Source organism: Epinephelus lanceolatus, chromosome 18 (genome assembly GCF_041903045.1).
Source record: "Epinephelus lanceolatus isolate andai-2023 chromosome 18, ASM4190304v1, whole genome shotgun sequence".
Lineage (NCBI taxonomy): Eukaryota > Metazoa > Chordata > Actinopteri > Perciformes > Serranidae > Epinephelus > Epinephelus lanceolatus.
Window position 1 is genome coordinate 39,702,704 of NC_135751.1, and position 232,297 is coordinate 39,935,000.

The following is a 232,297-nucleotide window of genomic DNA, read 5'->3' on the forward strand; positions in this document are numbered from 1 at the left end:
CAGCACACCCCACACATCAACACGCCCCCTTCAGCATCAGGAAGTTACTTTCCAGACTGTAAAGCAGCAAATGAAGCCAGAGTCCAGAGTGATTCATCACAGCTAACTCATGTGGACAAACTGCAGGTTTGTAATGCTGGCTGCTCTTTAGTGAATACAAAAACCCACTTATCTGAAACTAAGGGTAAATGGCATTTGCTCAAAGTTACACATTAACACATGCTTTTATATTTTTTATCAAACTAAATAAACCAAGACAATTAGCCTGATCCTAATACAGATAAATATTATATGTGCTGTATGTTATCTTGTCTAAACAAAATCCTGCATCTCCTGACGGGACCTCAGAGCTCATGTTTCTGCTGTTAGTAGTTTGAGGCAAATGGCACCTGGAGGCACTAACATCCGGCCCAGTCGGCAGAGGAAAATGTTGCCACTGTACATTTCTGCAAATCAGTACATAACACTTGCACATTTATATCATATCGATATTTTTAATATGCGAGCTGACTTTGTCATAGGGAGGTGGAGGGGACGGTGGATGGTGTGAGACATATAAGGCACCTGTCAATTTGAGTCATTGCTGTGTTTCCTGCAGCTTTTCATCACACAGGGGGATTTTTTAATGACCTGTTAGTGTGTTTTCCAGCGGGGAGAGTGCCATGAAAAGTGACTGATATTTAGTGAGGTAGTGCCATGAAAAACATTGCTGCTGTTCCAGTGGAGACCTTCAAGCAGAAACACGATATTTTCCTAAACATTGCCAAGTGTTTTTTTTTTTTTTTTAATTTTTAATTTTTAATTTTTGCATTGTGGGCTTACACACTCTAAAAATTATTCATGGGGTTAGAGGATAATATAAATAAAATTAATAATAATAATAATAATAAATTAGTTTTATCAGCATAAAAAAAATGTTTGTTACATATAAGTCTTTTAGTCACCTGAAATCTAAGAAGTTGGTCAAAATTATAATTTTTGACATTTCTGAGTAAAGTTATAAAAAGTTATAATAATATACATGTACATGAGTTAGTGCACTTTCAGTTGAGAGCTGCAATAACCAAACTATTACTCCCTTGAAATCTCAAAATTACCCTCGCAACCAAGCGGCTCTTGTGCCTAAACATAACCATACGTTAAATACAGCATTGTTGAGAATGTAAAGTTTCACTGTCTCTGTGTGTAACGCATCAGTGGTTTGCAGAAACGTACAATGCCAACAGTATTTCTGGCGATTGAGTTGAATTTCCGGCCCACTTATAATTTGAACTGAGCAGTTGAAAATGAACTTTTAACCCTAATATGCTTAAACAAACACATTTTTATTGGTCAGACCTGTTTTCTTGTGAAATCAAAAGGACACAGAGGAATGACGTCTACCTGCACATAAACCAACTCAAAAACACACCAGAGTCTAGAAATACTTTTCACTTTATTTCAAAATTGATCACCATACAACATCCATACAAATAATGTGTCATTTCAGTTGCTTATTTACAAGCTGTGTCATGGCAACAACATTCACAATATTGGTCCCTTCTGTCCACCATACCAGCCTTTGTTTCATCATCACACTGAACGCAGTTATCATGTGACTCCTCATTAACTGGCTGTGTGTCACAGGTGGTAGTACTGCTTGACATTAAAATAATCTCTGGTGAAGTGTGTGCGTAGCCTGTTTTACAAAGTGTAGTGTTCTCGAGATATAGATAATGTACATTCATATCTATTAGACGGATTTAAATGTAGTAAAAATAGATTTGTTATGTCATTCAGTAGTTCTGATTGCACAAGATCTGACATTAACTGTCTTTAATGATGAGGCATTTTTGCAAGATAGAAGGCATAGCCCCTCACTCCTCTAGAGGCGATGCAGGAAGTACCTAGAAAGGCTCCAGTGATTAAAATCCATCTTCTGAGGTTTCCACCATTTGCAGTTAGTCCCCCCTGGATCTTATTCTGCAGTAAAGGATCATGGACACCACCATGGCACATATCTGAGGACAATATATATTAAATAAATATATATTAGTAAAACAGGCAATTAAAAAGTAAGGTAGTGTACAAAAAAAGAAAGGATGATATATTAATCGAGGCATGTTTTTAATAGCTAGGGTTTAATTCTAATTTAGTCAGGACCACTTTAGTCAAAGAAAAGTTTATTTCCATTTGCAGGATTATATTTGGCATTATGGCTGTCTCCTAGGCCTACATGAGGCCCGTTTCCACTGAAGAAGTTCCTGGTACTATTTGGGGGGCAGGAACTACTACAGGAATGTCCTCTCGCTCGGCCCTCTCAACCGCCGTGTCTCCACTGAGAGAGAGGAGTAGGAGGAAGGTTCCTGTAAAGTTACCGGGCTCTGGATGTGACGTAATTGTTGCGCGACCATTTTGACCGGGGCGACGTAGTGGCATAGGGACGATGTTAGCTGTTAGCTGTTAGCCGATAGCGGTGTCTGTAATAGTGTAATAGGTGTCTTAGTTACAACATGATTGAGCTAACTGGAGTAGTTTCATGTCGTATCCGACAACAGGAGGCTTTTAACAGATGACGTCCTGATGTTAGATTTGCTGCTGCTGTTAGCTGTCCCTGTCAGCTGCAGCCACTGATGCTTTCTAGACATCGTGATTTCCCAAAACTGAATAAATACCACACACAGCAACACAAAACTGCTTTGCTAGCTCAATCATGTTGTAACTAAGATATCCGCTGGAAAATATGTTTTTCACGAGCCGGTTATTGAGTTTGTTTATATGGCGGTGGAAACTATGAACGAGCTAACCCTCGTCTGCTGAGTTTTAAAAATGCCAGCTATTTTGTTGCTTTCTGTTGACGTCACATTCCGCCTTGCGTGTATCCAATCAGCACCAAGTAAACCCCAAGCCCCAGCCAGGAGTTTTTCGGGGCCGTTCTGAGTACCTACTCCGAGGCAGGGACTTGTTTGGCCCCTGTAAAAGTTCCGGAACTCTGTCCTTCAGTGGTGGTTCCTGCGGTGGAGACACGCACCAACGGCGCCGGCCCCATAAAATTACCCCGAAGTTCCTGCGGTGGAAATGGGCCTATGGAGAGCCTAAGGTAGAGAGAGCACACCTCTCTGTCCTTCCACGCGCCTACATGGAAAGCCTAAGGCAGGCAGAGCACATCTCTCCACCCCTCCACACGCTTACGTGGAAAGCCTAAGGCAGAGAGAGCACACCTCTCTGCCCTTCAACGTGCCTACATGGAAAGCCTAAGGGGCTGTACACATGCTGAGTTTTTTGCGCCCTCAAATTTGTTGTTTTCAGTGTTGACGTGTGGCAGGCACGCTCAAATGCCAGAGTGATGCTGTCATGGTGCGCACCCGTTCCTGAGAGCCCATTTTTTAGGGTGCGACGACTACGCCCTGAGATAAACCAAGTTCAACTTTGGAACTAAGCAGTGCACACCGCATGTCATGTGACAGGGACCAACCCATCACAGCTGGCAGATATCTTTCCCTTCTTCTGTAAACATTAGAATGCGGTAAATATGACGAAGAAGTTGATCATGTTAGTGCAGGGCTACCCAGAGCTTGTCATCTGTCCCACAGACAATAGGCCTACACACTTATAAACAAGGTCTGGAAAAAGATCAGCTCTGCACTCAGGATTTCAGGTAAATGGGCTCTGATACAGAGCTTCTTAAGGTTGCTTAGCAATCTCAGACGCAACTTGCTGCCGCACTCTTGAAAGCTGGCATGAAAAAGGCACAAATGTAGCACCCAGCACCCAACGTTGTCCAGGCAGTTAAAGACACGGCATGTGTATGGCCCCTGAGGCAGAGAGAGCAAACCTCTCTGCCCTTCCATGCGCCCACATGGAAGCCTAAGGCAGGGAGAGCAGCAGCAAAGACCCTCCCGGGAACAGCACAGAGCAGCATCAATGACAAACAGAAATGACATTGATAAGTCAGACACAGCATGAAAAGGAGGAGCTGGGTTGGAGGCAGGTTGCAAAGCAGCTTGCAGAGGAAGCAGCGACAGTAGGCAGGCCAGAGCAGTTTAGATAGGGCTGTCTAAAATCACAAATTGGAGCAGAATGATGCTGTCGTCATTTGGTTCTGTGTAAAAAAGAACTAATATTAGCCAAGCAAATGTCAAGTCATCAAACTTGCCACTCGAGTCTGACTCTAGTCAAGTCATGTGAGTCAAGTCCCTCACCTCTGGTCAGCTGCTGTTGTTGAAATAGGCTTCATTTAAAGTCATTTATCTGCTCTCTGATGCATTACAGCCTATTATACAACAGTTAGTTCCGGCCCTGCAATCTGATTGGTCGAGAGACAGTAAAACCGTGATGATATTGGAGTACAACATCACGGTTATTTCACTGTGTATGTATCACTCCGCCTCACAGCTGATTGCAATCAACAATCAAATCAAAACTGACGGTTAGTGTCAGTTAGGTCAGCAGTTGCATTGTAGGCTAATTAATTCATCCACTGTCAAACAGCCAAAAATATGGATTTATTTCCTAAAATAAGTTTTGAATTGAACTATGAATGGTCATCAGAGGAAGATGAGGGAGAGGAGAAGCTGAATCCATCTGAGCACACATCCAGGTTTGTCAGTGTTTCATCAGCGGAGCTCAATGACTTGGAGAAAAGCAACATACTGTCAGATCAGAGGGCAGAGTCGGCTGTGCCTGTGAAGCAACAGTCCACCATGCAGTCACCAGAGACTTATTTCACCGGCTGCACAATTAATGGAAACGTGCAGATAAATGTGTATAAAGAGTAAGTGCCTGGCGCACCATGTCTGAGTTACATAGCAACGGTGACAGCGGAGTCCTGAGGGAACTATTTTTGTTGGCGGAAGACAAATAAAATGCTTAAATTATCTATTTTGTCCTCGGCCCTGCAAATGAAAAAAACAAGAGATAAGGACATACCTCCAGGACTGCAATTCCCAGGGCCACCGCCACAATCCCCACAGTGTTGCTATCAATCAGCTGCTTGATCTTTGGGAAGCACCCAGTGATCGTCTGAGGAAAATAAAGAGTGGAGGTGAAAAGTTACTGATTCAAAATGGTTCTGGATCATGCACATGAATATACTTCTTTAAAGTCCATACCGTGGCGCTGTCAACCGCCGTTTGATTACATGGGTCATCAGTGCCTAGACAGCACTGTGGTGGGTACTTCTGGTTGTGGTCCACATAATATGGAGAGTTGACAAAGTCTGAAGAGTTGTAGAATCCACAGCATTTTAACTAATGTGGACACAAAGAGAGTTGATGTTACACAATGCACCAGTGAAACAGAACTATCACAGTGTGTTCAGAAGAATTACCGTGCTCATTGTAGTATTCCACAGTCCTGTGATGTCAGGATTTTTCCCGTAGTCCTTCTTGATGTTCTGAACTGCCACCGTGCCAAACTTGGTGATCAACTCATCTGCCTAAAATGAAAGAATACAGTAGCTTTTGCATCTGAGTCACAGAAGGCAGCGCCTGTCTTGATAATCCAGGCTACCAATATCGTCTATGTGGAAAAGTTCCTTTACTTACCAAGGGTCTGAACACCAAGATCACCACTGCTCCTGCAACCTCAGCTATGAACACCACCAGGATTATGATGAAAAACTAGAAAAACATCAGAATGTTAAATCTTTTGCTGGAATGGGATTTTTAAAATCATCATTTCAAATAGGGAAAACTTGTTTAAAGAGGCTCTATGTGAAATTCAGAGCATACGGGTTGTCTCTCAACATGAAGGTGGGTGAGCTGGCGGCTAGCAGCTAACGTGCTAACTTCATAATTGGTGCTAAACAACAGCAACAGAACTAACAGTGTTAACCAGGGGGGAACTAGAGGATTGGTGCTACGTTTCCCACGACAACGCCATCCTGATATCAGCGGTGCAAAGTGGACAGCAACAGACAACAACCTACCAGCAGCAGCATACACATGCTCTCTTTGATGGCTCCACAGCAGCCCAGAAAGCCGATGATGAGCAGGAGTGCTCCTATTGCAATCAGCAGGTAGCCCACATTGAGCACCTGGCTGAGCTCTGGTGGTGCGTTTTCAATTTTCCCGATGAAGCTGAGGATGGAGCTGCTGTCCACCTTCACCCAGATCCCAACACCCAGGATGGCAGCACCCGCCAACTGAGGGAGAGAAGAAGAGACAAGGAGAGAGGAGAGGAGGGGAAAGTCCTAAAGATTAAAGGGGAATTCCACCAATGTGCAATACACCTCCCAACCGCTATAGTGGCGCTGTGGCGTGGTAGAAAGCCGGTGCACTCATTCATTGCGGGACGAAGAGGGGGTGGAGAAAATTTCAGACATCCGAGATAAAATGCATGTTTATTGAACAATAATGAATATACAAACACACGGCAACCCCCTGTACACCTTCCTAACATCTGTGCCTGTGAGGTGAGTACGTTACATGTTTGATTTGAACGTTTATGGATACGTGAATCGGTCTAGACCGGGAACCCCCAAACGAAAAATGGCGTTCGTTTTCAAGACGTCTTGGTCCAAGGTTAGCCTCTGCTCCTTCATGTTGAAAGGGGTCAGTTGAGGTGGTTCAAGCATCTGATCAAGATCCTCCTGGGCGCCTCCCGCTGGAGGTATCCCGGGCACAACCCACTGGTAGGAGGCCCCAGGGCAGACCCAGAACACTCTGGAGGGATTATATATCTCATCTGGCCTGGGAACACCTTGGGGTCCCCCAGGAGGAGCTGGAAAGCGTTGCCGGGGAGAGGGACGTCTGGGGTGCTTTACTTGGCCTGCTGCCCCTGTGACCTGGCTCCAGATAAGCAGATGAAAATGGATGGATGGAGAAACACTAAACCTTATGTTATTTTTTTTTTGTACGGATACAATTTAAGTAATCTTTTCTTCCTTAACATTTGTGGAGGTGTCACTTTCAACATGGCTTCTCATTGTAATCGATTGCTGTGACCCACCTGTGCTCACTTATTTAGCAAGAGTGGGTGACACCCCCTACCAAGCTTATAAAATGTTTGCTTGACTCCTGTCCACCCTGATGAAGACCTTAGAGTCAAAACCAGTCTGTGTTTTAATGTAAGCAGCCATGTTTTGAAATAAAGGCTTTTTAACTTAATTCAGATGCATCTGTTCCTGCTCCACGCATGAGTGCCTGAAGTCCATTTTTTCTTCCCTTGGTCTTGTAATTGTGTCACAAAGTTAACATTTCCCTCCATCGTTCACACTGTAACCTACTCGTGATGCACACAGAAAAAAATGTAAAAGTGTTTTCTCTGTAAAACAGAATCATAGTTTGAAGTAATTCTTATGAAGCAGTAAAACTTACAAAGATGATGCCATTGAAGACAAACATCATGACTTTGAGGAATCCGAAGCATCCCATGTTTGCAGCAGAAAGTTCAACCTACAGAGGAAAAAAAGACAGTGGTCAACCAACTCTGCTCAGCATCTCGTTGTCAGCCTTCATGTTATTTTTACTCACATGAGTTTTGTACATGTAGATTTATATTTAAAGTTCTTAGGGTCCAGGCAGCTAAGCTGCCAGGACACTATTGTAATCCTAGTTCTTCTTCTTCTTCTTGAAAACTCACCAAACTTTGCACAAAGGTCCAGTCTCATGCCAGATATCCTCAGCTGTAAACTCAAGCCAATAGTCCTGATGGTGGCACTACAGCAAGCGTCTCAAGTTCAAAACTTTGAAAATTCATAACAAATCAACCATACATGCTACAACTTCACAACTTTCATCAAACTGTAGCCCCAGTACTGAAGAAACTTTGGTACATTTAAACCTATTAAAAATGATGAAGTTCATCACTCAAAAACTGTAAAACTTCTTAAACCTATCTCCTCCCACAGTTTTTGCTCAATTGACACCAAACTTGCTACAGAGCATCTTCAGACTGTCCTACAAAAACTACGTTTCTCAGATTTTTGATTTATCAAAAATTGAGCCTACAGTGCTGTTTGACTGTAAACGGTACTGTAAACATATACATGCAAATTCTTGCTAAATAAATCTTCAATGTTCATGAAAAAATGACAAAATTCTAGAGTCATGGTAGATGATGTGTGGCAAATTTCAGAATTTTATCTCAAAAACTGAATTTTTGACAGCATTTTGAATTTTGCTCTAATGTGAACAATTGGAGTCAATGTAAAAATGGCAATTTTAAACATCAGTTTTTCACTCATGGAGCAAATCAATCATTGTTACAAACAAATTACCAACATCTCCATGCTGTCTAGATGCAATATGTGTATTTTCAGATTTTTGTCTTAATAACTGAATTTTTTACAGTGGTTTCAAATCTGCCTTTCCATGCACGGATGGCTGCTTTCCTACACAACAGTGAATGGTTTACTCAGTTTGTGAAGCCACTGTTGAGTTGCTACTTGCCAATTAGCTCAGAGCGGCAGATGACCGTCTTAGGTTCCAGAGGTTGCGGAATCGAGCCTCAACTGGTGCAGAATCCACATTGTAATGTAAACATCTTCTTGTGTTCCAGCTTATTGCTTAAAATTGCCTGAGCGTGACTGATCACTGTGCAGCATCTTCAAGTCTTTTTTCTGTAAGAAAATCTGCCTTCTCATGCTTGAAAATAAACCAAACTTTGCACAAAGATCCAGTGTCAATACTTAAGCGTGAAACCATCTGAGGCTTCTCACTTTGCACATAGCTCAACTAGTTAAACATCAGTTTTTCACTTATGGAGCAAATCAGTCATTGTAAATTACCAACATCTCCATGCTGTCTAGATGCAATATGTGTATTTTCAGATTTTTGTCTTAATAACTGAATTTTTTACAGTGGTTTCAAATCTGTTTTTCCATGCATGGACGGCTGCTAAACCTGCACGTCTGGCTTAGTCAGTTTGTGAAGCTACACATGAATTGTCACTGACTAATTAGCTCAGTGAAATAGAAGTTGATTCTTAGTCTCAGAGGTTGTGAGTTCAAGCTGATGCAAAAGGCAGATTGTGTTGCTAAATTCCTAAATGTCTTCCAATTCTTCTGCTTGTTGCTCAGAATTGCCTAAAAATGCCCGGACCTGACCCATCACTGCGCAGCAGCTATAATTACCCTTGTTATCTTTAGATCTGTTGATTCATTAGCACTCACATCACAGTCACATGTGCGCGCAGCATTAGTCATCTTGATGATGTATTGTCCTAAGTGTCATGATGTCATTATGCACCGCCATTTGGGTGACAAATTAACAGTTGGTCTGTGTTGTTTCCTCTGTGAGGTAGGAGGGGAAAACACCTGCCACCTTCCCAACTCCTCACCTTTTAACCTTCGACAGCTTAATAACTTATCTTTGTCAAACATTCAGAGTGCCCTGGGTCTTTGATTTCCACTCGAAGGACATTTATAGTGCACATATCACCTTACAGGAAACTCAGGTGAGGGCTTTGCTTGGTTTAGATTTAACGGGAATATAGAGTTGAGGATTGAGGAAATGTGCCCCACTGTATTCACTGAAAAGCATTTGACTAAGCCCGTGTTATACAAAAGAGACGAGGAACCAAACTCAGTTACACCTGAGTGTCTTTCTATAACTTTCCCCCTTTTGAATTCAAATTTAGGACATTCTGTTTAAATACTGGAAAGTCATAAACTCATAGATGTTATGACCAGAGTAATACAGACACAAATGCAGCATAATAAACAAACAAGGACTGCAGGGTGTGTATTTGCATAGAAAACTTTGTGGTGAGCCAGATGATCCACCACACCCAGTACTTGTTAGACTTCATGGTGCCTATGCAAAGGGCCAGTGGAGGTACATTACAACACAACAGCCAAGCTACCTTTGTATCGACTGACACATGCATACATGACACATCCATTGTAGTGTTTTACAGCTGTGGCTCCAAGTAGCGGGGGGTCCCCAGAAAACTGTGGAAACATTTATGTTCACTATCTAATTCACTATAGAGGTGAGTCCAATGTGAGTAAGAGTCATAGGAGTGAATATTCTGATAACAGGTTTCACTTCCGTCACAGTTATCTCCTCAACTGTGGCTGACAACAATAGAATTCTCCTCTTATTCATATCTAACAACCAAAATCTTTTCAGATGGAGAACCCTGAAGCAAAATCTTATCAAATGAGGGTCTGTGGCATCACATGTATTAATTTCGGTGTCCTTAAAGGCCCAGACACCAAACCAACTCCAGAGAACTTGCAGTGATGAAGGCCCCCGCTGCTGTGTAGCCGGACGTCGCCGTGTCTCGGCCAAAGAGTTGCACATGAACACACCACAAAGACTACAGCCGACAGCCAACCAGCACGTATGTTCTACTCCTATGTAAGAGGAAGCAACTCCACATAAGCAGATGGCGGTAGCCTGTATTTGTCACTCAAAAAGGGAAACTGGAACATAGTCTTGATGCTTGTTAGCCAGTTAGCACAGTTACCAGCAAAATCCAGAGTTGAAAGAACAGAGCATGTTTACCGTGCAAGAATGAACAATAACACAAACCATCAAAAAACGTTTCTGCTAAAGCACTCAGTGGATAAAAAAAAAAAAAAAATCTGACCTTATGTAACAAGTTTGTTTCGGTCTCTTGAAGTTAGCTGTTTGTTTACTTTCCTCACCTCCAGACACTAACTGACAGCCCAACACTGAGCGATGGCCAATCATCGGCTTGCTGTGTCAGGGCCTTGACACAAAAAGGTTGAAAATCTATAGACTACATAAAATAATGGGTGTACCCACCGTGATGTCACCCATTGGTTTGTGGACTCCAGTTTCAAAGTCTCAAGTCTGGCATTTCGGCCATCGCCATCTTGTTTTTGTGGACACAGAAGTGACCATATTTGGACAAGAGTGGGAGTTGAGGAGAAGCAGGGGTGGGATCTGAGTACTGACTGTGGTGATGACTTGCCCAGTCTCAGAACCCATCTGCTTCCATCTGTCAACATGATAAAGCCTTTGGGGACAAGGGACAATATTTCGGGCTGATCTGGTGCAGCCAGCATTTATCCCGGCCAAGACTTCCTCTTTCAAGCACAGGTCATTGCAGTTAATCTCTATCAACAGATGTCTGGATATGAATGCCAATCAATTAAAAAAAAGCATAAAGCAAAATCATCGTCGCACAATAGCTGATGGGTTTCAAGATTACATTTTAGGCAATGCATTTTGCCTCTCCAAGTGAAGTGTTTGAGATAGACTACTCAGACTACAGCATTTCTGACACCAAATTCTTGTCCCATAGTTGACAGACTCTGCGTACATATGCAGCTGGAGATTACAGCCAGCCCATCACTTAAAGCGGCCACACCTTTAATCGTGTGTAACTTTAAGCCTTAATAACATTTACACAGGTGCGTTATATAAAAATTCACCCCACAGTTGTCATTAACAGAGAAATTATAACCTGGGGGACCATAAACTGTAAAAATAATGGACATAGCTTCCGTGATGTCATCCACTGGCTTGTGAACTTCTGTTTTGAAACCTTGAGTTTGTCATTTCATCCATCGCCATCTTAATTTTTCAGAGCCAGAAATGACCATATTTGGGCAAGAGGCTGGCGCTGTGGAGGAGTGTGGGGTGGGTCTAACCAGTCTGTTCTTTTTTCAGTCACCAAATACCGCTGCTTTGTCTGTGATTTCGTCATCAGACACCGACGCCAAAATCACCTTTCATGGCAGACTGATGCTCACTAGGAGGCATCAGATTGTGACGCAGCTGGACATGATATTCCGCAGTGTTATGACATGCAACTAGACAGCACGTCACGGCAGTATGATACACGAACTGGCAGTGTCAGTTGATAACATGGGCAGATGGCACTTGTCACAGCAGTATGATTCACCGCTTGAGGGCGTCAGTTGGAAACACTGCCAGGGACGACGTAATATAAGGAGCTGGACAGTCCCTATGGGCGGGAGGGAGGGGTGGTGGATGGATCCAACAAACCCCGGACTTTCATCCAAGAGCCCACTGTTTGCTTCCTGTATAACTGTTGAGCCAAACTATGATGTTTGTTTCTAACTATGTGCTTTTGTTGACATTGGTTGCAGCGTCCTGGAACATCATCAGCCCTAGTGCCAGATTTTGCGTTGAAACCATATATTTTATAGTATCTTCACGTGATCAAATACACATTTGACACACATTACCAATCATCTCTGCAAATCAGCGCATGACAAAAATACCAAATAAAATAAGAAATTATTCATTAAATAGAGTTTTTAAATAGTTGATTTATAGTTTATATAGTTTCTGTAAAATGAACATATAATTTGTTTTAGATTTCTACCGATTATTTCACAAAAGAAAAAAAGACACGTTGACGGACATGGTTAAGCCTTCTTGAGGGCATGTAGCAGATAACAGCATTTATATTTTAACATGTATTCTTCTTTGAACACAGGCGTATTTCTGAGGTGGCAAGCTGAACCACTCGCAAGGGCCCCCACCCCAAGGGCCCCGGTGCAACCATACTGCCTGCACTGCTCATATTTAAGCCCCTGATGTCAACATAAAAGTCCACTTACAAAGCAGCAATACGTGACGACTTGGGATGTGAATATTTTGGTCTAAGTGAGGAGCCGAGGAGGGAACTGCCCATTGGTTCGACATCCCATTGGTCCGACCATATTAAACTCATTGTTCCGAAGTCCATTCCGAAATCATCATGATGCCCTGTGGTTAAGGTCTGGTTAGGTTTAGGCACAAAAACCACTTGGTTAGGGTCAGGAAAAGATCATGGTGTGGGTTAAAATGAAAAAGAAAGTGGCAAACACATAAGCTGTGAGCCTGCTCCGCCTCAAGCCTTTCCCAGCTGACCCAGAGCCGGTCGCGGCGCACCATACGCCCGCCGCGAGCCGTTCAGCACCGCGGACAGTCGGACTAATGGGATGTCGAACCAATGGGCTGTCGAACCAATGACATGGACCCGCCGAGGACACTATCTGCAGACAGCCTGTCACTCAAAGCGTCCCGCCCATTATCATTTACAGACCCAGTGTGATTGTATTATCTTCGCTTTTCCTCCCCCCCTGTAGTTACATGTTTCTATTAGACATATTTTGATCGAGTACAGAGTAGCACTTGTGTGTACTGTACAAATTTGTCTTGATGACACCGATATAAAGTTATGGTTAAGTTTTGCATAACTTTAGGCCTTAATAAAATGTAAATAAGTGAGTTATATAAAAATTCACCCCTGTACAGCTGTCATGAACAGGGAGATAAACTACAGAGACCGAAACCGCTTTTTGTACGCGGGTGTAAACATGTTAATTCCAGCTATAATAACATGGGGGTCTATGAGGATTGTCTCACTCTTGGAACCAGCCTCAAGTGGCCATTAGAGGAACTGCAGTTTTTGGAACTTCAGTGTTGGCTTCATTTTTTTCAGCACTGATGTTGCTACCTGGCTCACACAGAAACATAACATTCATCTGTCTTCATCATCTTGACTCATCAAACACAGGCACACACACACATCACTCACACCCTATCTCCAAATCTCCTCCTCTCGCCCCCCTTTTACAACCCCTACTGTTCTAGAGTCCCTTCAAGATTGTCACTTCCAAATGTGTGTGTGTGTGTGTGTGTGTGTGCGCGCCCCCCACATGGGATACAGTGCCCTTTGTCTGGCGTAACAAAACAAATTGTTTTCCCAAACAACAATGACTGAGCAGAACCCTCCTGTGGCAACGGGCTGCTTTCTCAGAATCGGGATCTCCCTCGTGTCCTCGCCTCACTATCATTTGATCCTTACCTGCTCTATTACAGGATTTACAGTCATTTACATACTACACCTTGTGTAAACATATCCTCGGACATACATCTCAAATAACCAAAAACAGGAAATGGCTTGTGTTCTTTCAGCCGGTCCCTGCTGTTGAATAAAGCTGCTCTTCGTCAAGTTAATCATACATCCAGGGGCCAGGATGCACTCACAGAATGAGCTGTTGCCTTGACTCCCCAAACTCCCACAATCACCTCTGAGCTTTCCCGACTTCCTCATGGTCAGCAGTTGCACTCTGACACCAAGGAGTCGGTCTGGTGATGTATTAACAAGTTGGAGTCACATGAAAATCTCAAAAGGTCCCAGTGAAAAAATAAGTAGTGTTCACTTTCAATGGGGAGAGGCTCTTGTTTGGAGGTACCTGGTCTGTATTCTTTGGGCTTAGATCAACAAAACCTCTGAGTTTGTCTCTGACTGACTGACTTCCATCAAAAACACGGCCAAATCTCAAAGGACGCCATTGAGCGGAATAATTGCAGGCAGGTCTCAGGAGACAAAGGATCATTGTTGGATGGATCCCTCCCTGTGTTGGTACGGCACTTGAAAAATATCCAAAAGACTAAAACTCACAAAAAGAAGCTCCAACACAACTTGAAATCAAAGTCAAAGTTACCTTTCACAGCAGATATCCGAGGACGTCCTCTGAGGCTGGCTCTCTGTCAGGAGTCTCTACCTTCACTGTGGTGATGGAGGCTGTTGCTGTGGGAGCAGACTGACTGTGAGATAACAGGAGCACAGCAGTGTATTATTCTTCTGTCCTCTGAAAATCACCCACAATATACTCTCTGTCTCCACTTCCTGTGTGGCTCTGTCGCTCCGGTGGATATGAGAGAGCCTCTAAGTGACTTTTTCAGCTTTCTGCTTTTATTTTAAGGCTGTTGGCTGGTTAAGTACTGGAGAGGGAGAGGGAGAGGGAGAGGGAGAGGGAGGCAGGTGGGCGTGTCCAAAGCAGCCGAGTAATAACACACATCACCATGGAGTCAGGCTGGTCTCCTGTGAGGGAGGAAGGGGAAGAGAGATCACCTGTTTGTATTCACACCAGCCTTTTAACACACCTATGTACCTTTGAGGTGTTAATTTGAACACAGTTTGTACGTATGACAAACGTTGCGTGCATTAATGACAGGAACCATTTGTAATCAGTAACTAAAGGCTGACCTAATCCTTTTCTGGAACAAAAAAGTTGTATATAAATAACTGATTATCTTTCCCCCCACACTGAAACAGCTCTTATCAGAGTAAACAGTGACTTTAAAATCAACAGTGATTCAAGAAGAATTCCCATTGTAGTTTCACTTAACCTCTGTGCTGCCTTTGACTTGGTTGAGTGAGTTTTTATATATTTCCATTAGTAGCTTGGAAAGTAGCAGTAGCTAAAAAGTACACTTGTTGTTTCTGAAAACACCTGAGATGAGAAATAGACAGCAGAGTAATAGTATCTTGATTCATATTTGATCAGCGCTGCCTAGTTTGACAGTTTGACCACAGTGCACAAACAGTGACTGACATGACTGACAGCTGCATTGGAGACTCCTTGGCTCTGATTGGTTGTTGTTGTTGTTAATGTGTGGTGAGTCCATTATAAGCAATACGAAGAGACAAAGGAATACGATTTTTTTCACATCTGTCTCACGTACTGTTGTGTAGACTTAGTGTCAGTTTACTCAAATACGACAACAGTTATTTTTTTATAAAAGTTGCCAACTATTGCTTTAATGGTTTGGCTTGCAATTACATTTCTGACATGCAGTCACTCAACAGTCCAGTCAGGTGGGGTATTTCTGACATATCTAACTGTGTGTAGTTTGTGTCTGGATGTGGGGTTTGCAACCCAATCACAAGAAAATATGTTGGCATTGTACAGTTCTGCAAACCATGGATATGTTACATTTGTATGTTACTAAGTTGAGGATATGTTGAAACTTGATGAGTCTTTGTGTTTCAACAACACTGTGGTTAGGTCAAGGCACAAAAACTACTTGGCTATAGTTACGAACAGATCATGTTTTGGCTTGAAAAACTATCCCAGCAGGAAACACAGCAGTGTTTCTGTAAAAAAACAAACTCTTTTCATGGCGTCCCAGCTCGAAATGCACTGATGTCTTGGTAAAAGAAAAAAACAACACTTTAGGCAATGTCTCAGCAAAACCACCTCAAGGCATTATACCAGCAGGAAACGCAGCAAAGAAACATTTGTTTTTCATGACAAAAAAAAGCTTTTTGTCGCACTAATCTGGCAGGAAATGCAGCAATGGCTCAAAATGTAGTGATATCTGGGTTAGAAAATAAATGAATGAAAAAAGCTGCAGTTTGTGGCACTATCCCATCCAGCAGGAAATACAGCAACGTCTTTGTAAAAAAACAAAAAATGGCACAATCCAGCAGGAATCGTAGCAATAATTCTGTAAACCAAAAAAGCGCTTTTCATGGCACCCCAACATGAAATGCACTGATCTCTTGGTTAAAGAGAGAGAAAACACTTTTTGTGGCACTATCATGGCTAAAAATAATATCTTTGTAAGAAATAAAAAATAAATCACATTTCTTGGAACTATCCCAGCAGGAAACGCAGCAATGGTTCTGTAAAAGAACAACTGCTTTTCATGGCATCCCAGCTCGAAATGCCCTGATGTCTTGGTAAAAAAAAAAAGAAATAAAATAAAATAACAACCCACTTTTCATGGCACTATACCAGCAGGTAATGCAGCAATGTCTCAGCAAACGACCAATTTTCATGGCATCCAAGCTTGAAATGCAGTGAAGTCTTGGTGAAAGAAAAAAAATAACACTTCTGGCAACGTCTCGGCAAAAAAAGACCGTTGTTCATGGCACTATACCGGCGGAAACGCAGCGCTGTCTTTGTATTAAAAAAAACAACAATTTTTGAAGGCAACACGGCTTGAAATGTGGAGATGTCTTGGTAAAAAAACAAGTTTTTTGTTGCACTTCGTCAAGAAACGCAGCGATGTCTCACTAAAAAACAACCTTTCTTGGTGGAACCATCCTGACTAAAAACGCAGTGATATCTTGGTAAATGTCTCAGCAATAAAAAAGACCGCTTTTCATAGCACTGTACCGGCAGCGATGTCTTTGTAAAAAAAAAAAACGCTTTTCATGGCATCCCAGCTCGAAACGCAGCAATATCTTGGTTAAAAACAAACAAACAAACAAAAAAACAGCTGCTCTTCATGGCACTATACCAGCAGGTAACGCAGCGATGTCTCAGTAAAAAACACCCACTTTTGGCGTTACTCTCCCCTCTCAAAACACAGTGATACTCTGTGAAAAAACTGCTTTTCAACAAGTTGCTGAAACACAACCATTTTGTCATTTGTTGGTCTCAAATGGTGGTCTGCAGTTTGGCAGGCATCTCTTCTAGATGTCACAGCATCCACTATTACCTCCTCCTCTGAATGCCAGTCAGCTCACATACTGTGTCACTTTAGAAACACTGATATGATGCATACGACACGAACAAACAACATATTCATAGTTTGCAGAAACATACCAACATTGTCTTACATGTTTGGGCTCTATTTCTTTTTCCTTTAAATGCATGTTTATACATGTTGCTGTATGCATTTACTTGTAATGAAATGCCAGTTTAAATATGACTGTAATACCTGAAACAGTGACTTCACTCCCCACCATCAGAGAGCTGTCAGGTGGAGTCTCCACCACCAGGTTTCCTCAGTGAGTGCTCCTCAGACTTTGGCCTCATATTTCTCACATTGTACAGTGTGACATTTGCGTTGTCTGAACTTCACAGTCCTTCAAAGCAGAGATTAAAGGAACACACAGAGAGTGACAGGTGGAAATTACTAACTCAACTGCTAAAGAAGGGAGGATCGATGATTTACAGAAGAAGAAGAATGCTGATGATCAATCACGGGATGTTAATGGCATCATGACACTTTTGAGTAGCTGATAAAAAAATAGGTTTGAAATTGGCCTAAACTGTGTGAAGCAAATGAGTAAATAACAATACATTTTGACACGTTCGAATAAATTATCAAAATCCATTTTGTATTTATAAATATTTTACTCTTCAAATCCAAAATGTAACCCCTAATCACGACTTATCTTTGCTCCCTTACGACTAAACTTGTCCCCCCGTGCTAAACCTCTTATCAACACAAACATCCAGAAACCATTTGCATGTCCAACGTTCAGCTGACTGAAAGGGTCCAGTATGTGTCATTCTATGACGAGGTGTCATTAACACTTATGCTTTTCATGCCTTTTCTTACTATTTATGCACACCCACACTTTGTCACAAACACACACCCTTGAGTGTGTTATGCAAGAGGCAAGAACACGCTGCATGTTATTAACCATGTGTGTCAAACAAATGTCTTTCAGAAAACAAACATAAAACACAAACACGTCATATTCACATATTTTAGTGATTCGTCATCGGTTAACAAAACCAACATAAGAGACAAAAAGTGCTTTTTCTTAGAAACTAAACACAGACGGAACACGAGGAGGGAACAAGAGGACTGAGGTGAATTTTTCCTGAGAAACTGTCACATTAAACTCACAGGGTTTCTCGTCAGAGCCTGTGAGTCAGGACACTGGGATGGTGAAAACAGATAATGTAAGATAAAGACTGCTGTCCTGGCCCACACAACAGATGCTCAGTGCTCAATGACTGAAATGGACGAACCCACATTTGTGTCCGTCTGAGCGGTGCAGTGCAAAAACACAACGCTCAAACCTCAATGATGTCACAGCCTTAAATTCAAGTATATCTAATACACATATGTAGTTACTATTTACCCACTAACTGGTGTGTCATCAAGAAACGTTCTTGGTGTATTAATAGACTGAGCCATCATATTTAAAATCACACTTTAAAGGTATACCATGCAGGAACTGTTACTGTTTGTGAACAGTATTACCAGCTGCAGATTCACTCTCATTTTGGAATGTGCTTTGTCTGCTTTGCATGTCGCCTCTCTATATTTGCATTTTTTGGCACTGTGTGCGCAACAGACCCTTCGCTAAGCCCCGCCCCTTTGTCATGGTCCAACATGCTGTCAGAGTAAACATGGCACAACATTTAGCTCCAAATCCACAACACCAGCCTGAAAATGAAGGAAATGTGACACAATGCAGCACAGCTGTGTTGTTGTCGGACCCTGGCCTGAGCCGGCTCGATGCTCTGCTATGATTGGCCAGTCTGCATCCAGGGGCGGGATTAGCGAAGGGTCAATTTTCGTAGCTTCATCTTGGATGTGTGCTGCTTACGGTCTGGCACCTTGTCTCTACCTTTTTATGAAGTCCTGACCTGACCTGAACACTGTGCCATCAAACGTCCCAAACACAGCAAAATATGATGGAAATAATAAAATACAGGCAGAGGGCAGAATCTCTGCAAATAAATACACCAGCACACACTTCTCACTGATCATAAGTAATGAATGACAGGGATTACTTTTGTATGAGTCCTGCATAGTACACCCTTAACAGTCCATACCAGTGTTTTGCATGTTTTAATCCAGTTATTAAAAATTATTTGCCCTTTAAATCACTGCAGACAGTGTCCTGTAGGCCGACAAAAACATTTCCTTTAATGGAAAATATTTCCTATGTTTCTATCTTAAAGGAGCAGTGTGTGAGATTTAGGGGAATTATAGTGGCGTCTAGCAGTGAGGAGTGCAGATTGCAACCAGCTCAAACTTCTCCTGGTTAGAATTCCTTCAGTGTTCATTGTTGAGGAGGTTTTCACTGGGAGCAGAATTATCCACAGAGGTCTCTTCTTCTCCAAAACAGACCGACCAGGTGACTTAAAAAATGTGAATGGACCTATCTGGAGCCAGTGTTTGGTTTGTCCGTTCTGGCGGAGGAGCAGCTCTGTGTAGATTAACGGCTCATTCTAAGGTAACAAAAACACAATGTTTCTAACTTTAATGTGATAATACACTAAAGAAAACATACTAATTATGATATTGTCCATTTCTGCCAATATATCCCCCTAAATCCTACACACTGGACCTTTCATTGACCGTTTGCTAAGCCCCTGCTCACTTGAAATTCTTTTGGAAATAACGGTTTGTTTGTTTCAGACAGAAGTGGACAAAAGCAGCTTTTTATTTTCAGCTGATGACAGTCAGCCTTGCTGGCTGATATAACAGCCGCTGCTGAAAATGATCATTTGTTATAGCTAACAAAGCTAACGTTAGTATCATGACTTAGTTGAAAATGCTGTCTCAGGACGACTTTTTAATGTTTGAAACTGAGCCAGTAATAGGCTCTTTAAACCAACATTGTCAGATATTGTCGAGGGCCAGCTTCACAAATAGCAAAAGAATTAAGGGATATGGATGTTTGAAATACAGATTGAATGGTAAAAACTGGTTTAGTCACTGTGGAGATATCAATGTCTTAAGTCAAGAAAACTGTCTTGCCCCCAAAAAGTACAACATCAATAAGGCTACAAACTAGTGCTGCTCCCTAATGGTCGACCGAACGTTAGTCGACCAGAAAGGTCATTAATCAGAAAGATTTCATTGGTCGCTTAGTTGCAGAAAAAAAAAGTGAAACTCTATTAGGAGCTGCACCTTGTCAAAATAAATCCAAACCTATATGACTGGACCATGTGTGACTTTACTTTGAAAGGACAGACACAGGAAGTGTCCTCTTCAGGTTAATTTCCAGGGCTGGTACCTGCGGTTATTCCACAGGCTAGTTAATAACATGTCGGGCAGGAAATCCAAAGTGTGGGATCATTTTGAGAAGGTGAAGGACGAACCCAAGGTGATATGTAAACTCATCTTCATTGGTCGACTACAAACATGACGTATCATCTGAAACATGGAAGTAGCTACATGTCCATTAGCCCACAGCGTCATTAACAGGCGGCTCGCTCAGTGTGTGACGTGCACTTGGAGATAAAATATAGGCCTATATTAATGAAGGTTCATTAGTACGGTTTGTATTTCTCTGTAATGTAGCACAGTGTTAACAATGTTACTGATACTATTCTTTCTCACACCTTCAACTCAAACCACCAAAATATTACTAACTCTACCTTTAACATTAGCAACTTAGCTAACACTCTCAGATGAGCAAGACAGTGGTTAGATTTATGCTTTAATTGTATTTGCATTTTCAATGAGTGGATTTTACTTTTAAAGAAAGTAATGACGAGTTAGTGTTGTAGGGAGTAAGCCAGTTGGCCATGCTAATGTTTGCAGCTTATGTTAGAGCAGATAAACACTCAGTTTGATCCATTCCTTTCACACTTTTGCTCTGGTGATTTTGTAAATTAGTCAGAATCCTTATATACTTCATATATCTCTCTAGCTGCAGCCATGCCCACCTCTGCTGTGCATAGTTATGGTAGTTAAGCTACGAGCTGTTTGGGGCGGGGGCTTTAGCAAACAGTCAATTAACCATTTTTAATAAACTGTTAATCAAGCTTTTTTCCTGACTCTACCAAATATGTTCAAACCCCATGTTTGGGCCCTGAACTCTGAAACAGCCTGTGTCCTGCACAGCTGTTAGACCGGCCCGCTGCGTCCACTGCTTGTGTGCTCACAGGTGACGCTCACACCATCCTGGACGTGAGGTCAGACAAACGCAGCAAAGGAAAGTCAGTCTCTTCACTGGAAGTCTTCCTCTGGTTTCCGAGGGCCGACCTGTGCGTGTTAAACTCCAATCACCTGGTGTCTGAGCGCCTCAGGTTGCCTGTTTGTCCGGGTGGCTCTTTAGCTTGTGGAATTTAACACTGTCCAGCTTCTCGAACCTCTTCTCACAGAACTCACAGGTGAAGTTGTAGTGCGCCTCCGGAGTGTGCTTCTTCATGTGCCAGTTCAGGGACGCACGCTGGCGACACTGGTAGCCACAGATTTCACATCTGACAGATGATGTGGGTGAGAAGAGGAGGAGGAGGGAACAGGAGAGAAAAGAGAGGAGTGACAATCATGTAGATGATTATGGACTGTGTTCTATTTATGATTTTATTATCTTCCAGATTCCAGAGTCCAGTAAACCTAAATTTTCAGATAAATCCCAAAATGTCACAGTGTCACCTGCTTAGTGGGGATGTCACAAGAACAGATACTCCCGTACCAACTCAATGTCATATTCCTGAAAACATGACAGAACTCTTTCTTCTCCTGACGAGGCGCCACAAACGCCTACAAGTGTTCTAGTCTGGGGTTAAATGCCAAAGAAAGAAGAAGAACGCCTACTAGCACGAAGAACAACCAAGCCACCAGGAAGAGCGCCAAGCCTGAAGCCAGTTTTACATAGTGGCTAAAAGTGGAATTACATCGTCCGGGTCTGTCACGTGATGCCACTGGGCCCAAAAGGACTTTCCCCCATACACTTACATTGTGACAGAGATGTGTCTGTGAATCAGTGATTACATTTTTTTGAACTTCACAACCCCTGTGAAAGGATTGTTTTTACTATCAGGATTTGATCCACTCGGTCTGTTAACACTTGGAAAGTCTTGAAGAGCTGTACAATTAAATTATTTTAACCCTATTTAAGATAGCAAAGTGCTAAACTAGGAATTAACCAGCAGAAGTTAGCTGCTTGGTCACACTCAGCCACCTAGCACGCTTTTTATGGGCCCTGTACACGTATTTTATAATTCTGCGTTGAATCGATGCCGTAGCTACGGTGTAGGCTCCATGTTGACGTAGAGCTTACAACAGCGACAGACAGGAGGTCTGCGTCACCGCAATGCGTAGTTTCAATTCTGGGGAGGTGCATGTCCCCAGAATTGAAACTACGCGTTGCGGTGACGCAGACCTCCTGTCTGTTTCTGTAAGCTGAAACCATTTCCCTCAGTGGAAACAAAGCTTTGATTTACTTTAATTTCACAGATAAGAAACAATAAATTGTGAAGACAATAAAGCCTCCACTAAAATAGCATTTTAAGTCTTGTGTGTGATTTATCCTGGCTTCATATGAGCAGAGGAAATCTCTGCTAGCTGCTAGGCTAATTTATACAATGTAAAATGCCATAGGCTTGTGCTAATAACGTTAGCATGTTGTCAGGGCTGCCAACTCTCACGCATTGGCCCGTGAGACACACATATTTGATTGGCTTCACACGCTCTCACGCCACACCCCCGATTTATCACGCTGAAGCGTCCGTCTGAGCCAAAACAAAAAAAGTCCCTGTTTCAATGCGCAATACACGTCCCGACCGCTACATTGGATGTTGGTGGCACTGTGGCCCAATTGACACCGGGATTGCACTCAGAAGAAGAAGAAGAAGAGGAAGAAGAAGACTGATTTCCCCCGCTCTTTTCAGGTATGTATGTTAAGTGTTTGTGCTCTTAAACTTTAAGTAACGTTTGCATATTTGTTTTTTGTGTGTTGTAAGATCATTTAAAGGCATTTCGAGAGCTTTGTACATATTATTTTGAGGTTTCAATGCAGCTGTAAAAGTATACTGTAGGTTGATGCCTAATTACTTTTGTCTGTTTTATCTATACAAAACCATTCCTCTATGCTGCTTTATAATTGTATATTAATTACTGTATATATAGTAGTATATACAAATTAGAATAATTTGTTATGCATGTATAAAGCATCATATACAGTAGGTGCGTACATTTTGTTTTAGACAAAATTAATTATCAACCTTTACTCATCTTTCAAAAGGAATGTGAATCTGTTCATGAGGCTTGCCACCATTGCAAAGCTGGTCCTGGTGTTACCCCACTCCAATGCAGATGCAGAGAGAGAGACTAAAACCTGGAACAGCCTGGCTCTGGATGGAACCCTGTCATCAATAATGACAATAAAGATGGCTGGCCTGGAGTCCTGCTTCATGTGGGAGCCCTCCCCAGAAATCATCAAGGCCTCAAAAAAGGCCACAAGCAAGTACAAGAAAGCACACAGATCTTAAGGACTTTGACAGTAGCCTCCCTATTTTGGGAATTGTTTGTATAAATGGTTAAACTTTTTTTTTTTTTTTTTTTTTTTTAATTTATTAAATGTTTCTTGCATGATGTTGCATATCTGTTTACTATTTGATGACTTTATTTTTATACAGAATCCCAAAGTAAACATGCACAAATTTGAGCCATGCTGTGTCTTGTGTCTTACTGTTGGGTCAATTGGTTCAATTGGTACACTCTGAGTTAGGCTAATACATTGAGAAAAGACTGATGTATGGAAAATGGTATATTTAAAAACAAACAAACAAAAAAAAAAAAACATTTTTGCTGTATGGTAATGATGCTGAATGGGCCATACAAAAAATTGCAGTGTATGTGGCAAAATTTCAGTTGGCCCCACCAAATCTCACTCCAAGGTTTTTGAAAAGTTGGCAGCCCTGTGTTGTATTTGTTTGGAAAACGTGTTTAGTATAAGACAGTTGTTTTGTCAGTGAACCTTGTGAACTGTAATGGAGCCAAACTGTGTAACGTTACCTTTGTTAAATGTTGCTGTTGTCCCTGGCTTCATATGAGAAGAGGAAAAGAACGCTAGCTGCTAGGCTAATTTATACAATGTAAAATGCCATAGACTTGTGCTAATAATGTTAGCATGTTGTATTTGTGGGGACAATGTGTCCAGATAAAGACAAGTGTTTGTCTGTGAATGCTGCGAGTTATAGTGAAGCTGATTTGTGTACTTGTGTTTGAAACTCTCTCTATTAAGCCATGTTTAATGTGTGTTTAATGTGTGTTTAATGTGTGTTTTGAATCAACTAAACTTTACAGCACTTAACAGAAACTTCTGCCGCCGACTAGTGTTCTGGAGGTGTAACTGCAGAGTGACACAGACACACCACCACAGAAGTAAAAATGCTCCCAACGGCATAGGCGACGTGCATAGGGTCTACGCACAACCATAAATCCCCTTTACCTTTTATAGGAGTGACTTGGCTATGGCGTAGGGTACGGCGTCAATACGGCACAGACATATAAATCCTGTGTTACATGTACAAGTGCTGACCAACAACAACAATGGAGGAGAAATATGTAAATATACTGTAGGCTCCATATTAATTCCTCGCCCATAAAATCTCAAAACTCACACAGACTGGTCCTTTGTGTCTGAGGCAGATCATCAGGGATTATAATAAAAATTCAATTTAAATGTTTTTAATAAAGGAGTGTATGTTTATGTACGTGGGATTTATTGTTTTGTTTTTGTTTTTTACCATGGCATCAAATTAGGCATAAGAATCTGGGAATTTCGCTGGTATTGGTATCAACCACTAAATTTCTGGTACCGTGACACGCCTACTGCTCAGAGGAAAATGTGAAAAGATAAAATGTGTTTCCAGCTGTAGTAACTTACTGCAGTGGAGTTTCTCCCGTGTGTGTTCGCCTGTGAACCTCCAGGTGATTCTTACGCTTAAACGATTTCCCGCACGTCTCACAGATGAAATCTCTGACCCCTGTAAAAAGACTCTGTTACATTTGGAGGTTTATGAAAATGAGATTCTGACATGTGCGTCTTTGTGAGCCCACCTGAATGAATGATCATATGGCGGTGCAGGTGGTTCGACAGGTAGAACTTTTTCCCGCAGCCTGGATGGGGGCAAACCTTCGTCCTCCCTTTCCTGTGAACCAGGTTGACGTGATTCTGCAGAGAGAAGAGAGTGAACCAAAGAGCGAAACAAACTGAAGCTGAAATGTAAAGTATGAATGATGAGTTTTACCTGGAAGCTGCTGATGGCGACATAGACTTGACTGCAGCCCTCGTAGGGACAGTGGAACATCTTGAGCATCCCGTCTGCCTCGATGACTGGGCCTCGCCGGTTCCTCTTTGACCTGACGCTGCAACAACAGACAGGACAGTAACTGGAGTTGGACTGCCATCTCTGCTGCTACTAGACTTGTCTGAATGTCACCTGCTCTCGAATTCACCATGTAGAGTATGTGGACCACTCACCTGCTGAGACCTCGCTGCAGCTCTCTGTCACTACTCAGCTCCAAAGCATCAACAGCGGGCTGCAGCAGCTGCTTGTCGCTCAAACCTGCACAGAAATGGTTCAAAACTGATCACACAATGAGTCATGCGAGTATTAGCTGAATCAAAATATTCACCCTCCTGAGCTGAGGACTGGGTACTTGAGGACATTTAGCCATGTGCGGTGCGGTGAGTAGGCTGTGTCTGCACACCATTTGACAGTTATGTAACGGCTAGGGCCGGGAAAGCTGTTTAAAGAGGGTGTAATCTATCAGCTAGCAGCGGCAACCACATAATTGTCTGCTGGAAAAACAAATAACAATGTCGGCCTACAGGGCGAAAGCCATGGTAGTCTTCCTAGTTGACAAATATTTGCCAGCATGGACGGCAAAATGCACGGGGATAGGGATGGTCATGGTGACGTAAATGTGTTAAGCAGAGCACCAGCACACTGAAATGGAGCGGACCCACTATGAGCACCATCGTGCAACTTGTCAATCACAGGGAGCCACACCCTGAAGCATACCTGTGTTTTATTGTATATTTGACTCTGAATGGGACCATAGTTTTCAAACTGAACATCGTGCAGATCGAGACCATAAACTCATTAGGGTAAAGTTACTGAGGTAATAAAGCAGTCCCTCCAGGATGTTGTGATCGTATCAATTAACACAAAATCAGCCAGTCCCTGTGAAGTCTGCATGACCTTGCAATTTGACCATTTAAAATGGGTAAAATCTCATTTCACGTTGGAGCTGCTTGCAGTGCACTGATCAGCTCAGTCCCTCTCTCTCCCTCAATTCAATTTCACATATCACAAGTTGCCTCAGAGGGATTTACATCATACAACATCCCTCTGTCCCTGGACCCTCTCTGTTTATAATGAGACTACTGCTGCGGGACCGGCGCTCTGTGCCTGGGACAGAGTCACACACAAAGTGACAGGGCTAACTGTTTGATGTTAGCATCAAACGGCTAACATCACCGTTTCGGTGTTGGTGTAAGATCAACAGCTCGATGTCAGATGTCAACTGCTGCTGCAAGGTTTCAGCCCGAGTGGCAAAATATGACGAGCATGGATGACATCACGCTGTGCTGTGTTAGCTCATGCTAACCAGGCAGGAGGACGGCAACTCATGAAGACAGTCCTTTGGCGCTGCATACCAACAGCTTGCAAAATCCTGGAGGGACTAATAAATCAAGTGAGTAGTAGGGTCATCTTCTCATAGACTTCGGCCCAATCCCAATACCCCTCCTTGTCCACTACCCCTAGCTCTTGCCCACTACCCCTTGGCCCTCGAAATGAAGCAACGAGGGGTAGGGGTTGAAATCTTTCCCTAGGAATTGGGACACCACTCACTACGTCACCGCGTTGGTTACGTTTACGCATATGTCACTATTTTAAACAGGAAGCTGCGAGCCATCTACATTTCCAACCGGCATCTACAGTGGAGTCTCATTCATCCTACCAATCACGTTTGCTGCATTCATCATGCTTCGTTTGATGAACGACAGACGACAGGGGACTTCTGCTAGCTAGCTAACCAGCTAACATTACGAGGCAGCATTGTTATACTAGCCTGCGTGTTAACGTAATGTGAAAAGTCTGACAATTTTGCAGATCAGGACAGATGACAGACACCAGATAGTGCGAGCTAGCTAGCTAGCTAACAAACAACCTGACGACGGTAACGTTAGCTATGTATGAACGTTTTTTCCCTGTCTCTTGCTCGGTGGTAGCCATGGCGACATCTACCCCTTGCTGGCAAGTCAGCATCTGAAATCCCTCGCTCCGTAGGGCTAGTTACTACCCCTCATTATGCCCCCTATCCCTACACGCAAAAAGGAACTGGGACACCACTACCCCTCGTGGGAATGCGCAAATGTAGGGGTAGGGCCAAGGGGGGGTATTGGGACAGGCCCTTCGACATAATCAGACTTATTTTAGAAACCAGTGGAGCCACCTCCTACTGGCAATTAGAAAGAATGCAGGTTGAAGGCACTTGCGCATTGGCTTTGCTTTTCAGACCAGAAGATAAACCCCTGCTTTTATCGTACTAGTTAAGTCTGTAAGGGAGCCAAGAGGGAGCCAGTTCATAACTCTATGCACACTGATGATGATATGACACATGCTGGTTCTAATTATGTTCAGGAAAGGATATGGAACATATGGCAACTGGTAATTTATAGCATCAGACTTTGATTGTTTATAAAGGAGTGTCTTTGACTCCTAAACATCCTAAACACATTGGTTCCCTCTTTACTGAGGTGCATATCAGTATCTCCTGCTTATAACAAAATATCTTTTGATTTCATCCACATTATACAGCTTACAGAGCCAACATTATGCATATTACATAAAATTATGGATTTCTACAGACTCTTTAAAAACTTTAACTTTGTGGTTCACCTACAAAATGTTGCTGAAGCAGATGCACAGCTCAAAGCAGCTCTGCACACATTTAGTGGCATGGCTGTGGGGTCATTTGGATTGACGCAGAGCTTGTTGATGCCAACTTTGACTTTAACATCAGGGTGCAGAACACACACAATATGCTGGTTATACTCTTATCACTGCTGAGATCAAATGTTAGGATATTTGCTTAAAACAAACACACAGCTATTCATCTCCATGTACTTGTACGTGACTCTTCCATAATAGTAAGCAAATGAATGATCATGTTTCATGTCTGAAAAGGAGTAGGAGGAAGTGAATACCTAAAATATTATCTAACTAGTCCATACCCATGGAGTGCACAGTTGCCCACGTACAGTTTCACATGGTGTGTGTTTGGGATACAGGTCATAGGAAGTTGCAGATTAAATAGTCAACTGAACCCATTAAGAAGAGCAATGTATTCAGAGTGTTTGTGAAGTTGACAGTACGATTGCTGGGCTACAGCTGATGTCCGTTTGAGGTGGATACATATATCAACACGCGTGCGCAGTAACTCGTGGAGTGAATGCATACAATTCAATTAAAAGCACTGTGATTATGTACAGCATACCATACCATGACTTAGTCATACCAAAAATTAGAAAAAACACCAACATTGGTCCACAGGGGGAGCCACAGCCATCGGTCACATTTTAGCCATTTTGAAGCATTTTTCTGTTGTTATAGCGCCACCCAGTTGCCAATTAGAGTTAAATTTCTCCAGTCACCTTGAGACGTCCTGTTCTACATATCTACCAAGTTTAGTAAAAATCCATATGGCGGTTAGGCCTAGATAAGAAATGAGCTCTCTAGCGCCCCCATTTTGTTTGATGGGGTCAATAATGGAGGGGTCCCCTCAGATTATGTGTGGTCATATGCCTACAAAGTTGCGTGGTGATGGGTGAAACCCTTGAGATGTTATACACCTTTATGTGATGAGCCACGCCCTCCACAATATTCATTGCCTTATAGAAGCTCAGTTTTAGTAAGTTTTCCAACTTTTGCCAAGAGGGAACTTTAGATATTGGTCCCTAGATTATGTTCACCCAGTTTCATGCAGATCGCTCAAACTTCCTAGGAAGAGATCCATTTGAAGTGTTTTTCAAAAAATTCAAAATGGCGGAAAATCTATATAAGCGGAAGTTATGGGTTCTTGAGGCAAATGTGTTCCTCATGAGGAGAGGCATCTCTGTGCAAAGTTTCATGTCTCTACGACATACGGGGCATGAGATATTTGACATTTCAATCGGTTGCTATAGCGCCCCCCTTTGGCCAATTGATGTAATATTGCTTCATTGGCATCCTCCTATGACCCTCTACCACTGTGCCAAATTTCACATGGATTGACCAAGTCAGTCGGAGAAAAACGTGGAACACACACACACACACACACACACACACACAGAGTGTTCATCATTATATAGTAAGATCCTTCAGTTGCCAATGGAAAACGACTTTTTAACTTCCCCCATAAAGATTTTTAATTGTTTCAAACTACAATAGATTTAGGTCTACTGATACTTTTGTGCTCATGCTATAGTTTTAAACTTCTGTAGCTCCAGTGCTGTGTGCAAAACCTTAACGTACAGCCCTGCTGTGCATCTTATTATTTTCATTTACATGTTGTGCAGCTGTGCATTTCAATCAATTATCCACCCTGCAACTCAAACTGCTGCTGACCTGTCATGGAGTCTTCATCCTCCGCTGTTCTGAGTTTTGAGTCAGATGTGCAAACCTGGTTGTAGGTGACCCCCCCGATGACAGTGCAGGTGACTTCCTCCACGTTTCCGCCGCCCATGTTGAGCTGGATGCCTTCTGACGCCAGAGCCTCATAGCTGGGGCCAGTGATGATGATTAACTAGGGAATAAAAAACAATTGGTAGCTTTTGATAAAAGATACAGAACACTCCTTGATGTACAGATTTCTTTCCCTTAGAACGAGCAGTTTATGTCTGCATAGGAGCAGGTCCTCGTTTATGGAGATTGCCATGTTGTACTGCCATGTTTCTACAGTAGCCTAGAACGGGGTTTGGTTTGGCCCAGCAGCTCATCTCTGACATGCCAAACAGTGTCACAGAAACACTGATTTGTAACGTGTAACTGCTTTATTCAGTTTTGATCACCAGGTCTGTCTGTTTTGAGGAGGAAGAGACCTCTGCGGATAATTCGGCTCCCCGTAAAAACCTCCTGAACAAAGAACACTGAAGAAATTGTAACATGGAGAAGTTTCAGCTGGTTGCCATCTGCAGTCCTCACTGCTTGATGCCACTAAATCCTCCTAAATCTTACACACTGGACCTTTAAACATCCCTGGCAGGCACTTCTTCACCTACCTGTGAGCCTTCCAAAGCGGTCCTCTGGTCAGGAATCTCACAGCTGGTCACCACCGTCTGCAGAGTCTGCGGGTCAAACAGCTCGCTCTGCTCTTGCACCTGCATGGGCGGCGGGACCGACAGCTCCGGCTGAGCTCCCAGTCCGACTGAGTGGCTCAAGCTCTGCGACAGCACCGAGTCCTCATCCGTCTTCTCCAGTTTATCAGTTAATGATGCCGTCACTGTAACACACTCGTATCCGTGCGGTACAGTCCTGATCTCTTCTTCTCTGTCTCCTTCTCCGTCTCTGCCTTGCCGCAGGTCCTCAGCCTCCTCCTCTGAGGGGATGGAGTGAAATGCTGCAGCGGGGGAGCCTTGCTGTCGCTCCATGACCATCTCCATCTCCCACACAGGCTGTCCTGTCAGTGGAGCATCCTTGGAGGTCTCTACACTGGGCTGGTGGTCGACAGCTGCAGCATGTTCTATCGGACTCACAGTTGTATGCTGTACCTCAGAAACATCCACATTTTCTCCCACATCTACAGAAAAACAGATAAATAAAAAGAGCATTCAGGATTTACCTGCTACTGTTAAACATTTAGTCATTGTGTCAACTCAAAGAATAAACCTAATCTGCACCTTTGAACTGTTTGTGAGCCTCCTTTCTTCTCTTCCTGCTCACTGCACCTTTTGTCACAGCCACGTCTGTTTTCCCTGCACTCTGTTCATCGCCCTCTCCGTTCACTCCTTCCTCATGTTCAGAGTCACTCGTCTCCTTCGGTGGTGATGAAAGGTATTGCACAAATGAGTGATCAGAGTCACACTGCCAGATAGCAGCAGTGGAGAAGTTGGGCTGCGGCTCCAGGGCTCTGAGCTGGGGCTCGTGAGGGCAGGAGCGGGAATGCTCCTGGTACCAACACACCAGGCTCTGGAGGCTGGACACACGCTCCTTCCTGCCTGAGAAACAACACAAGTCAGCCGAAAGGAGAAATAAAGAAGAGGATTCCAAGAGAATTTTGTGAAATTTAAATGTTGGTGAGAATACATCCAGAGAACTTAACATTACATCAGAACTGGAATCCAGTTTATTACCATGTAGGATTTCACATACAAGAAATTTGCTTTGGTGTATCGCTGCGTGACATTAATACAGTAAAAGAAAATGAAAATATATTGCAAAAATCAAGGAACACAAATATAGAATAGGAGAAACTTTTTTTAATATTTTTTAAAATACTGTAAAAAATATTCACAATATATCTGAATTAAAATGAGGAAAGAAAAGAGTCAGTGCAACATTTTTTTTGTGAAAAAGAAAAAGCAAATGTACACAATATTGTTTCCTATAGAAGCCGTTCGAATCCAGCTCACGGCCCTTTGCTGCATGTCAGTCCCCACTCTCTCTCTGTCTCCCCATTTCACTGTCTGTCCTGTCACTAAAGGCAAAAAGCCCACAAAAATAATCTTTAAAAGAAAATAATTAAAAGTTACTAAGTTTGTGCTGCTACTAACGCAGTTTTTTCATTATCTAGTAATATGTTAATTGTTTTGTCAGAAAGTGATGAAAAATCCATGTCACCATTTTCTAAAGCTCAAAATTATGTCCAAAACCAAAGATATTCAATTTTATTTTTGTCACATGAAATAAAGAAAAGCAGGAAAACCTCAGATTTTACGCTGAAACTGAAAAATGTTCTGCTTGAAAAATTGCTTACATGAAAAAGCAGTTAATTTATTTTCTGTCAATCACCTTATCACTTAATCGACAAACAGTTTCAGCTCTAATAAAATCAAGGCTGAAGATTTTTCTCTTTGCTGCTGCCTTTTATTAAATCAGATATTTATTAATTTCTTACACTGCACTGTAACTTTTGTATTTTATACCTGTGTTAGTATTTTTTTAGCTTGTTTTTGTTTTCTATTCCCTGGCTCTATTATTACTTTTGGCTGTTATGCCTTTATTAGACAGCACAGATTAAGCATGGAGAGGTGGATAAGGGATGACATGCAGTCAGTGCGGTAAGGACGATGCCTTTGCATGAGGGCAGCCCAGTGGCTCAGTGGCTAGAGTGGGCACGCCACGTGCAAAGGCACCTTTAATTACATTTTGAATTGCATATAAATGTGGGGGTTTTTTGCACTTTGTTGTGATGTGTTTGATGTTTTATGTAGCGCACTTTGAATTGACTTGCTGCTGAAATGTGCTGCATAAATAAACTTGTCTTGCCTCGATTCAAAATTTTCACATTTAGGTTAAAAAGGATGAGATTTTAAATCTTAGTTTAAGTCAGAGAACTTTGAAATTGGTGCACAAAAACATCAGAAAGCAGGATATGACATCGAAAATACCACAGAGAAGGACCCCCGCTTAATTTGTGTTTGTTGGGCATGGGGCCACTGGCAAGGTGTTCTTTATTTTTCCACACTGAAGACAGCAACCCTACGTAACTGATTTGGGAAATAACCCTGTCTATCTATCAGTGGCACCACTCACCTTTTTTCTGTTTCACTGAGACTTCTGGAGCAATCTTCTTCCTGTAATGCAGCAGAGGTGGAAGAAATACTCAGATCTTTCACTAAAGTAAAAGCAGAAATACCACAGTCAAGAAATACTCTGTTACAGGTGAGAGACATGGATTTAAATTTGTCTTTAGAGTTCAGAGTTTAGAGTAGAAAAATAAATCCAAGCACTAACTACGCAGAATGTCCCATTTCAGAATAATTAGAAAAATCAATGTGTTACTGAATTATGATTATTGATGCATTCATGTGTTCATCAATTAAATGTTGCAGGTGATAAAAGTAGGGTTGATCTGAATAAATGTACATCTGTCATTTGTATATGGTATTATCATAATTGGTATTACTAATTTGAAACTGCAAAATAACTGGAAATAATGTTTTCAAATAAATGTGGTGCAGTAAAAAGTATATCCACTGAGATGTATGAAGTAGAAGTGTAAAGCAGAAAATAGAAATACTCAAGTCAGTGGTGTATGGTAGGTAGGACGGGCCTCGGTGCACATTATTATGATGGGCCCTTGCGCAAGATTTTGCATCTACACTAGTTACGACTTGACATTGGACAACATCAACATTCATGTTACGCAGCACTCCATAGTGCAAATCTGTATATGACCAAAAAACAAACATGATGGCATATATGACAGCTGGCCCCACTTTCTTAATTTAACATGAGTTCTTTTTTGAGTTTATTTCTTAGGTGGCAATCTGAATGAGTTACATGAGGCTGTTCTGTGGCCAACATGCCGTTGAAGGGCCGACTACTGCTCTGTATTGACTTCCTGTTACATTTACAGTTGATTTTAAGCTCCTCCTTGTATACAAAGCCCTACATGAGGCCAAGCTACATCATTAACTCCCTTGTTAACTATTTGCCTCCAAGAACACTGCGATCATCTGCTGCTGGTTTATTGGAGGTTCCAAAAAACAGCTGGAACAAGATCTGGGATGCAGCCTTTGTCAGTGACGCCTCAAAGCTATGGAACACACTTCCTACAGATATCAGGGAAGCTAGCTCGCTAAATATCTTTTTTTTTTATTTTTTAAATATCTGTTCACTTTAGCCTTTAACTCGTTCTGACTTTCCTGATACAGGTCTGAAACTCTTTCTTTTTACTCTTCATGCTGCTGCAATGCTTTTAAAATCTTACTGGATTTTATGATTTGTAGTTTCACAACTCTGTGATTTTATGAATCAGTTAATCCATATTGTTTTAAATGTAATAAAGTTTATTAATACTATGTTTTTTCTTGATCATGTAGAAGAGGAGTGCAATTTTGTTTGGATTGCTTCTGACTATACTATCAAAAAAAGCAAAGCAAAGAAAAATCATGTCGTAGATGAGTTCCTCTTTGAACACAGGTGTAGCTCCAAGGTGGCGATCAGAATCATCTGCAAGCCCCCCATCCCATCACACGGGCCCCACTGCAGACACATGCCTGCACTGTCTGTATTTACGCCCCTGCTGACTGGTTAGATAAAGCAAGATGAAACACAAACTCAGTGAAGCTAAAAAATGGCTACAAAGCAAATAATACTGACTGACAGATCAGAGAGGAAAATATCATAGCAGACTGTTTCCATTAAGACGCGCACGGTGTGTTTGGGTAACGTTAGCTTGAATAAAATACTCACCCGCAGTACTTCTGCTGGTACTTCTCTCCATAGGTGGAGTTGAGCAGGATCAGGTACTCTGCCAGCCCAGCATCACTCAGGCTGGTCCTCCTGCGGAGCTCACTCCACAGCTTGTGCGACTCTCCCAGGTACACCCTCCTCACGTCGTACTTCTTCCGGGATTCAAGTCGCCTCTGTGCTCGGTCGGTGTCCGTGAGCCTGGGTCGTCCCCTGCAGCGCCTCAAAACACCTTTCTCTGGGTCCCCGGCTCGGTCAGCGTCCAGGGGAACGTCCAACTTCGCCAGGTTATGCGCCATCTTGGCCACAACAGCTGTGTTGTGATTACCCGGCATCCCGGAAGTTGTCAGACTTAACAGGAAGTACTAATACAGATGCATTTTCTGAATCGTTTTCCGAACCAGTTGTTTTTAAATTATGCTAAACACAGTCGTAACCCACATGAGTGCATGTCTGTCTAAAAATAAAAAGAAATGTCCGATGTTTGCACGCCGTGAACCGCGGCGGAACGGTCGGGCAAACAACGCGGTTTTCACACGGACCGCAGCAGCACGAACACCAGAGTGCAACATGTAAACAGACGCGGGAAACTTCAGCGTTAATGTCACTGTCTAACGACATAACGTTAGAAAAAGTGGATCAGTCATGACAGACATTTTAACACTCGTGTTCAGGACTTTTATGTCACAGACGGAAGTGAAGAAGGAGCTCACCGTCACTCCTCCGTCACCGTTAACCTGCAGCACGCTGCTGGTCGGAGACACCAGCATCAGCCGCTCCGTGCTGCTGATGGCGGCCGTGACAGCTGCCTCAGAGGTGGGCATGAGAGTCATGTTCTTCACCCAGACACAAATCCAGAGCCTCCCGGTGTGTCTGCAGAAGTGTGTCCCCTGCCTGAGCACAGAGAGTCTAAAGGTACACATCGCTTTCCTCTCAAACTGTGTGCTTGTGACATATAAAGTTGTAATAAATGGATTGTTTTTTGTTAATTAATCATTTATTAATGCTTTAAAGATGAGTAAACCAGTTCTGAGACCAAGCTTTGGGTTGCCAGGTTGTGAAAAATCTCTCACGTACAACCAGGGGCGGAGCACCACATTCTGAGCCCTGTGCACAAGCAGTTTCTGTGGGCCCCCTGCCCTGACTCTCTTGATCCATGTCTCCCTCATGCACCTTTAGATTTTATTTATGTATTTATTTATTAATAACAAGGTCAGTGTGCCTCCTCACCCTTTTCCTGTCTTTCTTTTCTTTTTTTGGAACCCTAATTTTTGGGGAAAGACGCGACAGTGTACGTTGGTGCTCCAGCAGCATAAGCAGTCATGTACTTGGCTCAAGTTATGTTTAGAAACGAATCCTTAGAGAGCAAAAAAAATACAAAGAATACAATTGCAAACAAAACTAAACTTTTCATGCCATGCCCCCCCCCCCCAGATTGACAATTAATTGTTGACAACTAACTGATAGATTTGTGTACAATCAATTTATTTATTAACTGTTTAACATTTAAAACTGAGGACAGAAAATAAATAGCAGCTATTTTCATAATCAATTAATTGTGTTGGCCATTTTCTTTTCTTGTCTTTTTTTAACAACTATTTTAATTTGTAAAAGCAGGATAAGTTTATTTACGTATATCTATGCATCACTGCATTTTTCCTTTTAACGTAACATTACTACTCAAGAAGTCAAGAAAAAAAATCACAAGGGGAAAAATGGACAAACAAAACAAAACAAAAAAACACACACATAAAAGAAAAATATGTAAGTGAAATAAATAACCAAAGAAAACATTTGGGTGGGGGCGGGGGGACCCATCAGAGAGTTAAACATTGATATGTGATGGAGTAAATGGGATAAACTCACAGGTTACAGAGGCACCATCATACCACAGGTCAAGTTAGAAGGGACAGATTATACGTGTATTAAACAGGACAGATGGAGTGTCGACCATTTTTCAAGCAAACATGCCAAACAGTCTCTGACTCCAGCTTCTTAAATGTGAAACTTGTGCCTTGTCTGAATATGTTTGAGCTTTAGACTAATGGTCGGACAGAAAACATGGTGTGTATTGGGCTCTGAGAAACTGTGATGGGCATTTTTTTTTGCTATTTCAAGGACTAAAAAAATCTAATTTCTGAGCAGCTACCTTTATTCATCCAGCTTCTGTCTGTCAGTTCATTATATTTTCTTTTTTTTTTTTTTGTAAAGAAAATCAAGTTTTCGTATCCCAAGACATTGGAGGAGCTGCTGCAGCAGGTTGCCAGTCTTCACGAGTCCACCAACACATCTCCCACCCCTCCCTCACTGATCATAGTCGACCGGCTGGAGGGCTACCTGTGTGGTCCTGGAGGAGGCAGCCACAGTGGACTTCACCCAGGACTGTCCCGCGCTGCACACCTGTCTGCGCTGCTGTGCGACAGCGCTGCCTTCCTCACGCAGCTCCTGAAACAGCGCTGCTCCAGCTTGGCCCCCTGTCGCGTCATCGCATCTTTCCAGTCAGAGGTCGACTCTGGGCAAGCCGGCAGGGAGGCCTCTGCCACGGATCCAATCCTCGATGTTCTTGATCGCTACTTCCAGGTGCGCTGTACTCTGGACCGAGACAGGAGCTATGAAGCTGCTGCAGCTGGACTGCAGGAGGTGTGGAACATTTACCTTTCTGGGACCGGCATCACAGAGGCCTCTGGTACCAAAGGCTGTGAGGACAGACTGGCTGTAGCTCAGGAGTGGCAGCTGTTAATTTCCCCTGATGGTTCAATGGAGTTTAAGTTGGTTTGAAAGTGTCTGTGTCAAAGACTGTAGCAGCGGGAGAGAAACTGAATGTTGATTTGTTCACTTTTTGTTCAGAGAAAAAGCTCATTTTTTAGCAGTCAGGTATTTGCAGTGATAATGCTCTGCAGCATGATAGGCCTTTTTACTTCACTGTTTATGTTGAGCACATCATTCACACATGAGCAGACAGCATGATGTCATCTGCTGCTCACCTCTCAGATATCAGCTAACTGAACCACAGTGGCTGTAGATATACAACATTTAATGAGTTGAAATTTTTAATGACACAAACTTTTGTAAAACACATGAATAAATCTTACACAATGAAAACATTTATAAAGACATCAAGGAATGTTTTAAAATAAACAGTTGTTACCAACATTTTTGGCTCAGGACCCCTTAAAACTGGGCAAAGTCTACCTGCGACCAAAGCACAGAAAAAATAAACATATTTTATAGCATATTCGTTTTTCTGTTTTCATCTCTCCTTAATCATCTTGTGACCTCTCAGGTTGAAAACCACTGAATTACAACATTGGAGCGACATCGCTTTTCTTGAGCTGCTTTCAGACGCCTTTTGCAAGTATTTAAACCCTTTGAAAAAAGGCAACGAGGCTTGGTAAGAAATGTCCTACAAATTGTAAAAAAAAAAAAAAAAAAAATTATAAATTTATACAATTAATTAAAGAAAAATGGGGGGGGGGGACTAGGGAATATATATATTTATAATTTATATTATTACACTTTAAAATTATGTCAGATTTTTTATAAAAGATTTATTTATTGCATTTATTATTTATTTAATTTATAATTTAACAATGTATTTTTCCTTTTTTTAACTAAATGTCTTGTTTTTAATTTTCTCTTTTTTACTCATTTCTTGCAATTTTTTTGGTTCATTTCTTTTTTCTTTGCTAATTGCCTTCTTGTCATGTTTTTGAAAAAAAAAAAATCAAGCCAGTTTGCTCAGGTTTCAAAGGGTTAACATGTAAGGTGTTGGACTGAAGTGGCTGATATCACAGTTGAAGTATTTAAAAAAAAAAAAAATCAGAAGAAATATAGAAAATACTTATTTTATAAAATAATATCATTATCCATACAGAACATTATTTTGAATGTTTCAGAAAAAGAAAAACATAGAGCAAAATAATACATACACTACAGGAGGATAACTTTATATTAAAATATTTATTTCAGAAAAGGAACAGAAGCTTGAATAATAATAATAATGATGTCACCCACAAATGTAAAATAATAAAATTTCGTTTAGTCATCTTTGATAAATTATTAATTGCTGTTGTCAAAAATATGCAACAATTCCTAGAGAAAACCAGTTGGTTGTGGGGTTTTGAGCTTTGTTTCCTTTTTGTGTCACACTACCCTAAAACTTTAATTTTCAAAAATACTCCACAATGTTCAGAAATATTTTTTTTTTTTTTACATATTTTTTAAAAGAGCTAAAATTTCAGTTGCTATATATTTTTTTCTAAGCCACAAAATCAAACAAGCATAAAAACACATGGATATTATTTAGTCTGACTTAAAAACAACAATGAATTAAAAATGTTTTGAATAGAAATGTTAAAGTGAAGACATCCTGTACACACTCTGCTCTTTAGATGGCAGCAGTGACTCAAAACTTCAACATGATAAGAAACTAACAACTACAGTTACATGAGAATGCCTACAGTAGTACTGCTTTTACTTTGTTTCTTTCAGGATTGTCCTTGTGATAAAATACAAAATACAATACAATACAAAAATAATCACAATATTATGTACAAATACAGTGAGTTTTTTGAGTTCAAGTGTAAGCTGTTAGGTTTAAATTTAAGGGTATTCTAAAGTGTAAAGTGGGGACTATTCCATATCTTTGTTTTTTGTCAACTCATTCCAAAACCAACAGTGTTAGTATGTTTCTCAGTGCTTTCTCACTTTCCTACTCAAACTCAAGCCCACTGGTTCTTGCTGAAATCTTTAAAAACAGGTCACAAATATATAGTTTAATTTTCAAAAAAATACTCTAATTTCTGCAGACAGCTGGGCACTGTAGTTTGTAAAAAATGTTAGTCAAACAGGTGTAAATGGTGCAATTGACGGGGGACTATTTTCAGCAGTGGAATGATACACATTTGGTGCTCTAGTGAGGTACTATGACAATATATGTGAGTTTGACTCAAACCAAACCACAGTACCCATGTTCATCATAATAAAGGAACGAGTCAGACGGCGCAATGGCTGAGTTATTATGTGATTTTAATTATGTTAGTTGCATCATTCTAAGAATTGCAATCTCTCAACACTTTAGTCCAGACTGAAGTATCTTAGCAAATACTTAATGGATTGCCATTAAAGTTGTACAAACATTCAGGATCCCCAGAGGATCTATTAAGTTTTGAATCTACCACCATCATTAGTTAAAATTTTTATTTGTCCAGTACTTTGGTTCATGACCAGATACCTACAAACATGACTTTCCTGTTAGCCTCAGCTGTGCTTTGCATTTAGTGCTAATAATCAATCATTAGCATGCTAACACTGTAAAGTATGATGGTAAGAACTACGATGGTGAACATGGTAAACATCGGTATGTTGACATTTCAGTTATAATGTCTTAGTTTTAACCATCATACTCCACAGTGTTAGCATGCTAATGATTGCTAATTAGCACTAAATGCAAAGCACAGCTGAGGCTAATGGCAGGTTGACATTGCCACTGTGAGCATATATTAGCATGCTAACATTCTGTTCATGCAGCCCAGTCGCCAGGAGAAAATGTTGGGATTGTACGTTTCTGCAAACTACGTTATATTTGTGCGTTTTATCATACATATTATATTAATTTTTCTAAAATGATGCAGGATATGAGCTGGCTTTGTCATCAGGATGGTTTCCAACAGCTTCCTAGCCAGCAAACACTGTTTTTCAGTGACCTGTTGACGTGTTGTCAGTAGTGATAGTGCTACGAAAAGCGGTTGCTGTACACCCACACATTGCTACCTTTCCTGCTAGGATTCTGCCACCAAATGTGGGTATTTCAAGCAAACAACAGCGTTTGTTTTATTAGCAACCCATGACCACGCTTCAGCGGCTTTTGTGCCATTAAGCTGTTTTTGAGCAACCTGTTACCACTTTTCCAGTGGCTTTTATGCAACCTAGGGTGGGTACTTTCAGCCAAAACATGATCTTTTCCTAACCATGACCAAAAAACTTTGTGCAAAAACATAACTACATTTACCACAGCGTTGTTAGAGACATAACGTTTCAGTATCTGCTACATAATAACGTAGCAATGTAACATATTCATCGTTTGCAGAAACAGAACGCCAACATTTTTTCTTGCAGTTGGGTTGATTTATATCACATGGGATGAACAGTAGATTCCAATGTTAACAACTTGCGAATATTCACGTCATCAAGATAGTGGTATGATGAAAGAGAGGTTAAGCTATATCAGGCTATAGAGGCAACACTTATGGTCAGGATTTGTTGACAATAGAAAAAATATGGAATACCACCAGCCTTATACTTTAAGACAAATCAAAGAAACAGGGAAGGAGCGTTGGCCTGTGCTGTTCAGTCTTCTATTTCAGGATGTTCTATTCTGTATTTTAACCTAATAGCCATTCTGTACACTTTGCTCAGTTTGCTCCCTCAACTTAAATTTCTGCTCTGATCTACAGGAGAGGATACTTACAGATCAGCATGCAGACCTTTGCACTGAATATCAGTATGTGGTGTAAACCACAGCTGCCGTTTGGATAAAGTAGAAATGATGTTTGCACATCCAGTGGACTCTTCTTCCTGAGTCCGTTAGCTTACACTTCAGTGTTGCTCACCTCCCAAATCCTTGGTACACCTTTCTTAACAGTTGATAAGAAGCCAAGTAGCTTTGGGTGAGTATCCAAAAAACCCTCACCAAGTGCTTAAAGGGTCAGTCCACACGCAGCCCGTCCAGCTTTGCTTTGTCTCATCTGTCATCATGGATGGGGTACTGCCTTGACAGGAAGGGTCTTTTATGAGCAGGGATCTCATTCTTGTACTCATTGGCGTAGATAACCACCTTTCCAATGTCGTCTACTCTGCTCATGGGGCTGTAATCCATAGAGACCCCAGAGTCTGCCACTGCCATGTAGGTGTACCCAGGACCTTTGGACATCCAGGGGTGGTTTGGGTACTCAAAGCTGGACTGTGACGAAAGACGACCTGACCCAGAGCTCTGCTGCACAGATCCCAAGTCGGAGTGAGATTCACACAACAGCGTCTTTCTGGAAGCAAAAAGCACCTCAAGGGGTAAGGTCTCCTCGAGAACGTCATCCAGGTGTTCGTCTTCACTGCAGTTGTTGGCACTTAGGGTGACATAGGCATCTTGGGACTCCAGCAGAGATAATTGGGAGCAGGGAACAGGGTTCTGGTGGAGCGCCCGTAGGCGGTCCATCAGCCAATGGTCATGTGGTGTGGTTCTCCATCCGTCTGTCAGAGCAGAATCACCCCTTCCCAACGGCTCTCTCGCATCTAGCCCTGTCTTTATGTCCTCCTTCCTGCCTGTAGTCAAAGCTCGAGAGGCCTTGGGTGGAAGAGGTGGGAAAGGCAGTGCGGGACAAGGGCTGAGCTCGGACAGGACCTCCAGAGGAGAGGGGCATTCTTCTGGGTAGAAGAAAGCTGGAGTCATCCATATGCCTCCATTTGTCTGCCCCAACCACTCCTGTACAAAAACACAACAACGGATTATGACAACTCTGTAAATATTTCTGACTTAAGCCCCATTCACATGGGACTAGTATTACCATAGGACCTCTGGTAATTTGTAGTAATTGCGGCGATCATCTGTGATCTTAATCCTGTGCAAATCTGCCAATGTCTAATTTGTCAAGCAAAATTTACACCTCCAATTACCTACCAAAAGGCGAAGTGTTTCATGACTGTGCATTGTTTTGCCCTATGGAAGACATGTTGAATTCTGCTGACGGCGGTATCTCTAGCTGTATCGACACAACCATTACCTTCACTAGCGAGCATGCTAACAAGCTAGGCTGTTCTCATGCACTGTTCACACATTTTCCTCCTAAAAGTAGACTAAAATTTGTATATATCCCATGTAATCATGAGCCAGTAATTTAAGTATGACCTACGTATTTGGGAAGGCTGCGATCAGGCGACCAATGCGTTGACAGAGGTTAAGGAAGGAAGCAGTCCCGTAAGGAGGTAGGTTGGTGGGGTGGTTGTTGGGTCAAAAGCACAGGACTTGCCCCCAAGACTCCAGAACTGTGTGAACTATAAGTAAACTTTGAGTAATTTTAAGGTACGTCATCACCATGTTTCTTATTCCCTACACCTAACCAAAGTAACTTTACGTTAAGTACGTAACTTTATTTTAAGTCCGTAACTTCATTTATGGGGTGCTGATTCGTAGGATATCATAAACTGAATTATGATGCGGTGAGCAAGCAGCTAGCCAGTGTTGACATAACAACTGTGCATGGGGACCTACCAGCCTAAGTGCCGTAGGCAGTAACAACATTTGAACACAAGTGGTCTGCTGGAAAAGCATGATCGACACAGGTGTTAACGGCGATGTGTCTTGGCTGTCCACTTGAAGCCCCGTTTACACTGCCAGATTTTCGGCGAATGTTGGGCCGTTTTGCCGGCAAGCTGTGAGCATTGAGACACACAGCCAGATTGGCGAGTTGATCCGAGGTGCCCAATTCTTCCGCCTCGTAGGGTAGACATATTGGCAGAACCCTTTTAGTTTAAACAGACCGAGGCGGCCTTCCGCCACGGGAGGGGCTGTTGAAGACTTTTTTGAGGAGCTGTTGATGATGCCGCACGTGCGACCCACTGGCGGTGGATAAACAGGAAACAGCTGATAGCAGGAAGTAGCGAGCAGCTAGTAGCAAGAGGGAAACACAAACCTGACAGACACAGTAAAGGGGGCGCTAGCATGGCTGTAAACTTGTCTTGCTCTTACCTTGAAGTCTCCACCATAATCAGTGAAAAGGCCTTGGAACTTGCTGTCAGGAGTTGGAATAGTCGGCCAGATCTTCTTTACAACAAAACTGAAAAGAGCACAGATGCTAGAAATTTAATCTACATTTTTCTTTTTTTATTAATGAGTAAGTAAGATTCTGACAGAGCTAAATAAGCTGTGTGTGGCTGGTTATCCGACCTTCGGTGGGACAGGAGCACAGTGACAGACAGCACGATGAGAATGAAGGAGATGATAAGAGTCAGGCAGATGATGAGCAGGTCGAGCTCTGGAGGGAGCACAGAAAGATCAAAAACTTCATCACCGATAACATATAAATAAAATGTTCAAAAAAAAAAAAGAGGTAAAACCAATATTGGATCTTTGCATGTTTCCTTTCAAAAGATACCTATGCTGCTGGGAATATGTGACACCACTCACCTGCAGGCAGTGTTTCCATGAACACCGGGTAACTCCATGCACTCCAATAGCCATTATAGCTAATCCCATCCAGCTTCACACGGACTTGCACCTTGTACTTCTTGCCTGGCTGGAGGCCCCTCAGGATCAACTGTGAGCTGGCGCGTACCACCTCCACCTGCAAAACAGTCCTCAACTCATCAATACAGGTAAATGTCTTTCAGCAAACCTATATCTAAATCTAAATAACCGTCCTACCTGCACCACGTGGCTGTCCACTGTTGTGTAGCTGACCTCATACATCATGCTGTCATCCATGTACTTGAGAGGAGGAGGAACCCAGCTGACATTCAGCTGACCTTGCTTACTCATGTTCCTCACCGTCACGTTAGCTGGAGGGTCCAGCAGAACTGCCATGCAGAGAGACAGGAGGCAGTTTGTTAGGGAGGATTTTGAAGGAAGTCAAGGTAAGATCATTCCTCATCAAAAGTCTGTCAGACCCTGAAACACTGCTCCAGTAGCTTCACATACCCTGATGTCACATTCCAACCCAATCGGCAGATAAAATGTTGGCATTGTACGTTTCTGCAAACCACGTTATATTCGTACATTTTATCACATATATCATCGTTTCTGAATTGACATAGTATATGAGCTGACTTTGTCATCAGGACAGTGGATGGCATGACACCTACAGTAGGCCAGACAAGACACCAACAGACAACTAAACCAGGTGTTTTTAGTCATTGCATTGTTTCCAACAGCTTCTTAGCCAGCAAACGCTGTTTTTTAGTGACCTTTTGGTGTGTTTCCACCTGTGATAGTGCCACAAAAGCGGTTGTTTTTTTACCTAGACATCGCTGAGTTTCCAGCCAGAGTTTTGCTACGAAAAGTGTTTGCAATAGACCCAGACCTTGTGACATTTCCTGCTGGAATTTTGCCACCAAATGCAGGTACAACATACAGCCTAGGGCTCCTAATGTGGTAGGGCCGGCACTGCTTTTTTAGAGCTCATTCTCTAAAAACAAATAACCTGATGCAGCTAAAATCAATGTTGAAGTGAGTCGTGATGGTGCACTAAAACAGTAAAGTTATAGTCTGTACAACCAAAACTGAAAGAGATTAAAACACTAGAGCTGAGGGGAACTGCAAATGTGGGTGATAATGCTCAGTGAGTTTATCACCACAGCTTTGTCACCGCTTTCACACACAAGTGGTCAGTTGTTAATATGACAACATGAATTAAAACAGGAATTTTAGAGGCACATCGTTCACACACAAACCTTTTTAAGTTCTCTGACTGTACTGTGTAGTAGGTAAGGTAACTTACATACAAGCTCGATGAGAAGGCTGCGCTTGTGGAGCAGTATTCCCCCCCGGTGAACTTCTATGTCCATTTGGACAAACATCTGGGTTCGATTCAGGTGGCAGACGAACAGCCTCTTCCCGCCTGCTGCAGGGAGGACTCTCAGCGGGCACCTGCTGCTGTTCTCATTCCTGCTCGGGACAGAGGAAGACACACACACACCATGGCTTCAGAGAGAGGTCACAGAGCACTATGCTGAGTGGTATTATTAAGAACCATCTCTTTAAAAACAGTTTCAGTCACTCAAATATAGTTTTATCTGGGGCCTGTTAGTTGCATTACAAAAAGAGAAGAGTAAAGTAGTCCGTATAAGAACACCGGTACACTGACAGCACTGGACGCCACATGGCTTATTGTTACACACTGAATGTGACTCACTGGTAGGTATATGTGAAGGAGTACTGATCCACAGAGCCGGCCCTCTCTTCATCTTCCTCCCAGAAGCACGTGAAGTCCTTCCTGCCTTCAGCAAAGCACTTTGGGTTTTCTGGTTCCTCTTTCAGCAGAATAGACACTGAGGAGATAAAGACAAGTGTGAGAAGCCAAAAGCTCTTTGGTCACCTATACTGAAAGAAATAAACGTTTACTAAAAGCATTATTTGTTCCCAAAGTTTGCACTTAACTTACTTTAAAACTTTCTCTTTGTTTTCACAGCAGGTGACAATTAAAAAAAAAGTTGCCTTACCTTTCTTTTCGAAATCTCGCGCACCCTGGACGATGGAAGCTTTCCGCATGGCGCAGAAAATCACGAAAAGCGCCAACAGTCTGCTCAGGTGATCACATATCATCGTCCTGTCTTCTCTGTTAACGGAAAGACTTTGGCTTTCTTTTGCCAGAATGCATAACTGGAAAACAACCTGCCACTAACGCGTGTGCTGCAGGGGAGGCTTGTGTTTTTGTTTAGATACCAATGGATAGCGCACCGCGGTCACGCGCCTGCTTGTGAGCGATAAGGTGCGTAGAGCCGAGCTGTTTACTTTCTCCAAAAGTCAGTGGAGGGGCGGGGATACTCGTACTCTGTGGTTGATGGGCGCGAAGCATGCGCTCATTGATGTTCACGAGTTGTTTGTGTCGCTGTGGGGAGAGAGGAGGTGAGACATGGGCGTGCGTAAAAGCGCGCAAACGTTGGGTTAGATAGATAGATAGATAGATAGATAGATAGATAGATAGATAACGAAGCATGAGGAAAATGAAATATATACTTCTATATGTTTTTAAATGCGTATGTGTGAGCACTGTCTCGTGGCTGAACTGTAAATTAATCCCTGCACTTGCCCAAGTAACGGAAACCGCAGAGTGCTCACACACCTACAGCAACAGGCCTAAACGGTTTCTTATCTACTCACTGCACTCACGTTTTCTTCGTTTGACCAGCATTATCGGCGCTGCAGACACCCCTGTTTCTTCACCCATGATAAGTGGTCCAGGGGGGCGTAACGGCCCATCCCCGGCAGTTTAAATGCAATTCAGCGCCTCTTTACATCAGGTGACAGGGGGACAAGACATCCTGATCCCAGTGGGGTGGGAAGGGTACTGATGTAAAAGAGAAGCTGCATTTCACTCGCATGACGACATTCAGCTGCAGATGGTGAAACTTTTGAACCTAATTTCAGCTTCATTTTTAGGCCAGTTTGGTAAAAATGAATGTAAGTTTTGAAGTACACTGCTCAAAAAAAATAAGGGAACACTTAATGGTCACAGTATAACACCAGGTCAGTGAAACTTCAGGGATATCAATGTGTCCATTAGGAAGCACAAGTGATTGTGAATCAGTTTCAGCTGCTTTGGTGCAAATCGAAGTGACAACAGGTGCAATGGAGAGGCAAAAGCAAGACAACCCCCAAAAAGGGAATGTTTTTACATGTGGTGTCCACAGACAGTTGCTCTCTCCTTATCCTTCCTCACTGATTCTACTCTAGTTTGGTCTTCTGCTAGTGTACCTGCAGCCCAATCAGGTAGTCCAGCTCCTCCAGGATGGCACATCCATATGAAGGTTTGCTGTGTCTCCCAGCACAGTCTCAAGAGCATGGAGGAGATACAGTACCAGGAGAACGGCTGTTACACAAGGACAGGGCCGTAGAAGGGCATCAACCCAGCAGCAGGACCGGTATCTGCTCCTTTGTGTGAGGAGGAACAGGAGGAGCACTGCCAGAGCCCTACAACATGACCTCCAGCAGGCTGCTGGTGTGCATGTTTCTGACCACACTGTCAGAAACAGACTCCATGAGGGTGGCATGAGGGCCCCATGTCCACAAGTGCAGTGGTTCCAAACTGGTTAAGCCCAGCAAGGTCCACACTGTTTAATATATTCAGCATCATGTTGTTGAGCGAGTTTTCTGTCTCTGTTAAGTAGCTGTCCTTTAGACCCTCACTCTACAGAAGGAAACGGTACTTCAAATTAAAAGCTCTGTGTCAGAAATTCACTTACAAAGTTCACACATTCGCAAGTCGCTTGCGGTCCACTCAGATGGACCTGAGACCCACCAGTTGGGAACCACTGCTCTAGTGGGACCTGTGCTCACAGCCCAGAACCGTGCAGCCCGACTGACGTTGGCCAGAGAACACCAGAATTGGAAGGTTAACAGATGAGAGCAGGTTCACACTGAGCACATGTGAAAGAGTCTGGAGACGTCGTGGTGAATGTTACACTGCCTGTGACATCATCCAGCATGACCGGTTTGGCGGTGGATCAGTGATGGTCTGCGAAGACAGATCCCTGGAGGGTCACACAGACCTCCATGTCATAGCCAACAGTACCCTGACTGCTGTTAGGTACCGGAATGAAATCCTCAGAGCAACTGGTGCAGTGGGCCCTGGGTTCCTCCTGGTGCAGAGGGCCCTGGGTTCCTCCTGGTGCAGTGGGCCCTGGATTCCTCCTGGTGCAGTGGGCCCTGGGTTCCTCCTGGTGCAGTGGGCCCTGGATTCCTCCTGGTGCAGAGGGCCCTGGGTTCCTCTTGGTGCAGAGGGCCCTTGCTTCCTCCTGGTGCAGAGGGCCCTGGGTTCCTCCTGGTGCAGAGGGCCCTGGCTTCCTCCTGGTGCAGTGGGCCCTGGGTTCCTCCTGGTGCAGTGGGCCCTGGATTCCTCCTGGTGCAGTGGGCCCTGGGTTCCTCCTGGTGCAGTGGGCCCTGGGTTCCTCCTGGTGCAGAGGGCCCTGGGTTCCTCCTGGTGCAGTGGGCCCTGGGTTCCTCCTGGTACAGTGGGCCCTGGATTCCTCCTGGTGCAGTGGGCCCTGGGTTCCTCCCGGCCACGTGTCCAGAGTGTGTAGACAGTTCCTGGATGATGAAGTGTTGATGCCATTGACTGGCGCTCTCGTTCCCCCTGATCTAAATCCAACTGAGCACCTATGGGACATTATGTATCGGTGCATCTGACGCCTCCAAGTACAACCACAGACTGTCCAGGAGCTCACTGATGCCCCGATCCAGGTCTGGGAGGAGATCCCCCAGGACACCATCCACTGACTCATGAGGAGCATGCCCAGACGCTGTCGGAAGTGTTTACAGGCACGTGCGTTGCCCTAAAAAAATTCACGAGATGGATCAGCCTGTGACATCAATTTTTCACCACTGACTGTTGTCATGACATTTTGTTCTCAACAAATTACACAGTGTACATCAGTAAAGATTTTCAACTTGAATAATTCGTTCGTCAAGATCTGATGTGTGATTCAAGTGTTCCCTTATGTTTCTGAGCAGTGTATACAGAGGCCCTGCATGGGGAAGGTAGTTACTGACTTAGGTGGAAGGAAGAAGGGGATGAGGAAATCTGTATTGTTGTGGAGGACAATAGCAGTGTGGTTTCTCTGGTTCTTCAGATAAAACGTGAAAAAGCCCTGACCTGTGTTTTGGGGTTAGGAGGTCATAAATCACACGTTAGAAGCTGCTGTCACCACAAAAACATGTTGTGCACTCTGTGACTGATTTGTAAAAAGAACTAAAGTCAATGATCAGAAATGATACTGTCCCCTTTGTAATGAATATATTCTTTATTTCCATGTACACATTTCAACATACTCAATTTATTCTTGTTTATAAGATGCATTTTTTCCCCACAACGCTTCCATCCAACACATTCAGCACCTAAAATAAAGGGATCCAGTGAGCTGAGCTCCCCTCTTTCAGAAGGCGACCGATCAGGAATGCAACACAACATATAAATCATAAACATAAGAAGGAGAGACAGAACACACCCCAGACTAACAGCTCCGGATGCTCCAGACTTATTTGTACCAAAGCGTCAGTAGTTTCGGTGGTTAAAAATTCAGTATCAGCAGACAGGTTAGCACATTCAGTATGTGTTCAAGCAGCAGCCGCCATGAAGCTCCTTCAGTGGAACTTGCACAGATATTATACGCTCTGTGATTGCATTTAACCTGCACATATGTTGAAATACAAATGTAGTGTTATGAGTGTTGCACGCAGCCTCCTCATGCTAACTGCATCAAAGCTTAAAGGGACAGTTCACCCCAAATCAAAAACACATAATTTTACTCCTGCCTGTAGCGCTATTGATCAGTTGAGATTGTTTTGGTGCGAGTAGCTGAGTGTAGAGCTCGGTCTCACTCGGTTGTCGTCAAAATCCAGTGCTTGGGCGGTGACTTGTGGCAATGAAAAAAGGCTGCTTTAAACACTGGCATGACAAACGGACAGTCATGACGGAACAAGGCAAAAGTCAAGGTGGCGAAAGTCCAACTGGGTGGTGGATGGGTCCAACAAACACTGACTTTCACCCCAGGGAGCGGTGTTGCCGTCCCGTAAGATTCTAAAGCCAAACCCTGTTCTTTTTTCTGAAACCCAACCTCGTGTTTTTGTTGTTGAAGGAAAAAAAGTAAATGCGAGACTGTATGTAAACGGTAAATTTCCCGTGAAAACAGAAGTGCATCTTGAAAGAAGATGATGCATGTAACAGGCTGAAGTTGACGTCGTATGTGGAAGCTTGGTCACTCTACAACTTCCCGGTGCGTCAGAGGGAAACGCGGCAGGACAAGAACAAAAGCTGAGGCGGCGAAAGTGTTTCTGTGGCCCAAACCCAACCATGTGTGTTTGTTGTTGAAGGAAAAAAAAAGTCAATTCACGGTGTTGTACTGACGTAGTGCGTTTATTTTGAAAGAGACTGAAAGTAAACATTGAAGTTCCTGTGAACATAGAAGTGTATGTTGAAAGAAGAGACCAACGCACCCAGGGTACCTTGCAGGTTGTATCTCTCGAGGTGGAAAGTCCATGACCAAACGTCAATGTGCGACAAGGTCAGAGTGAGAATGTGTTGGTGAATCACAGATGTCTGCCTGCTCTCGCTTTGTGGTGCTAAAAAAACACCCCACATTTGAGCAATTTCACTTTCATCTCTACGGCTGATATCTGCAACACTCAGCAACTCACATCAAAACAATCTAGACTGATAAACAGCACCACAGGTAAGAGGGAAAATATGTATGTTTGATTTTGGGGGGGGGGGGGGGTGATCTGCCCCTGAGATGATAATATCAGCCATCTGTAAAACTATATCACTACTCAGCAGCGCACACTGGCAGCAACAACAGGGCCGAAGCACCAGTTGTGCAGTTGTGACCCAACGATGGGCTTTGCCATGGCAACGTGAGGCTGCTATCACGGAGCAGAGGTTACGGTTGATACTAACTGACAGTCAGTAGTCTGCACATGGACAGGGATGGTCAAATGGCACTGTTACTTTTTTTCTATTCCTGATTTATGGTGCAATCTAAAGTCTTTGTATTTCAATTTCATGAATCAGAGGTTTTCAGCAGAGGGAGGTCAATACTGACATGTTACAATATGTAAAGGAGCAAAAAAGCGTTTTAATGTACAGGTAGCTGATGGCGAATACAGCATAATGTGGAGAAGATAGAACCTCTTTCCATTCACTTCAATGACAAGATGAGACATTACAGTAAAGGCAAATAAAGTGACCCTTTTAACTAACATTGTGCACCAGCTCACTGCTTCTCCTGATAGTGGCTACAGCACATTTGAGGCCCGACATTTATCCTGCTCAGAGATCAGTGTTCTTCCCTTTCTGAGTACACACACACGTACACACACACACACACGCACACACACATACACTGTGCTGCATTTCCACAAAACAGTCATTATGTCAGTAACAAGAAAAAAGCATAATTCACCACTTTGTAAATACTCAGTTATGAAGCATAGTAGGTTTGCCATGCCAACTCTTTTGCCATGCTGCAGTTAGAGGAGCCGTGTGTGAGTGTGTGTGTTGTGTGTGTGTGTGTGTGTGAGAAGGCGATAAAGAAAGAGTGGCACAAAGGGGTTGAGCGAGGACATGCCATGAGGTCAGGTCATGTGATGAGTACAAGAGCCACCAGTGTTAAACGATATTTACCGCCACCGCCCTCCAGGTGTCTCACTATGAGTGCATGAGAAAAGGCTTCAGCAGCCTCCGAGAGGCGCTGAGGGAGGCGAAGGGCACCACAAGACTGGCATTAACATCCAGGTAAAGATGAGGTTCACAATGACACATGGTAGGTTCTCTTCATCATTGTTTATGCTTTTCATAACTGACCTCACATCTCACAATAGAGGGTGGCTACAGTGTCGAATCATCAGCACCTGATAATGACTTTAACCCGAAAAACAACATTAACGAATATATTTGTTTTCCTTAGCTTCACTGCACTGACATGTCCATATTTAGAAGAACACTTCTCCTGCAAAGTCAGCATTTGTGTTTCAGTTGTTCGCTGCAAAGTTACCTCGAATTTGTGAAGATAACTCTGTTTTTCTCACACGCCTCCACGATGAACGAAGAATCCAAAAAAAGCAAACATTCTTCATGAATTGAAGTCAATGGGGGACCGTGTTTAACACCAGCAAAACCATCCGTTTGCAAAATATATTTTTCTTTTGGGAAGTACTGAGTATATGACTGGTTACATGAGACTTGGGTTATACTGCATGAGCTGCGGAGACTTTGTAAACACATCATTACAAACTGCCTCATGCACAGCCGACTAGCGTGCCTGGGCATGCGTGTGCATGTGAACCACAAAAATAATGGTCGTAGCTATTGTGACATCACCCGTTGGTTTGTGGACTCTTGTTTTGAAGCATCAAATTTGGCATTTTAGCGCCATGTTGGTGTTTTGGAGCCAGAAGAGACCATATTTGGATGAGAGGGTGGAGCTGTGGAGGAACCGAGGACACTATTGACAGACCACCGAAGCCTGAATAAAGTGTGAACAGGTGAGTTATATAAAAATGATCTCCCTGGGGCTCACTTGGTGTAGCAGGTGGCCTGTGTACAAAGGCCTTGTCCTTGCTGCGGGTTTGGCTCCAACCTGTCACCCTTTGCTGCATGTCGTTCCCCCTCTTTCCCCCTTTGATGCTAACAACTGTGCTTTCAATTAAAGGCAAAAAGCCCTATTAAAAAAGCCCCTTGTACAGTTGTCGTGAATGTTGAAATTAGCTGCAGAGACCAAAAGGTTGGATTGAGCCTGCAGCCACTGCAGCAAGGACATGGTCTTTACACATGGGCGCCTGTTCTCCCAGCTGAGCTACTGGGCACCCCCAAAGTGTTTTTTTGCCAGGCTCTAAACATTTATTTCTGCTGTAAAGTTGGATATCTTAACATGGGGGTCTGTTGGGATTGACATGCTTTTGGAGCCAGCCTCAATCGGCTGTTCAGACAACTGCAGTTTTTGACACTTCCATGTTGGCTTCATTTTTCAGCCCCGGAGGCTGCTGCTTGGTTTGAACTCTGCCCAAACAGACCTGAATGTGTTTGGTAAGTACTCAGCATATAACTGGATAAATGAGACTTTGATTGTTGTACACATGCTGTGTGATATATGTTTGTTGCTAAATGCAGTACACGTTTACTTCAATTCATGAAGGATGTTTGCCGTTTTTAGGATTCTCTGCTCACCGTGGAGGCGTGTGAGAAAAGCTGTCTTCGCAAATTCACGGTAACACACGTGAGTCACTGATATACAAATGGTCATTTTGCAGGTGAACTATTCCTTTAAAGAAAGAGAAAACTTAAATTCTGAGTGTACTCAACATTTGATAAAATCTGATTTATTTTAAAGATTGATACCGCTCTCGCATCTGTACAGCAAATATGAAGCTAAAGGTGATTAGCTTAGCTTAGCTTAGCTTAGCTTAGCGTAAAGACTGGAAACAGGGCGGGGTTCACCCTGGACAGGTCACCAGACTATCACAGGGCTGACACATAGAGACAGACAACCATTCACACTCACATTCACACCTACGGACAATTTAGAGTCACCAATTAACCTGCATGTCTTTAGACTGTGGGAGGAAGCTGGAGCACCTGGAGGAAACCCACGCTGACACAGGGAGAACATGCAAACTCCACACAGAGGACCCTCTTGCTGTGAAGCGACAATGCTAACCACCGTGCTCCAAAGGTACCAAAATGGAAATGGATGAGTTTGTTTGTTAATCCAAACAAAAAAAAACAGTCTTCATGCAAAGCTAGGCTAACCGGCTGCTAGCTGTAGCTTCAATTCTAGCACACAGACATGAGAGTCGTATCAAGATAGCAAATAAACCTATTTCCCAAAATGTGGATCTGTTCCTTTAATCCTCACATAGTTCAATATGCCCTTTTCTGAGACGTACATCATTTCCAGTGTGCTGTACAAAACTGCAACCTAAGCACATGTGCTGTATGAATCTCAAACAAAACAATGGATGCTAAAAGTACAGCCGTCTACAGACACTATTTGGCACTGCTATTTTCGAGCTATCTGCACAAATATCTGACTTTAAAATGCTCATGTAGCAGCAGTGGTCAAGGCGGGTGATGTCGGGAGTGGACAGAGCACAGGGCAGGTTTTAGTGGACTATCAGCTCACCACAGAGCGGAGACAGGAAGTGGGCCTCTTTAAGGTAAAAGCCTGACAGACAGACAGGCCTAGGGAGGAGAGGGGTCTGACAGCACTGATGAAGATTATCTCAGCTAGCTGCCCTTCGGTTCATGCTGGGCTGTGTGGACAAAGCGGAGCGGCAGTGACGAGAGAGGAAGAGGTGCGGCACTTTACATGGTTGAGGCACAGAGAAGGAAGGTCTTCATGTATGAGTATCAGTGTGTGTGAGTGTGTGTGTTGGGGGAGCTGGTGTGAGGGCAGATGGTTTAGCAAGCACAGCCCCCGTGGCTCTCTGAAGGTGAGTCCTTAAGGGCCTGGTTCCTGTGGTTGGGTACGAGGTTCATGTCTCCCTCCATGCTCTCGTTCATCTTCTCACAGATGACGTCCACTAGACGCTCAAACACCTGCTTCACGTTGATGTTGTCCTTCGCACTGGCCTCAAAGAACTGGAAACCTGAGGGGGAGCGACATGATTTTATTAACTACGAACAAACAGATGTATACATATTAAAATCCACATAGACACACTGTACATGCATGAATATGGTATCATGGCAGAAGCCAGCAGGAAGAAGTTTTATGAAAATACAAGAAAGAGTTTCTACCGAGATCCTCTGCCAGCCGCTGGCCGTCCTCTGTGGGTACGAGCCTGTCGTCCTCCAGGTCACACTTGTTACCGACCAGGATCACCTGAGCATTGTCCCACGAGTACGTCTTGATCTGCGTCGCCCTGTAGGAAAGACATAATACTGCCTTAAAGAAGCTGTTTACACTGACACAAACAACTGGGAGCAAAAGTTGCATGACGTGTAACACAACAGCGTCAACATCAAGTGTGTAGTTTCACACAGATGTTGATTCGGCTCTGTTACTGTCTCCACTGCTGGCTTCACAGTGGAACAACAATGCCCAAAGAAGAATGGTGAGGCAAAATAGCGGTGGAACATTCCCGCCTTGTACATGTCTCACAGTCTACATGAATAAAAGCAACAAAAACAATGGATATATAAAGGAATACAGAAACCAACCAGCAATTAAATATTAACTAAAATTGTTGGTGGACACTTGTTTATATAAATTTAAAGTGTCTCCAGTGACACGTATAGGAAAACAGTATTTGCAGCATCAATTTTGGTTGCATCTGGCAAAGCCTGTTGATTTATAAAGCCAATTCAGCAACAGAGCAATTCAAGAAACACATTATAAAAGGACATCTTAATACGATTAAAAACAGTCATTAAAGGGATAGTACACGCAAAAATGAAAATTCAGCCATTATCTACTCACCCATATGCCGTGGTGAAGTTTTAGAGTCCTCACATCACTTGCAGAGATCCAAGGGGAGAGGAGGTAGCAACACAACTCCACCTAATGCAGGCTGACGGCGCCCCAGATTCAAACGTCCAAAAACACATAATTGAAACCACAACATATCTCCGTACTGCTCGTCCGTAGTGATCCAAGTGTCCTGAAGCCCCGACATAAAAAGTTGTTTGGAAAAACCTCATTTGAACTCTGTTTTTAGCCTCATTGTAGCCTGTAGCTCTGACTGCCTCTCTGGACACCGCGCCACGTGTGGTCAGCCACCATTAGGGCTCATTTATGCTCCCTTTACATACGAAAATGTATACGTCCGTTTCAGACGATGTTACCGTCACTGCCCACATACTTCCATGCACCCTTTACGTTGGCATGGATGTTAACCAATATATCCACCAGGGGGCAGCCCAGCCTCAAAAGTGTATGACAACAACAAACTCAAAAACAAACATGGCGACTGTGGAGGAGATATTGATAATGTACCTCTTGCATAAAAGACAAAAAGCGTTGTAGGAGGCGGTGGTCGGTGAGGCTGTTAAATACATCGCGACTGGAGGACAGAGAATTCTTTTCTCTAGTACTGCCGATGAAAGAAGTTGAATTTTTATTTCTTCTTCATGTCTCACTAGAGCTACGTATCCGGTAGTGACAGCAACACTGCCCCCACGGTTCCCGGTGGTACTGCTCCGTTTGGCCCGTATCCGTAAGCTTTATGGAAACGTGCAGAAATACGGACGAAATGAACACAGAGCACGGACAGAAGGCTCCGTCCGTATCCGGATCCGTATTTACCGTTGAGCATAAATGAGCCTTATTAGGTGGAGTTGTGTTGCTACCTCCTCTCCCCTTGGATCTCCGCAAGTGATGTGAGGACTCTAAAACTTCACCTGAGCCTCCCTCGGCATATGGGTGAGTAGATAATGGCTGAATTTTCATTTTTGGGTGCACTATCCCTTTAAAGAGCTAAAACTAAAATAAAATAACACAGGTATAAAATACTGTAACAAAAGTTATGCTGTGGTGTAAGAAATAAACAATTATTTGATTCAATTATTTGACTGGGCTGGAATTGATCCTGCGGCTGCTGCGGCAAATACATCACCTTTGTATATGGGACGCCTGCCCTTCCCACTAAACCACCTGGCGCCCAGATCTTGAGAAGTCTTTGAGGTCATCTAACAAAATGACAAATGGGAAATTTCTCAAACTCACCAGTCCTGAACGGCGTTGAAGGAGTCCTGGTTGGTGATGTCATACATGAGCAGGAAGCCCATGGCTCCTCTGTAGTAGGCTGTGGTGATGGTGCGGTAGCGCTCCTGTCCTGCTGTATCCTGCACACACACATTTTATACTTATTAAGATCTACAAAACAAACCAAAATCCTCAGTTCCTCTGTGATCATGCAGTGCAGGGTTTGAAACCACAAGGGGGCAACATTGTTCAATCTATGACTTGTTGCCACAACACTTAACCTCTTAACAAGTCAGAGTTACTGACACAGCACATGTGTCAGTGAGTGGTCTCCTCCAACACCACTGTCTACATCAGAAACATGTGGCACAAAGCCAATACATGTATTCATTAAAGACAGTTGATTTAATTAAAAAGTAGAGTTACTGCCCTGCGGTTGTACGCCTCTGAGCAAACATGTCAGTGAAAACATGGATGTTTCACACACAGAAGATCTATACAATCAGCACAGTTTCAAGATTAGAGTCACAAATTCAGTATCTGACCAAATGTCTCCCCTTCTGTTCCTGAGATATGATGTTGAGTAAAGTGTTTTATGCAGAACATTATGATGTCACAGTGAAACGGACCTTTGACCTTTTGGATATAAAATGTCAGCGCTTCATCGTTTTAATTTAATAGACATTTGTGTGAAGTTTTGTCATAATTGGCGAATAAATTCTTGAGTTATGGCCAAAAACATAACTTCTAATGAGTTTACGTTTGTGTCAAATTTTAGGAAATTTTCCCAAGGTGTTCTGGAGATATCATGTTAACAAGAATAGGATGGATGCAAGGTCAAAGCAACCTTGACCTTTTACCACCTTAATCTAATCATTGATCAACAAAAGGCTGTGGACATGAGACATGAGAGACACAGGCAATTACTGCAAACTCAAGACCCCTGAGGGACTTTGGTTGGAAAAACCTTGTGCAATTCTTTATCACACTGAGACTACAGCACTGCGAACAGGCCGACAGAGCCACGGCTTTGGTTGGAGGCAATGCGGAACCTCACTGGACAATCATCGTCATGTTTTCTAGGCCCAAAAACACAACCATATTGGCGAGAGACTGCAGCAGAGAATCATAAGATAACTGGGATGGATTTAGTCTACTCATTTGTCACATTATACTTAGGAAAAATATCTGAAACTGTGCCACACAAAGATAAATATCTATCAAAGATTCTTTTGGCAAGTAGCAGGAAAGTCATGACTCACAAATGGTGGCAAGTTGATCCTCTGACACTGGCCCAATGGCTGAAGATTATAAATGAAACATACTGTATGGAAAGACTTTTATGTGAAGGCTTGAGATGGAAAAATGTGAAAAATACTGGGGGACCTTGTAACCTTTGACCTTGGAACACCCGTGACGACCTCATGTTCTTTGTTTCTTAAATAAAAAAGAATTACAAAAAAACAAAAATGGGCTTTTAAATTTTAAAGGAAAAGGTCTTCATAAATGCAATAAATGAAAATACAGATTAAAAAATAAAGATACACTGGGGTACAAGCTTACAGAAAAACAAGGTATATTCAGTCAGAGGATTCAGGGAATAAAGTTGCATAATCTTCCAGAACATATGACTATATCGATATCAGCGTCAGTTACCGGCCATGAGTTGATATATATCAGCATATTGGATATTGGCCAAAAATCCAATATCATGCAACCCTATAAAAATATAACATTCAGTTTAGTCAAGTCTGCATTCATACCACTTTTCAACCACATTATGACCATTTACCATCAACCATTTTCACTGTTACAGATTCCTCGGCTCTGATTGGTTGTTTTCGTTCAGTCGCAGTGGATTTTATTGATTATATCCACAGACCATCTCATGTACTGCTGTGTAGATATTTTCAACAAATATGACACAAAGGTCTTTTTTTTAATAAACGTTACCAACTACAGCTTTAATAGTTTGCTCAAAGAACAGAAATGGATTAAATGTCAACCATGTTTTCATCACTTGTAGACTTTCCTGCTTGCCTAGTGCTTTTCACACATGCTTAATCTCAACAAATAAAGTTCAGGTGTTACAAATGGCTTCAATTTATTTATTTTTTTGATACAGTAATTTCTGTCTTTGCCACCAGCTGAGCTGTTTTACAACCTGGCAGCTGCAGCACCTGAGAATCACTGTGAACCACTGGTCTAGTTAATCATTGGTAATGGTTGGCCAGTAAACTCAAATCAGTTTCTTATCAAACTGACATTTATTGCTACAACGCTACGAGAAGCTTGTGACAGTAATAGTGAAGTCATTTGATTTATCAAAGGCATTATAAAATTAAATTAAAGTCACAGTTTACCTCTAAGCAAATTGGTTTGATTTCTTTCAAAAATAAATAAATAAATAAATAAAAAAAAAGAGAAGGCAACAAATTAAAAATTAAAAAAAATATAAACAAAAAAAAAAATCTGTAACATAATTTCAATCATAATTCATTCAATTTAATCATATTTCATATATTCATATTTATTTTTAATTATAATTTTAAATGTATAATTGCAATAATTTATTAATATAGTTTTCTGGACATTTCCCCCTTTTTCTGGTTGTTTTCTGGTCATATTTTACAAGTTTCTTGCTCATTGTCTTTTGCATTGCCAATGTCAACGAGCAATTTAATTAGCAAAAAAAAAAATATATATATATATATAGTTAATTTTTATATTTTTTAAATGTATCTAGTAACATAATTTTAATTATTATCAAATAATTCAATTATATTTATATTTTTCATATTCATATATATTCATATTTATGAATTTATTTAATAATAATCTTAAATATGTAATTTTAATAATTTATAAATATAGTTTTCTAAACATTTTCCCCATTTTTTTAATAACTATTTTTTTTTTAGGTTATTTGTCATATTTTACCAGTTTCTTGCTCATTGTCTTTTGCATTGCCATTGTCAATGAGCAATTTAATTAGCAAAAAAAAAAAAAAAAAAGTTCAAAGAAAAGAAATAAGAAAAAAATATGGTTAATTTTTGTATTTTTAAAATTTATACAGTGAAATAATTTTAATCATAATTAATTAATTCAATTATATTTATATTTTTCATATTCATATATATATTCACAATTCTTCATTTATTTAATAATAATTTTAAATATGTAGTTCTAATAATTCATGAATATAGCTTTCTTAACATTTTTCCCTATTTTTCCAATATTTCCTTTCTCTCTCTTTTTAATAACTATTTTTTTTAGGTTGTTTTTTGGTCATATTTTACCAGCTTCTGGCTCACTTGCTTTTGTTCATGTTTGTTAAAGGAATCAAACTGACGCTCAGGTTTAAATGCTTGTGACAGGTGTCTGAATGCAGCACAAGAAAACCAATATCAATCCAGGCTTCAAGGGGTTAATTTGTAGTTTTTAAAAAAAGGTAGCTGTGGATCTATCCTGATGGGAAATATAAGTCCAAGGGATGATTGTACTCCAAGAAAGCTTCATGCGTTTCTCTCCTTGGCTTCACACCACACCAAAATGCCACTAGCTGCACTCGGCATAATCCACCAGAGGATGACATTTAGATATGAGCTCCCGTCACAGTCATTTCTCATCAAACCAGGACTTCCACGTCACATCAATAACCAGCCAGCAAGAAGAAACACACAGATAAGAGAAGGGAGAGCGTCACAGAGTCAGAGGAGAGGCAGGTTTATCAGAGGCATCTGCTAATTAAATAGAGGCTATGTGTGATGTCACAGCCGACACTTAGAAATAGTTTAGTGGAGCTCAGACCAAAAAGATGGAACAGATAGACTGAGATTAACTCCCCTCTACTCTCACAGTTACCTGGTAACCTGCTCTCATTTGCATCTGGGGTCTAAGTGTGTTTCTGTGTTTGATGTTTCCCTCACAGTGAGGAGGAGGAGGAGGAGGAGGAGGAGGAGGAGGAGGAGGAGAAGGAGGCAATGGAGGGGGAGGGGTGGGTTGTCCAGGTTACCAGAGGCCATTGAGGGTTATGAATGTTCCATTACAGCCCGTACTGCTCCGGGTGGTCGGCCCAAATGATCCTTCTCACTTTACAAATTGGACAAGACAGAACGTCGTCTGCTGCACAGATCCTTCTATCAGAGACAGCAGCACGGAAAACAACACACTGGTTAAGGCCTTTACACACCGGGGCCGTTTGTCTTTTTCTTCTTCAAACTTATTGTCATTTCACACAGAATGCAAATATTTCACTGCAAATTTTTGAGCATCAGTTCTTCTTTTACAACACCAATAAAGGCATCAACCAATCACGCTGTGCAGAATAGAGTCACGTCAAAACATCACGACCTGTTGCAAAATATTCACAGGAAAGTATTTCACATTTTTGCGTTGTTTATCAGCCACGCGTCGCCTCCGGAGTGCAAGGCTGTTACCGTTGGATTGGTTTCCGGTGTTGCTGGTGTGGTGCAGTGACGGAGTTTAAACTAGTTTGATTTTATGGATCAAGCTAAACCAGCATTTGTCTGGCAGTACCTGTGCTGATGATGTCACAGCGCTAACTTGTAATAAAGCTCAGTGTTAAGTTCAATCAGCTGACTATGGGCCTTCACTCTTCTAGTTATCCAATCAATCTTCGCCACGATCTTTATCAGCCAATCAGGATGCTACTGTTAAATTTCAAATCTACTCTTTCCTCTGCTGCTGTCAGCCGCCATTTTAGGCAAAACTTTCCCACTCTCCTCCAGCTATTGTACCCAGAGTCTAGGACAAGCTCAACTAAGACTCATCCAAATCCAAATCCCTCATCCAGATCATCAGCACTTCTCCATGTTCTTCACATCTTCACCTCATCTCATCTTCACCACCAGCATCTATTTCCTGGGGAGTTCCCTATTTGACTTTAGACTCATCACCGTCCTTAAATCATACCATCTCGATGGGTCTAATCCCCATAGACTTTGCACATTCTTATGTGCACATGTTAATAAATATTATTTTCACTATAAAAATGAGTCTCTCCTGATTGACCTGCATTAGTGATAAGCAACATGACAACCTGAATAACATGATGTTTCTTTATGAACGGACTAAAGGAGCCACTAGTGTCTGACAGGCTGTGAGCCAAACACAGCAACAGGTGAGAAGGGGAAACAAGCAGCGCACATTGTTCGTTTACTAGAAAATGTATGTGTTTTTTGGGCAACAAGACGAGACAGGAAAACTTAATGCCAATATAGACTCACAAGTCAGTCTTTAGACGCTTTGCTTAACTAAAGACTGATGTCTTTCTCCCTGATTTTGTGTTTAGATGGGCGGATACAACAAACTCCCTACGTTGCAGAACCAATAGTAAATCTGCAGGGCGGTCCTTCGATGGCTCGCTGAACTCTTGTGCTCGTAAACATAGTCCCACTAGAAACACGTGTAGCGGTACAAAATGGCTCAAGTCGCTATAAGTCCTTCATTTCCACAATCTTGTGGACTGAGCACACGTTTGATAAAACGGAGTTAAATCTCTCGGCATCCATTTTCAAGCTCTCTGTGTGTTTGTGTCCTTGCGGACGAGAAAAGGGGGAGCGCACATTTCTAGGAGGGCGTGTCCTTTTCAAAAATGCAAGAGGCGTTGCTTTGTTGCCGGTCGTTTTCACCAGTGTGCTAAACACACTTTAGAAAGGAGCGTCCCCAGACTATCAGAAGCCGGAGATCTCTGATTGTCTGGTGGCGACTGGTGAGACTAATGCCAATATGGCTACATTTTGGATTTGAAGCCGATGAAAGAGGTGTCCTAATTGGCAGCAAGTTTAACTGAACTTTTGTTGGATGCCCTGTCCTGTCGCTTTCTTTGAAAGCACAGCAATGGAGGAAGAACAGCTGGTTAATGAAGCTGAAATGAGGATGATCGATACCTCCTTATTCGCTTCACTGATTTATTTACATGACAGAACAGAAGAGCATTTTTAAAGGTCCAGTGTGTAGACATTAGGATGATATATGGGCAGAAATGGAATAACAGAACTATGCTTTCTTCAGTGTATAATCACCTGAAAATAATCCAGTTTTCATGACCTTAGAATGAGCCATTATATCTACAGAGGGAGTTGGTCCTCGTCCACAGAGACTCCACGTTGCACTGCCATGTTTCTGCAGTAGCCCAGAACAGACAAACCAAACACTGACTCCACATAGGGACATTTATGTTTTCACCGTAGTTAGCAGCCCCTCCACGACGAGTGTCAGAAAAACCCTGATTTTTTTAAATGTGAAACTGCTTTATTCAGTGTTTTTACCGGTTTAAATCACCTGGTCCGTTTATTTTGGACGGATAATTCTGTTCCTGGTAAAAGCTCCTGAATGTCTGGATTAGAAATAAAATGAGCACACTTTCAGTTATCAGAGAAAATAGGTGAGCACCATCAGCAGGTGTTGCGCTAGCGGCCTGTCTGCAAAGGTCCAAACAGCGTCAGAGAAACACTGATTAGTAACATGAAACTGCTTCATTCTGTGATTTTACCAGTTTAAATCATCAGGTCTGTCTGTTTTGGAGAGGAAGAAACCTCCACAGATAAATCAGCTCCCGGTAAAAACCTCCTGAGCAAAGAACACTGAAGGAATCCAAACCAGGAGAAGTTTCAGCAGGTTGCAATCTACAAACCTCACCGCTACACACTAAATGTCCCTAAATCTTACACGCTGTTCCTTTCATGTATGCAGTATTCACTATATATTCACAGACAGCTCTGATGTTGTGATGCAAACAGTTGGGAAACAGTGTCATTAAGCTCCACTCAAGTGCAACACCTGGTGGTTAAACTGGTATACCAGTTTGGTCCAGTGTTCGGCTCAATATCAAACCGGTATGAAAGTTTTTACACTGGCTCAGCCCTCCTTGTTATATCCTATTATTCTCTCCAGTGCCACAGCCAGACTCTGCTTCCTGTCAGGGGTTATTTCTGTTTCATTAAAGTGTGAAATATTCCAGGTCCATCCTTATCTCGTCCATGCAGAAATGAACAAATATTTGGCAGCGTAATAGGACATCTAACCAAATAGACTGTCTCCAGGGTTGCTATAATCAACCCCAGCCGGTAAACAAAAGCTGCTCCCTCATGTGTATATGTATGATGTTAGATAGGGAGGAGTTTAAATCAGGCCTCTGCTCGGCCAGAGACGTCACTGGGACCCTGATCTTTAAACATACGTCAAATGCGTTTATATTAGCTGCCAACACAAAGCAGTGGCACACACACACACACACACACACAGGATATGGTCCCCTGGGCTACCACACACAACACACACACACACACATACACACCATGTGTGGATGTGTTTATGCTAAGTGTGCGAAAGGTGTGTGCGCGTTTGCTCAAAGATCAGAAACGTATTTCCATGACACAGAAAGGAGGGATGTAAACAATATGTGTACACAGTGTGAACACATTGTACATATGCCTGGGCTCTGTGTAAGGGCCATGTGGTGTGTTATCAGGCCAGTTTCCATGATACACAAAGGCAGCCTCGCAGCTGGCAGAGTGGGATCATCAACAATTGTGTAAGGAGTCTCTTACAGATGGTGTTCAACAGGAGCTGACACGATTTTAACAGCCAGGAAATTTCACAGAGTTGATTATTAACACCACGCAGGGGAGGACTCGTTTTGAGGACATGCCTGCCTGTCCCACGCCCTTTACATACACTGCCACGAAGCGCTGCAGTAAATCTTCCTTACGTCTCCGTCAAACGCTGATAGGGCACTTCCTCCACTTCCTGAGCTGAGGAAATACCAGCTCTCTTTGTCATTCACCAGCCCCATCAGTAGTTACGTCCAGGCCAGGCACGCCACCGTCTCCTAACCAGACTAATCACATCATTACCCAACACACATTATAGAGTCATTACAGTTAATGCCTTCGCCCTCCTCCTCCTCTGCTGTTGCGATATCACACACCGCTCAAACACTGCATGTCATTTAATGAGGGACACGTTTAGTCAGGTAGTGTGTGTTTTGGTGTGGGCTCCTCTGCTGCTGATTCATCTCGGTCGCCGTTTGTGTATCATACGGTGGCTCATACATTGTTGGCTCAAATGAATCATCTGTTTGAACAGCCTGAACGTTGTATATCAATAGGATTTGTAGTGTGCTGTGAGGACTGTGTGCTGGAGACAAATTAAGGACACACTTTAAAGCAATGATACAGAGGTTACAGTTTTTATTGAGACTGTCAGGGACTCGCAGGCTAGGCCAGCACCCCCCCATCTATCATCCAGGTCCCTTACCACCCCCATCAGTTAAAGTGTTGGCTGATAGTCTTCCCTGAATGTTACTGTTGATTATTGTTTTGTATTATGTCATTAAAAACAAACAACAGATTTTATTAAACTGGACTACCTATCTTCTGGTTTTATTTGTCTTCTGTAGGGCCGCCCCCTGATACTCAACTAAATGTTAGTCGACCAGAAAGGTCATTAGTTGGCAAGATTTCATTGGTCGCGTAGTCGCAGAGAAAAACCCCCAAAAAACAACATAAAACTCTGATAGGAGCCGCGACTTGTCAAAACAAATCAAAAACGTAACTTGAAAGGACAGAGACAGGAAGTGGCTACGCTCAGCAGTCAGACAGGAGTCACGTTACAAACCAATCACAGCCGACAGATAGCTTTCCCTTCTTCTGTAAATATTCAGTCTGATAAACACGGAGAAGTTGATCATGTTAGTGCAGGGCTACCCAGAGCTTTACATCTGTCCCACGGGCGATAGGCCTACACACTTCTAAACAGCTCCTGGAAGAAGATCAGCTCTGCACTCAGGACTTCAGGTAAAGATGCTATCCTAAAGACGCAGCATGTGTACGGCCCCTAATCTCCAGGGCTGGTACCTGCGGTTATTCCACAGGCTAGTTAATAACATGTCGGGCAGGAAATCCAAAGTGTGGGATCATTTTGAGAAGGTGAAGGACGAACCCAAGGTGATATGTAAACTCATCTTCATTGGTCGACTACAAACATGACGTAGGGTGAATATGCTTAAAGTGGGACAATGGGCAAACTGGGACAGTTAAGCTTAATCATATTTATCTTTACATGTGTATACTTATATTACTAAAAATCATCATTGAGCTCATCATAGGTAAGTATGAGATTAAAAAACATTGGTTCTGTGTCGATGACATCACTTCTGGGGGCGTGGCTCACCATATTCAACTCCCTAAAATGAAATAGCGTTTTGAGGTGAAAGATGTTAGTGTTCTAGAAATATGAAAACTGGTGGATAGTTTGTAATTGTGATATATTTGTTATTTTGGTGATTCATAATTTTCAAAAATCACATCCATGTGAATCTTACTCTTTTTTTAAAATGCCATTTTGTTGCTGTCCCACTTTAACAATATGCTATTGTTAAAGTGGGACAGTGTGTTATTGGCAAACTGGGACAACCATTCAAGTCATTATAAAAGGTGGAAATAAGTTTCCTTTTTATTCATCCCTCATAAATTTAACTATCTAGCTAGCTAGATATATCAACAAATTTACTTAAATTGCACAAATTAAGGTAGCTTGTAATGAAAATAATAATCGTGATGCTTATGCTAGCTAGCAAGATCTTGCCCTGCCACCCCACACGTTTTGCATACTCCTGTTTAAATTGATCTAAAATAAAAACTAGCTAGAACATTCATTTTTTTGTGGGTGAAAGCTAAGACTTATGTCTTTTACATTATTATGTTGCACACTTAGAGTACCAGTGATGATATTAATGATGTTGCAAGTGTCCCAGTTTGCCAATAGCGCCTGGAAATTTTGGTTGTGGGTCAGTGTGTTTTTGGTGAAGGGTCATCCATCCTGTGTTTAATGTTTCTTTGTTTTTTCTTCTACATAGTATAGTAGAGATCACAAGCTATTTAAAATGGTATGATATGATGGGCTAAGACATTTGGTTCATAACTAGAAATTATGCTGAAGGTAAATTTTCAGAAAGTGTCCCAATTTACCCATATTCACCCTATCACTGAAACGTGGAAGTAGCTACATGCCCATTAGCCACTTAGCACAATCATAATGTGCCCTGCTCATAAGCACAATAGGATAGTTTACGGATAAGAGCGCCAGAGCACGCTGCTCCATGGTTAACACTAAAACAGGTGTGCACAAGTGATTCAGAAAATAAAAAACTTCTAATGCTAAGATTGTGAAAATGTGCACATAGGAGTAAACCGGCATTAAAAGCAGACACACACAAACACCGCACCTCCCTCTCAAAAATACTGCTTCAAGCACTTCCCTGACGTTCCCTGAACGCCCCCTGGGGGCTGGTGCCGCCCCTGTTGAGAAACACGCTAGGCGAGGCTAACCAGCTGCTGGCTGTAATATTTACTTTACAGACATACGAGTGCTGCCTTACTCTCAGCAAGAAAGTGTATTCCCAAAAAGATAAACTATTCTTTAAAGGCCAATAATTCAGAATCGCACTTCTGTAAAGTCGGGTCATTAAAAGAGAATCGATTACACTGAAACAGCAGAGGCTGATGTATCCGGACTTTTTGTCCCTAGTTTGGGTAAAACGAAATAAAACTGAATCCCACATTTTCCATAATTCCTCTCCATCATGTTTATTTGTTACACTCTCCCTAATCAATGGAATTCCTCGGTTTGTAAAGCTTTGTAAAAGACTCCAAGCCTAAAGTGAGGTAACACTGACATTAAAGGGCCATAGCTGTTTTCATTAGCTTTGTAGCTCTCCTCATAGTGTATAAACTGAGTTCCACTTTAGGCAGTGATTGTTAAATTCTAACTGCTGATTGTCATCCACTTTACATGTGCAGCTGTGTCTTAACTTGTGTCTCAACTTGTGAGTTACAGTAACTGCTGCGTGACTTGCTGCAAGAAAAGCCACAAGGACTCGTGAAGTGTTGCAATGACTGATGCTCACAACTCATGATGACACATGGTAAACACACATGAAACACTGAATTGGTAAAGAGGAGCCACCGTCACGCAGACCATAAACATGAACTGCAACCAAAAGCTTAACAATACTTAGATAATAATAACTGCAGCTTCCAAAACTGAATCAACACCTGAAGAGAAAAATCAGGAGCTACAACAAGTTGTTATTACACTGTATCAGAAGATGTCTTGCCTATAATAATTACTGTGCAGCCTCATAACATATCAAAGCTGTTTCTATCATATGTGATCACAAACACATCACAATTTAAATCTAACACTGATGTTCTGCCTATGTTGCAGGTCATCAGCAGAAGGGCTGCACAAATAATCAACTGCAGTATGGTTAAAAGATATATCAAAATCACTGTAGCTGCAATTTTTGACAAAGAAATGTGTCACAACATATATAACACATTATAAATGAAGCATTGTGGTGCGAAAGAGATACCCCAGCCTACAAATCATAGTCCAGACATAGGGGAACATGAATGTTTGGTACAGACCCTGGCAAAAATCAAATCACCAAATGCAAAAATGACCATTCCTACTAAAATTGTAACTCATATCGCAATATCTGTCAAAATAATTGCAATATTATTTCATTTGCTTATCGTGCAGCCCTCATCAGCAGCTCTATCATCGACCCCTTATTTTTTAGTCGACCATATACTTGAATGACAACTGTGAGATACAGTTTCATGCTCCAGAAAAATCTAGTAAGTGGACCTTGAGTTAAGATTTTTTTTTTAATGTTTTTCAAAACTGTTACCTTTTTTCCATGACGAAAACGAGACGATGACGACCTAAAATAGACCTTGATAACAAAAACTGAGAAGAAATCCATGCTTAATGTTACAAGACGAGACGTGATGAAAGTGTTCGTGGTGGACTATCAGACATTGAAAGCCGAGAACGGCTGTGCTTGTAATTATCTTCAAATGACTCATGAGCCACAGGCTGTAAACTCCAGTAAATAGTCTGCACCAGGATGTTTCGGTTGGTGCGAGTTGTGAGCTGTAATTCAGCAGTAAGTAATCAGCCATGTGTGTCTGACTGTGGATGGTGGAGCTGCTGAATGGATTTGTGGAGTTTGGTAGTTGCAGCGGTGGCTGTTAGCAGCTAGCTCCGCTTGCAGCCTTCACAGCTTCACCCCGCAGGACTCCACTCAGTCCGGACTGGAGAAGGTTTGTGGGTTGATGGTGTTTGACAGGCAGGTAGGAGGCTCAGTTATCTGTGAGTGTAGCTGTGCTGTAAATAAACAGACTGAACTCAGATCAGTTTTCTCTGACAGAGATGAAAGTTTAGTTTGAATCACCAACTCTGTGAGAGGACACCAGTTTAAACCTCCAGACTAACATGTTGCACATGAAGAAAGAAGTTATGTTTCTGCTTCTTAACAGTCACATGGATAAGTCAGAGTTTACAATGAACCTGGGGACAAATCCTAGTTGGCTCACATTAGTTATTTGTTGAGAGCATAAATAAAGATGTTGAGCTTTTCAAATGACAATCTGTAAGTGTGTGCTCGTAAATCAGCCCTTAAACCTGTCACACCCTGCCGGAGACATGACACACACATTATTTTACACATACTGTCACCTAGAGTCTGATTTATGACACACATCAAAAGTTTTGCTTTGGATGTTCCTGACGACTTATTTCCCTGACGTTTGAACGGAAGTTTATACTTAGACCAGCGGACCAGTCTAAAAGTAAGAAAAAACTCAGAAAACTTACACTTCTTTTTTTAAATGTTTTGGATAAAAATTTGCCATAATCTCCTTCAGCCATTCATGCTGCTACTGCCGAACTTTAAATTTGTTCTCCTCTCCGTCGGCTGTCATTTTAGGTGGAATCGTCGCACCCTCCTCCACCTCATTCACCTCCAGTCACCTTTTCCAGAGTCCAGGATGAGCTCATCAAAGCCCACTCCTCTTCACATCCACATCCTCAGCTCCCTCTTCACCTCATCTTATCACCACCACCACCACAAGCATCTAGACTCCATGGGGTTGGAGGTCCCTAATCTACTACATCTTTATCACCCTCCTGGAACAGATGACATCACGACGGGGTCTAATAATCAACGACTGATTGAGTTGTGTCTATCTGAATCTGTGAATCTCATTTTCAGTAACCAAAACCTACTTTAAATGCTGCTGAAATGCACCGTGCATTATGAACACTACACATGATCCTACAAAACATGACGACAACTCACCTAATAAAAGCTCACAAGCACCCACTCCTACAATATTATATTCTGATTATGAGTTTATGAGTAAGAGGACATAGAAGGGGTTAAAGAAGACCTGTATCTAAATGAATTCTTTTAAAATTTAATTTCAGAACTGTTTTCTGTGAAATGAAATGAGCACTGAAACTACAACATGATACAATAATAATAATAATTTCAATAATTAGTTTAACCGCCTAGTATTTCTGGTGCCGACTAGTGAGGGTTTATTCAACTCGTCAACTAATCGCTCCCATCCCTCTTTTTTTTTACAGCAACAACTGATCAAATGACGATCTGTAACATGAAGGGGTCACTTGTACGGAAGTATTCTGATGCCACACCAGAAATAAAACAAAAACAAAACAATCAGTATCAGGTAATGACATAAAAAGGTTCTTGTTGTATCATGAAAATATCTTAAAAATGTGCAAAATCTTGTTATAACAAGAAACTCTTCACACTACTGCACCCTGCTGTACCTGCCCAGCAAACAGCAGACAGACAGAGTTAGCCTCCTGCTGTTGAACAAAAGGGAAAAGTGTATCAGCTGAGGAGCTGAATATTTCCCTCAGGATTCATGTTAATGTTGCTCCGTGTGTGATTGATGTGTAAGTCTTGTGTATTCTAATAAGTTCGCCATAAAAGCTGATAAGATGAAACGTGTTCACAGCTGGTTTCCGCTTCCAATGTGTTGCCAAAGAAATCTTATTGCAGAAGCAAATTTCCTCCACGTCTGAGGTAAGACAGTTTCTCATTGTCTCCAAACCGTGACATCCAACTGGGCTCAGCATCAGTTAAAAAATGGAAACCTGAAAACCTTTGTACTCGGGCTGATCGTTTCCTTTACACATGTACAGTACAGGCCAAAAGTTTGGACACACCTTCTCATTCAATGCGTTTTCTTTATTTTCATGACTATTTACATTGTAGATTCTCACTGAAGGCATCAAAACTATGAATGAACACATGTGGAGTTATGTACTTAACAAAAAAAGGTGAAATAACTGAAAACATGTTTTATATTCTAGTTTCTTCAAAATAGCCACCCTTTGCTCTGATTACTGCTTTGCACACTCTTGGCATTCTCTCCATGAGCTTCAAGAGGTAGTCACCTGAAATGGTTTTCCAACAGTCTTGAAGGAGTTCCCAGAGGTGTTTAGCACTTGTTGGCCCCTTTGCCTTCACTCTGCGGTCCAGCTCACCCCAAACCATCTCGATTGGGTTCAGGTCCGGTGACTGTGGAGGCCAGGTCATCTGCCGCAGCACTCCATCACTCTCCTTCTTGGTCAAATAGCCCTTACACAGCCTGGAGGTGTGTTTGGGGTCATTGTCCTGTTGAAAAATAAATGATCGTCCAACTAAACGCAAACCGGATGGGATGGCATGTCGCTGCAGGATGCTGTGGTAGCCATGCTGGTTCAGTGTGCCTTCAATTTTGAATAAATCCCCAACAGTGTCACCAGCAAAACACCCCGACACCATCACACCTCCTCCTCCATGCTTCACAGTGGGAACCAGGCATGTGGAATCCATCCGTTCACCTTTTCTGCGTCTCACAAAGACACGGCGGTTGGAACCAAAGATCTCAAATTTGGACTCATCAGACCAAAGCACAGATTTCCACTGGTCTAATGTCCATTCCTTGTGTTTCTTGGCCCAAACAAATCTCTTCTGCTTGTTGCCTCTCCTTAGCAGTGGTTTCCTAGCAGCTATTTGACCATGAAGCACTGATTGGCGCAGTCTCCTCTTAACAGTTGTTCTAGAGATGGGTCTGCTGCTAGAACTCTGTGTGGCATTCATCTGGTCTCTGATCTGAGCTGCTGTTAACTTGCGATTTCTGAGGCTGGTGACTCGGATGAACTTATCCTCAGAAGCAGAGGTGACTCTTGGTCTTCCTTTCCTGGGTCGGTCCTCATGTGTGCCAGTTTCGTTGTAGCGCTTGATGGTTTTTGCGACTCCACTTGGAGACACATTTAAAGTTTTTGCAATTTTCCGGACTGACTGACCTTCATTTCTTAAAGTAATGATGGCCACTCGTTTTTCTTTAGTTAGCTGATTGGTTCTTGCCATAATATGAATTTTAACAGTTGTGCAATAGGGCTGTCGGCTGTGTATTAACCTGACTTCTGCACAACACAACTGATGGTCCCAACCCCATTGATAAAGCAAGAAATTCCACTAATTAACCCTGATAAGGCACACCTGTGAAGTGGAAACCATTTCAGGTGACTACCTCTTGAAGCTCATGGAGAGAATGCCAAGAGTGTGCAAAGCAGTAATCAGAGCAAAGGGTGGCTATTTTGAAGAAACTAGAATATAAAACATGTTTTCAATTATTTCACTTTTTTTTGTTAAGTACATAACTCCACATGTGTTCATTCATAGTTTTGATGCCTTCAGTGAGAATCTACAATGTAAATAGTCATGAAAATAAAGAAAACGCATTGAATGAGAAGGTGTGTCCAAACTTTTGGCCTGTACTGTATGTAAACAGAACACCAGAAGATGCCAGATAAGGGTAGAGAGTAAGTATGAAACCATGAGGAAGTCATGCTTTACACTTGCATAATTCACATGCTAAACTTGCACAAGGGCCAAACCCACAATTCTAGACAAACCTGGTCTTTAAAAGGTTTTTTGTAAGCCTTCTGTCACCAAGCTGACTGACAGGGACTTCATGGTGCAAACAAGTATTTCACATGGGCTGACTTTCATTTTCTTTCTCCCTCTGTTGTTCCAACTCAGTGGCCAGAATAAATGTTGGCCTTATGCGTCTCTGCAAACCACAGATATGTAACGTTTGTATGTTATTATGTTGTGGATATAGTGAGACTTAACATTTCTTTTTACTGTGGTTAATGTGTGGTTAGACTGAAGCGGGATTTTTACTTGCATCAGCTCTATACAGGGTCTATGCCATAGCGTACGCTGTTGTGAGCATTTACTTGTGTGGTGGTTGATTCAAAACACACATTAAACGCACATTAAACACACATTAAACATGGCTTAATAGAGACAGTTTCAAACACAAGTACACAAATCAGCTTCACTATAACTCGCAGCATTCACAGACACACACTTGTCTTTATCTGGACACACTGTCCCCACAAATACAACATGCTAACGTTATTAGCACAAGCCTATGGCATTTTACATTGTATTAATTAGCCTAGTGGCTAGTGAATTTTTCCTCTACTCATATGAAGCCAGGGACAACAGCAACATTTAACAAAGGTAATGTTACAAAATTCGGCTCCATTACAACTCACAAGGTTCACTGACAAAACAACTGTCTTATACTAAACACGTTTTCCAAACAAATACAACATGCTAATGTTATTAGCACAAGCCTATGGCATCTTACATTGTATGAATTAGCCTAGCGACTAGCAGAGATTTCCTCTACTCATATAAAACCAGGGACAACAGCAACATTTAACAAAGGTAACGTTACAAAATTTGGCTCCATTACAACTCACAAGGTTCACTGACAAAACAACTGTCTTATACTAAACACGTTTTCCAAACAAACACAACATGCTAACGTTATTAGCACAAGCCTGTGGCATTTTACACTGTATGAATTAGTCAAACAACTGCCGTTTTCCTCTGAAGCCAGGATAAATCACACACAAGACTTAAAGAACTATTTTGTGGAGGCTTTACTATCTACACAATTTATTGTTTCTAATCTGTAAAATTTAAGTAAAGGTCTGCATTGCCGCAACATGTAGTTACATTTCTGGGGATGTGCACGTCAGGCTACACCGTAGGTACGGTGTCAATTTGACGCAGAAGTATAAGGCCCTCTTTAGGCACAACATCACATGGTTATGGTTTGGAAAAGATCATGTTGGCTTAAAATACCTGGTTTTGGTGGCTCTATCCCTGCTAGCAAAAACAGCGACGGGTCCCTAGAAAAACACCCCCAATGACAAAGCCCATATACTACGTCAATTTAGAAATGCTGATATGATATGTATAAAACGTACAAATGTAACGTATCTGTGGTTTGCAGAAATGTTCAATGCCAACATTTTTTGTGGCTATTCAGCATTTATTTACATCTAAAGTAATATAATCCTGATGAAAGACTGAAGTATGAACTTTCCATAACAACAACACATGCACTTATACAGAAACTCAGGTGTAGAATAGAGAATAGAGGTGATGCACTTCACACTATATAAGCATGATCAGTTGTGGCTTTGAAGGCCAGAACCTGTTATTTATGCTTCCTGTTTACCTATGTGCCTTAAATGACAGTGTGGTGATGTAATAAATGTAATAACCTCAGATAAACCCACAATGCATTGCATCTTTAAACCACTCACCCAGATCTGCAACTTGATCCTCTTGTCATTGCGGAAGACAGTCTTGACCTTGAAGTCGATGCCCACAGTGCTGACGAAGGCGGAGGTGAAGGAGTCGTCTGCGTAGCGAAACAAGAAGGAGGTTTTTCCCACGCTACTGTTGCCAATGATCAGCAGCTTGAACATGTAGTCAAAGTTCTGGTCGGCCGCATCCTTCTGGGAGGGCTGCTGCTGGAGCCGCGAGTCGGTTGAAGCCATCTAGAGAGGGGAGGAGGAGGAGAAGTCAAGATCAGAAATAAAAACATGAACCTGCAGCTTTTGATACAAACTTTTTATTGGAGCAGCTTACAGCTCCGTAACTGCAATCTATCTCTGAACATGGCCGACACTGGTGAGAATTAGCTATGGTCTAGGCCCTGATCACGCAGAGAGCATTTTGAGGTTGCAAAACGCGAGGCGCTCCGCACTACTTTTTTCTGCCCATCACCTTCTAACCCTTACCTTCTCATGTAATCAATCTACCGTTTATTTACATTCATCCATCCATTTTCATCCGCTTATCTGGGGCTGGGTCACGGGGGCAGCAGGCCAAGCAAAGCACCCCATTCGTCCCTCTCCCCAGCAACACTTTCCAGCTCCTCCTGGAGGACCCCAAGGTGTTCCAAGGCCAGATGAGATATGTAATCCCTCCAGTGTGTTCTGGGTCTGCTCCGGGGCCTCCTACCAGTGGGACAAGGCGCCCAGGAGGATCCTGATCAGATGCCCAAACCACCTCGACTGACCCCTTTCGACGCGAAGGAGCAGCAGCTTCATGGGGAGTACCACCAGTTGGTCCAGGAACTTCTCCTCCATCATGGACGTTTACAGGCATATTTTAGAATGACTCAGGGGCAGTTTGACAACCTGCTGTCTATCATCAGGCCGTATAGCTCTGGGTATCCAGCAACCACTACCACCAGTTTCTCCTCCATTGTTTACCAACTGTAAACTTGTTGTTGTGACCATCACAAAAAGCCCACCTCTCAAATCATCTGATTGGACAATGGGAAAAAAGTGGAGATGACATGGGGCGCTTTTCTGCTCTGAGTTGAAGTTTTGCCAATTCTAGGAGTTCAGAGTGCTCCAGCAAAAACAGCAGGCGCCTAAAACTCAGAAATGTGAGGCGCGTAGCAATGCAAAAAGCTTCATTCTCATTAAAAACAATTGCAAAAAGCCGCCTCCAGCTGTTAAAACACTTTCTATGTGATCAGGGTCTTAATCAGTGAATGAAACAGGTGTCAGTCCGAATGTGACCTCAGTGGGGAACACTGGTCATTTGATAATAAAAATATACTGAATTTATTTAAGTTCTTTTCAGATTACAACAGCAGACAAAAACTAAAAACAACAAGGAAATAAAATACAAAAGTCAAAAAACACTGATGAGATAAAATAAAGTTTAAAAATAGCACAATAAAATAGCTAAGGAGAGATGATAAAAGCCAGCAACATATTAAATATTCATAAATGCTTTCCATAAAAGAAAGTTCTAAGAAGGGGTGTCCCACAGTCTGGACGCTCTAACAGCAAAGGTCTGGTCACCTTTGGTCACCAGCTGAAATTGAGGAGCAGCCACTGCTCTAATGACACACCTAGGCACATAGGGTGTCAATAAATTCTTGATATAATCTTGAATAATCACAACACAGGGCCAAGGATCCTCTCCATATACAACCACCTATTGTCACTGTATAACCGATGGTCACTTGATGACACCTGATGTTGATTAAGATTTAAAAGCTCTGCAAGAGCGATTAAGTGAGCCTCCACAAAATAGTATTTTAAGTCTTGTGTGTGATTTATCCTGTTGCTAGGCTAATTTATATGATGTAAAATGCCATAGGCTTGTGCTAATAACGTTAGCATGTTGTATTTGTTTGGAAAACATGTTTAGTATAAGACAGTTTTTTGTCAGTGAACCTTGTGAGTTGTAATGGAGCTGAATTTTGTAACGTTACCTTTGTTAAATGTTGCTGTTGTCCCTGGCTTCATATGAGTAGAGGAAATCACCACTAGCCACTAGGCTAATTTATACAGTGTAAAATACCATAGGCTTGTGCTAATAACATTAGCATGTTGTATTTGTGGGGAAAATGTGTCCGGAAAGTGTTTGTCTGTGAATGCTGCGAGTTATAGTGAAGCTGATTTGTGTACTTGTGTTTGAAATTGTCTCTATTAAGCCATGTTTAATGTGTGTTTAATGTGTGTTTTGAATCAACTAAACTTTACAGCACTTCACAGAAACCTCTGCCGCCGACTAGTGTTTTGGAGGTGTAACTGCAGAGTGACACAGACACACAACCACACAAGAGTAAATGCTCACAACAGCATAGGCCACATACATAGGCTACGGCGTATAAATCCCGCTTAAGATAAAGTTTGGTATGGGCACCACTTGTTCCTTCAAATTATGGGAAGCTGCACCACCTGTCCATCGGCTTCACTGTAACCATTCATCTCAGCGTAATCTCTCCTAAGGGCAGGTATGAGATTACCTGCCATTAAGCCTTTTAGTGTCAGTCATCCACCAAACAATGGGAGGAGGGAGAGCAGCCGCACAGCTGTGGGTGTGAAAGCAGAGCAGACAGCGAGCCATGTCTATCCCTCTGAACACACACACACACACACAAACACAGAGCTGATCAATCGGTGCGGCTCAGCCCTGCCTCTCTCTGCTGAGGCTCGTCTCCGTGGAGACCAGACCAGGACTCAGCTGCCAGCAAGACCCATTAGTGGTCAAAGCAGTCAGTTCACTCAGCTTTTAACTGGCCAGATGGAGGTCTCCACACTCTATCACACTACCACCAAAGGCTACGGACAAAAGACAAAGAGAGGAGAGGAGGCTCATAGGAGACTGGCAAAACTGTTTACTGTGTGCACACATGTTTACTCCAACAGTAATTACAGTGCAAGGGTCACACAGTCAATGTTCCTGACATGTACACTGATAGCATGTATACAGCTGCTGTGGTTCTGTGAAAACAATGATCTAAAAGTACTGACGGCTGCATGAGTAAGAAAACACCACAAACACTAACACTCATGAATTATTAAATATTTGCTACAAGGAAATATTTTGCTGCTACCTGAATACTGAGAGCCACACAATGCTGACACTCTCTCAAACACTATGACGTAATGTCACGATACCAGAATGGCAGCCGGCATACTGACACAACACCACTTTATCCTGTTAAAACAATCCTCACAACTTGGATCATTGTTTATGAAAAACCCTTCTGGTTCTTTTAAGGACCCGTACAGACTAAAAGAATATGTATAACTTACTGGGCAATCGTGGAATGGACGTATAATTTGAGGTAGCCAACAACCCAGTTTTATACATCCAAAAAACCTTCTACAAAAAAAAAGGACTGCTTGGCAACCAGACCAGGTGTCTGATCGAGACAGACATTTGTCAAAATGTGTAGCCACACGGGGTGGTAGTCCACCAGTTTGGAGCAGAACCATTGTAATCAAGGATGTGTCGTCAGCGGAAGGCATTGCACAACGCACAGTGGAAGTAAACTGTAGTGGCAAGATGGCAGAGCGCACTGATTACCCGCAAACTTTTGTTCTGTAATTACAGATATTTGTTTTAAAGCAAAAACAGATAATATCTCAACTGATATCTCAGGTGTTGCCTTCACCTTCCTCTCTTTCCAACCTGTAGAATGTGACACGTCCACTGATGTCACCATGCACACCAAACCTGCTGTTTGTTTGTTTGGTTCCAGCTGGGAACCAACTTTTTGTGCTCTGAACCAATTAATCTTTAGTTAATATGCTCTGAATGGTTCAAAATTAGGTGCAGAAACCAGAACGGAACCAATTCCATCTTGGTGGAAAAGGAGTAATTGCAACTGTCATAGGAATGAACAGGGACTTTCCTCATATGCTGTATCCAGTTCTCTTTGTACATCCATGGATGGTGCGAGAAGACCCAGAAACTGGTGTGTCAGACAGAGGGTAAATACAGGTGTTACAGCAGACATCCATCCATCCTATTTATCCACTTCTCCAGGGCCGGGTCACGGGGACAGCAGTCCAAGCAAAGCACCCCAGACGTCGCTCTCCCCAGCAACACTTTCCAGCTCCTCCTGGAGGACCCCAAGGCGTTCCCAGGCCAAATGAAATATATAATCCCTGCAGCGTGTTCTGGGTCTGCCCCAGTTGGACGTGCCCAGAACACCTCTAACAGGAGGTGCCCAGGAGGATCCTGATCAGATGCCCGAACCACCTCAACTGACCCCTTTCGACGTGAAAGGAGCAGCGGCTCTACTCCGAGCTCCCTCCGGATGTCTGAGCTCCTCACCCTATCTCTAAGGCTGAGCCCAGACACTCAATTTGGCTGCTTGTATCCACGATCTCATTCTTTCGGTCACTACCCAGAGCTCATGACCATAGGTGAGGGTTGGGATGTAGATGGACCAGTAAGTTGAAAGGTCCGGCGCAGTGTCTGTATCATTGCAGAAGCCCCACCAAACCGCCGATCCATCTCACGCTCGATTCTACCCTCATTTGTGAACAAGACCTTGAGATCTTTGAACTCTCTTGCTTGCTGATCTCTGGCTCTTGTATGAGGAAAATTACGTGTTTGTGACCTTTAAAGCATGTAAACATGTCCTAGTAGAAACCTTAACTACAAGTATGAACCTGAAAATGAGCTGTATAGGTCCTATTTAAATATGTGGTGACGAAAAATGACCAACACTTTTGACAGTCTTAGTATGACGAGTGCAAACTAACTTTCATCTAATGTAAAAACTTCTAAATCACCTTCACTTACAGTGTTGTAATTCTGTAACTGCAGTGACATTTAACTGACAGTCCACTGAGGCATGAGGCAGACTTTCTACACAACCTGTGCAACCTTGTGCGCTGCTGATGTCGTAACAAAACGCTGCTGCTGCTGCTTCACTAGCAGTGAGAAAATAACACAATGCTCTTTCACAACTTTACTTCACTCGGTACATGCCCCATAAACACAATCCTTTTACACTGAGAAGTTCTCTCTGGGTGTTACATAAAGTGCTGTGTTCAACTCATTACTCTCGAGCCTTTCTAATCTCTCCAGACACTGCCTGTGAAAATCACATGATGCCCGAGCCTTGTGAGGGTCTCCGGGGGGACATTTTATGTGTGCTTATAGATCCCATACATAGCATGGATCCACCCACTCTAAAATTATTTTCTTTCACCAACTTTCCCATCAGCTCAGCCTAAGCCTGAGGTAAACCCAGTCACATGTCCTCCTTGTTTACTGTGCAGCTCAGGATGTCTCCAGGCAAAGAATTAGGCCTTCTCTTCCTCTTTTCATAAACATGTCATGTAAATTACAAGATTTACATAGTGTTTTCTTGTTACTGGGCGGTGTTGCTTAATTCTGTGGCGTGAAGTTCCCTCTGAGTGCGTAAATAACTGACACAAAACACACTAAACCAACTCAAAGCAACCGAGTGAGATAAGCCTTCTTACTATACATGTTAAAACAGGTATCAGACACTTAATGATTTTAAGACCTTTTCAAGATCTTTTTGAACAGAATTTAAGACAGATTTTTTTAGATGAATCATCTTTTTCCTTTTTCAAGCATTACAGGTAAGTATAAAAGTAAGAGTATTTATTTAAAGTGTTGTGTAGGGTTGCAGTGATATACCTGTTTTAAGGTATACCATGATATAGAAGTTGACGTTCATCGTACTATGTACAAGAAATGCAACTGGACGGAGAATGTCACCTTTATTTTAGTTATTCTCAATGTGGAGACATCAGACTGAATTTACTCCAGGACCGCGAGTGTTAGTCCTAGTTCACATTACACGATTTTCACCGTGATTTTGACGTCGCAGAGGATCTTGAGAGCCACCTTGGGTCGGAGGTGGGTTGGCAGATAGTCTGCCATGACGAGTCCTCATGTGTGAACAAGCCTACGAGCAAGTCGCCCCCCGTCTGTGACTGGGATTGGATATCTGGCATGCTGGAAAACTGGAGAAGTGTGACACGACTGACAAAGAGCATCAGCCAATGAGAGGTGGGATACGTCCCACGTCAGCACGCAGGAGGACGGAAGAAATGCAAGGAGGACAAGCCGCAGGGTTGCCAGGTCTGCTTATTAGCCGCGACTTTGGGCTTGTTTCTAAACGTCACCTTTCTCTATATATATCCGTCACTTCTTTTGGGCTTGTTTCCATAGCCCTGGTTGCTTGTTTCCCTCCCAAGATCTGGCAACACTGACAAGCCAGCAAGAAACAACAACAATGCGGCGTCCACAGGATCACGGGGAGCGCGTTGTGTTTGGACCCAGGCCCTGGAGGCAGATCTGATTCAACACTGGGAAGAATATCCATGCCTTTACCATGTGTCGTCTCCAAGTTTGGTGACATCACCGCGTTATCTGGGGCTCTGTCTGCGAGGGCTCGGTGGAGAAATCTTGTGGTGAGCACACACAGGTCGTAACGCGGTTGACAGAAACACACATCGCCAGGTATGAACACTCAAAAGATTACGATAGTCTCCGCGACGCAAAATCAGGGTGAAAATCGTGTCATGTGAACTAGCCTTTACTTGAATAAGTAAACACTGACCAACGGGACCAGACTGGCCGAGCCATATGCTCTCACTCAGTGGATGGATGATGTCACAGGAAGCCAATCTTACAAAGGAGGACCACACTTGTTTGTTTTGTTATGGAAGCTAACGTTAGCTAATGTGCTAAAAAGTTAGTGTTGCAGAGAAATCCAATATTCCTCTTAATCCCTCCCCAGTTTCTGATGAGGTGGACATGATAACCCTTAATACACATAACCTTATTCATCCCTACAACAGGAAATACTTTTTCCCTAACCTGATATGAAGTGTGCGCTGCACATGTGAGCATTTTTGATGATGGCCTCCGTCCAGTCCTTTGGTCTTATCACATTTAACCATAGTTGTCTTTGTTTTTGTTGACGGGCAGTGGCGGCTGGTTTTGAGCCATGACTCCTTCTATTCTGGCTCCCAATAACACAACAAGACAAACACATTTTAACACTCCTATGAAGCCTACAGCCCTGTGGGGGAGAGGCAGGTTTTGCCCTCAGCTAATAAAATGATGTTGTCGTGACGATGACCCTAAAGGAGTCTATAAAATGTCAAAAAAATGTAAAAAATGCTCATCACAATGCCCCAGAACCCAAAGTGATGTCTTCAATTTGCTTCTTTTGTCCAGCTAACAGTCCAAACCCCAAAGACTCTTCATATAATGTGATAAATGACAATGAAACGCAGATACTTTTGCTTAAAAGATGACTTAAATCAACTATCAGAACAGCTAGGGATTAATTTTCTTTCAATCATAAATCAACTAATCATTGCAGCTCGACTAGACAACAAAACCGGCATGACCAGATATGATAAGGGCCCCCACATCAGCACCTGCCACCATATCAGGACAGCCATCTCTGAGAGGACACACATCCTCCAAGCAGTGAGGATCACCATTGACTGGATGAGACTGGGCAGCTCCTTTATGGCACACTGGAGTAGCATTATCTCCAGTAGAACAAACACAGGCCATCATGGTGAACAGAGCCTGATGCTGGTGCAGCCAGGTCTCTCTCAGATGGCACTGTTTGCAGAGCAGGCTGCCTGACCCGCAGGAAACGACCACTATTGATTAGCTGGCAGCTGTCACATCCCTTCTTTCATTAGAGGGAGACTGGAACGCAAACATGGATGGGCGATAAAGGCGAGGAAGTTTATTCCCATGGTGGAAAATTAATATCATACTAATATTATCTGCCACTTTACGCAGCTGGAAATAAACAGACCTGATGACACTTTGGGTGTAATTCAGAGGGGAAACCTGTTAAAACTTAACTCAGAGTGAAGGTGCACCATATTAGCAGTCAGGCATGGAGGAAGTGCGCGGCAGGAAAAACCTCTGGATACAGAAACTTAACAAACTCACCTTCTGACGGAAGAAAGTCGCTTTCCTCTCAGCTCTCGGTCCGTGAGCAGCTGTTGTCAGTCCGGCGGTGAGGTGCCGGGTGAAGAAGCCTGTTAAAGTAAAGCTAACACCTTGAAAAATCTGCTCTGCTCCGGCACCAGCTCCAGCAGCCGCCCTGCGTCCCTCCGCAGACAGGATACTTTTCCGTGTGTCGGTCCTCGGTGTGGAGCGGCTCCCGGATCTCGGTGGTGTGTGTGTGGAGAGGCTGACAGTGTAGCAGTGTCTCCCTGTGTGACAGCGACTGAAACAACCGCGGAAAGCTATGAGGCGCTGTAGTGTGTGTGTGTGTGTGTGTGTCACAGTGTACACAGCTCGAGGAGAGGGCTGGACTCAGTGCGTGCGCACGTGAGCGCGCGGGCACCACACCAACGCACACACCCTGGAGGAACAAGACCGATTGTTTAATGATATCTCTGCGGGGACCATGAGAGGGTCCAGGCTGGTTAAAATGCTCATATTTAGTGCACAATCATCATCATCATCGTTTCTGTGATGATGCTCTGAAGTTGTGAGGCCTGAAGTTTTCCTCTCCTGTGTTTCTGTAACTCTGTGAGGACCTGAGGGCTCAGTATTATTATATATTAGATATTTTTGTCTCTTACGGTAACATTCTTAGAATATACATGTATATATATGATATTATTAATACATCCATGGTCTTGATCCACAGTAGGAGAGGTGGTGGGGCCCTTAGCATATCTGAGCCCAGGGGCCCGTTGTCCCATGATCCACACATGTGTATTCTACCTATGTTATGTGACTTAAAAATAGTAACACTGGACAAACGTTGCCTTTTTTCAGGTGGCAGGAGTGACAAGTGGTCATCCTCAACATTTGTTGTGTTTTGGTTTCAGAATGACGACAACAGGTGGCTCATGGGAGAGGTTTTCCGTGAAGGCTTTCTTCAAAGCCAGACCATGGATTTATTTCCTTCCCTTAACCAAGAGATCATTTTCTGGTGGAAAAAAAAGCTCTTGAATAAAATGTCTCCCAACTGCAGACAGATGGAGGAAACTAAGGATGCTTTCACACCTGCCCTGTTTGGTTCGGTTCAATCAAACTGAAGTTCATTTGACCCCTCAGTGTGGTTCGTTTGGGCAGGTGTGAACACAGCAATCACACACAGGTGTGCACCAAAACAACCGGACTGAGACCTTCTTGAAGAGGTGGTCTCAGTCTGGTTACAAAGGAACTCTGGTGCGGTTGGTTCTCACCATGAACCAACCACACCAGAGTTCGTTTGTAACCGAACTCTGGTGTGGTTGGTTTGTGGGGAGAACCAACCGCACCAGAGTTAATTTATAACCGGACTGAGACCTTCTTGAAGAGGTGGTCTCAGTCCAGTTACAAACGAACTCTGGTGCGGTTGGTTTGTGGTGAGAAGGTGTTCTGACCTGGATGTGAAGCAACTGCAGTCACATGACACATTGTTTGGGTTAAACATGAGCATGTTACAGTCCTGGAGGATTATTAATGTGCACCTCCTCCTGTACTGCCTTAATATGCACATTCAGCACATCCAATGCATCAAAACATTGTTTTCTAGTTGGAGCCGCGCCTCGTTTTCAAACTGTATGGTTTGACTAAAATGAACAATGACAGCAATATAGTCCACGATGAGCAGCGCTAAAATCAACCTGCGTAGTTGTCCCTCCATTGTGACATTAGAAAGTGTCACATTTATCTTGCAAGTGTACTCTTCTTCGACGTTTGCTTTACTTCCTGGATTTTTCCCACATGGAAATTCTGACCAATCAAGAGCAGCTTTCTCACACAAGGCATTTGATCTGGTCCTCTTGTAAATGCTGCAGTGAGAACACGAACCAACTCTAGGCAATTATACAACTTTGGAACAACATGAGTCCCTGATTCAGACCAAAGGAGACCACTCTAGGTACAAAATACGCTGCAGGCTACAAGATGTTTTTTGTTGTGTGTTGTGTTTTCCCAAATGATGTACAGATTTTTTGGCATTCTAATATCTCTAATGGCTTGGAAAATGGTGCATATAACTGCTGTAAATGGAGGGAACAGACTCTCTGACCCAGACCCCCCGAGGTTTTGGCTGAGCCCTGAAAGTTTACAGCGTCTGGCTCCACCCCTGTTTCCAGGTTTGTCTTGTCATGATGTTTATGCTCTAAAACCGAACACTTGTTTCACTGGATCAGTTTGGACAGACACTGGCCTTTAACCCTCATAGATTCACAGTGATGAGTGAACCCAGATCCAAGAGACGGTTCCTGGATTTGGAAATAGGAAGGTTTTAATTTAATTAGCAGTGACGCACATCAGGTTTTGAGAGGAGCAGCCTTGAATGCAGAGAACGCTGGTTTGCTGGCCAGCTACAGGATGAGAGAGACTCTGTCCTTGTTACAGCTACAACATCAGCACTAATGGATTATAATGGAGGCATTTCAATATAAAAAGCAGGGACTGAAGGTAAAGAGATGGGGCCGTTTTAAGATGTTTCCTCCATTTGTGATCAGGAATTCTGTTTTTTAATGAGATTTGTTTCTCTTGCTCTGTGATTTAATAAAAATACAGTTCGGAACAAACAGACAGATTATTGTTTGACCCTTTTGTTAAAGCCAAAGAAAGCAAAAAAACAACACCAAAAAAACAGCTTAATTTGACATACACCCTCATTCTGCAGCTCTCTTCTCTGTCCCAAGCCCCTCCCACGGGTATACACACCTGCTTCATACAGTAACCCAGAGGAGCCATAGGTCAGTGGCTATAAGGGCTTGAATTCAGCCAGTACAAAACCCCTGGTGCAATGTGTCACAGTAGGCTGGTGGCAGCAGCAGCACCGAGTCTAACCTGTGTAAAGGCAGCAACAAAAAGTTTGCTGACCCAGCTGGGAACTGAGGCTGTCGGTTCCCGTGTTGCTGAGGTTTGCACCAGTTGGATTCAGGTTGCTGCAGACACTGACAGGAGGTACGTCTCTGGAGCTGCTGCCTCTCATCTCCTGCAACGACGGGGAGTGAGGCTCTAGCTAATGTTAGCTTCATAAACGAGAACTAGAAGCAGCAGCCATAAGCCTTTGGCTTCAGTTAACAGAAGGCTGAACTGTTAGCAACATTTCCTCTTCATCTCTGAAATCGTATATCTGCTTTGCCGATATTGACATGTGTTTTATTTTTTTTATTGTCAGACTCTTTTTGATCAGTCCGTTTTCCTTTTTCGGGTTGCTTTGCAGTGTAGGAAGTTGATGCCAGTGCTGGAATAGCAACTTTCTCTGCAAGATTCTCCACCATTGAGGAACGTGCACGCACAGCTGCGTTTGAAGACCAACCAACCAATAGGAACGCCCTCCCTCTGAACAACCAGGTCTGACTCCAAAGTCAACGAAATCCTGCGCTTGGGCAATGACTTGCGACGTCATACGCTGATGTATAAACGTCGGCATGATATGCGGCCTGTAGTAGTCGGTGGAAACGTGCAACACCTGATTCATCCTCAATCAGAAGGAAGACGCTGGCACTCCAGGGACTAAGCTCAACAATGGTCTTTATTTACCATAACCAGGAAGGAGCAGCAGACCTCCGCTTTGGAGGTTGGAACAGACTGACGCCACTGCCCTGAAAAGTGTCACATGATCAAGCTAGGGCTGCTGGGAAATGGCGTTCTTAAAGGATAACAGGGAGTTTTCTAGACGGCCAGTTGCCGTTATAGTTTAACCGTGCTCAGCGGCGTCAGCGGGTAACGTGGCAGGACAAAGACTAAAGTTAAGGCGTCGGAAGTCTGAGTAGGGCGGGCAGGAGGGGTGGTGAATGGGTCCTATAAACACCGCCTTCACCTGGGAGAACGGTGTTCACATCCTGTAAGATGCTAAAGCCAAACCCTGTTCTTTTTTCCTAAATCTAACCATGTGCTTTTGTTGTTGGAGGACAAAAAACAGAAATTCATGTTGTTGTACTGATGCAGTGCTTTTATTTTGAAAGAGACTTTATGTAAATGGTAAATTCCTGTAAAAACGGAAGTATATTTTGAAAGACGACAATGCATGTAACAGGCAGAACTGCCTACTCCAGCTTTAATGTCCCTTGTTGTCAGTTTGTAGAATATACAGGGAGGTGAGTCTACGTGTCTCGAGGAGAGCGTTCAACCTTTGAAACTCTCTACTGGTTTTTGAGCTGCCCCAGCAAGCTGTCCATTGCAGTGGCATCAGGAAATAAATTGTCTGTTTTACCAAAGAACAAGTTTATCTGCTCATCTCTTCGCGGCATGACTTTGGAGAAATCTCAAGTGAATTTCCTCCATACAGCTCAACAAGTGTCAAGACTGTTGGTTTAACCAACTCCAAAACAACTGTATAAAGTGACGTGTGACATTTGAATCAGCCACATACAGACATGAAGACCATGAAGAAAACACACACTGTTTCAAAAATTCCTCAGCTCCGGGTGTGCAAAGTAAAACATGAGGAAGTAGGGGAACAAAAGGAAGTGTTGAGAACTTGCACCAGACAAGCTCCACCATCCTCCCTCATTCCTAACCCACACAAGGAAATGAATTTACGTGTGTGCGTGCAAGAAAGACTCACTGCAGCAATCACACAAGCTGAACATCGACTGCTGTGAGTTCAGGGGCCGTTATTTGGAACTCCAGTGATACTGCAGAGCAGCCCCGCAGAAATATGGTGTGTTAAATTAATCATGAGTCTGGGAGTCTGAAGCAGCTTTATTCAATCATCTCTAATGTGGAAATGTAGACCTAATTTGCAATTGTCTGATCTCAGTGATGGATGTGCATCTACGCAGCACAAAAACACTGAAATCCTGATACAATGTGTAATTTATCAGAGCGACACACACACACACACACACACACACACACACACACACCTCGGCCTCACTGCAAGTGATTATCCACCTTTCTGTGGTGTGCACCAAAAACTGAACTACTGGAGCTCATAATGATGCCAAGTGGGAGCACTGCAGACCATCATAAACCCACTGCACCTATAAAGAGATTATCTGAACGTTATATAGAGATGAGATGAACACCATAACTCACGACTGCATGCTCCTTTAAAATCCCAAAAAGAGATTATCTATGAATATCATAACAGAGAAGAATACACAAGAGATGACTTTCTCTCCCCTGATACCAATCTTCTAATACTGAGCTCTTATCTAAAACCGCTGCTTTCTTTTGAGCAGCATTTAAAGCCTGTGTGTTATTGTGTGTAACTCATCGGGATCATTTAAGGTGATACGAGGCCAGGGATTTTTGAGGTGATAGAGACTGAGTCAGGTGCCTGATTTGACTGAATAAATGTGACTGACAGCGAAACCCCCTGAGGGTTTGGGCTCCTGAAGGCCACTGTTAAACAATTTCACTGTGTGGCAGTTAGTTTGTGGTTAACTGTTTAATGTGTGTGTTGACTCCAGCTGACTTGAAGGAATATTTTGACATTGTGGAATATACACTTTGCTTTCTTTTATTAAGAACTGCACCTCTTCCTGTCCAACACATTCTCACTCCGATCTCGTCACATGTCCATGTTTGGTCATGGACTTTCCGCGTCCACATACGACGTCCAAGGTACCCTGGGTGTGTTGGTTGTTGACGTTCTGGGATGCCGTGTCAACTTCAGCCTGTTACATGCATTGTCTGTTTTCAAAATACACTTCTGTTTTCACAGGAAATTTAACGTTTACATGCAGTCTCTTTCAAAATAAAAGCACTACTTTGGTACAACACCGCAAATTGACAAACACAAGTGGTTAGGATTAGGAAAAAAGAACAGGGTTTGGCTTTAGAATCTTCTGGGACACGAACACTGCTCGTCCTAGTCCTGACACATTTACTCCTGACACCATTAAACTATAACAGCATCCAGTTGCGTACCATGCCAACATTAAAGGATGCATTACTCGTCGTTTTCTGACTGCCTCAGCGCCTGATTTCGACGACTTCGGAGTGAGACCGACTTTCCTATCATACAGCGAGCAAACACTGAGATGGAGCACAAAAAAATGTCTCAATACACTACCAGCGCCAACAACATTCAGCAAGTGTGTTGCACCCAAGCAACAGCTTCGAAAATATGATGGAGGTGGAGCAATTGTGCAAAACTTAAAAATAGAGCCAGGCTGGGCGAGCAGTTTTTCAAGCTAGCTTCACCTGGTTGCTGGCAAACAGATTACGACATCGTCATTGGGAAAAACTGAAACAATCAGATTTTCGCATCTTGTCCAGTTAGGAGGAGGTGTTACGCCTGGTCCACACGTCCATAGCCATTTTTTGAAAAAAAGGGTTTTTTTGTCTTACTTTCTCAAATAAATCTCTATCCAAATAAAAACACAAAAACACAACTGAGGTGATGTTAAGAACGTGAAATTGAAATGTACTTGAAATCCAGTGCTTGCGGCGTCACTGACGAAAAAAGCTGTCCGTTTAAAAAAGTCACGGCTCTGGATGTAGATTTTTCCATGTTGTTGCCAGCTTCTTCTTCTGTTACGGATTTAATGTTATTCGACTTCAGGGTCAAAGTCCGGGGCGGAAACTGTGGAGCATGCTCAGAGCGCCTCAGTTAGTTTGGGTCTGATTGACTGTATACATGCAGGAGTGATGGCCTTATCTGGGTGTGTTAGTCCGCCTATGAGAAACTCAACTTAGTACAATTTTAGTCAAACTAACATGTTTTCATGTATTTTAAAAGTCCGGTTTTAGTCGGACACAATAAATCAATTTTCTCTAATGTCATGTAAATGTACTGACAGTTTGTGGTGGATTTGTGTCTCTATGCAGTCGTTACGCATCTTTTTGTTGCAGTTTTGTGTCTCCTTTTAGTTGTTTTGGATCTTTTTGTATTCATTTGTTTCCCTTTGAGCTAATTTTTTGTATTTCTTGGTAGTTTTGTGTCACTTTAGGGTTGTTTTGCCTGCTTTTGTAGTTATTCTGTGTTTCTTTTAAGTTCCTTTGCATCTCTTTAAGGTCATTTTGAGTCTCTTCCCAGTCGGTATGTTGTTGTATGTTGTTGACATTTAAAACAAAGGATTACTAGGAATACAGTTGCATAGGAGAGGGATGAGAAGAATAAAACTCGTAGAAAAGACTCCAGCACACTGTCTAACTTAAAATAATAATAATAATAATAATAATGATAACAAAAAATAATGATTTTAATGCTGCTGCAACGTTTCAGTGACTACACCTTTGTCAGGCAAACAGTAGCTGTGTCGTCTGACAACTTGCAATCCAGTAATCTATCCATGAGAGTAGGAATTGGGTGTAAACAGTATTACTAATCTTGAAACCTATCTTTGTTGTACTATGCTGAATTTTAAAGACTGAATGTTTTGCTGCCAAATCTTTAACAACTGAATCCATGCTGTAATAATCTGGACTGTTCTAATTGCAAATCAAAGATCCCCAACACTGCCAAGTAAACGTGGTCTTTAATACTCTAAATTGAATATTATGCCAACAGAAGAACATTCACTCAATAAAACTGATTTCTTTAGGGAATAGCACAGTAGGATAACCACATCAGTATATTATTATCTGAATGAAACAAAGTTGAAGGTATTTTAAAAACCTAAAAGCCTGATGGACCTGTGGCTCCAAATTTAAAGACACAACGTCAGACGTACATGAAAGAATATGAACAGCACAATGTTTAATCTCTTGATCACAGAGTTAGTTCAGTGTTTACATATTTAAAATACATTTTCATTAAAATATCTGGAAACACTTTACAAATGAGATGCACTAATCGTTCCCTGAATACGCCTGTGTCCAAACAGCGCCCCCTGCTGGGGATACAAGTAAATTGCCCACACGGTACCTGAGGTTTGGTGACTACATGTTACTGTGTTTTAAAAGAAATGTCGTTCTTAATGGGGGGAATGATCATGAGCAATATAATCAAATGTTAAGGGCAAATATTAAAATGCAACACATCCTATTTTGTGACACATTAGATACTGATCGACAGGACGAAAAGTGTGTAGCTGACGGGAATAAAAGTGGACGCTCAGTGTCAACAAAGACGTCCTCCTTCATAAGGACACTTAGGAAATCTGTAAAATTAGATTTACATAATGTCACGTACACTTTCATTTAACTCAAGCCCACATTAACACCCACTCTGCTCTAAATGGTGGATAATTTCAGGGCTGTGTAGATCAAGTTAACGGTGGTGCAGAGGAACCCGATCAGGTTGCAGAGGCTTGACAACCCGTGGTAGCGGCCAAACGTGCGTCTGTAGGCTTTGTACTTGGGGTCCTGCTCTTTGAGCTTAGCATAACCCTCTTTCTGACTCCCCAGGCCGACCTGGTCCCCCAGACCGTGCTCCTTCTCCACATCCCTCATCTGGAACATCACCTCAGTGGCCGCTGGGCCGAACCACTGGGCATTCAGACCGACCATGATCAGCGCCACAAAGTACAGAGCCATCTGCAGGACAAGACGAGATACCTTAATGTAAGATTGTGATGATTTAATTGCAAATACAGTGATTAAAATAAGCATTTAAAACTGACCTGCATGGTTTCGTGCCAGTCCAGCAGCTCCCTTGGGTGGTACACAGCATACACAGCCAGGCTGACGAAGTTGCTCCCCAGCAGACAGTAGAAATACACAGGGAAGAGTTTACTCTGCACCAGGCCGAAGGTGTGACGACTTACCTGCTGCACCAGTGCAAAACCTGCAGGCACAGATATCACGATAAAGACAAGGGGTCAGAAATAAAAATATAATGTTGAAGCAGGAATCCATATTATGTGGCAGCCGAGCACAGTCTCACTCCGAAGTCGTCGAAATCTAGCGCTTGGGCAGGGGGAAACATGGTGGGACAAGGGCGTAAGTTAAGGCAGCGAAAGTCTGACTAGGATGGGCAGAAGGGGTGGTGGATGGGTCCAACAGACACTGACTTTCACCCGAGAATGCGATGTTCGCGTCCCATAAGATTGTAAAGCCAAACCCTGTTCTTTTTTCCTAAACCATGTGTGTTTGTTGTTGAAGGAAAAAAAACATCAATTTGCATTGTTGTACCGACGTAGTGCTTTTATTTTGAAAGAGACTGTAAGTAAATGTTAAATTTCCTGTGAAAACAGAAGTGTATTTTGAAAACAGACAATGCATGTAACAGGCTGAAGTTGACGCTGTGTCCCAGAACGTCAACAACCAACACACCCAGGGTACCTTGGACACCATATGTGGACGTGGAAAGTCCATGACCAAACGTGGACATGTGACAAGGTCGGAGTGAGAATATATTGGGCAGCCATGACATGTCTGTGCGGCTCATACCTCCTATGAAGGAGACCCAGACCTGCATACCCCAGGTGAATGAGAGCACCAGAAGGTGCAGCACTTTGACCAAGTCTGTGGGCTCCCCCTCTGCTGCCATGATGTCACTCTGCAAAACACATACAATATAAACACAGTTAGCCTTTTTGTTTTGTTGATACTGGCGTTACTTCCTCATTGGTGTAATCAAACATTTTTCCTTTAATTTATTTCCCTCTTACATTAAAATTCAATATGTAGAAAAGGCAGCCCTTCCCTTTGCCACTACCTGGGCTTGCACCAAGGTTATTATAGTGAACTTAAACTAAACTAAAAACTAAAACTAGGTGTGGAAAAAAAACAATAAAGCTAAGTGAAATAACAAGACCTTTAATATTGTGTAATTACAAAACTAACTTCTATGACTATTTTTTTTGCCCATTAAAGAGTTTTTTGGGGGAGTTTTTCCTGATCAGGCCAAAGGAAGGACAGAGGGATGTTATATGCTGTTAAGCCCTCTGAGGCAAATTGTGGTGTGTGATGTTTGGCTCTATAAATAAAACTGAATTGAATTAAAAGTAAAATACAATGTGCAGAAAATGTCTTTAGTTTTTGTCAATTTGGACAAATTTGTCAACACAAAAAGGCTGAGGAGGCACTGGTGCATTTCTTTATAGAGACTGAGACGTCTCCATGACTGTGAGTCAACTGCCTTTACAAAGTATTGCATTAATATTGTAATAACTATTCTGAACTTCTTAAATCTTGCCCCGCACAAATACCCCCCGTATTATTAAAAAACCTATGGAAACTAACTGAAATGAAACTGAATTCATACAAAAATTAAAAACAAAATAAAAATATTTTAAAAAAGGGATACAAAACTATAATAACTCTGCCTTATACATCTCATGATGGAAACGGCCATATAATAAGTTATTATTCCCTTTTAAGAATTTATTTTGTCTCACAGGTTAATGAGCTTGAAAATAAAATATGTATTACATTTGTTTGTCAAAAACCTGCTGTTACCTAAGCAGCCGGTGGCCACTATGAACAGCTCATGAAGGCTGCAATGATTTACAGTGTGAAATGTTAAAGCTCTACTCATTAAGAATTTGCATTAGGCAAAAGTAAATTATAAAATCGTCATGATGTGTTCAATGTAAGCTTGTAAAGTTTATCTTTTGCTCAACTGGGGCACCAAGTATGCTAGAACTGCCACTGAGCATAAGACATCATTCACCATTACTTTGCAAGTCAGAGTTTAATATTCTGTGACTCAATTCTGAAAATAATCATGCTTATAAACAAAAAAATCATCAAGTACTGAGCTGATAAAGACAATGTTAACCTCCTGAGACCCCAGCTTTGTGTGTAAAAAATTATACAACTGTTTCACTTATTTCAATACCTGAACATTGATGTGCAAAAACAAAACAAAAAGTCGTAGTGTCCTCGAACGACAGGATTTTAGCTTGTTACTGTTGCTAAACTGGGTCAAATTTGTTGCCATATCAAACTACAGATGTTATTTAGCACAAATAATTCAGTCTCAACCACAAAATCTGATCAGGTTTTGTACCTTGTCCACTTTGTGTTGGGACTAGGGCTGCAGCTAACGATTATTTTCATTGTCAACTAATCTGTCGATTATTTCTTCGATTAGTCGACTAATCATTTTATCGAACAATGTGTTAAAATGTTGGTCTGTCTCTCCCAAACCCCAAAATGATGTCATCTAATGTCTTGTTTCGTACTCACGCCACTCACGTTTCAGTTCACCATCATGGGAGAGTGTGTAAAGCTGCCAATATTTGATGACTGATGTTTGTTTTTATTTCAATCTTTGCATATTATCTTTGCATTACAGTACACATCATACTTATACTGTTTTTTTTTAAATAAATACTGTAGATTGAAAAGGAAAAGGCTACCGCTGTACAGCTTATTTGTGCCTTCCCTTAATCCGTCCCATCAATAAATGATTGCAAGAATGGTCAGACCAACAAGGAGAAAAAAAAACAACAGAAAAAAACCTGGAAATGTATCCATCAAGAAAACGAATAGTCAATAATTAACATAAAAGTCACAATACACATTATTAATCTGATTGTGCACCAATTTTACTATACTTTTCAAGTAGAATATACTTAAACTTCTTTTTACACTGAAAGATATTTTTACTTTTTTTCAGTTCGTCCGGTAAACTATTCCGTAACTTCACCCCAATGGCAGAAATACACATACTTTTAAGTGTTGTACAAACTTTAGGTTGTCGGAAATTAAATTCACCTCTTAAATCATATTGCCTGTCTCTGTCAACAAACATTTTTTGTAGTTTCCTAGGGAGTAAATAACTTCTTGCCTTATATACTACCTGTGCTGTTTTAAGATCAACCTGACATGGTCTATATGGGTTTTCCAGTTAAGTCTGTGATCTATTTTCACTCCCAGAAAAGTATAATCATAAACTCTTTCAAGGCTAAAGCTGTCTATACTTACTTGTACCTGTATGTTAGGGTGAACTCGTCTGTTTCCAAATAAAATAAACTTTGATTTATTAACATTCAGAGAAACTTTGTTGTTATCAAACCACAGTTTCAGTTTCCCTAGTTCAGTTGTGACATCCCCCAATAGCTGTTTTAAGTGCTTGCCAGAACAGAACATATTAGTGTCATCAGCACAAATGACAAATTTAAGAATATTAGAGACATTAACTATATCGTTTATGTATAATATAAATAATTTGGGACCAAGTATTGATCCCTGTGGGACGCCACAAGTGATATCTAAGCATGCTGACCTGTACTCATCCAACTGCACAAATTATTGTCTATTTTCAATATAGCTTTTTACCCAACTAAGCCCCCCCCCCCCCCCCCCCCCCCCCTTATACCATACCGTTCCAACTTTTGTACATAAGAAGCTGCAATAAGAGTATTTGGGGTACTTTTACAGTACTTTTCTAGGAAAAATGACTCAAACCGATTAGTTGACTACTAAAATAGTAACTGATTATTTTAACAGTCAATTGGTCGACTAATCGTTGCAGCCCTAGTTGGGATCAGCTGTAGACTGAGCTTACAAGTCTACAAAAGCAAGGACAACAGGTCTAGTTCAGCAGAATGAATTACAAGGTGCAGGAAACCCAAAATGTGATGTGTGCAGGGTCTCAGAGGGTTCGGTGTGTGTCTTGAGCTATTAAAGATGGCAGGTCTCAGACACATAACATCAGGAGCAGGGCCACAGCGATAAAGGTCTAGTGTGTGTTTACAGCCTGCTGCTCCACACATGCAGCTGACCTGATAAGCCCCCATGAAGAGATAACACACAGCAGAGGAAACACATCTCACAAATATCATCTGTGTAAACAACAACATGTAACCGAGGCTACAAGTTACCAACATATGGTGACACATGTAGACACATTACAGACGAGCAGTGAACCTGTACTGTGTGTCTGTAACATGTCTCCAGCTGGAGCTGACATGCTAACAGCGTTAGCCTCTGAGCTAACAGAGACACACTAGTTTAATTTCGGCAGCTTCACTTCCGCCATGTCTCTTTTCACCAGCAGTCACTCACTGAACATCACACACACGTGCACTCACCTCGGCTTCCTTTCCCCGTGAGTATTAACTCTGCGGTGTCAAATGCAAATTAATAACCTAAGTATGATCCACGGTTCAGCAGAGCCACTTCCTCTGTCATAATATTATATCACAAGCCACGCCCCCGAGGCCAGACGGACCAATGGGATTCTTTCAATATGAATATATTATAATATTTCATCCATTCATCGATTTGTGGTCGATGTTTGTCTTTCACGGTCCATCAGTTGGGTTTTATTTATTCACCCAAACATGTCACGTGCTTCACCACGTGTGTGCTCGAGCTGGACAGCAGCAAGTGATGATTTACCTGTTGGATTTATTAAGTACATTATTCAGTTTAAATTGAAGTCTGTCTCAGATTTAGACTGGTAAATAAAATAAAGAAAAATAAATAATAAATTAAGGATTAAAAATGTAGCTTTGACAAGATAAATAAATAGCAAAGAGTGTTATAAATATTACAAATTAAATTTTAATAATGTCTGTGCAGGTCTCTATACACAGGCAGCCATTGAAAACCTAACCATACACATAACAACTCACTAAAGTTATATAATACTTACACTGTGTGCAATTTAAACCACACACACACACACCACGCTAATTATGGCTGCATTATTAAATCAAGTGAAATTGTTCTCGAGGCTATGCTTCCTTGGAATTATTATGACTATCATTTGAATTTAAGTCTGTTTCAATATTTTGACATGTAAAATAATAATAATCATAATACATATCAATAATGTAGACTAAGCAAGATAAGTAAATAACAGAAAGTATTATGTATATTATAAATGAAATGCAGTATTGTAAGTCCAGGTGTCTATACACAGCAAGCCATTTAAATTGATGTGTGTTTCAATGTTTTTTGACAGGATTAAAAAATAAAATAAAATAAATCAAAATGAAATAAAATAAAATAAAATAGAATACTGAGAAGTTGTATCCCAGAATGTGTCTTTTATAAAACCACCATGTGAAACAGCGACTCTCCTCCTGCACCTCATCCATCCTCGCACTCTCTTTGAGTATTTCCACTTGAGAAGCTTTCATTCATGTCTGTGGCTGTGTGGCGCAGCAAGAACCTCCCCTACACACAGACTTTGTTCACCACATTTCAACCTTAAGATGTGGCTCAGACCTTTCATTATTTCTTTGGGGAAACTTTTAATTAGTGGGTTTTGTTTTATCTCAGCTGGATAATCCAAAGAGAATTTTTCCTTTTATATGTCAGCAGAGCCAAATGGGATTTATTTTCATTTATTTAATTCTACTTTTCTGAGGCAAAGTGCAGGTTGGACTTCGCTTGCCAATACAGAGCACCACAATATGACAGAAGTGGTAATTCGGGCTAATTGATTTGTTGGCAGGTGCTTCCTGGAGTTGCTCCACCTGGGCGAGGGATGTGTTGATATTTTTTGGCCTGAAGTCAGACAATTACTGCACAGTAAAAGGTTAGACGTGGCTGCATCCCAAAGAACAGGACCTATGGACACACATCACACAGGGAAATCATTCAGCTCCTCTCAGCAGCATCTCAACCCATTACCTGCAGACGACGATGAAGGTTTTTGATAGCACATTTCTATCATTTTCACGGTTTCTGAGCTGATTATGAGCACAAAAATGAATGATATTAATCGATATCAGTCGTATCTCTGCTTCACCTGATGATCTGAGTCCTCTTGACAATCTTTAAACTGCATTTCAGAAATGAATCACGGGATGGCTCAACATCATCTTCTCTCAACTCTACATCTGCTGCCTTTTTTAAACTTTATTTTTTAAGTAAATCTTTCTGTGTTTTAAATTCTCGCATCAGTCTTTATGTGCTTTATATCTTTGTCTGAGGCACATTGTTTTGTATCTTGTTGTATGAATTGTGCTCTATAATATGTTGGGTTTGGTTGTATTTATTTTTCCCTTTATTGTGCACATGTCCATATGCAAGGGCAAAAAAATAGATAAATAGAAAGCAAAAACAAACAAACAAAAAGAAAAGACAATACATGTAGGGTACATTTTATATCACCAGAGTTTGTGTTACATGCAGAATATTATAATCCATTTAATAACTTAAAGGTTGTAATGCTTTTTTGTTTTTAACTTTAGTTAAGATAGTGTTATATTGTTTAAATTCATTGATAAAGTGCAATAAAGTGAGCTTGATTTCTGACCATTTTGTCTCATAAATATAGGATTTCAAAATAAGAATAATAATAACAAACGTTATTTATGAAGTGCTTCTCAAAACAAAGTGACAAAGTGCTTTATGTTTAACACAATGTGGGAATTAAAGCAAAAACAGCGAGGCAATTTTAAGAAATACAAGGAACAATAACAATAAAATAAAGATAAAATACCATCACTGAAGCAGATGAGCAAAGTTGGCAACTATATGCCCTAACAGAGCAACTAATTGCCCTGTAGATTACACAAAGTTAGAGCAAATGGAAGAATCAGAGTAACACAAAGTAATGAATCAGTGAATCTTAATTAATCTTAATGAATCAGTGACATCTTTTAAATCGCTTATTAAAACTTATGTTTAAAAAAGCCTTTAATTTCAGCACACTGTTAATTTTATATGTGAAAACATTAATATTTAGATGTATAATATACAACATGTTATATTCAGTAGTATCTTAATAAAAATGTAGCATTACAATTAAAACATTATTTTAGTATAATTGCAACATGGTTAAGTTTTATTTTATTTTATTTCAAATAATATGTTTTTTATTTGGATTAAATTGCTTTAGATTTTTTTTAATTATTTCATTTTATTTTATTTCAAATAATATATTTTTATTTTAATTAAATTGCTTTAGTTTTTTTTTATCAATTATTTTATTTTATTTTGAGGGGGTTGGGGTTTTATTATTTGAAGGATGTAACTTTTGCCGCATCACCAGATGAGGGCGTTAACTTAAAAAACGAGCTCTGCTATTGGATACACATGCTGTCAGTCTCCGCAGTTGAGCCAATCACAAACCAGTCAAATCCCCAAGAGCCAATCAGAAGCAGAGCCAGAGAGATGCTGCAGTACCCGGATGAAATCGAATACACGGAGTACCCTCCGCTGCAGAAGACATCCCTCCGGTAAGACAGATAACAGTCGCATCATTTTTTACAAATGCGAAATAATAAAACCTTTAACACACGACACGCGCTCTTCGCTGTCACCTTCAGCACTCCAAGTGATTTACTGAAAGCTAGTTTTATCTCATTCAGTCTTAAACGAAAGGCTAGTAGCTGTTAGCGAGCTAGCATGCTAGCCTGTAGCGGTTTTGGCGCTTCAGTGTAAATGTAGCTCTGATCGTGTTTAGGTTGATTTGTTTGGCTCAGACTGAGTTGTAAACTCAAACTCAAAAACTTTTTAAATCGGAGGCAACCTTTGTTATTATCCTCGAGGAGAAGGAGCAGCGTTATCAGTAGTGTTATTGTTAGTTTTGGTCCAGTGATCTTACCTGCCTGTGAGCAAGGTGAGCCATTAGGGACTGTTCATTACTTATGAGAGGGCAGGGGGTGGTGCAAAAGCGGGAGGCAGGTCAGATATATTTTTAAGTGCAGGGGAGTGATTTATGTTTTTATTTTGGCTTAAGGGAGGAGCATACAACTTAAAATAGCTGTATTTTGTATTTAAACACTGATTTTTAAAGAAAACATGTACGGTTTCATCAACATTACAGTTTATCATTGTGAAAACAGTGATTATCATTGGATCTTCACTTTTCCAACAGTCCTTGAACACATTATGTTATGCGAAACGCTTCAGTCAGAGAAAAGCAAACAAAGTCTGAGCTGAAAATAGTGATATTTAATCAAAATCACTTTAATCTACATGTCTCATTTAAATTTTTGCACAAATTAACCAGCATGCACAGTAAGAGTGAAAAGCCAAGGCTTTTTTCAACTTCAGTATTTCGTCCTCAACTTTTAACTTTCAAATATCTAAGTATACATTTTTAAAATCTAACAACGAATTAATGGTGGAGGGAGGGTCTTGCGTTTTCGCTGTCACTCAGGGAGGCTCAAGGGAAACTATTTGTAGCTTCAAGGAAAAAAATAATAAAATCAAAAACGAAGTCACACCACAGCCACGTCCCTCCTCCTAAATAACCAAACAGAACAGTCCCTTACTGATTAGCTATGATGTTGAATTATTGTCTTCTATCTAGACACTACTAGACATAACACAAGGGTTAGTTTTCTATTTCTGTTGTTTCGGAGTGTGGATGCAAAACAATAAAAAATGGCCATACCTACTGTGACTCAGTGAAACAGCCTGCTCGGCAAAGAGACTGGAAATTCACATTAATTACGCGGGTACTCTGGCGTCTCTGTGGGGAAGAGTTTAACATGCAAGTGAGTGTGAACGTGTCCCATAGCTGATGAAAACAAAATATAACTGTCCTATTAATGGTTATTTTCTTTCCGCAGATATACAACATTAGAAATGGGGCGCAGGAAGTCAAAGAGAAAGCCACCTCCAAAGAAAAAAATGACGGGTAACCTGGACATCCAGTTCACCTGCCCGTTCTGCAACCACGAGAAGTCCTGCGATGTCAAAATGTAAGTAACTCAAAGCGAAGGGATGCTTTGCACATCTGTTCTCAAACAGGTGGGACGAGAAGAATAAAACTTGTAGAAAAGACTTCCACACAGTGTCTAAAAAATAACGATGTAATGCTGCAATGTTTCAGTGACGAGACCTTCATCACAAACAGTTTTGTAACAAAGAAAAGCCATCTTAGGTAGGATTGGCTGAGTTTGCAGTTAGTCTCATTATCCACGTGCAGTGGAAAGACTACATACCAAACATCGATCAGTCAGCAGTCAACATTATACATAGACATAGAGGAATATAGAAGTAAAGTTAAAAACAGCTTAGTAACGATCTTAAACATACGCCCCAAAAAAACTTTACATTAGATAGGTATAGGTGGCAAAAATGCCCAGTGACTACTGAGTCATGGTGCTCAAAACTAAACACAGAGCAACAACCACAAAGAATTTAACAAAAGAGATGATCTCTACACAAAAAAAGGCCACGAGATATACACAGGAACTTACATTTACATCACCTCATGGATGTTCTCTCCAGGACGAGCCCCCATTTGTTACGCCCCACCCTAAGGAGGCCCTATGGGGCTAACAAAACTCAACACTGACCCATAATAGTCACATGAACATGTTTAAAACACTCAAATCCGTGGGATGTATTAGAATTAAAACAGGCAAACAAGACAACAAAGATCCCTCAGTGAGAGGCAGCAGGACCAGCAGTCCCCACACCAGAGCCTCTCTCCTCTGCTGCTGCACAGGAGCTCTAAAGGTGCGGACACACCAAACCGACATCAAAGAACTAGTGGCGACGAAAGCCAACTGTTGCGTCGTCTACGTCGCCTCACGTCGCCCTGTGTCAGTTGCATTTGAACACACGACACGGACTACATCCAACGGCCAAGTAGCACGTACGTTCTGCGCCTGCGTGAGAGAGAGCGGAGTGACAGAGTGGTACATCCTGTCAGCTGAGGGGTTTCCTATCTGTGCAGCTGAGCACCGCAGCACCTCCACGGACTATTACATCCAGACGGTCCCGGTGTTTCCTCCACAGGCTCCACTTCACTCAGCTGCCCGATAAACCCGCTGCTTCTTCCCACTTTAACCTGAATAACAAACCAGGGCTCGGTGCTCCGGTTGGATCCAAACGGAGAGCCGGGGCTAGCTCAGAGACTAGCGGAGGCTAACTGGCTGTGCTTCCCTCCGGTCATACTGCGGCTAATGCTCCGCTAGCCACTCCCAGCTAGCTCCGGTTTGTTATTCAGGTTAAAGTGGGAAGAAGCAGCGGGTCTGTGGGGCAGCTGAGTGAAGTGGAGCCTGAGGAGGAAGCACCGGTTAGCCCCGGTTTCACTACAGGCAGATTCACTCGCTACAGGGGCGAGGAAATAAAACCTGAACAGCCAATCAGAGTGATCTCTCTCACCGACAAGCTCCGCCAGCGATTCAACATGCTCAATCAGCCGAAAAGCCGCCGACAGTGTGGGACACACCGCAAAAACTAGGGCGACAGACGCTCACCGATGGCCCGACTTAGGTCGACGGCCGACCATCGGCTTGGTGTGTCAGGGCCTTTAAGCATCTCCTCCATGCCAGGTGTGCTGCACCTCGTTAGGTAATGCAGCACACCTGAGCAGATTTACAAGGGAGGGGAAAAAGGGACGGCAGCACAGAGCACATACACAGCTGTAACAGCGTGCTTGAGAATAAATGTCCTTGTTGTTAACTTGCAGTCCCTAAAAAAATATGTATCCAAATCTTGAAGGTACTCGATTGTTAACTGATGAAGGTCCAGTCACCAAAATGTTGCAGTGTTAAATTGTTATTTTTGCAAGTTAGACAAGGTGTGGGACTCTTAGAGAAATGCATCATGAACAACATAACTAAGATTCTAACTTTCTTCCAGGGAACGAACCCGAAACACAGGAATTATATCGTGCAGTGTTTGCTTGGAGGAGTTCCAGACTCCTATAACCTGTATCCTTTTAACTGGCAACAGAATTTATCATCATGTGTGACCAATAATGACTCAGCCTGCCAGAGGTTTGGTCCTGTCTGGTTGAAGGAAACCTTAAAGTCTTGTGAAATCACATTAAGTAGAAATTCAGGTTTAAAGCCAAGTTCACTTTTTTTGTAATGTCCCTTAACCTCTTCCCGTCAGATCTGTCGGAGCCGGTGGATGTTTACAGTGATTGGATCGATGCCTGTGAAGCAGCCAATCAATAGCTGTGTCTTCCTGTGACTCGCCTTCTCTCTAACCTCACTCGCTTGTATTTCACCCCAGTGATTGGTCCAAATAAATTACTGTTCAGCCAGCACAGTGTAGCAAAATCTGCACAAAGAACAGAAGCGTTACGTTTTTGCGTGACAGTTTAGTTTTGCTACAGTGTGGCTCGCTAAACGTGACACGTCCCCCTGGCTGGGCCAGAGGCTGCCATGTTGTTTTGTCTACATCCCAGTTCTCAGTGTAAAAGTTTTTCTTTTTTGTGTAGTTTATTTTCATTATTTTTGGACTAAATATTTAAGGTTTAAAATGTAACTGACTGAACCCCATCAGTGTCAAACATTCCACCTCCTTCGGTATTCTTTGTGTGTATGGATAAAAACTATAAGTTGCTATGACAGGTCGTTGTTTACTTTCCAACCTGCCTCTAACAATGCACTGAAACTATTTGTTGGTCGACACTTTTCTTTGAACTGCCAAATCTTTTCCAACCTTTGTTTTTTTACACCATTTGTTCTGTTGTCATGCAGTTTCTATTTCACTACTTCTGTGTACCTCACATCGACTGTGTATTTTTAGGTAATGACAGTAATGAGAAATAAAATCAGAACCGTATTTTTCAAGTGTTTTTATTGCACAAATGTCATGTTTAGTGAAAGGCATATAGAAAAAAAATCAAGGTTAGCAAAGATGTTTAGTTTGAACAATGTTGAAACAAAGCCAACACATGAAGGTGAAATGTTATCATACATTTACGCAACATGGGTCTCACAGGGAGCTAAAAACTGCATTCCTACTTTTGATTAAACAAAGGGAATGTTGAGACTATGAAATGGAAATACAGTAAGTGTACATGTGCCGTTTCCCCACTAGATGGCACGCTGCTACATGTCGTACATCATGGCTGTGATGCCTTCTGTTGCTGAGTGACTGAACAGTTCAGGAGCTCCAATCTGTCGGCCCGTTCGGCACATGAAGCTTATTTAACAGCTAATTAAAAGCCAATAAATCTGAATAATTCACAAAGAAATGCAGAGGTTTCGATGTGTGCCACTCAACCACAGGTGCCTGAGCCTGCTCTGTAACTTTGGACATAAACATTTCTGTCTTCTAATATTGAAAGTAATCCCCTCAAACTGTCTGATAACAATACATTCAAGATATTCAGTGGATTAACAGTATGACGCAGGAATTTCAAAATAAGAGTCAACATGATTAACTTAGCAATTATCAGCGAGGGGCTACAGGCACTTGGGTCTATTCTGACATCTACTGACAGTGGTGGATGACGTACTCTGATACTTTTGAGTAAAAGTAGCGATACCACAAAGTAAAAATACTGCTGCATTTGAAGTGTGAATTAAAAAGTACCTAAAGTATAAAAAGTAAAAATACCAAATGCAAGAAAATGGCCCCAGTGAGTGTGATCATATTATTCATCATTTTATAACCTAAATTTAAAATCTAATTTTTTAAATTAACTTTAACTGACAAATAACTACAGTAGTAGAATAACAGGAACAATATAGCTTTCCTAAATGCAGTGCTTTATAGACGTATAAAGTGGCATCAAATGGAAATACTCGAGCAAAGTACCTCCAATTTACCTAAGTACAGATTTGTTGTCAACTATCAAATTAATCACCTTATTTTTAAGAAAACAAAAGTTAAAATTCTCTGATTCCAGCTTCTTAAATGTGAATATTTTGCGGTTTCTTTACTTGTCTGTGACAGGAAGCTGAATATCTTTGGGTTGTGGACGAAATAAGATGTTTGAGGACGTCCTCTTGGACTCTGGGAAACACTGATCGACAGTTCTCACCATGTTCTGACATTTTAAAGACCAAACACCTGACTGATTAAGTGACTGTGAAAGTTATCGTTAGTTGCAGCCCTAGTTTGAGCAAATGTACTTTTTTAAATCCCACTGCTGCGGACTGCTTACAAGGTGAAGCTGGGTAAAGTGCAAACTAAGCAACAGCACTAAAGCCAAAGGTCACTGAGGCATCAGGCAGGTACAGGACGCTTCCCAAAGCATGGAGGAAACAACGGGACAAAAACTGGTTCCCCCTAACTTCAAACTTCATATCGCAACACCTACATTTGCTCTTTTACGTTATAAAAACATCTGACAGACCCCTCTACTTTTTCCAAATACTTCCTTATAAAACCAAAGTGTCATGCCGCACACAAAGCCATGGAAATTAGCCCAGTAAAATGGCGTGATGGGTAATTTGGCAGGCTCGTGAACATGACAGCGCACGTGCTCACAAAACAAAGCAATGTCCGCACAAAGCTGCGAGTCCTCCTGCGTCGTCGGGCCCCGGTCAGTCTGTGGAGCCGGAGCGCCTTCCCGAGGAGCGGTAATCCTGGAGCCTGCGGGGCTCCAACGTGGACGTGGACTCTGTTCCAACTGGGTCAAAGTTCAATAGCACCAACACGGTCACTTGTTTCCTTTTCGAGTTTCGAGGAACTTTAAATTCTGCTTTGTCAGTGTTCAAACTGGATACAGCGGGGAGGAGGTGGACAGTGAGGCGAGGGGTATGAACAGTTCTCTAACTACAATGCAAGTATAAAAAGCGGTAGCAAAAAAAACTCTATAAATAGCAAAGGTCATAAATCTGAGTTGTCTGGGTATTTTTTAGCATTAATAAAATTCATCACAGATACAGAGGTTGGCCACTGCATGAAATCTTTGACGTAAGGTCAGCGTAAACTCTTTTTCTTTTTCTTTTACTCGTGGAAAGACAAACAATAAATTCTTAAGAGTAAAAGTATGTTTAAAAAAAGACGGGGAATGGAGACGACAATGACGTCAATCAGTGTTAAATAACAGTCTGGAAGGTTTGCTCGTCACAGAGACAGCTGTGGTTGGTTGTCTGAAGTTAAGCAAAGAGGAAGGAGGGAGGAGGAGGAAGGGTGGTGAGGCCGTCTGTGGTTTTCTTCAGTCAGAGTACTGGTTGTAGCCATCAAACTCCACCTCACTCCCGTTGTTATAGTAGGCCTCGGTGGGGTTGGTGCAGTACTTGTTGTCGTAGACCTGGCGCGGCAGGCCGTAGGTGGTCATGCCCTGCTGGGACGCCACTTTGTTGGTGCCCATCTGCAGAGAGATGGTGGTGGTGTCACAGTTCTCCAGCTCCAGCTTCTTGTCGAAGATGTGCCTCCTGGTTCCCGGAGCTGTCATGCCAGCCTGGGGGTAAACGGAGAGGTTTTAAAAGTGCTCGACAGGTAACGTAAATATACGACACAAACATTTATACCTAATTTAAATCAAAGCACGAGACTAGTTATAAAGTATGTTTCTCTTATTGTTGCGTGGTGTTACATAGTTTTGGCCTTAGTTTTGGTTGCGTGTGTCCTCACCTGGCTGGCTCCCTTGTTGGTGCCCATCTGTAGGCTGATGGTAGACTGGTCCACTGGAGCGTCCATGGCCATCTTGGAATCGTACAGGTGGCGTCGCGTGCCGTAAGACGTCATGCCCTTTTGGCTGGCCAGCTTGTTGGTGCCCATCTGGAGACACAGCAGAGTGGAGCAAGTTAAATATCTAAAATACGCTGTTAAGTCTGAGGACATAGTCGTCACTTTGGGAAGTTTCTGTACGACTGAAAATAAATCACACATATCCCATTGTGCCAGCGTCACTGAAAAATAAAAACATCCTGTAAGTCGTTAAGACAGACCCTCTGTGTGATGAGTAAGTATCTCTAAATAATGACTGAGTACGGCTTCTCAGTATTTTTCAGTCACTATTTAGAGAAAGTTTTCCATTATTTTTAGATCATACGTCATTATTTTGAGAAAGTTTGTCACTATTTTGAGGAAACAACTCGTCTTTTTCTGAGTTTCTCATTATCATGAGACACCAAGTCAAAATATTTGAAGATATGAAGTCATTAGTTTCCCACTACTTGAGAAGGTTTCTCATTATTTTGAGAAACTCAGTCATATCTCACTTTATTGAGCAATTTTTTCATTATATTTAGATCTTAAGTCACTAGTTGAGACAGTTTCTGAATATTTTGAGATTCAGATTTGAGTTTTTCATAATTTTGAACTAAAAAATCATTTTCAGAAAGTTTGTCACTATTTTGAGACAGTTTATAATTAATTAAAAGAAAGTTTCTCATTATTTCTGAGATACTAATTTTTTTAGAAAAGTTATTTTTATTTCGAGCAAGTTTCTCATTGTATTCAGATCTTGAGTCATTATTGACAGTTTTCAATGATTGAGATATTTTTTTTTATTTTGACAAAGTTTTATTATTTGAGAAGGTTTCTCATTATTTTGAGATACCAATTCGTCTTTTTCTGAGTTTCTCAGTATCATGAGACACTAAGTCATTATTTTGAGAACATTTTTCATTATTTTGAAATATAAAGTCATTATTTTCAGAGAGTTTCTTATTATTTTTGAGAGATACTGAGTCATTATAAAATCATTATTTTAAGAGCGTTTGTCACTATTTTAAGATACTAAGTCATTATCTTTGAAACACAAATTATTTCTTTTTTATTTTTTTTTGAGAACATTTCCCACTATTTTTAGATCTTAAGTCATTATTTGAGACTGTTTACCATTAATTAAAGGAAAGTTTCTCATTATTTCTGATACCAATTATTTTAGAAAAATTATTTTTTATTTTGAGCAAGTTTCTCATTATATTTAGATCTTGAGTCATTATTGACAATTTCCCATGATTTTGAGATATTTTTTTATTTTGACAAAGTTTTATTATTTGAGAAGGTTTCTCATTATTTTGAAATATAAAGTCATTTTCAGAAAGTTTCTTATTATTGTGAGAGATACTGAGACTTTAAGTTAAGTTTTTTATTTTGAGAACATTTCTCACTATTTTGAGCATGTTTCTCATTATATTTAGATCTTAAGTCACTAGTTGAGACAGTTTCTGAATATTCTGAGATTCAGATTTGAGTTTTTCATTATTTTGAATTATAAAATCATTATTTGAAGAAAGTTTGTCACCATTTTGAGAAGGTGTCATTTTTAGATCTTAAGTCATTATTTGAGAGTTTACCATTAATTAAAAGAAAGTTTCTTACTATTTTGATAAACTTTCTCAATATCATGAGACACCAAGTCAAAATATTTGAAGATATGAAGTCATTAGTTTCTCACTATTTGAGAAAGTTTGCCATTTTTTTGAGATTCAAATTTGAGTTTTTCATTATTTTGAATTATAAAATCATTATTTTAAGAGAGTTTGTCACTATTTTAAGATACTAAGTCATTATCTTTGAAACACAAATTATTTCTTTTTTTTTTTGAGAACATTTCCCACTATTTTTAGATCTTAAGTCATTATTTGAGACTGTTTACCATTAATTAAAAGGAAAGTTTCTCATTATTTCTGAGATACCAATTATTTTAGAAAAGTTATTTTTTATTTTGAGCAAGTTTCTCATTATATTTAGATCTTGAGTCATTGACAGTTTCCCATGATTTTGAGATATTTTTTTATTTTGACAAAGTTTTATTATTTGAGAAGGTTTCTCATTATTTAGAGAAAGTTTAGTCATTATTTTGATAAAGTTTCTTACTGTTGAGAAAGTATCTCTCAAAATAACGAGAGGCTAAGTCATTAAGTCATCAAAGTTTTTTTTATTTTGAGAAAATTTCTCATTATATTTAGATCTTAAGTCACTATTTGAGACAGTTTCTGAATATTCTGAGATTCAGATTTGAGTTTTTGAGTTTTTTTAAATTATAAAATCATCATTTTCAGAAAGTTTGTCACTATTTTGAGAAGGTGTCATTTTTAGATCTTAAGATCTTGAGAAAGTTTCTCATTATTTTGAGATACTAAGTCATTATCTTTGAAACACAAATTATTTCAGCATTTCAGTTTTTCTTATTTTGAGAACATTTCCCACTATTTTTAGATCCTAAGTCATTATTTGAGACAGTTTACCAGTAATTAAAAGAAAGTTTTACTATTTTTGATAAAGTTTCTCATTATTTATGAGATACTAATTATTTTAGAAAAGTCTTTGTTTTTTTATTTTGAGCAAGTTTAATTATTTGAGAAAGTTTCTCATTATTTCGAGATACTAACTCTTTGTTTAGAGAAAGCTGCTCATTGTAATGTCTTCCTGGATCTTTTTAGGCTTCAATACTCAGTTTCCATTAACCTGTTCTCATCTGAATCAACAATCCCAGCCAATATTTAGAGAAGACTCAATAAAGATTTGTCATTCAGGCTGAGTCCAGCAGAGGGCACAATGATAACTGTCTCCACCAGCAGAACATCTCTGGACACATCCATCTACAATCTCACACACAGCTCATAAAGTAATAGAGTACAGGTTTCTGCCGCTCTGACCTGCAGGCCGATGATGTTCCGTCCCTCCCTGAGCTTCTCTGGAGCGAAGCGGCGCTGCTGTTTCTCGGCGTACTTCACTCCTATGTCGTACTTGGAGCGGAAACCTTTGGACTTGGCCTGAGTGGGAGAGGTGGCAGAGACAGAAGGGAAAATGGAGGTAATCGAGTGTGTTTTTCATCCCCATATTGTTTTTATTATGATACTGCTGCTGCCGTATTGTAGTGCTGGTCCGTGTAACACGAAGCACTCTCACAGGGAGGCTGATCGCTGCAACACTGTGCACATCATCATTGATACTCGTGGTTTCTGCAGGCTTTTTGTTGACTACACCTGCTCCTCTCATTCAGAGCCAATCAGCGGCGAGTAAAGCACCAGTATCAGCCTTTCCTACAGCATGTGTCATTGGTGTAACAGTGTGTGAGTGTGTGCAGCTGCCCTCACCATTCCAGCCAGAGCGATGAGTGTACTCTGGACCTGAGTGTGGTTGACATTCTCAAACAGATCGTTGGCCTCAAAGATGTCATGTGGCCTCAGGCCGTACTCTGTGATTGCACGGACAAAATTCCCTATGTTTTCCAGCTGAGGAAAAAAGGAGACAATGGAACCAGTTGAGTAGAGCATCTATTTGGCATCTTACATACAGACTGAGTAGCTCCCTTGTGTTTCACTCTGAATGCAGCTATTTCCATCTGTTAAAGGAAGAGTTTCACATTTGGGGGAAATACGTTTATTCGCTTTGTTGCAGAGAGTTCGATTGATATCGCTCTCATATCTGTATCATAGATCTGAAGCTACTGATGGAGAGTGTGGAGAGAGGGGGAAACAGCTGGCATCGATTTAGGACGAGAAGTTAGAATATTTCTCTCTTTGGCCCAGTTTCCACCAAACACTTTCAGTACAGCACCTTTGGAACCAACAGTGACCCTTCAGACATGCTACCTAGAGCCTAGTGTTTCCACCACAGACAGTCCTCTTAAATGTGGGCGGGGTTGTTGTCACTCACTGCTCCGTCCAGCACTCACTGTATTTCCTCCTTTATCAGTCTGCACCTGGTTTATCGTCCACAGAACAAGGCTGCACGCCCACATTTTCAGAACAAAATAGAACAGGCTGCAGTGAGAGTCTCTCTCCATGGGATATTTAAAAATAGCAGCTTTGTGCTTTTAGTCCTTCTCAGGCAAGCTCAGGGATTTAGTGTTGCTGGAGCCCACAGGAACGACTGTCTGCGACGCTTTTTTTCCCTCCTTCAAGTGAGGATTGGGAGGATCATGCATTGAGTAACATTACAAGTTAACGTTCCACCTTAAAAGTTGCCGGCAGTCGGCCCAGTGAATGAAGTTATTTTTTCTCAGACTCCAGCTGCTGTGAGAGGCAGCAAAACATCCTTTCATTTTATAGTTACAGTTTACTAATAAAACTCTCCACAGTAGTGTTCACAGCTCCACCTTTTAGTACCAGATCTGTGTGCTAGGTACCCCAACAGAGGAGGGACCAAACATGGGGACGGCACAGAACGGTTCCATTGGTGCCATCCACAACTTTTCACTGTGGAAACAGAAAAAACTGAGTTGTCCCGTACTACTCGGTGGAATGGGGCTTTTGTTTGATAACACTAAACGTAAAGTTGGGCTTTGCTGTTGGCTTCTTGACTCATTTTAAAAACAGAGAGAAAAAGAGACTGCATGAGCGAGCTGACAGAGACAGCGCTGCAGTGCTGTGTCACAGTGAAATGAGAGAGAAAATGATGGAAATAAATCTTATTTTCTGATTGTTTCGCGGCGGTTACGTTCTGAAGCACAAATAAATAACCATCAAATACTCAACAGATGATTTACTGCGCAGACAGACGCTCTGAGTTTCATTTCCCTCCTCTGCATTTCACTGATTTCATCCGACTTTGCAGCAGTAACCGTTGTTGCAGTGAGACAAAAAGCCTAAGGTTTATTTTCCTCAGTGTGAAATGGGCGGGAACACTGAACAGCAGGCTGCAGAGTGCGTTCACCCCTGCAACCGCCAGCAGCACCCGTCCCGTCATGTTGCTTTTTCATACAGCTGACTAATTTGTCTAATCTTCACGGATATTTAGACTCAGGTGGAAGTGCAGATAACAACAGGCTGAGGGAACCTTTTAGTTTCGTAAACCTGGGATTTAATGTTCTGGGAACTTTTGGTGGAAACACGGCTTTAGTTAGCTTTAGAGGTGCTGGTAGGCAGATTTTGATTCTTTTGGACGGAGCCTGGCTCACTGTTTCCTCTTGTTTCCAGCCTGTCTGCTAAGCTAAGCTAACCAGCTGCGAAGTTGGGGCCTCATATTTAATATCCAGACATGAAAATGACGTCAGTCGGTTTATCTAAACACTGTCTGCCAGACAGTTAATAAGCATATTGTTGTGATTACAGTTTGGTGCGAACACTATGAAGAAAATAATGAGATCATTGCCTTTTAATATTTCACTGTGTCATAAAGTCTGACTATACATGCATTCATTTACAAGGGCTAATGTGACAGAGAGCATTTTCTTCAATCAAGTCTCAGGAGCACCGTTTGTTTGTTCAGTCCTAATAAAAGCAACACTGACATTTGTTTCGTTTGGTATGGCAGCTACTTTATGGACTGTAAATAAACTCTGCGTTGTCGATGCCAGTACAGTAGACTAACCAAGTTCCACATGCTCTGGAAAGCGACCCCGACTCTGAAACTAGCAGGACAAATAAGGCTTATATTCTTTCCACAGAGCTGGTGCATTACCTGGTGCCAGTTTTGACTGGAGTTGTTGATCTTTCTCACAGAACCTGGCTGGAGCACATTAATGAGTCTGCAAAAAGAGAGAGACACAATTCAAGAAGCTGTTCAGGGGGACTTCAAAACAATCACTACTGATGTTAAAGAAATGAATTTGATTAAAAGGTCTGATGCTTCTGTGCGTTCTTTCCGTCCTATCAGTGTCTACACACTCACTCGCACAACAGGACGCCGTCCTTCAGACTCTCCATGAAGTTGTCCCCGATCCTTTTGCCCGTCACATCCTGAATCCACATTCTCAGCTCCTCTTCCTTCTGGGGGTCGTACTTCCCTGCGAGCTGAGGGGACAGGGAACGACAACAGAGATAGTGTTGTCACAATACACAACAAGGCTACAACATGACAATGATGGCTTTCCTTTTCTTAACTCGTCGCAGAGAATATTAAAAATAGGCACAGCTGGTATTGGCGTATCAATACTGCAGAAAAGGAGGCCTGAATTCCAAAAATTCAGAGTTGATACGCATCGATATTTTTAACAACACCACTGAGAGATCAAACATGAGACTAGGCTTTTGTTTTATTTATTATTTGGATTTGTTACAGAACGACAGCTGACTTCAGCCCATCGTACTCTCCATGACCAAGCCTACTCTCTGGTGGCAAGCGTTTAGTCCTTCTAATGAATTTCATGAGACACAGAAAACAGAAAACAGATGACTAAAGAAACAGTTTGCCTTTTTTAACTCTTGTGGAGTTTGTGCATCAGATCATGTCAAATATTGCCCTGTCGAATACAAATTCCACTCCATATTGTTCAAATTTAGTGTTTTCAATCACAGGGAAACGCTTTGTTTTACCATTTTGTAGTTTTCGTTTAATCCCCAAAAAAATTTCCTGGAAAAATTTGTGTCATTAATCAAGAGATAAGATAAGATAAGATATTTTTTTTGCCATTTGTACACCTGCACGCAGTCTGGGTGTATAAAAATTCTTGTGCAAAAAACACTTCAGAAACAGTAATTTTTCTTCCCATGATGAATTTTATGAACAAATCTGTGACTGAAATGTTTGAGTTCCAGGAAATAGTCGTGTCAGAAACAGACGGGTAATAAATCGTAAAAGATAAAGTGCACAAAACAAGGTATTAAAAAGTATAAAAAAATATAAGCTCCACCTGCAGGGCAGTCAGATGGTTTTTCACATTATGGGTACTGCACATTTCCAGTTTCTGTTGCATGTGATAGAGGGAATCACAGGGAAACATAAAAACTTCCTTGAACAAATTTTATGTGTCAGGCGCTGTTCTATACCCAAAGCACCAGATTAAGTTACAGTCGCAGTTAACTGGGATTAAATAGTTGGAAGAATACCGATTACTAAATACCAAAACTGTTAATCAGCCCTGTAATTATAACATCCACAGGTTACGGCGTTACCATTTCCATCATGACAGAAAATAAAGGAAGGGAAAAATAAGGTGAAACTGTATGAGGGATGGTTTAGTAGCAGTGAACATTGTGAATATGGCATGGTCTCAAATCTTCATGCACACACTCTGTTTCAATTAAGGTAAGATGAGATAAGCTTGGTCTTCAGCATTCAAGAGAAACAGGTGATGTAACAGCACAAAGCCCCTCGATATACACACACAATATTTACGTATACATAAATAAATTTTAATACAATGTCTCTTTCATGCTCAGCATCAGGTTTTCAAACTAACCCTGGTTCCAGGCATTATTTTCTTATAAGGGACGGTACGCCGTAACTGTACGGTCTTTAAAGGTCTTACTGTACAATAAAAAAATACTTTATGATGGGGCGTATAAAAACAACAGGACGAAAAATGAAAATGAAAAAGGCCTGTGGACATTCCTGCATGGAGAAACACACACGGGCCTCTCTCTCGCTTCTCTCCATGTATTTCCTTATTGGCAAAAACACTTTGCCCCTAATACTTTGAATTCTGGCATGAGGTTTAAGGCTGTCCCCCCACCTCCCCACCTCCTCGCACACACACACACACACCCACACACACCCTTGTCCCCCTTTCCTGAATGTTCTGCAGATAAGTCTTCACAGTCTGGGATCAGCAGCCAACACAAACAAGTATTTCAAAGCTGCAGGGATAGCGTAGCTTCCAGGCCATCACACCAAACTTGGGAGAAACAGCTTTCCCAAACTCTCCTCCCTCTGCCTCCGACCGTCTGCTCCGATTGGCCTGGCTCATGTTACCTCTCTTTCCCTCTCTCCCTCTGGGTTTTCCAGAATCTGCCCTTTTACAGCGAGGCGAGTTGTACTCAGGCAAACCACGTCTGATAAAGACAGGCCGGCATCGACAGGTTCCAGTCGGCGTGGCTGAGCTCGGAGTTTGATTTAGTTGCGTTGTTCCTCTCTGGGAGTCACAACTGCTTTTTTTCTGAGCTTTAAAAAACAATTTTTGACTCAAACATGAATCAAACCTGATGAATCTTCAATTACCAGCCTGCTTTTGTTAAAGGTGTCACAAGGAAAAATGGGTCGGAAACTATTGGTTCAATCTGTTTTGATGCATCGGGTTCTCTTTTGTTTTTAAGTGCATCATGTTTTTTATAAAGTAAAAAGTGCAATAAAACTGAAATGTAGTGTGTAAGTATAAATAAGCATCAAATGGAAACACTCACATTCAGTAGTACCTTAAAATAAGTACAATACTTCCGTAGTTGGACGAGTAGCCTACTGTAAGCTGGCACTGAGCTGATATACTTAATCCTGTTTACTCCTCCTTTAAATCTAGTTCCTTATTACAATAAAAAAATGTTGTCAATTTCCGACTGTATTTACAGCTGACACTTTTTATCCAGAGCAACTTACAACGAGAGCATTTAACCCCAAAAAGTTCAGGAATCATGCAAGTACATCAGCTCAAATACGGTACGCCTGTGTGTGTGTTTCTCCATGCAGGAATGTCTGCAGGCCTTTTTCATTTTCATTCCTCTTCTTTTCATACGCCTCATTATAAAGTATTTTTATTATACAGTAAGACTCGCCGTGCTCCTTTTAGAGACAACGGGAAATAAAAAGCATTTTATTTATTTAGGTTATGGGTCAAGGTGCAGTCTGAACGAATGTACGAACGGAGAACCATCCTTAGTGGTGACCTATTTTTGTTGTTATATATGTTGGATATATTGGATTGCACCATACTGTTAACAAGGTTTTTGATTAGCTATAAAAGAATTCTGTAATTTTTACAACTTCTTGTGTTTCAAATACATGAGCCAGACGAGGTCGTTGAGGAAGCCGGGGAAGTCTGGCACCGTGTTGTTCCTAGAGCACCTCCTCTTTTTGCATTCTTGATATGGATTGGAAATAAAGTAACGCTGGCTGAGTGCGTCGATCAAAGGTCTGTAGGTGTGCACCCTCCTCCTTATGGTCAGACTCTAGGACGATCCGAGTATCCAGGGTGTTACTGACGCCTTGAGACTTCTCAAACTTCACCGCGGTTGGTTGTCCAACCATGCAGAGATCGTACTCATCATGGCGTCCAAGTCCAGAGCAGAGACGACATTGTACTGCTTAAAGCCACCTTCACCAACTTCAATGTGATCTTGGTGCTTGAAGAAGTCATCCTGACGTACTGCACAACAGCTGGGCATCTCTATAAATCCGCTATATTATTCTAGGCTTTGTATATTGCACTCCTCCAACTTTGCCTCAAGATAAATAAAGTTGTATCTTATCAGTTTTCAGTCTGTGACAAAACACTGTAGGTTTATTAAGTCTGTAGTATGGCTTCTTTACTGCATTAAAACAACATATCTAGCTTAAAGTGAGGATTTGAAAAAGGTGTATCGTTTTTGTCAGCAAAACACAACATTTACTGAAACATAACCGGTGAAATGTGGGCAGTTACAGGATCATGATAAACGCTGTAAAGTAAAACAAAGTGTAACAGCAGCAAAAGTAGGGAAAAGTCAGTGAACTGTGATGTCATGTGATGTCCGTTGCACGGCACTACCTACTGAAAGGTAGCCAAGATTTGCTAACATTAGCCACCACGAGCTACCGGTCATACCAGACCAAGTAAGGCTGAACAGTAGCAGCAGAGCACCCGAGTGCACTGAGCTGATGAATCCAGCTTTTAAATTCTTAGATAAAGTTTAATCGCCTCACTCTAAGTGTTGGTCCACATGCTGTTTGAATTATTGCACGTTTCCAACAACAGAGAACAGAGCACAAGTGTCAACACATCTACCCGTTTAGCTGTATGTAACTGATCAGTGCAAATCCCTCCACACACACAAACAAAGAAATAGTTCCACTGACATCATATCATGTCATACGGATCCATTGTGTGAGCCGCTGCTGGCACGGCTTTGTTTGCACCGTCCGTCTCCCGCACCTGCACCTGTGTTCTGTCAGAGCAGTGTTTTGTCATTCTTGACTCGGATGTAAACTGTTTAGAGTAAGGACACTTTCTCAAGTTCCAAGTCAGAGCCCGGTCACTCCTTAAAAGGCCATTAGATTATGCTGATGTACCTGTCAGTCTTTCTGCTGCATCTCTGCTGCTCTCTGATGTCACGCCACTGGAACTCAACCATCCCTGCGTGACCCATGAAGCCCTAATAAGACTCATAAAAATTTTATTTACCCACCTAACACTGTCTCCACTCGGCAGAAAATACTTTTCTCCTCGCCCTTGTGTTCTTAATCGACAAAACAGCCGGACCAGCTCCGAACACTCAAACCTCCATTTGTGCCTGCGGAGTGCTGAAGAGCAGTAATGAAAGGAATGTGGGCTTCATGGAGTGCAGTGCACCTCTGTGTGAGATTAAAGCTCTGATGAGAGATGGCACTATTCAGGGAAGAGGCGACATCCCTCCAGGACAATAATCATGATGATCGGGGAGTTGGAACACTCACACGCTGACCTTTCCCATCCTGAGCGGACTGTCAGCAGCTCTGACTCATCCCACTGTACAGAGTCACTACTGTCATGATACAGGCAGCAGAGAGAAAAACACTAAACTCTACTGACAATCGCTGTATCAACACTTCCTGTCAGCGTGGTGACGGATTAAACGCTTGGAAATGTGGCTGTGTATTTTCACACTTTGCTGAGTACAACACCATGCTGTTATGGAATGCAGCCAAGTATATTTACTCGATTACACAAGCTTAAATTTGAGGTAGTTCTACTTTTAGTGACTATACATGCTACTTTATATTTATATTTACAGTCTAATATTTTACATTAGGGCTGGGTGATATGGAGAAAACCAAATGTCATGATATTTTTGACCAAACACCTCAGTACCTATACCGTAATGATATTGTAGGGTTGACTTTGGGTGCTTTCACAATATTTGTCAGTGATATTTTTGATTAGTTATCATCAGTAATGTGGATAATATAACGACAAAGTGGGTAAAGAACCGCTGGAATAAAATTGATTTTGTTTTATGTTTATATTTTAATTATTATTATCTTAAGTACTAGTGTTTAACACAGTAGCATAAAGCACATTTTATTTTTATTTTAATGCACATTTCATGTCCAATTTATTTTATTTATTGCTCTATATTTACACACTTTTCTCCCTCCCATATTCTTACCTCGTATAATTCTCTATTCTTTACATCGGGGCAACTGTAACGAATCAGAATTTCTCCTCAGGGATCAATAAAGTAAATCTGATTTCTTGTTTATTATCTTGATTGTAGTTTTGTCCTTCTCCTATTTTATCTTTTGTTTTGGTGACATTTTAGTTTGTTCATCCTTCTTGGGTTGTAAAATGTTTAGTTTTACTGTAACTGTGTTTCAAAAACTGCTATTTACATAAAATTTAAGTTCATAAGATGACATCACTCTACTGTAATGTGGCCTTGAAAAGTGGGAAAAGACAACACTTACGACAGTACGACATCCAAAATCTAAGACGACATCTATTCTCCAGCCATATTCCATATACGTATGGACCTATCATCAGAGGAGTGGTTAAAAGCAGCTTCAACTCAACTCCTGGCATCATCAACGTGCATAAAAATATTAACAGTAGTCTAATATTTTAATATAACACTGACATGTACACCCCGCTATTAATACTTTACTTAAGTAACATTTTTATTGGAGTATTTTTACTTTGTGGTACAACTACTGGGTTTAAGCAAAGGAATATCTAGTGCTTCTGTCTCTATTGACCCCATGTCACTCACTCACACAATAACATTCATAACAGTCTACGTTATGTTCCTTTAATTTTGCAAATCAGCCTTTAAAGCATTGCTTTATATTAGAGATATTACAAACACCAACAAGCTTGTATTTAACGATTTAAAAAACTGTCACATTTCCTCGTGTTTCAACCCGTTTGATTTTTTACCGCCAAGAAGAATAACATAACATATAAATATAATATATGTGGTGTAAGTTTCACTGTAGACTTTTCAAAATCCTGTATGTATCACCGCCACTTATTTAAGATTTTATTAACCCCAATCATGTTCAAAATGCTTCTGTTTGGCCAGCCGTCAGATCCTGGCTGAGACGTGAATTCAGCAGCTGATTCTGCTTGTATATACACTCAGAAAAATGTCACCAATGAGCAGAATATTTAGCACTACACTGGCAGAATGTAGCATGATGACCGACTAAATGTTTCCCCGGGGGGTTGTCCCCAGACCCCCTGTCTTAAAGTGTCCCTCCACTTCTCAAACCAAAACTATGCCTTTGTATACAATACAAGTCCAGCTTCACCCCCCTTTGTGCTTCTCTCTCCCAGGCTAAGTGCCCTGCCCCGTCATAATCACACCAATTATTTGGCCACTAAGACCCGCTTTCACCTCCAAAACAATCACTTCCCTCACTATTATCAAAGTGTGTACCCAGAGCCGTTTCCTAAACAACCTGGAATCACACAGGAATGAGTTGCCTCATCACATCACAGCCGCTTTTTAATAACTTTAACAGGCAAATGAAAAAAAATAAATCTAATTTAAGGTGAGAGTTACATCCACATGGCACATTTTTGTGTCAGTCTGCCCTGTTTGATCAGGGGTGGAGTGTAAGTACGCACAATCACAAAAGTACTGTGCTTCAGTACAGTTTTGACATGTACTTGAGTATTTTCAGTTTATGCTACTTAATGTGACTCCAGTACATTTCAGAGGCAAATATTGTACTTTTAACTCACTACATTTATTTAACACCTACATATTAGGCAGAGTATTAAACTTCTAATCTAACCTGTAGTATAAAAAACATGTAGAAGTGGCTTCATATGAACTACGATAGTAAAATACCATTAGGGACTGTCCTTTACTTATGAAGGGAGAGGGTGGTGCAAAAAAAGGGGAGGCGTGTCAAATAATTTCTTAGCACTAGGGAGGGACTTACGTTTTTAATTTTGGCTTAGGGGAGGGGCATACAACTCTAAATGGCTGTACTTAGAATTTAAACCCCTATTTTTATAGAAAACATTAAAGTTCTCTTTAAAAAAAAAAAAGAAAAAAAAAATCGGCAAAATGACATCATTTATCACAGCCACAAACTGTAAAAACTGAATTATTGTTGGATTTTCAAATTTCCTGACAGTCCTTAAACACATTATGTAGGACAGACGCTTCAATCAGAGAAAACTGTGATCAAATTTTAGCTTAAAATAGTGATATTTAATCAAATCACTCTATTCTACAATTAAACGTGGCCAGAAATAAACGGTTTGCACTGACTAACCAGCATGCACAGCAAGAGTGAAAGGCAGAGGCTTCCTTCTTTATTCATTTTACTGCCAATTTAGAAGACATGTTTTCTTCAAAAAACAAGCAAAACAACAACAAAATGACACCATTTATCACAGCCTGTAAAAACAGAAATTATCATGGATTTCCATATTTCTGACAGACCTTAAACACATCACGTGGGACGGAAGCTTTTGTAAGAAAAAAAAAACTAAATCTGAGCTTTAAATAGTGACATTTTATCAAAATCACTTTATTCTACATTTAAAATTTGGCCAAAATTAAACTGTTTGCAATGACTAACCAGCAACCACGACAACAGCGAAAAACAGACGCTTTCTTCAACTCCAGGATTTCGTCTTTAACTTTTAACTTTCAAACATCAAAAGGGTAAGTTTTAAAAATCTAAAAACAAGCTTTTGGTAGAAGGAGGGTTGTGCATTTTTACACAAAAAACAAAAAAACAAAAAACAAAGTCACACCCCAGCAACCCCTCTTATCTAGTAAGTAAAGAACAGTCCTTTACATGTATTTGTTAGTGATTAAAACTGACTAATATAATTCTCAGTCATAAGGGACTGATCTTTATTTATTAGAGGAGGGGCTGGGCCTGGGTGTGACTATACTGACCCTCTTCGATGCTACAAATATTTTCCCTTGAGCTTCCCTGAGTGACTGCATGCACAATCCTCCCGTCACCATACATTAGTCACTGAATTTTAAGATTTACTCTTTTTACTCGTGTTGTGCCTTCACGTTAGTTCGTGCAAACAGTTCATTTTGTGCAAAATTTCAAGCATTTCAACAGAGAATGAAGGGATTTTCATAAAGTATCAGTATTTTAATCTTAAAGTTGGTGGGTTTTTTTTCTGACAGAAGCTTTTATCACACATGAGTCCAAGGACCGTCAGAAATGTGAAAATCTAATGATAATTTCTGTTTTCACAGCATCTGGCTATGATAAATAGTGCAATTTGGGCAATTTTTAAAGAAAACATTCCTGCATGTTTTCTTTAAAAATCTGCTGTTAAATAAATAACAACCCTTTAAAGCGGTATATCCCTCCCCTAGGCCAAAATAAAAATTGCAAGTCCCTTCCCAGTGTTTTTTTGTTTTGTTTTTTGACTTTGTTGGAGAAGGCAGTCGGGGGTCGAGCCCGTGGCAACTTCATCAAGCACATTGCCTTCGTATATGGGACGTCTGCTCTACCCACCAAGCCACCCGTTGCCTCCCCCTTCCCAGTGTTTAAAAAATTATTAGGTGTTCAAGGACTGTTGGAAATGTGAAAATCCAACAATAATTTCAGTTTGAACAGTTTCTAACTGTGATAAATATATTTGCGATTTTAAAGAAAACATGTATGTATTCTTTAAAGGTGGGCATTTAAATACAAAATACAGCCATTTAAAGTTGTATGCCCCTCCCCTACGCCAAATAAAAAACATAAGTCTGTCCCCAGTGCTTGAAAAATTACTTGACATGCCTCCCCCTTTTTTGCACCACCGCCTCCCCTCATAAGTAACGAACAGTCCCTAAAACAACACTGACAGGAGCCTGCAGCATGAGAACAGCACCTTTTGTTGATGGTACTTCTATACTTTTATTTGAGTAACATTTTGAATGGACTTTCACTTGTAACTGAGTGTTTCCAGACTGTGGTATTTCTACTTTTACTTGAGTATCCGAGTACTTCTACCACCCCTGTGTTTAATGAAGAAGGTTTTATCTCAAACTTTCTCCATATAAGGACCTCAGAATATCACAGCAACCACCGCTTGACCACAAACCCCTCTGTGATGTCTCCTGTTATAAAGGACGCCATCTTTATTTAAAACACATTCAAACGGTGCTGGAGTGGTGTTTACAGTGTACGTCATCATGCTAGCTAACGTTAGCCTTCTTTGACCCTTGACCCCTCCAGAAGAATCGATGATCCTGCTGCTACTACTACGTGTCTGAATTAAGTACCTTCATATTAATACAGTTTTTAATAGTGTAAAAAAATAAGTTTTAAACGTACCTTGCTCTTGACCTCGGCAGAAAGACCGAAGGCTGGTCCGCTCCTGAAATGTGTTGTCATCTCTGTAGTTCTGTCTATTTACAGTGGAGCTGAGCAGGGCTTTAAAAATGGAGAAGCAGGTTACAGCTCTGAGTCCGAGGCGGGAGGAGACACACGGAACAGTCGAGAACAAATCCCTGGGTATGTTGTGTGTGTCGGTGTGGTGGCGGCGGTGCTGCTCGGACCTGCTGGCGAAGCTTTCAGACAACTTTCCGACACTTTTCTGAATCTTTTTTAAACTCTTCCCATGTGTGTGCTCCCTGATTGGCTGCGGCCGCCGTCCAATCCGGACGCAGCCTCCTCATCTGGGGGAGTGATGTCACCGCTCGGGTATTAGATTTAATCAGTGTCACTTTTTCCACCTTGGGCCGTCAGGATGCTTTTCACTGCTGTTCACATGCACTCTGCTCAGGTTATGTCACTGTCATGTTCAGTCAGCTGGTTTCAGACATCAGTCACGGCCTCCAAATGGTTTCATGATCAATAACAAACATTTGTTCTCACTACACATTGTAGTCTGTGATGAATCATTCAATATTACAATAAACCTAAAGGTCAAAACATTACAATGACACGGAAAATGAAGAATAAAAGTCTTTATTGTCATTGTACAATAAAAAATAATGAGATCAGGAGTGTTACATCTGATCAGGTGCCAACTAGTCTATGAAGCAAACAAGTAACAAAAACATAAATAAAAAAAATAAAATACAGACAACAAAATCATTCATAAAATCAGAAATCATTAGATATTACAGTAAACTTAAAAGTAAAAAATATTACAGTGGTACTGGATTTGTAAACATAAATAAATAAACAGATAAATAAAAATCTGAAAAAATTGCAAGGTTATAAAAATACTATTGTGCTAAATAATAATAACTTTATTTATATAGCACCTTTAAAAACAGAGTTTACAAAGTGCTTTGGCAAACAAAGCAAAAAGCGGAATACTCAGGGGCAGAAAACGAGTAAAACAGAGGTCAAAGCCATGAATTACACACACAAATGTCATGGTAAAGGCAAATGAGATTAAGACCAAAAGGATAAAAAAAAATTAAAAAAAAGAATAAATACAAATAAAGTAATAAAAGATAGACTGATTAAGATAAATAAATTAACAGATAAAAAATAAGGTTTAAAATCCTAAATCTAAAATAGACAACATCACATAAAGGCAAGTCTATAAAAGTGGGTTTTAAGAAGTGATTTAAAAGAAGTTACCGAATCTGCAAGCCTTATCCCCTCAGGCAGGTTGTTCGAAAGCCGAGGGGCCCTGATGGCAAAATCACCGTCACCTTTAGATTTCTAAATTCTAAAACAAACAGGAAGCCAAAAGATATGTTGTGTTGCTGAATGATTTGACCGAGTGGAAGCATGTAGATAGAAAATAAATTGGACCTAAAATTGAGCCTTGGGGTACACCACTGTAATGGCTATGTCTATACTACTATGATGGAATAGAATAGAAGCCTTTATTGTCATTGTACAACGATATCATATTTTCAAAATTTGAAAAAAAAGACATGATGTTAAATTAAAAGCCACACTAAAAAGGTAGGTCCTGAGTTTGCTTTTAAAAACATCCAACACCCTCTGTGGCCCACAGGTCTTCAGGATTCTGATAAACAGGTAGGACTAAGACCATTAAGAGCTTTATAAGCCAAAAAAAGGATCTTAAAACATTATATAACAAGATCAGGAGTGCTACATCTGATCAGGTGCCAACGAGTCAATACAACACATAAAAAAGAAGAAGAGAAAAAGACAATATAATCTTTCATTAAATAGGAATCATTAGATTATACAGTAAACCTAAAAGTAAAGATATTACAATGATGCCAAAAATGTAAAGGAAAAAATAAAATGAAATAAAATAAGATAAAATAAAATAAAATGAAATAAATACATCTGAAAATTAAAAGGTTATAAAAATACTATTGTGGTAAATAATAATAATAATAATAATAATAATGGCTAGGCCTTTACTACATTGGTGGAATAGAACAGAATAGAATAGAAGTCTTTATTGTCATTGTACAACAATATATAACGAGCTACATCTGATCAGGTGCCAACTAGTCATTAAAACAAACAAGTAAAAAAAGAAAAAAATAATACAGACAACATTATCATTCTAAAAATTGGAAATCATTAAATATCACAGTAAACCTAAAAGTTAAAATATTACAATGATACCAAAAATGTACAAAAAAATAATGATAAAAAAATTCAAAATCGGGGGAAAAAATCTGAAAATAGAATAGAATAGAAATCTTTATTGTCATTGTACAACAACATATAACATTAAGATTAGGAGTGCTACATCTGATCAGGTGCCAACTAGTCAATAAAACAAACAAGTAGGAAAAAAACAGTACATAAAAAAGGCTGTTTTGATTTATCAGTCTGATGGCCCAGGGGTAAAAACTGTGTGAACTTTAAGCACCTGTATCTCCTACCAGAGGGCAGGTGACTGGCTGAAGAAGGTTATCTGTCAAGGTGAGTACTCCAGCTCACTGAAAGTGTCGTGATGGCAGCGAGTCCAGACACAATGTTGAGCTCATGTCACCAGGTTGGTCTTATCCGGCTACATTATGATGCCTCTGTTCCTCAAAACAGTGAAAAAATAACTGTACATTTATGTGTTAACATGTGAAAAGTCCTGTGAGCAAATTTAGAGCAGAGCTTCTTTGGCGACATCCGGCATTGCATGAAACGTCGTCTCATTTATGGCGCTTCATGATCATTTTTCACTCAGGATGGAGTTTTACAAAGGGTTTGTTTTTAGTGAGGAAAGGTCAAAGCTAGAATTTAATTCCTGTGTCTGTGTGGACTGAACCTTATAGTTTTTGTTTTTGTCACTGACAGGCTCAGATTATTGGCTGACAAAGAAATAAAACGTTTTTTTTTACCTTTCGCCTGATTCAGTCTGTTTGTTATTGAGTCTAATAAGTCTCACTGAAGGAGAAGTTGCAGGAAGACAATAACAAACAGACTGCATCAAGTGAAACCTTGAAGTTACAAACTGACGCCAGAGGCTTGACGCTGCAAACAGTCACTACAAACCAAAGTTGAGCACACACATGCGCCTTCCACGTCCACATATGACGTCCAACGTACCCTGGGTGTGTTGGTTGTTGACGTTCTGGGACGCCGTGTCAACTTCAGCCTGTTACATGCATTGTCTGTTTTCAAAATACACTTCTGTTCTCACAGGAAATGTACAGTTTGCATACAGTCTCTTTCAAAATAAAAGCACTATGTCAGTACAGCACTGGACGTTTTTTTCCTTCAACAACAAATGCACATGGTTACGTTTTGCCAATACATGCACATGCATGGTTTAGTTGGTGGTTGTTGAACCCACCCATCACTACTCCTGCCCACTGTACCTGGACATTCACCCCCTTAACCAGCATTGTTAACCAGCTGTGTTACTCCCTGACGCCACCAGGCAACGGTGACCAACCGTCTGTCATATCGATGTTATTATCGCTTTAAGTCACTGACCAAGCGGTGGTGTTCAATGATTTCGGAGTGAGACCGGATTGGCTCCAACAACATTTCAGCGGTGACTTGGCGATAATGTAGCCGGGCACACTTTTGCTTGTAGTGTGAATGCAGCATAAAAATAATGTGAACCTGAAGTGTTACGAGTGTGTTTAGGATCCAAATGCAGCTCTCTGGAAGTCAGTTTGTAATGACCTTTATTTAAACACAGCAAAACAGGAAGTTAGGCAGATGAAGAGGCACTGGTATCTTCAGGGTGGAAGCCCACTCACAGTCTCTGGGGTTCAAGTTTGAGGGTCGAACCGGGCCAAACCTGGAAACAGGGCCGTCAGCCCATGGACCAGCACAGTTCAGTCTGTTGGGGGGTGACGGTACCTGAGAGGGGCAGGCAGGGGACGTGGTTGACAAGGCAGAGGGTTCAGAGCCAGACAAGTAGGCGGATGAAGCAGAGGGACCGATGAGGGACGAGTAGGAGGGAGACTAGGGTCAGGCAGAGGATTCAGAACCAGGTAGACGAGCTGACAGGGCAGAGGTGGCAACAGGAGACGACCAGAGTGAGGGATCGAGGAGCTGACAGGTAGGTGAAGGTGAACAGAGAACGCACACACGGACACCTGTGGCGTCTCACCATCAGTCTTTGAGCTGAAGCCCACAACAGGTAAGCAGGTGGGAACACTCACCCTGTGGCGTTGATGAAAGGCAACACAACGCAGCCACAGGAAAACAGGAACCAGAGACGCTGAGCCAGAACTCATGGTTGGGGGACAAGGCTGGTGTGTCCACTGGGAGTCAGACGATGAAGGCTGGTCTGAGGCAGGCAGAGTCGGCAATGGTAGAGTAGGCAGGTAAAGAACGCTGGAAAGTCCTGCATCAAGGTGAAGAACAATCTGTCAAAGGGCGAGTGAGCTGGAGAGGCTCATATACTGGGCTACAGGTGAGTGGAGTCGGGCTGATGAGGTGGGAGGGGCTTGCAGGTAGACATTTTTTACTAGAAGGAGAATCCAAAATTATGGCAAATCAATTTAAACTGCTTAAAACTGACTTAAAAATTAAAAATATTAAATTATAATTAGTACATCCCTCCATCCTTATCCTTTCATTCTCTGTTCCCTCGATCCTCACCCCTTCACGCTTTCCTCCCAACCCATAATCCATCATATGCAAGAAACCATTTGAAATCTTTATCTTATTGATGCAGTCTTTGCTTGTGAACTAAATAACTAAATGCTCTCATGTTAGCGTAACCATAAACACACAGTGTGTATAAATATATCCATATACTACTGTGGGACTGACGCAGCATATTTGGCATCCGTCTGCCTGTGTGTGGAAGCCACTGTAGAGCGCCTGACGTCACTCTGGGAACAATGAGGTGGTTTTCCTGTTTTACTCCAGCGTGTTCCTCCTCGTTCCCCCCATCAGCGGGCGGATGACAGAGAAAGGAATGCAGCAGATTTAGGGGGTCTGTGTGGTGGAGAGTCAGAGGGGGACAGAGGAGGCGGCTCCCTGGACAGCATGATTCACCCTCTGCTTACTCTTTTGTGTGTGTGTTTTTCTGTGTGTGTGTGTCACGAACAGACACATGGCAGGCATGCCGATGGAGCCGGGGAGGAACATTCTGGAAAGGCCAGTGATGGATGAAAGAGTGGACACACAGAGCTGAGTTACAGTACGGGACATGCGGCTGCGCTGGTGGATAATAGACAATGAAAGGGTGCAAATGCAAGATTACTGGACATACACTGTTACCCAGCAACAATGCAAAGAGCTTCAGTCAGTCAGTAGAGGATTTATACACACACAGCTGAAAATAATTACTGCAGAGCACCGGTCTGCATCAGAGACCTTCACTGACCACAGTGTAGCACGCTGCAGCTGTGATGCTGCCCTGTGCTCTTATTGAAATGAAAATGTCAGGTGACTGAAGAATAAAAACATACGTCACATTTATGCAGGAGATATGAAAATAAAGTTCAGATTCAGGAGTGAAGCAGCGGATTCATATTGATCCTGCAGCATCAGATGCTCTCCAGAACATGTAGCATGACAGACAAGTGTGATACGAAGAGAGAAGTGGGTCTGAAGGTTTTATCCACTAATAGATCTGATATATGAGATCATAACCCTGTGCTAAAAAGGTTGAGCTCCCAGGTGGCAGAACACCACATTCATGGCCTGCTCGCTGGGACTTTGGGGGCTTTAATGTCCTGAGTGGGTGCGCTTAGTCTGAGGACTGATCGTTTGGATTGAATGTCTTTGAATTTACATGTTTGGGGACAGAAATTCCAAAAATAAAAGGCAGAGCCATCCCAACATGTCAAGCAATGTACCGTGAAACTTCAATCAATAGCCCGGGCTAGTATTTGCTTAAATCACTGAAATCAACAGGCCTTAATTCCTTTCATTTAGAACTGTTGCTCAGCAAAGATCAGGAAATACAATCAAACTCTTTATATTATTTGTATAAAAATCAGGCCTCAGATAATAAATCAATTATGAATCATTTATTTGATCTAACTCCGACAGACAGCGCATCAAAGAGAGTGAGTTACGGCACCCAACATACCGACACAACACCACTTTATCCTGTTAAAACAATCCTCACAACTTGGATTCACTTTTATGAAAAACCCTTTTGATTCTTTTGATCTGAGGACGCTTACGGACTGAAGGAATACGAATAACTTACAGGGTAATCGAGGAATGGACACATAATTTGAGAGAACCTGGTTTTATACATCTGAAGAACTTCAATAGAAAAAGATGAAATGATTGGCAACCAGACCAGGCCTGTAACTGCACGATCAAACCAGAAGCTTCCAAAGAGGCAAAGTCTGTCACGGACGCCCAAAAAGCACGACTGTCAAAAATATTTGTGGCAGCTTTGATCGCTCTAGTCGCTCGTTCAATCGTGCTTCTCAATTTAGGAGGACAAAAGGGAAGCAGACTACTTGCTTGAAAGCAGCGTAGCTGTCCAGTCAAAAAGCTCATATGTTTGGTCAATGAGAACAGGAAAAAGGAAGACTTGCATGCTACGTCGCAACATTAGCCTGCAATACTCTACTCTATTACTAACGTTACACACTTTAAAACTCACCAGACCATCCAACTATCTCCGCGACGCCGTCCCAAGCCTCATTCTTTGGTTTCTGAAACCAAACAGCAACACATTATAAAGGACTGAGTCGGCGCGAATGCAGGTAATAAACTTTTCGATATCCATTGTCAGAACAACTGTGCTGTAGGAACCAAAGTTACGTGGCTTGTTCTCTGGGACCTGCTTCATCGATGCACGTCAGAGCTCATTACCATAAAGTTAAACGAGTTTTAACTCCCCTCCAGACCGCTCTGGTGGCTTTGGTTGCTCTGGTTGCCCAAGTCGCCGGGCTCTCATGTCATGTCATGCACTTTATTTATATAGCACTTTACAAAGACCACAGGTGAATCAAAGTGCTTCACAAGAAATGAAAAAACAATTAAAAACACAACAGATTCATGAATAAAAAACAACAAATACAAGGATAAAACAATAAAATAAAATAAAATAATAGTGTCACCACATTACTGAGTATTAAAAGCCATCCTAAATAAATAAGTTTTAAGTTTGGATTTGAAGAGGCTCAGGTCAGAGGCAAGATGTATGTCAGTGGGGAGTTTATTCCAGAGCCTGGGTGTGGCAACAGAAAAAGCTCGGTCATCCCAGTGTTTGTATTTAGACCTGGGCTCTTCCAACAAGAGTTAGTTAGAGGACCTCAGAGCCCTGCCACGCTCACGGACAGTGAGCATCTCAGATAAATAAGATGGGGCGAGGCCATTAAGAGCTTTGAAAACAAACATTAAAAGTTTAAAATCAATTCTAAAACAAACTGGGAGCCAGTGGAGGAAATAAAGGACAGGACTAATGTGCTCTCGTCTGTTAGTGTTAGTTAAAAGGTGGGCAGCTGCATTTTGCACAAGTTGAAGGCGGCTAAGAGCAGACTGGGAGACGCCAATATACAGTGCATTGCAGTAGTCAAGTCTAGAACTAATAAAAGCATGAATAGCTTTTTCAAGGTCATGATGGCTTCAAAATGTTTTAACTCTCAAATGGTTGTCAAGAATTACCCCCAGATTTCTGACTATAGGGCTACATGTAGAAGGCAAGGCGCCCAAGCCGGACGTCCCAGTATCCCCAAACACAATGCACTCTGTCTTATCCTCATTTAAATGAAGAAGATTTTGAATTAACCAATTCTTGATTTCAACAATACAATCAGGTAAGGAACTTAGTGCATTATTATCTTTTGGCTTCAGTGGCAGATAGAATTGCAAGTCATCTGCATAGCAGTGAAAACTAATGACTTCCGCCGTTTTGGAAGCTCTGGTCGCTGTTGGTGTGAACGTACAGTAATTGAGCCAGGCATTAATTTGTCAAAAGATGTAGCTACACTGGGCTAGTGAAAGGGACTGGGTGTTTAATTTGGACTAGGCTTTTAATTGAAGTTTTACAGTAAGCGGTTCCCCCCTACAAATGATTATATGTACAAGTCTCTCATTAGGAGTCATAAGCTGTACTGCTGGCCGTGGGGAAATAGGCTCCGATCAGAAAATGGATGATGCACATTGGTTCTACTACAAATGATGTAAGTTAAGGGGGCGGAAGTCCAAGTAGGGCAGGAGAGGTGGTGGATGAGTCAGTCTTTCACCTGGGAGGCCGGTGGACGCTTCTTGTATGACGCAAATCTGCTTAGGGCCCCTAAAAGTGAAGGGCCAGCCCTGATAAAAATTCTATTTCTCTTTCAGATTTATATATGAAGGAGGCTTTAAAACAAATGTGTGAACATCATGTACAGATACAGAAAGTTTACATTATGAATGATAACAGCGAGAAACATAAAACTAGACAGGCAAAACTTTCTGAATAAAACTGAAGCGTGTTCAAGCTTGTAAACATTAGTTAAAATGTCTTAAAATGTGAATCCTTTGCTTGTAAGATTTTGTTTGGGGAATGCAGTTACGGCTGAGGAACCTAAAACAGTCAGCACGTGTAATTCCTGAAAGCATTTGAAAATAAAAGTTAAATCCCTGGACACATTTACATCGTCAGTTTGTATGTGAACACTGAAAGCATTTGAAAACTCAGGTGCATTATGAATAAGAGCCAGAGAGTGTGTGAGCTGTTTATAGTGGAAGTGTCAGCTGGTATGTAAGCAGTGACGGCAGTTCAAAAGTCAGCTGATGACTCGGCATTGAAAGTATCTGTTTGTCATTTGAAGAGTGAGCTATGAGAACACCTGAAAGATGAAACACTGAAACTGAAATGAATGAGTTTAATGAGAAATGAGAGTTTTCAGCTTGAAGCAGCTTGAAGAAGTTAGTTACAGTGGAATGTTTTAGGCAAGAAGACATGATGTATGGTTGGATTCAGTGATTTACACAGACAGCTTAGTATCAAAAAACAAATATGACAAAGAAATTTAGTGAAATAAGATGAAAAAAACATCTGGAGGGAGCTCGGAGTAGAGCCGCTGCTCCTTTGTGTCGAAAGGGTTCACTTGAGGTGGTTCGGCATCCAATCAGGATCCTCCTGGGCGCCTCCTGTTAGAGGTGTTCTGGACACGTCCCACTGGTAGGAGGTCCCGGGGCAGACCCAGAACACACTGGAGGGATTACATATCTCATCTGGCCTGGGAACACCTTACCCTGGGTGCACAACCTATTTTTCCTATTTTAACGGAGTGTTTTCTCAACGCATTCCCCACCCCCAGAACAACGCTGTGAGGTTCCGACGTTGACGGACCTGGCCAGATGCGGGTAGCTAGCGTGCTGTCGGCAAGAGCTGTTAGCGAAGTCATCTAGCAGAAGAGCTAGCAATAGCTTCCTGCGAAGATCTCTCATGTTGACTGTCATTGTACCAACTGAACTGAGATGAGTTGAGTAGTGTACTATTGAAAGAGGTGATAGAAATGAATGCGAAATTCGAAAATATAGAGTAATTATCAACCGCATAGAAATCAACCTATGGTCAACGATCACTTTTAATAGTGGAAAAAAAGCTTATGCTTATTTTTCTTTTGCATAAATTAATTTGATATTGTTTGTTTACAGCTGCGATTGCAATTTATTTCCTACTTCCGGCAACGTTACGCTCCGTTTCTCCCATCTTGTCAGCACCCGAGTAGGAAAAATCCAACGCCTCCACGGTCCAACGGCCAACAGAACTGCTGCCATGCTGCGTGCTAGTCCGTTACTATCCATCATTTTCACCTCCATTGGAATTAATGACTTCCGGTCAGCGTCAATCCATGAACGTGTTAGGTTGTGCACCTAGCGTTAGGGTCCTCCAGGAGGAGCTGGACAGTGTTACTGGGGAGAGGGATGTCTGGGGTGCTTTGCTTGGTCTGCTGCCCCCGAGACATGGCTTCGGATAAGCAGTTGAAAATGGATGGGTTAGCCCATCCATTTGGAAAGGCTAACTCTAACCTGAAAACACTGTTTATCACTTAACTCCACTGAAACACGTCCACTGTCTGTGGAATTTTGCGGGTCACTGTTTGGAGTTATTGTGGTCAACTGACTGGAAGCACGAAAGATTGACCCTGTGGTTAATACGTGTTAGGCTGTAGCACTTGAATCACCAAGTGATGAAATAAATTAAAATCTTAAGTGTTAGCATCGGAGGTTTCAGCTGGAATGTAAACACTGACAGAAGCTGAAGCATCAGTTTACACTTGTAATAACACATGGTGCGACATGAAGGCAGATTTAGATATTTATATCCTGAAATGTGACAGTTTTTACCAGAAATATAAAAAGAACATATAGTAATAAAATATAAGAAAGAGGTAAAGTGTTTCTCCGGCAGAACGATCTCCTGGCAGTGGAGACGGTTTTTTTAAGACAACCAAATATTTAACTTGATGAAGAAATTAAGAAAAGATGTTCTGATGCCGATGCTGTTGCTCGGTTGGAATCTAGACACATGATCTCAGTATTTTATGACCCTGATGAGCTCAGTGCACCAATAATCGGCTGATAATTAGGTTAAAGTACAATAAAAAAACCTTGTGAACTGGTAAACTTCCTCCTCATACCATCACCATAAAGTACAAAGCTTTATTTTTGTAATTTGTAATGTTTCTAAGATGAACCATGACTGTAGCGTGTTATCAAAGCGCTGCAGATTACCATAAAGAGCCTGTCGGAGTATAGAATTCGACATTAAAAAATTTGCACAAAGTCATGCTCATTTATGCACATTCGCATTCCCTCTCTCGCTCTCACACTCACACTCACACACACACACATACACACACACACACACACACACACACACACACACACACACTAAGCGAGGGTCTTATAAACATTTCACAGAGAGAAGAAGAAGCACACACTTGGAATTTGGACACTTTATTTGGGCATGATGGGAGAAGGGACGGGCCTGAGCCGACTGGGAGCAGAGGGATACAGATGTAATGTCTTGTGAAAGAGGAATCCCTCACACTAAAAATAAAAGACTACAGGCAGATATGTGCTGCACCGTGGGCTCCACTGTTTACTTTGGCTCCCAGTAATTCGGACACATAGGCTACTAGGCTACCTCTGGTTAAATTTATTGTGTCGCATAACATCACGTGGATGGTAGCTGATGAGTAAAGAGGGAAAAAAAAAGTAAATGTATCACCGTTTTATCAGCAGGATGGAGAAAGTCTGTGATAATGTGTTTTGTATTTACATTCATTTTACTTTAAATAGCTGCTGATGTTTTATGAGAGTGCGCTTTTCTAGTTCGGATGGCAGGATGGTAAGCAATCCAAACAAAGGAGCAGTTTAACTGTTTACGATTTACAGCTTCTTATTTCTAATGAGACTGGAAACAAATGTGGCACAGCTTAGAGAAAGTATTTCAGACGAGCATCTTCAGAGAGACGTCCTGGACTGCAGGAGAGCTCCAGGCTGAATATATAGAGACATGAGGACAAGTCATGAGTCATTAAACCTGACAGACTGCAGACAGAGTTTCAAGGACTTAAACTGTTTAGGAAGAAAGATGCAAAAACACAGAAAGGGAAGGAGGGGAGGAGACAAGGAGGGAGATTAGTGCCGTTTCAGAAACTCAGAAGGGCATTTCTACAGTAAGCCGTTTCCCCCTCCACCCACCCGCCAACCCCTCTCCTCACTCCACTCCGTCTGGCTATTTATGGTAGAAGTCCTGGAGATCCTGCGCAGCTCAGAGGAGTTCTGAGGGCTGAGTTCATGGCATCATAATTCCAACCTGTCGCTACAGTGGGACAGGAAGCTTCAAACAAACCTGGATTTGGTCAGTGAAATCACAGGAGTCAGACCTGTGTGCTTGCCTCAGAGATACATGCTCATATTATTATTATGACACTTACATGTCCTTAAATGTCTCCATTATATTTTACTGTAGGAACTTCATTCAAATTTTAAACTGTCTGAATAAAGTTTCTCCTTCAGAGTTCATTAACTTACACTTCACCTGACACTTCAACTGCTTTCACCTGCTACATGTCAGTGTGACACTTTAAAGGTCCAGTGTGAATTTAATACAGCAAGTCTGTTTTCTTTAAATCACCTGAAAAAAACCTTTTGTTACCTCAGAATGAGCTGTTTATATTTATATAGGGAGCAGGTCCTCGTTTATCAAGATGTTTCCACAGTAGTCCAAAATGCACATGCCAAACACTGGTTCTAGAGAGGGAGATTTGCTTATTCACATCAGCCACCGTAGTTAGAAGCCCACCTGAAATGAGCAGCGTCGGAAAAACACAGATTTGTAACGTGAAACTGTTCAATTCAGGGTTTTTATCAGTTTCAATCACCTGAGGCCTGTACTACGAAGCTGGTTCTCTTTTTACCGAGACAAATCACCGCGGTAACTGATGCTGAACAGCTAACCTGCTCTGTGTTAACTTCAGTGTATCGGATCACAGCCTGTCAACACCCCGACCCCTGTCCAATCAGATCACTGAGGAAAAAGTATCCATGGACAAAAGTCCAGTGCCTCAGGCCACGTTTACACGAAAACGATCCGCTGAAAACAGAATCATTTCTCATTTTCGTTTTGAAAAAAAGTTCTGTGCTCAGACGACAACATTTTGACAGCAATCGCTGTGCACACCAATCCGCAAAAATCACCAAAAACACTGTAGTACACATGCTAGGCCAGTAGGTGGCAGTGTGACTTTGTAATGAAACAACAAGCGCCTGCACACAGGCACTTCCTTCTACAGAGAGGTGATGTATAAACAAACAAAATGGCAACCGCACTAATGTTTGTCTGGACGGACGGCGAGGTGGAGTTGCTACAGCAACACCATTCTCGGAACCCATCGGCTGTATTCGGCGTTTGACTTCCAACAGACGGCGATACAGCCTCTGGGGGCAGACCCCCAATTTTTTGGCATTCCAGTTTGATTTGGGCGGAGGAGGCGAATTTCCGTTTCCGACTTCCGTTTATATATAAGTAAATATGCTGAACCATTGCGATGGATTCAGAGTTTGCAGTGACGCCAATTAAGTTCCGCCTCGTTAGTTCACCGCATGAACCGTTTAACCTGGCAACAACTGCAGCCGGCTCAAGCGTGATTGGTCAATATCACGTGGACTACAAACAGCCTACAACTGGAAACCAGGGCTCTTCCGCTCTTCTTCCGGAGGCAAGATCTCCGGGGTTTGCCTAAAGACTCTACATTTACTGAATGTAGAGTCTGTATATAGAAACTACACATGCACTTCTTTCTACAGAGATGTGATGTATAAACAAACAAAATGACAACCGCACAAACTTTTGTCTGAACAGATGGCGAGGTGGAGTTGCTACAGCAACACTAAATGTAACAGGCTGAGCAGCACAAACGGAGCTCGCAAGTCCGCCATTGTTGTTGTGATGGTCGACTTTCTCGCGCATGCCTAGTGACTGGAACCATAATGCACATTTGCGAAAAGTCTCCGTTTGCAAGTTTTACATGACAACGGAGACGGTTTCGTTTCCAAAAAATTGCACTCTGGAACCCATTTTCAAAACGTTGCGTTTTCAGGCACCCAAAACGCCGCTGTCGTGTAAACGATGGGCCAAAATGGAACTAAAGTTTAACGTTTTCGGTTGAAACTGTTGTAAAAACAGAACCCTAAATCACTTGAAAATAACAATCATAGTGTTTTTGTTACCTCAGAATGAGCTGTTTATATCTACATAGGGAGCGGGTCCTCATTTATGGAGATTGGCATGTTTCTACAGGAGCCCAGAATGGACAAACCAAACACTGTCTCTAGAAAGGGACATTTGCGTCAGCCTCTGCAGTTAGAAGCCCTTCTGGGATGAGCAGCATTGGAAAAACATTGATTTCTAACGTGAAACTGTTTTACTCAGTGTTTGTACCGGTTTAAATCACCTGAGGTCTGTGCTACAAAGCAGGATTTGATGCTGAACAGCTAACCTGCTCTGGAGCAGATTAACTTCAGAGTATCAGATCACACCAATCAGATCACCGAAGACCATGGACAAAGTCCGGAGTCTCAGGTAAAAAAAGAGGAGCCTAAATATTGTTAAAGGTCAGCAGAATCATTTCATGTCAATGTGTTCCAAATACTATATACTTATGTCACATACAGCCTACTGATACCTAAACATAATTTAAGTCTCAGCCGCAGTGACTTTTACATAGTGTTTTCAATATTTCTGCATACCCTTAAAGATCACAGAGTGTCGTTAACATTATACGCTACTGACATTTATAGTCCCATGGTCGCAGGCACTTTCAATACCATCTCATATCATATGAAGTCAATCAATCAGTTTTATTTATAAAGCCCAATATCACAAATCACAATTTGCCTCACAGGGCTTTACAGCATATGACATCCCTCTGTCCTTTGGACCCTCACAGCTGATCAGGAAAAACTCCCCAAAAAACCTCTTTAACGGGGAAAAAAACCTCAGGAAGAGCAACTGAGGAGGGATCCCTCTTCCAGGACGGACAGACGTGCAATAGGTGTCGTACAGAACAGATCAGCATAATAAATTAACAGTAATCCGTATGACACAATGAGACAGAGAGAGACAGAGAGAGAGAGAGAGAGAGAGAGATGCGGGACAGACGGTAATGACAGTAGCTTACAACAACATTAATGAAAGTAATAATATTATAGTTATAGTTCTGGCTACTGTGGTACAATATGTTGAAAGTATGTATTAATATCTGGCAGTATACATGTGTGACAATAGTCATATGTGTATAATAACAGTAGAAGTATGATTAATGACTAATGATGACAGCAGCAGCAGGAGGCATCTGGCAGGACCACGGCAGCAGCACAACCACACACGTCACGCTGTCCAGGCACCGCTGCTGTTCTGGCTACTCTTGCGTTAAAAAAAATGTAAAACTAGCAGAGTAGTCTTCTGAGGAGGAGGTCTATGACTCGCTAAGATCGCGGAGATCTTTCCAGGTTCAAAAAGGGTGGTGAATTTATTTACATAAACAAAAATAATCTCCGTGGTTGACTTCATACAAAAAACAAAACAAAAGGTTAATTTAGCGGTAGATAAAATGTCTCACTCCTCACTCCTTCAACACAAAAAGCTGACAGCCCCGGACCCAGCTGTACTCTGTCCTTAATCATAGGAGGAGGAGGGCTGTGAGCTGGCTGAAAACAATCAGAATAAATTATCATCTATCTGCAATATATAATCTACCACTTCCAATAATTAATCAACATTATTACCAACATTATTTTCATTTCCAAAAAATTAATAAATATGAAAAAATATGAATTGGCTCCAACAGCTGCGATATGAGTTAATCTGAGAGACAGTGGAGCACAAAGACTCCGGAGAAGAAGCCGAGTTAGTGACATCCAGAATGGCCGAGTTAGCAAGATGCAGTAATAGAATATGAGAAAGAGAGAGAGAGAGAGAAGGAGAGAAGGTGCCCGGTGTATTATAGGGGGGTCCTACGGCAGACTAGGCCTAAGTCAGCCTAACTAGGGGCTGGTACAGGGCAAGCCTGAGCCAGCCCTAACTATAAGCTTTATCAAAGAGGAAAGTCTTAAGTCTAGTCTTAAATGTGGAGACGGTGTCTGCCTCCCGGACCGTAACAGGAAGATGATTCCACAGGAGAGGAGCCTGATAGCTGAAGGCTCTGGCTCCTGATCTGCTTTTGGAGTACTGCACTTATCGTTCTGATGATGTCACTTGTAATTAACACCCCCTTGTGGCTGGACAGGAAAACCCAGAGTTGACTGAGCTGGTTGATAACCAGCTTTGTAGTACAGGTTCTCCAGATGTACAGTGTTAGGGTTAGTCAGGACAGGTAACGAGAAGATATTGTGGGTAAGTTGAACTGTGTGTTTGATCTGAAGAGGAACGTCTGGATATTAAGTTACCAGAGAAAATAGGTGAGCACATGTTAGCATGTAGTGGGCCAGCTACCTGTCTCCTAAAACTTCAACTTCTTTTAGTTCTTGTATTTCACCATATGTCATCTGCTGTTGAATATTTCAACTATTTCAAGTGTTTTTTAGCAGTGCGCAGCAGCATGTTTTCTTCACAACTGTTAGCCTTTTCTAGTCAGAGCTACCTGAAGATGTGATACCTTGTTGTGCCACCTGAGGAGGGAACTGTCAGTGCTTTGAGATGTGTCCACACACCTGAATCTTGGCCCTTACTAACAGGCTGGGATAGAGTCATGACACCTTCGGCAGAGGAGGGCGGTAACAGTGAGGTGCTGCTTGTTAACAAACTGGTTCAAAAGTCTTTACGATCGACTCTGGCCGAGGCTTTAAGTACCTTGTGAAATCGGCTCTGTTTATAGCCTCTCTAAAGTCTGGAATGTTGATTTTTCAGTATGTTTTTGTTTCCCCAAGTCTGGGAAAGGTCTTCAGAATAAATTCCTCCTGAAATAGGCATATCTCTAAAATCTATTTATTTTTACACAACTTTAACTCGCTCGATAAAGTGTCTCAGTGGTGCTCACGAGGAACAAACTCAAAACAGAGATATTGGAGGGAAAGAGGAGACTTGACATTTACAGACGTGAATTCATGACGTTAAAGTGTCTCACAAACACAGCTGACAGAAGGTAAACACCCTGAGAGGCTGTTGCTCTCTGACACAAAGGAAACAGCTTTGATGTGCGCCGCACACGCTTCTTAGTGTCTCTAATGTAAGTGTGTGAAATGGAGTGACGACAGACGGTGTGTTTTTGTAACACACAGGTGTGTTTCTGTGTCTGCAGGTGATGATATTCATCGTGTGCATGAGTGAAGTCCGGCGGCGAGTCGACACTGTGAATGTGTGCTGTAGTAGCAGGAGGAAATTTTCATTGAGTCTCTGTTATGTGACCATGTTTGGTAAAGCTCTTCAGGCACGGTCTCTGACCAATCCCCTTGACCGATACACACACACACACACACACACACACACACACACACACACACACACACACTGGAGAGATGGTTTCAATCACAGACCCCCCCCCCCCCCCCCCCACCCAACACACACACACACACACACACACACACACACACACTCTCTCTCTTTCATCCCTATTTCAGTCAGCCCTCCCGTTTCACCCCTTCATCTCATTTTTGAACGTCTCACTCTGCCTCACCTTCCTCTTTCCTTCAATATCTCACACATAATTGAAAAGAAAAACACGGAGCGGTGGTGCCAGCTACCAGTAGCTGGTCTTGGCTTGCCGGGGTAGAAGTGTCATACTACCAGCCCGCAGCTGACGAATGACTGGAGCGGTTCAGTCTGCTGCTGTCTGGATGATTTACACTGAATACAGCAGGTTATTCCCATGCTGACATCACTGCTCATGAACCAGGGAAAGTGATGAATTAGAACAAACATAAGCAGAATTACAGCCTCGCGGCTGTGTGCCTGCGCCAGCCAGTCAAGTTTCTGTTTACGTTCATGTCTGTCAGAACTCATGTAAGCGGTGAAGACTTTGGAGGGATTTAATAAAGTGTATTTTTTGGTAAAATGTGGATGCGTCACACATCTTCAACCCGGCAGCACAAATGATCGTAACAATCATCACAGCTTCATGGTGGACACAAGACTAGTGTCAGCACTTCAGTGTCTCACCAATTATCTCTGTTTGTTCCTGAGTTATGACACAGTGATGTCACAGTGAAGCTGACCTTTGACCTTTTGGGTATCAAATGTCATCATTTTATCTTATTAGATATTTGTGTGACATTTTGTCAAAACTAAAGTATGAATTCTTGAGTTACAGACAGAATGTTGGCACTGTACGTTTCTGTAAACCACAGATACATTTGTACGTTTCATACGCATCATATCAGTGTTTCTAAAGAGACGTAGTACATGAGCTGACTTGGTGGATGGTGGATGGTGCGACTAGAGTTGCCACCCGTCCCGTTTTTTCCAGAATTGCTCTCTTTTTTCATCAGCTGTCCCGGGAAAAAAAAATCTCTCCCGGGACACAATTTGTCCCGTTTTTTGGGGAAAATGCAGCAGCAGCAGGCCAAGGAGTCCAACAACAGGCTCAAGAACATCTGTGTCAGAGAGACAGCAAAGAGGTAAGAGGAGCTGTGGGAAGTCCTAACACTTCACTTAGTATATTTGCACATCCAATCATGTTTTAATTTGTATTTTTTCCATTTATATTTAACCCTACGGGCCCAAACGACGCTTAGTGCGCCCAAATTCACACCTGTTCTTCTCTATGGTTTTTCTCCGCGACCGTGCATCATAGCGAGAAGCCACGCATATCACGTGAAACAGCGGAATCGTAGCTTTCCGAATGTTTTCACAGCGAAAAAAAATGATAAAGTTAGACTAAAATGATGTATAACAGAGCTTTCATACAGCTTTGCACACACATTACTCTTGGATGGATTACTTGCGAATGTAGGGTCACACAGAAATGCCACACATATCACATGAAAGCGCAGGAGCAGAGCTTTCCAATGATACCACACACATCATTGTGCTGTCATCCTATCACGCTATAAATGCAGATCAATTGTCTACAAAATAAAAACTTGACGAATTTCTTTACAATCCATTATACAGATCTTGTTATCAGTCACTTCATATAGTGAGGAATATCATATCTTACCACGTCTTAGGCTTGCGTGTGTTTCTCCCTGACTATCCACATTTGTAGTCCGGCTTTCAAGATGCAAATATCTCCATATTGTCCAGTTTACACTCCATCAAACTTTGTATGACAAGACCAGCCACTTCACCTTTGCGCATCCAAACAACTGAGGCCTAATTATGCATGCTGACAGGGCCGTAGTCACCATATACATTGAGGGGGACATGTCCCCCCCCCCCCCCCCCCAGTGCCCAATTTTTTTTTTATTGCAATCAAAGTGGCAAATATTATCTTGGAGGACATCATTGCACTTGGGTCACTATTTTTCTATGATCTTAGATGTAAATATTGCATGTTTCTTTCAGATTAAAACACATTTTTGACTTGTGAATGAGTCAATGGAATTTCTTGCAATAATGAAAAAATACTGGCAATCATGTCCGCCTGGCACAAACCACATGTTTTGGACAACTGTGAAGTGAGAGAATGTCCCAGCATCATGGTTCTTATATTGCCAGATTCCAGAGAGTCTCCCCTCTTCATATATGGCAGAATATGTTAACTTCCAACTTGCTATGCTGAGATACATGTAAAAATGTAAGAATTTAGTCACACAGATTTGTTTTTTTCATTGATATAAAAATTAATATAAAATACAGGCACATAGAAGGACATGGAATGATGGCAAATCTGGTCTCCTATGTCCGAATTTCATGTTCATTGGTCAGTCTGAACTGGTAATAATGGCCGAGCCCTCCGCCTCAAACATTTGGTCGAGTGTCCCTTTTTTTCACAAATCCAAGGTGGCAACCCTAGGTGCGACACCTAGGCCGCACGCCTGTCAAGCTGTGGACCACTATTCAAGAGACCAACAAACAACAAAACCAGCTGTGTTTTTTGGAGTCACTGCTGCATTTCCAGCAGCTTTTTAGGCTTTTAGCGACCCGTCGCTGTGTCTTCACTGGTGTTAGTGCCACGAAAAGCTGTTGTTTTTCCACTGAGACATTGCTGTGTTTCCAGCGGCCTCTTAGCCACCAAACATGGTTGTTTTTAATTGACCTGATGCTGTGTTTTCACTGGGGGCGAATAGTCATAGCATAGTGCTAGCATTAGTAGCGTTTTTACCCAGACATCACTGCATTTCCTGCCAGGACAGTGCCAGGAAAATGGTTGTTAGTTTTAACAAGACATCACTGCATAGCATAGTGACTCCATACGTGGTTATTTTTTGTAAGACCCCTAGGCGTTACCAAATGTGGGTGTTTTTAATAGTCCTGACACTGTGTATTTCAATGGGGATAGTGCCATGAAAACTGGATGTTTTCTACTGCGACATCACTGCATTTTTTGCTGACATAGTGCCACCATGAGTGGTTATTTTTTTACCTAGACATCACTGTGTTTCCTGCCAGGACAGTGCCATGAAAAATGGTTGTGTTTTATCAAGACATTGCTATGTATCCTGCCGGGATAGTGCCAACATAAGTGGTTCTTTTTTTTTTTTTTTTTTTCCTGAGACCTCACTCCATTTCCTGCCAGGATGGTGCCACCATGAGTGGTTGGTTTTTTCCCTAAACATTGCTGCATTCCCTGCTGGCATAGTGTCACCATAAGTGTTATTTTTTCCCTAGATGTTGCTGCATTTCCTGCGAGGACAGTGCCATCAAATGTGGCTGTTTTTTAACCAAGGTATTGCTGCATTTCCTGCCAACATACTGCCACCATTAGTGGTTATTTCTGTGACAGTCATCGCTGCATTTTTTTACAAGCATAGCGTCACCATACGTGGTTAATTTCTACTGGGACCTCGCTGTGTTTCCTGCCAGGACGGTGCCGCGAAACATGACCTTTGCCTAACCACAACCAAGCAGTGTTTGTGCCTAAACCTAACCACACGTTTAACCACAGCGGTGTTGAAACATAAAGTTGAAATGTATCAACTACATAATAAGTAGTGGTTTGCAAAAACGTACGTCAACATTTATTCTGGTGATTGGGTTCCAGCATGACCTTGGACCACCAAAATCTTATCAGTTCATCTTTGCAAGCAAATGGACGTTTGTGCCACATTTAAAGAAATTTGATCCATGCGTTTCTGAGATATGTTCACAAAATGAGACGTACAACCCAGAAACTCAATGTATCCAGGCAGCTACAGAGGTGGGCACAGTGAGGATAAACACACAAGTAAAAAAATGAAGTCCAACAATGATTTTCTCTCGTCTTCAACTTTATTGAAGAGCAACACTTTCAAGTAAGTCTCAGCTTTCAGCACTACAATTACAAGATCATTAGTAGTGGTCATTGTAGATGACGACAATCCGAGTCACAAGGTAATGCTCAGACGAGGACCCTAAGGCCTGCGTGTAGTGTAGGCTGTTTCACATTAAAATCTCCAGAAAAACATGAACAGATCATAACAAGAAATTGCATTGCATTAAAAGACAAAAATAAAAACAGACAAAACAAAGGGGAAGGAACAGAAGCCAAACTGGCAAATCATTCAAAAGAAAAATAAAGTCAAGTTATTTATGAGTTTGCAATTTTTCCAGTCGTTCTTAATCATTACACAAATGTTGTCACCGTCATGAAACTGAATTCAATCCATCTTATTTCATCGTACAAGGATCGAACTTTAAATCAAATACTTCAGAAAAACAGAAATGGGGCCAAAATCGTAGTTGCCCAAGTACCACGTGTAACCTTGAGACGATCGTCGGTAGAGTACAGTGCTCAGTACCAGGTTGTGATGCAGCTCTGTGAAGAACTCATCAAATTTAACACCAAACACGACCAAAACAGAGGTTTAATTAGTACAGTGTGCATCTGATTTCAATATTTGATCACAGATATATACACATTTGTGTATACCTTTTTAATATATATATGTAAATATATTCATTATATAACATAATGAATGTTGGCCTCCCCAAAGAAACAAAGGCAATGTGGTCGTTCTCACCTGATACAACACAGATCACGGCCTTTCAATAGCAGCCTTATCAAATTCAATCCATCCGGTCTATTTTCCAAACAGCCCCAGGGTGTGAGACGCAGCACAAATATCAGGTCTTGAAATATATTCTGTAGAAAACCCTGACAGATACAAAAACTCTCAGTTTGTCCGACACACTGTGATTCTAACGTGTGTAGTTTTGACTTTGTGCACGAGAGCTGCGGCGGAGCGCAGTCTCAGTCTAAACTCAAAGCAGCGTCGGCCAGTCTCAGGAAATCTCCCACAGTGTTGTCAGATTATTAGGAACGATATTACAGTTTTATTCTACAACTATTCACAGCTTTGAGTTTAGGAGGCCGGAGAATTGAGATGTTAGCCTTCCTGCCAACTATACATCTTAAAGAGCTTATGTCAAAAAAATATAGTTTCCATTCTCATCACCTTGGACGCTGTGAGCTCATCTTAATGCCACTAAGTCACCCATCACAACATTCATAGAGACATGCTCCTGCATTCAGGAGAGCACAACACAAAACAGGCCTCCGACAGGATCAGCTTTGGATTATACTTGGCCGGATTAATCATTGTGCAGGCAGATTATAAAAATATATACAGAGAGGATACATGTGGAATACAGAGGAGATAATCACTGGGGATTACATTAGAAAGTCATGCTGATCCAAATCTGACTGCATCACACCCACTACTATTTGTGTAAAAGGCACAAGATACTGTAGCCCCTCCTCGGTGGTGACAGACAGAGATGCGGGAGGTCGCTGAGTCGTTGCTCCACAGGGAGTGTGCTTTAGAGATCCACAGTGAAAACACCACCAGACTACTCTAATCATCCATCCAACTGCTAAGACTTAAAGGGGAACTCCACCGACCAACATGAAGTGTCGTAAGAAGGTGCTGGGCCTCCACGTACCACCAGAACAGCTTCAACGCACCTTGGCATTGATTCTACCAGTCTCTGAACTCCACTGGAGGGATGAACACACTGTTTTCATGACGGTGATGGAGACCGCTGTCCAACGCAACGGTCCAAAATCTCAGTTACAAAAAACCTGAATCAGTTGAGCTAGCTACCTGCAGACCCTGGAGGTGTGCAGCGCAGTAAGCTGAGGAGGAGCAAAATTAACCGATCAAAAATACTCTCAGCAGTGAACTGAATAATGAATAAGAGTTGACATCCCTATTTGCAAAAGGACCTACTGAATTCCTTAAAATCAAGTGTAACCCATGAAGCGAGTCAAACGGGAAAAAAAAAGTCTCTCGCAATTAACTACCATGCAGAGAAAGACCTACAACCCTGAAATGAGTTAGCATTTTACAACTCCTGGTTCCCTCGTCTCAAAGTCAGTGAGTTTTTGTTCAGATGTCTGGAATAAGGTCACGTTTTGTTCTACAACATAAAATTCATCAGGAAATACCCCACTTGTGAACGCTGAAGCTTCTATGTGTCTTGAAAAATGTAGTTGCTACAGCGGCTAAATGAGACAACAGAACGTCATGACGCCGAGCTGCGCTGAACACGGCTGTACAGTCTTGTTATGGTGGCGACGTTAGGTCATGCGACTGTAGTGTAGTTCATTAGTAGCCTTATGGTAGCTTTTTACCTCCGGCGATGGCATTTAGGCTTCAATAATCATGAAAATGGTGTGCTCATCTTGCTAAACAAAACATGTAAGGCGGAATTTATACTTCTGTGGTGAATCGACACTGTAACTATGGCGTAGGCTCTGTGTCGACGCTTTTATTTACTTTAATTTCACAGATAAGAAACAATAAATTGTGAAGACAATAAAGCCTCCACAAAAATAGCATTTTAAGTCTTGTGTGTGATTTATCCTGGCTTCATATAAGCAGAGGAAATCTCTGCTAGCTGCTAAGCTAATTTATACAATGTAAAGTGCCATAGGCTTGTGCTAATAACGTTAGCATGTTGTATTTTTTTGGAAAACGTGTTTAGTGTAAGACAGTTGTTTTGTCAGTGAACCTTGTGAGTTGTAATGGAGCTGAATTTTGTAACGTTACCTTTGTTAAATGTTGCTGTTGTCCCTGGCTTCATATGAGCAGAGGAAAAGTCTGCTAGCTGCTAGGCTAATTAATACACTGTAAAATACCATAGGCTTGTGCTAATAACGTTAGCATGTTGTATTTGTGGGGAAAATGTGTCCAGATAAAGACAAGTGTTTGTCTGTGAATGCTGCGAGTTATAGTGAAGCTGATTTGTGTACTTGTGTTTGAAATTGTCTCTATTAAGCCATGTTTAATGTGTGTTTAATGTGTGTTTTGGAGGTGTAACTGCAGAGTGACACAGACACACTGCACAAATATAAATGCTCACAGCGCTGTAGGCTCTGCTGCACAAGTTTAAATCCTGCTTAAGTATCATAAACATTTGTTTTGCGCCAAGCTTATTTTCAGCAATAATCTAAAATCAAATGAAAAATCTCAGACATTTCGAAGAGGGTACCAGTGCCATGTTTACACTCACGTCGGCCTACAGAAAAACGACTCTATTTTTTCTGAAATAAAGTCCCATGGGGGACACAGGAAGGGGCGGAGCTTCGCCTCTCTATAGGAGTGATATGCTGAGTCAGTGGAGTTCTCCTTTAAGTGAAAAGGAAACAGGAGTACACACGCCAGCTTGTCTTTTCTAAATTTCTAGAGTGACAAAAAACAAATCTGAAACATCCTCCTGTATCTCTGTCTGTCTGTCATGATTCAGCTATGTAGCCATTAGAGTACAAAGACAAGACTTAATGAATTTGTAAAACCGAGTAATGCCCAGTGGCACACAGAGAATGTGAAGGTGATGATTAGTGAGTTAGCCATACAGTACGCAGAAGGTAGCTACTGTGTGTGTATATACTGTACAGACATGCAGGGAGAGGAGAAAGGAATCAAAGTTCATGCAGTCAGTCTGCTCTGAGAGGCAAAATCATTTGGAAGACAAACCCCTTTAAGCAACAGATTAATGCAGTTAATATTTAGATGTTATTCATCTATCTCGACTATTCGCTAAGGCATCACAGAGATATGTCTGTCTTACCATGCTCCATAGTGATGATTTACAGTTTATAGAGAAAACCAAACAACATGCAGATTGCCACACTGATTCCAATAGATTCTTATCACAGATCGGTACATCCAAATTAATTAGAAACTTTTGAAAAATGTCATATTGCTAGCATTCCTACTGCTGACATTCTGCAACAGAAACAAAAGAGCACCATGTCAGTGTTTAAGAAGGGCACCAAATACAGTGTACAGTTTGCACGCTTCGCTCTGCTTGTGCAAACTTGAGGAGGAGAGTGGAAAATGTTCACACATCCACAAGTGTTTGTGTGTGTGTGTGGACTTTTTCCACTCCCGTCCCAAGGTTCTCAGAGTCACCGAGAACAAAGGAGATAAGAGGAAGTATAAAAGCCTCTGGGGGTGTTTCTCTAGAAAGATACACTGACGAGAAAAGTGATGCCGCTCTGTTTCACTGCACTGGCTGGGAAAAAAAAAGCGGAGGAGACGTGGAGGAGTTCCTCTGAACCAGTGATATCACAACAGATAACACGTTAAAGGCTAAAATCACTCTTTACAGTGGAAAGAGGAACAAAGAAAGTGTTGATTAACTCATGATGGCGGGGTTGAAGTCTTTGTAAAGCAGGGGGAGAGGTAGAACAAAACCAAACGTTCAAGCTGGATAGTGGAGCCTTATCCAGTGAGGCAGAGGGTTGCAATGGATGAGATCTGAATTAGACATGTGACTGCGAAGGACATCAGTGTGTGTAAAATAAGACAATACAAACAACACCATGAATACTGAAAAGGCAAAATCGTCCCGTGACAAGCTAAGGATGTTGGAGAGCGGGTCTTTCTCTCTCCTGCATGCATATTTAGATTCTTAATATATAATCCAAATTGTAAGGAGGTTGGAGGGGCATGGCTGGTGATATAGGCAGGCGCCACTTGTTACAAGGAGGCCACAGCAGGTGATACTGTAGAAGAGGCATTATGGTGTTTCTTCTGTCTCTTTGTGAGGTCTGATGAGTTTAAGACAAGAGCCCTATAGATTCACAAACACTGTATGGATCTGATGGGGGAGGGCGTCGCTCTGTGCGCCACGCCTCTTCGGGTGTGGACGGAGTGCGAACGACAGGAGAAGCCTCCGGTCGTTCGGGAGCAGTAGCGAGAGCGAGAGATGGTTGTCTTCTGAAGGGGTGTAGCTCTGTTAGACTTTGTGATCTTATTCCTCCACAATTATTGCTTTCCTGTCTTTCACAGGCACTTCAGAGGATTGGGCTTTGGCTGAAGTTGAGCGTGAGAGGAGACTGAGGGGAGATGGGACAGGAATGGCGGTGGGGGCGAAAGAGGCGAGTGACAGACGGAGTTAAAAGTGTGCTTGTGAGCTCTACCTTGTTGTCTGCGACCAAAAGCTATCGCCCAGCAGGCTAACACTGAGGCTGCGAAGGCTGGTACTTGTGCGAGTCAAAGAGCAGTCTCTTTGTCTCGTGTTGGGGTCAGGACCTGAGGACTAGCCCGGTCCACTAGCCAACTACAAGGAGATCAAGGGCTGAGATTGGGGATTGGAGGGAGGGACGCTGAGGCTGTAGCAGCCGAGAGAGGCTGTGAGGTTCCTGGATGTCCAGCCTCCCTCCCTGCTCATGTCCATGTCTACTTATCCTTTGCTCTACATCTCTTTAGTCTGTGTGGTTGTTGACATGCTTCCCGTCTGGGGAAGACTCCTTCTCTGCTGCCTCCTTGACCTTTCGTCCTCCCCTCCCGGTCAGGACCTTGTAGCAGCCACGGGTGATCTTATACATCCAGATAAGGTTCAAGATGTCCAGGGCGATGCAGGAGGTGATCCAGGCCACCTGGGCACCCAAGCCCAGCCGCTCAAATTCTGGAGTGCCAAAGGTGGCGAATACACTGGCCCAGTAAGATGGCATGACGGCGGTGCGTACCAGGAAGAACACCACCGCCATGGCGACGCCGTTTAGCACCACCAGCCGATGTGAGCGGGGGTACTTTAACGCCTCGAAGAACCACCTGGAGGGAGAAGAACAGAGGTCGCATTAACTAAATATTTTCTGAGCAACGACAGAGAAATCTGACATCTGACTGGAATGTTCAAAGTTCAGGCCATATCCACATTTAAAGGATCAGTGTGTAAGGTTTAGGGGGATTTAGTGGCATCTAGTGGTGAGGATTGCAAATTGCAACCAGCTGAAACTTCTTAGAAACTTAGAATTCCTTCAGCGTTCATTGTTCAGGAGGGTTTAAGATCAAGATTAACTTTATTGTCACCCATACTGCAGCATAGTACACAGCCAAATCAACATTATACCCAACGTAGCACTAAGAAACACAAAAAGATAAATAAATAAAAATATCATCAGTCAGCAAATCGTCATAATCTCATTGATTATGATGAGAAGAGTCACTGATGATCTTATTGGCTTGACTTAGAGCAGCCTGTTCAAAAACTGACTGCATGGATCACAGTATCACACAGTATGGATCAATCTAAACAGTTAGTGGGAGCTGAACTGTTCGCAAACATCTCTTCCTCTCTGAAACAAACGGACTACTCCAACGATTGTGTCCTGCCTCAGGTGGAAGAGTTTAAGTATCTCGGGATCTTGGCTCGGAGTAGAGCCACTGCTCCTCCACATCGAAAGGAGCCAGTTGAGGTGGTTCAGGCATCTGGTAAGGGTGCCTTCCGGACGCCTCCCTTGGGAGGTGTTTCGGGCATGTCCAACCAGGAGGAGACCTCGGGGCTGCCCCAGGACACGAGGGATTACATCGCCCGGCTGGCCTGGGAACGCCTCGGGGTTCCCTCGGAAGAGCTGACGGAAGTGGCTGGGGAGAGGACTGTCTGGGCTTCTTTGCTGAAGTTGCTGCCCCCACGACCCAGACCCGGATAAGCGGAGGACGACGAGTACGAGTACGAGTGTTAAAATATAGAAAAATGTCTCTGCCAAACCCCATAATGATGTCATCTAATGTCTTGTTTCGTACTCACGCCAAAGGGTTTTAGTTCACCATCATGGGAGAGTGTGTAAAGCTGCCAATATTTGAACGTAAGAAGCTGCAATAAGAGTATTTTGGGTACTTTTATAGTACTTTTCTATGAAAAATGACTTAAACCGATTAGTCGACTACTAAAATAGACACAGATTATTTTAATAGTCGATTAGTCATCGATTAGTCGACTAATCGTTGCAGCCCTAATGGTGAACATGGCGATCTCCATAAACAAGAAGCTGCTCCCCATGTAGATATAAGCGTCTCATTCTAGGTAACGAAAACTCCATGATTCTTAATTTCAGGTGAGTTTACACTAAGAAAAACATACTAGTTATATTACATTTCAGCTAATACAGCCCAAAAAATCCTACACACTTGACAGAATTTTTACGACCCTGTCCGTCAACACGACAGACAACGAGAAAGTCTAATGCAACCTCCAAATTAGAAATGTTGGAGTAGAAAATACGTCAAACACAGGGTGGTTTGAATCCTGGGATATGTTGACCAACAGAGGAATACGTCTCCAGTGAGGCTGACTCACCTTTGGTTCACAAAAGGTGTGGACAACTCTGAAATGAGGCGAAAGTTGGCAAAGTAGGGAAGCACGCCACGTGTCTGCAATGACCAAACACACACACACAGTCACGCTAAATGACACAGATACATTATATAAATAATATAGTGTCTCTAATTGCTATTGAAGTTTGTACAGGATGTCTACAGATATCGGACACTTAAAGTTAATGCTTTTTAAGACCTTTACAAAATAATATTTCATCCAAATTTATCACAGACTTTGGAAAAAGACAACATTAATTTCAGTGAAAAGTTGGTTGATTTATTTGAACACAAAGAACTTGAAGATGAATAAATAAAATTAGATAAATGTTGCTATTAAGACCTCATAAATTCTAATTTAAGACGACTTTATGACTTTTAACTGCTCATATGTAAATTAATTTAAGACATTACAGACTCTTTAACAGACACCCTGTTACACACTCGGGTTTTGAGGAGTGGTTGACTCACCAGCACATATCCATATGCATAGAGCGCCGCCAAGTGGTGACAGACAAAAAAGCTGTCTCCCATAGTGCTCCAGTTACATGCTAGCAGCACAAGGTCTAGAGGACAGGGGGACAGGTTGGTCAGAGAGATGGCACACTGACTGGGAGGATGATTATAAACACAACTGCCTTTAAAGGCAAAGAAGAGGTTGAAATGTAGAGAACATTTATACAGGAGCAGAAAGTGTGGACACATTTATCATAACCTTCCATTTCTAAAGCAGTCAGAGTCAGGGAAAGACAAAACAAGGCATGAACACCACTTTCTCACTCATATTGTTCCCTTCATATGTTTCTCTTTTATCAGTGCACCTTAAATTTCACACCTCAAAGTGCAGACGGCCTCTTCTGCAGCTGAATATGCATTCAGTCTTAAATAACCAGCATTGCTCTGGTGTTTGTAACTTTAATGGAGTGACTTTAAGGAACAGCACCTGCACCAGTGATCAGGAGAAGTTTAACATGACAAAAAATATCTGTCGTTGACATTGAGGAAAACATTTGAGGCTTAAAATGTGCTATAAAATTTAAGCTGGAGTGCGGGATGTATACATGAGCATCACAGACAAGCCCTTGTCAAACGAGTTCACACAATGCTGATTGGTGTTTTCACATTTTGTCCTTTTATAACGAACCAAACTCAGTCCTCTGAAAGTGCACCAAAAAGTGGACCGACAGAAAAGGGAGTCAGTTCTCTTTCTGTACACACTATATATAATATATATTGATGTTGTTTTGTTTTTACTTTGATGTGACACTGCAGTGCGGTTATGAAGCTCCTCGCTCTCAAATAAACTTAGCCTTGTATTCTACATTCCACATCTGGAGACGTGAGGTATCTTCTGTGGACCTAACTACTCCTCGTCCTGCGTCCTTGCAACCGTTACAGGCCTACGTGGTGAAGTGAACCGCACTGAGGACTCGGTTCGTTTCGCTTCAGAGGGGTCTGAGTTCTCTTGTAGTGTTCACATATGTGCAGAAAATGATAAGTCATCACTCTGAGTCCGTTTTTAGGGCGCTGAAAAGGACCAAGTATGAAAACACTCTTAGTGTCTGTGGCGGCTTTCCTGTGCAGGTTCACAGGAAGTGATGTGTTTTACGTCGAACAGACAGAACGAAACTTGGAAATTTGCAAGACTGGCTTTTGTTTTGTGTTATTGTCTTTTCTATTGTCTGACACGCCTCTGCAACATTGCGTGGACATCAGGGGCAGTGCCTCTGGAGTGGCAGACCGGGGTGGTGGTCCCCATTTTCAAGAAAGGGGACCAGAGGTGTGTTCCAACTACAGGGGGATCACACTCCTCAGCCTACCCGGTAAGGTCTACTCCAGAGTGCTGGAGAAGAGGGTCCGGTCGATAGTTGAACCTCAGATTGAGGAGGAGCAATGTGGTTTTCGTCCCGGACGCGGAACCGTGGACCAGCTCTTTACCCTCGCCAGGGTGCTGGAGGGGGCATGGGAGTTTGCCCAACCAGTCCACATGTGTTTTGTGGATTTGGAGAAGGCTTACGACCGTGTCCCCAGGGGCATCCTGTGGGGGGTGCTCGGGGAGTATGGGGTTGGTGGCCCCTTGCTAAGGGCCATCCAGTCCCTGTACCGAAGGAGCATGAGTCTGGTTCGTGTGGCTGGCAGTAAGTCGGACCTGTTTCCGGTGAGGGTTGGACTCCGCCAGGGCTGCCCTTTGTCACCGGTTCTGTTCTTAACTTTTATGGACAGAATTTCTAGGCGCAGCCGAGTGGTGGAGGGGTTCAGGTTCGGTGATGGGAGGATCTCGTCCCTGCTTTTTGTGGATGACGTGGTCCTCCTAGCTCCATCGAACAGTGACCTCTAGCTCTCGCTGGGACGGTTCGCAGCTGAGTGTGAAGCGGCTGGGATGAGAATCAGCACCTCCAAGTCTGAGGCCATGGTCCTCAGCCGGAAAAGGGTGGATTGCCCACTCCAGGTCGGGGGGGAGGTCCTGCCTCAGATGGTAGAGTTTAAGTATCTCAGGATCTTGTTCATGAGTGAAGGTAGGATGGAGCGGGAGATTGACAGGCGGATTGGGGCGGCGCCAGCAGTGATGCAGGCGCTTAACTGGTCCGTTGTGGTGAAGAGGGAGCTTAGCCAGAAAGCGAAGCTCTCAATTTACCGGTCAATCTACGTTCCAACCCTCACCTATGGTCACGAGCTCTGGGTAGTGACCGAAAGAATGAGATCGCGAGTACAAGCGGCCGAAATGAGTTTCCTCCGCAGGGTGGCTGGGCTCAGCCTTAGGGATAGGGTGAGGAGCTCAGACATCCGGGAGGGACTAGGAGTAGAGCCGCTGCTCCTCCACATCGAGAGGAGCCAGTTGAGGTGGTTCGGGCATCTGGTAAGGATGCCTCCCGGACGCCTCCCTTGGGAGGTGTTTTGGGCATGTCCAACTGGGAGGAGACCTCGGGGCTGCCCCAGAACACGCTGGAGGGATTACATCGCCCGGCTGGCCTGGGAACGCCTCGGGGTTCCCGCGGAAGAGCTGACGGAAGTGGCTGGGGAAAGGACTGTCTGGGCTTCTTTGCTGAGGCTGCTGCCCAGATCCAGATAAGTGGAGGACGACGAGTACGAGAACGAGTAACTGTCTTTTCTGTGTGGCTGTGCTTTTTAGTCTTGTTTTCTCAATGCTTCATTTGTCGTTATGTGATTCTGTGAAAGTGTCTGTGTAATTACTCTCACTGCCAGAAGGGGGCGACAAAAGTTCAGCACTCCAGCTTTAAACTGAGGTCATAACCTTTAATTTATAAAAACAGTCTGAGTGGAGTATCCAGGCTCGACAAAATAGTCCATGAGAGGCACTGTCTGACTCACACTGTTCCCTCTATTGTGTAAAATAAGTTTTTGATTTTCGATCACATCAAAGTGCAGATTGCCAGATGTCATTTATAGCTGTCACGCCTGGCACTGGTGTTTCGAACTCTAATCAGGTCACTTCAGGTTAAAGTCTCTCTCCTTTGTGTTTACACCATATACAGCACACTGACTGACTGCGCTCATTGACTGTACACAAGCAGGAGTCAAAAATACAAAGACAAAAATAGCTCACCATAAAGGAGGTAACCACAGGTTATGGCTACGTTTAGTTTGACGAGGCTGGGGTCACCCCTGTGGAAGAGCAAAGAACACACGGTAAACTTTCTACACAGCTGAAACACTACAAGACAAACAAGCCGGGAGGGGAAGCTACTTACCATTCCTGAAAGAGCACTCACACTGTGCTCCTCTGATCGATAATCTACTTCTGCACTGAGAACCTGATGCAATTCTGCAAACGACTTTATGTAAGTAGACTAAAACACTAAGCATGAATCACGTCGAGAGCTCGTTCAAGGCTGATTGTCTGATAGTCGTCTGATGTTGATGAGCTTACAGTGATAAAGAGTCTTGATTAAAAAGAGCAGCATGTCTATGAGGCTGTGAAAGAAGTTGAGCTTGTTTGTGTGTCCAGAACATGACAAACAGCTCTTTGAGCAACATATTAGAGCATCTTTATGACTGACTCTTTTTGGCTGGACCGCAGCAAAGCATGGGCCAGCCCTATAAATACGAGTCAGTCCCTGAGTCACTGAGTGAGTAATGAAGTTACACCATTAGACGGTAATGGTGCTAAAAGCCCCGTTTCCACCAAACAGTCCCATTCTACTTAGACACTACAGAAAACTGCAGATGAACATTTAACATCCAGATATTCACATTATAAATACGTGGAACGTGACTGACTGTCACTGCAACGATTTGGCCACGATTCAGCATGTCGACCAAACACACAGTTCAGCCACACACACACACACACACAAGGTTTGAACCTCGTGGTGTTTGTTTGTGAACAAACAGTAATCAGCGGTGTCTGCTCTGGTGACCGTTAGGTGTCCTTGCAAATAACATCTGTTAGAGACTACAATGAAGGTGTCTCTTCTTCAACAGATATCCGATCCTGGTATCAGGAGCGACGTATCGCGTAGCAAATGACTGGATGAACGTCTGTGTAACAGAACCCCCCAACACACACACACCTTTGCTGTACTGTACAACAGCTCACATTACCCATCAGATGACCCTGAACACACCACTGTCAAATTTTATCCTCCAAAGTTTCACCTGATATTGTTCAGCACACCGTCTGCCTTTGTATCGTCTTGCTATCAGCACTTTGGCAGAGTACAAGTCGAATGTATGAATATATGCTGACTGTTTGCATGTGCGGAGTAACATTAGCAACTGTGCTGTGTTGTCATATATAACGTTATAGCCTATGTTACATTAGAGGCAAACTGAAAATACCAGTCCAGCAGAAACTCTGCGACCATCTCGTCCCTTTTTGTCTCAGGATGAAGCTGCATCAGTCGTCGCCATCGCTCGAAAGCAGAGCCGATGTTGACCCGAGTTTTGGCTCTTGCAGCATCGAGTTCTCTCTTAGTGTTAGCTTTTTCTGCTATATTCTTTCTTTTGCCAACTGATTTCCCTGTTGGAGCAGCTGGAGGTGGAAGCCGTGGTCCGAATTTGTCTGCCATTATTACGGAGAAAAGTTTATATCCACAAGCGTCCCTGTTACTAGCTAGCTAGATGTTACGCGAGCAGTTACGTCAGTCGGAGGCCTCCACGTGGGGAAGACAGACAAGACGCTCAATCAATCATTGCATTCGGTCCGAAATCCAACTTTTGTCCCCCAAAGGAAAACTTCATCAACCTCTGTTTTATCTAACAGGATACAGTTTTCAGTGTCTTCATCTCACTTCAGTCATTATTATTGCAGCAACACGTATTTTGTGGACTAAAAACGAAGCAATTGATTTTATTTTTCTCATAAGCTACCAAAAGTTTAATAAGTAGTTAGTAGTTAGTTTAATAGATTTAGATTTGTTTTTTTGATTTTTAGATTTTATTTTGAACAAAACAAAAAAAAAAACAAAAAAAAAAAAACAAGAGAAGAATCTTCACCATTTAAAAAAACATTTTATCAATAAATTTAAAGATATACTACACAGGATTTTCCTACAAAGCAATGTATAAACTCAACCCTCACTTGTGACCCACTCTCAGTGTGTGGCAGTGTGTTTTTCTGCAGAGACTCCACCCTCTGCTTGTATTTTCTGTGTTCAGGACGTTTTTGGGTGTGTACCTCCACAGCCCTCAGGTGATATCGGGACTTTATAAAAAGGTAGCGACCAGGTGCCAGACTGTAAACAGCAGGCATCACGAGACACGGCACAGAAAAAATGCAAATGTAATGAGGTGAAACGCCAAACGAGAGTGAATCTGTGGCTGGCTTTACAGTTTAAAAACAGTAACTGACAATTCTGCAGTGTTCCTTTAAAGAAACATTTCCTTTCTTCCTCTCTGATCATCTAATCTAGACTCTAGATTTTTATGATTTTATTTCTAACATGTGAAAAAAAGTAAGTCAGAAAAGAAAACAAGAACACCAAGCAAATATATTTATAGCAAACTCAATATGCAACAGAATGAAAGTATTTCACATCTGGAAAGGTGCAGCGAGAAGTACATACTTGTCAAGTTCTATCCTTTTACAAATAAATATTTTATCAATAAAGGTTATATTGCCAGAAAGGTCATTAGTCGGCAAGATTTCATTGGTGGCTTAGTCGCATTATCGCTTTAAGACTGGACCATGTGTGAATTTAATTTGAAAGGACAGACACAGGAAGTGTCCATGCTCAGCAGTCAGACAGGAGTCAGGTTAATTTCCAGGGCTGGTACCTGCGGTTATTCCACAGGCTAGTTAATAACATGTCGGGCAGGAAATCCAAAGTGTGGGATCATTTTGAGAAGGTGAAGGACGAACCCAAGGTGATATGTAAACTCATCTTCATTGGTCGACTACAAACATGACGTATCATGTGAAACATGGAAGTAGCTACATGCCCATTAGCCCACAGCGTCATTAACAGGCGGCTCGCTCAGTGTGTGACGTGCACTTGGAGATAAAATATAGGCCTATATTAATGAAGGTTCATTAGTACGGTTTGTATTTCTCTGTAATGTAGCACAGTGTTAACAATGTTACTGATACTATTCTTTCTCACACCTTCAACTCAAACCACCAAAATATATCATTTAATCATTACATTCATATCAGAAACATGCAGAAGACTAGTCCACTGATGGACCCTGATGACGACTGTTGGTCTACTGGGCAGTCCTAATACAAACCTTGATCAAATCAATCAAATTAATCGAATTAAACAAGTTTAACAACCCAAATCTAATGTCTGTTTCACAAGAGATAGCTCCTCCTGTTAACTGATCAGTCGTATCACTTTACCGCTGCACTTAGAGATGCAGCAGGCAAATACAAGACTGGATAACAGCCCACCTATCAGATAGTGTGATAGTCAGAGAGTCTGCAGGGCTGCCACCACACAGTCCAAAGGCTTAATGATAATAACATCAGTGAGATCCAGCTGCACTTAATTTAATGTACAGGAAACCTATGCTCCTCTCTCTATGTATGGCTAACTGACTGGAATTTGGCCTGAAGAAATATGTGGAGCCCTTTTACTCAGGAAGTGCTACAACTGTGCTGACTCAATGGTCCTCATGCAAGAACCACTAATAAGGACTTGTACATGATCCTTAGTGACATGCACCAGTGACTCAGGAAAAGTTGTTGAATTTACTCTATTTTTTGTGTTTAAAAAAACGTGGTCCAGGAGTCATTTTTTCTCAGCAGGGGGACAATTATAATATTCTACGGCCTTTAGGAATTATAATGCCTTAATCTGAAGGAATTCGTGTTTAAATATGTTAAAAATGCAACGAGTGAAACTGTCAAGTGGCTTTGTGAACTCTGCCCTCGCAGACTTTGCGTGAAGACGGTGAACATGTCACAGAACATACAACTGAAGTCCCCGAGGGCTCAGTCCAAAGTCCAGAGGGTGGACATTTGAGTCCTTTTTAGATAGGAATTGTGCAAATTTGCAGGAAAGCCCAATCAGTCTTTTTTCAGCATTGGCAGTATAAAAACAAAATCGGGGAGTGCAGCAAAGTGCCGCCTACCTACTTTTGTTTATACAGAATGTGCCTTTTTCAGGGCAATGGGGGCGTGAGCAAGTAACAAAACGTGTAGCTCAGCATGTGACGTAAACAGTGGCGTGGGAGGGAAGCCGCGGCTGGTCAGTCCTTCTGTGATTCTCTCGTAAGTCGGCCCGTTCTTCACCGTCCCCGTCATCTGATTGTTAATGGCCTCTTCGTTTGCGAGGACAAGGAGGGCGCGCAATTCCTTGTCTCCCCAGTTGCTCATCTTTACAGTGTCTGTCAGGTTTGTGTTTCCCTCTTGCTACTAGCTGCTCGCTAAATCCTGCTATCAGCTGTTTCCTGTTTATCCACTGCCAGTGGGTCGCACGTGCAGTGTCATCAACAGCTCCTCCCACAATTCATCAGCAGCTTCGCCGAAAATCTGGCAGTGTAAAAGGGGCTCTGGATGCAGCCATGGAGGGGACTCTGGGGAGGCACATGAACATGAACAAGTCTCGGTTCCTTTGTATGGAAAAGGAGGAGAAACCAACCAGCACAAATTTAAAGTTTGTACAAAAATACAGTTTATCTTTATGGATGATATTGATGCCGAATTGACTAAAAAACTGCCGACATGTGACGTCTTTTATCTTGTGTTTCTAGAGTTGTGCATTTTTGCGGACAAGTAAGGAATTGTTAAAATGTCATAGTTCTTTATGGGAGTTTGGTGCAACATTTTCCACCAGGAGCAGGATGGGAAATTATCTCAAAAGGAATCTAGTTTTAATCTTGTTAATACTGACCCTGCAGGACCCCCAGTCTTTGCAAAATCTTACACTGTGTGACTACAAACTTGCACTGTTTTATGATGTGAGAGGGTGTCAGACTTTAGTCTTTCAAAGCCTTCCAGTGTATGGCAGGCATTAGTGTTAATGCAGGTTGTTCAGTGTTACATCACCTGTAACATGCTGTATTCTACTCTCTCATTCATCTCGGTGATGTTACGTTCCCTCGGCTGCCTCCCAGCTAAGCTATGGCTTTAAGGCTGCTTTACAGTGTGTGGTTTTGAGCCACCTGCTGCGACGAACGTTGACAACCGTGAGAGAGACGTGGTTAAATCTTTGGACTGTGAGACACACCCATTGATGGCTGATTTGGAGCTTTGATGACTTCTTACAGCTTGGAGCTAAAGTCTGACGGTGACAATGTTTACACAAAATGTGCGCACAGATATTACACTATTATTTCAAATATGACAATATTTCGAATTTGATTCAGCTCATGTAAACAGCATATTCTGTTCAGAATATTCTGAATTAGGCCTTACAGCATTTTCTGATTCGGACATGTGGGATATGTCGACATATTTTGGATTTCATAAGCATTTTTTGGACAAGTACACAGCACATTCAGAATATATGTCTCAATTGTGGTTTTTGGGACACACAGCCTTTGTGCGTTGAACATAAACCAACTCACAAACAGTTAGTAAGGCTGCAGTAGAGATGCATGTCCAAAAGAAAAGCCCACATTTCTGATCAGAGGGAGAAACACACCTACATTAAAACATTACTTACGGGGTGTGGAGGTGCAGATGTGCAATCTGTTTTTCTGTCTGCTGATTTCTGACAGCAGGACTCAAAGCTATGTGGTGTGAAATCTGTCTTGAAGCTTTTATGTAATCTTTTTGTGAATGAAACTTGTGCATAAATGGAGCAGAACACAAAGCAAAATGTAGGCATGATCACAGATCACAAATGCACGCCCTCTAACTTACAGGCAGCATTTATCAAGACAAAAAATGCTCTGCCCTGTCTAATGTCTTGCAATGTATTGTAAAGTTTTAGGTTAAATATTTTATCTAAACCAAGTTGACCTCAACTCAACACGACCCTGAAATTTGGTCCCTGGCTTTACTCAGATGGTCTTGCACACACATGTGAGGTCAAGTCCAAGATAAGCCAATCAAGAAGTGCAGCAGAGGTGGGGCAGGCAGACATGCTGCTTGTTAAGTGAATGGATTATGATAACAGCCAAGGCCCGCGCTGCCAGCAGCCAGAGTGACACACTGAAAGAGCCCGAGCTGCAGCTGAACACAATGCAGGTTTTTAACAGTCTGGCTCGGGCCACTCAGGCTGCATTGAGAGCAGCGGAGAGAGAACAATGCTGCTGTGTGATGGGTCTTAATGATGCTGTAATACAATCAGATTGACTGGAGAATTATTGCTTGCACCACTCTGCTTGCAATAAGATGAGCTTTATAGCATTAGGATACTGCCGGGGATCGGCGGGGTGCTGGTGGGTGCAGGGGATCAGTTAGGAAATTCAACATTAGAACAAAGACCTGCACAAAACTGTACAGCTTACTCATTATACAACAGTGACATGGCACATATTATTATAGTATCTTTTTTCATTTTCATATTCCCTTTCTATACTTATGTTCTTGACTTTTGTGCTAGTTTGCCTTTATTTTTATATTTCCTCGTGTGTGTGTATTGTACACAACAAATACATAAAACCTTCTTGGCAATAAACCTCGCTCTGATTCTGGAGAGAAGGAAGTAAGGAGCTACAGTCATAGCAAACTGCAAGGCTCAAACTGGAACACCAAAATCTAACGATAATAAAGCGAGGACTCTCTTGGTGTGTCTCAAAGTCAAGGAAGAATCCTCAGGGGCAGCACACATGCTGCTTTTTTGTGCGCTTAAATTCATTGTTTTCAATGTAGACGAAAGACAGGTGTGCTCAAACGCCAGAGCGAAACTGCTGAGGTGCACACACGTTCCTGACTGCCTATTTTTCAGGGTGCGACGGCTGAGCCCTGAGATAAACTGCGTTGAACTTTTGGAAAGCAGCAGCCTGCACCCCATGTCATGTGATGCGGAACAACCAATCACAGCCGACATATCTTCCCCTTCGTCCATAAGTATCAGTCCATGATAAACATGGAAAAGCTGATTATTTAAATGCAGAGCTGCCTGAGCTTTTTTATTAAAAGTTCAGCCTGCGCTGCATTCACGGACCCCCAAAAGCGTCCGACTTTACAGATGGGAAACTGAATAATACAAGTGTCAAGTATCGCCACACTGTAGAAGTACAGTTTAAGTCCTGCATTCAAATTTTTAGTTAAAGTGAAGAGTAAAAGAGACACATTATCAGCACATACATTTACTTAACGTCTGTTGAAGGTGGAGCTTTAAAATGCTAGATAATTAAATAAATAATAATGCAGCATATTTGATTTGTTACATTTTGTGAGTAAAATCTGATTCTGCAACGTAACCAGTAGCATGTCTCTGTCAGGTAAATGCAGACGCACACAGTTAGAAGTTGAACACAGAGATGGCTTTTGCACACTATTTCGGGGTACAATGAGTAAGAATAGCAAAATAGTTCAATATATCATAATAAAGGTAGGTGTTTGGGGAACAGGTGTGTTGCTCAGGACCCAAAGAAGCTCGAAATTGAGTGTTGAATGGTTCTGGAGAAAGCTGCAAGCAGCAACACCACAGGCCAAGCAATCGTCCAGTTCTGAACAGACATGTTTAAAACGGGCACTTAACTATTTCCACTAATAAATAAATTAGATTTTCCTCCTTCAGGCTGAAGGAAATTCTATGACAGAATAAACTGCATTAAAACTAACATGTTAAGACAAAGAGCTTTGGGGAGGAGGAGTAAGATACTCAGCACCTGAACACTGAGCAGATGAAGATCTGCAGCATCAGGAGGAGGGAGAGAGCCCCTATGATTCACCCCCCCCTACTCAACCACCCATCCACCCCCCGCTTTCTCCTTTCTCCCGTTTTTCACTCCATCAGCGATGCTGGCCGGGGCCGACGCAGAGACAATGAAAGCGAGGGAGGTGTACTGCATTGATTCGACAGCCTGAGATGTGGGGTACAACGGACAGCTAGAGGCAGGGGGAGGCTGCATGGAGGGCTGGTGGTGTGTGTGTGTGTGTGTGTGTGGGGGGGGTCCACATGAAGAGACAGAGAGGGGGGCGAGAAGGCTGCTGTTGTCTGCTATGAAAAGGAGCCTTGTTGGAGGGATTCTAGTCTGAGAGGCAGAGGGGAAGCGAAACAGAGGGAAAAGGAAAAGAGAAATAAGGAAGGAAAGAGTGTTGTAAGAATATGGGGGAGAAGTGAGTGAAATAAAGACTGAGGAGAAATGTTTAAAAGACTGATTGAGATATTGGAGAGGAGAAAGAAATAAGGGAAATTACCATTTCTCTTTTTTTCAGGGCTCATTGATGCAAATAACACAGTCAGCAGTAGCGGAGAGAGAGCGGGAGACAGAGACAGAGAGAAGACAGTAAAGACAATAATCAAAGGCTAAATCCACTGAATCTACAACTCCCCCGAGACGCCGCTGACACATTAGATCCGTCCTCTCCCCTTCTCTCTTTCATTCCGATGAAGGGAATGCCATCGTCATCTCTCCAAAGGTATTAACTACCAGCCCTGACGATCCTTCACTACCTCCCACCTCCCATCTTCATCCCTTCATCTGTTTCCTCCCTTCCCCTGTGAGCTAGTCATGGCTGCCGGTCTGAAAAGGCAGATGTGAGAAGACAGGTTTCTCCTAAAAGTGCCTAAAGCATTCACACATTTTTTTTTTAGCCTGCCAAAGTGACAAGGCATAATGTGTCAGGGTTTTTTGTCCTTTCCAACACGTATACAGAATCACTGCTTTTGTGTTTCTGAGGGTTTTATTTGTTTGCATGTCACATATTATTTCCCTGTCTCATTTCATTGTATTGCAGTGTTGCTGGATGTTTTGTTTATGCATTTGTTTTCTGTTCCTCTTACCAGACAGGGTTGGCGTTGACCTCATCATCGAACCACAGGATGTACAGACAGAACAACCCCACGATCAGAGCGTGCACAGTCGACACCAACCTGTGGACGGACACAAACAAGAACAAAGTAGTAAATATGATGGCAGAATAATATGAGCTAATGACAGATATTAGCATAGTTGATTGCCATCAACCTAACGGCGGTAAGGTGACATTTACTGATGACATGGCCAATGTTCTTCTGTTGCGTCATATCAGTTTTGTGCAGGCTGAAAAGCAGGGCTTGAGACAGCATCCCCTCGTCCTGACAAACAGATATCTTCCCTGGACACCTTTGGGACGCAGCAAATTCACTATCAAACCGCCAAGATGCACCCTGCTGTTTCCCTGAAAATGCTACACAGTGAATGACACACTAATGATGACATCAGCAGGAGGGGAGCTAGATAACATTACCTGATAGGTGTTAGCAGAAACTAGGGCTGGGCGGTATGGCCTAAAATCAATATCACGGTATTATTGTGGGGGGGATGCGGTGACGGTATGATATCACCGCATCATTTTCTCTCTTCTTTTTACACCTTAAATAAAACAATTTAAAAAGCCATACAAGTCTAGGATGGAAACTATTTATTGTCAGAAGTAAAATGGTTGCTAATCCATCTATTATGAAGAGGGAGGGCTGGCGGCTCCCAGGCCCCCTTCTCCCGCAGGCCTGGGTTTGGTGCGGTCGGCCAGGCCACCTCCATCACCAAAGGTTTGTGACAGAATCAGAGAGGAGAGGGAGAGACGCTGTGCTGCTGCCAGAGGAGCCGCTGAATGAGTTCCCTCTGAGCGCTAAGAGAAGTAAAACATTCAGGACGCCACAGTTTAGTCTACACTACTGAAGCTGCTCCTCTTTTTGGGACCACCAAGGAGTCTGTAATAATTTTGTAAGCCATGCTTGCTGTTGCCGTGGGTAACAGTGTGACGTCAATATGTCACCAAGTCAAAATATCGCAAGTATCATACGAATTTTTCATATCTTACTAAAAATTATACCGGCATTATCGTTAATGAGATGACATCACACGCTCCTACTATACCGTAAAAACTGGGTAATTTTGTTGGTGTTCTAACAGCACTATAAAATACATATCAGAGAAGAAATTATGGTTTATTATATCTCGTACAAAGGCTCTTAAAGCAGTGATGTTTTTCATGTTTGGGCCTGACTTTTAGCAGTTTACAAAAGAGACGACAAATACAAGAAGAGAAAATAACAGTGATGACAAAATGACATTCCTATGGAGACAAACCGATACCTTTGTGAACCAGAGTATTCAAAGGAAACATTTTTGCAGAGGGACACTGAACGGGCTGAAAAAACAGAGGATGGGGAACTTCTGTGGAAACTGGAGGCTGAGAAAGAGCAGAAGCTGACTGTGTAATATGTAAACACATGCTCACAGACCCAGAGAGCTCCTGCTGCCATGAGAGGGACTTGGTTACAACACTTCAGGATCTGAATCAGAGGATGCCAGCGCTCCACACTTTACTCATTGTCTGGCAAGTCTCATTTATTTGTATGTATTAAGCCTAATTTACCTGATGGTTTGGTACAGCAGTGCTCCTCAGCAAGTTACTCTCTCACTGATTTGGTGGTGGTTTTACATAATTCTTTTTGAGAAAAACGTTCACTGCAAGCACTGAGTTGTCTCAGTCTTGCGGGCAGAGTGTTGGTGTCTATATTCAGTGTTACTCGCCACAGCTGTTTTCATTTCTTTGTTTGAACAGCCTGGAAAAACACCAGCACGCACCATCCTTGAGATCTTGAGAAAAGTGAAGTTTTGTTTCACTCGTATGGAGCAACAGCACTTTCTGACCCAAACAGCTGACCTGCGGTGATAGAGTGCACGGCACAGCTGTGATTTTGAATAACAATATGTACGGATGAGAAAGTGCAGCACCAAAGGAAAGGGCTGTCTGATGACGAGGTGAAGTGGTGAAAATATTCTCAATGCAGAGTCCACTTAGACTGATATTGATTTTTTTTATTGATTTTTTTTTTAGGTAGGCCCTTTTTGAAGTGGCTGAAATATGTTTTGCTACTGAACCTGTCCACAGCAGTACATTGCTGAGCTTCTGTGGCGGTACTCCTGCCTGCTTCACCAAACTGGGAGTGTGCTGCCCACCATCTACTGTAGGAAATTAGATTAGGTTAGAGCACTCGTTTTCCACGTGGAAGGTCCAGGGTTCGAATCCTGCTGGCGTCGACGTCACAAGGGAGGTTCCAGATGTAAAAGCGGATTCATTCACGATAACATCGGCACATTTAAAGCCTGTATCAGCCAAAATTAGCTTTAAAATTAATGGACCAATATGCTTTTTTGTAATTTGCACAATTGATGAATATTACATACATTGAAAAGTATCATATTTCATGTCTCCATCTGCTGGCGGGCCGTCACGATAAGAGCATACATGCATAATATGATGGTAATCACTAAAATTAGGTAGAGAAATAAGTAGATATATCGATGTTGGTATCATTTATCGGCCAAATGAGCTGTTATATATCGGCAAAATATCCAATATCATGCATCCCTAGGAAATACACTAAATATGGATAAATACCTCATACAACCCCACTTCAAAAGATCCAGACTATGCCTTTTAAAGGTTGTTTCATACATTTGTACAACTGAATCTGTGCTCATTCAAAGGTAGTGTAATGAAGAACTAAATTACTTTAAAATCAGTTATGAGGACTTAAGATATACTCAGCTAGGACACTTTTAGAATAAAGAAATCAAAATAGGAATTTCAGAAGAGGGTATCGATGTGATAACACCCCCTCCGAAATAGCCTCCAAACTGTACAGGAGTTTATAAAAGTGTAATGGGAGAAATCGAAATGGGAAGCAGGTCTGAATATTAATCTGCCACGGGATGAGAGGCACTCCATCTGTGGCATGCAGCAAACCTCAACCAACTCTTAAAAGATGGCTCTGACTTCTTATCACAACACACGAAATACAAATAATTAGGTGAACAGCACTGCTGGAGACTCTGCAGGCAGGTGAATGCCGAACACTCCCATATATTTTGGTCATGTTATTCTGATCCTTGAGGGAATTCTAGGTTACACAATTTAAAGGGACCCACAAAAAAATCCTTACACTGGCATGTCAAAAGGCCATTACGAGATGCTGGCTGAAACACGATGCTCCACGTCCAGGATGGTTGATGGACATTCAGAGTTACTATATTCTATTGAAGTATGTTTATATATCTCAACCTCAACAAAACAACAGCATGGTCACCCCTCCCATACTGCACATAGGCAACGCTGCTCTGCAACCATCTCTGCATGGTGTACGGCAGTGATAGGGTGTTTATTCTCCTTGTGGCGCAGGGCGAGCAGGAACAGGACAGCACCTCCCATTCATATTGTCTCACCAGTCCTTATTTACCATTAAGCACACACCTCCTCCCTTTATCTTGTCAGTCTTCTGCTCAGATCAACAGAAGAGTCACCTGGTTGGATGACTCTGTCCATCCACGTCTACGTCTTCGCTGTCGAGTGAGTTCTTATCTGACAACTGCCAATTAACGTATTGTGTTTAACATTAGCCACTCGGTTAATCTTTGCTGTTGTTTTTCCAAAGCCAGCTGCTAATGCTACGTAGTAATAAGAAATACAGTAACAAGAGATGGAGCAAATACAAAACATTTATGTCTTAATGTATTGGAAACGGTCCCATTTGTTTCCTTGGCTTGAAAAATATGCAATTAACTCCTAAACTAACTCTAAACTGTCACTCTAAACTATCCACAAATGTATAGTTCACAAACTCCCAAATGACTTTGAGCAAAGGTTAAAATCAGGACACTGTGAACCTACTATATGGAGAAACTGACCTTTCACCTACAGACTATAGCAAGGACACGTGTACAACACTGAGCTATGGACAGTCTCTAAGAGAAGAGAGGAGTTGTTTGTGAAACAACCACAACAAAAAACATATTGATAGTGGCAATTAAATGTTATTTTAAACAACAGTATCTGCCCCAAACTTCACAATTGGTGTATCTGTGATTGTAACTAATGGTTAACGATTAAAATAAGGGGTGCTTACGTCTCTGCTGTCTCGTTACATGTCCTTGCATACAGTATAATCATGTCTGTGTTATCCTCTGTGTCTACGTGGCTGTAACTTCTTTTTATCAGGCCTCATGCAGTCTCACCCCTGACCTTTGGAGTGGTTATCTGGACCACTGAAAAGATACTTCAGAGGTCCAGTGGCCCTTATCTCTCCTCTGCCAGAATCACAGTTCCTCCACTGTCACCATGCAGCCTCTGGAGTACAGCAGTCCCTGTCCACAGGCTGCAGCTGCTGGCCTGAGCCCAGGCCAAGACTGGCTCTACAGATCAGCTACTGTACGACTGGATGAGGCCGTTACTCAGAAATTTCCTCAAGTGCCGTCTGTCGGCCGGGTGACCGGACATTAGAACATTTCTAGCCAACTACTTTCTTACTGTTTGAAGTCATGTCACCATCACTTTAGATCTTTTAAGTGTGTCATTGACTGTATCATCAAAGACTTCAGTCATCAGACGCCTGGATCTTAAGTTATCAGAGGAACAAGCTGAGCTAACGTTAGCTGCAGCTCGGCTCACAACCCCTCCTCGATGTCCTGTGTCAGCCAAAGAGCGCTGGAGAGACACTGATTTAACATGAAACTGCTTTATTTACTATTTGAATTATGAGGTTCATTTTGACCAAGGGAGAGACATTTGGGGATAATTTGGTCTTGTAAATGAATACTGAAGAAATCCTATCCATATTACGTATGCATATTTATAAAAGATAACAATGGCATTAATGTGGCAGTAACAATTATTTACCATCTCTGTTATAAGGTGGCGGATCTCCTCCTCTACTCGGAGGGTAAGGAGCTCCTGGACCTCCTTGTTTTCCCAATATGCGAACATTTTTGTCTGCTCTTCTTATGTTTTTTGAGTTAGCTGCTAACTGCTAGAAGCTGCTTTTTAAATTCTCAGCGGTGGGTCGCGCACATAACACATCGTCACAACGTCTCATCCATGGTCCCGTCCTGCCGGCTGTCCCTTATATCTTTTATAAAGAACAGCGAGGGACAATAATGCCGTGAAATTCCCACCTTGAGCATAAAGTGTAAAGGGGACTACAGTTTCAACAGCCCTCCTTATCCCCTGCCCGGCGAACAATTTCACCCAACTGGACGCTGGTACACAAATCAGCTTCACTACATTCTCGGAACCCATCGGCTGTATTCGGCGTCTGACTTCCGGCAGACGGCGATACAGCCTCTGGGAGCAGACCCCCGATTTTTTGGCATTCCGGTTTGATTTGGCCGGAGGAGGCAAATTTCCGTTTCCGACTTCCGTTTATATATAAGTAAATATTCTGAACCATTGCGATGAATTCAGAGTTTGCAGTGACGCCAATTTTGTTCCGCCTCGTTCACTGCACAGACCATTTAACCTGGCAACAACTGCAGCCGGCTCAAATGTGATTGGTCAATATCACGTGGACTACAAACAGCCTACAACCAGAAACCAGAGCTCTTCCGCTCTTCTTCCGGAGGCAAGATCTCCGGGATTTGCCTACAGACTCTACATTCACTGAATGTAGAGTCTGTATATAGAGACTAGCTTCACTATAACTCGCAGCATTCACAGACAAACACTTGTCTTTATCTGGACACATTTTCCCCACAAATACAACATGCTAACGTTTTTAGCACAATCCTATGGCATTTTACATTGTATAAATTAGCCTAGCGGTCAGCAAACTTTCCTTTCCTCATATGAAGCCAGGGACAACAGCAACATTTAACAAAGGTAATGCTACAAAATTCAACTCTTCTTTTTTTGAGTTAGCTGCTAACTGCTAGAAGCCATGAAATTCCCACCTTGAACATAAAGTGTAAAGGGGACTACAGTTTCAACAGCCCTCCTTATCCCTGGCTGGCAAATGTTTTCACCCAACTGGAAGCTGTATGCACTTATTTCTGCTAAATCAGAGTGCAGTGTCTTAAAATGGAACAGCCGTGGAGGAACTCAGCTAAAGGAAGTTGGTAAAACCGAGTGTCAATAACGCTGTCAGTGCAGGTTATGTCACGATTCTCAGAGTCGCTCTCTGGTTCTTGTGTTTGTGTTGAGAAGTTTCTAATTAGATTTGTAAAACCCAAAGAACGCATAATTAAAAACAGAGAATAGAAACAACAGAGAATTCAGCAATATTAACAACAGTCTTCTGGATTCCGCAGCTGTGTTCAATATCAGGCTGTCGACCCTGCTCTTTCTTTGGAAATGCTTTCTCCCTCCTCTCTTTGCACTTAAGTTGTGGTTACATAAACAACACACTGACACAGTCAGAGCTGGCGGTTATGCAACAGTAGGCCACTCTATAGTGAACCATCAGAGCTTGGCCTTTGACTTGCTTTGGACTATTCCCTCAATACACTCTGTACCTTCAAATGAGGACAGAGAGGCTAATGTAAGCTATAGCTGTATGAATGGATGCTTATCCTTGGGCACTTCAGGCAGCAAAGAGAGACGGACAAAAAGGAGGAGAGAGAAGAAAATAACTAAGTCTGTGAAAGATGTTATGCAACTAAAAATGACTGCCCTCTGAACTTCACCCGAGGTTTCTGCACGAAACTTAAACTTTGTGCTCCACCGGCCAATCACATCACAGCTGTAGCTGTGTGTAGAATGATGATTTGGCCAGAGGCAGGTCAGGGGCCAACGCAACGGACATGCATCACCACAAAATCTTGTGTTTGCTCAACACAGGTCACTCCCGTCAGGATGACATGACTCGGCAATGTTATGAAACAACACTATTCTAGGGAGGTGCGTCTCAGACAGGACTGTACTGTACTGTTCTAGGCTTCAAAGCTTCATTCACAACGTTGACATTCAAATTCTCCATCAACATTTGAATGCTCCTTTGCATCTCTATTCATCCTGTTTTAACCCAGTATTTCTGCACAGTTGCAGATAAAGATTAGATGACACTAATAATATTAGTGTCACACTGTTTGTAGAACAAGATTCCAGCGGTGGCTGTGTCCGACTCATGTGATCTAAACATTTTCAGTATCTCCAGAGTGTTGTTAAATAAAAAGTTAAAGTGTATTTAACAAAGACAGATGTATTATTTTCCAAAATTCACAACATGTATTTATGTAACAAATTATTCTGCTTCCATCCATTGTGTTGGGGGTTAAGTGGGATTTATACTTCTGCGGCAGACCCTACGTACTTGGCCTACACTGTTGTGAGCATTTAAGGTAAAGTTTAGTTGATTCAAAACATACATTAAACACACATTAAACATGTCTTAATAGAGACAGTTTCAAACACAAGTACACAAATCAGCTTCACTATAACTCGCAGCATTCACAGAAAAACACTTGTCTTTATCTGGACACATTTTCCCCACAAATACAACATGCTAACGTTATTAGCACAAGCCTATGGCATTTTACATTGTATAAATTAGCCTAGCAGCTAGCAGACTTTTCCTCTACTCATATGAAGCCAGGGACAACAACAACATTTAACAAAGGTAACGTTACAAAATTCAGCTCCATTACAACTCACAAGGTTCACTGACAAAACAACTGTCTTATACTAAACATGTTTTCCAAACAAATACAACATGCTAATGTTATTAGCACAAGCCTATGGCATTTTACTTTGTATAAATTACCCTAGCGGCTAGCAGAGATTTCCTCTGCTCATATGAAGCCAGGATAAATCACACACAAGACTTAAAATGCTATTTTTGTGGAGGCTTTATTGTCTTCCCCATTTATTGTTTCTTATCTGTGAAATTAAAGTAAATCAAAGCTTTGTTTCCACTGAGGGAAATGGTTTCAGCTTACAGAAACAGACAGGAGGTCTGCGTCACTGTGATGTGTAGTTACATTTCTGGGGAGGTGCATGTCAGACTAAAGCGTAGGGTATGGCATAAGCTCTGCGTTGGCGTAGACTGGTTGGCTTAGCCTACCACAAAGACTGGAAAGAGGGAGAAACATCCACTCTGCCTCTGTCAGAATGTGGAAGGTGAGTTTAGTTACCCTTCAGACTGAGCCAGGCCAGCCAGTTCACCCTGTTTCCTGTCCTCTCATCTAACTCAGCGAAAAAAAGAACAAAATGTGGAACTATGGCTGTAAACTTGCTGGCTGGGTTGTCATCTAAAGCTTGGCCCACATTAAAAGATTTTTCAAATGTTAACCGAGACACCACACATGACGACATGTATGATACATTTGACAGCTCTGTTCCTAGAGATCGTGGAGAGCAAAGATTTACCAAAAACTGCACAAAACAGATTCCATTCACAAATAACCAGAGTACCGACTCTCACAAGTTGCCGCAGTGTGAATTGACCCGTCTAAGCTCAACTCAAGCTGGCAGATTTTTTCACCTGCAACTCAGCTTGTCAAGTCACCAGCGGCTGGTTTTAGCAGCTGGTAGTGAAGTCTGCTGGCCAAGGTAATTACAAATTGTTCACTGCTCACTGTCCACAGACGGACAACAGTCTTCTGTCCCCGCCAAGACCGAGTCTGTCTCATTTACTTCCCCACAGCTGTTGACACGTACGTAGGCCTCTGTAGTAACGTTGTGTTGGTGTGGGCGACAGTGGGTGACTGCTGCTGCTCGCTGTATGAATGCATGTCACACACATAATCACTGATTGATTTACCTGCCCTGGTTATTAAAATTATTTTGGTGTATTTCCGGTCGATCTCAAGCTCAGGTCATCTCGTTGATGTTGGTGCCGGATTTCGTCTCATTGCAAATCAGGAAGATCCGGCAAGATGATCTTTAGAACCATTAAACAATCGGGGCTTTGCTGATGATACCCAGTACAAGGTGACGAGGGACACCATCTTAATTGTGATGCAACCAATCATACATGAAAACATGATAACCTTTTATAGAGAGCTGTGATGAAAGATATGTTTCTGAGCTGACAAACTGCTGCAGCTTTTAACAACAACAACAACAACGTGAAATAAACTGAAAATAAAAAGCTTTGGTTTCCACACAGTTCCAAGATTAAACCATCAGAGCGTTCACAGGTCAAATACATATATGAGAAAAGGCCTCCCCACAGAGGGGGTGTAGTGGGTTTCTGTGACACACCTGGAGTTCCACTCGGTGTGCTTGGTGGGAGGCAGCCGTGCATATCCTGGTGTGATGGCGGAGGAGAGCCGCGGGCTGGCCACTGAGAAGAGGAGCTGGAAACCCACGAAGCTGCCAGCTACCACGGTCAACTCTCTCGTCTCCATCACTCACCTAAACACAGCAGAGGAGGAGACAGGAAGGGAAGAGTGGGGGGGGGGGATACAGAGAGGGGGTGATACACATGGACAGGTTCAATCGATGACTGTCAGTCATCCAGGGCAGCACCAGAAGTGAAACTGAGGTGGCGGTGGTGGTGAAGGTGCAGCAGCACCCTGTGTGGTTCATCCAGTCCACAAAGAAAAGAAGAAAGGGGAAGAGACAGGAGGGGAAAAAAGAAAAGCCGAAGACATGGGCTGTCTAATGCAAGTGACATGAGCGCCTTAGACAAGCGGGGCAGTCCATAGACGAAAAGGAGAAAATGAAAGGCACTGGAGGTTCAGGGCAACAGAGGGAAAATACAGAAAACAGAAAGAAAGTTATTGGGTGTTGTGAATACAGTGTGTAGCACAGCATTTGGATTTGGAATGAAAGGTCTCCATTTATATGCATATTTTGCAAGGGGATTACAGTGGGTTGTTTAGGACACACCAAAAATCCCTGAGAAGAAAACAAAGGCTGAGCGAGGAAAGAAAAGAGGATTGTCAGGATGGAGACATAGCTTCAACTCATGGGACAGAGGCAATGCAAGACTGTGCAACAAGTTTTAAGGCTGTATTTTACCTCAATGGTGCTTTTTTATTTCACTCATATCTTTATTTAAACCAACCATCTAATAGTATTTGTTATTTTAGTTTGGTTACTTATTGCTGACACTCATTTATCTTACAGATTTAAAGGAATACTTCACCCACAAAATGATCATTTGTATATCAACTCCTCACCCTGTGTTACGTTTAACTCCTGAGGAAAAGGTTTTTGAACAAAGAATCCAAAAAAGAGAAAACTCTTGATGAATTCAAGTATGTCTGGTTACTTTGTGCAACACACTCTTGCAGCGCAGAGCGTACTCTGGGCACAGACAGAGCAGCAGAGCACCAGTCAAAGTGAGATTTAGGGTGTGTTCACACCTGCCCTGTTTGGTTCGATTCAATCAAACTCAAGTTTGTTTGCCCCCTCAGTGCGGTTTGTTTAGGCAGGTGTGAACACAGCAATCACACTCAGGTCTGCACCAAAACAACCGGACCGAGACCTTCTTGAAGAGGTGGTCTCGGTCCGGTTACAAACGAACTCTGGTGCGGTTGGTTTGTGGTGAGAAGGTGTTCCAACCTGGATCTGAAGCAACTGTCACATGACACATTGTTTGAGTCCCTGATTCAGACCAACGGAGACGACTCTAGGTCTGAGAGCAGCCTTAACTGTTGATTGTGCTGGGTCTAAAACTTTGCCTCTGCAGCGGCTGCTCCTCTCATGCATTGATCTGATCTAATCAGCTCTAATAGGATCAACTAATCAATCATCCACCCCGCAACTTAAACTCCACAGGCTAACTCTTGAAGAGTTCTGCCTGGGCCTGTGAATTCAGGTTACACTGGATATACAAATAGTCATTTTGCATGTGAAGTGCTCCTTTAAGTATTATTATCAGTGTTGCAAGTATTTGCCAGAGACAGAGTTGAAGTGGTGGACCAATACATATTTAAACTAATGAGAACAAACACAGACGCTGGATGTAGACATGCCAGCTACTGACTATAAACACATGCACATACACAGAGTAAACACTGACTGAAGAGCTCTGTTTACTCTCACTCAGGTCAACAAACTAGAAGCCTGTCTTTTCAAATCACAGGCAATCAGCGGAGATGGACTGAAATAGCACTGTGTTTGCAACTGCAGCAAAATCAGCTTGTTCAAATGGTCTTTTTCAGGCTTGGTTAGATGACAAAAGGGAAGAAAATTAATCTTTGAGTCCGCAAAGGTTGTTTTTCCATTCACCGTCGATTGACGTAACCACTCTGACCGTAGACTTACTGGTTTTCTGGAGCTGCTTACGTTCAAGAGCAAAAAACGAGATTCTGTTCTGAGAAACCTGATGTCTCAGGGTCGGACAGGAACATCAACAACTCTCTTGCGTCATTCCCAAGATATAAAAAATACAGTACAGTAGTCGGAGCAATCTGCAGCCCTCAACTTGGATTGAAAACTCCTGACACTGCTACCAGTTTTTCACTGTTCCTTATTTCCATTTTTATACTGCTGCAGACAAAAATAATCACCTAGCTTTGTCTCTCTTCCACTACTCAAGCTTTTACAACTACAATTACAGCAAAATTGACCACGTACCTACAAAAACAGAGGCCCAAAAGGTCACAAATGTTCACAAGCTGCGCTGTTTGCTAAAGTGCATCCTCATCATGACCTCTCAGCTAATACAACACACCGTGCTGACGCTGGTCTGGACTCTGGCCTGGGAAATGTACTGAAATTGAGATTAAACCACAGAAATGATGCAAGACATTTAAAACTACTTATTCAAGGAGAGCTGGCGATTAGGATTGTGCAAGGTAAAGATTACTATCGACTGCCGGACACAAACGTAGACTATAACGCAGCCATATATTTTGTGAAGGCGTCCTCGCTGCAACGTAAGTCATTTAGCCTCTGAGAAGCACATGACACTTCAGGCATGCAGCCTACATTAAGTTCTATTTTTACTCTTAAAACGTCCAGTGTCATACATGCACACCGTTCTGTTAAACACAAGGAAACAAAAGCACAAGAACAAGCTGCCAAGGAAAACAAAGCACCACAAGACAAAGTGCCACAAGCAAAACCCATCAATTTGAATAGTGCCATGAAGATTACAGCGTTGCTCGGAGCCACCAGAGGCAATCTTCAGAGCAATTTTCCACTTGAGCTTTAGAAACATCTGCAGAATAAACTTCAAAATGAAAATAGAAAAAGGGAGCCTGACAACTTTCAAATGCACGTTCCCCACGAATCAAAGCAGCTGTAATAGACATGCAACTCTTATTCCACTGTGCTTTCCAATACTATATTCTCTACAAGCTGGCATTTGTAACAGAGAAGCTGAGGTGGGCAATTCTTGTTGGAGGAGCCACACAAGACTGTGAGAGTCTCTTATTGTCCCCAGCAGCAATGCACATTCCTGGGCCACGTTGATCATATGCAGCATGTGCCTGAATAATTCATTGGCATTCTTCACCTGGCAGGCTGGTTCACACTGCCCCATGGGAAGAGGCAGCTCACAGAGCCTCCTCACTGCGGTTGACAGACCCGGCAGGGGAGGTGCTGCTCTGCCGTGCACGTTTGACCTTGTTCCGCCGGACTATCCTGCTGCTGTCAGCAAACCATGACCCCGTGACATATCGACCAAACATAAATAATAGCGGTTCAATTTTCCCCTGTTCCTCTGGAAATACAAACCGGGCTCCTGTCTCTACCGCATTGCTACAGCACACCAACGCTGTGTTGCAAACCTTGGCCAGCCTGATCTCACCAATCTCTGCAGGCAGGTTGAGTCATGTCATGAATACTGATAAATAACTGCTGATGAATTTAATCTGACTGACATGTTTGCAGGTAGCATCCTACAGTGAGTGGTGACGTGCAGCCTGCACACAAGCAGCTGGTTCAAAGAGTGTGTTGCATTAATTGTCCACCTCTCCTTGATGAGCCCATTATCATTTCTCTTTGAGGTAGAAGCAGTGCATGGTGAAGGAATAACGGCTGAAACGAGTTGCAATATGAAGCAACCCGTTTGGATTTTAGAAGCAAAGTTGCTGGTGGAAACAGCAAAAAGAGAAAGCTACGTATGCTGTTGTTGCTGCTGCCACAGACGAGCCAAGACAGAGCTGTTGCAGTATCAAGATTTAACGGTTAAACTGTGTCTAAAATGAGTCACGTTAACGCATCACGGTTTATATTCGGTGTGGTGGAAGGAGCAAGGGGAGCTCTGTTACCTGCTATCCGTCGCATAGGTCTGTGTAGGCGGATAAGCTCCCGTTTAGCCGCCGTCTTCTCCACTTTCTTACAACTTGACGTTAGCTAGCAGGTCGGCTAAACGGCTCCAGCCCGCTGGCTCTCTTCTGTCTCGGCTGTGCGACCCCTGGAAAGAAAGACGGGGAGGAAACAGGAGCCTCCTCCGGTACGTGAACACAACCGAGTCCCAACAACCGTTACAGCCCGGAGAAAACGGCTTCCCTCTCCGCCTTATCCCGCCGCTGCCATGTGTGTAGAGTTATGAGTCCGATAGAAAAGTTTTTAAACGTTTTATTTTGGCGTTCACAGAAAGGACCGACCGTTGACGTCGACACGTTCCCACCCCTCGTGCACACGCCCCCCCGACAGAGGCTACGCCCACGAGGAACAAAGGCCATATGTAATATTGATGATGATAACATGCAGCAGAACAGATAGTGGAGACTTAAAGGAGCACTTCACCCACAAAATGAACATTTGTGGCGCCACATTACTTCGTGTCACTCTCATGCCTCCACAGAAAACAGTGAACATATTGATTTATTGATTTATTGGGGACCAATCAATCTATAATAACTGCACAACTATATCTAAACATATATCAAAACTATATAAAAAATGTCACATTATTTACAGGAAGAAGCAGATATAGGCTGTGTCTGAAATCATTCACTACTCCCCACTCACTATGTGGGAGTGCTATGTAGAGGAGTAAGGGCCATTTCATAGTCGACGCACACAACGCGAGCAAGCGAAGCAAGCAACACGAGCAACGCACTTCCTTTCGTAGTCAACACATTGAACGCAAGCGACGTGGGTGACACTTGGAATGCAATACATCGCTCGCGCAATAGGGTGTAGCAGAGTCACCAGTACATTCCGGCTAGCTAGTACTGCTATTTTATTAGAGTGCAGGGCACTAGAACTGTTATATAAATGGGGGTGTGCCCGTACGAGTTCGCAAAGTTTTTCCTCCTCGCCCGCCTTATTTCATACCTGCTTCTTCTGTGAATAACAAAAAGTGATTAATTTCAAGTATGTCGCTTGCATTATCACCCCCGCTGGCAGCGCATGGTATTACACGCATCGCTGCATTGCGTATCAAAAAAATGGATAACACATTTTGAGATGCAAGCACACATCATGGCGGCCAATGCGTCTCGATGCGTCCCAATGCGTTCGCATCTGCGTGCCTTTGCGTCGACTATGAAACGGCCCTTAAGGCCCTGACACACCAAGCCGACGGTCGGCCGTCGACCAAAGTCAGGCTGTCGGTGAGCGTCTGTCGCTGTCGGAACTTCGGTGTCGGCAGCGGCGGCACTTCGGTCGATTGAGCGTGTTGAATCGGTGGCGGGGCTTGTCAGTGACAGAGATCACTCTGATTGGCTGTTCAGGTTTTATTCCCTTGCCCCTGTAGCGAGTGAATCTGCCTGTAGTGAAACCGGGGCTAACTGGTGCTTCCTCCTCAGGCTCCACTTCACTCAGCTGCCCGACAGATCTGCTGCCTCTCCCACTTTAACCTGAATAACAAACCGCTAGCTAGCTGGGAGCTGCTAGCGGAGCATTAGTCGCAGCATGACAGGAGGGAAGCACAGCCAGTTAGCCTCCACTAGCTTCCCATCTAGCCCCCGCTCTCCGTTTGAATTGAAACGGAGAGCAATACGCCATATGTCAAACACAATAGAAGAACGTTCTGCACAGTGATTTGTTTTCCTCTTGGTGCAAGTGATAAAAACAATGATAAACTCAAATCACATACTTCCATTAGTGCACTTCCATGTAGTATACTATGTGCACTATGTACTTATTGGCGTAGTGCGCAAATTTCGACAGGGTAGTGTTGTCTCAAACCAAACACGGCCGTTATGCACTCACCGGAAATGACAACCGCAAATTAGCTAGTTAGTAAACTAGCATTAGCATTTGCCTTATCGTTCGTGGTACCAAATCATTATAGACTGCTAAATTAACCCATTAAACATACTGCTGGCTTATACTTGACAACAGTATAGTGGTGCTTAGTGCAAAAAACACATGTATTTGTTCAATGCAGCAACGTTCACGGTCGCACAGTCCTCGGCCGCCATTTCCAGTTTGAAAAGTGGTTCCTCCCCTTCTGCTACATAGCCAAGATGGTGACCATTGAGAGCGAGAAGTGTCCATAGTTCCACACTCAACTTCTTGACCGTTTTGAGTGCACCATCCGTGTACTCATAGTGCACTGCATTGTTCCATACTTCTCAGTGTGAACGCACTTATGCACTCAAAATATTAAGTGTAAGTACAGAAGTACGTGATTTGAGACACAGCAAACATTTTAACCTTATGTAGTATAGTTAGCTTCTATGCACTTACTAATATTGGGCACAGCAGACGTCTTTGTACGCTGATGTAGCGGTGATGTTGATGCAGCAGTGCTAAGTTCATTTGTAAGCTTGTAAGTAGTCCCAAAAGTGCTAACAAAACGTAAACAACCCGGCATACAGTACAGGCCAAAAGTTTGGACACACCTTCTCATTCAATGCGTTTTCTTTATTTTCATGACTATTTACATTGTAGATTCTCACTGAAGGCATCAAAACTATGAATGAACACATGTGGAGTTATGTACTTAACAAAAAAAGGTGAAATAACTGAAAACATGTTTTATATTCTAGTTTCTTCAAAATAGCCACCCTTTGCTCTGATTACTGCTTTGCACACTCTTGGCATTCTCTCCATGAGCTTCAAGAGGTAGTCACCTGAAATGGTTTTCCAACAGTCTTGAAGGAGTTCCCAGAGGTGTTTAGCATTTGTTGGCCCCTTTGCCTTCACTCTGCGGTCCAGCTCACCCCAAACCATTTCGATTGGGTTCAGGTCTGGTGACTGTGGAGGCCAGGTCATCTGCCGCAGCACTCCATCACTCTCCTTCTTGGTCAAATAGCCCTTACACAGCCTGGAGGTGTGTTTGGGGTCATTGTCCTGTTGAAAAATAAATGATCGTCCAACTAAACGCAAACCGGATGGGATGGCATGTCGCTGCAGGATGCTGTGGTAGCCATGCTGGTTCAGTGTGCCTTCAATTTTGAATAAATCCCCAACAGTGTCACCAGCAAAACACCCCCACACCATCACACCTCCTCCTCCATGCTTCACAGTGGGAACCAGACATGTGGAATCCATCCGTTCACCTTTTCTGCGTCTCACAAAGACACAGCGGTTGGAACCAAAGATCTCAAATTTGGACTCATCAGACCAAAGCACAGATTTCCACTGGTCTAATGTCCATTCCTTGTGTTTCTTGGCCCAAACAAATCTCTTCTGCTTGTTGCCTCTCCTTAGCAGTGGTTTCCTAGCAGCTATTTGACCATGAAGGCCTGATTCGCGCAGTCTCCTCTTAACAGTTGTTCTAGAGATGGGTCTGCTGCTAGAACTCTGTGTGGCATTCATCTGGTCTCTGATCTGAGCTGCTGTTAACTTGCGATTTCTGAGGCTGGTGACTCGGATGAACTTATCCTCAGAAGCAGAGGTGACTCTTGGTCTTCCTTTCCTGGGTCGGTCCTCATGTGTGCCAGTTTCGTTGTAGCGCTTGATGGTTTTTGCGACTCCACTTGGGGACACATTTAAAGTTTTTGCAATTTTCCGGACTGACTGACCTTCATTTCTTAAAGTAATGATGGCCACTCGTTTTTCTTTAGTTAGCTGATTGGTTCTTGCCATAATATGAATTTTAACAGTTGTCCAATAGGACTGTCGGCTGTGTATTAACCTGACTTCTGCACAACACAACTGATGGTCCCAACCCCATTGATAAAGCAAGAAATTCCACTAATTAACCCTGATAAGGCACACCTGTGAAGTGGAAACCATTTCAGGTGACTACCTCTTGAAGCTCATGGAGAGAATGCCAAGAATGTGCAAAGCAGTAATCAGAGCAAAGGGTGGCTATTTTGAAGAAACTAGAATATAAAACATGTTTTCAGTTATTTCACCTTTTTTTGTTAAGTACATAACTCCACATGTGTTCATTCATAGTTTTGATGCCTTCAGTGAGAATCTACAATGTAAGTAGTCATGAAAATAAAGAAAACGCATTGAATGAGAAGATGTGTCCAAACTTTTGGCCTGTACTGTATATCCGCCATTGTTGTTGTGGTTCCCGGGTGCCTAATGGGCATGCGCGAACTGGGTTGCAACGTCATCATTTTCCAAAATCTCACATTAAACATATTAATAATGTCACACTGGCAGACAGACGATAGAGAGCAGCAGATATCAACCTGTCCTACAAATGTAAATAATTTTCTGTTTAACCTTTGTTGTGTTGAAGTTTGTCAGTCATGTAATAACTTGTGAGTTTAATGTATAACATTATGCATGAAGCATCACAGCACAAATCAGAGCTAGTAGCGAGCTAGCTTGCTAACTTTCGCTAGCATTATTAGCCCTACTCTGTACTGTAACTATAAAACACTACAGAGGATCAACTGTCAATTTATTTTTGTCACATCAGAGACTGATGACGACACATTGAATTGACAGTTTATTACACAACAAAGAAAAATTGGTAAAACAAACTTAAACGTGTTGTCATAAGTTAAACATGTACAGCAGGTTGTTATTGAGCTGCTCTCTCTCCTCTCGTCCGTCTCGGTGTCCGTCCCATATAGTCTGTCTGTTCCTTTGAAGCATTGCATGATGGGATATATTGCTTGGTTAGTGACCATTAGTTGTACACTCCTTTTCACAGTGCATTGTGGGATACTTTGAGTCCACTATATAGGGTATAGTAATTCCCACAATACATTGCGCAGCACTAGCACTTTGTACATTGTGCCTTTGTACATATGGCGCACGCTCTACCAGGTGAGCTAGCGGGCACCCCTTCCCTGACATTCTTATGCTAACCTTACCCAATCCTACCCCTCTTGCCTAAACCGAACCAATCCAAACAACGAAGGCAATGAGTTCTAGCCAATCAGACGAAGAGTAAGGTGGGTCATACTTTCACCATCCCAGGATTTGCAAGTGTGCGCACTGGGACACCGTCAACTCGGGTGTGATGCCTTTCCCAGCTCTGTCCTCCAACTTCTGAGGTAAATGGAATGCAGCATTTGATTCATAGGTTGTCTGCGCACGGCTCTCAACATGGAGGTGGCTAAGCCGGCGGCTAGCAGCCAACAGTGTTAACAGTACAAACAGTGCAATCAAAGGCAACAGTGCTAACAGAGCTAATGACGTTAACCTGGGAGTAACCTGTTATCTCTCCGTGACAGCTTACTAGCTCTGAACCGTAGTTGGGAACACGCTGGCTTATTAGCATTAATTTAGCTTGGCTTGTTATCCGCTGGTAGCTAGCTTTTAGCAGTTTGGACCACTCCGCTGAAGGAAGAATAGCAAGACACTTGGGTGCCGTTCAGTTGTTCGTCATAATGGCTTTAATGCCGTCTTCACCAGTGAATAATAAACATGGCCTTCTCATGAGGTTGAGCAGTCGTCCTGATCTTATCTAGACACTTGATTCTACTGGTTATTATCACTTGTTGCCACATGCAGTCATCACCCTGACACACCCGAGAGAGAGCTGCTTCACCACACCACATACAACGAAGCACACATCACACATTCAAAGGTTACTCACAAACTCCTCCACCCTTAAAGGGGAAAAGGGTGAGATGGTAACAAACCACAGGGTGGGTGCTACGCTTCCATGATAACACCATACCGAAATCCGCAATAAGTGCAGCAGTGATTAGTTTTGAACGCTTTTAATCATTTGACTTATTCTCCAATCAACAATTACAAACATTCTCTGGTTGTAGGTTCTCTTAGGAAAGGATTTGCTGCTTTTCTCTGTTTTATATCGTAGTAAAGTATGTCTGGGTTTTGTAGTGTTGGTTAGACAAAACAAGTAAATTCCAGACGCCAACTTGGGCACTTACAAACGCACTCCTTTAAATAACAGTGAAACCCTCTCATCCTGCAGCATACAGGATGAGCACACAGAATCACAGAGATTTATGGCATGGTGAGGAGGTCATTATCTTTTGTCTCGGCTTGAAAGGCAGATATGGGTACAACTGTATCTAGCCTATCCCAGCATATTACACAGATGACAGGGAAACACCTTCAGTCACCAGTAAACTTTGGAGTGTACGAGGAAATGGTTACAGCCAGAGGGAAATGTGAATTAATGAGTAACCTTATATGCGGTTAAAGGAATCACATGCAGATTCTGGTATGCTGCATTGTCAGAGCACTCACAAATATGACTGCTGGTCATGACAGTGTGCAAATAGGGTTTTATTTGTCATTTTGGGAGGGTTTGTTCTTTGTCTTGGCAACTGTCTGACCTCTTTGTTCTGTCAGCTTCTGAGTCATTTTGCAGAGTCAAGGTTGTCTGTCTGGTTCCACCGCAAGTAACCACACAGGGAAGGAGCGTTTTTTTTTTCCTCATGCTCACACACTGGCCTGTATCGAAATAGAAATCTCTATTTTCTTCCTCCACGTTATTTAGTGGGTAGCCTTGGGCTTACGTTGTGTGGCACCAAGAGCTCAGCAGGCCCTCTGTGCAAGGTTAAAATAGACACAATGAGTTACACTTGAAATAAGATAGGTACAAAGGTATTGGTTTTATTGAATTGAAAATGAATCACTCCAGTGCTTGGGTTCATTCTCACAAAGAGAGGGAGTGAGAACTGGATCGTACCCTCTATTAAAGTAGCGAGTGAGTCAGAAACAAGCGTGGAGACAGAGACATTTAAAAAAAACTTGAGTGCATGTCGACTGAATGAACGTTAGAGACAGATATATGAAGCCAGCAGTATTCACTTAGTGCACAACCAGATGCAACCCAGGAACGAACATGCTGCAGGAGACATCTGAGGCATTATGGGTCAATTACAACCAGAAAGCACAATTAAAATTAGATTATGACACAATCCAGTACAAATTTAGAGAGGAGAATTAGATTTTAATGTGGAAATTCAAATTTGTTTAATATTTCCTCTCCAGTCTTGCAGAGAGGAAATAAAAACGGGGCATTGTGATTGACTGACTGAGTGTGTGAGAAAGCACACAGAGATGGGTAAATGATATTTGTGTCGATTGAAAGAGTGTGTCGAGACAGGATGAATCTAATCCTTCCTCTAACAATGAAGAGCCTCGTAGATTTACTAAACATCAGCTGCTAATTAGAGCAGATCAGGTGCCAATCATAGAGGCAGCATTGTGAAATGAAGAGGTGTGGGGAAAATAATGCATTCAAGCAATGTCATACAATGACGGGAGCACGCATGCAAGCGGGCTATCAATTGGTTTCTCTGGTGCATTGAACTGTAAAGTCTCTGGAATCTGTTGTGTAAAAGTATCTTCTTGTAATGTGGGCGAACTGGCCCTTTAAAATGCTTGTTAAAGGAATAGTTTGACACCTTGGCAGGTACATATTCACTTTCTTGCTGAAAGTTATATTGGAAGATTGATACCACTCTGATATCATATAAAGTTGGAGCCAAGAAACAGTTAGCTTAGCGTAGCGTAAAAACTGGAGGAAATGCTCGTAGATGGATTTTGATGCCTTTGGACAGAACCAGGCTAGTTGTTTTAGACCTGATTCAGTTGTCTGGTTTTTAGGGTTAGAAAAGACATGGTTTGGCTCAGCATTCACGTGGGAAGCTCTTGGGTGAAAGTCCTGGGTTTGATGGATTCATCCACCTCTGCTCCCACCCGCACTATATGGACTTTCCAGTTCTTGATATTTCATAGTTTCTGGCAGCGTTACAAACTGATGTGTGAACGCACTTAGGCACTCCAAGTAGCTGGGGCGGCAGTGGCTCAGCCCACAGGGAAGTGGTTTGGGAACCAGAGAGTTGTCTGCTTAAGCCTCCGTCTGCAACCAAATATGGAGTGTGGACTGGTAGCTGGAGAGGTGCCAGTTAGCCTCCTGGCCACTGCCAAGGCACCCCTGAGCAAGCCAAAATGTTCGTGCTTGGGAAACATTGTATGACTGGGTGACAGTAGCTCAGTCCATAGGGACTTGGGTTAGGAACCTGAGGGGCGCTGGACCAAGTATGGAGCATGGACTGGCAGCTGGAGAGGTGCCAGTTCACCTCCTGGGCACCCCCAAGTGCTTGGGCCTGTCCATGGGCACTCTGACATCCCTCCATTTAATGCATGTTTGTGCATGTATGTGTATTCACATCATTATTATTAACATCATTTAGATGATGGTTATGGCCCACTAGCTACACAATGTGAAGAGCAAAAGGAACCAAAAAAATCCATTCTCTCTGGCGGCTGCAGGCCTGCAAAGAAATTGACCAATCACAGCCATCCGGTCCGCATGGGAGTTACTCCTTACTCAAATTTGCACTCTCTCTCTCTCTCTCTTACCCTCCGTCCAATCCCATCACTCCATTTTGACACTCCTCTGCTCCTCGTCCCAACCCCCCTCCACATTTGAAAGTACGAGCGGTTTGTAAGGCCCTCGGGATGGGCGCGCTGCAGTTTGTTTACAATGGTTGCTAAGCTACTAAGAGCAATGCTAACGTTAGCATCCGGCGGTATGTAGGCAGCTGAGACGGTGACAACACTCCGTTCCTGGGGAAGGTAGAATGGTCTGCAGGATATTGAGAGAGCCTCAAGGTCTGGACAACAATGGTGAGCAATGATCCTGCTGTTGTTACACCAGTTGTTATGGAGATAAACACAGAGCCCCCCTCCTTTCCTCTTACTGGACTCGATGTTTCTGTCCTGCTGGTGGCTAGTGCGGCCCGCTAGCTGCACCGCAGCATCGGGTGTGAGCGGGTGAAGCCAGCTTTCTGTTATGATCATAATCCCACCGGTCTATACAATCAATCAAAGCCCAATATCACAAATCACAATTTGCCTCACAGGGCTTTACAGCATATGACATCCCCCTGTCCTTTGGACCCTCACATACGTAGCGGATAGAGGCAATCAATAGCTCCAGTTCGTCCATTTTGTTTGAAATACATCTGACGTTTGTCAGGAAGATGCTCGGCAGTGACGGAGTGTGAGGGTACTTCTTTAGCCTAGCCAATATCCCCGAGCGGCGCCCGTGCTTCTGCCTTCATTCCCTCCGGCGTCTGCGTCGCATACTCGGGCAGCAGATCCACAGTGACTCCGCAGGTCTGCCAATGGCGTCTGGGATGTTGTGTGCCTTTTGAAAGTCTCTCGTGATGTCAGCCTTGCACTTCGAGCCGATGTCGATAATGTCCTGCCGACTATACACAAAATCTGCTCGACATGAGCAGAAAAACGCAGACAAAACTACATATACAGGAAAGCTAAGAGCTGCTGCACTGTCGCGTGCCGCCATGTTCTGTCTTCTCAGTTCCTTTGACCGACGGAGAAAGCTAGATTTGGGCCTGAAAAGTGATGCTGATACAACAGAGTTTTTGTTGAACAGGTAATATTACGTTTTTACTGTGGATGTTGTGACATAGATAACTGTATGCCAATGCTGGCTTGTGACTGTGAAAGCTGCCGTTAGTTTTTTGTGTGGTTAGACAGGAGGGGGTGTGTCGTTAGGAGGCTTCGAGGGGAGGGGGACACAAGCTCGGAGGGGAGGATCATGGAGCACAGAGGGAGGGGTGTGTGTGTGGGGGGGGGGAATGCTTTTTCAAATCTTTCTCATCGTCTTTCTAAACGTAGACCATAGCTTTAAAGGTGCCTTTTGCGTCGGTGTCTGATGCCGAAGTCACTAACAAAGCGGTGGTATTTGACGGGCTGGGAATGAGAACGGGTTGCAAATACCTACATATATTTCTACAATGCTTCGGCGTCCACCGCAGTAGTTGGCAACAATTCACAAGTTTGAAATGTATATGTAGTCCCAATCCTTCCACTACACAGGCAACATGACAACCATTGAGGGTGAGAAGTGTCCAATGTTCCACACTCAACAGTGTGACTGATCTTAAGCGCAATATACCGTAGGCAACTGGACTTGCCTGAGTTTCTTGAAGATGTTCCACCTCTCATCCAAGAGGCTTCTTCAGTTTTAATTGACTGGTGCAGACTCCGCATCAGATACAGCACTTAAGAATACCATGACAGGCATTTTGCCATACTTCTCAGTGTGAAGGCTGAAATAGCAAGTAAAGTCCAAAAGTTTCCGATTTGAGACACAGCATCTATCTTTATACTCAGCTGAGCTAACCAGCTGCTGGCTGTAGCTTCATATTTACGGTAGAGACAAGTGGTGGCTATAGGCTGGGTAAACTTTTTTTTTTTAGCACAGATTTTGACCTGGATGACTTTAGCTATCAGAAAACAGAAACCACATCAGTTACTGTATACCTCCAGGAGTGTGATGTGGATACACAAGACTCTGCAGGGTGTTTGTTCACCTCACTGCATCTTCTCCTCCTGCTCAAACAAGTGTTTTGTAAGCTCACCTCCCCACCATCTAGGATCCAAACCATAACTGAGGTCCAGGTTTTTGCTGCTCTAACTTTTTATACAGTATATATATCTTCATACTGCTCAGCATATGGACATCCACTGCAGGGCTACTATAAACCAATTACCTCTCTGTCCTGGGCTACAAGCCAACCACCTCTCTCCTTCCAGCAAATGCCCTCAAGGTTGAAAAAAAAAAATCACTTCACACAGACTTTATGCTTGGTTTAAACAGAACCAACAGGGATGGCACTGACCCAAAGACTCAGCAGGCCTGCAGAGCTCTACACTGCCCTGCTGTGGCCTGCCCTTCGTCCTAACTTGCACCTTGACGAGAACAGCCCTCTGGCCTGCAGTGAGATTAAGCAGCCTGCTGTATTAAATTACTCTCCTAATATAATAAACAGTGTCGTTGTTGTTCTCATTATCATCATTACAGGGTAATTACAGTAAGTCATCGGGGACATGAAATCTCCATGCTCGAAAATGTAAATTAAGGATTTGTTTAGTGAGTCTGACTAAATTAATTAAATCAATCGGCTAACAAAAGCTTTCGAAAAGAGACTTTGAAAATATCGAGTTCAGTACAGAGGCTTTATGGTTTTGTTTGGTGATTGTTGACTGTCATTTTGTATTTGCATATCACAGTGCAGTGAAGAATTTAAATTACATTTTGGGTCGATTTCACACCAAAACTGCAAATATTTGCTCCACTTTCATGTACAATAACTCACCAGAAGTGTAAGGGACATGTGACATGATGTAATATTAATTTAATATGACGAACTTTGAGGAATGATTTGACATTTGGGGAAAACACCAGTGGAAAAGAAGGGAGAGAGTTGCTGCCTCAAGTGAAGGAGTTCAAGTATCTCAGGGTCTTGTTCACAAGTGAGGGTAAAATGGAGCGAGAGAGATGCAGGCACTGCGGCATACCGTCGTGATGAAGAGGGAGATGAGTCGGAAGGTGAAGCTATTGATTTACTGGTCCATCTACGTCCCAACCCTCACCTATGATCATGAGCTCTGGGTAGTGACCGAAAGAATGAGGTTGTGGATACAAGCAGCCGAAATGAGTTTCCTCTGTGGGGTGTCTGGGCTCAGGGCGAGGAGCTCGGAGTAGAGCAGCTGCTCCTTCACGTTGAAAGGGGTCAGTTGAGGTGGTTCAACATCTGATCAGGATCCTCCTGGGCGCCTCCCGCTGGAGGTATTCCGAGCACGTCCTACTGGATAAGTGGACGAAAATGGATGCACGGATTACAAATTTGACTTTTGTTACACATATTACTGCAGAATCTGTTTATAGAGATTAGTTGCCGGCTAACGAGCAGTCCGTTTGGGGGGTTTAGCAGCTGGGGGAGTTTACATTCTACAGTTTAAAACCTTATTGTGGGTATTTTATAGCTGATGACAGTATTTCTAGACAGTATTTATGTCCGTAAATTAATAATTAAATGGTTCTGTATTTGTTCATTCTTGTACAGGTAGCACACAGAACAATGGGAATCTAAATAAACAACTGCCTAAATATGACAATATGAAAAACTTCTTTATTGTATTTTGTCAGTTTATTTGAAGTGGGTGGGATTTTGCGTTGGGGGGCTGAACTTGTGAACTAGCTATAGCCCATAGAAATAGTTTCTATATGAAAACTGTATCTGTGTATGGCCCTCTGCCCTGCTCTGTGAGACACATGAGGTTCTGGGGAATTCACATGATCTTGATTCAGCCTTTGATGTAACAAGGTTAAATAATCAAAGTCTTTTCTCGTTTGCTTTAACAGAAATGGACATATGGACAAAAGCAGAGCAGCAGTCGCTGTCTTTTCTCACCGGAAGAGACGCAGTCATGAGACATGAGCTCCAGACGCACAGGAAATGTCAGCGGCTCTGCCCCGCGGTCAGGGGCATTTGGAGCCTTGATTGGATCTTTTCTCAGATAACCTATAAAACACAATCAGGCACCGGGAGAAGGCCACAAAGAATAATGAAATTATCTGAATAGCGCGCATGAAACACCAGTGGGAAAAAGGGAAGTGATGAAGGTTTAATGAGAAGTACATCTGAGAGAATATACTGAAAAATGAGAAAATATTGATCCATCTGTTCCTGAAAGAAAAGAATGTTCGAGGACAGGAAATACAAAATGCAACCTTAATATTTTAGCTTGTATTTGTGCAGCATGAACCCACAAATAACAACTGTTCCATATTAATTTTAGAGGGACTATATGTGCATATGTGACCAGACATTCAGAGAACTGTTTGCAGATGTGATGGGAAGAATACACGCTGTACAAGCACACATATTCTTATACACATGTGCAGAGGTCCATGCATCTTCATCAGTGTGAGAGTATAATTCAAATTGTGTTCACGCACTGTATTAATATATGAATGCTGTGTTCCTCCTCTGCTCTCCATTTTATGAGGCGAGTTCGAAATGCAGCGTTTATTAAACAGTAACATTAGTCGCAATCCCAAGAAAACACTTGGCGGAATAAATTATTATGCTGCCGTCTTTAGTCAATTACAGTAATTATTAACCTCCCTTGGGCCTTGTGAGTAATGTTTGAACTTACCAAGGCTCAAAATATTTAATTATCTCAGGAGGAGACTAATTAGCACTTTATTGCAGGTAGTGAGTCAAAAACAGCCATTATTCAAACAAATAAACATGCAATTTAAATTCAGTTTAATGCCTGTGTTTCAGCGGCAGGAGAGGTCTGTGTCTTCTGTGGTGTGTATTAACACCATATATATGGTAATACATTGAACATTTCTGAATGAACAGTCTGCTGAGATATTTCACAAGCCTGTTTTTTTCCCTGGAAGGTGCTTTTTTTTGAGAAAATGTGTGTGATTGCTGCCAGCTACTGCTGTTCAGAGCATGTATCGACAAGGTTATTTGGCACAAGCAAATAAATGATTTGGCGCGCTTAATATATCCGTAGGTAAATCAGGGCAGGAGATACTATTTCTAAGATTTTTTGGGGTTTAAATTTCCGCTGCAGCACTCGCCCTCCCAGATATAATTTTATCAATCTCTATCTATTTTGATTTAAAGACAAATGGAAAAAATGTAAATGGAGTTCAGGCTGAATAGATTTCATTTGGCTCAGAGAATCCTAAAAGTACAAGTGCTGCTACACCATGGTGCGTGACTGAGACTTAGAGTTGGCCAAATAGTGCATCTTTGACATCACAGTTTGACATGAGGGGCAGATTCCCAGTGAGGACCCCTGTGTGACAGCTATAATTATTTTTGCATGTACAGTATAGTATATAAAACATTAGAAAACAAACTTGATTATCTAACCAAAATTACAGGGGTGAAATTATTGGGGGTGGAAGGGGGGCAGAACCTTATAGACCCTTTTACTGTTAGTAATCAACATGATGTTTTTTGGTGGGCAAAACAATTCTCCACAGACATTAGCTAGCACTAACTAGCAAGTGGCTTGTTTTAGACGATGGAGGAAGATGATGTGAGTGTGCGTTCAGAAACACTCATTCTAAGTGTGGGAGCGCACTCTGACACAAACTGGAGTGTTGATAAATTGGGAGCGCTGTCTGAACGTAGCGTTGGGTTATCCAGAGCAGCGCACTCTCAGAGTGGCAGAGCGCACTCTGGACACTCTGTCTGTGGAGACGGAGCAGCAGAGCGCCGAGCAGAGTGAATGTGTGATTAACTTAACCGTTGGTTCATTCATGTAGAAATATAACGCTGCGTTTCTTCCACCAACAGGGCTCTCATTTTAGTGTAGAGCGTCAGACTGAATTTACCAACGCACCATGTCAGGTCACTCACTCTCCGGGACCGCCAGTGTTACTTGAATAAGTAAACACTGACCAACGGGACCAGACTGGCCGACCCGTATGCTCTCACTCAGTGGATGGATGATGTCACAGGAAGCCAATCTTACAAAGGAGGACCACACTTGTTTGTTTTGCTATGGAAGCTAACGTTAGCTAATGTGCTAAAAAGTTAGCGTTCCAGAGAAATCCAATATTCCTCTTAATCCCTCCCCAGTTTCTGATGAGGTGGACATATGAGGATTCATCAAGCCCCCAGGAACAGCGTCATGGAGCCCAAAGAGACATTTTCCCATAGACTTTAATTGCGAAAGAGACGTCTGTAAATCAGTGGATAAACTTCTCTTTTGATCCTTTCGGTCTGATAACATTTTGAAAGTCTAAAGAGATGCAAGATTAAATTATTTTATCCCCATTCAGGTTAGCAGACAGCTAAACTTGACAGTAGTCGTTTGGCTGACGGATGTTCGCTGCACGACCGCATTCAGCCACCATAAGTCTCTTGCTCTAGCGGCCCCACAATGTGGAAGATCCAGGTAATTTCATACTGTAGAAATCAAGCTTTTGTTTTGGCTTTGTGGAATGCTGAAGCGGCACACAGGTGTGGTGCCAGTGCCTGGCAGGCGCACACACACAGCAGACAGTTCAATAGCATGTGATGGTAACAGGAGGGGGCAGGCAGAGAGCAATGTCAGAAAACCAGAGTACTCACTGTGAAAACTGTCTCTCCGATACGAAGCCAACCATGGACAGAGGAGAGAAACAAACGCTGGAAAGTCTTGCATGTTGGCAAAGGACAGTCTGACAGTGTGTTTGGGAAGCAACCTCATATTGACAGGAGGTAATGATCCACAGGTGAGCAGCATTAACCTGATGAACCCACATGAGCGGGAAACGTGTGGACAGGTGATAGGCTGGCAGGTAGGTGGGGTGACAAGGCGGGGTGAATTCAAAATTCCTGAATGAGCTGAGGAGATGGCATATATGGGGGATGAACAGTGCCCTATGTGACAAACTGAGCAACTTTAATAGGTATGAACAGAGGCCCATCTCCAACACTGTATCCAGGTATCTTTACACTTCCACTGTCTCTGTGCTCTGTGTTATTTTCTGCAGACCCTCCGACCTTCACTTAGGAAAAATCTGGAAAGTATAAGAAAAATGTTAAAGGTCCAGTGTGCAGGATTTAGTGCCATCTAGTGGTGAGGTTGCAGATTGCAACCAACTGAAACATCTATGGTGGCCGACATGAAAACTGATTATGTGGGAAAGGACGAGCTCTATATGTAGATATAAATGGCAATGAAAACACAGCAGTTTTTGGTGTCAGGTCATTATAAACTAATGAAAACAAAGTTATGATTATTATCTTAGCATGTTTTATTTCATTTCTGCCAATAGATCCGCCCTAAATCCTACACACTGGACCTTTAAGTTGGTCTTACTCCTTTAACCACAAGTTACTAAAGGATCTAAGATGATGTGCTGCAACTTAAACATTTATATCTTGACAGAACAATTCATGCAGCCAATAGCAGTTGCAAATATTAGAAGTGAAACAACATCTACAAAGTGCTGCAGTGCTGGTGAGCTCTTAGTTTACGCATAAGGGAATTAGTTGTACGTGCAAGTGTTGCATATAAACAACACTTTTAGTATCTTGGTTGCAGTTTGGTAAATGTGTGTCATAAAAAACTAATAAAGTAAAATAGTATAGTATATCATAAAAGTCATTAAAGTCCCTCAGTAAAAGTTGCTCTCCGCAGCAACACTTAAAGATGGTGTCTGTGATTTTGAAGCAGATAAATAAACGACATAATGTGTGAATTCAAATCACCCATGGACTGATAATGTGAGGGCGGAACTGATCATATAAATAACACTGTAAACTATAAACAGCCAAACCATGGCACACAGAGATGCTGTGTTTGTGGTGTTTCTATTTTGATGTCTTTTTTAGATAATAAATATCACAAGGGAAGGCTGAGCTCAAATATAGATATGCGGAAATGAAAAAATCCCCCCAAAAATAAACTCCACTCCTGTCAGCAAAAATATAAATTACATTACACTTCCCTTTTCTCACCACCCCGTCCCCTCTAATAATTTATGTACAGTCCCTAAAAACAACAGTGACTGTGCAGCAATGGCACATTAAGGAGTGAGTCGTGCGGAGAGTGACTGCATGTTTTCCATCATTAGTTGCTTTAGAGTTGTTGTTATTCTGATGGTGAACACAAGATGGCATACTTGATACTGTCTTCCAGTAACGGTACTTCAGAGGGCCCAGAGAGGGGAAGCTTTCCTTTTCATTCAATGGCTGTTACATCAGCACGATACTCTAAACTGTATTTATTAGAAAGTGGAGAGGAAAGAGAGAGCAAATAATATTAAAACTTCCAAATCCCTCCGGACACAACCCATCTCCTGCAAGGCTGAATTTTAACACTGAGCTTCATGCCACATTACGTAATATTGGTGGTACTAATGTAAAGCAGTTAGACTCCAACGGGCAGCAGAGCAGCCTATGCCAGGTCCCAGTATGTGTGTGGGGGTGTGTGTGGAGGCGTCAGAAAGGGAGGGGGGGTGCCATAAGTTTGTGCGGTGCCATGCGCAATCTATTCCATTCTACGCCCACACAACTAAACTAACTACTGTAACTAACAAAATGCAGAAGAAAAGCTACTCACGGGTAAACAAAACATGTGCAGATACACAGAGGCACACAAATTCATATGCACCTGTCATTCTGCACCCAGACTGTTGTCAGGATGACTTAACCCCACTTGTCCTCCATCCCGGGAAGTTTGACGAGCGCCATCAGACAAGAGGAGCTAGTCCTCCTTTTTTTTGACACGTGAACAGCTGGGGCCTTCTGTGTTATGACTCCTGCTGCCACATCTGGTGTGTGTGTCTGCGTGTTTACGGGTGTGTGTTTGACGAATTCTGCCACATCTGGGAGGCAGTCCAGCTGTCTCGCTCCTCACACGTCTGGACAGCGTCCTGCAGACACTTAGCTGTCACTCCAGGTTACCTGGAGCCCACCTCACTGTTAGAGGCGAGACACTGGCTACATGTGCATCCACGCTGCCACATCTGCCCTGTGTATGTGTGTGTGTGTATGTGCGAGACTGGGTATCAATGTGTGTATGCATACGTGTCTGTGCAAGTGAGAATCTGTGTGTGTTGGTGCCTGTGTGCGTGTGACACTGGGTACATGTATGTCCTCAGGGCTGAGGCTCCAGTCTTCACACCTCTCAGTTAAAAACACACCCAGAAAGACACACCAGGCACAGTGGCCAGTGTATTTGGGTCAAAGACTCTGCTTCAGAAGAAACATTTACAAGCTTACCTTTCCAAAAACATATTTAAAGAAGATTACATTTAAGACTAACTCATCAAACAATGTCAAACAAAGATACTTAATTTTAAACACATGATAGCACACAACACAAACATCTGTCGAACTGTTGGCAATGTAGGTTTCTGCAAACCGTGAATATGTTACATCTGTTATGTAGCAGATGTGTTGAAACTTTACATTTCTACAACGCTGTGAACATGTGGTTAAACCACTTGGTTTTGGAGGCACAATTCCTGTAATGTTGTATTGGTAAAAAGAAAAACAACTGCTTTGCATGGCACTATACCAGCTAGAAAAACAGTGACTTTTAAGTAAAAAACTACAACTTTATCAGTGAAAGTCAAACACTTTTTTGTGGCACTATCTCCGCGGGAAACGCAGCGAACTCTCTGAAAAGCACCACTGCTTAATTAAAAAATGACCACATTTCATGGTATTATCCCCGTCATGATACGCAACGATGTCTCTGGAAAAAAAACAAACACAAAAAATGCTTTCAGTAAAAAAAAAAAAAAAAAAAAAAACGCAACGTCTTGGTAAAACAACGGCTTCATTGTTAAGAAAACAACCAGTTTTCATGGAACCGTCCCCAGCTGGAAACAGTGTTTTCTTAATAAAAAACAAAACAACCTTTTCTTGTGGCACTATACCGGCAGTAAATGCAGTGATTTCTTAGTAAAAACAACCTCTTTTCATGGTACTGTCCCCGTGTGGAAATGCAGTGGCATCTCTGTGAAAAATAACCACTATTTGTGACAGTATCCCTGAAGAAACACAACGTCTGGGTTTAAAATAACGTCTTCATTGTTAAGAAAACAACCACTTTTCTTGGAACCGTCCCCAGCTGGAAACACAGTGATGTGTCGGTAAAAAAAACACCACTTTATCAATAAAAAACAGCCGCTCTTAGTATCACTAAGGAAATACAGTGATGTGTCAGTAAAAAAACAACTGCTTTTCATGCCACTATCCGTGCAGGAAATGCAACGTCTGGGTAAAGAAAACAACCACTTTTCTTGGAACTGTCCCCAGCTGGAAACACAGAGATGTGTCGGTAAAAAAACACCACTTTACCAATAAAAAACTGCCGCTCTTAGTGGTACTATCCTGGCAGGAAATACAGTGATGTGTCAGTAGAAAAACAACTGCTTTTCATGGCACTATCCGTGCAGGAAACACAACGTCTGGGTAAAACAACGGCTTCATTGGTTAGAAAACAACCACTTTTTGTTGCGCTGTCCCTGGCTGGAAACACAGTGATGTCTCATTAAAAAAAAAAAAAAAACTGGTTTTCATGGCACTATCCCAGCAGGAAATGCAACGGCTGGGTAAAAAACTACGGCTTCTTGGTAAGGAAGCAATCACTTTTACTGGCACTATCCCTGATGGAAACACAGTGATGGGTTGCTACAGAACAACCACGTTTGGTGGCTAAAAAGTCGCTGGAAATGCAGCAATGATTTGCTAAAAAACAACCGGTTTTGAAGCAACCCATCACTGTGTTTCCATCAGGGATAGTGCCAGTTAAAGTGATTATTTTCTCATCAATGAAACTGTTGTTTTTTACCCTGACGTTGCGTTTCCTGCAGGGACAGTGCCACAAAAAGCAGTTGTTTTTTACTGAGACACCACTGCATTTTCATCCGGGGACTGTTGCTAACAAACAACCAGTTTTGCTGTTTGTTGGTTCTCAAACAGTGGCCTGCAGCTCGGCAGGGATGCGACTACTTTCACTCATAGACGCAGTTATTTTAGAGAAAGTTAGCTCTACATTTGAACCTGATGAACCCACACACTCCTGATACTCCCCCTGAATTAGACCTTCTTTTCCCCAAACTGCACAATCTCACAGCTACTGTACATTCTGGATCTTCTTGTTCCAGTACACCGGCAGACATATTTCACACTAAGTGAAAGATTTAAAGTTTCAAACCCCAGGCATTGCTGTTTTATGGCTGCACCATAACTTCAAACAGTAGATGTCTTGTGCATCATTTTATTTTCATGGTATTCGGCATATATTTTTAACCTTGGAATTCTTAACTAGAATTTGAAATATTGAATCTTTTCGTAGGAGTATAAGGCACACATTTGTAAAGTTGGTAACTGAAGAGGTTATTAATTTGGATCTGAGTTTCTTTTTACCTGTCCAGGGAAATGAAAATGAGTTGTCGGGCCATTTAAATTTGTGATCAACGAGGAGGTAAATATACAAGGAAAAAAAACATTGAATGCGTAAATACATGCAGCTATACTTATTTATTTAACTCAGGGACTGTATAAAAATCATAACAGGGAGTGGAGGGTGCACAGGACAAATGACTCTGCAGTAGTTACAGATATTTATCAGCTCCAGCTCCGATCAGGTCCGATTGGTAGTGATGGAAATACGACATCCCTGTGGACACGCTAATTTCACCCCTTTTCCAGCGTGATGGAATTACACACTGCCACAATTTCCGTCCACATCTGTCTGAGCAGCGCTTGAACATTGTTCCAAATTTACTAGCACAGAGTTTGAAAGCAAGACTGAACAAAGCCCCATTTCCACCAAGCAGTGCGGTACGGCTCAGTTCCTTCTTCCACAGTGAAAAGTTGTGGATGGCACCAATGGAACCGTTCTGTGCCGTCCCCATGTTTGGTCCCCCCTCTGTTGGGGTACCTAGCACACAGATCTGGTACTGAAAGGTGGAGCTGTGAACACTGCAGTCTGATTGGTCAGTAGAGGACGGTCACTCTGCTCAGGGCTGAGTTGTGTCTGGTTTTGAGGCTCATGTAACCACTGTTCATACTGTGGAGAGTTTTATTAGTAAACTGTAACTATAAAATGAAAGGATGTTTTGCTGCCTCTCACAGCAGCTGGAGTCTGAGAAAACATAACTTCATTCACTGGGCCGACTGCCGGCAACTTTTAGGGTGGAACGTTAACTTGTGATGTTACTGAATTTTTAAATATCCCATGGAGAGAGACTCTCACTGCAGCCTGTTCTGTTTTGTTCTGAAAATGTGGGCGTGCAGCCTCGTTCTGTGGACGATAAACCAGGTGCAGACTGATAAAGGAGGAAATACAGTGAGTGCTGGACGGAGCAGTGAGTGACAACAACCCCACCCACATTTAGGCGGTGGAAACACTAGGGTTCTACGACCAGCACATTCATGACGTTAAACGTAACAGAAAGGGTTAGTTGTCTACTGGCAATGGGAAAGGAGTCTATCGCCTATTTTTAGCGAGTTTTTACACGTTTAAAAAACCTGCATATACAAAGTTTGCAAATTTTTTAAAGATTATTTTTTTGGGCTTTTTGCCTTTATTGACAGGACAGAGGGTGAAATGGGGAGACAGAGAGAGTGGAGACTGACATGCAGCAAAGGGCTGCAAGCCGGATTCGAACCTGCGGCTGCTGCAGCAAGGCAATACCGCTGTACATGGGGCGCTGGCACTATCCACTACTCTACCAACGCCCCTACAAAGTTTGCAAATTTTGATGGAGAAAAAGGTACAAGACATTTAGAGCTTTGTTGAAACTGCTCTTTAAGTCTGCAGTTAAAAAAAATATCAGTAATGGTGGGGGTGGCCTTGTGCTTTTATAAAGTGGAACGTAACTTCAGTCCCTTGCTCCACCCCTATTATTTATGTACGGTCCCTTAAACTTAAATTGATGATTAAAAAACTCAATGAATGTAAAAATGTCTTCTTCAAAGGCCCAACCATCCAGTAGGTTCTACAGGGAGTTCACTCTTAGAAAATTTTTTACAAACGTAACAGCTAAACTGACCAATTTAGAGCATTTTGAGACAAAAATCTTGAGTCGGGTTCTTAAAGGTTTGTCGATGGAGTGCCATTTTAGGGAGCCAGCATATAACTGAGGACCGCACAGGAAAAGTGTACACACTATGACATTTTTAATCTGTCTTTATGTCATACTATACGTTGACTTTCTTATGAACTTTTTCATTACATTTCTGATAACATAGGCTGCTAACAGTTTACAACAACTATGACAGCTGACAGTGATACCGCCTTGTTTTCGTTAGTGTATAATCACCTAAAAATAAGATTTGTGGTGTTTTCGTTACCTTAGAATGAGCTTTTTGTATCTACATAGGGATTGGGTCCTTGTTTATGGAGATTGCCATGTTGCACCGCCATGTTTCTACAGTAGCCCAGAATGGACAAACTAATTCTGGCTTTAGAAAGGGACATTTATGTTTTTGTGTCTGTCACCAGAGTTAGCAGCCCCTCTGTGATGAGCAGCGTAGGAAAAATATTGATTCTTTTAACGTGAAAATGCTTTAATCAGTGTTTTTACTGGTCTAAATCACCTGAAAGAGGCGTACGCCACTTCCCACTCAAAAGTTGTGATCTATAAAAACAGACTTGATGGGAGAAACTTTGACTCATGCTTATGAACATTTTGGAGACAGAATATTGGTGATGCAGACAGTGAGGTGGAAGCCCGACTGTAGAAATTGTCAAATGTTTTTTGGTGCAAACCATTTTTGGATTTTGTCTGTAAACATATTTTTAGTAGGGTTCCTACACACTGGTTTATAAATGAGATCCCTGGTCTGTTTGTTCTGGAGATGAAGACACCTCTGTGGATATTTCGGCTCCCTGTTAAAACTTCCTGAACAATGAACAATGAAGGAATTCTAACCGGGAGAAGTTTCAGCTGGTTGAAATCTGCAATGCTCATGAACCACATGCAGAATTGCAGAACACCATCGTAGTAGAACCAGTAGTAATAATGTAAATCTAATAAGTCCATTTTTGATTATGATTTCATTTGCTAATGATTATTTCAGATCGTGGTGCGAGGTAGAATTTCTGAGAGGGATGTGTCGTCCCCAATATACTTTATATTACAATTACTGTCTAGTTGCACACAAACGAACAACACGAGACAAATAAGACCAAACACATGCTGCAAAATCTGAATTACAACACAGACTACAGAAGCACATAAAAGATCACACATTATATTGGCTCGTATGAATGAGACAAATATGAATTGGCCAAAAATGCAGGATTTACTGATTTAAAAAAAAAAAATCAGGCCTGAGCTGAAATGATTAGTCAATCTACAGAGAATTTATTTAGGAGGAAAAATACGCACTCATGCATAGAGCAGGAACAAATGCACTTGAATTAAGTTTTACAGCCTTTATTCAAACAACATGGTGACTTGCATTAAAACGCTGACCAGTTCCCACCCCGAGGTCGTCATCAGGGTGCAATAGGCTGAACAAGAGTCAAGCAAACATTTAATAAACTTGGTGGTTTATTTTTTCCTCCCATGTGCTGACCCTTTTCTGCATATTAAAGACAGGGCACCACTACCTCTTTCAGTAAATGTATCTATTTTGATAATTCATGCATCATTTAAAGTCATTTTTTTAAGTAACATGTCTAAAGTTCACTGGCGCAGCTTCTGAGATGAGAATATTTTCTGTCATATTAAACTGAATATCGCTGGGCTTTGGACAGTTGGTCGGACAGATGGGCTTTTTCTCCATTTCCTGACGTTTCTTAAGGCAAAAAAAATCCTTGATTAGTACAGAAAATACTCACACTCAATACTAAGAGATTAATTAATTATGAAAATAATCAGTCCTGATAGAGATGTGAGGGAGTTTGGAGAATTCTGGACTCAGAAAAGTCGTTTCCAGTGATAACCTAACAAACTAGAGTAACAGTGCGGTGGTATGTGAGACACCTACATCTGTGATCTGCCTGTTCGCTGTTTCAAAAGCAATCATTTGTGTGTGTGTGTGTGTGTGTGTGTGTGTGTGTGTGTAGATGTGTAAAAGGGAGCCTTGGAGTGAGATAGTACTACTGTACTCCACTATTCAGTGTGCCTAGCTACGTCTCTTTTTCTGTCTTGGTGGAGTGTTGCCAGTTCTGTACCTCCAGATCAGTGCAACATGCATCTCTCCCTAAGCACTCCACCACTGAAGAATCTCCACTCTAATTAACTGAGATTACAGCAATTAGCAGACCATTAATCACACCCTTATTAGTTTAGCCAGGCAGAGAGAGGGGAAGAGTGAAGAGAGGGATGGAAAAGTGCAATCGGATGGGAAATAGAGGAGGAGGGAAAAGATAGAGAGAGGTTCTCCTCTTGGCACCGGAGCTGGCTGTGATTTCACACTGCCTTCTGTTTCACATAGTGTAGCTTTAGGAGCGAAACAATGCCCCCCTGATTAATACACGTCTGCACTGTATGGTGTGTGTGGTTATGTTTGCACATGCCACTCGCATGCAGACACACCTTCGTGCAATTCCAAACACGCCCTGTGCAGATTTTACATGTGGAAGTGTAGATTTAGATTCCGAAAGACAACTGTGTGTAAATGTTTGTGCGATGGTGGTGGGTGGCAGAGTGTGAGTTTGGGTTGGCACGAGTGCTGGTATGTTAAAGCATCGAGCGTGTGTGTGTGTGCATGTGTGTCTGAATGCATGGTGTTACAGTATCAGTGAGAATAAGAGTGTGTGTGTGTGTGTGTGTGTGAGCCGGGGGGGGGTGAGGTTGTGTGTGTTAAGGAAGGAGTGAGAGTGAAGCAGCTTCAGAGGATACATTTCTAAATACGCTCTGATACCATCTTCTATCTACTATTCTCTCTATCCCCCCCCCTTGCCCCTGCTCCCCCCCTCTGCCCCCCCCAACTCGCCTCCCCTCGTCAGCAAGCGGGGTCAAATGTTATTCCCTCCTCGTTGTCACGGTTGCCAATCACCTCACATTCTGTAGCAACTGTTTCCAAGGCAACGGAGAGATCCGGTTGCCAGGCACCGAGAGCAATGCATGTGATTGTTACTTATTTATTTAATTCTATCTTTATCTATTTGTTCATTCTAAATGCGTCCGCACTTGCGTTCACGTGCGCGCTCCATGCACCAGAAGCACACACATGTGCGCACACACACACACACACACACTGTTATCACTGCTCCTCTCGCATTCTTCCCCCACATGCACACACACACACATGATCTTTTTTTTTTTTTTTCTTTTGCAAACACACAAACGCACACACACTTACGTGCGAGCAGCAACGCCACTCTCTGCCTCCATGACCCTGGCGCTAACTAACTAACCCATCTGCATTTACCACAGGTGTGAAACGTGCGCATTGGATGACAAACAGTGATTATCATAGCAATAAGGATCCTAATCTGAGCTCTGCTCTCCTCCTGGCCTTCTGTTCCCTCCTCTCATCTGCCACGTCTCATAGGAGCTGCACAGTGATAAAGACAGGCCCTAATGAGAGGGCTCTTATTGCACTGTGATTTCCTCCCTCCGTCCTCTCCTCCCCCTTCTCCTCTCCATATCCATCCTTCTATACCTGCAGCATCCTTTTTTCCTCTCTCCATCCATCTATCCATCCGATCCCTGCAGCCACTCCTGCACGCATCGGGCCTTTTGTTTGTCTGGATAAATATTACAGGGTAATTGTAATGGAGTGACCCATCGAGGGGGGGCTGAAATAACCGCTTTCGCCACATGGCCGAATCCAAGACGGACTTATTCATTCAGAGTCTATTGTCTCTGTTTGCGTTAGTGCTGTGGTTATTACAGACAGGAGTATAGGAGGGGGGCAGCTTGGATGGAGGAGACAGACGGGGAGGGCTGAGGAAGAGGATGGAGGGTCAGTGCAGAGGAAGGGAGGCTTCAGTTGACCAGGTTGATTCTGGCGGGGGGTCGCTTTGATGTCGGCGCGTGCACAGATGTAATGCGCTGGGCTGTTTGTCGGCCATGTTTCGCTGCATTCCTGTTGAGAGGCGGCGAGCTATTGTACAGAAAACACAATAGATTAATCATGTTTATCACCGTCAGCCCTATGGGAAGTGAGGAATGAAGAAAGATTGGTGATTTCAGTGTTGGGTATGTAGGAATGGTTACTGATTACACAGTGCTGCAGATAAACAGAGGTGGCAGTTCAACTGTGCATTGGAACAGCATAATATTCTGAAGAAACATCCATCCATCTATCCAGGGCCGGGTCGTGGGGGCAGCAGACTAAGCGAGGTACTCCAGACGTCCCTCTCCTCAGCAATGTTTTCCAGCTCCTCCTGTGGGATCCTGAGGTGTCTCCAGGCCAGATGAGATGTATAATCCCTCCCTCCAGTGTGTTCTGGGTTTGCCCTGGGGTCCTTCTACAAGTTAGACTTGCCCGGATAACCTCTAATGGGAGGTGCCCAGGAGGCATCCTGATCAGATGTCCAAACAACCTAATCTGGCCTCTTTTGACACAAAGGAGAAGCGTCTGTACTCCAAGCTCCCTCCGGGTGTCTGAGCTGAACTCCTCACCCTATGTCTAACACTTGATTTATGCTTCCATGATGCATCCATGATGATCGTGTGTGTTTGCATGGCCAAGGGGACATCACATCATTAGACACTGTCCTTTGCGGGAGTCCTGTGAGGTGGATGGCACATCCAACATTTCCTAACTACGTGGATGGGCAGAGAACTATGCTGTCGATGTAAGTTCTCAGTACACTGCCCCCTACAGTTTGGAAGGTTGCAGAGGAAACACACAGAGTATGAACGATCCAAATGTTTCCTTGTTGCGATACGTCTGCTCTTCTCTGTGGAACCATCAATGTGGAAAGCATAACTAGGGCTTCAGGCTGAGCCCAGCTGCCCGACAGAGGAAACTCATTCTGGCTTCATTTTGGATCCATGATCTCATTCTCTCAGTCGCTACCCAAAGCTCATGACCATGGAACTAAGATGGACCAGTAAATCAAGAGCTCCCTTTTCACCACAACAGATTGGTACAGCGCCTACAACACTGCTGATGCTACACCAATCCACCTGTCCATCTTGCGCTTCATTTTACCTTCACTCGTGAACAAGACCCAGACATACTTGCACTCTTTCGCTTGTGGCAGTAGCGTACTCCCAATTCAGAGGGGGCAACCACTATTTTGTGGCCTCAGACTTGAAGGTGCTGACTCTCAAAGCATCTGTTTTAAACTCGGTTGCGAACTGCCCAGTGCATGCGGTGATGAAGCAAACAAGCCCACATCATCTGCAAAGAGCAGAGATGCAATCCCGAGGTACTCAAACCAGACGCTCAGCTGCGCCTAAAGATCCTGTCCATGAGTATCACAAACAGAATCGGTGACAACGGATAACACCTACTAAAAAAGAATTTGACTTGTGCCAAGTTTACAGACACTGTTCTCACTTTGGTTAGACAAGGATGGCTTGAGGCAATGGTGCCGGTACTCCTGATGCACCCCCCCCACAAGACTCCCTGGGTCTGTGGATCCACATGTTAGAGATACACCCTCCGGATCATCATTCACATACTGTATATTTCTATAAGGTGGTGTAGAGATGCAGTGGTTAGTGCTGACACCTCACAGCAAGATGGTTCGCCGGCTGGCTGGGCCGCATCAGCATGGGTTCTCTGGCTTCCTCCCACAGTCCAAAGACATGAAGGTTTGGTGATGTTACTCTAAACTGTGCGTAGGTGTCAATGTGAACGTAAATGGTTGTCTGTCTTTGATAAGTGAATTAATGTATATTGATAGATTTTTAGCCAAGCTAGTGGAACGGCTCTGGAAATAGCAATACTGATTTGTTGGTCGTCGGCTTTGATTGAAACGTCTCAACTTCTGGAACGATTGAGATGACATTGTCTACAGATATCCATGTTCTCAGAGGATGAGTCCTACTGACTTTGGTTTGTCCCAGACTTTTCCTCTAGCACCACCAACACGTTGACAGTATGTCGGGTGGAAGATGGTGAAGCTGTGCCAACACCACATAGAACATTTTGTCTTTTCATGTGGCTAAATGTCTTTTTTTTCTTAAATTTGTTAAGAAAGAAAGTCAACGTCAGATTTAAGGTAAAAGCTGGACTATTTCTTTTGGACTAATTTACAGGAACACTGCTTTGTCACTTTTTGCCCTGCCCGCCATAACTCCCTGTGATATTTTCTGATGTGATCAATCACATCATAGATAATTAGATGGCATGGTTACCATTAACTGATGTGAATTGAAGTGTTAGTGTAGTATTTAGTTAAAAAAAGACCAGAATGCTTTGTAAAATAATGCAAATAGGTATTAAAACATATAAGAAAGGATAAAAAAATATGGGTTAAGGTTAGTTAATTTAAATTCTATGATATTATACAACTATAGAATTAAAGAAAACACAATACAAGCACTCAAATGTGCACGAGTGCTCTTGAATGTGCGTAAAATCTGTTTTTACCTAAACAAATCCCAAAAAAGAAAACAAATGTGCATGCCGGAATCTGTGGGTACGTGGGAAGAAAAAATGACTACTTCGTTGGTGAGTGAGGCCCGATGTGTGTACCTGCAGAACACAATGCAATGCAAAAAAAAAAACGTGACAAATGTTTAAGGCTACAACTCGATAATTATTTTCACTATTGATTAATCTGCCAAATACTTTATTATTGTCTATAAAATTATGTCCAAAGCAACATCTCACAGCGAAGATTTACTTTCATATGAGACAAAGAGACTTTTCCATTTTTTAAAAAAGCAGTAAACAGTCAAATTGTTGACACATATTTTCTGTAGATAAACTAAAAGCTTAATTATTAAATCTATAAACGGACATTTTAAAGGCATGGTTGTGTTATAACGTGAGGTGTTCATGTTGTTGTGTCAGCTCCCTGTATATCGTCTCAGTATTAATCAGATATCATAGAAAAACCAAACTAGTGAAGCAGGTAATCAGTGTAGGCAGGGAAATCAATTGGATCTTTAATTGCTGTGTGGAAGAAGAGACAGAAAAATTGCACACACACACACACACACACTGCCATGCAAACATACACACACACAAACACACACACGTGCACAGTGACAGAGAGACAGTGGCACTGATGTGAGTGGAGTCTCTAGGGAGTGGCGTGGAGAATCCTCTTGGCTGGGAATTTCCAGGGTTTAGCACAGAGACACAGTTTCTGTCAAAGGGCCCTTTTACATGGATGAGCCCCAGCATCACATTCACCCACTGTGAAATAGAGGGATTTGAATAATCTTATTACACCCCATTACAATAACACTAATATGATCCAATGCCCTGCGAACTATACCAGAGAGGGGAAACTGACAGCTTTGACCACCCGACAGGGTCCCACAGACGGGGCAGGAAATCACAAAAATAACAAATATTATTAAGGGAACAGTGTTTTTATTGGTGCACTTGAGGGAAAATTACAGCTCTGAAAACACTTGATTTGATCCAGACAGTGAAAGACGTTATCATTTCCTTTCCTGAGCTGTGAACACTGCAGTCTGATTGGTCAGTAGAGGACGGTCACTCTGCTCAGGGCTGAGTTGTGTCTGGTTTTGAGGCTCATGTAACCACTGTTCATACTGTGGAGAGTTTTATTAGTAAACTGTAACTATAAAATGAAAGGATGTTTTGCTGCCTCTCACAGCAGCTGGAGTCTGAGAAAAAATAACTTCATTCACTGGGCCGACTGCCGGCGACTTTTAAGGTGGAACGTTAACTTGTAATGTTACTCAATGCATGAGTTGATGACGTGAATCCATCAGCACACCTTAAATTTCACTGTGACAACTTTGACCATCACTTTAGTTTTTATATGACACACACTTTCAGTAATGAGTGGATCTTCAAGTGTTTATATATATTAATTTTTACAGAATTACGTGAACTGCATATATTCAAATTGGAAAAAAAAGCGTCACAGAGCGTCGTTCCTGTGTGCTCCAGCAACACTAAACCCCTGAGCTTGCCTGAGAAGGACTAAATGCACAAAGCTGCTATTTTTAAATATCCCATGGAGAGAGACTCTCACTGCAGCCTGTTCTATTTTGTTCTGAAAATGTGGGCGTGCAGCCTCGTTCTGTGGACGATAAACCAGGTGCAGACTGATAAAGGAGGAAATACAGTGAGTGCTGGACGGAGCAGTGAGTGACAACAACCCCGCCCACATTTAAGAGGACTGTCTGTGGTGGAAACACTAAACAGACCGAGGGTCTAGGTACCATGCTGAAAGTGTTTGGTGGAGACAAGGCTTTAAACCTACATCAGTGTGATAAGAACTACCTAAAATGACAGAAACCATTTTTGGGAAAAATTATTTTACAGTCTATGGTCACCACCACAACGAGGCTGTGACGCCATGTTGAGCCGTGTTTGTCAGCTACCGACTTTTTAAAGCCACATAAAAGCTTCACAGTTCATGAGTGGGGTATTTACTGATGTATTTTATGTTGTAGAATAAAATGTGAAAGTCTCTTACGCTCGTATTAACCGCGGACGTTATCTCAGGAAGGGCCCGACCGACTTACCAAAAGTTGGCCGATTGACGCAGATGTTGACACTTATATTTTCATCACTAATAAAATGCAGGGAATATGGTGTTTTACTTAGAAATTATGTCCTTGTGTTACTTTTTGCACTATAACCTACCTCTGTTAAATTGGCAATAATAATAAGAAGAACTCTGGTGCTGTGAACATACATGTGAATGTCTTAATTCATGTAGACTTTGCATGATTATTTTATTTCCCAGAGGGTTACTGCCTTTTTGCACATCACATTTTTGATTTATTTTGTGTTCAAATTGTTCATATGCTGCTTGTTCCACACAATTTCTGATAATAAAAGTATCTGAAAATAGTAAAATGTTCTTCCTTCAGTTTATATCTTTGTAACGAGTGTTTGAACTATATTTAAGCCATCAAAAGCAGGTATTTCAGGGTTTTTTCAAAATGAAAAACGTAAAAATTTAATCGGCCGATTAATCGGTTATTGGATTTTTTTATTCCATAATATCGGAATCGGCCCCAAAAAATCCTTATTGGTCGGGCCCTAATCTCAGGCATCTAACCCATTCAAAAAAATACCTTGACTTTGAGACGAGGGAATCGAGGGTGCAAAAATAAACTCATTTCAGGGTTTAAGGCCTCAGTCCTGCACCACTCTATTCTCTTTAGATGCATCTCTGCAAGCAACACCTTTCAAATCTTCATATTGTTTTCATATTGTCATTTTATACATTGTTATTATACAAATATTCATTCATAGCCGCTTTAATTAAGGACTCAGAAAAAAATTACTTTAAAAATAAAAATGTCTGCACTGAGCAATGCATCAAGTTTTAAAAGCTTGTCAGATGTTTTGAGATAAATAAATGCAGTGAAGTGATCTACATTGTAAAGTACAGCAGTGGGTTAGAGGTCTAAAGTCGCAGGAAATGGAAGTACATCATAAACTGTACCAAAACCTGGCTGCAGACAGCCTTTCCTCCCATATTGTCCTTGTCTGCTGCTACCAGTTTTTCTTATTGTCCCTGTCTCTGTTATTCTGTCTCCTTGTCTTCCCGCCCCTCCTCCAGGCAGCTTGGCGAACAGCTGAGAGTAGACTGAGATTTATCTCTGACTTTCTAAATGCGTTCCTGCCCGTGCCCCTACCTGCCTGCGAGCCCGTCTGCCCGCCAGCCTGTCTGGATATTAGATTTGCTCTTTGACTGTGACCTTATACACGGCGAGCCACAGGAGCTAGTGCGACTGCTGGACCTTCTGTCCTGTCGTGCAGAGTCGTGTCTTCCTGCCATCGGGGGCCCAGCCTCCCCCCAAGACCATACCCTCAACACACCCCCCCACCTCCCCACCCATCCACCATGTGCACTTATTGGATTCCCCTCTTCACCACGCACTCTGATAAGGGCATCTGTCAAGAGGATGAACAATCAGAGCTAAAAAGGTGTGTGATGCACGCTTGGAAGGATCTTACTTCCTGCAGAGGCCGAGAGGATGCTGGGTGGAGGAGGTCTCAAGACCACGAGCAGGACTTCAGGAGAGGATTACCATCACCCCCGACGCTCCTCACGTCAAGTTTGTGTCTGGAGGACGGCGTGCATTAACATCCGTTTGCAGTCGACGATGATGGCTTCCGCTCAGCTACGCGTATTCTCAAGCAATAACATCGACATCTGTATTATCAACCCAAGAATACCCGTGGTCGAGACGGGAGCAAACGGTCACGCCACCTCACTCCCCTCCACCTTCTCTCCTCTCTTTCTCTCTCGTCTCCCATCCCCCCCTTTTCTCTGTTCGACGCTATACAGCAGGAGAGAGCTGGAGGGAAGGGTGGGGATTTCATAAGCTGCTGAAACTGTCCAGGTCCTGCAAGAAAAAAGAGACAGAACACAACTGTTTTGGGGCTGATTCATTGAACAATTAGGGCTGCGACTAATGACTGTTTTTCTTATTGATTAATCTGCACATCATTTTTTTCCATTAATCAATTAATCGTCATGAAAAAAAATGCAACTTCCCCCGAGCACGAGGTGACGCCTGACGTCAGTTTGTAACGATATATGACGACATGAAGCAGCAAATGGAAAATGTTTTGCATTTTGACATATTTATAACGATTAATTGATTATCTCAATAGTCCCTGATTATTTTTCTGTTGATTGGCTAATCGTTTCAGCTGAAGACAAAGCATCACCACATCTCCACTGAGGTAACCGAGGTCTGTTGACGCCACAAACATGTGTTGAAGTTACATTTTCCTCAGCAAAGGAAAATTACTGATGAATACAGAGCAATTATTCATAAAAAAAAGGAGTAAATCAGTTGCGAGGTGGAGTTTTATCCGTCTAAACGGAGGCCGAGCGCTTTCTTCAAGATGCCTGTTGTGTATTGTGCAGAAGTCCTCGCTAATTGGTGTTAATATCTCCTGTGTTTTAACGGCGTCCACTACAATGCGACAATGAAACTGCTGTTGTTTCCAGCGTCGTAAATATTCTCCACTCACTATTTCTTCTGCCACGCCAACTGTATCTGCAGTCAGCAGCAGGCAAGCAATGAGAGAAAAAAGAAGAGAGAGAATGTGATGGACCGCCGTGCTTACACGCACAGTCATTTTGTCATCGCACACCAGGGTGCAATAAAGTTTTGGCTTTCTTTCTTTTTTTTTCTCTCTCTCTCTCTCAACGCTTGGAACCCCTGACTGAGTGCGAGTGAGGAAGTGGGAGATGTGAGCTTTGCCATCCCTGTCCCCGTGTTTATCAGTGAGCGCCAGAGTCGCACGCATACATCTGAGGGAGTGAGGGCTGCCCCCGCAGTGCTGCGAGCTCGAGCCCCCATGCTGCACACATGAGAGAAATCAGGAGGAAGGGAAGGAGAAAACAGAGCGAGGAAAGATATAGAGGAGGAGGCTTTAAGGAGAGAGCGGAGGAGAAGAAGAGGCAGAGTCGGAGGCGGTGCGTGCATGTGTGTTTTTATGTGTACGAGAGAGATGGAAGAGGACAGGAGAAGGCGACGTGACAGCATCCGAGTGAGAGGAAGAAAAGGCAGCGAGGAGAGGCAGAAATAAGGGAAATGTCAGGGAACAGAAAGAAGAGGAAGAGTGTGTGTAATTTCAAGAGAAGAAATGGATAGAGAGCAGGAGGGAGTGTGTGTGTGTGTGTGTGTGTGTGAGAGAGAGAGAGAAAAAGAGACAGAGAGGAGGGAGGAAGGGGGGTATCAGCTGGGTTCGGACTGTCATTCTATGACATGATTGGCTGTGTCAGGAAGAGATAAGCAGTCTTCACATCCCTCTGCCCTCGCATCTTCAAGGCCCCGGAATCAAACGGTGGAGAACACCGCCGCGCGCTCCTCTGCACTGAAAAGAGACTACATGAAAGGAGTGATTCCTGCTATTATTCTAAACACCTCTGCATGTGAAATACCACACTTTTTCAAAGCGGATGGATGTGGAGGAAAAGGATGAAAAGGCAAGAAAGACAGAAAACGGCTGGTTTGAAAATGCTCGGAGTCTTCATAGGAGGTTGTAGCCTGATAGTAGCCCTCGTGGTTCGGGGGCCCTGCAATCTCAAATCCCTGTGTCTTTACAACTCTTTCTTCCTCTTCCGCTCGCCATAAGCTCTCACATTAGACAGCATTAGGGAGGGAGACGGAGCGAGGAAGAGCAACTCCTCTACCTCTCAGCTCCTGTGGGACTTAACATCTCAGCTCTTAACTGTCCCGGTGGCCTGTCCTGCCGCTCTCCCCCGACTCAGTCATCCACTTCCCATGTGTCATCTGTGAGAAATCCTCACATTAATCCTTCACCCATTACTATAAGCTCTGACACTCTTGTATAGATCTGCAGGATTATAGAATAGGTAGGAATTATAAGGTATTACTAGGAATTAGTTTTTTTAAGTAGCAGCTTAAACCTTCATGTCTGATGACGCAAAAGTCAAAGAAAAGAGTTTTTAACGTGAACTGATGCGAGCGGGGTCTCGTGGAGACTTAAAGGATGAATTCAAACCTTTTGTAAACCCGCAGCTCGGCCCCACACATCGAGGAGTGATTGTGTGGATCTGAGAGTAAGCGTTGTAACGTTCAGACCCTGCGAGGATACAAACACACACGCCAGGCTCGCCTAAAACAGACAGACTGTCTGCGAGGCTGTGCAGGCATCACCGGCAATCTCTAGTGTGCTCCCAAACAGCTCCCCACTATGCGCCGCATCAATTATTCAACATATTTATCTATGCAATTTGATGGCCTCTCCCCTCTAAAGCTCTGAACAAATTGCGGAAGCAGCTAATATCGCTTCTGGGTCTGTGGCTCAAATCACCGCGCCGGCGAGCCCCAGAGGCTGAGCACAAGAGGCTGTAAACAATCACTTGACACTTAGCACTTATATTTTTTGATCTGTCGGGCTAAATGCAGGCTGTGAACTCGTGCACACCTCCGCTCGGAGCCACGCACACTGTAGGTAGGACCTTCTTTTATGAACGAGACGACAGTGGCACGAGAGAGACCTGTGGAGCGTTTACAACAAATCTAAGCATCCCTTCCCCCCTGTTGGTATAGATGCACGCAAATGCACCCCCCCCACTCCTCCTCGTTCCTTCCTTTCTCTTCCTTTCCGCCAAACCGGCATTTAGCATGACACGCACCGAGGAGCCAGGGTAGCCAATTATCAAACAGATGTCAATGTATGCGTTACAATACTAAGGGGAGCCCAATTACCACACAGATGTTTTGTTTTTCCTCCTCTCACTCCTTGCTTTTTTTCCCCTTCTTTTTACCCAGCATCCTCTCTGCTCAAGGCCCTCTGAGGATGGCCCAGTCCCTCCCCCGCACCGCCCGAAAAAACACCCTCCACCAGTCACACTAACATGTACACACACACACACACACACATACACACACAGCCTTTAGCGAGCCAAATGGAGAGCATGTGGATGTCAATCAACAGGGTGGAGAGGAGGGGAGGGATGATTGGGGAGGGAGTGGTGTGTATGCGCGTGTGTGCAAGTATGTGTGTGTATGTGGTTGGGGGTGGGTGGTGGTGTAGCAGGCGGAGGAGTATAGGGCCGCGGATCAGAACCAAGGACAGCTCCCAGCGGAGAGATATGTGCTGCTTTGCTGCGTTACTAAATGGAAGTCTCCCCTGTGCACATAAAGCACACACTCATTGCGCTAAAGCACAGACACACAACTCAATGGACATGCTTATGTGTGTGTGTGTGTGTGTGTGTGTGTGTGTGCACAAACAGAAAACGCTCACAATCAAACACATTCATGCATATACATGTGCAATCACGTTGTGCACAAACACACACAGGATCCTTGTCCAAACTGCAATTTAGTAATCAACTGTTAGCTCATTCCTATTTCCTCTCTTCATCCATCTCTCCTAATGGATTCCCAAGGCTTCAACCAAGCTTTTTTTTCCTCCTCCTCCTCCTCCTCCTCCTCCTCCTCCTCCTCTCCTTTACCCCCCCTCTCCTCCTTTTCTCCTTACAGGGGGGGGTTAGAGAGCCTAAAAGACGGAGAGCTAGCTCCGAGCCGAGCCCACATGAAACCGAGGAGATGGAACTTTATGTCTCTCTCTGCTGCTTGATCAATAGGAATTTAATGGACAAGGATTGAGTTCAGGGAGTTCATGCTTGCCAACGTGCCTGAGGGGCTGAGCACATGCACGCTGAGAGGCAGGCAGGGAGGCTCACGCACACAAAAACACACACACACATGGACACACACACATTCAAATGCTCTCTCTGTCTCTCTTTATGGCACACAGATGCACACACACGTGAAGGAAGCAGCGGAAAGCTGCAATAAATTCAACTGATTTGGCAGAATTTGCTTTGATACAGACTGAAATAAGAGATTATTGAATGACACGGCTCACAGGAGGTGGAGGGGGGGGGGGTCTATAGGAGAAAGCTTGAATATTTCATTGAAGTGAGCTGAAGGCAATCAATTGAAGAGGCCATCGCATTATAGAAGCCCTTGTGTCAGAGCAGCTCCCGCCTCACCAAATGTGGAGTGTAAGTGCAGTGTTTAGCCACAGCCGACACAAAACTTACACAAGATCGCTGTGGATCATTAATGAGAATGTGAGATGAAGGCCTGAGAGCCTCCACAAACACACCAGCCAACATCTGACAATGATCCTAAAATCCATCACAACTCTCATGAATTTCCCATAAAGTGAATCCCAATTTTGGGATCATGTGAAGCTTAAAATAAAAAGCCATTTATTCTCCTCCTACTTTTCAAAGTGTTTTTTAAAAAGCTTTGTGAGAAAGGCAGATAAAGTCCCTGACATCTGCAGCACAGCACAGCACAGTGCAGGCCGTTCACTTCCAACGCGGAAGAGAAGTCATTGCAAATGTAAGCAACAAGCGAAGTCACGTCCAACTCTTTTATCTTACTCCAGTCTGGCGGAGATATGAACATAAATACATGATATTCAGAATGATGATAAATAAAAACGAGAGAAAGCTCCGGAGCAAGTTAAAGAGAAGGCGAGGAGCAGAGTGAGTGAGAATAAAGCTGGTGTGGTGAGGTATGACACCCTGTTTGCTTTTTAATGCGACTCTAATATAGTGAGCGCTTTTTTTCCTGCTCTCCCCTCCGCCCCGCTGCTCCTACACACACACACACACACACACACACACACACACACTGCTCTATACGGTGGTCAAACATTTGGATAAACCCACCTGACAAAACTGACAGCTTTCCATAGCGCTCTGGAGCCATATTGGCCACACATTTCTGCGTGACTTACGGTTCTGCATTAATTCTATTACACAGCATTTAACGGATTACGAGCAGAATGGCAGCAGCAGCATCTCTGGAGGATTTGAGTCCATACTCACCCCTTTGTTGGAAGTCTGTCAATTCCTCCTCACGCACTCAAGTCGACGATATTGGCAATATCTGGAAATCACACTGAAAGGGGGGGAAACGCCCCCCTCTCTAACTCTCTCCCCCTTTTCCTCCCTCCATCCCTCCCAAAAAGCCTCCCTCCTCCTCCTCCTCCTCCTCTTGTAGGAAGAAAAATGAAGGTAAAAAAGGGGGAGAGGAAAAAAAAGAGAAAGATCCGAGAGGCAGACACTCTACACCCTTTATCCTCCCTTTAGATCCTGGAATCTGTGGCTGAGCTTCTGCCCTCATCTCTCTCCTCCTCTCCCTCCTCATCTCTCTCCTCCTCTCTCTCCCTCCTGTCCTCCCATTGTTGCGAATCAAGCGTGGTCAAAGGGGCGCGGCGGAGGCGACTCAACGATTCAGGATTCACAGAGAAGAAACAGGCTCACGGTGATGGTGATGCACACTGATCAGGATGTAGTGACAGCCCGGATACTGGGGCATCTAGCAGCTGGGGGTCGAATAATAAGAATAAAAATAAGAATAAAAATCTAGATGTAAAATAACTTGGCTCCATTTTTTTTTTTTTTGGTCACTCGCCTCTCCTTTGTCTCAGTGTCTTAATTCCATTAGGCTATAATAAGCACATTAAACAATAGTCTCTAACTAAGGCTTGGAAATTATTCAAATGTAACCTTCACCAAAGTGTTCAAATGATAAACCTGCACACCGGGAGACACTCATTAGGCAGTGGCAGGCTGCCTGGAGAGCTCTACTTTGGAGCCGTTTGCCCTGAACATGACCGCGTTGCGCGTTAGGCTAATTAACTTTTCAAAATTACAGATGGTCCCGCATTTAAATTCTGGGGCGGAATGATCGACATTTTCTGTTATTAATTCCGGGCCCCGCCTCTCTTGCTACAAAATCATCACTGTGCATAAAATTAGGCCCTTGGAGCTCCTTTCTCCCCCACCACCACCCCTCCTTTAAAATTGTCTTCTCCGTCTGCAGCACATAATAGGAGCTGATGGACAGACGGTAAGTGCATTACTGCCTGATGCACAAGTAAAGGAAGTCTCACCGCCTGCCCATTCAAGAGCACAATCTGTGTGTATAGTGTGGCCCATGCAGCTCCCTGACAGCAACTTCTCAGTGACTGGCTCTATATCCATCCTAATCCAATCCCATGGGATTTCCAGCCGTTGAATTTTCCACAGCGAGAGGACTGGCAGCTTCAGCGGGATCTCTGCTTCCCAAATCTCCCCAAACCTCGCCTTATCCGCCCGGGGATTACACAGCTCAGCTCCCTGGGCAGCAGTAGAAGTGGGAGTATAGTGTACTCCAGCAGCAGCAGCAGCAGCAGCAGTAGGTGAAGTCAGGTGATTTGAGACATTAAGAAAAATTGAACAAATAAGGGGCTCTTTAAATATTAGGAGCCAGAATTGAAGCTTGTTTCTGCATTGTTACTACAAATGTGCTTTACATGATCATTTTGATTGGTCAGAGATAGATAACCAGGATTACACACCAAACATTCAAAACCCACAGGTCCCAGAAGCTGCCAGGTGAGCCATGTGGCATGCTGATTTTGTTTTGGCTGCAGCTAAAACAAAAAAGACATACCAACAAAAATGGTTGCAGGATGTTTCATTTTATATAAAATACAGTCACAATACATTTTCCTTTTTATAGGAAAGGGTTTTGAGTGAGTGCTCGTTGCATTCAGGTAAAATCAGACAAAAAAAATTAAGCTAAAATTGGACATTTTCCTGAAGTAAAACCAGCATGTTTCAACCCAGTCTCACTCTGAAGTCGTCGAAATCTGGTGCTTGGGCAGTGACTTGCAGCTTCAGACACTGATGAAAAAAGGCGTCCTTTAACATTGGCATGATACGCAGCCGGTTGCTGTTATAGTTCAACAGCGCTTGGTGACATCAGGGGGAAACTAAAGCTAAACCCTGTTCTTTTATCCTAAATCTAACCATGTGCCTTTGTTGTTGAAGGACAAAAACCCTCAATTTGCATTGTTGTACTGACATAGTGCGTTTATTTTGAAAGAAGACAATGTATGTAACATAATCTGACACGGTGTCCCAGAACGTCAACAACCAACACACCCAGGGTACCTTTCATGTTGTATCTGGACGTGGAAAGTCCATGACCAAACGTCGACATGTGATGAGGTCACGGTGAGAATGTTTTGGTTTTTAGACCCAGCCTGTTCTCATTCCCAACTCGTCAAACACCATCGTTTTGTCAGTGATCTCGGTGTCAGATACCAACGCACAGAGGCACCTTCATGGCGTCATGATATCAACCGGGTGGCAGCAGTTACTGACACAGTGGGCAGCAACCTAACTCGTCACAAATCGCCACTTTGCCAGTGGACACCGACGCTCAAAGGCACCCTTTGTAGCATAATGAAATGCACCGTCTAGCACAGTGGCGTACAGTTAGTATGGGCCCCAGTGCACGCTACTATGATGGGCCCCAGTGCCAGATTTTGCATCGGGAAAGCTACTGTATGTTTTATAGTATTGTTACACGATCAAATACAGACTTGAAGTTGGACAACATCAACACACGTTACCAAACTGCAAATCTGGTCATGACAAAAACGGGAGCGTATCTATGTTTCCCAGCTTCTATGTTGCCCATTCAACCAAGCGGGAAACATAGAACCCTTTTTGTGTAAGCGGGGAACATAGAACCCTGGAAACAGAACCCTGGAAACATAGGGATGACCCCGACAAAAACACCAAATAAAATAAGAAATTATTGTTTAGATGGATTTTTAAAATAGTTTAAACAGTTTCTGTAAAATGAACATATAATTTTGTTTTAGATGTCTACTGAGAATTTCACAAAAGAAAATAAAAAACTTTGACAGAGATGAGTTTGTTTAGCAGATGACCATGATGAACACAGGCGTATTTCTGAGTTGGCCAGTTGAATCACTCGCAAAGACCCGTTCTCTGCTCGAGAGAAAGCGGGCCCCCCCACCCCATGGGCCGCACTGCAACCACACTGCCCGCACTGCCTATATACACACCCCTGAGCCAGCGGTAGTTTGTAATGACATCCGCAATAACCGCAGTAAGAAGAGCAAGAAGTCTGGATGGGGTGGGACCGATGGTAGATGGGTCAGACAACTCCAGCCTTTCATCTGGGAGCCCACTGTTCGGTTCCTGTGTGAATTTCAAGCCAAACCATGATGTTTTATTCTAAATCTAACTACGTGTTTTTGTCGCCTAAACCTAAGGAAGTAAACCTAAAAACAAAGTGTTTTACCTGCGTTCTAAGTTTGTTTTGAAGAAACCTGTACACGTGCCAAACAGAAACATTTCTTGTTAAAAGTGTATTTTTAAAAGACACAAAGCGTGTAACAAGCGTAAACTGACACGCTGTCGGTGAGCGTCCAAAACAGACACAGGAGGGTACCTAGGGCGTCATATCTTGATGTGTAGGTCCACTGACAAAGCTGCTGTATTTGACGTGGTCTGACGAGAACGTGTTGAAAAACCACTGGTCCCACAACTGACAAGGAAAGTCATGTGACATGTTGATTCGCTCTTTTTGGTTGTAAGAGTTCAGCAGCTAAAACAATGAAGGTATAAACAACAAAAATAGTTGTAGGATGTTCCATTTTTTTAACAGTTTGTTTTACAATACACTTTACTTTTGATAAGAATAAGAATAACTTTGTTCATCCCCAAGGGGAAATTCAGTTATCTGTCAGCTCATCTATTATATGTCATGTGTTGGTATGTAGGATCTTCTGTATCTCTCTGTCCTGCCATAAAAAGGTAACTTATGCTACAGCTTGTCTGCAATCATGTGACCATTATGATGCGCAAAACTTAGATGGAGGGCAGGAGGTGATAAATCTGTATTTTGCGTGAATTGGAGATGGAGGAAAGTGACTACATGAAAGGGTTGCATGAACCTGCAGTCAGCAGGTATCTGCAGGAAATTGAATCTAATGTTGAATGTGATCCACAGAATAAAAGTGATTTTTCCACAACTTGACTGATTTGTGTGTGTGGACATGATCATCGTTACAAATGACCTCGTCTTCCAGACCCACTAATGTTATTAACATTATGCAGCGAGCGTACAAGAGTCTGTTGGACTGGGTCGGTGACTGAAATGATTGCTGTCTTGTTTTTGGCCGGGTGAGTAAATGTCTTTTAAACACTGTACATGGATGCACCGCTGTCAGGCTAACATTAGTATAGCTAACGTTAGCCAACTTTAGCTACTGTTTTCTACGTACTAGGTGAACCATTCCCAGAGATCTGGTGAAACGCTGTTAAAATTCTGGGTCAGAGAAAAGCTGTTGAGGCGCATTTTAATGGCACCCAACTTGAGGCACGTTTCACACAACGCTTTAATGTAAACGTTTGACATTAGTCGACTCCACTCCTCCAGACTGAGGATGGAAGGTTTTAATTCACATCTGCAGCTGTTTCTCAGTGAGTTTTTTTTAAATTCTCCCATTTACATTTATCTTTTCCCAGATTTTAATGTGGCCTTATTTTTTCCCTCTTTCATCGATTGGAAAAGTCGAGTCATAGGCGTTAGTGCAGTGTTGTGTAAGTGACCCCAATGTTCAGTCGTTGATGTGTTAAATTTGCAGTTCCAATGTATTTATGTTGCCTTTATTTTGCCGTTTCCCGCCAACCAGGAAGTGCTTTTATTTTGCTGAGACCGTAGATGGAAAATGACAAAAGGTAAATGTTGCAGTAATGTTAGTGAGACAGAGATCAACAACGCAGAGAATAAATAAGTAATAAAGAGGAATGGGGAGAGTTAACCAGAGTTTAGCGCCAGTCGAGTAGGCAACAAGGTTTTATTGGTGTTGAATTGTCTAATAATTGTGAGTTTTTGGTATCGTTGCTAACTTCTGAGCTGAGTTTGATGCATTGTTTTGTCTTTTGTTTGTTTAATTTCTGCTCAGCTGTTACGTTTCTTGATGGAATAAACCACATTAGACCATCAGTCCAGACATGTATGATTTCGAGTGGGACGCTACATGTAGTCTTTGCCTCTGACATATGATGTCAGATGCAAAGAAGCTACTGTGTGCCTAGTCTCTACACTCTACATTCAGTGAATGTAGAGTCTGTAGGCAAACCCCGGAGATCTTGCCTCCGGAAGAAGAGCGGAAGAGCCCTGATTTCCGATGCTAGGCTGTTTGTAGTCCACGTGATATTGACCAATCACATTTGAGCTGGCTGCAGTTGTTGCCAGGTTAAACGGTTTGTGCGGTGAACTAACGAGGCGGAACATAATTGGCGTCACTGCAAACTCTGAATCCATCGCAATGGTTCATCATATTTACTTATATATAAACGGAAGTCTGAAATGGAAATTCGCCTCCTCCGCCCAAATCAAACCGGAATGCCAAAAAATCGGGGGTCTGCCCCCAGAGGCTGTATCGCCGTCTGCCGGAAGTCAGATGATGTCAGAAGTCAGAAGATGATGCAATGAGTCCATGTCAGACACGAACAGGGGTCGGCAACCTGCCGCTCCGGAGCCGTATGCGGCTTTTTCACCCCTCTCAAATGGCTCCCTGTGGCTTCGACCAAAAATTAGGCTCCATGGAAATGAATCAGGGTTATTTTTGAACATTTTAATTTTCATTTATCCTTGTTGTAGGCCTAAATTGATTCTTACATTATCCAGTTGTAAAAACGTGTGACCTATAGGTCTACAACAAATGTAAAAAATGTTTTAACTGAGGCCTCCGGTTGAAGCAGCATCATGTACAGCCGTGTGGGAGGCTAGAGCTCCGTTAGAACTTTATTTTCTTAAATGTGACAGCTCTTCAGCCGTTTATTCACAGTTCCCGTTTGAGTGAGACTATTTTAACATTTCGTTTTAACATTTCGTCAGCTATAATGTGAGTCATAGCGATGTCTACGGCCTGGCGTCTTTTCTTTACATTTTGCCGAACATCAAGAGCGGTGGCTCGTCTCGAGTCTCCTTAGCAAAGCTAGCCGCGGATTCAAAATCCAGAAAGTAAAAGTCCTGGAGGAAAATACTGAATTTAATAGTGCATATATAGATTTGAGGAGGCATGGTGGTGTAGTGGTTAGCACTGTCGCCTCACAGCAAGAGGGTTCCTGGTTCAAAACCCAGGGTGGGCGAGCCCTTCTGTGCAGAGTTTGCATGTTCTCCTCATGTCAGCGTGGGTTTCCTCCAGGTGCTCCAGCTTCCTCCCACAGTCCAAAGACATGCAGGTTAATTGGTGACTCTAAATTGTCTGTAGGTGTGAATGTGAGTGTGAATGGTTGTCTGTCTCTATGTGTCAGCCCTGTGATAGTCTGGTGACCTGTCCAGGGTGAACCCAGCCTCTCACCCAGTGTCTGCTGCAACCGTCAACAGGATAAGAGGTTAGAAAATGGATGGATGGATATATAGATTTGTTAACTCTTGCTGCAAGGTATCACATATTTATAGATACCTGCAGAGTGGCCACCTTACTGTAGAACATATTAATGATTAGACCTATTAGTAGTGTTGATTATTAGCTTTATTATAAGGCTCCAGACAGATTTAATTAACTTTTTGGACCAATAATGTCTCTTCTGGTAGTAAAGGTTGGTGGCAAGAATTAGCGATCAGTGATACACACATGCACGTCTGTTGTAGACAAAATGGCACCAGGAAACAGACGGTAAAAGAACAAGGAGAGCAGAGCAGACAGGTTGGATGATCTTTTCTAATGAGTATTTAGATTGAGTTAATGAACTAATGTCTGATAAATGGATTTTACATTAAAAAACATGACTGTCCCATTTTATCCGAATAATCGGAGCGATGTAGGGGGTTACTAAAATATTTTCACCACATATTTTCTTCACAGAAATGTGCAGAAACCCAGAACAAGTTCTAAAAGTAACATTATAGATAATCGAATTTTAGGTGGTTTTCTTGGTAATCTCCCAAAGTGTCCCATATTACCTGACATCATCCTAGTGATGGTGGCGGTGGCGGTGGCGGTGGTGTGGAAGTGGTGTTGCTCCATCATTGCATAATAGCTCAGTATAGCTGACGAGGTGGGCATATTGTGGGACTGCGCCACCATTCATCATGGTTTTATTATTTGTCAAAGAGTATCAGGATGCAGGGTTTTACTGGGCCGACTCTGAAGGCGGATTGACTTTATATCTTAGAGGGACCGGGCAGAAAGAGCACACACACACACGCACACACGCACACACACACTGTATCTGACCATCTATCACTCTGCGGCTGATACAGCTGTACTGTAGTATTACATAATACTGCTGCATGCTGCCCATCAATCACTCAAGGGTTCGATTTTGCATCACGTGCTGCATGTGTGCAGGAAACTCGGAGGGGGATGTGTGACAAATATTCTGTGATGCGTGAGCATGATTCCTGCAGAAATGCATCCCAGCACTGAGATCATTTTTGAGCCGAGATGACCCCGCCGGTCAGGTGGTGGTTTTTAGGATCCGAAGCAATCAGAGCCCAGACTGGACGGTTGTAAGTCCTGCGCCCGTCCTGTTTCCTGGCTCTTTGGTTCTCTAATTTCTTCTCTCTGTCTCTCCCCCTCTTTTGCAGTCTGCTCAGATCCCTGTGGTATGAGCACATTTCTCATTCCCTCTCCTTCTCTCCCTCACCCTCGCTCCCTCAAGATTGCTGCTTTATTAAACAGACTCTCCCTATCTTTCATTTGCCACTCTCCCCACCATGCTCCCCGCTCTCAGACGCTCTGTGTTTTTTATTTATTCTCTCTTTTGCCCCCCTCCTCAACACATCACACTGGCTTTGCATACGTCAATGCATTGCTCAGCAGGCATTTCTGTATATATATTCAGCTCCGTCTTTACGACAGAGAACCAAAGGGTACAGAAAGGAAGAAAGGCTCCTCATTTTTCTCCTCTATATGTTCCATGCTCACTTCTCTCTTCGCCCTACCTCATCTCTCTCTTTGTTCACTCTCTACGTCGCTCCCGCCCTATGTGCTCCCTCCATCTCTCCGTGCTCCCTCCATCTCTTTCAGACCCAGGGCAGCTATATTTAGCGGCAGGTTAACTGCTCCTGTCAAAGGTCTGATTTGTATTCTCTGCATGCAAGTCTGACTCGGGCCTCGCAGCAACACAAACAAAAGGCCCTAGTTTGAATATGCACTGAGCCCACTGGCTTAGGAATCAAAGCCCTCTCTCTGCCCCGCTGCCAGTGGCGCCACCTGCTATGGTAGGGGAGGGTGGGTGAGGAGGAGGAGGTGGTATTGGTGGTGGCGATGGAGGGAGGGGGGTGGGTTCATGGGGACTCAAAGTCAAGCTCAATTCAATCCAAACGCACACATTCATGCAGGGAGGAGCACCCCGGCTCAATGGGCCTACTTCACTGTGTTGCACCACACACTCTGAATGTGCAATGTCGGAGAAAGAGAGGCGAATAAGGAAAGGGTCGCGGCCCTGTACCTTCCTCTCTGGACGACAAGAATATGGGATGGCAGGAGGGAGGGACAGGACAGGGAAATAGAAAAGGAGCCCTCGCACAGGAGACGAATTTAGAATAGAAATCTCCCTTTCCTCAAAGTCTGCCGCGGGCTGAAGTGACAGGGGAGATTAAAGTGAAAGGCACATACATTACACGCCACTGTACATATGAGGACACATGGAGAGTCCGTGGAGTTGAGCTGGAGGAGAGGTGTGATACACCCCGCTGCTTTCCCCTCGCTTCCGCTGCCTGGTCTCATCTGGTCCGGCAGCAGGCTGTGGGTGACAGCCTGAAATGGCACTCTGCTACACCAAGAGATACAGTCAGTCTGACCAGAGGCTCTGAGCGCCACGTATCCCACACACTGAAGCAATGTGCCTTAATTGACCGTCCGCTATTTACTGTCGCTACGCCTGTCGAGCTTTCTTTCCTTACATGACACATGTGCCACTTATGAAGGCAGATTTACTGATGAAATTCTTTGTAATTTTTAAACACCTTTACATGCATGCTAATATCCCACTATAACTCCAAATATAACGATTGTCTGAAGTTGATACACGTCATGTGAACAGAATAGTCTGTTTGGGTATTTTGAATTAAGCTTTAATCCTAAATTAAGACATACAGTTTGCCGATATTATTCCCATTTTAGGAGCATTCTTTAGACATGTGTACAGCACATTCAGAATTATTGTCTCAATTATGGTTTTTAAATCGCAGTTTGACACTGACGTCAACTCTGTGCGTTGTACACAAACCAACCAGCCAACACTTTGCAAAGCTGTGTGACAGAGATGCATGATGCAAAAACAAAAGTCTGCATTTCTGGTCGGAAAACAAAACACACCCTCTTCTAAACATTACAAAAGACTTGTATATCAACAGGTTTTTGGATATGTGTAAATATCATAACACTGACCTTTTCAAGAGGGTGTTTGCAGGAATGAAAAAGGGGGAGGCTCACACAGTTCATCTAGTCCACCACCGGTTAAAACACAAAGTGACAGCTGTTTTTCATATTTTGACATGTTGACATGTTACGGCACGTTAATGGTAGTACGCACAGCTGCACGTAAAAAGAAACAAAAGTTATCGGCCATATCAACAGCTCAGTAGGAATATTGTCTTTTTTGGAAAAAGGGCAAAAAACAGAATATTTTGTGCATGTAAACGTCAATGGATTCTTGATTGAAGACAGGAGTAGAAAAAACAGCTTATTTCTAGTTGGCGACTTAAGCTTTTTATTAAAACTGTGCTGATAAAATCTGCAAACTGTCGCTAGTGCTGTGTCTCAAATCACGTACTTCCATTAGTACACTTCCATGTAGTATAGAGTACCGAAGTCACGCCCCTTCCGGTGAAGCTCAGGGACCTTTGATTGGAAAAAATATGAATGGCAGTGAATGAGGAGAGAAATATTATCTTTTAGTCCCGTTTGAGTTGTGACATGAAATCCAAATATGTCGTTAATGAATTTAAAACATAAATTTTAAGGTCAAGAAAGTCATACTTTGTGGTAAAACTGTTGAGATATAAGCTTTTGAAAAAACGGAGTTAGAAAAACTACACAGGAGGCGGTCTCGTATGTGTGCCATTCATATTTTTTCCGATCTAAGGTCCCATGAGCTCTACCGGAAGGGGCGTGACTTCGGCACTCTGTGTGCACTATGTACTTAATGGCGTAGTGTGCGAATTTCGACAGGGTAGTGTTGTCTCAAACCAAACACGGCCGTTGTGCACTCACCGGAAATGACGACCGCAAATTAGCTAGTTAGCAAACTAGCATTAGCATTCGCGTTATCGTTTGTGGTACCAAATCATTACAGACTGCTAAATTACCCATCAGACATACTGCTGGCTTATACTTGACAGCAACGTTCACAGTCGCACAGTCCTCGGTCGCCATTTCCAGTTTCTCCTTCCCTTTCGCTACGTAGCCAAGATGGCGACACACTCAACTTCTTGACTGTTTTGAGTGCACCATCCGGGTACTCATAGTGCACTGCATTTTTCCATATTTCTCAGTGTGAACGCACTTATGCACTCAAAATATTAAGTGTAAGTACAGAAGTACGTGATTTGAGACACAGCACTGTAGACTTTATCAGCTGTAGCTAGCTAAGTAAGCTAACATAAACTCTGTGGGTTGGTTGAAAACAGGTTCTGACTGATCTATTATGTTTCCAGATTACTGGGTTTGAAATAAAAACTCTGTTAAATGGTCTGAAATCATGTTTTGCATAGGACTGTCTGCTACTACTGCAGTATTTGGAGTAGCTCCACACGGGGCTGCCCAGACGGAGGGAAGAAGCTTTCTGGAGGCCAGATATAATCATGTTCATCCTACATATAAGCAATGACTATTATTTTTAAAACAATAAAAATAAACATTGTTGAGTATTTGTTGTTGCTTTAGTAAGACTGAGCCTGTGAATGAGCCGCCAAGCCGAACACGGATGATAGTGCCTATGTAGCCCCTGCCATTGAGAAAGTCTCTCTCAGTTTTCGTGCATGCGTTGACATGAGTAAGCAAATTTGTGGAGGGCCCATTCACTGGACCTTTCCAGGGGGCCCAGCCAGTTCTGTGGGCGGGCCTGGCTCCTGAAGATTTTAATAATGACGAGATAACGGACGCCAATATGGCGCCTATTCATTCCAATGTAGTTACACGCCTAGCACATAGGTTACACCAGAAAAGTTTTCTAGCTTCCTGGGTTCACCTCTGGGGTATGGAGCCAACTGAATATGTGCAGTCGTGTTTTTAAATTTCTTTTCATGGTTTGAGGAAAGTTTCACAAATATTAAACCACCATGGATCAAAAATTCATGATAGAAAGAGTCATAATTGACCATGTGTTCAGAAAGTGTTATGCCATATTGCACTGATTTTAAGCAGATATAGAAAAAAATAGACGCCACTGATATTGCAGTTTTGTATCACTGACCTCTTATTGTGCAGTTTACTTCTTTATGTGTAACTTTTAAATTTAATTACATTTTATTTTTTTGTATATATTTATTTTTTTAAATTAATTTTTAATTTTTTTATTTTTTTTATTTTTTGAATTATTTATTTCTTATAATTTTCTATTATTTATTGTATTTTTTAGTTTTAATTTTATACATTAATTTTTGTGTCACCTTGAATTTTTGTCACATTGAATTTATTTATATTTAAATGTAATTATTTACATCAGTGAATTCTGTTTGATGCGACCATGGACACCAGAACACATCTGAAGGATGGGCGGTGTGCGGCACAGAAACAGACATAGGCCCATATTACTGATGTATGAGTAACATTACAGAACCTTTTTTTAGCCGGCGCCACCACCTCCACATCTCAATGCATGACGAACACGCACATATTGAAATACACATGCTCTGATTAATTTTCTGATCCGACACTAAGATTCACACACAAGCCTATTTACACATAAACATACAGCTGAAACAAACAACAAACATCCAGTCCACGACCAAAACACATCCTGCCATGCGTCTAGATCAACATCATACTCATTATAATCACGAGCCAGCACTCAGGAGATAAATATCTTAAACACACAGAGACAGGCGGGGTGTGCAGAGACGTGCACACACCCACACACCTCAGACCCGAGCAGAGAAATGAAAAGTAGTCAGTCAGTGGGAGTGGGAGACGGTGACCAACAAGTTTTGAGAAAAATCAGATAAAATTCAGGCTTTTCTTCCTAAAAATATGTCAGACTCAAAAGTCACCGTCCTTTCAGAGGTTAAATACTACGCAGAGGATGTGCTGATTATGAACAAAGGATCACAGCCTGTCAACACCTAGTCTCGCCACCAGACAATCAAGGATCTCCGCCTTCTGATAGTCTGGGGACACTCCTTTCTAAAGTTAGTTTAACACACCGGCGAAAACGGCCAGTAACAAAGCAACGCCTCTTGCATTTTTGAAAAGGACACGCCTTCTCGGAAATGTGCACTCCCCCTTTTCTCGTCCGCAAGGAAACAAACACACAGCTTGAGAGCTTGAAAATGGATGCCGAGAGATTTAACTCCGTTTTATCAAACGTGTGCTCATCCGTGAAGAAAATATTTTTTTCCAGCGGATGTCTTAGTTACAACATGATTGAGCTAACTGGAGTAGTTTCATGTCGTATCCGACAACAGGAGGCTTTTAACAGATGACGTCCTGATGTTAGCTTTGCTGCTGCTGTTAGCTGTCCCTGTCAGCTGCAGCCACTGATGCTTTCTAGACATTGTGATTTCCCAAAACTGAATAAATACCACACATAGCAACACAAAACTGCTTTGCTAGCTCAATCATGTTGTAACTAAGATATCCGCTGGAAAAGATATTTTTTTTCACGGAACGTTTAATGAGTTATTACCTACAGACGACGCTAACGGCTAACAGGGCTAACAGCTAAATGTGCACACAGAAATAGTAATGTTTGTTCAATCATTGTGTTTATAGACTTTACAAACATCAGATTAGCCCAAACGGTGATACAGTGATGTGAAAAATGTGATATATAGGCTATATATATATAGCTAAAAGCGCTGCTGGTTTTCTACCCGGAAGTATTTGTTAACAAGGCGATTCCCTCTATAGTCCGGCCAGATGGATGAGTCATGGCCTTGTAAAAGATTATGTTTGTTTCTTTTAGTTGGCGAGAATGTGTCACCGCAAACGCGACAAACATCCACTGAACTTTGACGGTGTTTTCTGTGAGCGCGGCTGAGCCATTTTGTACCGCTACACGTGTTTCTAGTGGGACTATGTTTACAAGCACAAGAGTTCAGCGAGTGGAGTTCACCTGTGGATTTACTATTGGTTCTGCAACGTAGGGAGTTTTTTTAAACTCTGAAATTGTATCCGCCCATCTAAACACAAAATCAGGGAGAAAGTCATCAGTCTTTAGTTAAGCAAAGCGTCTAAAGACTGACTTGTGAGTCTAGTCAACACCACAACCTCTGACCAATCAGATCACTGAAGAAAAAAGTATCCATGGGCAAAAGTCTCGGGAAAAAAAGATGAGCCTACATGCTGTGAAAGGTCAGTAGAATCACTTCATTGTTTGCGGGCTCTGTTTCCACTGGTTTTAAAACAGAGCTTCTAACAAACACAGATCATTGACACTAAACATATGAATTTAACAGCATTTTAAACTTATGCGAAGGTTATTTTAGTCCACAGTGACAGTGTTGGCATTTTACACTCTGATTCATCACTGCAGCTCAAAATAACATGAGACACCTGTGCCGTGAGAACTGGGAGAAAACAAAGATAATATTTCATTAGAATAATAATCCTCACACTGTTAATTTGCTCCTGTTATTATAAATGCATCATTTCAGTCAGACAGACCTCATCAGTCATTGACTACTGTTCCAGCCTTTACTTCAGCAGCAGAAACAGTATGACATCACGTTAATGTGTTTTATGTGACATATTCATCATGTCTTGGCTGAAGGTGAATTTTTGGATATTATTTTTAATGTTTCTACATTTTATGTGGTAAGATTACAGAGTATTTTTTACATCCCACACCACAGAGACATTTACAGTCTCGTAGTCGCAGACACTTTCAGTACCGTTTCATCTCATATGATATGAAGCAGCAGACTCAGGGCCTGTCCCAATACCCACACTTCCCCTAGAAATACACACTTGCACTTGGTTGTGCGCGTTCACGTTTAGGCTAGTGATGTCCCAGAACAGAATTGAGGTAGTGGAAGTGGTTTCCAACACTTAGAACCCGCCCTAGATTCCAAGGGAGCCCCGACCCACACTTTCAACGAAGTGGAAGATGAAATTTCCCAGAACATCTTGCGAACAGCAACTTCAGCAAGTTTTGGAATTTGTTACTGTACGATCTGAATGTAGGCTACACAAACAACAGATGGTTGGAGTGGCGTAAACTCATCAGCAACTCAGTTGAACACAGCGTCAAAATATTTAAACAAATGGACTTACTCGAACAAAATCGATCAGAACTAAAAGACGTCGTAGGCGCCTCCTGTTTTCAGCATTTCTTCTCCGTTGAGTCATCAGACGGAGAAGAATAAACATAGCACATGCCACAGCACAAACGCTGGAGCCGGCGTTTTCATTGCGTCGCTACTACGCCTGATGTATGCCTGCATGTCGGTCACGCCGATTACCATGAAGTGGTGTCACATTTCTTAAGGAAAGATCTCTACCCTAATATTTCTCACTTCCCTCATCAAGGGTTAAAAGTTAGCATTAAAAGTGATCTTGTAAACACCTAATTCGGGATGAAAATGGCCAATGCGATTGAAAATTCAATCCGATGTAAGGGGCTGGAATATTCCATTTCTAATTCCGAATGAAAGAATTTCTCACACTTGTATACACTCATTCCTCTTTAAGTTAATTCTGGTCTTTCTGCACATGCTCATTTCCTTGCCCTTCTGGCGCCATGACGTATATAGCGCGCATAGCAACAGGCCGAGATAGAGCAGTCGGACTCGTTGCACTCACCAGTTTCCATTCTCCACAGTACGGTCTTCTATCTCCCTTCTTTGACCTTCTACCTCCCTCCTCCTCCTCAACAGATGAAGCATTAGCAGAACAAGGTTGTTGTCGTACTGCTGCTTCAAGAATATAAGCAAAACAAGCCCGAAAAAGGCACTAAGAACAGCGTCGTCAAGCATCTTGTTATCCGGACCCGAATAAAGGTGATTAAAAGGCGATTAAACTGATCTCCCGTGTAAACCCTCATTCAGAATGAATATTTCTCATGTAAACTACCTGGAAAAACCTTAATTCCGAATGATTTCATTCAGATTTATTTCATTCTGAATGAGAAGCCATCATGTAACCGCTTCCACTGTAAAGATATCCTGGGTAAGTTGAACCTGACGTGAAAATAAGTCGGGCTGCATTTAAATTCCTCAAGACCCCACTAACGGAAAGCACTTAGAGGAAACTTACATGTAACCCTAAAAGGAATTATTTTTTTGCAAAATAATCGTTGCTGCCCAATGTGTCCATATAAAATGCAAAAATATAAACCACTGCAACAAAAAAAGAAGTCCAAAAAAGAATCAACTCACCAGATGTAGTACTGAGAGAAAGAAAAAACATCCATCCTTGGTTTGATGGCTTGCTCACTCTTCATGGTCGTCCACACTCACTGGTGTCCCTGCTGTTTTCAGTCGGTCGAAGAACAACCATAGAAAGGAGCTAAATGTGTTTTTTCTCAGCAGCAGGCTGCCCCGCTCCACCCTCACTCCTCTGTCTCTGCTCACAAACAAAAATAAAACACACACACAATTCCCTTCTCCTTTGTTCCCCCAGGCCACGCCCCCTCACCTGTTGTGAGCAGAGCACCTGAGCAGAGCTGATTTGTGGGAGGTGACAAATTAAAGCTGAGGCTCAACCTTACTGTTAAACCTTCTCATTATTGAACCCATATATTTCTCTCCCTCACCTTTGTGATGTCACACTGTGGCTGGGCAGTTGCTGTTTGGGGGAGGGGCTTAGCAAACTCAGATAAATGAAGATGAAAAATGAAAAGATGAAAAACTTGATCGTAGTGTATGATGGATCAAACATGATTAAGAATGAAAATCCTTTCACCAGCCCTCCAGCTATTTTCTTATTTAGCGTCCCCACAGGACATATCTTTATAACAGCGCTCACACACACTTGCTGACACACACACACCTGGAGCTCCAGCTCCTCTAACCTGCTGCACTTTGATCAGCTGAAACTGATTGAATCAATTGGTGAATTTAGTCAATCTGTGCGAGCAAATGAGAAGTGTAATCACACCTGGCCTGCGACATCCTGCCCAGTCGTCAGAAGAAATTGTTGGCATTGTACGTTTCTGCACAGAACCTGATTTTTTTACCAATACACCACAGGACTTGAGCCTTAAAGTCTAGGTGTTTATTTACCGACACATGGCTGTATTTCCCAGTGGTGTTTGAGCCACAAACCTGTGTGTTTTTCACCAACACATTGTGGTGTTTCCCTGGGGTTATGAAACCTGGGTGTTTTTCACTGACACATTGTGGTGTTTGTGCCACAGAACCTAGGTGTTTATTTACCGACACATGGCTGTATTTCCCAGCGACGTTTGAGCCACAGAACCTGTGTTTTTTCACCAGCACATCTTGGCACTTGAGCCACAAAATCTAGGTGTTTTTCCCTGACACATTATGGTGTTTGAGCCACAAAACCTGGGTGTTTATTTACCGACACATAGATGTATTTCCCAGTGGTGTTTGAGCCACAGAACTTGTGTTTTTCCCCGATACATTGCAGCCTTTCCCAGTGCTGTTTGGACCATGAAACCTGGGTGTTTTTTACTGGCACATTGTGGTGTTTGAGCCACAGAACCCGTTTTTTTTTAAAAGCACATCATAGTGCTTGAGCCACAACATCTGGGTGTTTATTTACTGACACATGGCTGTATTTCCCAACGATGTTTGAGCCACAGATCCTGTGTTTTTCACCAGTACATCTCGGCACTTGAGCCAAAAAGTCTAGGTGTTTTTCCCTGACACATTGTGGTGTTTGGGCCACAAAACCTGGGTGTTTATTTGCCAACACATAGCCGTATTTCCCAGTGATGTTTGAGCCACAGAACCTGTGTTTTTTCACCAGCACATTGCACATCTCACTGAAACATCATGGTGTTAACCGGTGGCATTTGAGCCACTGAACATTAACCTACATATACCTGCTTTTCCAGAAGCTTTTGTGTCACCAAGCATTGGTGTTTTACACCAAAACCTAATCTTTTCCTAACAGTAACCAATAACCACACCTTTACAACAGCAGTGAAAAATGTAGTTTCAGTGTATTCACTACAAAATAATGTACAAATGTAACATATGCTCAAAGTGAACATTTTAGGCTGGTAATATCACATCAGTAAAAATCTGTATCATGTTACAGTGGTGCAACAAAATAAAGCGAATCCCAGAGAGGAAGCTTGTAAATATTAGTGTCTGCCCCAAGAATAGAAACAAGGGAACCATAATCTGTACACACTCAGTCATGTTGCACTTCCCTTAAGGTCTTGTAATAAACATTAATTTAAACCAGAATTTGCCTCACTGCATTATGATGAAAGTCTGAGCTTTATGACCATGTGGTTGGTAAATATTGTGAATGCAAACAGTGACAGTTGGTGTCCAGTCTGCTCAGCCGGGTACTGACACAGTCAAACAATATCAACAAACGTGACCGATGATTGCATGATTCAAAATGAGGACTTACTCAATCAAAACAAAAAAACAATCTCCACATAACTGCTTTTGAATTGTCTATTACATCCGAGTGGCATCTCAGACTCAGACAAGTGAAAATGTGGTTGCAAAGATTGTCGGGGCACAGACATGTATTGAATACATTTCCTGCTACATATTTGAATATAATTTCAAATGAGCTGAGGTACACTTTGTATATTCTGCTGGCTGAAATAGCTTTGAAAATAGATGAATTGCCTGCTAAATAAATCAAGCACTTTCCACCTTCAACTAGTTAAAGAGTTTCCACAAATACAGTCTGACAGCAGATCTGACAATATATCAGTCCGAGGTGCTCGGGAGCAGCCGCAGCTCTGACTTCTCTATTTGTTTCTGTTTCAATAAAGAAAAATGTGTTCCAGTCCAGGAGGAAAAGATAATCATTTTCTCTGCAATGCTTTAGATTACATTATTTAGTGCATGTGGAGTGTGTTATATATAAAATACAGGCAGGGTACCAGGACACAAAAAGACGAGAGGCTTGGGAGTTACGAGGTTGGGGGTGGCGGCACAGTTAGTATAGACACAAATCCTCAAAAGGGCTTTAGTTTTTCAGATGCTCCTCCCTCAAGATAGAACAAAACACAGTCATGGCTGAATCAAAATGTCCGGACTTCACCGCATGCAGACTTTGCGGGCACGTTCGCAGAGAGACTGGGAACGCTGAGGGCTCCAAATCCACAATTCAACCAGTCCACATGGGACCTCAAGCGAACTTTCTGCAGACTTCACTGATTTAGTAACTCACAGTTCATCGCAATACGGATGTGATGCTGTGTTTTTCTTTTAATTGCAGGTTAGGCCTATTAAAATGCTACTTGGATTGTGTCGGCCAGAAATAATATTCAGCCACAGCATGATATATGTTGTGTGTAGAGGGAATGAAAGACATAAACACCATTTCAACTTCCACACCCTTTTTTAAATATAACATTAGTTTTCGGACTGTAAAAAGTGTAGGGGTCCAGTCAGCTCGTTTTCATCCTAGAGTCGTCAAATACCACAGCTGTGTCAGTGATTTTAGCATCAGCCACCTTTAATCCATCCATCCATCCATCCATCCATCCATTTTTTATCCGCTTATCCAGGGCCGGGTTGCGGGGGCAGCAGGCCGACCAAAGCACCCCAGACGTCCCTCTCCCCAGCAACACTTTCCAGCTCCCCCTGGAGGACCCCAAGGCGTTCCCAGGCCAGATGAGATATGTAATCCCTCCAGCGTGTTCTGGGTCTGCCCCGGGGCCTCCTACCAGTGGGACGTGCCCAGAACACCTCCAGCGGGAGGCGCCCAGGAGGATCCTGATCAGATGCCCAAGCCACCTCAACTGACCCCTTTTGACGTGAAGGAGCAGCGGCTCTACTCCGAGCTCCCTCTGAATGTCCGAGCTCCTCCCCCTATCTCTAAGGCTGAGCTTATGTGTTTGTCACTTTCTTTTTCATTTTAACCCACACCATGATCTTTTCCTGACCCTAACCAAGTGGTTTTTGTGCCTAAACCTAACCAGACCTTAACCACAGGGCATCATGATGATTTCGGAACGGACTTCGGAACAATGGGTTTAATATGGTCGGACCAATGGGCAGTTCCCGACACCCCACGGAGGAAACTCATTTCCACCGGTTGTATCCACGATCTCATTCTTTTGGTCACTACCCAGAGCTCATGACCATAGGTGAGGGTTGGGACGTACATGGACCAGTAAATTGAAAGCTTTGCCTTCCGGCTCAGCTCCCTCTTCACCACAAAGGACTGGCACAGCACTCGCATCACTGCAGAAGCCGCACCGACCCGCCGATCCATCTCATGCTCCATTCTACCCTCACTCGTGAACAGGACCCCGAGATACTTGAACTCCCTCACTTGAGGCAGCAACTCTTCCCCAACCTGGAGAGGGCAAACCACCGGTCGCCGACAGAGGACCATGGCCTCAGACTTGGAAGTGCTGACTCTCATCCCAACTGCTTCACACACGGCTGCAAAACGCTCCAGTGCATATCATACAGCCATGCACTGGAGCGTTTTGCAGCCATGCACTGCTTCACACACGGCTGCAAAACGCTCCAGTGCATGGCTGTATGATATGCTGACGGGCGGTGTCAGTTTGTAATGTAACCAGAACGGACCTTCCAGGTATTATGATACACCGCTGATTGGTCAGACGGCACCTTCCACGGCAGTATGATAGACTGCTGGACGGCGTCAGGTTGAAACGCTGCCGGTAACTTTCACCTGGGAGTCACTTCCTGTATGAATGTTGAGCCAAACCATGATAATGTTTTTCTTAATCTAACCACGTGCTTGTGTTGACATCCCAGTGTGGTTGCGGCGTCCTGGAACATCAAGACCAGATGCAATATGAATGCAGAGCCAAACCATAACGGGTTTGTTTCTAAACGTAACGTGCTTTTGTTGACTTCCTGGCGTTGATAGCAGTCACCGGGTAAGTTAACAGCAGATGCAGGAGGATACTTATTGCGTAATATGTAGACGTAAGACGCCATTGACAAAGCAGCAATATGTGACGACTTGGGATGAGAGTGTGTTGGTAAGATTGGAAATTGGTTTCGGTGGTGGGTACGAGACTCTAACTTATGACCGAGTAAAAGTGCCACATGTAGTTTGACTCCTTTTAGCTGTTGTAAAAGAAGCCCTGTCTGTGCCCTGTAATTATTCAATATGTAGTACCAGGTAATTAGAAAACTACTCAGGGTGTCATTTATTTCGAGGTCCCTCCTAAACACAGATCCCTTCAGCTCCTCTAACCACCAGTTTACACCCAGCAAGCATCGTTACCCTGCATGTGCATAACATTTACACTCTGCATGCTGCCGTTTAAAACATTACCAGTGTTTCAATATGTTTTACAGAAGTCGTGGATGTCACACTACATTTCTGTGAGATCGGAGCCTCGTCCCTCAGATACGTGACAGGCCGAGCTTCCACACAACCACAACGCCAGGGGCAACTGAGAGTGACAGACAAATGTACCAACAACATTTTACAGATGTTTCTATTACATAAAAGAAATCACAGCTCGCCACATCCGCCCCGCCAGCCCTGCTTCCTGTCTGTGTTTGTCAGTCCGTCTGTCTGTCTGTCTCAAAGGCTGAGATGCACTGCCAACCATAAACACGGAGCGATTTTCCCATTTCTGGCTGTTTCAAACAGACTGGGAGGTGTTTTCAGCTTTATGGATATTGACTCCTCCTCTGCTCTTTGATCCTGGCTGTCCAGCTTCAGAACCGAGCCTCCCTGCTGGCTGTAAAGCCGGTGACAGCTTCACCCCCCGACATTAAACTGCATGTACGGCTATTGTCCAGGCCTGGTCGGACAGTAAGTAGGTCTGTCAGTCAATCACTCTTTCAGTCAGTCAGTCGAGCCTGGAATGAAAAGGTTTTGTTGCATGACAGACCAGGGGAGAGGGTGACATCCACCGCCTCACACACACCTAAATTTGTTTTTCATTTATTCTGATAAGTAGGGTGAAATAGTGCAAATATGACAGCTGCAGTGCGGTTTAACAGTCTCAGAGTGCAGCGCTTTGTCTTGACTGTACTTAGACCCATCAGCCTGGCCTCCTCTCAACAGCTCACTCAAGGGGAATGTCCTCATTGTCTATTAGCTCGGTGTGTGTCCATGTGTTTACGTGTGTGTGAAAGAGGTCCTGGGCCTGTCATCAGTCAGATTTACTAGCGGCAGCAGCAGCAGCGTTG

At 42.5% G+C, this 232,297-nt stretch overlaps 9 protein-coding genes across 9 annotated transcripts; 2 read left to right on the forward strand and 7 right to left on the reverse strand.

The window, feature by feature from the left end:
- Positions 1 to 1,416: 1,416 nt before the first annotated feature.
- Positions 1,417 to 17,524, reverse strand: tspan34b (tetraspanin 34b). The gene is made up of 9 exons (XM_033643928.2): positions 17,373 to 17,524; positions 14,363 to 14,742; positions 7,299 to 7,376; positions 5,909 to 6,124; positions 5,526 to 5,600; positions 5,309 to 5,416; positions 5,091 to 5,228; positions 4,909 to 5,001; positions 1,417 to 2,000 (listed from the first exon to the last, which is right to left on the reverse strand). The coding sequence occupies exons 3-9, from the start codon at positions 7,353 to 7,355 to the stop codon at positions 1,941 to 1,943; spliced, it is 747 nt and encodes a 248-aa protein (XP_033499819.1). The 5' UTR covers positions 7,356 to 7,376; positions 14,363 to 14,742; positions 17,373 to 17,524; the 3' UTR covers positions 1,417 to 1,940.
- A 612-nt stretch (positions 17,525 to 18,136) lies between these two features.
- On the reverse strand, positions 18,137 to 35,020 carry znf653 (zinc finger protein 653). The gene is made up of 10 exons (XM_033644412.2): positions 34,550 to 35,020; positions 32,885 to 32,925; positions 31,030 to 31,347; positions 30,412 to 30,929; positions 29,759 to 29,936; positions 25,624 to 25,708; positions 25,391 to 25,508; positions 25,200 to 25,314; positions 25,027 to 25,126; positions 18,137 to 21,613 (listed from the first exon to the last, which is right to left on the reverse strand). Exons 1-10 carry the CDS (start codon positions 34,879 to 34,881, stop codon positions 21,436 to 21,438), a joined length of 1,983 nt encoding a protein of 660 aa, XP_033500303.2. The 5' UTR covers positions 34,882 to 35,020; the 3' UTR covers positions 18,137 to 21,435.
- Positions 35,021 to 35,082: 62 nt separating this feature from the next.
- swsap1 (SWIM-type zinc finger 7 associated protein 1) lies at positions 35,083 to 37,779 on the forward strand. The gene is made up of 2 exons (XM_033644417.2): positions 35,083 to 35,461; positions 36,758 to 37,779. Exons 1-2 carry the CDS (start codon positions 35,192 to 35,194, stop codon positions 37,322 to 37,324), a joined length of 837 nt encoding a protein of 278 aa, XP_033500308.1. The 5' UTR covers positions 35,083 to 35,191; the 3' UTR covers positions 37,325 to 37,779.
- A 389-nt stretch (positions 37,780 to 38,168) lies between these two features.
- epor (erythropoietin receptor) lies at positions 38,169 to 46,026 on the reverse strand. The gene is made up of 8 exons (XM_033643726.2): positions 45,755 to 46,026; positions 45,448 to 45,583; positions 45,034 to 45,200; positions 43,962 to 44,113; positions 43,725 to 43,881; positions 43,485 to 43,572; positions 43,287 to 43,374; positions 38,169 to 42,023 (listed from the first exon to the last, which is right to left on the reverse strand). The coding sequence occupies exons 1-8, from the start codon at positions 45,855 to 45,857 to the stop codon at positions 41,289 to 41,291; spliced, it is 1,626 nt and encodes a 541-aa protein (XP_033499617.1). The 5' UTR covers positions 45,858 to 46,026; the 3' UTR covers positions 38,169 to 41,288.
- Positions 46,027 to 49,034: 3,008 nt separating this feature from the next.
- On the reverse strand, positions 49,035 to 82,281 carry rab3db (RAB3D, member RAS oncogene family, b). The gene is made up of 5 exons (XM_033643779.2): positions 81,948 to 82,281; positions 73,979 to 74,215; positions 56,474 to 56,592; positions 54,547 to 54,671; positions 49,035 to 54,395 (listed from the first exon to the last, which is right to left on the reverse strand). The coding sequence occupies exons 2-5, from the start codon at positions 74,213 to 74,215 to the stop codon at positions 54,208 to 54,210; spliced, it is 669 nt and encodes a 222-aa protein (XP_033499670.1). The 5' UTR covers positions 81,948 to 82,281; the 3' UTR covers positions 49,035 to 54,207.
- Positions 82,282 to 89,596: 7,315 nt separating this feature from the next.
- Positions 89,597 to 94,999, reverse strand: tmem205 (transmembrane protein 205). Its single transcript, XM_033644700.2, has 4 exons — positions 94,844 to 94,999; positions 91,251 to 91,359; positions 90,482 to 90,645; positions 89,597 to 90,395 (listed from the first exon to the last, which is right to left on the reverse strand). Exons 2-4 carry the CDS (start codon positions 91,348 to 91,350, stop codon positions 90,093 to 90,095), a joined length of 567 nt encoding a protein of 188 aa, XP_033500591.2. The 5' UTR covers positions 91,351 to 91,359; positions 94,844 to 94,999; the 3' UTR covers positions 89,597 to 90,092.
- Positions 95,000 to 97,775: 2,776 nt separating this feature from the next.
- elof1 (elongation factor 1) lies at positions 97,776 to 102,248 on the forward strand. The gene is made up of 4 exons (XM_033644701.2): positions 97,776 to 97,948; positions 99,290 to 99,421; positions 101,316 to 101,386; positions 101,571 to 102,248. Exons 1-4 carry the CDS (start codon positions 97,806 to 97,808, stop codon positions 101,633 to 101,635), a joined length of 411 nt encoding a protein of 136 aa, XP_033500592.1. The 5' UTR covers positions 97,776 to 97,805; the 3' UTR covers positions 101,636 to 102,248.
- cnn1b (calponin 1, basic, smooth muscle, b) lies at positions 102,247 to 120,737 on the reverse strand. Its single transcript, XM_033644699.2, has 7 exons — positions 120,462 to 120,737; positions 110,934 to 111,055; positions 110,724 to 110,790; positions 108,416 to 108,553; positions 107,975 to 108,091; positions 104,997 to 105,143; positions 102,247 to 104,823 (listed from the first exon to the last, which is right to left on the reverse strand). The coding sequence occupies exons 1-7, from the start codon at positions 120,519 to 120,521 to the stop codon at positions 104,578 to 104,580; spliced, it is 897 nt and encodes a 298-aa protein (XP_033500590.1). The 5' UTR covers positions 120,522 to 120,737; the 3' UTR covers positions 102,247 to 104,577.
- Positions 120,738 to 141,305: 20,568 nt separating this feature from the next.
- tlcd4b (TLC domain containing 4b) lies at positions 141,306 to 174,440 on the reverse strand. The gene is made up of 7 exons (XM_033645705.2): positions 174,093 to 174,440; positions 170,128 to 170,280; positions 160,949 to 161,038; positions 152,206 to 152,264; positions 149,112 to 149,206; positions 148,624 to 148,697; positions 141,306 to 147,098 (listed from the first exon to the last, which is right to left on the reverse strand). The coding sequence occupies exons 2-7, from the start codon at positions 170,271 to 170,273 to the stop codon at positions 146,750 to 146,752; spliced, it is 813 nt and encodes a 270-aa protein (XP_033501596.1). The 5' UTR covers positions 170,274 to 170,280; positions 174,093 to 174,440; the 3' UTR covers positions 141,306 to 146,749.
- Positions 174,441 to 232,297: the final 57,857 nt, after the last annotated feature.

What these genes read in the sequence shown, in the direction of transcription:
- tspan34b (XM_033643928.2), bottom strand. Translation starts at nt 7,355, where the DNA reads ATGGGATGCTTCGGATTCCTCAAAGTCATGATGTTTGTCTTCAATGGC. An exon ending in TCTTCAATGGCATCATCTTT is followed by an intron (nt 6,125 to 7,298) that starts GTAAGTTTTACT and finishes TCTCTCCCTCAG; the next exon opens with TTGGCGGGTGCTGCCATCCT. An exon ending in TCTTGGTGTTCAGACCCTTG is followed by an intron (nt 5,417 to 5,525) that starts GTAAGTAAAGGA and finishes CTTTCATTTTAG; the next exon opens with GCAGATGAGTTGATCACCAA.
- znf653 (XM_033644412.2), bottom strand. Translation starts at nt 34,881, where the DNA reads ATGCCGGGTAATCACAACACAGCTGTTGTGGCCAAGATGGCGCATAAC. An exon ending in CTCAGTGAAACAGAAAAAAG is followed by an intron (nt 31,348 to 32,884) that starts GTGAGTGGTGCC and finishes GTTGTTTCTCAG; the next exon opens with GCAGGAAGGAGCGTGTGTCC. An exon ending in GGATGAAGACTCCATGACAG is followed by an intron (nt 25,709 to 29,758) that starts GTCAGCAGCAGT and finishes ATTTCTGTGCAG; the next exon opens with GTTTGAGCGACAAGCAGCTG.
- swsap1 (XM_033644417.2), top strand. Translation starts at nt 35,192, where the DNA reads ATGACAGACATTTTAACACTCGTGTTCAGGACTTTTATGTCACAGACG. An exon ending in TGAGCACAGAGAGTCTAAAG is followed by an intron (nt 35,462 to 36,757) that starts GTACACATCGCT and finishes TTTTTTGTAAAG; the next exon opens with AAAATCAAGTTTTCGTATCC.
- epor (XM_033643726.2), bottom strand. Translation starts at nt 45,857, where the DNA reads ATGATATGTGATCACCTGAGCAGACTGTTGGCGCTTTTCGTGATTTTC. An exon ending in CCTTCTCATCGAGCTTGTAT is followed by an intron (nt 44,114 to 45,033) that starts GTAAGTTACCTT and finishes TCTGCATGGCAG; the next exon opens with TTCTGCTGGACCCTCCAGCT. An exon ending in ATTATGGTGGAGACTTCAAG is followed by an intron (nt 42,024 to 43,286) that starts GTAAGAGCAAGA and finishes GTTTTTGTACAG; the next exon opens with GAGTGGTTGGGGCAGACAAA.
- rab3db (XM_033643779.2), bottom strand. Translation starts at nt 74,215, where the DNA reads ATGGCTTCAACCGACTCGCGGCTCCAGCAGCAGCCCTCCCAGAAGGAT. An exon ending in TTCAACGCCGTTCAGGACTG is followed by an intron (nt 54,672 to 56,473) that starts GTGAGTTTGAGA and finishes TCTTTCCTACAG; the next exon opens with GGCGACGCAGATCAAGACGT. An exon ending in GCGGCTGGCAGAGGATCTCG is followed by an intron (nt 54,396 to 54,546) that starts GTAGAAACTCTT and finishes GCTCCCCCTCAG; the next exon opens with GTTTCCAGTTCTTTGAGGCC.
- tmem205 (XM_033644700.2), bottom strand. Translation starts at nt 91,350, where the DNA reads ATGGCAGCAGAGGGGGAGCCCACAGACTTGGTCAAAGTGCTGCACCTT. An exon ending in CTGGGTCTCCTTCATAGGAG is followed by an intron (nt 90,646 to 91,250) that starts GTATGAGCCGCA and finishes CTGTGCCTGCAG; the next exon opens with GTTTTGCACTGGTGCAGCAG. An exon ending in ACTGGCACGAAACCATGCAG is followed by an intron (nt 90,396 to 90,481) that starts GTCAGTTTTAAA and finishes CTTGTCCTGCAG; the next exon opens with ATGGCTCTGTACTTTGTGGC.
- elof1 (XM_033644701.2), top strand. Translation starts at nt 97,806, where the DNA reads ATGCTGTCAGTCTCCGCAGTTGAGCCAATCACAAACCAGTCAAATCCC. An exon ending in AAGTCCTGCGATGTCAAAAT is followed by an intron (nt 99,422 to 101,315) that starts GTAAGTAACTCA and finishes ACTTTCTTCCAG; the next exon opens with GGAACGAACCCGAAACACAG. An exon ending in GTTCCAGACTCCTATAACCT is followed by an intron (nt 101,387 to 101,570) that starts GTATCCTTTTAA and finishes TCTTCCCGTCAG; the next exon opens with ATCTGTCGGAGCCGGTGGAT.
- cnn1b (XM_033644699.2), bottom strand. Translation starts at nt 120,521, where the DNA reads ATGACAACACATTTCAGGAGCGGACCAGCCTTCGGTCTTTCTGCCGAG. An exon ending in TCATCGCTCTGGCTGGAATG is followed by an intron (nt 108,092 to 108,415) that starts GTGAGGGCAGCT and finishes TCTCCCACTCAG; the next exon opens with GCCAAGTCCAAAGGTTTCCG. An exon ending in GGAACATCATCGGCCTGCAG is followed by an intron (nt 105,144 to 107,974) that starts GTCAGAGCGGCA and finishes CTGTGTCTCCAG; the next exon opens with ATGGGCACCAACAAGCTGGC.
- tlcd4b (XM_033645705.2), bottom strand. Translation starts at nt 170,273, where the DNA reads ATGGAGACGAGAGAGTTGACCGTGGTAGCTGGCAGCTTCGTGGGTTTC. An exon ending in CACACCGAGTGGAACTCCAG is followed by an intron (nt 161,039 to 170,127) that starts GTGTGTCACAGA and finishes GTCCGTCCACAG; the next exon opens with GTTGGTGTCGACTGTGCACG. An exon ending in GTCAACGCCAACCCTGTCTG is followed by an intron (nt 152,265 to 160,948) that starts GTAAGAGGAACA and finishes GCTCTTCCACAG; the next exon opens with GGGTGACCCCAGCCTCGTCA.